Below are 288358 nucleotides of genomic sequence, written 5' to 3'. Positions count from 1 at the left end.
TTTCAACACTTCCAGTCCAACATTGCTGATAGTGTCAGATGCAGTTCAACTAAAAAAATGCTACACTCTGACAAATATATTTTTTTTAAACATTAGGCATAACGTAAGACCAAACTGCATAATTACTTTATTTTCTAAAATAAAAAGTAATGTAAATTTCCTACAATTTTCTTACAGTTTTTCCATCAGAGTTACAAACCATTTTTTCAACCTAAAGTATTAGTGAATAACTGACTTATGAATCTAATGTAAGATTTCGAACAACCCATCAAGGATCCGCGAAAATATATGTACATATGTTATATGTCTTGACACTATTATAGGTGTCTAAACACAATTAATAAACTATACGCAACTCGTTGTGGGGTTATTACAAGACAATAAATACAGTATTTATTAACATTCTATAAGTCTAACAATGCAGTGAACTTTACTTGCTTTTCCATTTATATTTGGCAGGCGCCAAAGTGACTTATAGAAGTGCTTTTGATATGTCTGTCACTGAAAATGTCAATACTGGTTCACTAGGTCATGGACTAAGAATACTATCAGTCTAATTCTCTGTTGGGAAGAAAATACAGCAATAAGAGCACACAGGCAATTTATTTTAACTTAAAAGTGAGTCAGAGTAAAAGTGTTTTATCATTTACTTTGTAAAACCAAGACACCAACAACAATAATAATTGTATTATTATTATTATTATTATTATTATTATTATTATTATTATTATTATTATTATTATTATTATTATATATAGAACACAAATTCATCACAGATTTTATAACCATTTTACTGTCATGCAGAAGAACCAGTCAGATTGAACCTGAGTTCCTTTATTATAGAATCCATTTAATCATGGCAACATCATACAGTAGTAATCAGGGTAGATGTTAACCTATCACACAGTAAGAACATGCAGAGCAAGCAAACTCAACCAGGAACAACAGATTAGTTGAAAAGAAAGATTTATTTTTACATAAAAATGCATCAAAAGCTTGCGATAGATGTGAAATGAACGGACTGGTTAAACACACAGGGGTAATGAGACAGAAGCAGGTAACGGTAACAGGTGCGATCAGTAATCAGGTGAACGTGAGCTGAATGGAGTCAGATGTGGCTTCTGGATCAGCAACAGATTTGCATGTGACAAAAAGAATAAGCATATAACATAAGCAAATGTGATAACTAGGAAATACGGTAAGAATGACAGAATTTTGTGTGAAAACAACAGGTTTTACAGCTTTTAGATGAGTTTTTATGACAGTGTTTTACCAATAAGTTCCAGTTCAGGAAACTCTGAGCTCACTTCCTTGAATACAAGTCTGACACCCTGAGTTACAAAGTCAACTGTCATGACACTCCAAAGTACAACAGCCTAGAAAGTGTCACAACACTTGTCTTACAGTACGTCACACATGACTCCTATACTATGTGAAACTGACGACAACCGAGATGAAAGCAGACTTGAAGTCAGCTGTTAGAGTAAGCCTTTGTAAATGTGTGTGTACTGTACTGTAGGTTTATGTCATTTCTAATAAAAGCTTAATTTAAGTGACACGTAACCCTATGAACACTACCCTTGAGTTAGAATAATTTATGCATGACCTTTAAGTAGTTGTTTAAAGAAAGTCGGATCTAATGGGAGGAGAATTATTTGAACAGGTTTGTTCGCAGTTATCATGCACTACAGCATGCACTGCCACTTGGCCCCTCAACTGTTTTACATGATAATGGAACATGCCAAGACAACAGTGAGCTGGAACCCAGAGGAGGGTAAAATCGTAATGACTTGAAGCTTTGCATTGTGCCAATGAGCATGAGCACAACAGCCGTCGGCATAATAGGATGTGACTGAGGATGATGGATAAGCTCTCGGCAAGTACATGACTCTTGCCGAGAGAGACTGTGGGATTTTAATGAGTGGTCAGCTAGAGTCCTTTGGCACCTGTAGGTAATCGGCGGTCTGTGCCTCTGATGGCATATGATTAGTGAGGTGGATTGTATTTTTAGAAGTCAGGGTATGGTGTGTCCTTATTTCTGGCAATTTGAAATCAGCTAATTTATTTAAGCAATGCAAAGATTCTCTGTAAGTTACTGCACCATAAATTTTAAAGTACTGCACTATGTTTTTACAGAGCTTTTTTTATTGCAATGAATTTCTTCATTTAGAAAGTCCACTTTAAGATCCTTTACAAGCAGTCAATGCAATTCATTTTTTTTTTATTTGGTATAGGGCTTTTAACAAGAGACACAATCACAAAGCAGCTTTCGGATGTGGATTTATATTTAGATCACTAATGAGCAAGCCAGAGGCAACAGTGAAAAAAGCAAAAGCTCTCTGCAACAACAGGTTGAAAGGAACCAGACTCAAAAGGGAACCCATGCTCTTCAGGGTGACACTAGATAGCGGGATCATAAATCACCACTCTATACTGCCATATAGAGAAATAAACAATATTAGTATGTGTTGAAGGGGTACAGTGTGATCATGTTATGTATAGGAATCTAGGGAATAGCATGGGATATAAAACTTTTTATGATCAGAGAAAGAAATCTTGTCTTGGAAGTGTAAATCTATGGTATCCAAACAATACCATCCTCTGCAGCATGAAATTGAGGCTTAGGAAGTTTCTGTTTCTGAGATGTTTATGGTTTATTTAGGTGAGTTTATCCATCTTTATTTCGAGGTTTGCTGTAAGACAGCATAGTAGAAGTAAAGCATCAGGATGAATTTGAAAAAACCCAGAGGTTGTCATTAACTAGTCTTTAAAGTGATTCTCCGCAACCTGTCACCAGATGTGTAGCTATCTTTCATCAACGTGACATACAGATGTTTGCATTCAGTCGTGATAAAACATAATAAAAAAAACATTGGGATTTAATTTATACCCAAAAGACATCACAGATGTTGCTTCATTATAACACATAATAAAAATGGCCAAACAATGTGATATGAAAGTCACAGTGGAGAAAAAACAAAACAAAACACTTATTAATTTAAAAGTTTGGATTGGCATTTATAAATGTGACAAATTTTCTCCAGTAATTTGGAGATCATTTCTCATGAAAAATGAATGAATGAATGAAAACAGAAACAAGGGTCTAACTTTTACACTAACCAAAACTTTTACAATTAAAATCTACTACAATCAATAATCCATTAAATGTGAAAGGTGACAAGATAACGAGACTTAATCTGCTAACCATCAACTGCCGTAAACAACGTGTGAACATGTGTCTGCTGATAGTACAGTAGTTTACATGTTCCACATTTCTCCAGACTGTCTAACAGGTGTTATCAAATTCTGCAATAAAACTTGCATCACTGGCATATTTTTTAAAACTATTGGGATTTCGTAACATCCCGTGTGAAACAAAGCAGAAAAAAAACTTATTTTGCTTTATTGAGGGACGGCATGTAGTTTCTCAAAGAAACTACATGCCAACACAACCATTTCACACACCACACAACACAACTTATCATCATCAAAATATGTTCTTCAGAAGCCCAGGCATACAGACACACATACACAAGGCGATTTATACAATACTTTCTGAGGTATATGTGATGCGGAATGTAAAAACCTGAGTAATTGTATTGAAATATGACGTACTGTAGCCTCTCCAGAAGAGATTTTTCTTTCACAGAAGAGTGAGTCTGTCGTAGTTCCCTGTGGTTAAAAATTAAGTCCTCAACAATTAGTTTCTGTAATGGAGTAGGACTGAACATGACAAAGATCAATGCCTGCACTTCTCATTCTTACAGCTCTATTAAGTTAGAAATATGGACAATGCTGTTAATATTGTGTCATTAAGAAAGAAAATTATACAATGAATATGACAACATAGTAGTGTTTACTTTAGCTCTATATATAATTGTCTGGATGTTTGTCAAAGAAACTATTGTCCTAGAACCTTTTTTATTTGATCTAAATCTTTCATTTATTTCTGATTAATTTGTGGTCCAAGCACTGAATTTCTAGATGCATGATACTTGATCAGTTCATAGACCTCCCTCCTTCTACCCTACCAAGAGATTTGACCCTGATCAAATTGTTGGTGGCACCATAGTGTAGTGTTTATCTTAAACTCTGCTCCATATCTAATAAATCATGTAAATTCAGGCAAACTTAAATTGCTAAATATATAAAACCTAATTCTGCATGGAAAGATTTTTAAATTGCACTATACAACCAACACAGTATGTTGACAACTGACCATAGCACCTACCTGTATTTGCTGGGCTTTCCCAATCTTCCCTAAAAGCTGGAAACACACATTTGTCTTGAATGGCTTTGTATGCTGTAGCATTAAGATTTCTTCTTATTGTAATTAAGAAGAAATTCTCAACCCTGTCCCAGCATGACAATGCCTCTGTGAACAAAGTGAGTACCATCAAGATATGTTTTAGGTGTGGAAGAAGCCTGACCTCTTCCTCATTAAACACTGTTAGGATGAATTAGAACACCAATAACCTGGCAAGTCTTCCAGGACACCAGTGACTAACATGTGCTGAATGGGCACAAATCCCCACAGCCATGGTCCAAAATCCAGAGAAAAACCTTCCTTGAAAAATAAAGGCTATTATATCGAGGAAAGAGGAAACAATTCATCATTAATGTACATGGGTAACACTTGTACTCTAGTGTATACAGTATACTCTAACAGCTGTAACACAATCATAAAAGGGATGTTCAGGACAAGATTCTAAAAGCAATTACAAAACCTGAGGTGTCATCTTTTATAGGGTGTAGAGAACTGTAAGTGAGATTAAAATGTTGAAATTTAGTATACTGCTCCTAATATGCAAGTGGACCTGATTGAGTAACAAATTAACGTTGCTATCATCAGAAAGTCATCTTTGAACAGGTATTGCACAGAAGTAAGGTTAAGCTACCATCACAAAACCTGAACTACATGTTATTCTGTGGTCTCATTATTGCTTTGACACTGAACACACCACTGGTGTGAATAATGCTTGATCCTGTGGTAGGGTTTTTCTTTCTCCTCAAGAGCTGCATATGCACATACAATACACATAAATTCTGCCTCTGTTTTCCTACAATGATGTAATACCATGTGATTAAATGCATTCTGAAATGACTCAGCTGTATATGGTTATAATATATAATAACTAATATATTACTCAATACATTTCCAAAAAATTTGAATCTGAAATGTCGAGTATACACAGTACCTGTAAACTGATATATAGCAGATTTTTTAGTTTTTGGATGTGATGTGTCACACATTGATCCCGGTATTCTATTATAACAAAATTTTAAATAGCTGTGCCAATAAAATTATTCTATAGAGGTATAGATAATGAAATCAGAGCAATTTCCTTAACTGGTCTTATAATTTCCCTAGAGCACAGATTCATTTAACCCTGCTGGACTCCAGCTGGCCTTATAGGAGTAGAGAACAGCTCTTCTGTTGTTATTTCATAAACTTTATGGCCAGAAAAAAAGAATTCTGTAAACATTCTTCTCTGGTTTGGCAGTGTGACGGTGGATCGTCGACAATTTACGCATCTGTGTCTGAATTTATGCTACATTAATTCGATTTATATCCATGTTCATGTAACACACAGTCAGTTAGAATAGTCTTTAGACTCCTTTCAAAACCTGATCTTTTCATGATAAGGCAAGATAAGAAATATGTTTGAAATAAAATAATAAAAATGTAATTTTATTTGCTTTAAGTAGAAAGTATATTAGTGGAAGAAAAAATAATAAAAAAAAAGGCTGCTTTTCAGAATTCTGTCTCACCGACATCAAACAAGTTTCCCCAGACCATCACAAATATTGAGTATATACTGAAAACCATGATAGTGGATTTAACAATTTCATGCAACATATGGTAAAACAGTATGTCTCAACTGTATTCCACAGTAATACATGATAGTAGTGCTAATATTTAAAAAAATAAGAATTTTACAAATATTTTTTAAATGTAACAAAATGAAGCCAAACTTGTCTAAAGCAAATTTGTCTGAATGACTTGAGATACCACTTCATTAAAAAAAAAGAAAAATTGAATCTAAGATTCTAACTTTCTTTTGATAACACAATAGCCAAGAACATTTTACCTATATCACAATTCTCAAATGACCTGAATCACAATGTGTGATTTGCCATTCACAATGCACGATTTACTTGTATCACAATACTCGATTTACTTCAAAATAAAATAACAAAACTAGGAGAAAAAAAGGTTATTCACAAAAATGCCCCACTAAACTTACCGTAAAGTGCTGCATTATTTATTTGTGCTTCATGAAATATTTATAATATTCTATTGCATCACTGATTTCATACACAGTTTGATATAGTATAAAATAATATGAGGAGTTGAAACATTTTAACTCATGTTCTCTTTTTTTTGCAAAGGATTGCAGTTTCTTAATTGAGAACCAATGGAGCACAACATCGTATAAATAGCTCCTGTCCCTTAGAGGATACACAATCCTACATAGGAGGTATAAAGCATATTTGCCTAGCTGAATTATTATAGAAGAAAAATACTATCAGCCCTGAGAATGTGTTTAAGAACAGCAAGCAACATAGTGAGTAAAGTGGATTGTCTTTGTTCAACAAGACACAAGCACAGTTTCATTCATTCGATAATTTTTATGTTTTATCCTGTAAAGAGTTGTGGTGGATACTGGAAGAGACATCAGCCAAGCTATGAGTGAAAAACATCCTCGATGTCAGGATGGGACTCTGTAGACACACATTTTCACACACTCATTCACAAATAGGGGTGTACCGGTGTAGTCAATACACTTAATGGCATGTTCTTTTGAGGTGGGAGTAAACTGATAAGCACCTGGTCAATACCAGATAAATAAAAACACAAATGAGCTAAAAAGTTAAAATTATAATGAATAAACAAAATACTAGGAATCAAAGGAACAGAGGAACTAGGAGCTAAAGAACACCAATATAAGGAATGATGGTAAAAAGAAACTAGAGCAGAAAAGGAGAAACCAGGCAACACATGGTTCAAAAAGTCAACTAGGAACAATAGACCACAAGGGATGGTGACAAACATAATGTTATAAATTTTGAAGCTGATGAGTGCTAACAAGACCGACAAATCAGACACAGGTGCAGACAGATTACAGGCCAGAGATCGTTTGCAGGAAGAAAATGAGGAAATGAGAGACATGAGAAAACAAGAGCTAAATAAGATAAAGCAAACAGGTGGCATCTATGACATGGATAAAGGTCCACTGTTGTTCTGCCAGTTCTTTATAAAATCTATATCAGATTCTATTACATTAAATATAAATATTAATTTGACATGATTTGTTGCCATAGCAACACTATTTTATACTACGATCTTAAACACCCAAGTTCAGAGGATGTAACACAGGACTTTGAAACTATAGCTAAATTAAATCTAATTAAAATTTCCACCCAAACATTTTGAATCTTCTCTGCATACATGCAGCACTTTCTGTATCCACCGCTCATGTGGACAGAAATTTTGCAAGACTAGAGACAATTAAGAACAAACTCCATTGCACCATGACAGAAATCCGACTTAATGGACTAACTTTTTTCTCTGAGCTCAGAGATAACAGCCAGTGAACTAATTTAGGTTTACTGCAGGAGAACAAAAAGAAAAATATATCTAGTTTTATTCACTAGACCTAATTGTACAGTAAAACTAGCATTTTAAAAAATATGTTTAGTATAATTGTCATAAAGATATTTTATTAGTTAATGGTGTTTTAAACAACTAAACGACTAAAGCTCAGCATTAAATCTATAAATTATGGGAAGAAGCTCAGTACAGTAAGATGCTCTGTACGGGAAGAAGCTCAGTACGGGAACATTTACTTTTCTGGCATTTAGCAGATCCAGAATTTTATTTCAATTTATATAACTGAGCAATTGAGGGTTAAGGGCCTTGCTCAGGGGCCCAGCAGTGGCATCCTGGTGGACCTGTGGTTCGAACTCATGACCTTCAGATCAGTAGTCCAACACCTTAACCACTCCTACCACATCCCTTAGAACTACCACATCCCTTAGAACTACCACATCCCAGTGAAGAAGCTCAGTACGAGAAGAAGCTCAGCTACAAGACTACAAAGATGATTTCCACCTTAACGAAACACAGTTCCAACACCAAGCAGCTAAATGAACAAACATAAATGCGTAAAAATTAAAACTGACGCAAGCAATCGGCCAATTGTTACAATCACAATCAGATTCTGCAGATTCCAACGGTATAAGAATTTTGGCTGTGTTCCATCATCTCTTTCTCTGACCTGGTCATATATATACAGTATACTTATTCTAAGTAATAGAATTATACCAATAAATAATGTGTCATGCACACGGGATAAAACGGACCCAGATGCAGGATAGACAAATAAACGGGGTTTAATAACAGAAGTACACAAAACATGACACGGACTAGAGACAGGACAAGACAACAGTAGATTCCGCGCTGCACAAGGCAACGTGGCACAGTTAAATACAAAAGACAATGAGACACGATTAGGAACAGGTATGGAGACAGGGAGGAGCAGACGAAGGCTGGGCAGACACGTGACGAGGAACGTAAACAAAGGCACATGGCCAAAAGTCCGGGCTGAGTCCTGACATAATGAGATATACTCATTTTTATTTGAGCATGTTGTTTTCAAGCAAGAGACCCAAAAATAGACCTAGAGTTGGACAAGATAAACTCATCTGCCTTTAAGAGTTTGTGTTTTAGAATTCTTCTAATTCAGAAGAAAAGTGCTTGTGTAGTAGATGTGTGTCCTCTTGTTTTGCTGTGCAAGAAAGTTTCTATTTTTCTCTTCTTTTATTTTATTATATTTGAACCACCCGGGAGTTATCGTGCACTGTAACCCTGACAACTTGATTCTGACATAATGAGTGAAATGGCATGCATCTCCAAACACTGTCCCTCTCATTACTGCCCTCATGTCAACTAATAGCCAGTGGTTACACTGCTGCTGGTGTTCCTGAAGTGGTGAATGTAACACCATCTTCTGTAGCATCTTCTGCTTGCTCTATTCTGATCCCGCAGTAGTGTGTGGAGACATTGCTGACCTGATCGAGGACACAACAGTATTCTGACGCTTTGTAAATCTAGACTTCTTTTGAAGGTTGGATCGTGATCACGTATGATCTGTCTGACATGATGTATGATGTGTGTGTCCAAAAGCTTGTGCCAAAATGAGACAGGCAGCTCTGACTGTGAAACACTAATGCAGGCTTGCCAGAGTGACTCACAGCATCTCAGGAACACCATGTTTTGAGTTTTTTTTCTCACCTCAGTTAATGATAAGGTTTTTCCCCCCATTTCTAACAAATAAACTTCATAAAATTTCATATGAAATTTTATAAGCTCAATCAGATCCAGTACATGTTTAAGTAATGTTCGTATTCCGATTTAATATTAACTGTAAGTGTTCATAAATTGGAGGCTCACCAAAAGCTTTTTGAGAAAAACTGAGTTAAAAATATGCCACTCAGAGCTTTTCAGAGCAGCTGAGCGCTCAGTAATCCACATCTGAATGCTGCAGCACAAACACACATGCACAGGTGAGTCAGTGAAACCAAATGCTGGCTGAATATAAATTGGCAGTGCACAATCTTCCTGCTTCCTGATTATGTATTCACAGTGGCTCTCAACTTAGCATAGTGCCTCTGGAGAAAAGGCTTCATGTTAATTACATGGCCTGGGCAAATAAAGTTGTGCTAATGGTGTACCATGAAACTGTGATGCAGAGAAAAAATGCAGGTATGGGAAAATTATTCAGATGTACTGATAATATTTTGCCGCAGGGGTTTAGGGTTCAGGATCACCTCAACAGCATCCTGTCAGGAAAAGAAAATGAGGTGTAGTGTGCAAAGGTCAGGCCCACCTGTGCTGTTCTATTGCCTTGTTCAAATGACAGAACATTATGTTAAATTAGAACAAATTACACTCACCAACCTTTTTATTAGGAAGAGCATACTAATACAGAGTCCCACTTTGCTCAAACAACTAAAGTTCATTATGTCACAGATTCCACAAGGTGTTGTAAATATTCCTTTTAAAGTCTAGGCAATGTTGATATGATTGAAGCACATAATTTCTGCCTTTTTCAGGGGCACTTTTGTGCTGCGAAACTTATTGCACCAGTTTGAGATGATATTTGTGGGTGACAAAGGGATTTATCATACAGGAAGTAGCCATTAGAAGACACTAAATTTTGTGATGCAGATGATCAGCAATGGTACTCGAAAAAGGTTGTGGCATACGAACAATAATCCATATAAAGTATAAATAATCCATATAACATTCCCTACACAATTACACCCTACCAACAGTGTGAACTGTTAATACAGAATGTGATTGATGCTATCAAGATAGCAGGAAAGAAATCATCAGATTCTTTTCATCAGACCATGGAATGATTTTCCAATCTTCACTTCTCCAGTTTTACTGAGACCCCAGTGAGAACTTCTGCGATTGTGACCCATCCACTTTAAGTTATATTCTCAGATGCTTTTCATATCACCACAGTTAAAAATAAAGGATGGTTATTTGAGTTTCCTGTGGTTTTTCCCCACTATTTTGAATGTTGTTATTGTGTGTATGGATGAAAATTTCCAACAAATAATGCCATGGTGAAAGGCACTGTCCCTATGTGAATCGTACACATCTACAGTATATACTGTACAACACTGAGAATTCTATATTCTAAAAATATTAAAGGAATATATTATATATAGTTCAGCTTAGATTAGATGGTCATTGGGATGGACATTGTATTATGTTTACTATTTCCTATACAGTAAAATTTGGATGAAATAAACATTTCAAGAGAAAGTTAAAAGTTTCAACGTTTTTTGTTTTTTGTGACTTGCTCAAGGACCATGTATAAAAAAAGGACATTAAAAAGTTGGTATCATCACATTTAGCTAAATGAATATTTTTTTCATTCATTTTGGTTCAGATTCAGGTTGAACCTTGACTACATTTAATTAAACTAAGTGAGGTTGGTTAATTAAAGAGGCTGTTTTCTCCCTTTCTCTGTGCATGCTCTGTAATCTTAAGTTTCTTTAGTCATCCTCGATGGTAAGGTAAGGAAACGAAACACAGACTAGCTGGAGATCAGTGCTACAGATAATGTTGTACTTGTTTGCTTTAGTTACACCTCATGCTACCTCTGGTTCACTTCTTCCTTCCTTTTGACCTCAGTCTATCTCTGGTTTGTCATTTGCAAGTTAAAGTGCATGCTCCTGTTTCAGGACAGAGCATTTTATTTTCGGGACATGTACCTAGATGGGAAATAAGAGTTTCTCATCCCATCCTGTTTGTAATGTATACCTTGTCAATTGCAGGAGTATATTAGAAGTTTCTCTTATCTATTTTGGACCACAAACATCACCAGATGTGTAGACTATTCGACTACATACATGAAGCCATGATGAACAACTTTCCATGTAAGACATTATCGTCTGTGACAGATGGTGATGTCACATATCTTCTCACGCAACAGTTTATCACCCAAAATTAAAATCTTGGTGCTTATGATAGGATTTTCACCTCTATGTCAAATAATTTTAGACATAACCTGTTTTTCAGTGCTGCTATCAGTCAAGATGATTAGTATCTGTTCTGATGTGCTTTCATTTATTACTTTGCACTTGAGTAAATGCAAATGAGTTTTTTATACAATAGTTTTGATCTTTTATCTCTATCTTTTATCTGGCTGTCTTGTGTCACCCAGTCGTGTGCATAGCAGAACTGATGATGTCTGGCATTTACACAAACCCTTATGTCTAATAACTCTTGTCAGATAAATAAATGTATACACTATGTATACACAAGAAACAAGTTTATTTATGAGTCTTTTTAAGCAAAGTACAAAGTGAAAGTCTAGATTTTTGCATGTCTTAGCAATAATAAGCAGAATATTTAACCTTGACTTATGATTATTTTCCAACGTGATATCCTAAAGAGTTTTGTCCTTCTCAAACCAAGATAAACCATTATTTATTTGTTAAGGGATGCTACATTGTACCCTTTGTCCAGTTGTAGTTACATTGAATGTTATTGAAATTCTGAAAAACCAGTTAACTCTTTTTACCGGAAGCCATTATTGTGTCCATGTTCAGCATTGTATTTCTTTGTCATGTTACTTTCCACAGTGTTGGTTAATGTTCATATTAAAGTAGAATTTGTAGGTTTTCATAAGAATGTCTGTTTTACCCTTGCTTACAATGGGCAGTATATTTATAAAAAGGTTTCCAAAAACAAATCCAAAATTTGAAGGTGTTCAATTCAACCACTAAAATTCTGTGTAAGATTATCCCACCAGAGGTAAAAACACCTCAATCTGAAAGCCAGAAGTGTCCTAAATAATAACAGAGGTGCAGTGATAAACTAATTAATTTCTTTATACTGATTGAAAATGTTTATTCTCACCTGCATCTCTTTTTTTATTTTATAGTAAATGTTGTCAAAGAATTGGGGTTCAAGCTACCAAGCTGCACTGTTTGGCCCTTAACTCTCTCTGCTCCAGGGAATTTGTATCATGGCTGACCCTGCGCTCTGACCCCAAGTTGGGATATGTGAAGAATGAATTTCATTGTGATGTATATGTGACAAAATAAAGGCGTCTATTCATTAAGACTGTAGTACAATATTAAAGATTATACTGTAATATTTGCTTTTTCTTTTGCCTGGGTTTTGTGGATCAGAAAAGAGGCAGGGATGGTAATACTACTACTACAGTACATGCGTTTAATAAAAAAAGCACTAAGTCTTAAGGAGCCGTCAAATGTCTTAATTAAACAAAGCAATCGCTTGGCCATGTGTTGGCATACCGCCAAGAGTGACATTATCTCACCCAGACCATCAGACACTCAGTGTCGTCATCTCCTGCCAATACAGTCTGAGCTTTCATTACCACTGATTAGCCTGTCTATTGACTACTGACAGAGTGAGAGTACAAAGAGGGAGAAAGAGAATGAAAAATATTTATTCTGTCCTAAATGTGTCAGGTTGAACATACACACATATGTACTGTATATACTACATGAGCGTATAATTCCACGACTCTGTTGTTGTTTTATTTTTTCCTTTTTTTAAACAATTTGTTGTATATTTTGTGGATATGTAGACAGTTCGATTAACCCTCTGTGATGATCCCGGTGCAGGGTCTGCTTACTGTATAGCTTTATTGATTTGTCTTTAATCATCGGCAGTGCTTCATTCTGATCTGAAGAAGCTTAAGCAACCATGTGTAGGATTTTTGAAGTAACATTTTTGAAGATTCTTTCTTTAAGAGGGCCTTCAAAAAGATTGTTGATTATTAGGGGCCATGCACTGAAGATGTGTTGGCTCTGTATCCTATATGTATGTATTCTTCTTCTTGTTCTTCTTGTTCTTGTTCTTCTTCTTCTTCTTCTTCTTCTTCTTCTTATTATTATTATTATTATTATTATTATTATTATTGTTGTTGTTGTTGTTGTTGTTGTTGTTATCTCAGACACCAACACAGTAATTTTGCTGCTCAAGCTCAACGGCATAGTTTGTATATATTACACAATGACTGTATAAATAACTCTGAGTTTTAGAAAAATATTATTCAACTTTCCTCAGTTTTTTTAGATAATAACAATTTAGACATTTCAGCAAATTATGTTAGATTTTTAGTCCAGTTCAGATGTTGAATTTTATCCAGTCATTTCAACCAACGCATAGTGAGTCATGAATCATGAAAGAATGAATGAATGAATGAATGAACCTTGTGCCTTTGCTTGTGTCTAAATTTACCAAAAAATAATCATGTTGAGTCAGAATTTATATGAACATATCTAAAGACATACAGTGACACATGGACCAATGGTCATATTCCCATGAGCTGGAACAGTGTTATGGTGTGAAATATTGGAGATGACAGACTCTTTATTATTCATGAAGGAGAAATCCCAGAACACTATGAGAGGCAGAGAAGGGGAAAGGGGAGGGACGGCCGATTATAAATTCATTAGCCTCAGTGTCCCCTTGCTTCTATTCATTACACACTCAACATGTGAATGTGACTGTGGTCATGAAAAGAGGAAATCAAAGAGCTATAGCACAATATGTGAAAACATACACTCATCGTCCAGTTTATTAGGAACACCAGTACAACCGTACATTAATGTAGTTATCTAATCTTGTAGCTGCATTGCAGTCATCCAGTCATGCTGCCATGTGATTGGCTGAGTAAAGAACTGTATGAAGGTGCAGTTGTGAAGGTGTTCCTAATAAAGTGTTGGGTGAACAGTTTACATATGATGTCAGTAGGGATTTCTTTTTTTCGGATTTACTGACTACATGCAATATATGTTTTTTTGACCATATAGTACAGTTATAGCAGGGAATCACACTATCCAGTGTCACCCAGACAAGGATTGGTTTGCTTTTGTGTCTGGTTATTCTCAAGGTTTCTTCCTCATTTCTTTGTGACCATCAGCTCTGGCATGCTCAAATTTATATTCTGAATTAATATATTTCTATTGTTAAAAAAAGAATTGAATTTAAACCCGAAGTGGGCATGGCATTTACTGCAAGGGGTGTTTTTAGGAGTTATTGAGTTGTAGAAATTTCAACATTGTCAACATCATCTGTGAAGTTCTTTAACCTCAGCTACTTCACTCAGATTCATAATTGATGTGTTCAGGACTGTAATCCAACATGTGCAGGTATTTTTTTTTGTAAGTGGCTGCAACATCATATAACAAATTTAGTTGGCTCAGTGGGGGGCACGGTGGCTTAGTGGTTAGCACGTTTGCCTCACACCTCCAGGGTTTGGGGTTCGATTCCCGCCTCAGCCTTGTGTGTGTGGAGTTTGCATGTTCTCTCCTGTGCCTCGGGGGTTTCCTCCGTGTACTCCGGTTTCCTCTCCCGGTCCAAAGACATGCATTGTATGTTGATTGGCACCTCTGAAAAAATTGTCCGTAGTGTGTGATTGCGTGTGTGAATGAGAGTGTGTGTGTGCCCTGCGATAGGTTGGCACTCCGTCCAGGGTGTATCCTGCCTTGATGCCTGATGACGCCTGAGATAGGCACAGGCTCCCCGTGACCCGAGGTAGTTCGGATAAGCGGTAGAAAATGAGTGAGAGAGTGAGAGTGAGTTGGCTCAGTTTTCCAAAATATACACAGTCTAGCAGTCTGTGACCACAATGACCTTGACCTGGAAGTTCCGAAAGATGAGTGAATGAAGACCGTAAATGTTTGTTAATGAATGTCATCTTTGTTTGTCCCCCCTCGTGTTCAATCCTGTGGTGTCCTCAGAAATCAGAGTGCCGATGTACAGTCTCAACCAGATGCCCTGTGAAACTTTCTGGAAACATGGTCCTCCTATTATACAGTTGTATGATTCTTTCTAGTGAATACAAAGTTGGAAATTAAGCTTTCACAGACTGCAAGAATGCAGCATGTTTATACTGAGAGCAGAGGTCTAAGTAAGTACCATATTTAAAGCAGGAAATCTAATTTTACAGCAGATCAGTACAATTTGAAACTGCTGAATGTACTGATTGCAATGAAAAGGTTGACATCACCATTCTATCTCTCTCTCTCGCTCTCTCTCGCTCTCTCTCTCTCGCTCTCTCGCACTGTCTCAGGCATTGATGTTATTTGGAATGGCAAGGGAACCCTGTTTGCAGAAACTAGGGCAATCGGAGAGAGACCCCTTGACATCAGGCGGAATAGCACAGATGAACACAAATCACATTGTTCACATAAGGAAAGAGAAAGAAAGACAGAGCAATACAGAAACAGAGAGGAGGAGCGACAGGTACGGAGCGAAACTCTCAGCAGGATAAAAATAGAATAGTGATAAGGCTATCAGAACCATGTTATGCCTCTGAATCTACAGTACAAAGTGCACAATCCAGCATTTTATACAAATGCCAAAGTGATATATCTCCATAACATCAGATGACCTTCACAACAATGCCTCTCTGTGGTTTTCTTCTGATGGATGATGAACAGAGGATATATATATATATATATATATATATATATATATATATATATATATATATATATATATATATATATATATATATATGCACTATTTATGTGACTCTAATTAAAAAAGCATGTGTCCTTATTTCATGGAATTTGACATTGCATGAGATTACATTTATAAGCCAGTTTGTTTTGTCCATTCAGTTCTTCGTCTTTAGTAACTGCTTACTTACTGAAGTAGGAATATATCTTGTATGGGATGCACATCCATTACAGGATACTCTCATTCAAAACTAGTGGCAATTTAGTGCAGCCTCGACACATACTTTAAGCATTTATGTTAATATTTATATTTTTCTGTGTTTTCCAGTGTTTCCAGGCACAGTGTTAGGGTTTGTAGGGTTAACTTTAAAAAAAAATTTGCAAAATGAGCCCATGCCCATTTCAGTCTTACATTCAGTTGCATTTTATTTGTATAGTGTGTTTAACATTGCTTTTATTATAAATAATATAAGCTTTGGACAGCTTTACAGAATTAGATGAATTCAGAAAATACATTTCAAAGTTGAATTTATACTTAATGAGCAAGGCAGAGCCAATGGTGGCAAAGAAAGGTCCCTATTTTCCAGATTTTCCAGACAAATACAGTATTTGGCAGACGCCCTTATCCAGAGCAAAAGTGCAAATTCAGGAGTCTTAAAAAATGTCTTACTAAATAAAATCCTGGACTTCTCATTGAGTATTAAAGTAAAGGACCTCATATAAATGCTGTTGTTGACACGCTACTAAAATATCTCGCTTTACCTACAGTATTTTGTTTCTGCCATGAAAATAGCCATCATTGCTTGATGACATATACAATAAGCAAACAAACAAATATCCAGAACGATTTACAGAAGTGATTTTCAAGGGTCTATCAATGATAACCCATATCGAGAATCAATATAAACCCATTCAGAATAAAAACATGCAAAACAGTCAGTAAACTGAGCTCATGATGAATCCAGCGACCCAGGAGTTGCAATAGATTCACTTACTGCTGTCTACTTATCACTCTTGACTCACCGAATTGTGTTCATGAGAGTGAAGAAAAACTTTTGTGTATGTGTAATGGTGCACCTTGTATGTGTCTAGTCCTTCTGTATTTACCCAGAGCTAGAAGCTTAAACAGGCTTTTACTTAGAGATGGAAGAGCACTCAGTGGCATTTCTAACAAAGCTACTGACCCGTGCATAAAATGCAGGAGCATATAATTGTAGCTTGATACACAGATGCTGTTTTAAAATGTCTTCAATCTGTTCAAGCATTTGTACTTTTAAAAGGTTTGTGTGTGTTTGTGTAAAGAAAAGAGACGCTAGTTCTAAAACACACATTAAGGAAGCCTGCTACTTCTCACACATAAATAGTGTGTGGGAGTGTGTGTTTTGGGTATTTGGAGACAAGCCATACTTAAATGAGGTAAGTTTATTCATTTTATATTTAATCCTTATTTAATTAATACGATTAGATTAGTGTCTAACAGACTACTAATACTGAATATAATATGTTGTGTTTTTTCCATTTTTAAACATCTTTGCTGAGCCAGCTCACATATTTAACCAATTAAAATGTGACCAGTGAGAATTTTTTTTGGATATATACAGTCAGGTCCAAAAATATTTAAATATTGTTCAAAAGTTCAAACTTGTTTGTTATTTGTTATATATGCTGTATACCACAGTATTGTACTGGAGTTGGAATTAAATCATAATAAAGAACTCAAATTGTAGACAACAGCTTTATCTTGGCACCACACTTCTCAACATTGAACATATACGGTATATTCAGAGGTGTCAAGTAACGAAGATATCAAGATAAATCGCGCCATCCGGATAGAGTGAATTTGATTGTGGTTGGATGAGAAGAATAAACATATAACATTCCAAGACCCTATTGGTTTGTACGCGACACTTCAGTTACCCAACGCTGGACATAGCAGACGGAGCCAAGTACGAAGATGTCCGTGGCAGAGGCTCAAAACTCAAACTCAATGTCTCAACAACCAGCACCAGCACCAGCGAGGAAGTTGGTAGCCAGGAAGACCAACCAACCCCAACCCTTATACATCCCTGACCGGACCTGGAAGAATTGTTTGAAATGGTTGGATGGAAAAATAAGTCATTGCACGTGCGCTGTAAGCTACGCGCACCCAAATACCACAAGTTAATGGCTTTCAAAAACTCACCGTCAAATTTAAAAAAGCATATTGAGGTAAGCTGAAATTTTGTTATCAGTCAATTATTAACAAATTCTACTTTAGCCAAACATTATCTGAGCTTAAATTATCGCTATATTTGTAAGTTAATTGTGCAAAGCTATAGTTTTTGTTATTATCAGTCGATTATTGACAATATTGTAGTGACTTAGTAACGTACTAATAATAATAAATTTGCAATGTTTTCTATGGCAAACTTGGGTACATGCCAATGGTTTGCTTGCTACCAGAAGGCTATGATGCAAACTAGTTTGGTGGCTCAGTGTGAGATTTGAAATTCAACTCTAACCAAATGTTACCTGAGCTTATATTGGTACTATATGCAATATTTGTAAGTTAATTGTGCAAAGCTATAATCTACAGCTGGTTGATAAGTTATGTACTAAAGATAGTCATGATCCTGTCTGTGTATAAGTGCACACGCCTGTATGGGGCCCTATGGGTCCTTGTAAAGAGGTAATAGGCCCAACTATTAGCCAAATGCTGTTTCAAATGATTTTACTGCTAATTTTCAGTCATGCCAGCAGCTGCTTGTGGTCCTAAAACAGCTTTAAAGGGATAGTTCAGCCAAAAAGAAAAATTCTGTCATCATTTTCTCATCCTCATGTTGTTTTAAATCTGTATGAATTTCATTATTCTAATGAACTTCTTTTCCTCCGTGAAGAAGACCATGCCTTTTGAAACAACCCAGCAGTTGGATGCGTACTTGGGGTGCCCAGGAGACACAGTAGAGGTACTGAAGTCCCAGCTGTGTGCCAGTGCCAGAGGGCATATACAGTATGCGGCTGAAACAGGTAGCCTAGTGCATCCCAAATTTTTCAACAATATCATATTAATATAACATTATAGTCATTATGACCTTTAGAAATATGTTTTTTAAGGAGGTTTGGTAGTGCACAATAGGCCCCTGTGGCACAGCCTATGTTTTTGTCCTTAATGGAATTATTTCCTTGCATTACTTTTACTTTTATACTTTTAAAGTAGTTTTGAAACCAGTACTTTTACACTATTTGAGTAAAAATCTTGAGTTGATACTTCAACTTCTACAGAAGTATTTTTAAACCCTAGTATCTATACTTCTACCTGAGTAATGAATGTGAATACTTTTGACACCACTGGGTATATTGCATCTCCTAAACCTAGAAAATATTCTTAAACCTCACTATGAAGCTGTCACTGCTACCATGAAACAAGCCATCATTAGGCTGAAAAATCAAAACTAACCCAGCAGAGAAATATTTTCGGTAACCAAATCAACTTCTTGGTTAATTCTGAATAAGAATGAATACCCTGTGAGATCAGGAACCCTAAAAGGCCTGGAAAACCACAGAACACTAGTGTAGTGGATGACAGAAGACATGTTTCCTTGGTGAAGAAAACCTATTTACGTTTATGTTCTAGTAGGTAGGTGTACAGTATCTGTTTATCATAGTCACCAATTAGGAGAAAACTTTGCCAGAGTAAATACAGAGGTTTTACTGCAGGATGGAAAACACTACACAGTAGTACATTACATATAGTTCTACTCTTAAGATCTGGTATAACATCATATAAACAGTTGAAAGGCCAACTTGTACTACAATGATGGGAAGAGCCGAGCATGGCGAAGGAAGAAACTGCTCATGATCTGAAGCATACCACCTCAACTTATGGTGTGGGTATTGGCTGCCTTTGAAGCTAGATCCCTTTGTATTTACTGATGATGTGACTGCTCAGGGTAAATTCTGTGTATAGGGTTCAATTCAAAACTTCAAAACTCATTGGATGGCGAGTCTCTGCAGATGGAAAATGACCCAAAATATACTTCAAAAGCAATAGCTGACATTCTTTTTTTTTTTTTTTTTTTTTTTTTACCTTTTTTCTTCCACAAATATGTCCAAGTCAGTCTGTAGACCTGAAACCATTTGTGCTGTATTTCACTTGCTAAAGGCAAAACCAATCTTTTGAATCTAATTGACTTTCTAGATGTGGGAAGGTATTTATGGAGGTGTTTTCACTTTATTATTATCTTTAAAAAAATTTACTTTGAAACCAGCATGTGGTTTTAACAAGCATAAGTAGAACATGCATACTTTTAATTTTTACTCTCTAAAATGTGATGCGGGAAAGCTTCAAATGTTTGGTTATTAAACTTGGCACCCTATTTATTAATAATGGTGGAATTCATTCCTCTTTGGCTTATGCATTTCTAAGAACAGGTGCAGTTAGAATGTAAAAGAGCCTACACAGAGTGTACCCTTTATGCAGAAAATAAAAGCCCCTTTTTAGTCAGCTGGGGAATTTTCACAGCATGCCATCATTAGAATTAAACTGTTAATGGTAGATAAATAAGATAATCTCATATTCTGTGGAAAAGCATAGAGGGAAAGGTCTGTTGTGGGTCATGTTTTGCCTCTTTCTTTGAAAGTAGGTGCTCAAGGTTTGACTCAAGGCTTGGCTTCTGAGACTAAATGCATGGTGTTAATATAAATTGCTATATGTAAAAAAAAAAGTACATCCAGTTTTGAGAGAAGGAAAAAAAATATATTATTCTTGTGGAAATATTTAGTTCTAATTGGATCACGATATTGAAAAACAGACATGAACATAAAGTGAGTGAGTGGATTACATAATGATTTAAACTGACAATTTCTACACAAAGAATCACAAGAGTGTGATTCAACCAATATGTGAAATAAGAGAAGATACAAGAAAATACTTTTACAAGTCAGTTTTATTGTTACAAATTACAAATGAGTAGAAGAACTTTATACCGGAAAATGGTTCATTCTTCAAAAATGAAAGAAATATGAAACAGAGAAAGACAGATGAGGAAGTTGAGATGAACAGTTAAAGAAGGAGTAATGTGTGGAAATTGAGTTTAATAAAGGTCAATTGATTATATTAGACTGATGCTAAAAGACTGTTGAGTGTCCCAGACAAAGGTATGTATAAGTATGTGTGCATTTCTTCTGTACTACTTCTATAAAATGGAGCTTAGTTTTTTGTCAGCTTTTTTGCAGTGTGTCAGGAAGCAACATATTGTCTGAACTTGAAGTGCCAAAGAGATGGATGGTCTTTGGTGTCACCTCGCATGTCAAGTTCCAGATCAGCACAAAACTTTATGATGACATTCAGCAGCTTTGTCTCCACATTCCAGCAATCGCAGCTCAAGTCCAAGCGTATTAATCTCCTGTGAAGCTAAAAAATGTGTATTTCTTGCCCCAGTGTCAATGATCTTGATGAGTTTATTCTTAATAAATGTTTTAATCACAAACATTTTGCTGATGGGCAGGAATGTTCAATACATGTGAGTCAAGCATTTTTAATGTGCAATCTCTAAAACAGATATATTTAAAATGTGTATTGCACCACAAAGAATCGCAGAAGGATGCAGGTGCGATGTATCAGATCTGCCAACCTACATTTTGTTCAGAAGCTTTGCATTCTAACATTGGAGAACATTGAAACATATTCCCAAATACACCATAAGAAGTGACTTTTTTTTTCCCTATAAATAAATGATTGATATTTATATAGGTGTTTTGTGCTCTCAGATATTATTTGACACTCACTATCATTCTGGCATTTCATACTGGATGCTTGCAGTGTTTGTAAGATGCACTGCTGCACAACTCTTGCTTTCTGACAAAGAAAATGGAGAACAAATTAAGTTCACTGATAAAAAGAAGGCATACAATGAATCATTAAATCTAACACTTTACAAATGATGTTAATAGCAGTGACAATAGGACAGTGTTCTCCTCTGGGCCTCGATAATTCTGAATATGTTTGTCATAGAAGATAAAATCGCAAACAAATACACCAATTCAAATCAAAACAGACGAGCTACTGAGTAGAGTCAAATAAAATACAAATGAGATCTAATATCTTATACAATGGATAACAGTCAGGGGTTCTAGGAAAATAGGAAACAGGAAGATGGGAAACTATGAGAATAAAATTTAAAGGCTGGACAAATTCTAAGCTTATTAATATTGCCTGAAAATTGACTCTTTAAAATTGGCAACAAAAATAATGTAATAAATCAAGACCAAATAGCCACCGAGTTAAGTGCCTTATTACTAAAAGTAAGAAAACAAAATGGAGTAAAGGAAACATATGATAATGTAATCATTTATACATTTTTTACTGTAGTACATTGACAAAATGTCATTGTACAAAAAGTCATTGACAAAAATGGTCTGTTTGGCATTTTTGCATTTAAAGAGAAATAATTCTTTTGAGTATGGATAACATCTTTATTTTCTTTTATTTGTTATAAATATGTTTCTTAACTACATGTTGTGTGCTGTTCTAGTAACAAGTTATATAAATTATATTATTTGTCATCTGTGAATGAATTAATCTTCCTCAGACGAAGTGTGTGTTCAGTATGTGGTTATATTCAGAAGCACTATAGATACATCATTGAGCTGTGTTGCACCACCATGAAGTACATTATGTATAAAAATACATAGCAAATGATGCAAAAAATCAATAGGAAGTAGTAATATTCTTTTTTGTTTTTGTATCCTACTCTGTAAAATAATAATAACAATAACAACAATACAAAGAAGAAGAAGAAGAAGAAGAAGAAGAAGAAGAAGAAGAAGAATAAGAATAAGAAAAAGATGATGAAGAAGAAGAAGAAGAAGAAGAAGAAGAAGAAGAAGAAGAAGAAGAAGAAACTGAATTCTGCTTGCTCCAGGCACCTGAGTTATATAATATTATATATTATGAGTTATATTATTATGAGTTATACATATATATATATATATATATATATATATATATATATATATATATATATATATATATATATATATATATATATATATATTATGAGTTATACTAATATTATATATATATAATATTAGTTATATGGACTATGGACTAATATTAGGACTATGATCCCAGTCTGTATATATATATATATATATATATATATATATATATATATATATATATATATATATATATATATATATATATATATATATACAGACTGGGATCATAGTAAGACATAGGTAAAATAAAGGTGACAGTAATGATCAGGGGACTGAAGAAAACAGAGCTGAATATGGAGATGAAGGAGCACATAGGAGGGCTCAGTGAAATAATCTCAATGATTTCCTAGACTCCTGTGATCCACTCGATAAAAAAACAAATTGACAGCCTACAATGTTCAACTATCCAGATGAAGCAATCTATTTCAGGATTTACATCAAGGTATCTGTTCAGTAAGACAGAATGCATCTCTTATATATACACACATTATCAATGTTTTTAAAGGAGCTACGTGTGTGTGTGTCTGTGTGTGTGTGCTTTTTAAGATAATTTATAAAGGGCTTCCAGAGCTCAAATTGATTGATTGGCATTATCTTCTTTATTGCCTCAAAGGCACAAAAGGACTATTCACATTTGCACCTCTACTTTAACTGTGTACTGAGAGGGGAGAGATCAGGCTTTACTTTTCTTCTTTATAGATTCATCTCTATTCCCTTTCCTTTGAGAAGCTTAGCTGCAGGTCTAAGCCCAAAGCTTCATTTTGCTCTCTCTTTTTTCATCTGTAACACTCCTGATCCCAAGGCCCTTAAATGTACCCTACTTTATGTCTTTAAGTGCAGCACTTTGGCTGCTAAGACTAACAGATACCGATAAGCTTCAGCTAATAATTTATCATTTTCTCCCATAGGCTGGGGCTGTTGTGTGCATTGTATCTGTAGATTGACTGAAAATAAAGACAGAATAAAGAAATGGTAAAGAATGCTGGCACTAACAAACTCTAACCCTAAAAACTGAACTCTGATGATGATACTTAATTTAAGCTGCTGCTCCTTCCAGAGAATGTTCCAGTTTCAATATATATTCTACCTTATACATCAGAGATCTCAGTCTGGGTAAAGTACCAGCAGAACCAACACAATCTTTTGAAAATAGATCTTCTTGTCATTCCTGCAAGCCCCACAATCCAACACATCATCGCATCACAGTTAAGCTGAGCTTTGCACTGCAAATACCATGAAGGTCCGGTAGAGATCTCTCGGTTGCAATTGATGTTCAGCTTGCTCTGAAGCATATTCTTGCAAGTTCCTGATCTTAAAGCTTTGCTTGGTATAATATCAAACTGTACGTCTTATCCAAGGACCCCCAATCATCATCACAAGGTTAAACTTCAAAATGTCAAGTTCAGGTTGCTTGCTGAGATCTTGGAGGAATAATCAGTTATCAGCTTAATCTGCAGCAATTCATGTCAAGTTCCTGAACTTAAGGTCTGCTGTAAGTCTTGTCCAAGGTTTTATCATTACCTCCTAGTTTAAAGTTAACCTGAAGCAGTTGATCCATGTTGAAATGAAATGCAGAACCTCTTTGCTCGGCCAGTTGCTTCACAACATTCAATTGCCTGAAGACACAGTTCTTTTGAAATGACCAGAATATTGATACAATAAATCTTTTCTATGGGACTTCCTTGTTACTGAAGTTAGTGGCTATTATTAGGCAGGATGATTGAATGATTGCTTTGGGATCAGTACTGTATGTGTAGCAATCTGTACTACTTATTCCAGCTACTGCGTTAATTATTACTTCCTCTGCTCGTCCTGCAGCTTACTTATACTGGTTCACTTGTATGTCATTTACGATAAAACCAAAAATAAATGTAAATTGCCTGACTAAAAGCTCCACTATGGATTGTTAGACTTATTATGTAAAAGACTGTACCACATACATTACATTGCTCAATGTAAGACTTCTACAGGCCTCTTCTCATTTCTGTAAAAAAAAAAAAAAAAAACACTCAAATCTGGATTTCTGTAGTCTGCATAATAGATAATAGATTTCATGAGGATGACTGGTGTGAACTCCTGACACGACTGGTGTCTAACAAATGTCTTCTGATATCATAACACGTGCAGTGTAGCATCATGAGATGACATGTAGCAGGGACGGCCTTGGATTTAAACAGTAAAGTCATGCGTGTTGAATGAACACTTTATTGCATCGTGTTTAATATCATAGCAAAGAGACATTTACGGTTTGTTAATGTCAACGTCAAAGCATTTTTTCCGTCATGATGACGAATAGATACAGGTAAATATAATTTTCAGTGTAGTTTCTTAGCACAGGTTTTGACAAATATCTGGAGATATATATATATATATATATATATATATATATATATACACATGTATATATATATATATATATATATATATATACATGTATATATATATATATATATATATATATATATATATATATATATATATATATATATATATATATATATATATATATATACACGTATATATATATATACATATATATATACGTGTATATATATATATATATATATATATATATATATATATATATATATATATATATATATATATATATACATATGTGTATATACATGACACCATGACGGAGAGATTACACTCTATCCAATAGGTCCACATGGCAAATTTAACCATCAACTGGACAAGACTCTAAGTGAATGTGTTACCTCTGTTCTAATAATAAACGTCTAGGTATTCATATTTTATGTATTTTATTCGATATTTCTCAAACCTGGTCCCGTGACTCATTAAAGCAATACATTATCATGTCACAATATACCTTTAGAAACCTAGTCCATTTCCTCTCAGAATTAAGCCTTATGAATTATTCAGCCCTGATACGAACATTATAATTCGCCTGAGATTAATTATTTAGCATTAGGAGAAAAAGTCAAAAACCTCGGAGAAATATTAGTCAAAGCATTTGTAGGGAAAGTAGGCATTTAGGAAAATCCATAGCGTATGACGCTAAAGAGAGAAATGAAGTGAAAGTGTACACAGCAGAGGGAGTGTGTGTAGCATAGCTTGACTTATAGCTAAGAAGAAAGATCAGAGTCCTCCCTCATTAAAAGACACATCAGGGTCAGCAGTTGCTGGCTGATATTTTTCTTGACAGATGAAAGCAATGCTTCTTACCCATGCCTAGCCACCCTTCTTAATCAGGGCTGCAACACATAATTGAGTGAATCATGTGCTTTTGAGCATGTGGCCCTTATGGGAACAGTAAAAATGTGCTATTAATTTTGCTACTACAGTTCATTTATATAGTACACACTCATTGACCATTTTAACGAGAACACTTATAATCCTGCTAAATCATGGAATTATCTGATCAGCCATTATTTTGGTTGAAGTGCAATGTATACAATCATAAAGATAGAGGTCAAGATAACGTCCACATCGAATTCTGTCATGGTATGTTGTTAGTGCCAGATGGGCTGAGTATTTCAGAAATTTCTGATCTCCACATTGCTGATCTGAGATTTTCACAGAATTACCTAAAACAAACAAACAAACAAAAAAAAGTAAGGCAAAAATGCTTGCTAATGTTATAGGAAAAGATAGCAGAAAAGAGGACAGGCTGGTTTAAGCTGATAGAAAAGCTATGGAAGAAGAAGCCTTTATTTGTCTCATATACATTACAGCACAGTGAAATTCTTTCTTCACATATCCCAATGTTGAAAGTTGGGGTCTGAGCAAAGGGTCAGCCATGATATAGCACCCATGCAGCAGTGATGGCTAAGGGCCTTGCTCAAGGGCCCAACAGTGGCAACTTAGCAGTAATGGGGCTTGAACCCCAATCCTCCAATCAACAACCCAGAACCTTAACTGCTTGAGCGACCACTTCCCCAAAACTCAAATAACCACTCATAGCCATGGGAGTAGAAAAGCATCTTAGAATGCACAATATGTCAAACCTTGAGGCAGATGAGTGACACAAAAGAAGAAAGTCAGGTTACAGTGCAAACAGACTCACTGAAAAGAAACAATTAAAAATTGGAAAAACTTTTTTTTAATCTTTAAATTCAATTTTAATTGCATCTCTTGATCAGTATCTGCATGATTTTATGCATTTTGCTGCTCACAACTGATTCACTGGTAATTGCATGAATGTGCAGGTGTATCAGTGTTTCTAATGAAGTGAATGGTGATGGTATATACATAGTGTAATATGAATAGATTTGTATAATACATATCTATACTGACTGAACTTTTTTTTTTTAAATTCTGTAGTAGTACTGTATATTATTTTGCCAAGAATGACAGACCAGGAATGGGAAGGGAAACTTGGAAACTTCTTGTTGTTCATTGTTTCGTGGATTATTCTAAACAGCTATTTGTAACGGGCCATGCTGGTTTTTTTCTTTTTCTTTTTTTTTTTTTTTTTTTTTTTTTTTACGAAATATAAACCACCTTCACATGGGTTCCAGACTGTTTACACCAAACTGGTGGAGCTGTCTGGGTTTGTGATCTAATGTAGACTAATGATCATATAACCTGTTTCAACTGCACCTCTACTGAAAATGTCATTTTTATAAATAGCCCTAGACAAAATGTGAACACTTAAAATAACCCAGTGACACTGTGATGCCTGTGCTCTAACACCATGAAGATCCCTTGAATGACAGCAAGGTAAAAGAAGATGTAATATTAATGAAGCCATTTGAAAATGGACATCAGTGAGTGCAAAAGATGAAAGGACATGACAGGGGTGGAGTACCAACATCTATGTTCTGTTATCTAATGTATTGCAGTGCAGTTCAGCTCATGAAAAGCTGTGGTTCAGAGGCCAGTTTCAGAAAAATGAAAATGTACAAGGACATTGTATGATAGATGCATGTAAACAACACTGTAAGAATACCTTAAAACAGGAGTTATAAACTGGTAGATGCGTTCCTGGTAAATCCTTGGTCTGTATGTGGATGCAGTGAACATGGTGGCATGGTGGCTTAGCGGTTAGCACATTTGCCTCACACCTCCAGGGTTGGGGGTTTGATTCCCGCCTCCGCCTAGTGTGTGTGTGGAGTTTGCATGTTCTCCCCGTGCCTCGGGGGTTTCCTCCGGGTACTCCGGTATCCTCCCCCGGTCCAAAGACATGCATGGTAGGTTGATTGGCATCTCTGGAAAATTGTCCGTAGTGTGTGATTGCGTTAGTGAATGAGAGTGTGTGTGTGCCCTGCGATGGGTTGGCACTCTGTCCAGGGTGTATCCTGCCTTGATGCCCGATGACGCCTGAGATCCCTGTGACCCGAGAAGTTCGGATAAGCAGTAGAAAGTGAATGAATGTTTTAATTAAGTAGCTTCAAAAAATATTTTAGCCATAGTTCAGCCTCCAGTTTTCTAAACTGTGGCAGATCCTGTGGCAGATATCAGCTTTTGTAATCACAAGTATTTATATTTATTTTCCATTTACACTTCCTGTTCTGATTACTGAAGTGACGATATGATACCCATCATATCCCTGTGTCTGAACTAAAAGAGGGCCCCATTTTGAATGTTTTACTGCATTGCTGGCTTTTGGATCTTACAAATCCCTTTAGTACATTCATTAATAAGCACAACCAAACTAGCAACTCACCAGCATTAACCAAGAAATTATATATCTGCTGTCACACATGTGCCCCTTGTGTGTTGTCCTCCATGGGTTTTGACTCACTATTTAATCCTCACCCTTAAAATAATCACTATTGATATTCATATCATGACCAAAGTTCATCAATCTCATAATTGCTATTTTGCTGTTTAATTCCAGTGACACAGACTCAAAGCAATTACACAAGTTATTTCTGAAAGCTCACATAGTATTGTATTGATATGTGTAACAGAGCGTAGGTGAGCTTGGCTGAGTGTTAGTGGATGGATAGGACTGTTATAAGCTACTGATTCCTTGTTATTGTCTCTCATGTGGAGGAAAAGATGTCTGCTGCTGCTATAGTCACCTGTGTAACAAGGGAGTAACTAAAGAGAAACTGCCTTTAGAAACAGACACCAGTTATGAATTAATTAATGATGTAATTATTTACCTAAATGGTGAGTTAAATCCTAACACCTTGGCAAAATTATGTCATTTGTGTGAGCTGAACTCCCTTAAAAATCAGTGGTATTAATTCAGCCTGTAAGTGTTGATTCAACATGAACAATTTCAATTGTGTTGAATGAGGGTAAATAATAATAACAATGACATGAACATCTTTTTAAAAATTATTTAGTTGAGCATTGTTTTCCTGTTTACATTCATGGTTGATCATTTACTACTGTTTATTGGTTATGAATATTGAAACTTTTATTTATACAGTTTTTGTTCATGTTGTTTTTTTTAATAGTCTACACTACGCATCCAAAAAAAATCAGATTATCTGGAAGCCATTTGTGACCCAAATTTGGTAGTCTTTGTTCAAGTAAAACTATTGCTTGCTCAGTTGCTAAAGCTAGAAAAGATCTCAAGAAGATCTTCTGAGAGTTTGTCACAGAACAAAAGGATTTCTTGAACCACAATTCCAGTCAGCTAAATCCAGATATCCTACAAAAAAAGAAACATTGAACAAGCATGGCATCAGACTGCCTAAAAAATATGACAGCTCCCTCGGTAAATGCAAAATATATAATATGAAATCATTTTTATTAAATAACAAAAAATAATCTGCTCTCTAAATCTGCTTATGCTGTCAGCATTTCACAGCACTGATGAGGAAGGAGTTCTTTCTCTTTTTTTCCTGAATAGACATGCACTCTTTGCCTAGCATTCTCAGCAGCCTTGAGCCAATCCTACTCACAATTCAAGCAGTGTTTCCTGAGGTATTTGATCAACTCTGCTTGAGGGAGAGATGAGGGGGAAGTCACTGATGTTAAAGCACAGAGAGAGCTTGGCTGCTCACTACACAGTAGCTTTCAGGCTCCAGGAAGTTTCAAAACAGTGTAAAGCAGGAATCTCAGTAAAATGCTGCAGTGTTATTCACATTCGAACTACTTCACGGTTCTTCTTTACAATTGTGTGTCAGGTCTCACCTCTCTAAAGTCAAAGGTTTGGGATCTTCTGCTTATGAAGGAGTTTTCTTCATTTTTTTAAAAAAAAATATTTTATATTATTTAAGATTAATAACAGAGAGATTATTATTAACAGTATTGGCAGAATTAAACTTCATTTCATTGCTGTGGTTAAAAAAAAGAAAGAAAATAGAATTGGTGCTTAGACTATCTGTACTATAGAGAACAGAGAGTTTATAATGAGTACTCACAGTTTGCAGCCAAGTATATATGTGATTTCTTTCTCATCACTGAACAAGCCAGGACTGCCCTACGGTAAGCTCATGGGGTGTGTTGTGATGCGTGGCGTTTTGGCTCTCCAGAGTTTAACGTCTCCAAAAAAACGTAATTTTATTAAGTGGATTATAAAGTAAATCTGGTCAGATCATTTCTTAATCTGTATATAAACAGTACTAGCAGTATCAAGATATAGTCTAAATATGGCATGTAAGTGAAGATGAAGAAATCCTTTGCTAAAGTTATGGTCAGCCATGAAACTTCATCCCTGGATCAGAGAGGTATAAGGGCCCAACTCGGGCAGATTGGTAATGCTGTCTTGGCTCAGGTTAGACTTCTGCCGTTTTCCCCTACCCTCGTTTCTTCTGCCTTTTCCCCACTTCCTCGTGTTTCCTGTGTTTTTCTTCTTTGCGTCATGTTCTGTGTGTGTGTCTCTGTTTGTTACTGGGAGTTGCACTGCTCTTCACATTCCTCCTCATTGCTTAAGCAAACACACCTACTTCTCATCATCTCATCAGTATCCAGGGTATTAAAGCCTCAGTTCTCTAGTCACTCATCGCCAGACCATTCTGCCTTCCAGTGCAGTAACATGACAGGCCTTCTTTATAGTTTTTGGCCTTTGTGGTTCTGTGTTGTCTGTTCATTTAATTTGTTGTTTTCCCCTGCTCCATGTCCACCATTCAACCAGACATTTAGCTTGCTTCCTGCTACACCCAGTCCTGCTTCGCTTCCCCCATGGCTTACAGACTGAACATTCATCTCTTTATCTCTCACACACTGACCTAAGTCTGAACCCCATCTTTACCTTCTACTTGTCCTGCTCACACTCTCACTGCCCATCTCCCAAAAAAAAACCCACAAAATGAGAGGTTATGAAAATGTACAATTAAAAGTTTTATTTAAAATGCAATGCTTGTGTTTTCACACACTCGTAATTCATGAAGCTGGAGTGTACCAAAAACAATGGCTACAAAAGAAGCAAATGCTAAAAATATATATATTTTTTTTCCAGAATCATGCGTTTCTGTTTTGATGAATGGGTGAGCATGTGGTCTGACAGAGTGATCATCATTATCAATACAGGTTTTCAAACATTAAACGTTTGGATTTGGATACCACTTTGGTTCATTTAGCCGGATGAATTTGATAAATGATACAGATGGGCTATTTGCTTTTTTTTGTGGTGTGTGCTAATGAGGCATACAATCATGTGCTTAATCACCTGCAATGAACTCACCTCTTTTCATAGATTTCAAAATCCATTTTTTTCTTTTTTCCCTTGTGTTATATCCTGGATAAATTGTCTGACTTCTTTATACTTGCACTTCAGTGCATCTGAATTTTCCAGGCTTGTGGTGTCTGATTCAGAGGCAAGCTGTGCATGCTAATTGCTGAAAAGGAGACGTAGCAACAGTTTGATTACAAAGACATACATAAAAACATCAATCATTAAGACACATACCTACCTCCTCTGGTGCAGTATGTTGTTTGGCAGGATTTTAATCAAGTAGCAACTTGATAATGTATGATGATTTGTGTTGTGTTTGTATGACAGAGAAGTCATAAAGGTAGCATTTATTTATGCAAGCTTCATTTCTACATAACATCCATCTGCATGCATGAACACAGAAATGTTCATATTGGCATTTTGAATAAAGTGGAGTGAACCTTAACTAAATTGCTCAGTGGGCTGGGAGCTCATGCCAGCTAGTCATCATTTAATGTTCAGTAATGTTAATGATGTACATTTGCACTCACCACACTTAATGGTTCACTCCACTGGCCTCAGCATCATCAGATCTCTAACTGTTCATCAAACTGGCCACGGACTATCAGAACTCAAACAGCCGGTATACATAAGTGTAGTTTTCTTCTTTATCCCATCTAAAAAATTTTGCAACATGGAACAGCAAATTTATCTACACAAAATGACAAAAATACATGGTCCAGACAATGAAAAATTTTGAATCATTCACTTTTGCCTGATGCACTTGAGTTGCACATAAAATACAAAAATATGGAAAGACTCACGCACCAAGACCTCCTTAGTTTTCTAGCTCAACATCTTCTTAACAATGCAGACTTTACCACAAGGATATCTTGTATCAGCAAAAATGATCTATATCACTAGCAAAGAATCATTTACTTCTTATAGAGTAGTAACATTTGCTTTGTTTGTACTCATACATGCTCTCTGTTTCACTATTCTGATTGGATGTGGCTCTTTCCAGTCATCGTGTAACTGGAGTTCTTTCACACCTAAAGTCTTTAACAAAACAGCAGCAGCACAGAGAACAGAATCATAAAGATTGAAAGCTGGTAATTAAAAAAACTTTACCTTTTTTCAATTGTCCAGTTTCATTCTGTGTAAGCTCTAAAGCCGTAAAAAAAGATTTACTGTTTTTGAAAAACTTAAACCAACCATCAGAATCACTTGTGGTCAAAAATGATGTTTTTTTTCTCCATTCTATTGACTGATGTGAATATCAACCGAAGCTCTTGACCTTTATGTGTAGGAGTTCGTGCATTACACTGCTGGCTGATTGGATGAATTATATTAGCAGGAGAACAGGTGTTCCTATTAAAGTGGCCTATGATTGTGTAGTCAGTCTAACTAATAGCTAGTTTAACTTAGCCTTTTAACACACAAAGTAAATTTAAAAAAAAGGCACATGGTCCTCTCTGTAGGCCAGCTGTTAGCAGCTGTTATTGTATCTTTTTATTTTTCAATAAGGCGGCCTCGCTTTTCCGCTGTCTTCATCCTCGTTGTCAATTGTTTTGAGTGCCGTTTTCATAATTGAGCATTTCTCTCCATCTCGCACTTGAGTTCCCTAGAATATTTGTTCTTGTCTCTTCTCATTTATCACAAACTAATGAAACTATCATCTTGTCTACGCTTTTATTTTTTCCCTTCATTCTTTTTCTTGTTTTTTTTTTCCTCAATAGATTATGAAAGTATCAAAGCAGCTTTGTGAATTACTCCATGAATTAGATTACTTTTACTGTGATATCATAATGTTTGAAAGACTGTCCGATATTTTGCTTGTGCTAAAGGGTTATATGTCTATTAAATAACACACACGCACACACACACACACACACACACACACACAAACACACACATTTTAGACATACACCAGCTGGCAAGTGGTCACTATTGTTTGTGTAGCTCCAGTGTTTGAGCAAAATTGAATCTGAGACTATATGAGAGAACAGGAGCCTGGCTGATCACTATTTTTGGCTTTGTCCCTTAGGTCATTAGAGAATCTCCTGAAATCAATATATACTATATAATATATAAAATATAATCTATTTTTAGTATTTTTATGTTATACTTATATATTTATTTGTGTTTTCATGTTAGCAATTCTTAATAATTAAAATAATATGAATTACTGTGCATTTGTTTGTTTGTTTGTTGTTTGTTTATACAAACTAAACCTTTTTACGTTATTCCCAAAAGATTTGGAGAACAAGGTGAAGGACAACCCTTTGCAGCACAGACTGTCACACACATCGGCCATTTAGAGATGTCAAACAGCCTACAATGTGTTTTGGACTGAGGAAAGAAACCCCCAGCTTACTAGTTTGTACTATCTCTATGTGATAAATTGTGTACATACATATAGAATTCATGAATATGAAATAAACTTGGGGTGTAACCTGTAGCAAGATGTAGTTTAGAAATAATCACTTTCTCCTTGAGTATGTCAGAAATGATATAATCATACACAAGAACATAGACAACTCAGCAAATAAGAAAAGTTTGTATACTTCATTCAAATACTTCATTTCCATCGTAGGGTGTACAAACTTTTGCACTGGTAGCTATGTGTTGACTCACTTAATATATGGCAGTTTATCTTGCTCTGTCTGTTGTGTTTGTGCTGTGTTTATTCAGCCATCCTATTTATTCCCATTTGTGTTCTTATCTAGGTGGAACCCCAAAGCCCTGTTGTCAGTCCGTTCAGGTCGACTCTAGCAAATGTTTGAATTCTCTATCTATGTAATAAACTAATGCACTTCCCACAGTCATTTTGTGAACTCCAAAAGGAAGTGCATGTGTACTAATAGTTTTCAAATGCACAGCTATTAAGCTAACTTAGATATGATACTAACATGACAGATGATGAGGAGGATGTTGATCTTACCAGTATTTCTTGTTCGTTTTGGCAACACAGTGAATTAAACAACTGGAAAATTTTCTCTTTGCCTTATGCTTCGGAGCTGAAAGAGATAAAGTCTGAGACAGTGCATGCAGTAAAGAGATAGGATTCAAACACCATTGGTGCTAATATGATTTGCAAAAGGAATCACTTTAACTCTTTCAGCACATCAACATCAGATGCTCTCATTGCTCTCATCCAAAAAGCCTTGTTTGCAATCTGTAATTAGAAATGAATCGTACAACAGCCTCTTTTACAAAGATAACAAATTATCTTATTATCAGTTCATGGTGGCTAATTCATCCTGATGAGGACTGCCTCTCTTTTTTAAATGCATATATATTCTATTGCTTTAATGGTAAAAAAAATAAAATAAAATGCATAAAGTATACATGCATGAATACATATAGCTACAGTATGGATAGGAAATGTTTGATAACTCAAAAATAATATCATTTTGTGCACTCATTATAAAGAAGAGCTCAGTGAGGTTACGGTAGTGTAATGCGGATATCAAAATTCTCATCACAACATACAGATCAGTGTTTCTGTAAATGATATGTTAAATGGTTAAAAGGCTTTTTACTTTACTTTTTTATTCAGAAAAACTCTTAACCTATTCAGCTTTGCAAAAAAATTAAATAAATATCGAAAAAGACTTCAACATAATAGAAAATTAAATAACAAAAAAACATAAAATCAATTAAATTCTAAAAATTATATTATGGATTATTTTATGGAAGGAATTACTAATAGAAAAAAATACACAAGTACATACAGTCTGCTTGTGAAAATGCTTCTATTTTCCATTCTTTTCCTATTTCGACCCAGTTTAAAGGAGAATATATATATATATATATATTTTATATTATTTTTTTTACAATGGGTTTCTTGGCATGGTGGCTTAGTGGTTAGCACATTTGCCTCACACCTCCAGGGTTGGGGGTTCGATTCCCGCCTCTGCCTTGTGTGTGTGGAGTTTGCATATTCTCCCCGTGCCTCGGGGGTTTCCTCCGGGTACTCTGGTTTCCTCCCCCGGTCCAAAGACATGCATGGTAGGTTGATTGGCATCTCTGGAAAATTGTCCGTAGTGTGTGATTGCGTGAGTGAATGAGAGTGTGTGTGTGTGTGTGCCCTACGATGGGTTGGCACTCCGTCCAGTGTGTATCCTGCCTTGATGCCCGATGACGCCTGAGATAGGCACAGGCTCCCCGTGACCTGAGATAGTTTGGATAAGCGGTAGAAATGAGAGAGAGGGTTTCTTAGTATTTGGTATATCTCATTTTTGCTTTAATAACTGTGTGTACTCAAGCAGGCATGAACTACAGTACACACAACACAAGTTTATGATCCATTTTCTATCTGAACACAAGCTTCAACAGGAGAGATTTTGCATGAGGAAAATATGACCTTTTGTACAATGCAGTTAACATGGTCAGTATTACTATTTTTGCTTCTATTTAAATAGATCTTCAAAATACTGAACAATGACTTTCTTTTTTTTAAACTTTCAAAATTCTAACACAATTAATGTGATCTCAGACTTTTGTACCCAACTGTATGTAACTGGAGTATTTGAAACTAGCACTCACTGTCATACAGCCATGAGCTTTAATAAAAAGAAACAGTGGCTGTTAACTGACATTCATAGAACATACAAAATTTGTTTTCACCTCATTGTACACTTATTTTATTTGGCAGATGAGTGTTAGTGGCCTTGCTCAGGGGCCCAGCAGTGGTGGACTTTAGAACTCACAACTTTCCAATTGGCAGTCCAACACCTTAACCAATAGGTTACTTCTTATTAGGATTCTTATCCTCATCCAGTATGAGAATATTTAGTGATTCTTATTCTTATCAGACAACAGTATAAGAATGGCGAGTGATTCTTATCCTCATCAAAGAACATTATAAGAATGTCGAGTGATTCTTATCCTCATCGGAGAACAGTATGAGAATGTTGAGTGATTCTTATCCTCATTAGAGAACAGTATGAGAATGTTGTATGATTCTAATCCTCATCACAGTACAGTATGAGCATGTCGAGTGATTCTTATCCTTATCAGTGAGCAGTATCAGAATGTTGTATGAATCTTATCCTCATCAGAGAACAGTATGGGAATGTTGAGTGATTCTTACCTTCCTCAGACAGCAGTAAGATAACATTGAGTGATTCTTATCATCATTAGGAACAGTATCAGAATGTTGTATGATTTTTATCCTCGCCAACAAACATTACGAGAATGTTGAGTGATTCTTATCCTCATTAGAGAACAGTATCAGAATGTTGTACGATTCTTATCCTCCTCAAAGTACAGTATGAGAATGTCAGATCACCAATGAGGATCAGAGTTCCCAATCTTCCCTGAAGGATCTTCAAAACCCCAAGCGTATATTTCAGTATTTAACTAAGAATAACATCATTCTTACAGTACGATAACATCATTCAACTTTTTATTTCCTTTCTGTCTGGCCCACTCTCTTTTTCATGTCTTACCTACAAACTCACTAAACATTTATGCTTCAACATCACACAATCTTACAGCAAAAGGAAGCATAGGATGAGCATGTGTTAATGAAAATCTTTTCAAAGTCTTTGTATAAATGCTGGCATCAGATTAATAATCACTTTCATTTTTTTCTAGATCCAACATGGGAAAAGCTCACTTATTATGTATATCAGCTGTCTCAGCTACCTTTCTACCATTTTTCACATTGTATAGTACAAACTATCATTTTGCATAGCGTCAGTTTATGAAAAGAGATAATTACTGTAGATCAAACTTCTTACAGTATAAACATTTTCTCTAGACAAATACAGACATTATGTTAATGTATGCATTTGACTGGTATGTCTGAATGTTTGTTGTTCAACTAAACTCATGAGAATGAGAGAAAAAACTCTGGAATATTACCAGACTAAGTATGGCCATTTACGCAGCTAGTGTAGGCCATGTTTGAAACTGCATTAAACTTACTTAGATAATAAAAAACCTCCAGTGAATTATTTTTATATCAATTCAGTATGTTGGAGCACAATCCATAAGATTTGGTATATGTATGTGGCATTATCAAGTCTAATATCTTTCCAAATGTATTATTTCATTAATATAGGTCTATACACAGCTTATATAGAGGAACGTACAGTACGTACAACGGTTTAGTTTTGCTTTCGTTCATAGAACGTTGTGCTGTGGTTGGAATGCAAGAAAGGAATTTTTTAATAAAGTTAAAGAAATAAAATCAATTTAGTCTTGTACTGGGGGCACGGTGGCTTAGTGGTTAGCAGGGTCGGGGTTCGATTCCTGCCTCCACCTTGTGTGTGTGGAGTTTGCATGTTCTCCCCGTGCCTCGGGGGTTTCCTCCGGGTACTCTGGTTTCCTCCCCGGTCCAAAGACATGCATGATAGGTTGATTGGCATCTCTGGAAAATTGTTCCTAGTGTGTGATTGCGTGAGTGAATGAGTGTGTGTGTGTGCCCTGCGATGGGTTGGCACTCCGTCCAGGGTGTATCCTGCCTTGATGCCCGATGACGCCTGAGATAGGCACAGGCTCCCTGTGACCCGAGGTAGTTCGGATAAGCGGTAGAAGATGAATGAATGAATGAATGAATGAATAGTCTTGTACTTTATTTCAAATGGCACATTTTGACCTAAAGAGAACATAAGGGTAATTACGCCTGACCTATGAGAGGATGTCATTGCGTTCTCGTTCCTGCCTCGGCTGAAGTCTGCCACACTGCAGGTTGAGCTGGATGTGATGCTGCACTGGATATGGGGAGGTACTGAGTTTTGACTGATTTGTTGCATTTACTGATATTCAGTCTCTGTCTATCTGGGCATCTCTATCTCTGCATGGATGACAACCTGGATAAAGAGACAGAGCCAGGCACTGGGGTGTGCCATGGTCACACATTCAATCTGCAGGGGATCGGAAATAACCAACAAGTCATCCAGGATATTGCAATTCAAAGCAGGGGAGTCGCATTACTGCCAGGGAGAATTACATTGAGAAAGAGAGAGAGAGAGACAGAGAGAGACAGAGAGAGCGAAATAGTGGTGGAGATGGTGGATGAATGGTAGCACATTCATCAGAGTTATCATTTATTCATCTGATCGTGTTTCATTAGAGCGATTTGAGATCAGAAATGCAGCAAAGATCAGCCAGGCCTGGAAATTTGAGAAACCATAGGAACAAAAATCACTGGCATCATATCGACAGCATTGACATTCATAAAGGCACTGAGGTTTAAGGAGGGAGGAAAACTTTTTTTTTTATTCTTTTAACTTATTTAACAATTAGAGAGGCTTTTAATTTGACAAACCTTTGACATGCTATTTATTCCCACAGCCATTCAATCAGGATTTAATTTCTATTAAACACTTTGGCTCCTAATCACATATAAACATATTACTTACATTCAAAAGATCATTATAAGCATGGAAATAATCAGCTATGATGACATTGACATCCAAACCTTTCCACACGTTTGAAAAGGTTTTTTTTTGTTTTTTTTTTGCATGTAGCTGCTTCACTCAATATGGAAAGAGTTCCTTCCTGATAGTGTGGTGGAAGAATACAAGCTACTATTTAGAAGAATGTGGACTTCATGAATACTAATCAACAGTGATGACTGGTTCTTAACTGACCCCAGAGTCACACTTTGTACATTTAATAGTCCATTAATTTTTGGAGGACAATCACAAAGGAAAATGAGGAAAAACGTTGTGGAAGAATGGTAGTATAATATAATAACACTGAAAAGACTGTCATATTATCAAAGTATAATAGCTTGAATATAGTAAAATTGATCTAATATTTTTATGGGAAAATTACAATGAACCAAATATTATTAAGTCTATTTCTAGGCTTTTATTTATTTATGTATTTATTTCTTTGTAGCCACTTAATCTGGATTTATTGCAATCATCCAATATAAAATAATTGATAAATGTGTCTATATTCAAGGTATTTTTACTTACACATTCAGCATTGTGATATGGAGTATTATGTATGATCTGGTCCTTGTAATAAAATAGTGAAACTTCAGCACAAAACACCTGTTGCTGAAAGCAGAAACTGACCTTCATTTCAAGGTGATGTTGCTTTTAAGCAGATATGTTATTTAAGTCATTTATACATTGTCAAATGTTCATGGTCCTTTTTTGTCCTTGAAGCTCTTTTCACAGAGTATAACTTTATGCACACTATCATCGTTGCCTTTCTATTTAATATTGATAAAATCATCCACTCACAGCAACCACCCACATCCATCCTAGCAAACAGCTTTCCTTTATAACCCAAGACACCATCAAGGACAAGAAGCTGAAATGCTGAGTCTGACATTCACTGATTGTTTTTCCATTCTGCAAACTTTTTCCAGACTTATATACGATGCAATGTACTGGTTTAGTCGGCAGACATCCAGTGTTCGGCTGCGAGGGAGAAATGTGCTGACATCAGTGAGCTTGAACCACACTTAGAAAGGAGTTCCAGTATTGCGACTCAGGTTTGAGATGCTAAAATTTCCATTAAACCTGTACTCGCTGTCATGCAAATGTCACAAAGCTGGTACTTTTACAAGACTGGGCGTTTCGATGAAGTTGAGTTGATCTGAATAATGGAGAGCAGAGACACTTTCTGAAACAGCAGACACATCTGCTACATGGAGCACCAGGGCTCGACCTTTAACAAGCAGTATTAGCATAAGTGCCTGTATGAGTTCAGCCTCTGATCTCGGATGTGTCACTGTGCTGCTCTGCTGCACTGGAGGTGGACTAGATTAACTAAGCACTCCCTGAGGTTGATTAGTGAATCAAACCTCAAAGCACGGGTACTTTTAAGGATATTACTTACTGTAAGTCTGGATTATAAGAACAGCAAATGATGCAGTATTACAAGGCTATTTATAAGTGGAATATTTGCTTAAATATTGATCCATGAACAAATGACTTTAATAACTAAATCTGACCAGCCTATTTATTGTTACAATAAGGCAGATTTATTACTGAAATGGAATACTTTATACATTTATTTATGCAGTTTTTTTTTTCCTCTTCTCCTCTCATCCAGCCAATGACTGTATGTTATACATTAACCAAATGAACTCAACAATCAGCATTAACCGTTTCACTTTATTACCCTAGCGTTTACTATTGTAGAAAAAATCATCGGTGGTGCCATTCTCATGCTTAACAGTGTAGTTAATGGATGGAGTTTTTAATGGAGTAAAATGATGGTTTAATGATAGTTTAATGATGGATTAAGCTAATAATCTTATAAAATTAGGCATCCTATTTGCCTACCTAGAAAGCATGAATTTGAAAAATCCTACAATTTTAAAGACTGATATTTACAAAATATTAGCTGTGCTGTTTTTTATTAAAGATTTGAAGTCTTAATGTAGTTTCCTGAAAAGTTTTTACACTTATGAAATGTTGGACAATACAAGGAAAATTAATAATCAACGTTAGTTAGGTGAAATAGCAATATAAAATATTTGTACACTAGTTAATTATACATAATATTAATAATTGTACAACATATTAACCAAGACAGTTGATTTAAATTCATAAGAAATAATGTATTATAACGATGAGAAACAATTTCGTACAACTTATTAAGAATTAGAGTGTTTTTTCAGAATTCTGTACTCCCTCACATGAGAAACACTCTAATTCTTAATAAGTTGTATGAAATTGTTTCTCATCATCAAGAGCCTGACCTTTTCCATAATTCCTCCTGGCACTCCATTTCATCTCCTTCTCTTTCCTGTCTATCTATCTATCTATCCGTCTGTATGTCTATCTATCTATTTCTCTCCCTCTCTCTCTCTCTGGCACATTTCAGGCAGCTGTCAGACTATAACGTTGACCTACTTCAGCTGAGTTGGAATCTGCATTGGACTCTAGTCCTCTTTTTAATGGTTGCTGTCATTATTGCACATATGCACCCACTGCCCCATGTTATTTCCACTACCTCATTAGCCTTCAGCATTTTACTCAGATTATCTCTTTCATAAACACCCCCCCCCCCCCCACACACACACACACAATCACACATACCAAATAAATCTGTCCCCAATAAAGCACATATCAAAGGAGGGCACAGGGCTGTGAGAGAGACTGAAATCTATTCTATTATTGGAATATTAAAAAGTGATAAAATATTTGTTTTGTTATAGGATAATAATCATTGACTGGTTGGTGTAATGTAAAATATATGTTTTGTTATAGGATAATAATCACTGACTGGTTGGTGTAAGATGCCTGAGATCCCCGTGACCCAAGGTAGTTCGGATAAGCGGTAGAAAATGAGTGAGTGAGTGAGTGAGTGAGTGAGTGAGTGAGTGGTTGGTGTGATGTGCTCTAACCCAAAGTATGTATTTATTTATTGATTTATTTATTTATATCGCTCTTAAACCACAGAAATTATTATTTAGTACATGTTTTTTTTTTATTATTATACTTTTTATAGTACATAATATAATTACAGTACGTTACGTCTGATAGACTAGTTACCTCTTGTCACCACTTATGTTAGAACACCTATAAACAGTTATTCTCTCACCAACCTCTCATGTCTTCTCACCATTGAAGTTAGTAAGACAAAATAAATGCAGTCCATCATGTTACTGGGAAACTGGAAAATGCAAAGTATTTATTTCCAGAGGCAGAAAACTATTGAACTGTTAACTATGACACAGTCTGTGAATGGCACATTCATTTCTGTCTTCATACAGAAAGCTTGCAGAGAAACTTTTTATATCGAAGTTTTACAAAGCATAATCCCATTTAGACCATCCATGCCTTCCAGTTGTTTGTAACATTTCCTCCCAGCAGCTAATTAAGGAATTAAACAAGTCAACCATTATTTTGGCCTCATGTACCAACATTTCCAGCAGACATTCAAGAATAAATTGATTCCAATGTTGACATTTAGACAAATTCTCTCTCTCTCTCTCTCTCTCTCTCTCTTTCTCTCTCTCTCTCTCTCTCTCTCTCTCTCTCTCTCTCTCTCTCTCTCTCTCGCTGTTTTAGTTGTTTTACAGAAAATATATAGGTATTTTAATATTAATAAATTATCACCAATTTTATTTGTAAGACTGCAGAAAATAAACAATACAACCAATAAAATATTAAAATTTCCTACTGTGACTTAGAGGTTTGTTTATCATTATGCAAACAGTCCCTTTAAATTTTTGATTCTAAACATTGGAGGAGCCAATGAAAGCCACATTCAGTCAATCGCTGTTTTGCACAACTCATTACAATACCTCATATAACTGCTATTAAATTGTTATAAAATTCTTAAAGTGGTAATTCCTATATTTTTGCACATGTACTGTAGAATATACAGTATGTACACTGGTCAACACTGCTTTTGTGTATTGTCTTGAAGTGGAAAGAGAGTTGGAGTAATGTTGCAGGAACCTTTTAAAGGCTGCCCATTTACGGTCATGGCCATGAAGTTCTGAGAGAAACAGAGAAATTAAAACCCATAAAACCAAACTGTTTCATGGTCTGTAGTTCAGGGAGGGCCATTACATTCATTTTATTTGAACATTTAAAAGTAATGAAATTACAAAATGTGGAATAGATTTTTGGCTCAAAGAAATAATTCAAATGAATTTTTCAAAATAAATCCACCAGCATCATCCACATAGGCGATTTGAATGCAGTAAAACTGGGAAAAAAGAACTGGATAAGAAATTTCAGTTTCAATCTGTATATGAAGACAAATTTTACAACGCTTTTCTGTTTGTTATTTCCCCCACTGATCATTGGACCAGATTTGGTGATCAATTAAATTGGTCAAAGTCAATTGAATAAGATCAGTCTCTGTCTTTGTGGAGTCATCATCAACCCCCAACTCACTGGCTCACAAATCTCACCCTGAGCCATAAGTGAGAGGAACCCTGATTATATGAAAGTGGGCACTAATGGGGCTAAATCACACTCTTAGGGAGTTTGGGGTCTCAGCAGTGCAGAGGGCTTTAGTAAAATGGATGCTGGGTGCAGAGATGTCACAAGAATGCTTTCATGGGAAATGCAATAAAGTGCTTTGATGGAGAGAGGAGAGGACACTGACGGGGCGTTGCGGTACTGTAAAGAGATTTCCCAGACGGATAAATTCATATTCTGCTGACACCGATTGCTTTCAGAGATGCATCTTTTCTAGTGAACAGTTTGGATTGGAGTCATTGTGGAATTAATAATAGTAATATACTGTACAGTCTTTGTCCTTTTCCTGAATAAAATAACATATCATTTCTGTTGTTCTGGCTTAATCCAGCTTAATAATGTATCCTCTTTTTTCACATCCTTTAAATTGTGCACATCTTTATCCAGTACATTTGGCTCATGATTTCTTTTCTATTAAGGTCAAATTGATTGATTGTTCAATAGATTGAATTTTCCGGTCCTCTGCATTCATTTCGTACCGCATGCAAATGTAATATCATATTCCTGAGAGCATACACCATGAAAGAACACTGAAACAGTATTCACTTTGTATGAGTGTTTCTTTACTGACCGTTGCTTCTGCAGTATTTGCACACAAAAAAAAGAAAAAGAAAAAAGCTCCCTCAGTAGAGCCACACTTTATCTGGGTGTCAGATCTGTATTTCTGTGTGAATTGAATACAGTGACATATACTGAGTGTGATATGAGCTGGTTACTGACATAGCCAGTCACAGTGATGTATCACTGTCTGATAGAGCTGTGTTTAGCTTTTCCTACTGCGTACATGGGCTCCTGCTGAGAGATAAGTTGAAGCCTTGTCCTCTCATCCCACCTACAGAGAGATTGAGAGAGAAACCTGCAATCAACATCCTCTTAGACCCCCAGCATTATGTACTCAACCAAAATTACATCCTCTACTCCATGTTCTGAGTGAAATGAGAGAGATGGGGGCATGGTAGAGGTGAATAAGCATGTAAAGCACTTACATTTTCATTTCTAAAAATGATAGATGACTTAGAGGGGGTTAATGTGTGTCCCAAGGCTGACACACTTCTAGGGTGTGTATGAGAGCAGGTACAGCAGAGAGACTGCAAATCTGTTTATGCATGAATTTTCCATTTTCCAGCTATTGAACCTTTAGGCACAGCAGGAAATAGACTGACTATTAAATGTACCTGAACTGAAGTTTGATGAAAATGTCATGTCTTGCAAAATGTCATGTAAATACTGATTTTAACATGCCCTCATTGGCATCCCTGCTCTACCTCAAAGTGTGTATCAGATAGCCAGTCAGAGTTAAGTGAGTGTGTAGCAGGGAGAGCATACAGTATTTCCATTAAAATTCAATTCCTTTTTCCCAACAATTTCAATGTAGTTGAAGGAAATTCTTAGACACATTGATCTTCTTATGTCTGGAAACTTAAGATTTGTATCATATTTCTAATTAACAGCCTAACTATCTGGTGTGCTAATTATCTACTTTGATATCCAGCTAACTAAATAAGGTTGGCTGTGATTAGCTACTCCAGTTACAAGCTGCCCCACTTACAAGTAACACTATAAAAAAATGCTTTGCCAATCTTTTACTTTTACAAGCAAGGTAACATTTATTCAGGCTGATTTTAATGTGGGGGTCTAAAGTCTAAAGAAAATATTTAGGCAACTCACATGCACCCAAGAATCCCTACATGACAGGAAATGACACATGACATGCTTTGGAAACAGAGCTCATATATTTGAAGTCTCTGCAGTTGTCGTGTTGTGAATGGAATGAGGTTAAGGCTGAAAATTAAGTTTCAGTCCAAAGCTGGCCTGTTTAGTACATCCTGGAGCCAAAACCACAGCTTCTGCAGAAGACAGATCACCGCCATTTGGATTAAAAAATCCATATGAAGTAATCCAGCATGAAGGAGCACAAAGCCAAGACAGTGTCACCTCAAATTAGAGGACCAGCATAATCCAAGCATAATGCCTTGCTGTGAAATAAAAACATTTATTCTGTCATTCAAAAAAAAAATACATAGATAGCTAAACACACAAAAATAAACATTAAATTTAACATATTAAATATGTTATAAAACAACTTAATTTAACATATTATTTCATTTATACTGTGAAATTCCAGAAACTGGAAAAGTCAACCAGGTTAATCTCTTCTTGCTGAGCTTTATCAATAAACCAGCCTAACCCAAACACTTAAAACAGCAAACAGGAAGGAGAAGAATAACAGAATAAATGTTTTGATAAAGTCAGAATTAATGAGCTCTAGGCCATTCATGGCTGTGACAGATTTCTTTTATGGATGGTTCGGTCTGGGATGTGTCTTGCATGAGCGAATCTGCAGCAGGCTGCGAACACAGTGCGAACAGAGAAAAGAGACAAAAATATCTCTTTAAAATACAGTACACATCATTACATTTTGAAGTAATTTTTATGTCTCGATAATGTTTCTTTATGAATCATTTTATATCTATATGTATGAAGTATAACTATTCTCCTATAAGATAGAATTGACAGGCAAAGTCCTCCAACTTTAAATCTGATTAAAGTCATATATCATACTGTCTTTATTCAACTTAATATTTTATGGGATATTTCTTCATAAGATGTTCATTGTTTATTAAATATGTGGTTGCTTATTCTGACATTTATATAAGCCCACCAGTGATATCTTCATCTGAGATTTCCCCTTAATCATTACTAGTCCTAAACTACTAAGTAAATAAATTGTGGTTAAACTGTGTGAATAAATTAAATAGTGGCATTGAAGAAGGAGGTATTTACTAATACCCCAAATTGAAAGCAAAAGATTTCAACAAATTTGTTGAAAAAATTCTGCTAGGAAAATTATATACCGTAGGTTGCATGCCTGGCAAAATTCTCTACCTAAAGTGTTATGATAAGTGAATCCTCCAAGGACTCTTCTAACTTTACCTCTCTAATAAAGTTTTGAAACAGCTCATAAAATAGTGTCTGTGATCCCTAACGAGAAACGACAGAGAAAACTCAACAAGGCCTTTTCAGAAATAGTCTATTGTAAAGGGACTGTGCATTTTATATCTATGTTATTTTAATACTATATTAATATCACATATAATTACGTTAATTATAACATAATGTGCATCCTGGTGCAGATTTTTTTTTTTGGTCGTGTTGGATCCTAGGAACACTGGGTTTGAGGCACAGACAGACCTCGAATGGGACACCGGATCATTTCAGGACATCATTTGCACACACACACACACACACACACACACACACACACACACACACACACACACACACATACAGTATTTACACTTTCCTACCTGTGGGGATTTCTGCACAGTCAATTATCTACTTGCATATTTTTGGCCAGTTGAGGGAACGTTAGAACCAGTAGGAATCCCACATGAACACAAAAAGAACACGCAAAAATTCACACTCCCATAAACTCAGGAGCTCAGGATCAGCCCAGGGACCCTGGAGACTGGAGATGGGAGGCAGCAACACTACTCATGGAAGCACTGCTGATCCCTTGGCTCATTCAGAATCAAGAAGACATCATTAAATTTAAGGAAGCAAGTTTAGAGGTATAAATTTATAAGTCTGTATTATTAGAATCTTATGATTCTGAAGTAAATATATAAATAATGCATCCTTGTACTTACAAGTTTCAAAATCCCAGCTTACCTGATTTAGCTAGAGGTAATTAAATGAATATCGGATGCACTGACAACTTCTCCCTCTTTGGCCTGTTGGAGATTTTAACAGCACACATAAGTATACAAACTTATTATGACTCCGTATTTTATTGCATATGTCAATCATAAAGATTTATGACCCCAGTAGCAATGATAGAAAGAAATGAGAGATTTTCTGTGTGAATTAAGCTCATAAATAAGAAAAACCTCACGTCAAATTACTACATGCAGTTTTTAGACATTTCATATCCTTTAAATTTAATTTCATGATAGATTTACACATGATTTATTCATTATGGCAATTTTTATGTGATTTTTCCCCCAGATTTAAAAAAATATATATATTTTCACATGATCGATATTGATTTGATTGATTTTGTACATGATACACATGTTTATAATTTGTTCATGTTTGTCCTTTTGTTTTTAAACACATGCATGATCAACTTTTTACACATACATCAAATGTTTTTCAAGGCCCCCAGGTGATCCAGCGGCAGGTTGCTGCGCTCTCATTGGCACGGCCAGGGTTCGAATCCCGGGCAGGACGCTAACTCAGCCAATGAAGATTTAACTCTCAGTGCTGGACCCAAGCATGGATAAAAATGGGAGGGTCGGATCAGTAAGGGCATCCGGCATAAAACGTGCCAGATCTTATATATGAACAATGAAATGCACCTTCGCATGTTTTTAAAATTTGATCGCATAATCAATATAATGACGTAAATAAGAATATAAAATCATAAGCATCTGTGACGTCTGTCTGATTTTTCGCTAAGACTCGCTTATAAGTTCATGGGTGTTTTACTCTGCATGAACCACTGCTTTGGGTGATTTTTTCTTTGTCATTCGGTAGAGCTGGGCTTTGTGTCTTTACAAGGACAAAGCAATATTAAAGCGTCTCCTCTGGGATAGAAAAAGAGAGACAGGAACAAGACTGCAGAGAGATAGTCTGTCTATTCAACTGATCAAAACAGGCACTTTCCCCAGACATGCACAATCTAAATGGTCTAAAGTCTGTTTGGAATTCTGTGGAGGTACTGTATATAAGATAAAACAGTTCAAAAATAAATATTTTGACCAGGGAATTTATGCTGCTTTTAACCCTAAGGTTATTCGAGATGTTTAAACTTTTCATATTTGTGCTGAATACTTCGAATTCTAATCTTTTTAAGAAATGGGATAAAGCAGAAAAATGTCCAATAGAATAGCACCATTTAACACTAACCAAAAAAAGAAATTATGCATGGAAACTAACTTTTTCTGTCATAGCAAAGAGGAAAGTCAAGCAAAAAAAAAAGAAAAAAGAAAGAAAAGAAAAGAAAAAAAAAATTATGCAGCATGCTACAAGTATAGTCATTGCCTTACAGGGACAGTTCTCTTTTATATTTCAGTTGCTATGCTGTATGAAGTCCAGGATGTGTGATGAAAAAGACTTCTTAACTTCAATGGTTGCAGCCTGCACTTTGTTGAGACGTACTGTTGAGCATTTCAGGAGGAATATACCATTTTAAGGAATTTTTTTTTATCCAAGATTCATCATTAATAAGCATCGCAATAAAACAGAAAATCATTGCTTGAGGTTCATGTATATAAAACTGAGATTTTCTAAAAAATAAAGAGGTTATTGTTATGGTGGGATGCTTGTAAATGATATAATTATAAATGATCATTATAAAGTGTTTAGTAGTGTAGCTCAACACTTTGCAAAAAATTCTCTTTATTGTATTGTTTTAAAGAAATGAATTCATTAAAAATCAGCTCAATAGTCTTGTAATTGTAATATAATAATCTAATCAACAGAATGATTAGATGTCCTCTATTCAAGATATCTTCACTTGTTAAGATCTGAGTGATTTCTTTTCAATTCCTAAAGGGTTTCTTTGGTTAATTAAAGGTTTTTGCTTCATGATTTCCATCTTGAAACCCTTGTCTGTTGAGAAACTCTCCTTTAAAGGCTCTTACAGAAGCCCTTAAGGAGTCTAAAGTGTATCATTTTTACAACAATACATTTTCTTATTTGATATTTAAATGGGCTGATATTTTTAACATGTTTAATGTATTGGATACTTAACTTTTTTCCCCTTTTGCCACAAACAAACAAGAGCTGTTCTGGGCCTGTCCATAGCTATCTGTCTCTGTGTAATTAAGTGTGAAATCTAATGGGAAATAAATTAGAAATGGATGTGCTTTAGGTGGGTAAATGAATGAGTGGATGAATTCAGTTGGTAAAGAATGAAGAAATCCTGTTAATTCTTCATAGCAGAACATACTGAAGCATTGTAATCCGGTTTGTTAGTTTAAGAGCTGGAGTGCTGGAGCACAATCCAGTTTACAGTGATGTCCTGGTCTAACATATCTGAATAAAGTGACTGATGTGAGAGATTGGTTGATAATTTGGTGTAGCAGTGTCTATAGACTACTTAACTTCTGCTGTACTCCAGAAAAAAAATTATCATAAGCACTGGAAAATAAAATGGAAAACTTCTCTCAGATCAGCTACGGTCAGTGCCTCCTATCATCTTCCTCACTTCAACATGAAAAATGTTCAGATCCTTTTTTTTCTTGGCCATCTGGGGAAATGAGTAGAGATGTGAGCATTTCTTGACAGGATAGAAATTATTGCTGAATCATGGCCAAAAAAGAGAAAAACAAGTATGTGTGTGTGTTACAGAAAGGTTTTTCTATACTCAATAAACACACCAGAGCACAATATTCTGTATTGTGCAGCAGTGGTCAGATTTTTAATTAAACTGCTTTGATTTTACTGCAGTCATCAGAGGCAAACAAGAATAAAAGCAAGGAAATAAAAATAGCAGATTAACAATCATCATTTCTTTCTCCAGTTTTACTTACTTTAGCACACTAACCAACATGACTTATTTATTCACGTTCCAGGAAAGGGTGGCAGGAGACAGCAGGGGCGAGACAGAGGAGACTAAAACCGAGACAGAAGAAAAAAGAGATAGAGCTATGTGTTCTTGTGCTTGGTGAGATCTTGGAGGCAAAGCAGTGCTTCCTCCAGGAGTGTGCTCTTTCTGCCTGTTGCATCATACAGACTGTCCCAGACATGTTAGTCGTATTTCAGCCCCCAGCCCAATGACAACATCTGTCACCTCTCTGGAGTGGAGAATCTTTGCTTTTCAGAAATATGTGACTTAATGTTATTTCATTCTATGCTGATGGCTGTCATTCTGGATGTATCCAGTGTATATATTTTGAGTCTCTTTTGTACACTTTTCTGGCCACAGGCATCAGGGTTCTACACTCTGAAGCAGAAGCTCTCTGCATGTTCCTTGCCAGTGTTTATCAGAAAAATAAAATGTCGGTGAGATGCCCTGTGAGATATCATCACTGAATTGGAAAAAATTCTAATTTGTAAAAGCTTTGTTTAAAGACGTTACATGAAATAGAAGAGGACTATGATTAGTCATCTGCAATATGAGTTAAGCAAGAGCTATTAGTCTATCATAGATACATGGCATTACATAACTCTTTACTCCAAATCATATATCAGTATGACTGAGAACCTTTTAAGACCCCATCTAGTCTAACAGAGTTTGTACAAGATGTTCAAAACCGATAGAAAGAAAAAACACCAACTTGAATTGCAGCAAATGGTGGCTCTACCAAGTACTAGTTTCTAGTTGTGCATTAGGACCTTTCACTCCTTTTGCTGTTCTAGTTAGAACCAGTTTGCACTGTTCTATGAAGGGAATAGTTTGCAGCATGGTAAGATACATTCTTAACATGAAAAGAAAGAAAGGATTTTCCTTCTGCCCTTTTTAAACCCACAACTCCTTATGCTCCAAATACTAAACTAACCTAAAGAAGGCCACTTTTATTGTTCCCTCGTTCAGTTCAACAGTTTTCAGCTGTATTATCACAATGCAAAGATGTTTTCTAATAATCAGTTAACCTTAGAAACTGATTAATGGGCCTCTGTGTGACAATGTAGAGCCTTCTTTAAAAGTCATCTGGTTAATTTTATCTTTTTGAAAGGGATAAAATTTAGTTTTTCTTTGAAAAAGAAAGAAATATCCAAGTGATCCCAAACTTTTGAACTGTAGTGTGTGCATGGGCATGACTTGTAATTAATATTTACTACAGTAATATAAGCCACACTTTTGTTGTCATAATTTGTTGATTTTTTTATTTTTTTTTTTTTTTTGCAAAAATGCTTCAAATGGAGGTACAGTAGTTTCTAATATAATCGCTGCAAGCTATTTTTCTGGCAATGAAGAGAGTAGTGTAATGAAAAGAACAGACAGAATCAGCATGAAAAAAGAGAGAGAGGATGAAGTTAGAAGACAGCATTTATCAAAAACTTTCCACACATGCTAACAGAAAGAGGTGAAAGAGAGGAGGAAGAGGCACAAGTAGGAGAGAGAAGGATAAGAGGGAATGTTATGTTATGTTATGTTATGGATCCCCTACGCACTTCAAGTGAAAGACAGGAACAGAAAGACAAGAATGTGTGTGGATGTAGGAAAGTAGGTTGAGCCATGTTAAGCGAGTGTGTAGGAGTATACTTTTCTCTAGCTTTCTCTCGCTTTATATTGTTGTTTTTTAACAGCTCAAAATGTCCATCTGCTCTTAGCTTTACAAGAACTGGAGTAAAAAAGAAAGAGAAAATAAACTCACTCATACATGTTAGTTCTAATCCAAATCATACACACTTGTGGTACCTGGAGGTACATGATACTGCCCACAGATTGGGAATGAAAAATATGCATATAAACAAATGGGCTGTGGGCTAGAGGAACAAGAATGTAGAAAGTTATATGTCATAAAAAAGAGCTGGGAAGGAAATAGTACCATTAGTGCCTCGAGCAAGTGTGCAGGACTATTACAGTAAGCTTGCTTTACTAATCTGATGAGTTGCTGGTCAGTCTACAATCACAGTAGCAACCGATACACTCTCTAATGTGAACAGGGGAAGGAATTATAGGGAAAAGCAAAGGAAAGGAAATTAAAGGAAAGGAAAGGAAAGGAAAGGAAAGCAGGGAAAATTAATGGTGTAATTTAATGCAACATAGTTAGTATTGTGGCTAAAATATATGTTGTCACCAGAAACAACAACAACAACAACAACAACAATAATAATAATAATAGTAATACCCTGAGAAGCAACAGTAGAGTGATATACTTCACCACATCATAAATGTACTTTATAATGCTGCACTCAGAGTTTCATAAGACTACATTCATATGAGTGTTAAGAGTGGTAATTGTTGCTGAGCAATTAAACTATGTAATAGTTTAATTTATGTATGTTAATTTATGTACTTGAATGTATGTTTTTAGACATTCTCAACACTCAATTCTGACTCAATCTTACTTTCAGTAACCACTTTATCCTGGGATCACTGACCATCAGATGGGTACACATCCTGAGTTCGGTGCCATGCAAATACACATATGCTAGACTCATTTTTAGAAATAACGACCCAACAGCAAGCCAAATCAAAGCTACTTTTCCATTGTGCTGAAACAAGCCTTCATCATATATGTTCAATTAGGCATTAAAATACACAGAAAGCATTGTCAGTGTTTTGGTGTGGCCTAACTGCATAAAAATAGGCAAATGCAAACATCCCAAATAGTACAAAATAAATACTTCTGTAACTCTATTTCTATGGGAATATATTCCAAAGTAATTAAGATATAACTCTTTTAGGATTAATATAATAAATTATATAGAAAAGCTGCTTAACTCTAAAATAGTTGTATGATACAGTACCACTGTTCATCAAGAAATTCTTTATTTAAATAAATTACACAGGAAATATCGTAGTTCTTTAGACAAAAATATGAATGCAAACATGCAGACAACATGATAACTCTATGCTCAGTTTCATTTTCTTGACTGAAATACATTGAAACAGGTTTGTTTCATTAATATGGTTAAAACTCTTGTTTTGGTATGCTCTTGCAGTCATCTGCTTCAAAGTTTAGCATGGGTTGTGTTTTGAGATGCTTTTCTACTCATCACAGTTGTAAAGCGTAGTTATTTAAGTTAAAACCGGTCAATCTACGATGCGAATGCAGGAGGCTTTATTACAAAAAGGTCACAAAAATTATTGTTCAAACATAACAGGATCAAAACAGGCTACAGACAAGATAAGAGTTTAGAGCAGAAAACATATAAAGTCCAATAACCAGGTTAACAAAAGTGAAAGACAAGCTAGGTTATGAACATATGAGAACTGAACTTATACTTGCAAAGTGTCAACTGAAGCAATCTCTAGAGACTCTTCAAAATAAAAATCCCTAAAGCAGTTTCATGCAGTTTATTCATGCAGTTATCCAATCCAGCAGCACAATATCCGCATGATATTATTGTTTCATTTAGAAATTCACATTGTCACAAGAACCCCAAACAACAAGTGTTTTACTTTTATCAGGCAAAATGTATCAATATTAAGGTTTTACAGTAAAAACGGCAAAATGGTCTGAGGCTATTGTCTTAACTGGTTGGTCTACTGGTCTTCCAGTAAGTCTTTGAGAGCAGACAAGCTGTCAGTTTGAACATAAGTGTGTGTTGTTGTTTTTTTCTGAGTGCATTTTATATTGTGCAGATAAAGTACTTTGAGCATAGGTTCTTGCTCGTGGGTCTCTGTGTGTCATAGAGCACTTGATAACAAGGCAAAAATCGACAGTGCAGCCGACTCCCACTATTCACCTGCTCAGCTGAGATCATCCTTTATTCATCAAAGAAATTTGGGAAGCGTGTTGAGGGGAAAAGGGGAAAAAAGGGAGAGGAGGTTGAAATGGGTTCGACTGCTTTTGGTCTGAAATTATATTCTCCTAACCAACCCTCTACACACCACATGGGCAACCAGGGGGCCAATAGTTCATTCAGACTAACCCTGCTAGGAGCCATGTTCTCATCTCTGATGTACTATTCATGACTCAAAGTATAGATAGCTTGCTCTTCTAGTGGAATCTTGTTTAGATGTTTACAGAATAATTGATCAGAATACAGAAGACATCTCTACTAAATAAACTTTAATCCTACAGTATGCAAATATGTAACATTTATTATTTTAAAGTAAAATGCATTGTGGGGGCACGGTGGCTTAGTGGTTAGCACGTTCGCCTCACACCTCCAGGTTTGGGGGTTCGATTCCCACCTCCGCCTTGTGTGTGGAGTTTGCATGTTCTCCCCGTGCCTCGGGGGTTTCCTCCGGGTACTCCGGTTTCCTCCCCCGGTCCAAAGACATGCATGGTAGGTTGATTGGCATCTCTGGAAAATTGTCCGTAGTGTGTGATTGTGTGAGTGAATGAGAGTGTGTGTGTGTGCGCTGCGATGGGTTGGCACTCCGTCCAGGGTGTATCCTGCCTTGTTGCCCGATGACACCTGAGATAGGCACAGGCTCCCCGTGACCCGAGGTAGTTCGGATAAGCGGTAGAAAATGAATGAATGAATGAATGAAAATGCATTGTAGGATTTCTGAAAGTTGGATTTCTTTGTTGAAATGTTCTACAGAATATGTCTTCAGGTAAAATTAACCTTTGGTTCAATTCACTTTGCAAGCATCTATTTTCTCATGTAATTCCACAGATTCCAGATGACCTTGATTATGTTTTCTCTGAGATACATTTGACCTTTTTAACACAGTAACATAATGAGAATTGAAATGTGTTTATTTTCTTAAACATAAGGTTACATTCTAGTGTTAAAAAAATTCTAGTTACTGGCAAAAATAATAAGAGGGAAAATCACAGAGATTTCATTTTTCATTCTACATGTATAACCTAATCTACTTCTGGAAAACTTTTTTTTTTACAATTTTTACAGAATTATTCATTTACACTGGGAACTTATAATCATAGACATCATACAGTAAATGCCATTCTGAACATATAAACGGGAGCCTCTTTATCATCCCTTTATGTCATTAAGCGTTCTCAATGTGAAAAAGAAAACTGCTGGTTTCTTCAGACAGTTCAGTTTTGTTGTTTTTTTTATTTTGCTATTAATGTTTTCATTAGGTCTTTTAAACATTTTAGGAGTATACAGAGTCTGTAAATTCTTGTAAAGCTTTCTTCTCGGTATAGATGATAAAGACGGACCATCATAAACTTTTTGAGATGATTAGGCTTATTTTCTTTTCACTATGGCACATACTGTAGCTATCAAAAAAGTTGAAGATATTGTGAGAAAAGCACACTTATCTAGCAAAGTTTTAGACAGTTAGAGACTATTTGCTGCTGTGTTTATTAAACTGTCTCCTTACACAATAACATCTTTGTATGCAGACAGCCAAGGCAAGGTTAAAACATAACCAGAATAAAAGTGTCAGGAATGGTGATGGGAGGCAGATGCAAGAGCAGCATTCCCCACAAAGCCAGAGGGGGGAGCAAAGTTTTCTGTAGGGTAAGAGTAGGGAAGCAACAATCTCCACAATCCAGGAGGGGATTGTGACGTACTGTACACATCAAAGAGTGATGTCCTCAGCAAAGCAAGTAGGAGAAGTGATGTCCTCAGTGGAAAAGGATGGCGAAGTTGATGAAGTGGAGTCGGGCAGCATGGTGACGTGCGAGCTGAAGCAGGGAGAGGGAGTGAGACCCCTGGCAAAGCTATGAGCTATAATGGCTTTGTCTGTGGGATAAGGTAGAGGTTGGTAGAGGGACGTCCTTAATGGAGCAGGGAGCTTGGGCAGTGTTTCTATCTAGGATGGGTTCTAGTTTAACAATATTCCCGAGGTCTTCACATGGCATTGAGCCAATCCAATGTGGTACTAATCCACTCTCCCTCAACCTGTTGCTCCCACATCAGATGGTCCTTCTCCAGGAGTTCTGCTTGGACATTAAAAATCCAAGGCATAATGAGACACAACTGAGAGTGCTTAGAAGACATCTGACATGCTCCACCTGATGAATAGTGTAGTTCTGCTCCCATTGGCACTACCATGATAAAAGGCTTTTCTACTTTTTTTTTCTCAAGTGATTATGTTAACGCATACTCTTGGAAAATTTATAGTCAGAACATGTTCCTTAGCCACATTAGGATACACTGTCTCTGGTAGTTGAGCATGGCCACGCAGGAGTACTTTGCTCATAACTGCCATGCTCTGTGGAACCATAACTGTCTCAGATGAAATGGGCCGTATTGTTCATCCTTGCTCTGTAGAATGTTTCATTCCACCCTATGCATTTTTAATAAGGCAATAATGAAGTTTATTTAAGCCTCAGTGTTCCTTGTTCATCTGTAAGCTTTTTCTAGCTAGTCTTTAACTGCATGGCTCTCTGAATTGTAACCACTACAATTAATTAGTGGGTGGAGAAGACAGTTTAACAGACAGTGTCCCTTTTCCAAGGCTAAAGCTTCAGCAGATCATAAGTTTCCTTCTAGAATTACCTCATTCCCTTCAAGTCTTCACCAATATAACTAATGCTTTTTTTATACACTTAGTCATTTTAACCATTGAGCTTGCACTATTTATTCTCTGTTGTGAAAAAATTGTCATTATGTTATTTCTGTTAGAAAGAATCTGTCCATGCGCTCTGAAACATTCACTGTTGGTTTTTGCAGGACTGGAGCTTATCTTGTAGAGGTTCTGTTATCTCTGCTGCCTTGATGTCTTCTCATTCTGTCTGTAGAGCAAAGCAAGCAGACTGTTTAGCATTCATTAGATGAGCAAATATGCTGCTCAATAATGCAAACATGAATATGGCCACTGGCTAATGAACAAGTGGCATATGTTAGTGCAGAGAATAAATTGTGCACTGCTTTCCAATGAATTATTTTTAAATCATTAACATGCAGGCTAATGTAATGAATTGTTAATTGATAGCATTATTAACAGCCACCTCTATGATGGATGCTCAATCAGTAGGGCTTTAAAACATATGATCAAATGAGCCTTAGCATACTAGCGCTAGAAATCATCTGCTCTCTCCATCTCCCTCAGTTCTCTATCATACAGTATAAATATATACAGCACCTCCAGTGTATTACAGGCACGCAACAGGTTTGTAACATGTTTAAATGGGTATCATGCCTTTTCAAAATGAAAGTCATTTCCAGAAGCCTCACGTGCCCCCTCTACAGTAAATCAATGCTTACTAACAAGGTTGCCTAGCAACAGTTGCTAAGTTACCCCTTCACCAACCCCCCGATGTTCCACTACAGGCAGCAATACTAATGTTATGTCAGTGTCTAAATATAGAAAGTGTTCTGATTTAGTCTGTCTCCTGAAGCGTCTGCATCTGCCAGGCCAGGAATAGAAGCATAATTTTTTATGCAAGGAACGACGTTCATGTTTGCATGTTGGCTATTTTCAGTTACAGGAAATTAGTAAAGGATATGTACACATGTGAAGTCTGTGATAACGGCAGGCTGCCGTTACTAAGGTGCACTGATGCTTTTTTGTTAACATTCAGAACAGAAACCTTTTTTCTGCCAGCACTTAAAGCATGCATTTCTAACTCTACATTCACATTAGAACATAATTTTTGCTTCCTCACATCACATATATAATAGAAGAATTTGCATCTGAAAACTGTGTGCAGAGCTTTTTTTTTAATGCGTCTAGTCTTAAAGGTACACATACTGTAACCTCTCTAGTCTTTCACAGCAAACGTCCAGAGCCTTTCAAGGCGGCAGACAGGATGAAAAAGCTGACACACAGAAGTTTAAAAAAAAAACAAACAAACAAAAAAAAATCAATACCTATTGTAATGACTTTACATACAGCTTGGAGTGCGTACGCTTCAGAAATGGCAGCAGATCTTAAACGAACAAGACAATCTGACACGTAAAAACAACCTAGGATTGGCATTCTGCCTTATCCTGGATTTGCTGCTGATCTCGTTCTCTCCTACTCTTCCTCCATCTCTCACGATTCCAGTCAATCTGCAGTAGCCACCTACGTGTCTCTGTGTGCAGCATCAACATGGAGACGGATTTAACTTCCCACCAACACTTCCCCCTCAACACAGCAGCTCATCCTGAAAGAAAACCTAAGTGTTAGAGTAGATAGATGAGTAAATATGAAGTGTTGGTGTATTTAGGCGTAAAGTAGATGCCGACAAATCATATATTCAATAGCTAGTACACCAGCCCAGTTACTGAACATATCCAATGTTACGTAATAACAGGGTTATTCAGTAGTTAGCTAACTAAGTGCATTAATGCATTGTGCTTGTGCTTTTGACAAAAGGTCCGCAAGCCGCTGGACAATTTATTGGCTATGAGATGCAGAGTTCTGTCCTCGCATAACATGAAAAAAAGATATTATAAAATCTGGCTAACGTCTTTAATCTCTTTTGATGTGTTTAGACATCAGGCTATTGCATGTCATGCTATCAGAAAAGTTATGCAACAGTTTTTGCTGCACTTCATGTAAACTTGCTTCAATATATTTTCCCTGTCAGGTCCTGATTCTGAAAACATTGTCTGCCATTCATTCACACAATTAAAGAGCCAAATTTTGCTTTGGCCAGTCGGGTGTCTAAATTTAAAGCATTCAGGTATATGACACACTGTGTAATGCATTAAGCTCAAACATATATATACCAACAATACATAGTAAATGAAAAGTTTTATTTTCATAAGTAGTAGTATTTGTATTTTGCATTGTGTTGAGCAACTGTTCAAATACAAACAACTGGCAAATACAAACAAAAACTAATAATCAGAATGTGAAATCTGCTTAAGCTAAGCAATAAGCATTGTTTCCATATAAAAAATACGTAAGCTCTAGTGTCGGCTGTTATTTCTCTGAGAAATACTAGTGACTGTTACACAAAACTTGCATGGATATTACCATCTTTAAAATATGTGATTGTGTGCTGACAAGTTGAAGGGAAATGAAAACCAGCACCAAGCTAATATCACAGACTTAATCACACACACACACTCATTTATCTGCTCCGTTTGTCCATATTAAAACACAGCGGCTCTGACATGTCCATTTAATTTAAATGAAAATCAGGAAACCATGCCAGTAACCACTGCTAGAACTTATGCTAATCAGATAGTAAACCCACACATGCATGCATGCAGACAAACACTTACACACACATTCAAAAACACATTGATTAATGTAAGCATTTCTAAGCTAGGATCATATTGATGCATCCATGCTGTACTATGCAGAATTTCTAGCACTTAATTTCTTTAATAGATTTTGCTCTACATGCCTATTACATGGCCCTGTGTACATACAAGGTGTGGCTCCATCTGACACCTAATGTTCCAGATACATCAGAACAATGACCACGATATAGCACTTTCTGAAGATGTATGAAAGAATATGTTGCAATAAGTGTCAGTTGAAAAGAAAAAAAAAAGAATAAATTATATAATTAAATAATGGCGCATACTACCAACAGAAAAAGAATTATGGGAACCAAGATTGGAACCAAAGTTGTCCAAGAGCTCTAGATGAGCTCTAGTTGCTGCTGTTTTTTATGCTCTTATTTTTTACCAAAATAATCCAATAACTGAACGATTAATTAGTCAGTAACTACACTTAAATGCCAGTTATGTACTGTATGTGACCACATTACCATTATTTAGACTCCATACTGTTGTTATACTAATCAACACTGCTGTAATACTATCAAATGTTCCTGGAACCAGTGCCTTATGCATGCTAGCTGTGCTAACCACAGGCCTCAATAGACAGTGGGGAATGTGGAAAATCACTAAGCCAACCAGTGTGGAGAACGAAGGCTGAAGCTAGGGAAACCGACTCAATTCAAGGAGTTGTTGTTGTTATGAAACAGCTAACATAGCGGGGGGATGTGGGATTGAGTCAAAGCACCTGGTGGAGATATGAGTCGAAATGGAGAGAAACACAAATTTAACCAGCGTATCTGTATTAGCAAGCTAAGTACAGAAGAGCTGTATTTCAAAGGAGTTCACTCAACCATGATAACAGCACATATTCACCCCTTGTAACTAGATGGAAAAACTCCAGTCCTCATGGGAGACCTCACCAAGGGATAGACTGTAATGCAAGCATTGTGTTAAGCAGCAAGAGAGACATTCAAATAGTTAATTTAAGTTGTTAACCAACGCTGCGTAATTATAGCATTTGTGCTGAGAGTAATTTAAATGGTTACCTCTAGTAACAAAGAATAGTGATGTAACAAAACACACAAATTGAGCATAAAGAAACGTCCACTGATTCATTTCATCGCAACAGATTAATCCTCCTGCTCGCTTTTTGCTTCTCTACAAACTTCCATGAGCTGTAACTGTGCTCAATGACAAGCTAAGTGCACATTCTATCAGATAATATATGACACATTGTAAGAAATTCTGCATGTTTAATATGGATGTGATACAGTGTCCACAGTTCAGTTTACTGTGTACATATTGTTTACAGTATCTCTGCATAATTTAGTGTGCATTGCAGGGTATGATAAACCAATTTCCACATACTTACCTTTATGAATGCTTATCTTTAACTAATTTTTCTTTATTTGTTTCAATTGTTTCTTATTTATCATTGAGAAACCAGCAACATAAATAAAATTCCTTGTGAATCCCTTGCAAATCCTTTTTTTCTTACTATCCTTATTTGTACCATTTCCTCATTCTTTGATTTTTTCTTTAATGCATTCCTGTCTGTTTCCTGTCTGCTTGTGAATGTCATGATCACCTTGTATCACTCAGGGGCATTAGTAATAATTGGAATTTAATTTTCTGTCAGCCCCTCTTCAAGGGTAGAGACCCCACTGTTTCTAATGTACAGCTTATAAAGCCATGCTGTATAGCACATGGCAAAATGCAATAGCTTTCTAAAATGAACACAACATTTTCAAATGGAAATATGTGAAATATAAGATAGACATAATTTAATGTATATCCTAATGATGAAATTGGCTGAAAATTGTTTCATCTCTTTCCTTGCTAATCCAAAGAAATTCTTATACATATTGTTCAATGGCCTTTTCTTGAGCTAATCTCACTGCATTACACATATAAAGCCTAGACAGTAGGTAGCTAGCTAAGAGATTGATTATGAATTAAGTGCATTTAGGTTAAATTAAAGATTCACAGCATCTGTAATCAGAGGCAAAAATACAGTGGAAATAAATGCCTGCAATTGGGTTTTGTTACATACAGTAAAGCCAGCAATATAAAGATTAAACCCGTCAGGTTTGGACTTGGTAGCCTAGTGGTTAAGGTATTGGACTACTACAGTAATTGGAAGATTGTGAGTTCTAATCTCAGGTCCACTGCTGGGCCCCTTAGCAAGGCCATTAACCCTTTTTATGCTCAGTTGTATAAAATAGGATTAAATGTAAGTCACCCTGGATAAGGGTGTCTGCCAAATGCTGTAAAAATGCAAAAGCTATATATACTGATAAAACATTTAATCATGCATGAGAATATTTCTGATGGTATGATGAAATAAAGATTGAAACTCCAGTGTAGCATGGTGATGGCAGCATCGAGCTTTGGAGCTGCTTCCCTTCAGCTACACTCGGGGCTTTATTCAAGATAAATATGATAACATTATAAAGACATGATAATGTCCAGTTACAATTAGGAATTTAGTGTGGCACAAAACCTACAGGCCAGTGTCAAAAATGTGACGATCGAGAGGAGTTTCACCTTCCAACATGATAACAACCCAAAGCACAAAGCAAATTCAACCAAGGAATGGATTCAGGAAAGGAGAATCAAAGTCTTGAAAAAGGTCCAGTGCGCAGGCACAAGGCTGAAAACAGCTTGAACATGTTTTGCAAGGAAGCATGAAAGTTCAGCTGTCCAGAGTAAAAAGAGAGAAAAAACTTCTTGCTATGATAAATGCAAAGGGTGATTAGACACAAAGAGTTATCAGAAAAGTATTGCATGCTTATGCAAGCAGGGTTTTATCTGTTTTTTTTTTTTTTTTGTTTTTTTTTAATCATTATTTGATAAAAAATAATTATCAATATAATTATTCCTAAATTATTATTTGTTTTTTCTCTTTCACTTTGCCTTTATTTGACATTATAGACAAAAAACTACATGACATGATTAGTTTTGCTAAATTTCTGGCCTTGCATCACTGAAACTGCAATTAAATAAATAGGTGTAGACATTTTTATCCAGTGAAGTCTCATCAAGGTTGAGGGACTGTTGACTGGCAGCCAAGTTTGGATGTATTCGTCACTGCCATTTCACAGTCGTATACGGGCCAGATGAAAGTGGTAAGTGAGTGCTATCATCAAGGCTTCACATATTTGCTATCTGGGTGGGAACGCAGTACATAAAGATAGCAACGACACCAATGTTAAAACACAGGAGCAGTTCATGATGAGAGTGTGATGCCAGGATGGTGCCTGAACAGGAAAGAAACAATGCTTCACAACAGTCGCTGGGACCCCCCCAAAATTACTGTTACACAATTTGTTACACACAAAACAACACAATCTGCACCTCCAAGCAGGTGCCTTATCTCACACTTCTTAGTCTTACACAAGACAGCATCCATTTTCAGTTCTTTGGATGTTGTCATCACTGTGTTTCGTGTCTCTCCAGGGAAGATGAGTAATTCTGTCAGTTGTAGTGTACTTAAATTGTGCATTTCAGGAGGACGGTGCTGCAGGAGGAGCAGACACTCACTATTATCATATTGATTTGTTCAGAAAACCCTGTGAACCAGGCCTATATCTCCGTGTGTAAAATATAATTCTTCATAAATGCTAGATATTTTCCTCTATATAATGCCTCAGTAACCATGGTTAGTGTTCTACAGTATATTATCCTAGTTTTGTCTTGGTTCATACAGAATAAAATCATCTATGCAGTAAAGCTGAGCTTTCACATTAACAAGCCAAATGATCTTTTCAACAACACTAATGCTAACACATGCAGTGCCGTACAATGATCAATCTTTGTCTGCAATAATTTATGACTGTTTCATTGCTGTTTTGTAATGGCTGTGATATAGCTAATGACAGTCAGTGAGCAGAAATGCCATGAGCTGAGCCATGTCGCAGGAATGAAAGGAAAAATGTGAAGTTAATTGATGCAGACACAACCTTCAAGATAACGAGAATTATATTGCCTTTCCAATCTGTGCCAAGCCACCAGAAACGACATAACTGCAATTAAGTGCCTTAATTGTGAATGTCAGCGATGTGTAGCTCTAAGAGGGTAACAAGTCTGAAGCCATCAAAGAGGTGACAGCTCAGCCAGTTGTTCCCTTTTTTTTGTCCAATTCAGAACGGTCCATAACACAGCAAAGGTTTTAGGAATTAAGTGAGACAAGTGAGAAAGGAAAAAAAACCTCCATAATCTCTTGCACAGAGTTGTAAAATGGGCTGTATTCAGATTTTCTGACTTAAGTCCAAAGGTTACATTAATGAGTTGACTGGTTTTGCACCTCCTTTCTTAATTTTTCAATTTATCTGTGTGTATTTGTCATGAATGTGAGGTTATGACTTTTTCATACAGATTTTTCTTGAGAAGAAGCATCAGAAAACAAGTAGAAAACCTTAAACCAGAAAATAAATTAGTAATAGAAATTAGCTTTCCATTAGCAAAAATCTCTCCACTGTGTAACTCATGCAACTTCTGTATAGCTGTTAAGTAAAGAGTTACGCCTGCGTTCTGAATACCGATGTGTGAAATTTCTGTATTAAATCCTCATTACATGCACTGCAGGCTCAACTCTGAATACAACACTAAATGAATCATTTTTCTCCATACAGCATACTACATATGCATATACTATTATGATACTTTCTATGATTAAAGGATTTATTCACTGTTGCGATAACAGAACATGCTTCTGAGAAAAAACATAATCCTTAATTATGAACTTCACAAACTAGCAGCTGTAGACATTCACTTTTCTTTGTGGCACTGAGGCAAGTAAAAGATGCTTTAAATGTCTGAAAGCAACAAAGAGAATAGGGTGTGTTGGAGAAGAATGAAAGAGAACGATAAAATAGGAAAGGCATAAAGTGTATACCAATGATATTAGCTTGTATTCTGGAGTCACTGCAGCAAATTCCAACAGTGATGTTGTGGCCAGCAGTGCTGTTCATACATAAATCAGAGAAATCTGAACCAGAGTGGAAAGGAAAACAGCAGTATTTACATCAATGTGCCTACACAGATGTAAGCCTGGGACACTATGTTCTGTAGCAGACAACCAAAAGTGAATTCCCAGCAGCAGAGTATAGAGATGGTGTATTGGAAGTTGTGTAATAATTACATATAAAATGCCTTTTATAAAATAAAATTCAGCTTTTATGCTACTGTTTATACAGTAAAGAAAGATGCTCTATAATGCTTACCATATACTGCACTATTCCATTAAAGGAAGGAATCAGCATGTTTCCAACCCAATCTATATCAGACACAATTGTCAAATATTGGCAATTAACAACAATAATAAACTAGTCAGATTTCGCTGTACTGAATAAAGCAAGATAAACACTGTTTCATCACTTAAAACTTTCATTTTCACTTTCATTGTGAAAACGATCATGAATTCTTTATTCAAAAGTGTAAATTAAGAGCTTTATACAATTAGTACAATAATTCTTGTAAGGGAAGAATCTGTGCGTATGCATCTCCCTTACACTCCTTAGGGTTAAGTTTTTGAGTCTAGCCTCTGCTCTGTGTGCATCTGAGTTTCCATTTTTTTAGGAGTCCATGCACTGCTTATTGTCTCTCTAAATTGTCTGTCATCTATGCAATTGTGCCATGCAATGGGTCAAGACATTGTCCTGGGTGTCTCCTGAGTCCCCTGTGATAGACTATGTGCTCCCTGTGACCCTGTGTATGATAAGCAGCAAAGAAAATGGATGGGGTCCAATAGTTGCGTAAAACCCTGTATTGTCATACGAAAAAAGCTTTCGTATGACATTTTCTCAATTTCTGTAGTTCCATAGTTAAACATATATTAAACATTATACCAAGTTTTGAGTAAATATGTTTTCTATTTTATTCTTCATACGTAGAAACACAATACATTTTAAGTATAAACATCCACCTGCTATAGATGTGGAGGACAGAGATAAGCTTTAAAATCCCCAGGGTTTTCTTTCAATCTGTGGCTCACCACAAAGCAGTGCACACACGTGAGCCAGGCATGATGGTGGAACAGTGCCACTGGCAGACTTCTACAACCCCGTCAGACGGGTCTATTCTTCTCAGCTGATGACAGCATGTGTCATTTTAATATTATATTAATATTTGCCTGCGGCAAATACCAGCTCTTGCAAAATATCTTTATAGCTTGTTTTAACATTGCTAGAACACAGGCTTTTAGAAGACATCTATTGTTTATAGTATTGAGAATTGTTCATTATTATATTAAGCGTTGTGATTCAATTATTCATTTTTTATTTGTATAGTGCTTTCACAATAGCAAAATCACTTAAATGAAGCTGCACATAAAGCCAAATGTATATTTACCTGCAGAATCCTGTTGGTTTTATTAATGTCTTAATATTACTTACATTATTTTAAAATTAAAGCACAATGACAGCTGTAGCTTCATGTTTTCCTTCTGATGCTCATGTTGGTTATGTTGAAAACCACAGCTTATGTCATCTGTCATGAGTGAACTTTCACATTCAGCTCTCCCACCCTTTACAAATAATCCCTTAAGTCAGACATAACACATGATCCTGGATGACGATGGTGTGTCGATGCTATATCTACAGACTTTCATGAGAAGTGCATATCCAAAATGGTCAGCTCTTTTCTTCCTCCTGCTTGTAATGCAAAATGCTCACCAGCAGCAGATGTTCATAGTAGATAGTACATTCCTGAAAGAGAAACAGTTCAAAGGTCCTCATAAGATAGCCCTTTTGTACTTACTGGCTGGCAGATAAGGTGATGCTAACCCTTTAAAGCCTGACACAAATAAAGCTTTGTAAAATCATAGTAATGGTGATAGTGAAGATTATAAAATTGTGCAGTCCATGTCACTCTACATCAGAATTAATGCAATGCTCTGTTTTGAGTCTTGCAGCGGTTTGTTATTTTCGCAATTTGAGAATGTCCACTGTTGTGGTTATTATTATTCCCTTGCAGCCAGCACCCAGCTGAGCCCACATGACCCACATGAAACCTGTCCTCAAGGGCATTCTTCTCACCACAGGCCTGCTCTCTCATCACTAATCTATAGTCGTAATAGAAGTGAGTGATCGTGCGTTGCAGGCAAATAACAATGCCTGTGTAAATTACCGGGTAATTGTCCGGACGAGACAAGGGGAACCACTCAGTGCTCAGAAGGCTAGAGGAGCCTGTTTGTTTGGTCATTATGATATAATGATGGTCGTTTGTCTCTGCCTCTCTTTCTGTCCTGCAGAGAAGATCCCAGCAGGATTTAACATTGCTGCTGCTTTATTTAATGTGCCAGGCATGCGTTGTAGAAGGACAGGTCCTTGACACCTGTGGTTACGCAGGTCTAGATAAAAACAGAAAGGAAGGGAGGGATGGAAAGAAAGAGCAGATTGAGCCCTGGTAAAGTAACTGGTAATTGACAAGGTTTGCTGGGGAATTAGTAAAGAGATTTAGATACTTTGGGATGTTAGTTTGTTTACAACAAACCTTTAGAGTCTGCTCACCAGCTAGCAAGTGAGCAGACTCTAAAGGTTAGTTTGTTTACAACAAAATTTAAGAGTATGCTCACCAGCTAGCAAGTGAGCAGAATTAAAAGCTGAGCTACAGTGCAGGAACATGTTTAGTTTGCTAGTATTTCATATATTTAGTATGCAGTGCTTATTATGCACCAGTTGCATACTGGTTTCTTTTAAATGACAAACAATGCTACAATCGTTTTATTTGGGCTTGACTTGCTCTGCAAATACTTTAGAAATTAATATTTAAAGAAACTATGTATGTAAATATTTGAATATGAACAGTACAGTGCCTTGCATAAGTATTTACTCCTCCTTGAACATTTCCACATTTGGTAGTGTTTCAACCTGTAACTGAAGCGGACGTAATTGAGATAAAATGTTACACAAAATAGACAAAAGTCATAAAATAGCAATAAAAATCAATTTCAATAAAAATAGCTAAAAAGTGAATGTAAGTACAGTAAGTGAAGTCACTGTATGTAAATCATGTAATAGCAAAATACACAAATGAAGTCAGTTTTGCATTATGAATGAAAAGTCAGATCTGTTTTTTAATTAAATGTTGTCTGTATATTTGATGTTCCGTTTTATTTAGTTGACCTGATTTGTTGGCTAAATATCTTAATAAAGCAACAGCTTTGCTGCAGATTATAATGTTTAGTAAGAGTGCTTTCATATAAATGATGTTCTCAAGTGCCCAGGACATCATGCTTTAAATCCTCATTCAATCCCATTGTTGACTGAGACGTGATTAGATGAATGATGAGCTGGTAAAACTGTAGCCTAAATGAGTGGCAGCCAATGAAAACCTTTTTTTATTATATTTTCTAATCTAGCAAATTCCGTATATAGTCTGAAAATTAATATTTGAATGTATGGGAGAAAATTATAGTTAAAGTTTCTTCAGCTATGGTGCAGGAGCATCAATGATATCAGCCTGTGTCTGATTACAAACTGAATTATTTATGCTACACAACAACTTGAACAAAGAGTAGCATTCTCTGTGTAAGGACAAGCACAATTAGCTAAAAGTGTTTTAGACATTGTTAGGCAGACTGACTGATTTATCACTTAGTTTGGTAAACACAGTATGAGCTTTGCAGGAACACTGACAAGCAAATAAATAAATGAAGGAAAATGAGTGACTTTTTTTTTTTTTTTTTTCTAAAATACAAGCATTTTATGATTTATTGTCATTTATATTGTGTTCTTAAAAATGATGCGTCAAAGTCTGCAATAGAAACAGAAAAAATAACTAATTTTGGCCAAAACCACATTTTTGTTATGTTTTGTGTTTTGGCTGTTTAGTTGAATTCAGCTTCTCCACCTATGTTAAAGGTAACAAAATGAGACACCGTTTTGTGGAAACTCAAAAAATAGTTTCTGAATTTTTTTTTTCTTGAATTTTTCCACACCAGGAATTTTCTCTGCCTACTGAAAGAACACATAAATCTACTTATATCTCCTCTTATTTCCTTAAAATATATCTCATGATGCATGAAAAGCTTTAAAAGCATGGTGGAGTCAATTTTGGTTGGGCAGAACACAAAGGTTGTCACTGCAGCTCATCTAGCAGTCAGCAAACCTCTCCTTTAAAAGAGCAGTAATGATAAAACACATCTCTTGTTCAAACATTCTGCAGTATGCCTCATTACTTTTGTATATTTTAGTACAGGGTAAAGTACTGATGTTAAAAGAATGCTGATTCATCCCCTGATCCAGATTCATTCTGCTAAATATAAAATAAATCCTCAGCTAAAAAGCAGATTATAAGTCATCCGATTTGTGCTTCCTCATGCCCTGTTCATTCTCTTGAACTGCCAACAAGCTGACATTATGGCAGTGTGTGAAATGAGCAGTTTTGCTTAAAACACTTGTCCATATTCATGGAAAAAACTGTGTGGGATTTTAGCATTACAGATATAGTATAGAGTTTATATACAATGCATATAGAATGTTGTTTTGATAACAGTGCACGCTCACACACACACCTGTACCTGTAAATGTATAGATGAATTCAGCTTTCACGTGTCAAAGTCTAACCTATTGTGACAGTTAGCAGCCCACACACTCATCTCCGCTTTCTTAAACACACTTCATACTTTTATTCCTTTTTCTCCCTTTTCTCCTTCCTCTCCATTTCCCCTTTGCCTCTCTCAGCACTATCACATCCCTTCATCGGTTTTAACCTTCATTTCCCCTCCAATCCATTTCAGTTCTCTTGTTATTTTTTCCATAATTACTTGTTTTATACATCTTCCTCAGATTACTTTTTTCTGATTGTTCTTTCTCCAGCTCAAACCTACTGTTGTCTTCTGTCTTGTTGTATAATATTTTTCATAGCCATATTTATCAAAGTATGCTCTGTGTTAATTTTCTAATGATAAAATACACTTCAGATCATTTCTGCATTTGTATTAGCGACAGTAAAAAAAACTATTTAGTATTGCATAGGACTCACATTAGTATTCAGTTTGCAGTAGTGCTGTCACATAAATTAGGTAATTGATTATAATTTCACCATAAATCGACAACAATTGAATGTTTTCTAAGGGTCTATTAGATTTAGGAAGTTGGAATATGGATCAGATTTGTCAGGGTTTCTCATTAAATTGAGGACATTTTAATATATATGGACTATAATTGTAGTTATGAGAATTTCGCGTAAGTTCTCTATTTACTGCATTTGGCAGACACCCTTATCCAACTTACATTTCATTTGATTTTATACAACTGAGCAACTGAGGAATAAGGGCCTTGCTCAGGGGCCCAGCAGTGGCAGCTTGAGGGACCTGGGATTCAAACACAACCTTTTAATTGGCAGTCTAACACCTTAAACACTAGGCTACCACATCCCCAATCCTGTGGGGTTTTGAGGGGAATTTTATGCAAATCTGACATATGCTTCCTGTCCATTTTAGTAGGAACCCATGTGCACCTGTATATTTATTCAGTCCTCCAATCAGCAAATCAGCAAATGTGGAAACAGCACAGTGCATAAAATCATGCAGATACAGATCTGAGGCTACCATGAGCATAAATTCACAGAAATTGGAGAGTTGATTAGAAAAATTCTGTTTCCATGATAGCCTCAGATTCATCTTCTTGACTGATCAGTGGAACCTGGTCTGTTCTTTTGCTGTTGTAGTTCATGCACCTCAATGCATGACGTTTTATGGGTTCTGAGATGCTTTTTTTCTCACCACAGCTGTAAAGAGTGCTTAACATTTACTATAGATTTCCTGTCCACGCTGACCAATCTTTTCTTTCTCCTCTGTTCACTCTCATAAACAAGGTGTTTGGCTTGCAGACCCTGCACTCACTGCATATTTCTTTGCACTATTCTGTTACCTCTAGAGAATGTTGTGTGTGAAAATCCCAAGAGATCAGCAGTTTCTGAAATGCTCAAACCAGCCCACCTGGCACCAAGCAACCATTTTCCCCAATCTGATGTTTGATGTAAATGTTAACTGAAGGTTTTGATGTACCGTACTGTATATCTACATAATTGGCTGATTAGATAGACTGCAAAAATAAGCTGTTGTACAGGTATTCCTATTAAACTGTACAGTGGTTGTATAACATTTCTTATGTAGTAAGTTAATTGGAAGCAATTTAAATTTATATGGGGTTCAATACTGTATGTATGCCTCATGGTTTCCACTGAATACACCACAGCATCTCATGGGAGGCCTATGGCTTTACATTGAGCTCCATTGGTGATTTATTACAGTCCAATTAACAACAAATGATAAACCAAGTTTCAATACTGGGATACACAGGGCTTAGTTTGCAAGCACCCTGAGCAGATATATTCAAAATAATTCCCATTTGCAAATATCATAGTCAAAACATTACTGATGTGAGACAAGGAAAACTAGAGGGGTTTCCAGACAGTGTCAGTTAATATTGGAGAGTTCAAAACACCTATGCAAATGTCGATTGGCTCATCTTATCCTTTTTTATTATTAGCAAAGATATTTCATTTGAGTACTGGTAGCGGAATATGAGGCATAGTCCAATATTAAAATGTAGGGCTCCTAGGCAAAATTCGTAAAGGTTATCAGATCTGATATTTATATTTTGGTATTTTCTATCTCCCCGTCTCCTGCACACCTCTGCAGTTCTTTCCCACCAAAGGTTTGAATACCTCTGACCTGAAGGATGAACTCTCTCAGATGGTCCTTCTCCTTTTCACAGTTCAGTGAGATCATGAGACCCAGAGATGGAGAATAACAAATCCTACAGATATCCAGGCATGAAGTATAGATTGTCTGTCCTGACCCTTACCTTAGCACTTTTGCAATCCAACGTGAGTAGACTTGAACAAATTCTTATTATTTTCTAAAGTACAAGAGGAACAGAAATAGAGGTAATTAACTGTTGCTATCTAAAGCGTTTATTGGATCCTTTGCTAAAATGATGACAAGAAGTTGTAGCTAACACGTAAGTGGAAGAAATTACAGGTCACAGAAAAAGGTTTCCTAGAGAAACCTTTAGCTTCTGGTCTGCTTTGACTTTCTGAGTTGTTTTTCACATAAATGGCTGTTAATATCTTGGCACTGATTTTTATAGCATGCCTTCTGGTCATTAGTTGCAGTAAATTGTTAATCAGTTTCATGAGTCAGAGCTGCTGTTGCTGTGAGGGCAGGGACATTAACATCCTTATAAATGAGCATCGGTCTTTGATCTCTTGATTGGCACAGTATATAAATTAGTGCGTTCATTTCTTATTGCAGGGCTATAGCCAGAGGATCTGAAGCCAGAATCAGTAACTGAGAAAATATCTTCAGTAATGCTATAGCAATTAATAGTGCTAGAAGAGTCAACTATCAACAACAGCTGAAAGAAAGTTGGGAGGGGGTGAATGATGCAAGCTGGAGCTATGATATGAAACGTGAGCTGTTGCATCTAGCGAAAAAGAGACAATATACCCAGTTAGGCTTAAACAGCCAAACAGACTCAATTAATGAAAAAAAAAAAAACAAAGCAATTAACTTGAAAGCATAAATTAAAAAATTCTGGAATCTTCATTTTGAGAATGATTGCTTAGCTTTCTACAGTAACATGGTATCTTTATATTTAAGTAGGATTAATATATTTCAGTGTATTGTTGCTTGAGAAAAAATTTAATTAGCTTGTCTCTTTTTCCTCCACTGTTATTTTCTACTTTATGTTTTGAACAGAATTGCTATTAAGGTCCCCACTGTGTTTAACCACAGTGCAATCACTGATCATTTTATATTGGCTTTACGTGCAATAGCTTCCAGAAATAGTTCAGAAAGATGATTTCACTGGTACACAGTACAAGTATAGTCTCTTTGAAATAACTACAATTTAAGTGTGCAATGCCTATTCCTTCCTGGTGTATATTCTTAGAGAGAGAATGTGAGAGAGAGAGAGAGAGAGAGAGAGAGAGAGAGAGAGAGAGATTATTCTGAGATGCTTTTCTGTTCTGTCTTTACAACCGTTTGTGAGCAGAACTTTCTGGCTATTCTTCTATCACCTTCTATCATCAAGGCTTCCTACAGTACTATCACTCGTTCTTTTTCCTATTTGCATAAACTCTTTATAAACTTTATAAACTCTAGAGGCTGGCAGTTTCTGAAAAATTCAAATCATCTGGCACCAACAACTATGCGACAGTCAACACCACTAACATCACAGGCATACTCCTCTACTTGTCTTTCATATTCTTTTATTGTAATAATGGCTCTGTGACCTTTCGTCTATTATATGGAATTGTTTGGTATTGACTTCTGCATTTTTTGGCCCGTATGACGTTTGATGCACAAACCATGTCTGAACATCTGCTAATCCCTGCCATGAACTCTGACCTTAACTTTTGCAGAACAAAAAGGTCTGGAGTAAAAAAGAATATTTTACCAGCATATGCTGCAGGTGTGCTTGTGCAATATCCAACCATTTTATTGGTAATAAAAAATGTTTATATAACTAGCTTGTACAACACACGTGTTTTCTTATGAGCTTTTTTGGTGTTTATTTGTTGTGGTTAAGTTTGAGCCTCAGAAAACTAGCCTTTTGTATAGTATTTAAATTTAAGTATCCCACCACGTTCCATCTGTTTAATCAGTTGTCTTGGCTTTCAATAGTCTCAGCTGGCTTATTCTTGGTTGGAATAAAAACCTGCACCCACACCGACCCTTTCTTGATAAAATTGTACACTCCTGTTCTAAACATTCTACTTCTTCTATATTTTTTATACGATGTATTAGTTACCAGACATAAGAGCTGTACTGAATGGTTAACATTCAGTAGCCTAAATTAAATTTTTCCTTTTTTTTACTTGTTTGGATAAACTAATTTAGTTGGTTTAGTAGATTAGCATAAATTTAATTACAAACCATTGTTGGAGTTAACATTGTGATATAACCTTTTGTAGTAAGAAAAGTTCTCGGCAGGCGGTAATCTAATCACATTTCTGGATCAAAGTGGATTTGAAAATGACAATGGCAAAGATTTTCAGTCATTTTTCCCTGTTGTACCACTGTAAAATAACCTATTATTTTCTGGCCAATAGTGATTAAGCACAAATGGAATTAATGGCAATATCCCCAATTAAATTAGTATATGTTTTAGTACAAGAGTGATTTATTTCCATCTGCTTCTTTATCCTTTATAATATTTACCATAGATTGTTAGTTCCTCTGAGACCATGCAGTATTTCAAAATGGAAAAGAACTCTGAATACAAATCAAGGCCCATATTAAACCTATTTGCTTCTACATTAATCGGATAAAAGTACCAATTGCTGCTGGGTGTGTGAATGCATGTGCCAGTCCATTATCCTAAAGTAATAAATCAGCAGTAGCAATCAGAAAAATTAGTAGATTCTCTGTAGATTCTAACTCAGCATCGTTGCATCCCAACTCAAAACTAAAGGGACTTAGGGATTGTAGACGGTACATAAAGCATGCTATCTCTCATCATAATATTGCAACTGTAATGAGTCTGTCTGTGTTTCTGTCCTGTTTCTGTCTGCTGTCTTTCCCTGTGGCTAATTGTTTGCTCCGCCCACTCTTTGGTTTCCATGGACATTAATTGTACTCCTTCTCTCCTTCAGGTGTGTTGTCTTTGTCTCTAATTAGTTCTGCTCTGTGATTGGTTCTTGTCTGTTATTTATACCCTGTTTGTTCACTTCCCTTTTGTTGGTCGTTATAGCATTGTGCTTGTATGTATGTTGTGGATGTTCCGGTCTCCTTTCTGCTCTGGTTTGTCTGCCCTGTATTCTGCTCTGGTTTGTCTGCTTGTTTGTATTGCCTGTTTCTTGTTTTGGTTCAGTAAAGTCTAAAAATTGCATTTGGATCCTCACTCGCCTTTGTCCAACATCGTGACAGCAACTGTTCAGTGTGCGCAGCGATACCTAACTCCCTATTCTGATTCCAGTGCTCACTATTACTTTTCCTTTAATATCAGTCAAGATCAGACAAGCCCCTGCAGAAATCCTGTTTTTATCAGTCACACTGATTGTCAGTTGGCTGTAAGTAATTGGGGTTGTTCCAGTTTGAGCCTAAATGAGCCGCAACGTTGGATGAAAATGGAGAGAAGCGTTAACAGTAGAACAATAGATGTTGAAAAACTCACATTCTAGAGCAGACTATTTTCTTGGAAGTTCTTAAAGCCTTGTAGATCTTCTGGTAAATTCAAACACAGAAAACTTTATTTCTTAACTGGTTTATTCACAGCAGCAGATTGCAAATCTTTTAACAATGACTTCAAAGGCAAATTATTTTCATTTTGTTATGCAGAGCTTTCAAACTAATCAAGAAATGTGAAAATGTAGTTACCTATCTCGCAACTTTCAAGCATTCTAATAAATAAATAAATAAAAAATAGAAAGAATAGTGCACCTCTTATTATCTGTCTGTTATTATCAGAATAGTGCACATTATCTATCTATTCAAAATGATTTGTATTCAGCTACTGTACATCCCTATTTTAATGACATAGTAATTTAGTTTGGTCCAATAAAACATTTTAAATTGCTGATTCTTTTAATTAAAAAATAATTACTGTATAGCATGCAGTATAAAATTGGGATAAAGTGAATATTTGCAATTTACAATCACAGATAAAAGAACATTTACATGTATCATAAAAATGTCTCACTTTTATTCATTTAATGTTTTTTCAAAATTTCTGTAATTATAAATGTTTGCAAATTTTACGTATTTGTGTGCTTTTATCAATAAAAAAATTATCCATATTTTTCCCTTTTAAATGACTGAAAAAGATGATGCACAATTAATGTTTGGATTATTCATTTGCTGATAAAAGCATAAATGTTTCTGTAAAGCTGCTTTGTGAAAATAAAAAAAATATCTGTTTCATTGAGAATATTTTTTTAATAATGTACATGATAAATACATATGTAAACATACAGAATGGCACACAGACTAATATGTGTGTATTATTTATATATACCGTGACAGGTACACAAAGACCCAGGATGTGATGTGAGTTAAGAGATGAACATCTCGGATGCAAGGTATAAATTAGTGTATGAACATGTGTTTAAAGCCATAATCAGGCAGAAATCCTGTTCATGTGCACTTAACTGAAGTCACATTTGTTGACAGTAAAGTCAACCTCCTATATTTTATATTTTAAAGTTTTTACATGTAAATAATTGGATAAATGATTATTATTATAACTTGCTGTTCTTTATCTATTGCTATTCTGATATTTCTAATTGGTATTATCATATGTGTTTGTTGAACATTCCAGGCCCCCTTTGCTGTTATAATCACCCAAACTCTTCTGGAAAAGATGTTCACTATGAAATTGTATTTTAGAAAAGCATAGTTAGGTGTTGACAAACCTTTGGCTATATAGTGAATACATGTACGCTCATTGTATGTTCAGATTTTTCCATATGCAGCTTTCATGATTAAGGGTCATAGTGTGCAACTTGTATCTTTTATAGCATATTAAACACCCTTCAAATTAGGGAAGTGACATTCTTCCTTGTCTTCTGATTTATCTCAGTTAAATTTAATTCAGCACAATCTAAATGATAAAATGGGTACCATGTTAGACATTAAGGTCTAATAGATCTGTGTAAAAACAAGTAAGTTTGTACTAAAGCCTTACAGTATACCAGCAGCATATAGTCCATATTAGCGATCTGTTCAGGAAATCTAGATTCCAGACTTGTGGTTTTATTTAGGAGGAAAAATAAGAAAAGAAATGTTTCAACAGGTTACATATCAAGTTAGAGAACGATAGCCTGGAGTAACGTTGAATAATTTTCCATACTATATACTGCGCTGTGCTTTTGATGCATTAGTAGAGTGCTACAGTAAAAGACATCAAAGTCTGCAGAACTGGCCAACAGAGGTTGTGTAGTATTAGCTGTGTCTACTGAGGCTCATAGCTGTGTAATAGAATGAGTCAGTATGTGTGGCTAACTATGATTGAAAGGACATTTACTGGCCTTTTGGTACATACCCACAGCATAACTCTTTTTACACTCCATTATCAACAAAATAAATCAAAATGTAATGTGTGCTGTGTTTTACAATCTTGCCTGTTGGTATTGGCAGCTCAGTGGTATGAACAGATGTATGAGTCTGTGTGATGTGTGTATGTGTGTGCACTTAAGAGCTCTTAATCTTGACATGCTTCAATATTAATGAATGATTACAACATCAATTTTATTCCCAGGCTCTACTATTCTCTTCGCCATATTGAACAAGGCACCCTGAGGCATTGAGTGGGCGTGGCTAAAAGGTCAGATGACAATATTAATATTGCTATCCATGTGAGGATATAATTGACATAATTACTAATGCAGTTAATAAATGCTGTGTCTAAACATAACCCTAAGCTTAACCTTTTAGGTATTATAAACACTGCAGGGTTTTTTGTGTTAAAAAAAGCAAAACAAAAAAAAAAATAGATTTTTGTGGATTTTTTTTTTGTGGACTATTTTTGTGGATACACACACACACACGAGTGCACACTTAGGAAGCATAACTGCTAATCCATGGTTTTATTTTTTTTAAACTCATGTTTTATTAAAGTGGATAGCAAGTTGAAGGAACATCAAGATATCGGATCCTCACTGAAATGTTTTCAGCATGGGGTCTTGAATTTAGAAAAAATGCTGTGAAATAGTTTGGCACTCAATTCGCAGTCAATTTAAAGTCATCTCAAGTGTACAGAAAGAGTTGCAGGCTTATTTTCCTTCATCTTTGCCCAGCAGAATGAAAAAGCACACAGCAGAAGTTGTAGTCTTCTGTGGAGTGCCTGACTTCATATGGAGAGTGAGGCGGCATTCCAGTAATGTTCTTAACACACCCTTATGCACTTCCCTTCGCCACTTAGCCCTGAGGGAAACCCTTTCAACATCTTAAGGGCTGTTTCAGCTCAAGTGAAGTTTCTTAGGTCACCTTTTGGCCGCAGGAGGCCTCAGGGACTCTGAGTAAACTGACTGCAAATTTTTGGAAACAAGTTTTTTTTGGGAAACCAAAAATGATTGTGAGCTGATGCACTTTACTTTTAAGACTAGTACAAATTTAAGATCAAATTTAAAACATCTGACTTATTATGTGCATATTATGTAGACAGCTATACAATTTCTACACAGTAGCCAAAAGAATTCCTTTAGATTTTTCTGTTAGCAAGCCAGCCTGTACAGTAGGTTGGTATATATTCTTTATATGCTAGAACAACAGGTTACCATTCATTGACATGCCATTTGCATTAAGTTTCTCTCAACAGTATGCCATATGACTTGTACAAATGATTCCCCTGACCAATCCAAATCCAAGGCAAATTTGTTCTGATCTTTTTTTTGTTCTGATCTACTTTAATTCCCTTACTTTCTTAGCTTTACTTAATACTTCTTGCATTTTTTTCCATTTATACATGATCATCATTAATTATGTATAGAGTCATTAATAAGAAACTAATGCTCAGAAGAAAGTAGCAGAGATTGATTATAGCTCTGATATGTCTACATAACTAATACAGTTATTTTCTTTGCTAATCTGAAGATATTTTTTAAATCAGTGTGTGTAAATCTCTACATTTTCTGATCAGAACTACACACCCACAAAATATAGACAATAACCAGAACTAATGACTTATAGAGCTAATAGAGGTCACTAGTGTAAACATAATTAACAAAGAAGCTAGTTGCTACACTAGCAAGGAATTACACAGATATTCATCTTTATCAGAAAGGAAATCAATTCATCAACACTTGCTGCATTGTGGTTTAAATCTCTTTTCCCTGATATATATTTTTGTAACCAATTGCGCAACAGATTTTGTTTACACCTCCGGATTGTAACCTGATCAAATTTACGCCTGGAGTCTAATGTCTCTCCAGGTTGCCAGATCAGAATCTGTGATGTCTAATCTTCAAATTTGTTGATAGCATCTATGCACCGACAGCCTGTGTTGTTACTAAATTTAAATAATTTTGTGCTGCAAAAAAAAAAAAAAACTGTAGTTAATCAAAAGTTGTTGCACCAAATAAATGTTGCATGGCATTTTTGAATCTGTTTAAATGAATCAACTTGATCAGGTCTATGTGTCTTTTTTCTGAGTTGGACATGTTTTGGTTGTCTAATGGTGCTTTGAGCGATGAGTGCATTTACACTCATGGCTAAAATGCTCTTCAGACCTGAGGAATTGCCTTAAGTCATTTCATATAAATCTGTTTTAAATGCATATTATAAACATTTGCTTGTGACATTAACTCTTTCATTTTCATATTGATGATACCTAAGATATTTTAATAATACCAGATGAGTGCTACATAATTTAAATGATCAAGCATTAACAGATTCCCTACCAACAAGTTTTGTTTTAGAAGAGTTTGCTTTTTCTTTACATTACACTTATATCTGAGGAAATAGCTTGTAAATATGCATAACAACACTCTCACTTGTCACCCAAATAACCTGGTACTCTGTATCTATTGTCATTGTGACATAAATTGCAGAAATTCCTGTATATCTGAATATCAGGCATGTTTGGAAAAGACAGATGTTGATATATAAAAATGATAAGTTCCATTTCACATTCTGCTTTTCTATATCTGTGATATATTTTATTTTTAATGTTAGCATATGACTAGTAAGCTAGTTAAATATAGTTAAATTAGCTTGCATTCTTCACTTTTTCACTAACATTAGCAATGTTAACTTGTAGGTAAGTAGGTAAGATTATGACATGGTGTTATGTTAATGTCTAATATCTAGCACATTAACCATAATAAGGTCAAAATGTAGACCCAGAATTATAATATCACGCTCCTTGAAAATAGCAGAATACCAAAAACCCAACTAATTCTGTACATAAGAAATAGTATATCACTGTATTAAGCATAATATAACACTGTATACTGTAAACTGTTTATACAGTCATATTAACAAAATAACTATGTTTGGGATATGTTAGACTATGTTGTTTGAACTTGCATATTCAGTTTTTGTATATTTGTATATTTGTGTGTTTTTTTTTTTTTTTTTTTTATTTGTATTTGTTCTATTTCATGCAGCAAGGAGCATTGCCACCTTATTGCCAGCTTCAGGGTCCTTGTGTCATGCCGGAAACATTGGTTTCCTCCAGGTTGTCCAGTTTCCTCCCACCTCCCAAATATATTCCAGTAGGTGGACTGGATAAACTGAATTGCCCCTAGGTATGAATGAGTATGTGACTGGGTGTGATTAATGGACTGCTGTCCCAGACTAGTCATGACTTGCATTCAGATTCATTGAGGCCCTGACTAGAATTAAGTCAAGATGAATGGGTTAATTAATGTAGAACAATTATTTACTATTTTATACCTAACTGCTGATTGCATAATGAAGATACACATAGACTAAGCATTATACTGTAGGCTGGCCTCTCAGTTTTTCATACTGAGAATTACGTAAATATGTTTGCCTAAATGCTTACTCTTTTCAGCTAGATTGTGCCATAATGGTGAGTGTGAACCCCTAGCCTGTTAGTGCCCTAATCTAATCAGAGAGCAGGACCGTCCTACTCACTGTGTTCTTTCCTAATCAGCCATTCCCCTCTATTTTCCCCTCTTTTCCCATTGCTCGTTAACTTAATGGGCTTTTTGCAGAGAAAAAAATCGTCGTAATGATTTTCTCAAAGTCAGGGCAAAGATCACACGCTGTTCTTGGAGCTGTCCTGATAACTTTGAGGCTGGGTTTCAAGTTCACAAGTGTGTCATTGCTCATTATAAATGTGCATTTGTGTTTTTTTTGTTGTGTTGTTCATTTTTTTTGTTTCTTATTGTTATGTTTTGTTTTTTGTTTTTTTTTGTTGTGGGTGTTAAATAGAAGAAAAAATAGACAAGTGTATAATGTATAATCTCTTACCTATTATAACCTATTGTGTATATTGTCGTGATTTACGGGCCAAGCCCCTGCATAAAAATGCCATTAAGTTTCTTTTGACTGAAACAAATTTATGAAGGTACAAGGTTACTATTTCCATTAGGATTTCACACAACTAATTTCTGCAGAGGTAACTCTCTCTCTCTCTCTCTCTCTCTCTCTCTCTCTCTCTCATTCTTTCTGTAAATGATTGTGTTTTGGCATTTGCCATACTCTGTCCTGAGGTCACGGTAATTCTTTAGTCTCACAAGACACTGCCCAAAATAAAATGGGTGTTAGGCGCCAGTGTGGATGCGGATAGGGGCATATCTCTGCTGCACTAACTCATTCAGCTCTCCATACATCTCAATGAGACTGTGCAATCCAGACATCTATTTCATTTTGTCTACACTGTGTAGAAGAGAAGCTCATTTAAGACAGGGCGACATTAAGGACAGGTATACAGAAATAGAGAGAAAGAGGAAGTAAAAGGTAAAACAAAAAGGGAAAAAGAAATGAAAAACCTTGGTGGTATTACTATCGTTACATATATGATGCAATGAGAAAGGAGAAAAAATAAGGTAGATAGATAGATAGATAGATAGATAGATACCTTTCTCAGCTGATTGATGTCCTTCATATTTACTCAGTCATTTCTCAGTTTGTATAAGTAAATGCCAGCATCTGCCCAGAGCTGTAAACGCCATACTCACAGTAGCCTGCAGCCTTAATAAGCCTTCTGCCACTCATCCTTTCATATGTCCATCCAAATTCATCCTTTACTGAGAGACAGGACAAACTACTTTCACAATTATTTATCACTCATAGAACCCATTTCCCTGTTTGTGAAATTTGAATGAATACATCATATGGTATATGACTTCTGGCAGTAATAATAAGTACTGTAAAGAGATGATTGGCAGGAGCTGCAGCCAGTCACCAGAGAAAGAAGAAAAAAGAAATAGGACTCAGGACTGATGAAGTGGAAAACATATGCTGAAAATGAATGGAATGCATTTATTTGCTCTCTGTTTTGTTTGGAAACAATGAAATGAATGAAATGATTGTTGTATAATTATTTGTATGTATGTATGTATGTATGTATGTATGTATGTATGTATGTATGTATGTATGTATGAATAAATGTATTGTTGTTTGTATAACTGCTTTTTTATTGTTCAACCTAGGTTAAATCAGGTGACAAGGCAATTCAAGCCCCATGTTTGCCTGATTTGTGTCTTGTAATCTTCTGATAAGGATTTTACAGCTGTATGGCTGTAATACAAGTATAGATTATTATTGTGGTAGTAGAATTGATTATTCTTATTATTATTCTTATTATTAATATTTCTTTCCTTTACTGACAGCTATATTCAAATGATAGTTCCTTACTATATTTTTGCATTTTATGCAGACAGCCACACTAAGGCATTTTCTTTATTAAACATAATTGGACACAAATATCTCAACCTCTTATTATCAGCAGATAAGGATGACCTTATCTAGTAAATACCACATATTGGATGTTTGAATGTGTCCTTTCATGTGGGTGACACACGCAGTGCCTTATCACTACACTGTGCACTTCTTTATGCAAAAAGGATCTAGAATACTAAAAGCCAAAGAAAAGCACAAAAGGCCTGAGGGTGAGACAGACAGAGCCATTTGCTAAAAGGTCTACAAATTTCTAATGTTTGAATGTGTTATAAGTAAGAGAAAGGCATAGAAGTTTGCCAAGGTCATATATGAATGACTGAACTGTAAAACTCCTCAGTCTGCCATTTCTTTCTAATGAGAATCCAGAAGCACAGCAGAGCCAAAGTACGAAATGAAGCATGTCGTTGAACTAGAGATTCTAATTTACCTTCCCTGTTGTTGCTATTGCGGGATTTATTAAACAGAAGTACAGAAATAGCAATGGAAAGTAACTACAGTAAGAGGGAACAAGAACAAGAAAGAGCTATCAAATTTGAAGCTACATGAATTAATAGATATGCAAAGGGTGTTACATAAGCTCTGCTTTCAAAAGACTCTAACAATAACAGCAGCCGCTCTCAAAGTGACACTCATTGACTACACAGTTACTAATTTACCTCCAGCATGTGTCGCTTCTGTACAGACTCTCAGTTCTCGTTTGCAACTTATTTCCTCAGTGCCTAAGCAAAATCCATGCTTCAGTTAGTGCAGTTTGCATAGGACATGCAGTATTTAAGCAGCATGATAACACAATCAGTGACAATGCAGGCATGTACATCTGCAGTGAATGTGTGTGTATGCGTGTGTGTGTGCGTGTGTGTGTGTGTGTGTGTGTGTGTGTGAGAGAGAGAGAGAGAGAGAGTCTGTGTGGCCCACAGGCATAACTCTGCAGTAGGACTGTTGTAAAGGTCAAAACATTGGGTTGTGCCAGGACAATAATAATTACTAAACTCTTCCAAACACACACAAACACTGATACATGAGCATTTATCTGGTTAAAGGAGAAACTAAAAGTGCAATAAAAATCTTCCTAGCTTTGTACCAGACATGTTTTATTCCCAAAAATATTCTGTTGTTTTAAAATGACACAAATACATTTCCAGTACCAAAAAATTAAGAGAAAATCAACCTAGTGAAAAACATTAAGTATGCCAGGTATTTGTCCAAATAAATATTTCCAAATCACACACAGTGCTCCTGGATGTTACTGAAGATGAGGAATGAATGACTTTCAGATACAGTACATAAAGACTCAGAACAAAGAGCATAAAAAGCAGAACAACAGCTTGTCATTTCAAATCAACATATTTTTAAAGGAGGTTTTTAAACATGTTATTTATTTATTTATTTGTTTATTTGTTTATTTATTTATTTATTTATAGTTAATCTATGAAAATTTGTTGTGCAACAGTTGTGTTAATATTCATTTTGATGTCCAAACTGTTCTGTCTCAGTATTATGAATATGAATGATGGTCGAGTTTAAACTTATTCATACACAAACACAAACACAAGTTTAGGCTGTTAAGTGCAGAGGAATGCATATTCAACCTTATTAACACACTGTGGAGAAGGTGAAGCCTAAATGGGTTTAATTAATGTCTCTTGATTCTATGGTTATGCCTGTGAACACTCATATCTTATTTGCTGTATCTAATATAAACTCGCATATAACCTACATTTATATTAGGTGTATAAAGATGATAGAGACAAAAGTACTAAGTAGTAGTAGGTTTTACAGCATGATTAATAATCAGTGTCAGTATTTACAGTGGGGGGGCACGGTGGCTTAGTGGTTAGCACGTTTGCCTCACACCTCCAGGGTTGGGGGTTCGATTCCCGTCTCCGCCTTGTGTGTGTGGCGTTTGCATGTTCTCCCCGTGCCTCGGGGGTTTCCTCCGGGTACTCCGGTTTCCTCCCCGGTCCAAAGACATGCATGGTAGGTTGATTGGCATCTCTGGAAAATTGTCCGTAGTGTGTGCGTGTGTGAGTGAATGACAGTGTGTGCGTGTGTGTGTGCCTTGCGATGGGTTGGCACTCCATCCAGGGTGTATCCTGCCTTGATGCCCGATGACGCCTGAGATAGGCACAGGCTCCCTGTGACCCGAGATAGTTCGGATAAGCGGTAGAAAATGAGTGAGTGAGAGAGAGAGAGAGAGAGAGAGAGAGAGAGTATTTACAGTCTTGTACCTTTTTTACTGTTGAAAGGTTTTTCCCAGTATCAAGTCAATTGAGTTTTACTGTCATACCTAAATATAGCTGGTATACACTGAAAACAACTGCAATTTCCTTAGAGCAAAACATAAGCATACACAAAACTGCAAGCAGTGCAAATACACAGCAGTGTGAGATGAATTTAAAACAATAAATACAGAGAGCAAGACAATAACTTACAACGTGAGTGAGCTATGTAATAAAAATGACCAAAAACACAAGTAAAAATATATTGCTTCAGAATTATGTTTGGGTAGGTTTCATAGGTTTGTGTATGATCATTTTTGATTGACTCAGAATGGAAAACTCATAAATTTATTAAATAGGAACCCAGGCAAGTAAAAATGTGCTGCTAGGTCTGTTGTTTTGGTTGGCTAGGAAGAATAATGACTAATTTAATGTAATAATGTACAATAAATTACCTAGTTAAGGGTTAATATAGACTAAAGAGAAACAAATGAGTACATTGAATACACAATGAAAACAAATGATCGTTATCCTCTTCCAACAAGTTTCTAAAGTCTCAGACTTCTTTGCAGCCTCACATAACTGCAAGTTTGCAAACTTTTCAGCAACAGTATGACTTTAAAAGTCATTCTGGCTCTGTGAGGTCAAAGAGGTGCGTAGTAAGCAGGAGAAATGCAAATACAGCTTTTGTTATTGTGTTTGGTCAGTGTTTCCACATGATGCTCATCAATCTGAAAAATTCTTCTGTCATCCATGCACACTAATTAAACCACATACTAAAAATCATTCCACCAAAAGCCACATCACGTTGATGTAAGCAGTGCAGCAGGAGTATCTTGTGTTGTACAAGCCATGCATCCAACCATTAAACATACATTATATATACAAGTTTAAACTTTCATATCAAATGATAACTATTACTAGTAACTAATAGTAAAAATCAGAAGAGAAGGGCTTTTTTCAGGGTGTTACATAAAATGCTTTTTCAATTGGCATCTATGAATAATTTTCATTCATTCATTCATTCATTCATCTTCTACCGCTTATCCGAACTACCTCGGGTCACGGGGAGCCTGTGCCTATCTCAGGCGTCATCGGGCATCAAGGCAGGATACACCCTGGACGGAGTGCCAACCCATCGCAGGGCACACACACACACTATGAATAATTTTAATAAATAAAATAAAAAAAACCCTGGATACAAAATCTGCTTCTTCAGAGCCCAAGTTAATGATTTGTCCACCTCTGTTAAATAAATACATTTAATGAATAGCTTTAACAAATGCTGTGTTCCTTGTACAGTTTTTAATGATTATGTAAGTATCAAGAAAGCATCACAACACTGACTGCAAAAAAGTCATGGCGAACATGATACATGATCTAATGGAGTCCATGATGTTGCTCAGATGATTCTAAGTAGTTTTCATTTTGTTCTTCTAATAGTCTTATGCCTTTGATCACATTATTTCCACGGGAGCTGGATCACATTGCTTCATTAATTATTGATGGATTAGCAGTAATATAAATTCTGTAATATAATCATACATTATGCCATATTTACCATTCACATACTGCTCTTGTTGTACTAGTCAGTGTTAGTAGATTTATGACTGCCATCTATTTCTCTAATGAAAACAGCCACAGGATACTGAAGGCCTGCATTGCATCTTATTGTTGCCCATTACTACAGAGCAGCATCTACATGGAGAAGAATTGTAATGAAGTAAACAACCTCCACTCACCAAATTCAACTTTATCCGAGTGATAACTGAAAAAAAACTCAAACTGCTGCCCACTAAGCATATACTGCAGAATGATTTCTGCTGCTAGAGGAGACAACATTAGCTCTGCAGAGCCTGTACTGACTGAACTCTTGGCTTTTAGTTTTGAGAAGAAGACACAGATGCAGAGTTTTTTGGAGTTGGAGCTCACCAGGTACTCAGAGCAGCAGTCAGGGTTAAACATCTCCTCTGAGACACTTTGTTCTAAAGCAATCTCTTCAGGGAGAAATGTGAGACTGTTTTATACAGGAAAAGACCATCAGCACAAAGTGGAAGGGAGGGAAAAAAATGATAAAACTAACAAAACTAACGACTAACTATAAAAACACTGGAGGTGGTGGATCATTAAGACAGGAGTAATCTTAATGATTCTTTTACAGGAAGAGCCATATATACCTTTGTGTTCTTGTCATTATAGAGGGAAGAGTCATTACAAATCATACAAAGTAACTGTGTGTAGTGGGAGATTTAGGAGTGATGTGTTAGAAAGTGCTCTCAAACATCATCATAAAAACACCAGTGATTATCTGGCTGAATGAATATCTTTTATATGAATGGTGTTTATCTCTCATGTACGCTTCCAGAGACTTATAGACACCATGGCAAGGAACTTTGTTGTTCTTGTAGCTTGTAGTGATGCTACACCTTACCAAGACATTTTATGTTGGTTGTATGATTGATTGATTGATTGATTGATTGATTTTTAAGAACTTGATAACACTTTTCTATATATAGCATATACATTGACAGTCAACTGACTTCTTTGTGAATAACCATTAATAATGTTACTATCTCAGAATTAACTTAATGTGTTGTTAACTCCTTAACTGTTTCTAATTATAATTAATATCATATCATTTATATTGTTTTTATGGACATCATGTAGGTTAAAATTTCAGATTGTTTACGTAACTTGGAACAATTTGTAGTTCCCACTGTGGCACCAACACTAATAGCATGTTGTCTGAGATCACATGATCCAAATCAAATCATTTTATTTGCATGATGTTAGAAAATGGAGATGATGATATTGTAGGTTGATCTGTTCGATCACACAGTGTGGTTTATGGTGTATATATTAGATACAGTATTTTAAGTTGTGTCCAACTGTCTGGGACCACCAGTGAAACTAGTGTACCTTCTTTTTTAATTGAATACTTGTTTTTTATTACAAATTATGTAATGAACTCTATTTAATAGGCACTGGCATGGACTCCAACCTCAAAATAGGAACCAAGAAATAATGTAGAATAATAAATATCCAAGATAATGAACACTTGCTGTATTTATTTTAAACATATCAAAAAACCTTCTGCTTATTTCCAATTTTCTATATGTTTTCAAACTTGAGAGAGAGAGAGAGAGAGAGAGAGAGAGAGAGAGAGAGAGAGAGTGAGTGAGTTCTGGAAAACAAATATTCAAATAGGTCTCAAACGTACATTTTAGTCTCGAAGGGTTAGCCTTTTAAGAACACCTGCACACCTACACATACATGCATTTATTCAAATTAGTAGCAGCACAATGCATAAATTCATGCAGATTTAGGTCAAGAGCTTCAGCTAATGTTCTCATCAAACATTGGAAAGGGGGATAAAAAGTGATCTCAATGTCTTTGAAAGTAGCATGCATGGTTGTTGGTGCCAGATGGTGAGTTTTTAGTATTTACAAACTGATGATCCTCTGGGACTTAGTTTACCCAGAAGATTGCAAAAAAAAATCAAATCCAGTGAGCAGCAGTTGTGCAGGTGTAAACACCTTGTTAATGAGAATAAATGCCAGAAAAGAAACCCCAGGCAATGATTTTCCAGTCTTTAACTGTCCAGATTCTTGTTCTTGACTGACTGGAATGAAGCATATTGTGTTGTTTTTCTGCTGTTGTAGCCCATCCATCTAATGGTTCGGTGTGTTGTGTGTTCTGAAATGTGTTTCTGCTTACCTCTGTTAAAAGTGGTAATGTAAGTTATCATAGTCTACCTGTCAGATTGAAACAGTCTGGACAGTCACCTTTCTCAACAACAGCAGGCATTCTGGGTAAAATCCTACAGCCGTTGTGAGTGAAAAGCAGAAGATATTCAGTTTATGAACATCTCAAACCAGTCTGCCTGCCTCCAACAAAAATATCAAAGTCACTGAGATCACATTTTCCTCCAGTCTGAAGTTTGATGGGATTATAAACTGAAGCCCTTGACCTGTATGTGCATGAGCATGTATACAGATGTTCTTAATAAAGTAGCTGCTTAGTCTATTTCAGTCATATCTTAATTTGCATTTCCATTATGGATAAAAAATATTTTCTTCAGGGTTTTATTAGTCATTTATGTTGGATTATCGTTTAGCATTTGAATCTAATTGCAAAATGCAAACAAAAACTCCCTTGAGAAATTTACCAAATTGTCAACAGTGACAAACAATGAGGCGGCTCTGAACTTGAACAACATTGAAAATGAAGCCTATTTTATTAGCAACGTGATGAAATAATTGAAAAGATGCCCTTAAAGCAAAACAATTACACTTTCATTACATGTACGCTCTGATGGATTTCTGTATCTCAATCCATCACCATAGCAACTTTAAACATGTAGCCAAATGACCATTCATAGCCTCAGTATGAATTTTGTTTACTGAGAAAGAACTGCACAAAGAAAACACCTTAAGATATATTTTGGATCAATAGTTGGTCTAATCATGATGGCTAGGTTTTCTCTAATCTCCTCAGAATTTTGTATTATGAAATAAATCTGTATTATTGAATCAGATCCCCAATGAGTCTCAGTCTGTTCAGAGTGAAACATCGGCAAAAAGGACTAAATTAATGATCGGTTTCTCCCAAGGGTTTTTTTTTTTTTTTGAGTGCAGCAGCATGTGAAGGGCCTGAAGTGTCAAAAAAAAAAAAAAGCAAAGAAATGAACCCTAGCCTGTTAGGGTCTGACATTCTAAAAGCAGCACAGCGTTACAATCATCTTAACAAGCAGACAAAGTGTTCAAAGAGGTGCACGCACTTATGATGAAAGAATCTTACTCTCAGAACTTTTGGTAAACAGACAAAACGAAGCCAAATCAAATACCTTCTTGTTAGTGAGCCGGTGTGTGTGTGTGTGTGTGTGTGTGTGTGTGTGTGTGTGTGTGTGTGTGTGTGTGTGTGTGTGTGTGTGTGTGTGTGTGTGTGTGTGTTTGTGTGTGTGTTTGTGTGTGTGTGTGTGTGTGTGTGTGTGTGTGTGTGTGTGTGTGTGTGTTTATAGGTTGATAGGGTGTATAACGCAGTGCTAATGAGTCTATGTAAGCTGGGTTGCTGAATCTACTGCAGAATGGAGCTCTTTGGGGGCTGATGAGCGTTCCTGAAAATGTCGCTTTCATTTTATTTATTTTAACACCAGCAGAGCAGAATAATAACAAAACCCCTGCTGTTATTACACCATTCTCTGTTCATCTATTTTATTATTTGTTTATCTTTAAAGGTAAAACCGAGCCATGCTGTTCCTGGGGTTCATTTGCTGTTCAAGAAGTCATTCATTCCAGTTAACCATCAAAACTTCAAGGTGTGACTTCTTTTTAGCACTAATAGTCTTTCTGCCCCTTTAATTAAAATGCAATCGTCTTATCGTTGCCAGTAAGAGGGTGCTTTAGCTTTTTTTTTTTGCAGGACGCAGTGATACCATCAGACTTTTGTGGAGTACTGCAATCGGATTTGAACTTTCAACCTCATGGCTACAGCTTTAAAACAGTCTTCAATTGTGTTTTGCAGCACATTTTATGTCTTTGATTAGCTTTATTCAGCATAATATTTGGTTGAAGAACTGTTTCTATGATACAAATGTGTTCACTTGACCTTCAGAGATTGGAGCACATTTTATGATTGTTGTTTTAGCTACTATTACTGTGTGAAATGTTGTATTAATTATTATTATTATTATTATTATTATTATTATTATTATTATTATTATTATTATTGCTGCTGACATGCTGTTGGCAATCCCATCTGTTTAAATAAAAATGTTCCTGTATGTCCAACTCAATCTAACAATTTTAGGAATTACATTTTTTTTCCATTTAAACTTTTTCATATTAGTTGTCTTATAAGTTCTTATAAATGTGTGATCGTTGTCATTACATTGGTATTTCTGTATACCTGAGTAGCCTGAGGTTTGTTTCATTTCAAACAGAGCATATGAAAACATATTCTCTCACTTTCTTCCCTTTTCCAATTGCGATAACAAACCGAGGCTGGAGGTATGAGGTATGTGTTCATGAAGATGATTAAAACTGATATTTAGGAAGATGATAAAGACTGTTCCAAGACATGTTGAAGCTGTGATTCTGTTGTCTTTCTATCTTCCATACAGATGTATGGTCAGACAATTGTTCTTTCATTCACCCTTACCTGTGTCCCTGTGCCCATATTTTCTAATTCTTAGGTTTGGTTGCTATGCCAAGTGACAACAAACTGTCTAGTGCAACAAACAGCCATCACATCTTTCAGCTGTCTTATGTAACACTGGAAGATGATGTATACTGTATAAGGTATACTGTATGCTAAATATATTGTTTAATGAATAGCTACATTCATTAGAAATAAAAACAGAACTCCTCACAGCTACTAATATAATAAATATTGGCTTAGTATGTCCTTTAAACTGTAAACAAATGATGCAGCTTGAGGCAACACCCCATTTACTCATACCTAACTGACTTTCAGTGTCGCAAACAAGAGAAACAATGCTATGTTTAACTGTCTCTAGTTGATGACCGCTTTAACAGATTTTTAACTTCTGGTTTTAATGGCTGGTGTGGGAGCATGTTTTGGGTAATTACTGCCTCTCAGGCATGCTGTGATCGCATCTTTTGACTGGAAAGAAAAGACCCACTGCACAGGCATCGGAGTGGTAATGAAAGGTTGCTTGGTTACAAGCGAGTGCTGGGACTGGGCTGGATGTAAGGGATTGTGTAGGGGACATGGGTGTGCTGTGATGATGGTTAACCTGATCTTTACATCCAGGCCACAAAAGATAAGGAAAAAAAACAGAGAAAGTGTGAGCTAAGGGTGAAAGAAAGCTATAGTCAGTGTTTGTGTGTGTATCTGCACATACCAGAGGTTATTAACCTGCTAAATCTCATTACACTAAAGTAGATCTAATTCTGGCTTGGATTTTTCTGACTCACTGTAAATAATAACGATCATAAATGAATGATCATTTAATCTTCTGATTAATTTTTGCACTCTGACTCTTTAGATTTTGAAGGCGTTTAATTCTTAAAGATGGCACTCAGTATTCAAGTAATAATAATAATAAAAAAAAGGATTGTTTGTTCTACATGTACGTATAAACGCTAGCACATAGTAACTAGAAAAATGAACCGTGGGCCCAAGCATTAATGCACACTAATGTGTAGAAATCAATCCCAGAGCTTGCAGGACTGATTATTAGTCTACAAGTCTTCTATTGATCTTCAGAGTAGAGAAAATTGGGTAGAATAAGGAAACTTAATTAATTCCTTCTCGCGAATTCCTTGGCCGTCCCTTGGGTGGCAGGGGGTTGCACTCCACGTTCAGACACTGACAGACTTATTCATCACCTCTTACTAATGACACAAAAGTAACCTTTCTATTTTTAGTTGGATTTTACTTTGGATTTTTTACTTCAACAAGTTAACTGGTAGGGTTAAGATTTTTTTACTTTTTCAGACCTTATTCCTTTATCGAAGAAAATTAGAATCTAACAATATCAACATAATACTATTTAAGAAAAGAATTCCTGGTTAAGATTTCGAGGCTAATTCTTGCTGTAGCACTCGGTTACTCTTTTTAAATTTTGGTCATTACGGTGCTGTGGCTTCATGTGGGAATGTCATTAACTTTACAGCTAATAAACCTCTAGCTGTAAGTCCAAGTCACATAATTGAGTCACATAAATATTTAAGCAGGTTTATTTGGTTTTTGAATCTCAAACAACCCTATAAACACTGCCTCTAAGTAAGTGGAACCATTTTTCTGCTTGTTAGGATTTGTACATGAAATCGGAAATGAAGTTTCCCTGACAAAGTGTGATTATGGTGTGTGACTTATCTACATCTGCAGGATGTATCACTTCAGAAGGACCAGATGCCATACATCAATAACTCCAAAATCAATAAGCTCTTATCATATAGTCCATCTGACTTGAGGGGCCCCGTGGGACCTTGAATGTCAATCCTTCATTTGGGCATTTAGAGCTGAATATTACACCAGTCGAAATGTTTATCTAGATAAAAGGAGATATTATTTTCTAGTAAAAACACCGTCAAGTGACAGCTCTGACCTTAGGCAGTGCAGAGCGGCAACAAGGACATTTTCTTGAACAAACATAATCGATGATTGACCCCGACTCTAGTATTCGCTTCTAAAATGATGGCAGCAAAATGATTTATGACTCACTATTGATTTTATCCACTGATTGCTCTGCCAAGCTCTAGCATATGCGATAAAAATGAGAGAGAGGGCGACATCTCAATTTCAATAGTTTTTCAAATGTTTATTTCTTGTCATATAATAGTAATGATCTCTGTTATTGCACTTCTATACAATCCCTGACCTTGCTTCACTCACCTCTTTTATGTAATTTTGTCTTTGAAAAAAATGATAACTCTCTTTACAGATTCACATATTCATTTTGCATTTAGCCTATTTAGAGCCCTGTTTCAACATTCATTTTGATTTACAGCCCTGAAGAAGCTCTGATTAGGATGTGTATGTGAACGTGTATCTCTCTTTAGCTGGTTAGCTCCAGGGTTGGTGCACTGTGTTCAGATAATTAGCTTTACTAAATTCTACACTTGGCTGCCTGTGACCAGTCAGGACTGAGTTAATTGCTAGCTATTTAACCGGAGGAACATTAAATACAGGAGCCAGCCAAGAATGAAGAGGAGAGTGTGGCTCTTTTTTTTATTATAAAGGCTTTTATATCAAGCGTTGCTATGAAGAAAATGTGCAATGTGGAATGGGTAGCATTGCTACATTCTATCTCCAGGATCCCTGGTTTGATCCTGAGCTGTGTATGTGTGTTTGTGCGTGTGTGCGTGTGCGTGTGCGTGTGTGTTTGTGTTTGTGCTTTGCATATTCTCTACATGTCTACATACTGTTGGTTTCCATTGGTTCTCTGGTTTACTCCCACCTCCCCAAGACCTATATGTGGAGGAGTTGTGTATTCACATGATGACCTGTGATGCCCCATGTATGAATGAATGAATGAATGAATGAATGAATAGCAAATTTCCTTAAACAAGATCCATAATTCCATAAAAATTAATTTCATTCATGTACATTTATGACCTTGTGTCTGTCTCATTATACTGGTGTACTCTCTCTCTCTCTCTCTCTCTCTCTCTCTCTCTCTCTCTCTCTCGCTGTGACATTCTGACATTCTGTATATGTGTCACTGCCACCCACAGGACTTGTGGCCAGGTTGTGCTCTTTCTCTCAGGTAGGGACACAATGTCAAAGCTGAAACACTGAAATACAAAACATTCCCAGTGGTGCACTTTTCTGCAAGATCACAGGATTTGCTTTACACAGAACATGTCACAGCTTTCTGCGTTATCATTAATAATACTTGGTGTGTTCTTCAAAATCATCATTGAAATACAGATAAACAGATGAATCATTGTTTTCACAATCCATCATTAGCATTTACTGCTCATGTTCCACAAAATGTATGCTCCTGCTGTTTGATTCTAATAAAGAGTCCTTGGGGACATGAATAAATTGTATTCTAATGATCAGTGACCGAAGTGTACATGAACGTCATTTGAATATTTCACATTCAGCTCACTGTGAATAACTGAGGCTATGTCGTAATTAGGCAGTCGTCCCACTTTGCTCACTAGGGAATAATGCATGTCACTCAGTTCAGTGTAACTTATTAACAAGCCAGTGGAGGAGTAATGGAGGGAACATGGCTGTGATGTGAAAAAATAAAAATAATCATAATTAAAAAAAATAAAAATAAATTGCTGAGCAGATACAAATACAGGAGCTTCTCTAAAGACTTGCACGAAAACAGGAAATGAGGAAAAATGGTTTTGTGCACTGCAAATACGCTTCTACAACATCAGCCCCTTTGAAAGTCAGTGTGTGTTTTAGACAGGTTGCCATGGCTACTGCATGGGCATGCGTCTTTGTCTCTTTAGCTGAGATCATCTCCTCTTCAGCTCCAAAAGGGGTAAATATGCACTCTGTCATGACATTTGTATAATCTTTGCCACAAATAAGTGATGTTCTTGTAAAATGGCAGTCAGTCAAGTAAGGAATTATTCTCTAAATTGGATTTAAATCTTAGCACACATCATGGTCCTTTAATTATATGCAGTCAGCCCTCGGGTCATATTGAGGTTATGTGGGCTATTAATGTATGACTTGTGTATCAGTGTATTAAGGGGGTAACACAGTTATTAATTTCAGTATCTGTATATGTATTTAGTGGTTGAGGCTTAAACTGTGAGGGGGGGGTTATTTATTTATTTATTTATTTATTGTAAAAATGGACCATAACACTATGCCTCTAGAAATACTGGAACGCATACCGTCAGTTCCCCTTACATCTACATCACCTAAGTTAATAAATGATCTGTCATGTCATGGTGGCCATGTTTGTAGGCTGTGGACTGTGTTTTGGGAAGTTCAAAGACAGAGTTGATCACAACAGGAGAGACCTGTATAGGACTATTATTTAATCCTTTTGTGCCAGGTTGTATTTCCAAAAAAAAAAAAAAAAAAAGGAAAAATCTAGTGATTGTGTAAACAAATATATATATGGGTCCCAGTCCTGATGCATACCTTAGGTCTCAACAAGAAGATGCCCTGTGAATTATTCTGGTAAACTATTTTTAACTAAATATTAATAATAAAAAAGTGGACCTTATATTTGTGTTTGAATCAGTGTATTATGCATTTTGTTTCATTTCTACAGTGTGTCACATCCCAAAATCAACAAACTCCTACAAATGGCCCACATTCATGTTCACACCAAACTCCATTCCTCATAACACTCATGCTACAGTTTCAAATGGCTCTCAGTCTCTCTGTTCATTGCAAGGTATATGCTCTGTGTTATACACCAGTCGATACCAAGCCTTGTTACCGTGTTTGATTGACTGTTGTGGCCTTGCTTTTGTTTTTCTATATTTCTGCACTTTTCCTAAAACTCATATTGCTGTTTCCTGATGTGTGCCTGTCTTTGACCTTAATTTTGCCTGACGTTTTGGATCTGTCTGTCTTTATTTAAACTGCTTTATCTGCAATTGCATCCTCTAGACCTTTTCTTACCTGACACAGAGTATGTTTTCAGTGTATGTGTGCGGCATTACATGTCATGTATTTGCATTTCTTTGCCATCTTCAAATTTTGACAGACACATTGCTGCATGCTTTTTTCTGCTCTGTTACACTCTCCATTCCCATTTGTTCCACTCTCGCATGCTCAATTTGTCTCCTTGATTAAGTTTTTTTTTCTTACTGGCAAGCTTAATCAAGATTCTGACACCTCTTCATGCTTCTAACTGTTTGTCATTCATACTTTAAATTCCACAGAAAATAACCTCTCATTAGCAAATATAACATCCATACTTTCCTATGTACATAACCTATAAACTGTCATAATTGAGGATGTAATTGAAATGTGTCTTATTTTGGAATTATGTAAACAGTCTTTTAAGACAGAAATAGTGAACAGTCTTTGAAGCCCAGTCAGTGAGATACGAATAAGGAATACTGGGAATAAACATGGACGGTTCAGAATTAATATTGGCACCAAAAATGCAATTACACCGAAACAGACAGAGTGTTCCGGTTTATTTATAGGATGTGGTGTTTGGTGTGAAAAGATGATGAACAGGTGATCAGAATTCTGGAGAGACGAAGTGGAACCGTGCAGTCACAAATGCAGCAACCAGGGGGTGTAACAAAATAAATGGTTCAAATGGGAGAGGTGCATAGAAAAAGCCACCAGAATATAATGATTATTTAACCTGAAGAATACAGGCGAAACGATATAGTGAATAGTTTGGGTTTTTTTTAATTTTATAAAGTCTATCAAGGGACCTTCAGAGAAGCAGACAGCATAATACAACACCCACACCTCATAGTCTGAGTTTTCAAATTGTTTCTGTGTGTCCTTACAGAGGATTTTAGCATTTTTACATTTTAGAATAATATTTTTGAATACTAAAGTTCTAGACGTGTGCCTGGCTGTAAAAGTGTGTGTCTGTGTGTTTGAGTATTGGAGCGTGAGTCAGGCAGTCAGGAGATAGTTTCTTAGCATCTTACATTGACTCTAATTAGAATTTCTCTTCATTAGTGTCTGAAATGGAGTTCTAAGTGCATAGGCAACTTCAGCAATCCTCCATGAGCAGCCCCCCTGTACTGATTAGTAAAAAGCAGTTGGAAGAAAGTGACTCATTTTCCAGAAGGTTTTGTTTAATTAGGCAGACGCATGGCCAGGGCACTCTGTCATGCATTTCTATGTGTTTGTCTCCAGCCTTGCAGAGTGAAGGACAAAAAAAGACTGCATTATGACACTGAGAGACTGAACAGCCTTCAGGCCAAGGATGATAGGCTTGCAAGACTATATTATACAGCTCTTTTTTGCATGACAGGAATCCAAAACTCAGGGATGTGGTTTGGTGAATTTATTGCTGTTGGGCAACTAATAAAGCCAGTAATTGGGGAGATGACACGGTTGTATTTGAGCAATCACCAAACTATACTAGGTGGAGTTGTGTAGCCTTGGATAAAATAATAGCTAAATTTAGGTTCTAAATTTTTCTGAGCATTATGCTTCCAGGAAGTTTTTGGCCAGCTTTCAGTATTTGTTGCTATATCAACCTTGTCCTCATTCCTTCTTTCTTCTTCTTATTGAGGATTTGAGGAAGTAGATTCAAGTAGTTCAGAATATGTATTTTTGATATGGGTTTATAGGTGATGGTAATTCTAACATTTTAAATGTGTACCAAAATTGATAACCAAAAAGCAACAACCTTTGGTGTCTTTTGTGAATAGTTAACACAACAACTAGATTATAATGGATTATTTGATTTACAGTATTTAAAAATTTCCAAGTCTGACTGGCTCGTTGATGTGTGTCAAAGTGTGGAAAGAAAGTGATAAATATATTATTAGTTACTAAAGGCCTAGAGTCTGGCTGTGTTCCATAAAAGTTGATGAGAACAGTTCCCTGTGGAATAAATGCAGTAACATAATAGTTATGAAGTCAGGTAATACGTCAAACCTGATGAGACATGCCAAGCATGGGCTTAATCTCTGTCAAGAGAACTGCAGTGTTTTTGACTGCATGAAGGACAACACTGCGGATATTAGAGAGCCTGGGCTAAGCACAACACAGCCAAACACTGAAGCATTACACTTACAGTTACATTATAGTACCATTCTAAAACCAAACTTTTAAATTTCCCCTGATTATTTCATCCAGTACCTTTTAACCACAAAATTCTAGAACTATACTGGAAGGCCCATGGATGATTTAACAGTATAGTCAAATACGTTTTAACAATAACATTCTAACTGAATAACATCATACCGGATGTTCCACTAATGATTTAATAGGCATCAGATACCTTTTAACAATAAGATCCTAAAAACACACTGAAAGCTCCTTTGGTGATTTAACAATGGCATCCAATGGCGAACATTAGGCTGCTGTCAGCCATCATTATCAAAGCATAGGCACAGGTTTTAATATATTCTCCATGTTTCTTAAGTGAATTCATGTTTTAGGCTGCAGCTCTGAAATTGCTAAGACTAGTACCTTTTAAATAAATGCAGTCCTCCATCTTGGAAATGAAAATTTGTATTTTTAGTAGATAAGTCAAAGATGTCAGCTGACAGGTGGGAGGAATCTTACTTTGCAGTAACCGAATTAATGTGTAAAGCATTACAACACTTCTCAACCACCGAAGCGCCCTGGTTTAGGCAAGCTACGTAGCTTAATACAAAGTATATTTGAACAGTTGGCACCTTCATCTATTTAATCAATCAGCCAGACATGTTCGAGCAGCACACATACGATCATGCCGACACTGGCAAAGATATTGAGTTAATTTTCACATCAAGCATCAAAATAGGGAACACTGTGATCTCAGTCACTTGTTCTCAGATAGCATGGGTTGAGTAGTTCAGAAACTTCTGATCTTCTCGAAAACCAAATATCTAGTGATGGCACAAAATTGATATAAAAACAACATCCAAATAAAAGGCCATTAAGTGAGTGGGTGAGTGGAAGGTAGAACCATCTTGTTGATGGGAAAGGAAAGGCAAGGCTTCTTGGAGTTGACAGAAAGGATGCATAGGTTACAATGATGTATAATGCTTTCCGATAAAATGCCATGTCATAAATATTCATAGAGATGACAAAAGTAGGAAATATCTGCCCCCATCCTGAGATGTTCTGCCTGCAAATACATACAGTGATACCTGTTTATCATGCAGTAGAAAGAGAAAATCTTACAGTACTTGAAAGTTTTAAAAATGCAACACTCATCTTTGATGGGTGGACAAGTGTATCTCAATATCACTATCTTTCAGTGACAGCAAACTGCATTGAAAAAGATGATGAAGGACAAGGTTCTACAAACCAAAGAACCATACAAAGCTCAAACATGATCCTAGATAGCAGAAGACATAGATGATGTACTTTAAGTTGCCATTTAATAGAAAATACTTGGCAATATCTGTCAACAATGCAGCAAATACAGACGTAGCAGTTAGAAGGAAGAATTTCATTGTGATGAGAACTAACACATCAAACCTGGTCTGCAAGAGTCACAGAGCTTCTCAGTAAGTAGGCCTAGTTTCTTGTTTTCCTTTGATGATACTTTTTGAAAGTAGCTGTAAAATATATGTCTACCTGATTACGCAGGCATTCATGCTGTAAATACAGTAGAGCACATCCCATAGTATTGAGTTGTATCTTACAACCCAGACTGACTCCTTGTGGAATGTAGAAAGTAGAGGAATGGAATAAAGAAAATACTGTTGTAAATATTCTTTCTTTTTATCCTCTGTTATATTTAATCTAAGTCTATCCATATATTGATTCCTGTGAAGCACTGTTATGCTGTACTCTTTTAATATCATTTTTCCAGGTGTTTGCTGACCCAAAGAGACCCAAGTGTTCTGCTTTAAATAAGCTGTTTGAAGAAAATGACAGTGCCCTTGCAAACCAAATCAATGAAATCCTGTCCCCAAGAGAGTGGCAAGAAAGGAGGTGCTGATCTACAGAGACATGCCAGTACTAGACTCCCTTTGCTTGGTTTGGGGGAAATAAGGATTTGTTGCTGATGTTTTTCACACTAGCTGATAGAATCAATCAGGAAAGAGCTTGCATTTTACAAGATAGAGTGAATATACTTGTATTTCTTACTAAACTGGAAAAGACAAAATAAATGTGAGAAATTGTAATCAAAAATATTGCTAATTAATAATATCCATAATTAACCTGAGCTTTGTGTGTAACAGTGCAGGTTGGTGAATTGTTGTTTTTTTTTTTTTTTTGCAAAGTCTCAGTTGCATGAGTGATATGAAGGTTAGCGCCTTCGCTGCAGCAACAGAAATGGATAGATGACCTATGGAAAAGAAGGAGCGACTGCTTTTACAACAGTGTAACACAAATTAGAGAAGCAGGATAACCTGCTAGCAGGAATGCAACATCAAAATGACTTACACACAGAGAAAAATTAGTGGCTGTGTTTAATTCTATGACCGTGAACTGACTCCTACTTTGAACCTGGCCACATTGGCAGGGAGAACAATCAGAGTATTATTCAGGAGCCCTGCAAAACAACAGCACTGAATTCAACACAAACTGGAGTTAAAGCTACCTTTGTAAAAACTGGTTAGCCCATTGGATAAATTAAATAACTGTGCAAACATACTGTACTTGAATGTAGGTCAAGAAGAGAAAAAAAAAGAGGTCAGGTTGTCAAATAACTTGGTGATATAACTATATGGACCAGTACACTTGCAAAAGTAAATACAAAATGTCTAAAATCCCGTTGAATGCTTTTTGATTGCTCTGTTCGATTATCTGAAAAAACGTTTATACTTTTTGCTTTTTGTCTCAAAAGTTTATACTTTTTGCTTCAATAAGGATACATAACTCTATTTGTTGTTGTTTAAACACCATAATTAAACAAAACAAGTTAATTCCACCTCCTTTCATTTCCATTTAATAAATGGATTAAACACGCTCCTGTCTTGGTGTGTAATGTTGCCTCCAATAGAGCCCTTGTTTGTGCAATAAGCCCTTTCTAAACAATTACTTTCTATACATATCTAATTCAATACACAGATTCATTAATATAGAAGCAGCAATTCATTAATCTTAAATAGAATGATCTCCTGAGCTGAGTCCAAGGGTTTGGGTTCTACAGCCATGCAAATCCATAATGATTTATTCTGTATATGTGCTTTTAAAAGGCTCTTTTCGTATTGCATGTGAATTTGTGAAATGGAGATTATCGCCATATAAAATATTTAATTTAAGAAAATCCTGTTCAGAAAGTGTTCACAATCTCATTGAACTCTAAGTGTTTGGTTTAATTGCAGTCTTGGTAGACTGTATTTATTTTATGTGCCATCAGCAACATGCTCTGATGTTGCTCTTAACATAACCTTTCTTTTTGTTTGTCTACACAAAACCTTTTATAATTAAATAATACCATTTAATGACTGTATGACTCAAGTGGTTCACTTCCAGGCATATCTTTAATTAATACAATATTTTGACTTGTTTTTTTAAAGTCTGGAAGTGAGCCAGGGAAGTGTCTACTACATGTTTATCCAGACAGCATCTGAGCTTTAGAGCTGTTAGTTTGTGATGTTGTTAACCTCATATGGCAGTTGCATTTCATATCAGACGCTTACTGATCTGTTGGGGCAGAATTTTCCATTCCTTAGCACAGGAGCACTGGTCTAGAGAGAGCTGTTTACAGACAACTCATATGACAGTAGCACTGGTGACTGTGTTGCCTTATAGAGTAAGATATGCACCTGTGTGTCTAAAAGTGCACTATAGCTGAAGAGGTTTACTCTATGTGACTGAGTATGAGAATGTGTGTGGTTTGCACCTGGGTGTCCTAAGTGTGTTGCCACTAGATTAAACACAACGGTCTTGAGAATAGAGAAGTGCATTATCTGCCTGAGAAAAAGCCTTGTGAAATGACCTTTTTTTCATCAGCTTTAATGCTAATTATGTACTTATTGGGTTTATCACTGTTTGGTAGGACAACACATCACCACACGCAGTGCTGACAAGGCTATTTGGGCTATTCTTTCAAACAGGCCCATAAAATCAGTGGAATACACCAGACATCTTCTCAGTGCATTTCCAAATTGTGATATCAGTGTAATAAAAATGAAAAAAGAGAACACAAGCCATCCTCCATTAACAAGCCTTCAGTATGATTGAATCATAGCAGTAAACAAGCCACCTGGTTGGGACAGCTGGTTTTCAGCCCTCCATATGAATGCTACACTCTATGTAAGTAAACAATTGTACATAATTGCCTTCACATTGTTATTATGACGTATTACTCAATCACACCCCATTAGTGGATTGAATGGTTTTGTTTTGATTCTGTTGTTTTTGTGGCTTATGGCAATGCCTCAGATTCAAATAATGGTCATTGCCTATACTGCCAAAAGTTTGTGGACACCTGATCATGGCACACAAAACTGGAATTAAACAAGTGACCCGGATGAGTTTGTATGCTGTAGCAGTATAAATTTCCTTTACTGAAACTAAAGGGTCCAAACATATTTCAGCATGATAATGTCTCTGTGCACAAAGCAAGGCCCATGAAGACATGGTATGACAGGGCTGGAATGGAAGAACTCGAGTAATCCCCAATGAACACTTTTGTAATATACTAGAACATCAGCTGCACTTCTGGCCTTCTTACCCAACATCGCCGTATGACCTCACTCATGCTTGGAACAGCCATGTTCCAAAATTTTGTGGAGTACTTTTATGGAGTAATGTTGGGGTACTAAATCTGGAAAAAGATGGTCAATAAAACACATATAAGCTCAGTGGGAGACATTGGGCTACTGCCCACCACAGTTCACCCCAAATCCCAATCTATTGTCAAAGTTGCCTATAGAAAGGCCCTGTTAAAGGCACTTAACCTGCAACTGCTCAATTGTATAAATTAGATAAGTGGAAGTCGCACTGGATAAGGGCATCGGGCAATTGACATAAATGTGTATGGTCAGATGTGTACATACTTTGGCTATGTAGCTTAGTTCTATCATTTTTTTATTACAAACAAAATACAGGGAGAATGCGCCAAAATGAGTAGGATAAAACACTGTTTTTTTTAAAACAAGTGTTGTCTGAATATAAAGCCATTTTGGATGACAAGGGTAGTTGATGATAGTTGATGTAGGTAGTTAATGGGGGTTTCAAATCTCATTTTGAACCTAGTTTGAGGAAAGCTGAATCTTCATCTTTGTGAAACTGGTATAAAACTGGACCCTCTCAGATCATAATGGGATGCTAAATGAGTTCTTTTTTAAAGGCAGAAACACTTGGAGCATGAATTTGTTAAGCCTGCAGATGAAAAACACATGAACAGTGTCAGTATTAACTGTAAAACATAAATATGTGGTATGCCAAAAGTTTCTAATTAGAGTGATTTAAAAAATTGACCTTTTCTGGTTAGATTAGATGTAGAATGTTCAAGTAAAATATTCTGGTTAATTTACAAATACTCCTTGGTTGCATAATGGGTATTTAAAAATTGGGTCATTTTCAAAAAAAAAAGGGATGCTCAAAATTGCATTACTGGCTACATACCCTCTATTACTGATTTCTGAACACTATTCAGTATTTCATGTAAATAGCATAAGCACTTCATTATTTCTAAGAAATATGTTAAAAAACACTTAATGCAGGACTATTAAAGAAAATTATTACTGAAAATAACAGACTAAGACTTTGCCTACATTTGCAATTTTGTAATGACCAATAGGCGTAATTGCACATTAACCCTGAGTCAGGGATTTGTAGTAAACATTCACCTTGCTAGTGACAGTAGAAAAGCCCGATTATTTAATAAAGCAGTTAAAATTGAATGTATCAGATTCAAGATTTGAATGGGTTGCAGTAAGAGCCTGCTAACAGAAATAAACAGCATCATAAATACATGTCTGTAATTTATTTTTTTCTATTTATTTTATAGTGTGCTGAGTATCTAGTAATTAATAAAGAATGTGGTCCTGTAGATTGCAGCATATACCAAAATAGCACTTAATTGGATATTAGTCATTTCTATCTTTCTATATTCTTGGTATATATACTAGTATCTCTGCTGTAATAATGTGGAACTTACACAAGGTCTTTTGTTTTGAAATATAGGGTTATAAAATAGTCAAATATGTTGCACATGGTAATTAAAACCTTAAAAAGGTTGCTTATATTTATCATCAAAAGAACATTTGCTAATACAGTAAGCCCCTAAGGAATAATATAAGATATTAAGAAATTAAAACAAATTTGTAAATGCATAAATGAAATGGGAAATAAATTGTATTGTTATGTGCATTGTAATTTTGACTATTATTATTAGTATAATAAAATAATATAAGTCAATATAATCATTTTACTACTTCTACTATGAATAAATTCATTAATTAATATCTTACACTACAGACAGGATATTTATTTATTTATTTATTTATTTATTTATTTATTTATTTATTTAAAATCCCATTATAAAATCGTGTGCATTAACATGGACTTCATGACCTCTTTACTGCTATAACACCCTCCACTCTTCAGGAAAGATTTTCCACTTGAGTATGGCCATGGGGATTTGTGCTCATTCAGTTTCTAGTGCCCAAGAGGTTAAGCAGTGATGTTGCGTGAGGAGGCCTGGTGTAAAGTTGCTGTTCCAATGCATCCCAATGGTGCTCAGTAAGGTTAAGGTCAGGGTTCTGTGAAGGCCACACAAGCTCTTCCATACCAACCATGGCAACCCAGGTCCTTTGTGCGCTGGGGCGTTTCATGTTGGAAAGTTTTGGGCCAATTAATTCCAGTTATGGGAAATCTTAAGGCTGCAGCATTGTGTAGTCATATTTTCAGCTGCATGTGCCTGCACACACACACACACACACACACACACACACACTAAAGGCACTGAATACAGTAACCTTTGAGACTCACATCACAGCTGTGTCATTCAGCCTCATTTATTCATACTGTGTAGGGAGGGGTGTATTTTATACACACACACACATTCCTCTGAGATGCATTACGCACACAACTCATGCGTCAATCAACCATATGCCATCTCAGAGGATATTGCCACGACCGAAAGTGATCAAAGATTTAAAGAGCTGCATATAATCATCTACCTAAAGGTTATTCAAAGGACATTGGAAATGTTTTAACAAATGTTTGGTTCATTTTGCAGTTTACTTTTTGAAAGTGTGTGGTTATATAAAACACACATATATAACTGAAACAAATTGGGCCCCAAAGATCAGGTTATTTATTACATTGTGTTAAGCTGTACCTGAGAATCTCATGAGTCATCCACAGAGTTGAACAGAGATGGAAGGGAAAATGCTTATATGTGTGAAATACAGAGAATTTCTTAATACAAGCCAAAACAGTTTCATTCCATTTCCATTTCTAAGCTCATGTAACAAAGACAGTTGTCTTAATGACTCAAATAACTGTTCCATTTTAAAATTGTAAATCACACATGCTAAGACTCTCTGGACCTTGTTAAATACTTTAAAAAAAAGTGTCCTTATTAGAATGTAATTTATTTGAAGTTCAGAGGCTAAAATTCAAATTGGAATATTTCATTCTATTCATGGGGCTTGAATGGTTGAGAACTTTTTCTGGGTATTGAAGCACACACAGATGCACAAACACACACCTGAGTATAAATCGATTCTCTTAGATAGTCTCTACGCACTCCATGACGTGAGCAAGTACCAGTGGAACATTTGGAACTGTTCTAAATGCACAGGACAAATTTTCAATCGTGATGGATATCAGCTGCAGTGTCTCAGACACACACACACACACTAGCGGTTTATAAGAGGCCAGAGAAGACACATAATGTGTCTGTCTATGGTCTTGGAAGCTTTTCTGGATGGAGCAGAAGATTGGTTTAAAAAATGTAGAGCAGCTACAGTGTATTCAGCTCCCTAGGGAAAATTCATCAGCCACTAGAGGAAGAGGAAAGGCTAAAAGTTCATTGAGCTCATTTAGTCCATTTTGTTCAAATGAGAATTGCAGTTTCATTTTCACTATAATACTGTATATTGTGTGTCTATGTAAAAATTGACAGAATTGCATGGAATATTATAGCATGCTTATACCACTTAAACAGTATATATGTGCTGGATGTCTGTAAGTAATTATGGTTTTCTGGGTTTAAAAACAAGTGCAATAATCTTATAACTCATGTTTCTACTGCTAATAGCATGAATACTACTATTTATGTGAGACTTAAGATTCTACCTAGATACCTAGATATGGGGCATCAAAGCTGATATTCCATCTAGCTAATCAAGGTCTATGGTTTAGGACCCTGAGTGGAGCAACAATTTACCCTCTTAGTGTGAGATTATCGTTTGAATTTCCAAATCCCAACAATGCCACAACCATTTTTGACCAGGAGCCAACTGAGCAAAATTGACTCTCAGTAGGCGTACTCTCTCCCCTGTCAATCACAGCGACACTGTTGGCCAATCGTGGCATCTGTGAGCTTACATATAGTACTGTATGAGGAAGATGGCAGATGTTCACATATTGCCCTGTGGTGCAGCATGAGTAGAAAATTGGAATGGCTTGACTTGGAGGAAGCACATGCAATTCTTCCATTCTTACTGGCAAGTAGTTGTTGCATAATAAAGAAGAGCTGGCAGAAGGGTGAGAACTGGTAGGTGACTTGGGGGAGGAAAAATACAAGGTCTAGAGATTATGTTTACTTCATACTTGCATCAGATTCAAAATGATAAAAAGACAATTATAGAGTTATCCAGAAAGAACCGTATTATTCTGTCAACTTAATTGCTGTTTGAATTAATTAAGGTTCTATCTTGCTGTTTCTCATTAACACATTCCTTAATCTCAGTAAATAAACAGTTAATTGTATAGCTCAGCAGAGACAGACATTAGAAGCTCATTAAAGCCACATCACAATCATATGCATTTCAACAATCATCTTTTTCTTAATGTACTGAGATACAAGTTTCAGGTTTATTACAACATACTGATACAAACAAGCTCAGAGGATTGGGCAACAAGCAGAATGTTTAAGCAGGCAAATGTCAAAACAAAGCAAAGTTCAAACCAGAGAATTAAACAGGCAAATATAACAGCTCATAGACTAGCGCAATACTGGGTAATGCTTGACTGAGAGTCGGTATGCTTATTAGGAAATGGTTTGTATAATGTTTTTCCTTCCTGGTTGCATGTTAGTGTTGTAAATAAGTGTGGATATCATCAGTTGACACGGAGGCTGACTGGGAATCATGGGTAGTATAATGTACTTTACATGACAATACATGCAAACTGCTCCACTATATAATGGGCCAGAATGTTTACACAACATAAAAGTACAAATATTGTTGACCACAACCATTTTGAGCATAAATAAGTCATCTATGGCTGAAAGTGTTGAAATCAATTGGCTTATAGCTTCGTTATGCATTCATCCTAGATGATGATTAGCTAACTCACAAAACCTTATAATCCCAAGTTGTTTAGTTAGTTTGGAGAAACTGAACCCCCTTAGTAATGAGGTTTATGTGGTTAACTCATTTTTAACCAATATGCAAGATATTACTCTTTAACACTGAGGTCAAAATCTGTAGTGATGAGAAGGTTCATATTGTTTTGCTAATCAAGTCTTTAACTTTGGAACATTTCAAGGTGGCAGTGATGTCAATGATTAATAATCCCCTACATTATCCCCTACCACTATTTTGCTGCCAGTCCACACATTAATTCACTAAAAAGAGTATGCTCTGGTTTTCTATGGATGTTGATGATCTTTACAACAGTGTTTTGGGGAATAAATGTCTTTATCACAAATCATAGAGCAAGTGTCACCTCAATCTCAATGCCACAGTGTCATGTAAATTTACCATTTGCCTCAGTCTGGCTTTGCCTTTTTACTCTTATAGCCTTGTAATTTTCTTGTGTTTGTGACTGTCTCGAATTGCGGACATGTGTACTACTCTAGACCGTTTTTGAGTGTGAATAGTGTGTTCATGCTGAGAAATATGAACAAAACCAATAAGGATGGTGGGACTGAGTTCAGCTGTGGTGCTGCTTCTCTCTCTGTCTCTATGCAGTTATTGATACTGATCAATAAATAATGCATGAAAAACCATAGGTAACTTAGCTTACAAAAGGGAATGTAGTCTGTCACAATAAATTGAATAAAGCTCTTATTCACAAATAAACCCTTTAGATAATATATACATTTAGCCATAATCTCATACTACACCATTGGACACAGTTTGTGTTTTTAAGATCCTTGTTTTTCATTTTGTTTTACATTCTGTAGTTTGGGCTTGTCCTCTGCTTGTTTGCGCTTTGATCCTGGATCTGGATCTGCCTGTGTTAACAATGTCTGCCTGTATTCTGACCCCTGCAAAGCACTATGATCATGGCACTTGAAATAATAAAACCATTTACAGCCACTTGCCTCTAGCTTTCCTTTGATATGCACAGCTTATTAGTAGGTTCTGGTCATTATGTGTTCTTCAGTAGAATCCAAAATAGTGAAATATAATGGATTAGAGCAAGGACTATTTCCCAACTGCAAAATAAGTGACACTCAGTGGTCCGGCTTCTGCTCCAGTGTCTTAAGGTTCAACATCCAATCGGACCATTTTTTAATTAGAATAAAATATGCCACTTTAGAGTTGTATATCTAGACAAATGTCAGGGCTAGGGGGAAAAAGTTAGAGAAGGTTCAGGATCTTCAATGTGCATGCTGTGACAACTTGCCTGGGGTCATTAGTATTCCTCAGGACCATCAGCAACAGGATGAGCACATGCAGTCCCCACTGAATTAATTAAAGTTTGCATTGCTTGGTGTAGCAGTGAATATGTCGGCACTGTTCACAGTATGAAACAAAAGTCTGCTCATAACGTTTGAATAGTTTGAAAAGAGAATTATAATTTGTATAGAGTAGACTTGTATGCATCTGAGATCTCATAATTCTCATCATTTACCAGATAATTTACCTCACTGAATGTCCATAGCTAGGAGCCTCAATATTGTAATTGCACACAAGCTGGAGAGAAAAAATATTTCAGGTTTTTTTGGTGGTTTATTTTTTCTTCTGCAGTTTTCAGACTTTGATTCATTTAAGGAGCATGATGACACTGATTTATTGCTCCAGACATCCTATAGTGCTTTGCTTCTTAAAGTGGGCTCTAGAAATCCCCAGGGGTCCATGGTGTATAACCAAATAAGAATCGGTCGATTTAAAATTGTGCATGTATGTGGGTGTGTATATGCATTAAATATTGATGATTGCACATATTTCATCTTATGTGCTGAATAGTTGAATAACTATATTAAATATTTCTAAAGTTATGAGGATTTATTTATTCTAGCTTCTAATACATTTTCCCTGGGATAACACACATATTATTATTATTATTATTATTATTATTATTATTATCTAGCAGAACAATCACATACATTTCACATATTTTCCATATGTGATTATGTAACAAATATGCAATTTCAGCTTGTCATGTCAAAAATGAATGAACTTATTGACTTATCTTCAGTGTCCACTTTACCTTGGACAGGGTTACAGTGGATCTGAAGCCTATACTATAAAATAAAGGAACACACCCAGGATGTGAAGGTGATCCATCAGAGGGCACCGTGGACACATTCAAGTCCACCTACTGCCATGTTTGTAGAAAATGAGAGGAAACAAGCACAAGAGGAATAAGTGCGAAACTCCACAAGGAATTTAACCTGATCTCAAATGTTAAGTCAGAAGGAAGACTAAAAAAAAGTTAGAGAGGAAGGATATAGTCTTGTAATGCAGCATCAGCATTAGACAAAGCAAGATCTCTCAGTTTCAGCCCATTCATGACAAGTGCTTTTTTTTTTAACCTTCATACTTTCGGATGATTTTATTTACAGTTGCGTTTTAAATATGGAGTGCGATTTTTTTTAATGTCGTTAATTATTCTATTATTTTCTAGAAGCCCGATGAAGTGAAATGATGCGCGGAGAGAAAGAAAGTAAGCAGCTGCTGCCACGGAGCGTCTCGCGCTTTTCCAGCATCGCGTCGAGATCGAGATCGAGAGAGAGAGAGAGAGAGAGAGAGAGAGAGAGAGAGAGAGAGAGAGAGTGTGTGTGTGTACCACCTCTGTCTATCTGAGCATCCTGCGGAAATCGCGGAAAGAGCTCGTGCGCCGCGCTGCTTCTCTCCGCGAAGCAAATGCACGCGCTCGGATACTCGGGTTTTTAAACGCGCGGAATGTCAACAAAGACGCGGCGGATGCAGGAGTGAAGCTTTCACTTGTCTAAACCTTGATATCGCGAGTATATTCTTTTATCCTAAGCGAAACCTGGACACTATTTCATTTCACCATTAAGGCTCTTTCTTTCTGATGATTTTTATTTACTTTACTAAAGGTGAAACGACCACTTTAACCAAGTGTTCAGGGTGCGGAGATGCTTGAGTAGAAAGTTTATTTATTTTCGCTGGTAAGTAAAAAATATATACTGTATTTAATTCTCCACCGTTAAAGCAGAAACTATTGTATGTTATTTTATTATGCTAATCTGGAATAAATAGCCTGTATTGACCCGAGGACAGTGTTTTTCTCCGTATTCGCTATATAGTTTCAAAAATATTTAAGTCTTCTTGTTGCTCTATTTATTTGAACACATTTATCTTTCATATTGGAAAAGTTTGACAGACATAAATGTGAATCCAAACCTAACATCATTGTGTTGTTTGCTTTATTATGACATGTATTTGTTTCAGTAGTGGAAATCAACAGGTCTGAGACTAGACTGCCTAGACTTTAGCAGCTCTGCTCCTTATGGCACTGAACAATGGCTTAGTGAGCAAATGAGAGCAAAATGTTACTCTCGTGATTCATTTTAAGTGTAACACACTCACATTTAATCCCATTTTAATCAGCAGTAAAACGCCCATCAGCGCCTGAAACCCTTGACATTTTATTTTCTATGTCTGTATTGAAGAAATCAGGGAGCTGTAGCCTTCTAGGTTACTCAGAGCAGTAGGTTAGCTTCTGTGCTAATTGACCTCATCCTACCTAGTTTGGTCTATTTCTCTTTAAGTAGATTATGCAAATTGTTTAGTACGTTAAATGGTTTAATACCTTAAAGATATTATCGAAGTGTATCTAATAGATGTTAGGAAAGTTTCATCCTGATTAGACATTTACATTTGGGCAGAAACTGTAAGAATATCACGTTTATCCTGTTTTGATCCTCTAACAACCTCTGTTTCTTTTCCATGTGTTCCATTCCATCCCTTATTCCATTGAATTTCCTCTTCTCTGATTTCTTCTGCCAATTTCTTCTTTTTTCCTCTGTCTTTATTCTGGCGCTCTCTCTCTCTCTCTCTCTCTCTCTCTCTCTCTCTCTCTCTCTCTCTCTCTCACACACACACACACACACACACACACACACACACACACACACACACATTTATTGTCTGCTCTGCTCTGCCTTTCCATTCTGCTTTTTGCCCTCTTTCACTCTCTTCAACTTCTTTTCGATCCCTCACTCCTGTCTTATGTTTTCTGTTTCCGTTTCTTGCCCTGCCTCCTCCCATTCTACTCCCACCTCTGTGCATTCTCCCCCTAGTTCTGTGCTGTATTTTTCAGTGCTTAATCCATATCTTTTCAAATTCACTTCCTCACTCTGGCACTTTCTGCTTTCACTGTGTCTGTAGATGGTGTCTGATCTGAAGTCAAGCTGGTTGTGAAGGTGCTTGACCTATTCCCCTCACCCCCAGACGGAGTAACCATGGCTGCAGGCGTAGCGGCCTGGCTCCCCTTTGCCCGGGCAGCGGCCATTGGCTGGATGCCCGTGGCCAACTTGCCCATGCCGGTGGCTCCACCTGACATGAACAAACGGCAGGACGAGCTCATTATCCTAAACGTCAGTGGCCGTCGTTTCCAAACGTGGCGCAACACCCTGGACCGTTATCCTGATACCCTGCTTGGCAGCTCTGAGAAAGAGTTCTTTTTCAATGAAGAGACTCGTGAATACTTCTTTGATCGTGACCCTGACGTGTTCCGCAGCATCCTGAGCTTTTATCGTACTGGCAAGTTGCATTATCCACGCTATGAGTGCATATCAGCTTACGATGAAGAGCTAGCCTTCTTTGGGATCATCCCTGAGATCATCAGCGACTGCTGTTACGAAGAATACAAGGACCGCAAACGTGAGAACGCTGAGCGCCTAATGGATGACCTTGAGGACAGCAAGGACAGCAAATTGCCAAACATGACTTTCCGTGAGACCATGTGGCGTGCCTTTGAGAACCCGCATACCAGCACCATGGCCCTCGTTTTCTACTATGTCACTGGCTTTTTTATCGCCGTGTCTGTCATTACCAATGTGGTGGAGACTGTACCGTGTGGCTCTACACCCAACCAGCGGGACATACCTTGCGGAGAACGCTACACGGTAGCCTTTTTCTGCATGGACACAGCATGTGTCATGATCTTCACCGTGGAATATTTGATGCGGTTATTTGCTGCGCCAAGTCGCTACAGATTCATGCGCTCTGTAATGAGCATCATAGATGTTGTGGCTATCCTACCCTACTACATTGGCCTGGTTATGACCAACAATGAGGATGTGAGTGGTGCCTTTGTCACACTGCGAGTCTTCCGCGTCTTCCGCATCTTCAAGTTCTCACGCCACTCCCAGGGTCTGCGCATCCTGGGCTACACGCTGAAGAGTTGCGCCTCTGAGCTTGGCTTCCTGCTCTTCTCCCTCACCATGGCAATCATCATCTTCGCCACTGTCATGTTCTATGCTGAGAAAGGCTCCGCCTCTAGCAAGTTCACTAGCATACCGGCCTCCTTCTGGTACACGATCGTCACCATGACCACTCTGGGGTAAGTTGTGCTTGTTTTAATAGTTGGTGTTTGGGTTCTGACCGTTTGAAAAAGTTTTGTTGCCAAAAGCCTTGTTCCTCTAGACCACAGGAACCAAAAACTGAACATTTAACATTGCACTGGCCCTGGATGTATTGTTTGTAAACGGATGATCACGGAATGGGTCTGTATGAGGGATGGGTATTTAAGAATCTGTTTTACCAGTCAGTCTTATATATAATCTTTTCAATCCATAACCTTCTGATTCAGCTACCCTTCAGGCTGTTGATGTCATTGGTTCTCTTATATAAACATGATTTAAACTCTCCTTATATAAACATTGAATTCTGTCTTCACTAAGCAGCACCTGTATCCGACTGTATCTGAGTTATGTTCTTATATAACTCTGAAATGTAGCAGTGGTGCACAGATGTGAGCTTGTAGTTAACTTGTTGCCTTTGGGCTGACTTTATTTATTGTCATTCATCTTCCAATTAATATTATAAGTGGAGTGAAACAAGCTGAATGCCATGCTTAAGCATCTCCTACATTAAAACAAGCAGTAGGCAGAACTCAATAATTTCTTTATGTCATGGTATGTTCTGCTTTATGGCCTGTGACTCTTAAGTGGCTCAACACAGAAAGGGAGAGAGAGAGAGAGAGAGAGAGAGAGAGAGAGAGAGAGAGACCCAGAGAGTCCCAGGTACACTCAGTAGGATGATAGGTTTTATGAGAGTGCTGGATTAATTAAGATTATTGGTTTATGAGTGAATAATTGAGGTGTTAGGTTTTATGAGTGAGGATATGAGTCATGACAGATTATTGCTGCCTCTGAAATGTTGAAGCAGTAAAAGACGTAACTGGGTCATCAGCTGTGTGTACACGAGTTTGTGTGTGTGGGTGTGTGTTTGTGGGTGGTATAAATGCAAAGGTGCAGTTTTCAATGTCACAATCAAATGTGCTTAAAGGAAAGGTCCACTCAGACACGCAAAAAAATTTTAGCTAGGAATTCTTGGGACAGAATTGCGTAAAGATTTTGGTTGGTTGGTGCTGTATTCTCGTAGCAAGTTGGCAGTTGCGTGCCTCGCTGATGGGGCCATTACTAGTTACAATTGTGCTTAGTAGGGAAAAAAAATAAATAAAAGATCTCTTAAAAACAAAAGAACAAGAGCTTTGTTTCTCATTATCCATTTTTCAGCGATGCTCAATGTCCTGTTAATGAGGAATCTAATAGAGTCAAAACACTGGACTCAAATTGTAGATGCATTGCAGCATTACAGTGAGGTACAGAACTATGGGCTAATTTTAGGGATTTTACAAATAGTTTTGAAATAGTTCTCTGGTTTGGTTCTCGCATCTACAGGAGCATTGTTTATATTTAGCTGTTCGGTGAGACAGCAACATGACCTTCGTTAGCAACAACACAATCTTATTTGCTATAAACTCTCTGGCTAAGGTTAGCCTTTGTGTTTGTTACTGTTGGTATATTATATCGGGATATTCTATCCCGAGAATTTCTAGCTAAACTCGAGTGGTTTAGGAGTGTTTGACCAAGTAGTCCATTAGCATGAAAGTTGAAGCTTTTATAACGCAATCTGTTTGAGCAAAGTGTACACACGTGGAGGTGAGAGAAAACCAGGATAGACTAAAGGACTAAAACACTACTGCATTGGTCTGTATAGATGGAGCTGAAGCAAGAGCTAAATCCCTCAGGCGCTGCTATGAGCAGGCATTGTGGGTAATGCAGGAATATAAGTCAACAGAATTCATTACACAGTAAATATTGGATGCCTCTGAAAATCACACGTTAATCATGAAGATAAAAATGCAGGTCCTTTAGGGGGAATTTAATGGTGGATTACTTTAATAGTGTGATTGTTCATTTTTAATACAAAAACATTATAACTTGCATATGAACTATTAGTGTGTGTGTGTGTGTGTGTGTGTGTGTGTGTGCTGCAGAAGACTGTGCACTCCTCATCAATAAAGCATACTTTAGGGCTGTGTTGTTGTGACTAACAACATGCTCCACAGCGTCTGCTGACAAATGGAAACCACTAGGATATTTCCAAGCTGTTTGAGAGTCTATAATAGAGGAGGGAGAGACATCTGAAAATGTCTGTTCAGACAAAAACAGATTGTATTCACTGATTTAGAAGGTCACACATTGCCAAATGCTGAAAGACTAGATCAAAGCTGCTTAGGAATTCCTGAATCTCTGCAGGTCATAAAGTCAGCCGTTAAGGCAAACAGGAAGACGCACTTAAAATAAATCTTACTGCGACTTATCTGTGTATCTGCAGCTCTTGCTCATCATTGGTGTCCTCTCTCAAAAAGGTTTAAAGAGCAGAAATCATGGCCAAGTAATAAAACAGACCCACAGATCTGCCTACACCGGACTGATTCTTGATATCAGCTACCTGGATGATGCCTATGACCTTATTTTTTAAGGCGTATGTGCATTATAGTGAATAAACAACATAACAGGCTGCTTTACAACATAGCCATGATGCCTGGGATTTCCTTGTAACTGAAACCAGTTTCTTCCATTTTCTTTACAACTAATTTATATTCAGAGCACACACTGCATTTTTCACTGTTGATCAATGCTCATCAAGTACAAGTAGTTAATGAATGTCAAGTGAATGAGATCCCCGATTTATTTATTGTAAATGCACCGCTAAGCTCATTTGTGTAGTAGCAGAAGTTTGCTTTACACAGTTCACAGATGCTGCTTTGAAACGTAAACCAAGAAGCATATTCACTGGTACCGATATTGCACGTCTGTAGTTTGTTACAGACGTGAAGCTGACTCATTGATCAGAGTCTCAATTTAACAGATTAGTTTTTAGTGTCTCTTAAGATCACAGCAGTTGTGCTTGCATGGAAGATTTTTTTTGTCGTTCAGAATTAACTATTTATATTTACTCTAAATTCAGTGAAGTGACTCAAAGTTCTCATGCATGTTGCATGTAATCTGAACGGAATGCATGCATTTTTTATGATCAGAGTTACCATATCAACGGGGGCAGACAATTCAGTAGCCAGGGCGCTAGTGACAGGCAGAGTAATTTAGATTTTTTAATTATTTTTTGCTTAAAACCAGTAAAAATAATAAATAAATTTAAAAAAAAAGATACCTTTCAGATATTTGACCTTGCAGTGACCTTGACACTTTCTGTATTAATTTAAAAATCTAATCATTTTAACTGTTGTTATTAATGATAATTCTATGTAAAATTCTACAAACCTTCAACCACACATTCTTTAGAATCTGTGCTAAAGAGATCTCAGATGGATGGATGGACAGATGGATGGACAGATGGATGGACAGACAGTCTGAGATCATGTAAGGTCTCTGTGATCTGAGACATAACCATCCTACACCTTATACACTATAAGGTGTATAAATGAAAAAATCCATTTCATACAATCCCATGTTTAAACATATACACATTAAACTCATTGCGTGGTGATGTGACTCACCTTGTTGCTGTAACTATTGCGTGACTCGTTCTGATTCCAACTCGTTCCACGCTACACACTGAGCCACCGTCTGTGTATCTGTAGAACGATCCTTTTTAGGTATTTAGTGTGTATATGAATGACACACAGTCTTTTCAGCGTAAAGAACACACAGTATGTGGTAACAGCGGAAAAACGAAACAAAATACAGCGCAACAAAATGAAGATGCTGTGATCAAGAACAAAACATTCACTAATGACTTGCATTAAAAACTTTAAAAGAGTATGATAATCATATCCATACACACACTACCCATTAGGAACATCTGACCGCCTGTACGTTCATGCAGTTATCTAATTAGCCAACCATGTTGCAGCAGTACAATGCATATAATCATGGGTCAGGAATTTGATGATCACATCAAACATCAGAATGGGTAACTTTTGATCTCTTGGGATTTTCACACAACAGTCTGGAGAGTTTATATAGAATGGTGTGGATAACAAAAAACTTGAGTGAGAGACAGTTCTAACAGAAAAGTGAGAGACAGTTCTGTCTGATCGGTTCAAGCTGCCAGGAACAATTCAGCCATTCAAATAATCACTCTTTACAATTGCGCTAAGAAAAGAAAAGCATCTCATCAAGCACAAAACATTGAACTATGAGGTAGATGGGCTACAACAGCAGAAGACCACATTGATTTCCACTCATGCCAACTACAAGCAGGAATCTGAGGACATTATGGGCACAGACTCAATAATACCTGCATTTGGTTCAACTGTCCAGCCTGGGTGAGCCTGTACCTCTGATACCACTAAAGATTTATTTTTCCTGCCATGTTGCCCAAATATGTTAAGCATATTGTACACATCTACATCTGTGTGTGTTGTCATTCTTTTCTCTTTTTTGTAAATATCGATATCCTCTTCTTAGTATTCAGTGCTTTCTCTCTGCTTCATTCTTTGTTTTGAATACAGAGCGAGCCCTCATGTCAAGACAAAACACAGAGGCATGACTTCCAACAAGCGAGCAGTAAATTAAACATGTGCTGGCGTAAACGATACAAAAGAGAGAGAAACAGAGGAATGGATGAAGCAGGAGAGTGGAACTGATATACCTAATATAGCAGTTAGATTGTACATGTCACACAGCATACAGAGTCATTGAGATATCCTTGTTTGCTCTGTTGTATTTCAGTTAATTATTCATTGTAAAATAATCCATACAGACAGCTGGAGGAAGAGTGAGAGATTACTCCTTAAATCAAGGTCCCTTATACCTGTAAGCATGTAGATGTAAGACCTGTGATTTCTACAGGAGATAACAGGTTATTACAATAGGAAAAGTACAAAACATGACAGGGCATGCTGTTGTGTGAATATTATCCACACAAGGATGGTGTGAAATGGCTTGATAGGAAACGGCATGTTTTATTCCTCTTATACTACAATCTGCCAACTATTACAAAAAATTTAATTAATTAAATTCTGAACAACACATCCTGCTTTTTACCATTTATAGTTATATGTAATATTATGATTCATCTGTAAAACATTATAGCTCCTGTTAGCAGTATGTTATAGCAGCTCTGTCATGCAAACTCCTCTGTCCTGATAACAAAGCACTGACACCGGAGACTCCTTCCATAATTGATAAATAAATGTCTCCTTAACAGAACAATATAATATGAATAATTATTCACAAGTTTATACACCTTTTTTACACTTCTTCATCATCATCATCATCATCATCATCATCATCTTCCTCTTCTTCTTCTTCTTCTTCTTATTAATAATAATAATAATAATAATAATAATAATAATAATTGCCCATTTGTAATTCAGCTTAGTCACTGCTGCATGTCCACCATTCCACATGAATGAGCTGTTACTAAAATACTATTAATGTGAGCCGCATTTATGTTACAGACAGAACTGCTGCCAGAGCCGTGCTGGCATAGAAAATAATTCAACACCTTCTCATTCCAGAATTCAGTGCTGTGATCGAGTTGCTATAAAACAACCAAATAATAATCTCTTGAGTTTGTATGCTTTACCTGATAATCTATTGTTACATACTGTACAGTTTAACAACATGATAAGAATATGACCGAGATATCAGTTCGAATAAAAAAAAAAAAAAAATCAGGGAAGCAAAGTAAGTGAGGAATTTACTAAGAATGTGTTCTTGCAGATACAAAACAAGTCTGTTTAGGTTTAGTCATAGTACTGTATGTACATATGTATAGAGATTTTACACAGCAAGTCCCCAGTCGCTGTATTATGAAGTCATCTGTAGGCGTTCCTTGTTCTGGTTGCCATAGCAGTGCCAACAAGCATTCCAGCTGACAGCAATGAAACCTTCTGGAGGGATAAAATCACCAGTTTATATATGCACCATATTATACAAGGTGACGGAGAAGAGTGTGCTCTTTAACACGGATTAAGTACACGCTACTATCTTCACTCTTATTGGTAGTCACCACACCAAGTCGCTCCATATTGACATAAAGATATATTTTCCTCAACTTCGTAACCGGACACACCCACATACTGTAGTCACCAAATGTTTGCCAGAAGCCACCAGCTCTCACTGAAAATGAGTCACCATTCGCTTTGTTGCTGCGAGTCACTGTATGTGTGAATGTAGCATTAGACTTAATATTTGGATGATTTGCATTTTGTACACCAAGCCTTTAGGCTTCATATCTTCATCCCTTTTCCAGGTCACTCTGCTCTAATAGGATGTACACAGATCCAGTTTTGATTTTTACGCAGCTTTAAACTGTACAGCTTTTACCCGGGTTTTGCTGTCACAGACAAAAATCAGACATTAACAAGGAATTCAGTGATGTGCTCACTGGTGGCTGATTTCATGCCATCATGAACAAAGACAACCTTTTAGAAAGTGCAGGCAGTATAAGAAATTGTTTTGGACCACTGCTGCAATTCGCGCTTAAAAGCCAACAAGAGGACATAAAAGGAATTAAACGGTTATTTATATAGTTGCATTTATGAAACTTAAACAAAATATGTTAATGGGCAGAAAAATGATCCTTATTACCCAAATTTACATTTAAGAATGCCTCAGTTTAGGTGACCTCATTTTCTGCACTGGCATAGATCATGGTGTCTGATAACAAAGCATAGGTTTTATGTTTTTTTTGTGTCTATCATTATTCATTCTTATTGTATAGTCTGACATGGAGAATTTTATCTTATAAGCATATTATTGTTATCATCTCATAGAGTGTGAAAAGTAACACTGTAATCACACTGACATTTTTGTACATATTTGTTTTTGTTATACTGTATGAGGTTAACTACTAATATTACAGGATGAACACACCTCTGTCAGTGCTGATCCTAAATCCTACTCACAAGCGCATTACATCTGATGTCGGATTACATGTGACATGCATGTAAATGGAGATTACGTGTGGAATCCAGTTTATTCCTAGAGTAAAATCCAGGGAATCCCCAGTGGTTTGTGAAGGATAGTCAGGGAGACTACAAGCTTTTGTAATAAATAAATAAAAACTGTAATACAGTGTGGTGGTACATCTAAGTGTTATCAATCTATTAGTCTTATAGATTGATAAGAATGCATCATTTAGCCAGATAGAGAGAGAGAGAGAGAGAGGCAGGCAGGCAGGCAGGCAGAAGGAGAGAGAGAGTGAGAGGGAGAGACAGACTGAGAGCGAGAGAGACAGACAGACAGACAGACTGAGAGAGAGAGACAGACAGACTGAGAGAGACAGATAGACAAACAGAATGAAAGAGAATGAGAGAGAGACAGACAGACAGAAAGAGAGAGACAGACAGCGATTCAGACAGAAAGACAGAGAGAGAGAGAGAGAGAGGGAGAGAGAGAGGATCGTGTTTTGTTCTGTTGGTATGAGATGGGGCTGGTAATGAGATGGGGATGACCTTTAGGCAGAGCTGCACATCCCATCTGACCTTTAAGAAAAACAGAGATCTCTCCTTTGAGCTTCAGCAATCCTACAAATACTAGAGAGAAGCAGATATAATATCCTTTTATCCTCCTCTCTCTTTCATTTGATGGCATAGAGCACTTTGCTGCTTTTTATTAATTTATTTCTTTTCCTCAGAAACAGACTGATGGATTATGGTTTTGTGTGCGGCACGATTTCATGTGTAAACGCCGCTCTGTTACTGACCATAAGGACCGCCAAGGAGCATGAAAAGCAGGAATATAGGAGGAGGGATAGCACAGGGAAGTAAAGGAATAAAGGGTAAGAAATAAAAGTGAGAGACAGAGATGAGGGTGAAAAACTCTAGAAATGTGTTCAACCGGAATAATGCAGTCTGTAAAAACAGTGTGTGTTTGTGTGTGTGTGTGTGTTTTTTCTTAGTGAGGACGAAATGCTCATACAAATTTATGTATATCTGATGGTTATTATTTAGTGGCTCATGCCAAGTTTTTTGGTATAGTTGTTGGTTTTGTGTGTTTGTTTACTTCTTTCTTTGTTTCTTTGTTGTATGTTTATTTGTTTGTTTGTTTCTTTATTTATTTCTTTAAAAACTCTCATTTTTGCTGTCAACAAAAGAGATTACTGAGGTTAAGGTCAGTGTTAGATTGAATTTTTGTCACAGCCCCATTAATTACTAATTATTTTATGAGACGTTCCTCACAAAAGTAATAAAACAATTAACTGTAGGGGGTGGGGTGGGGGTGGGGGTTTGTTGTCGATTGAATCATTCTTAGATGTTGAGTTAAAGGTTCAGTAGCGATTTGACCTCTGACATATGAGATAAGGACACACAAGTGTCCTTTTGACAAGAGAGCTAAGTTTGACAAGAAAGCTACGAATTCACGAAGCTATTCACGGTTATCTGCTGCTGGAGGATCAGTCTCCTGCCAATACTAATCCAATTGTCTAGAAGAAGCACCGTAAATGCAGTATTATTGCTGTCACTGATGTTAGGTGGGTCAGCTTTGAATGATAAGGATGTGGAGGGTGTCACATATTTGGAATCAGCACCATTGAAAATATGTGCTATCACATGGAGAGCTCATCATTAATACAAAATGGAAAAGTGCTTCAAACAAGTTTTCACTATATCTGTTTCTGACTCATTGACAAGTGTTATGTTTATATGTTTACATGTAATGTGCCTGCTGTCCAAAGCACAGGTTTAGTGGTGTAGTAGTTAATCTACCCAGTCTAGCTAGCTAGTTAAATAACAGAATGTTTTGGAATTATATTGGATGCTTTTAGCATAGTTGACTAAATATTAGCTAAAATGCTGTGATACAGCAGGAATGTGCATGGTAACAGACATTCGAGCTGTAAAACTGAATTAGCCAGAGGCATAGATAGAAGAAAGAGGAACTCCTTTTAGACTCCAACCAAGCTGCACCCCACCCCTCTATCATCACCAGTCTGGATTATTGTTTTTGTTTGTTTGAATTTTTAATCACAGTTAAATAGTTACTGTGGGTTCAGCATAGCACATATACAGCATAGCTGATGTTATATGTGTCAAAAGATAATTTTGTGCAGTATTCATACTCATACGTGTTCACTGAATCTGGTTCCTCTCAAGGTTTCTTCCTCTTCTATCTAAGGGAGTTTTTCCTTGCCACAGTCACCTCAGTCACCTCAGGCTTGTTCATTGGGTATAAATCTAATATTAATCTTTAACTTTTCTATTAAATTATATTAATCTTTGTATAATATTAAACCTTTTGTGTTATGTTTGTTATGTTCTGTAAAGCTGCTTTGAGACATTGTCCATTGTTTAAATTTCTATACAAATAAATTTGTGTAGAATCATTACCTGCCCTAGAGGTCAGGATTAACCAGTCAGATTGGAAAGAACAGAACATAATCCTTTATTTTTTCACATATATATTAAAGCACAGTGAAATTCTTTCTTTGCATATCAAACTTTGGAGGCTGGGGTCAGACATAATACAGCACCATTGGAGCAGTAAGGGTTAAGGGCCTTGCGCAAGGGCCCAAGAGTGGCAGCGCTGGGGCTTGAACTCAGACTTTCCAATCAACAACCCAGAGCCTTAACCACTTGAGTCAACACTATCCACTTATACTAGATTTTAGCCAGTGAGCTAGTATAAACTTAGGGGTATCAAGGAGATGGCTAATGAAGTACTGGAGCTTTACTGCAGGAGGAGGAGGACACAAATGGTAGATCTAATTTTGTAAGATAAGTCCATGTCCCTTTCCTTTTCCGAATAGTATGTTTTTAATCATACAATCGAATAATTTGCTGGACATCTGACAAAGTTATTTATTTCCTATTAACATTACTAATATGGCAATCCTACTTGAGTGTAGATCATGGCTTACAATAAAATGACACTACCACTATTTCTTGTACTACTACTGTCGGACTCCCACTAAAATGCATGTACATCACATCAGTTTAATTGTAAATTCATGCAGCAATAGTATTTAGCATTTATTTACTCATCCCTTGTAGCTTCTAAACAGTCGATAAACCAATTAATTTGGCGTTGTTATCTGTGCATAGAGTTAGATCTGTGCATTGGCGAAGTCTCAAAGAAAGCACTTCTGAAAGCAGAGAAATTTTTAAAGAAAAAAACACAAAATGGTAGATCTTAAGGCATTTCATATTCTGAGCCCCAGCTTTGTGTGCTTTTGGAAAGTCTCTCAATACTTTACCTGACTGAAAATGGAATTTATCGTAATCCTCAACCAATCAAACATTTTGTGTATCTCTGATGTCCCAGCTGAAAGCTCCAGCATGGTCAGACCAACTACCAGCTGCTAAAACACAGGCCAAGCTACACATACTTTGTCTTCATTATTTGCCTTAGTTATTTTCTTATCACTTTACAAAACAGATTAATAAAACTATAGAGATTTTCTGTCGTTGTGTTATTTTCTTAAAAGCACTTTGTGTTTGATGGAGTGTTACACTCTGCAATTAAGAATCTGTTTCCATCTCCTGGCACTTACCAGCTGGACAAGGTGGTCTAGCAGCTTGAACTGTGTTTTGACAGCTGGTAGCTGGTCAGACTAAGCAGGATTTTCAGCAGGGGTGAGTCTTGCTCCTCATTAGTTACACAATTACACAGTTTACACAAAGTCATTTGATGTGTCTGTTTTGAGGGGGGTGAATGAACTTAGCATATGTCCATTTAAAAGAATCTAAACTGTAATAGTGGTGCACTTGCAGATAGAGGGCAAATATATTTGCTGATAATTTTGATATATAAATTTAAGATATTTAGGAATAGCTACACCATTATTATAGGCCCGGTTAGTGTGTGTGTGCTGTTTTATGCTATTTTGCTATATAGTTTTAGCAGGGTTAGAGTTTAATCATTTACTGCAGGCTTTACCTAATCTAATCTAACAGTTCAAACTGACCATCTGGCTCACTGTATGATGTTTTTGGTCTACTGGTTGATTGGGATTTCATAACATTAATGCTGGATTTTTTCATTAATGTCACCATGAACTATTTAAATCAAAACTGGATTATTAGCGGCATATAACCCACTGAATGCCTAGACACAAAAAGCAGGGCCTGCTGCTAGAGTCTAGTGTGTGTGGGTGGACTGTGTTAAATAATGTAGGAATTGTACACTAGGAAATTTGTACATTAAACATAAGTGTGGAACTGAAATGCCATATGTGTGTATGTTTGCATGTGGGAAAGCATATTAAGCTCTTCAGATTTGCTTATCGTTCTTCCTCAGGACGCATTTGCTGTCTCTCTCTGTGGCTTATCAAATTGCCTGTCTGTTAGTGAGCATGTGATTTTTGTACTTTTGACATTCGTGATAATTTACCTTCCCCCCACACTGCTTCCATATATGTGCCTGTATTCGGGCGCAATCCTGAACACAATCCCTCTGTTTTTCACACTCCTTTCATCTGTCTTGTCATGACATGTAGCGCTTCTTTTTCTCTAATCCCTATCAACACACACATGCACACTCACATTCACATGTACGCAAGCATGCACAAGTACACTCACAAATACAGAGAATGGTATAATATGAATGGACATTTAAAGGACATCGTTTTGACTTGAACCCTTGATTAAAAGCTCTGTCATAATGTAAACAGAAAGCATTTACCCAGATGTAACACAACACAACAAAATACTCATGCTTAAAAAATGGAGAAATGTCAATGCACTTCTTATATCAAAATATCCATGCACTTATATATACCATGACCTTGATATGGGACAATGAGAGTGAAAGAGGGAAGTGGGAACATGGGTAGGCGTGGATGGCAAGTTATGGGGCATGACCGGGAGGATGTGAAGTAGTGGTATATGGAGAGCATGGAATGGCATGGAACTGGGCAGGATGTGGAATAGTAGGATGTGGAGGGAGGGAGGTGTGGGGTATGAAGGGCAGGGTATGGAATGAACGTTGTGAAGCAGAGTGGTGGAGTATGGAGTACAAGTATAGATTGAGACTGGAGTGATACTGAAGTGTTACGTGTTACAAATGGCAGGGTGTGGGATGGGGCTGCTAGGCTATGCAAATTGTGGGGTTTGGAGGGTAGGGTAAGGGATGGTAGAATGTGAAGTTGTGGAGTATGGAAGACAGGGTTTAGGATGGGACAGGTACTATTTGAAGATTATTGTATGGAAAGCTGTTTAGGGCAGTTTGTTAGATAAGGAATGTCTAGGAATTGTGTGCAAGACTATGGACAGAAGTATCCAGAATAAGGATGGAGGACAAGAATGTGTAGAGATGACATGAGATGAAGCTGATGCAGAGGTGTCATGTGGTTATTTCTGAAAGGCAGGATATGGCATGTGATTGGGAGGACATAGAGCTGTTAGGTACAGAGGGCGGGGTGTTGGTTAGGGCTGGGAGGATGTGGAAGAGATGTGTGGTGGAGTATGGCAGGAGGTGTGTGGAATAAGAATATGCAGCAGAGTGGGGTGGAAGGCAGAGTGTAGAATGTGAGGAAAATCCAGAGGTGTCAGGTATTAGGGTTTGAAAGGCAGGGTGGGCGTATGATTGAAAAACCTTGTGAGGTATTGAAGTCAGAGTGTGTGATGGAACTTTGGGGGCATGGACTGGTGGAGGATAAAAGGAGGTGTGCAGAATCGGAGAATGTGGTGGAATAAAGTGGTAGAGAATGGAGGACAGGGTGTTGAACGAGGCTAGAAGGATACTGAGGTATCAGGTGGTGAGCTATGAAGGGCAGGGAGTGTTGTGGTCTTAGGAAGAGATGGAGTTGTGAGATACAGTATAGAGGGCAGGCTGTGTGGCAGGTTTGGGAGGATGAAGGTGTCAGGTATGAATTAAAGCATGAGGGATGCGATTAGGTTAATGTGGAGTTGTAAAAAATGTAGGGCTTAGTGAGGGATGGGATTGGGTTTATGTACAGAATGAGAATGGATCGGGATGATGTAGAGTTGTGTTTTATAGATGGCAGGGTGTAGGATGGGATTTGGGAGGACGTGGAGTTGTGTGTTATAGATGGCAGGGTGTAGGATGGGATTGGGAGGACGTAGAGTTGTGTGTTATAGATGGCAGGGTGTAGGATGGGATTGGGAGGATGTAGAGTTGTGTGTTATAGATGGCAGGGTGTAGGATGGGATTGGGAGGATGTAGAGTTGTGTGTTATAGATGGCAGGGTGTAGGATGGGATTGGGAGGATGTAGAGTTGTGTGTTATAGATGGCAGGGTGTAGGATGGGATTGGGAGGATGTGGAGTTGTGTGTTATAGATGGCAGGGTGTAGGATGGGAGTGTTATAGATGGCAGGGTGTAGGATGGGATTGGGAGGACGTGGAGTTGTGTGTTATAGATGGCAGGGTGTAGGATGGGATTGGGAGGATGTGGAGTTGTGTGTTATAGATGGCAGGGTGTAGGATGGGATTGGGAGGATGTGGAGTTGTGTGTTATAGATGGCAGGGTGTAGGATGGGATTGGGAGGATGTGGAGTTGTGTGTTATAGATGGCAGAGTGTAGGATGGGATTGGGAGGATGAGGAGTTGTGTGTTATAGATGGCAGAGTGTAGGATGGGATTGGGAGGATGAGGAGTTGTGAGTATGCAGTGCTTGGTGAGGGACGGGATTGGGTGGATGTAAAGAATGAGATAGGATTGGGAGGATGTGCAGTTGTGTGTTATTGAGGGCAGGGTGTAGTATGGTATTGGGAGGATTGGGTGCAGTTGTTGGGTAGGGCTTACAAATAGATGGATGGAACTAGGATGATGACAGAGGGCATAGTATATAAAATGAGTGGATGTGGTGAAGTAGAGTGTTTTATGAAGGAATGTATATTAGCATAGTCATAAATTTGTCTTTTTTTTCTCTTTATCTCTGCATGCCTCTCTAACTCTGTCTGCATCATAAAGACAAAGCACCAAAACTTTCTCATTCTTAATGCTGCCTACCATAAAGGCTTTTCATTTATATCCTGACGTTCTCCACAAGTCTTTGTTCTCTTTCCTCCTCCTATAGCTGATCCTGGATCCTTTCATGTTTCCTTTTATTTATTTAAATTGTTTTGTTCTATGTCAGTGTTTTATGTAGGCCATGCTCGAATAGCTTTAAAGCACTGTATTTTGGCAGTTTGATCAGAGTACCTGTTCCCTTCAGGCTGTTACTTCTACAAGAGAATCAGAGGGGACACACACATACATAAAAACACACAGAGACACACACACTCAGAGAGAGTCAGTCACATGCACAGTCACCACATCGTCATACTTGCATAATTACATCAAGGTTATTTCACAGAACATTAGTAATATAGTCAAATTGATAGTATGGTAAAGATTATTAAAATTCCATTATACCGTATGTCAGCCATGAAAGCATAATTATATGTTGATTGGAAATTAAAATTTAAGCTTTTTCTTTCTTTTAAATGGCTTGAAACTGGTCTCAATATAGAAGGATCTATATGAATAATCTACGTACATCACTGACACTTCCTTCAAAATTAAAAACATCTTTTAAACTTTTTAACCTCCTCTGAATAAATTAGATGTGGTGACTAATTGTATAAAAGATCAGAGAATGACACATTCATACGTACTATACATATTTTATACATATTTTATATACCAAATTAATCATTATGCATATTTTATGCCCTAAAGTACTACATATTTTATACATTTTTTGGAAAGAAATGGGAGCGAATGAGAAAATGTCGAATTGTTTTAATGATAAGGTCACGGAAAGGTCACAGAAGCTGATTTGTATTAGATAATAGTTTATCTTTAACTTATTCACTGCTTTATTTCAGAGCTAATGATGATGGCTGGATGGTGTTGTGATTTGTTTATACACAATGCTCATGGTTTGTGCAGATGGTAATGGAATTGATTTATTTCACTCATCTAGTGTCTTATCACTGAGTTACAGCAGAGCTCTTCTATCTGGGGGATGTCATTGAATCTACTTTCTTTCCGTATCTATTGCCTCCACTTTTTCTCTTGTATCGCAGACTCATCCTTCATGCACACTTTCAGCTCCTTTCCATTGTGGGCAATATGTACATCCAGGAGGAGGCGCATCGCCAAACTCAATGTTATTCCACCCAAATATGTGTGAGGGTGTAACTGTGAGATTAACACTGAATTATGGCTATAGCTTTTACACAAAATGTACCTTACTTACTCTGTATCCTGTATGAGGCACCAAATGGCAACCAAAGAATTGTCCAAAAGCTCAGTGAATTGAAAATGCTAAAGAAAAAAATACAAGCTCAGATTACATTCCCATTTGGTTTTACACTAATGTTTTGTTTCTCTTATGGACTGCAGTGCCTGTAAAGTCTCATGATTGTGTTCAGTAATTACATAGGAGACAGCTGATATACAGTATGTTGTATGTGATTAATGTGCCATGAATACGCCTTGACGTAAAGGTATATTGTAACGTATTATATGCCTGTATTATATTTTATTAGTCCTTCATTCAGTCAGTCATTGATACAAATTCATAAACTAATAAGCAGAATTCATGTTGAGAGTCGAATTAAGAAGAACAAGAGAGTAAACCACCTTGGACATTTCTTTGTGCATAAATAGAATTTCCCACACTACAAATCAAGCAGAATGTTCAATTCATTATGCACACCAGACTTTATACAATGCATTTAAATGATATTTGAACTTTTCAGGTTTTTAGCTTTAAAACGTTAAACATTACAAAGTGTATTCATATTTCAACCTTGCTTTTTTTATTACACATTCATTTGGGGGCTAAAATAAATCAGCAAACTCGAATGATCTGAATGTGTATCAGCAATTACCAGATAGCTAGTCGCAAGAAAGGAAGATTATAGCTTGCTCTTAGCGCCTGATGTACTGATAATATGGATCACTATGTGCTTCTTAAAAATAGCAAGAGGTGTGGCAGCTGAAAGAAATCTGCAGGATCTGGCTGCAAATTAAATCTATTTGAATTTTTCTTGATGATTTCTGGATTTATGTGGTGAAACAATTTAAACTTGAGTCGATGTTTTTATGTTTTTGTTTTTATTTAATAATGTTTCTTAATTCATTTTTTATTTACTGTGTGCCTTGAAGAACAAAAATAAAAGGAAAAAGTTTTTTCCCGCATTGGCAAATGACTTCACAACGTACATGGAACCTTAAAAGATTTTTATCATTTTGCAGCTCCTAAGAAAGAGAAACACTTCTTGTTTACATTTTTGCCAGTTTCATTCATCATTTCCAAAATACATAACATTCAATAGTGCATAAATGTGTGAATATGCTTTGTGTGTGTGTGTGTGTATGTTTGTCGAGGTTGAAGCTCAGAACATAAATGTCAACTTGTTGATGGACTAAAGTGGCTCATCGACGCTCCCTAGCTTCTTGACAAGAATCTTATAAGTGACCTTTCACCATACAGAAATGCATCTCATCACAGGAAACTGTGCTTTATAGTTTTGTTTTTTTTTAATCAGGCTAAGTACTACAGCCTGTATTCAATCCTCTAACCCACTCGATTAGACTGGGCCGTAGCTTATGAGCATCACAACCTAGGAGCAGCACATTTATTATTTCCCCAGTTTGTCACAGCAGATTTTATCTTGGTGTTCTTTTTTTTTTTTTTTTTTATCAAAGTGAAAAGATCTGGATCTTTTTCAAGCATTAGCTGATGGTCGTGTTGTTATGAGAGAAATCCTTCTTACAAATCATGCATAATTAATCATCAATCCACTTCAATCAAGCTTCAATCTACTTTTATTTACAACCATTTTGTGCCAAGCTTTAAATGACCATAAAAATAAGTAGTATAACAAATAATAAACTTAAATTTAAAAATAATCCCAAAATATAATAAACTGATCATTTATTTCTCAAAATAGTTTGGCGGCAATACAAACTGACACTCATCCAAAACAGATCTTGCAACAAGTCACTCTGTACACATTTTATCTACTATAAAGTAATATCCAGTATACCATCATGAATATATAGTGTGTTATGTTCAGCTGCTATCCTGGCCTCATGCCACCCAGTATTTGTTTCCTGTCCAATTATCTCCATCTGACACTTTTTGAGTGGCAATTGCACTAAAAAAATCAGGCCATTTCTCGGTTTTGACGGAAAAGGGACCAGTCTGATGTAATCATATGAAATTCATAATGGGCATAAAGTACACAAAGTTTTAGGTCTGATTTATGGATTCCTTATGAAATCAGGATTCTGACTCTCTTCTTCTGTGTGGGTGTGTGTGTGTGTGAGTGTTGGTCCAGATTTCATATACTTTTCCAATATTTGGAGATTTTGCTCTGACCAATTTTGAAAAGAAGGTGCTCTGGAATTCTTCACATGACAAATTTAAAAAATAGAGAAAGGAAAAAAGCTAAACAGAACAAACAAACAAAAAACATAGACGTATTCATATTATCAGTCATTGTATTTTATTCATATGCCTACGTATTTATTTGTTCTCTGTTCTGTATAGCTTCATTATTTTTTATCTTATTTTACTTATTGTTTAGTCTGTTTTTTACTATTGCATTCCTATTCCAATTGTTTTCCATTTAACCCTATTTTCAGAACACAGACAGTCATAAAAAAAGCATTTCACCGAACGTCATACTGGTGTATGCGACTACAAACAGTTTAATTTGAATTTGCGTCATTCATTATCAAGGTACAATAGCGACTGATCATCATGAACAACATTCTGGGAAAAACCTGTATTATTTTTTCATTCATTTTAGCAATATCTGTTCATTTATTTTTTATCATTAGATGTTTTTATCAAGTGATTACTTTGTAGGAAGATTGTCCTCCTCCTGCTGTAGTTCCATGTCAGCATCTACTAGCATGGTCAGCATCTACTAGACCTACAGTACGTCACATAGCATTATTTGATACAGTATCTAAGCACTGGTGTCCAGTCTAATCCAGAAAGGGCCCGTGTGGGTGCAGGTTCTCATTCCAGCCAAGGAGAAGCCACACCTGAATCTATTAAAGTACCCACACCAGGCCTCCGAGGGAAAGACTGGACCCTGCTTGAGTCTGAACATTTTTACAAGTGTGAGTAAATGATTGATATCAGACTGATACTGACACCAGCATCACTAGCCATGCATCCCTCTGATCAACAACCCACTATACAAAAAGATATGAGCCAGAGAATCAATGTAATACAGTTGCACATACAAAATGATTTATTGTACAAATAGTTTCATTGTAATTGAAGAAAGCGTTCACTCTGAGGAGTGAAACTGACAGGCACAGAGAGAGGAGAGCGAGAGAACAAGAGACGTACACAGTGCAAAAAAGGAAATGCCTTAAATCACATTTCTAATTAATAGTAGCCTATAATAGAAGTCATAGTTGCCTCCCAATTTTTCAGATTACACATGATTTTTTTTTTTTTTTTACACATAAAATTGTAATAAACCTTACATTACGAATAAGGTGACCTTGCTCTTTTATTGTATAGTTTAATTATAAAAAACCTGGCAGTAGAATGATTAATCAAGAATTTGTATTCAAATGTTATTTAAGATTTATCAACAGATTGAACATTTGTCTTAGAGTGACAATATTAATATCACATCATAAAGCTGACACAAAGGATTTGTTCAGAAGATTTTTTGTTTTTTATGAACCAAATTGGTTGACTTCACTTCAAACTGATGAACCAGGAACAGAAAAAAGGTCCACAGTGATGTAACGGGCAAAGACGAGGTGGGATTTTTTTACTTGAACAAATGTAGGAAATGAAATACATTTTCAGCAAACACTAAACCATTTAACGAAGTGCATTGATATTTAATCGTATGTGAAGACACAGAATCACAAAGTCTCTTTACATGTCATGAGTTGGATATGAAGCAGTAACAATAATGTTACAAGGATAATTTAGATGTGGGACGAATGCATTATTGGCACCCAAAAATACTTAGCATTTTATTAATATTGTAAAGTAACCATACCTTCAAAACTCAGTATCAGAACTCATAAAATATCAGCTGCAGCTCTGCTTTTAACACAGTGCTTTAGCAATTATTGATGAAGCTGTATTGTATACAGACCAGTATCTGCCCACAATTCCATAACAATGTCTCAGCTGAATTCTTTTGGCACTACAACATGGAATCTGTAAAAACTAGTTTACAGAGTTTGCCGGTAAATAGGTCACTTGGTAATACTGCTATTCACAGGTACAGTATACTAAAATGTGCAGTTTAAATGTACTATAGCACTTCCATACTTCTAAATTTTATATTTTTTAATCTGTGGAAAGGTTTTGTAAATTGAGTTCTAAGCAGTGCACAAATGTCTTCTTCCTGGACCACAGCACAACATTTAACAGGCTATTGAATATTGACTATTGAATATAAGCCTCACCCACTGAATTTTAAAAAAAATATTATTTTGAACATAAATAAGTCGCACATGCCTATAAGCCGCAGGTGCCTACAGGTACATTGAAACAAATTACAGGTAGGTTCTCCGATTTTTGAGATATGCTTCAGAAAACTGAACGACAAACTAAAAATTAAAACAAACGTGTAGCCAATGAGCAGAAAGGGGCGGGTCTTTGTCAATATGCAGCGGAGAGAGTGTTCAGTGCGCATATCTCTGCCGCATATTGACAAGACCCGCCCCTTTCTGCTCATTGGCCTACCTTTAACTTTACACAGGCTTTAAATAAACACGGCTTGTCACAAAAATAAATAGGCTTTAACGAAACACAGCTTGTAACAAAAAATAAAAAATTAGCAGTAAACAGTAGCCTACCAAGAAAGTCACTGGTCACTATCTAACCTCCTGTGCACTGAAACCACTGAAGTCATCTCCTTCGGTGTGATAACCGAAATTAACCCGTTCGGCAATTTCACTGGTCTAATGAAAGTTTCATGCCACCAAAAAACTGAGCACGTCACAGAATTTGTTTTTTTTTTTTTGAAGAAAAATTTTTTTTAAAAATTGGGAAAAAATCCATATATTAGCCGCGTCATTGTTTAAGCCGCAAGGTTCAAAGCGTGGGAACAAAGTTGCGGCATATAGTCCGGAAAATACGGTACACAGTTTATCAGTTTAAACAATTGTTACATTCATACAAACAATTATTTGCTAAAGCATTTGCCCTGGATTCAATTTCAAGTTTTGATTGAATTTGCTCTCAAAATCTGGAATCTTACATCTTTAAGATCAAAACAAATATGGATTTAGCTATCTTTAGCTAAAATTTGGATTAGTTGAGTATACTAAATGGTTATCCTGTTGTAATAATCTATAATGGCTAGTCAGCTCAGTAGAAAGTAAAAGAAATTAACGAGTAGCCCGTGCTTATGCCCTCAACAAGAAGTCAGAAAGTCCATAACTAATGTTTGTTCTATGACATGCAGTGTTCTGGCCTTGCTTTGCATCAGACAAGCATCTTTATTTTCCTTCTTTTTGTCTATAAAGTTATGAGATGACTGCATAACTTGGACTAAATGACAAAAAGATCATCTGTCATCAAGGTACATTGATGAATTAATTAATTACCAGCAGCCAGCTTGGTCCTGGTGATGGTGTATGTAGTGCAGCAGCTGCTGGATTCAGAATGTGTAGCTGTTCTATAATTACAGCATTGAGGCAATGCATCCAGCCATCTTCCATCTATGCATTTTCTCTAATACTTATCCTACACAATGCAGGGACACCCAGGATAGGGTGCCAATCCATCAGAGATTGCATACCCATTCACACACTAAGGACAATTTAAAGATGCTAATTCAAAGACAACACGACTTGTAACTGGGAAGCTTGCAACACGCAAGTCTTGCAACATGCAAGTACAAAAAAATCTATAGATTTAAAACCCTGATATCATACCCATGCTGTCTCAGGTCCCGCATTCAATATCAGCTGCTTTTCATTACTCTCAAGACCTGGTCTTGCTCTGGCCTTTCTGAGCTTACTGTGCTCCATCCTTACATCCTATCTCATACCCTGAGGTACTCTGGCAGCAGTGTGCTTACAAAAACCTACAGCAGGCTTGCATGCTGTGCTTAGATAAAGGCCTTTAGTGCCATTACCCCTGAACTATAAAAACTACCCCAGACTGTATGTGACTGGACGTCTATTGCTTCTTTCAAATCTCTTCACATGATAGGATTATTCTTTTTGGCTGACCAGTAAGAACACCGTGTAACATTAACTGCCTAATCAGGAAAAGAGTTGAAGTACCCAGTGATGTACGTTGCTGTCTGTAAAGAAAAGCCGGCTGCAAAAGCCTATTTTTTTCTACACGAGTCCCCTGGTGAGTCTCTAATTTTAACTTATAACTTACACAGCATTTATTGTGTTTACTTGCTTCCTAAGTGTTTACATTAGAGGTATTAGTTGCTCGTAGCAACAAATCAATTCATTAATCAGGGTTGAGTGTCCATGCTATTCTGAGTCAGGTTGGTTTATTAAAATAATTTGCTTTAATTGTGGCTGAAAGGAGTGAAATCCTGCTGTGTTAGGTGTGTTGTTTAATGTCCGTTTTTTTTTTTAGCAGATATCCGAAGGCACATCCAGAATTGCATATTTATGTAGTATTCTGTCATTTTGTAATCTAAATAGTTTGAGTAGTGTGTTTAGACTGAAAGCTCAACGAGAAGAAACACACTTGAAGTAACCTAGATCAATTAATGTATTCTGTTAAAGCTAGCTGCGTCTCAGTAGGTGCGTTTGATGTCGTTTTCCACTGAGTGGAAGAAGGATTACAATTCTGGTTAGTAAAAGAATAAATAAATAAATAAATAAACTTTAGTGTTATATTTGAAACTATACAACCCTTTTACAATATGTGTACAGTAGGATTTCTTTGCAATTATCATTGTAACTAGAAAACAGAAGATTATCTGCTTGGATTTTAGAATAAATCCTAACTGGCTCAAGGTTACAGCAAGGTTAATTGTCTAAAAAAACATTATCTTCCATAGTTTCTTGTTTGTCAGACATGTTACTTACTCATTCATGTTTGGCAAATAAGGAATACGTTCTTACAACTTTTGCTAGCAATCCATCCATCCGAGACTCTTGTTAGCTCAGTAGAGTCGTTGAATGTCTCTGGATTCAGGATGTCTCTGGATTTGTCATTAAAACCAGCCAATTAAATGATTACATTTTGAAATGATCCTTATAGGTCAAGGTCAAAAAAAGGTCACAGCATGGTTCAGCGTCTGAACATAGTTTTTCTTCAATAGCTTCATTTCTGTTTGAAGAATTTGTCAAGGATATCAAAGGCATACAAATTCATAACTAGAAGGTCTAGGCTTTGTAGGCAGTAGGGCACCGTTAATGGCCTTATCAGCAGGTTCTACTTGTCCTGAGATACTAGTTATTCCCCCTTCTGATCTCCTGACCTGCCTGATAAATCTTGATGTCATACTCCTGGATGGATTTCTCATCATTTGGAAGCCGCTTGCTGCTCCTGAGGGTGACCCCACATGGACAGAGGCATGAGATGTTAATGGTATCATTTACAAACCATGCAGCCACCTGATTGCTTTGGACTGCAATTTCCATGAACAGTTTTCCACTCAAGTCTCCATCAGTGAACAGTTAATAACTTCAACAATCTAGACTTTGTGTTATGACTCAAATGAAGCTCCTGATAACACACTTTTTGTCCATATAGTACACAGTTATAAAAAGAAAATGATTACACTGTTTTGTGTCTCCCAGATGATCCCGTTTGAGTCTGGTTCATCTCAGTTACTTCCTCATATCATATCTTGCTTATTAGAAGAGAAATATTTTATTATTCTGAAAAGCTGCTTTGTAACAATGTCCACTGATAAAAGCGCTGGGCCACTGAAATGATCCTAAGGTTTGAATAAAGTAAAGTCAGAACATCACCTTTTCCAGTGTAGTGTGAAGGATGTAAAGGTTATCAGGTTATCCCCTGCAGGGCCAAGACTCCCCCTGTCTCACCTTGATGTTTCTCTGATGACCCTCATTACACCTACTGCTGGTTTTATCACCTCCCAGTCTGCTACGAGGTTACTGAAGTGGGTGTGCTGAGGCGCACCGAAATTGATGATAAAGGATAAGAAGCTCAAAGTGTGCACTCTGGGCAGTCTGCTTTATTAGATGAAAAGAGTGGGAATCTGATTATGTTTAGAAATTCTGATGTCAGTTTTTTATCTCGACACTGTTCTTTTCCACCTACTTTTCCCTCCAGCTTTTAAAGTAAAAAGTGCTTCTGCTTTGCTCTTATTTTTACTGTTAATTTTCTTTTCTCTCTCCATGCTATAGGGATTTGTGTGATCTGTTTGTATGGTTATACTCTGACTCTCCTTCTCTGTTTCATCTGATTGTCGCTGAGTTGACCATTTTAGGGAAAGGAGCACTGTGTTCTCTCTGTTTGCTTGTGATAAAGCATGTCAGATTCCATCCCTGCTCCTGCTGTCTACATCACTAGATCCACTGCAGTGCAAACTGAGACTTTAACCTCACCTGCTTTAGGACATGCAGATACACTGCCAAAGCTGTTAATGCCCTCGCACACTATATTTTATATGTAGATGCGCTCACGCTTGGTCTGAATTTTCATGTTGTTTTCCACGTCAAACGCACAAAAAATACTTTCAAGAGTAGGTCACATTTAAATCCATAGTAAAGTTATAAACAATTCAACAGCACAAACACACACACACACACACACACAAACACACACACAAAAACACCTTTGATGGAAATATATGAAAGTGGAGGAGGAAGCATAAAAAGCAGAGCAAGCCATACACCAGGATTCTCAAAACAGTAAGCTGCTTTCTGTATAAAACTTTTTTTTTAATGTGTTTGATGTCATTGGATTTAAGCAAGTAGAGCAATAAAATATTCTTTTTTCGGAAAACAAAAATGCACACGGTGTTCATGTCTCATTAGAACATCAATTATTCTAAGCTATTATCATGTCGCTTTAGTTAGGGCTGTAAAGTGAATTATATTTTTTTGTGTTCGATTTTTTTGCTTTTTCAATTACTTAAACATAATTAAATGCAATAATGGTGACATTAGCTAAAGATAATAATGCTGACAAAGATTACAATTTGCGTTTGTTTTCAATGCATTATATTGAGTGGGATTTTTTTAATTCCATTGTTAATGTTACCTCAAATCTGATTGGTCAGAAAATGTTGATTCAGTTGCTATTGCAGTAGCATTACAGAAAGTAGTGACAGTTTATGTGTGCTTGTTTTAATATATATTTTAAAATGTAAATGTTCTAGTATAGAGAGTTTATGTTTATATAAATTACAAGCCATGTAGTAAAGTTACATACAAATATTCTGTATAATGGATAAAAACCATGATGTGTTTTTCATTAATAAAATTAATTAGGGGTTTGAATCCCACCTATATCTTGTTCCTACAGAGTTCCAATGTTATTCCTGTGCTGTGGAGGTTTCCTCCCCTTGTCCAAAGACATGCATTGTAGGCTGATTGACATCTCAAATTGTCTATAGTGTGTGAATTTGTGTGAGTGTCTGTGCAATTATGACCTGATGTGGGTTAGCACCTCATCCACTGTCCACTAGCTTGCACCCCAAATACTCTGGGAAAGACCCCTGGCTCCCAATGACAATGATGGATGGATGGTGTTTGTTTGGTCTGGATAAAATTATATTAAATATATATATATAACCCCTAACCCTAACCTTAAACCTAACCCTACTGTATATAAAGAGAATATCATTCAAACATTGTACTAGAGCTTCCCAGCAGTTCTCTGATCAGTGTTACTGGTCATTTGGGTTATTAATGAAGACCGATGTAGTGTAACTCTGTTGTGTATTATGAGCTGATGAATTCTGTAGTTTGAACACTTTAACTCTGTGTGACTGTAGTTTAGTTTGAATGCAGTACACACATCAGGGATCGAGGTGTGGCTCCAGTAGGTCCAGTATTTCAGTGGCGTGAACCATGTACTTGGAAAAATACAGTAGCAGAGTTGCTATGTGTACAGAAATGGCTATAGTTCAGTAACTTTAGACTGTAGCAGATTCTCTGTTGCAGCTTATTCAATCACATGTATTTATGCAAATGATTTATCTCCTGGCAGTTCATTGGACGGGAGATTAGCTGTAGGGCTAGAAAAATGGGAGAGCTTTTACATTTTCATTTTATTTACACAACTAATATAATAGTATGCATTAACTGAATGTTTAAAGAAGAACAAACATTTTTCTCTCCACATTAAGTACGATGGATGTTTCTCTTCTATTCAGAGCCTATGATAATAATCCAGAATAATAACGTGAGGCTCCACTACAGACTAATCAGTAATGGTTCAGCATTAAAACAGCAGCTCTTGTCACCTTTCTGTCATGTTCGTGACTTAGCCAGAGTTTTGTAAGCAAGGACATTTATGTAATCAGACCTTTACAATTGTTTTCTGAATATCATACAGACCGTGTTGGTGTTCTGTGTGATCACAGCATACAAAAAGATTCTGCGTGAGACTGTGGGTTTTGGCAGTTTCTGACTCTGCACTGCAGTAAGTGAAGTGACGTGAGGCAGTAAAAAGATCAAATGATGCCAGCTATAACTGCAAAATTTTCTCTACAGCAAAAGCAATCGTTAGCATGACTTAATAAGGCCCCTGTGTGAATATCTGTGTTCTGGGCCAAAGAGTACACATCAACATATAGGTTTTTATTTTGGGGAGTAAGATGAGTAAATTTGTACAAATTATTTGTGAATATTAATCCATTTATTTATCATAATTCATGATATCATTCTGTCAGACGTCTACAATTTTAAAAAATTGCTATATTTTTATATTTGACTGGTCAATCGCAGAGATTTGGGAATATTACTGTGTGCATGTGTGCCTCGAATTTATTATATACTTTATTTTAAATTTTATTTTATGTAAAATAGATGAATACAATTCCCAATACACATATAATACAATATAGCATGAATGAAGCCTACACTTTCCTTTTCTTTCTGTTGCTGAATCTCAGTGGAATTCTATTAAACATTATGGAATTCTATTCTACTGTACAAACGCATGCATAAGTATTTACCCCCTTCAACCTTTTCCATGCTGTATTGTTAGAAGCTGAACTTGAAATGGACTTGGAAGTTTGAAAAATATAAAAGTATTCGACCCCAGAGCTACTTAGTAGAACCATCTTTGCCTGAAGTTCCAGCAGCAGGTTCCAGGATATATCTTTTTACATTTCATGCATCTGAATTCTTATATTTTTCCTATTATATTTTCTTGGCAAAGTTGCTCAGTCTCTGTCAGATTGGATAGAGACTACTGATATAGATCAATTTTCAGGTCTAGTCACAGATTCTCACTCTGGGTTTTGACTGCACCATTCCAATACACTCTGGTTCTTGGTTTTGAACCACTCCAAGTGTTCAGGACTCTAGGGATGTAATTATTGGCTGCTGTCAACTAGGTTTTACAGAAGTGATGAAAATAAAAACATCAACATGACTGTCATAGTTACCCAGTACTAGGTGAAAGAGCAGAATCTGGTACTTCCAATATAAGCTTTTATTATAGGTAGGAAATAAATATGACATTGGAGAAAAAAGTGCCTATTTAAGCTGTTAAGAAAGTAACACTTGAATTTTCTGTGGTTTATGAAATACAAATCCACAGTGCAGCACGACTGCTGTTTATTCTGTCTGTGACAGCAAAGATAAACAATATTCAGATTATTTAAACAGACTTTGTATTGACTGTATACTTAACGTAAATACCTAATGAAAATCTAATTACAGCCTTTGACAGCCTTAATAGTCCCATAAACTAAGGCACAAATACACTCACATACCCTAAAATGGGAAATATCACTTTTGATTACTGATTATTGATCAAACCTCTTATGCCATGCATGAGCCGAACGTCTGATGAAATCATGATCTCACAACAACTGTTTCACTGCCATTCTGACTCTCAAGAGTACAGTGCATGCAAAAAGCCTGCACTCAGATCAGAGAATAAAGCCTCCTCCGATCTGGCTTCTGAAGCCTTCCAAGCATCAGAAAAACACTTCATAGCTTCTGCCTGCCCACTTTCTCTGTGACTCGCCAGTTATGACGTGTGAATAAATAGCTGGCTGGAACAGGCGGGAGCTCTGACAGCATGTCTCTCCTCCTCACACATGTGTAGCGTGTATCTTTGTAACTTTTTTAAGTTAGAAAATATACATAATGCAAAGATATATATAATTCAATAATTCATGTAACTTTTTGCAAATTACATTTATTACAAGTGTATTAATTATATGCTCAGTCTAGGACAAGTGTATCTTCAAAAACCTGAATACACATGGAGTATTTTATAAAAACCTGAATAAAATCTAAATCTGAGCTGAATCTTTCACCTGAACTGAAAATCAAACATCAGCCACTTTATCACTGCACTATTCACTACAACTATTCATCTTTTTATCATGTTCATCTATATTTTTAGTTTCCATCACTGCCCTAACTTGCATTCCAGTGAGATTTCTTAATGGAATCAGTCTAGTGATGACATTGCTTAAATTACACCTTAGATAAGCAATAAAATCAGGGTTTGATGATACCTTTTATTTTTACATAGCGTTTTTCTTAAATCTCTCCCACCACCTAATCTATTTTTTTTTCAGCGTAGCTTGCAATCTGAAGTATCTTTTTGTAATATATTATAGAACCTGTTTGGAAATAAGAACATCTGTATAAATGTAAAAGCTGGTGGTCATGTAGAATCCTACCCTTTATGTTAAACGTTAATATATTTAACACTTTATTTAGAATAAAATAAACTTTTAAGTAAATCCATCTCATTAGAGCAGGGATTACAAGAGCTTCAAGGGCAAGAATTTAATCTTGGTTGCATACGTATTCAACCCGGAGCCATACTTGGTAGAAGCACTTTTGCTTGCTATTCCAACAGCAGATCTTCCAAGATATATCTCTTTCAGCTTTGCACATCTGAATCCATATATATATATATTTTCTTTCTAGGGTCAAAATCTATAGGCATTCAATTATTTACATGTCATTGATACTATTTGTTAACACCAATAATCTAGGCTCTGAAAGTTGTATAGTATGTTTCAGAGTGGGTTTTCTCTGCTAAGAACTTATCCGTCCTTAATTTCTCATTTCTGTTGTTTTTGCCCTTCGTCTTTTCGTCTAGATACTTTTCAGGATTTGGAGTCAATCACTGAATCACACAAGTTAGACACGCAGTGTGTTTTTCATTCATTTCAGAAAGATAAGCGTTGATTCAATGCAGCAGAGAGGTGTCCATGTTAGCTCTGTGAGTTTCAGCTCTGTGAGGTTCGAGCTTATGCTTGCTGTACAGAGACGTTTGTAGAATGCAGGATTTTCCTTCTCATCTCAGTCAAAGTGTTGTCATTTTAATTGAAATTGTCTGTGATTTGATGGACAGTTAAAGACCCTGCTACTGCTTTGAAGCATCAGGGGCGCTCAAATCAAGGCTTTGATGTAGTTTGTATTTGGCAGATCTCAGAAGCACTACAGAGGAAGCATTAAGCAGACATAAGGACACTAGGTCTTTAACCCCCAATGTGTTAATGAAATGAAAGCTCTATGACTGAGGCCAGACTCTGAGATACACACCCATACACACTGTGACACACTTCTGACTTTTACTGCCTAATCAGCTGTGGGAATGATCAGATAAAGGTGGACGTGAAGCCGACAAGCTTGACCCTCTTTACACATGCATTATTCACATACAGTGCACTGGAACAGCACAAGACAGCGGCAAGCATGCAGAACAGGGAACGACAGAGAGAGGGAGGGAGAGAGAGAGAGGGAGAGAGAAAGAGCGGGAGGGAGTGGGAGAGAGAGAGAGAGAGAGAGAGACAGAGAGAGAGAGAGAGAGTGACAGAAAGAGACAGAGATAGACAGGAAGAGAGACAGGCATACAGACAGAGAGAGAGAGAGAGAGAGAGAGAGAGAGAGAGAGAGAGAGAGAGACAGACAGACAGACAGAGAGAGAGACAGACAGGAAAACAGACAGAGAGACAGACAGAAAGAGACAGAGCGAGAGAGATAGAGAGAGAGAGTGGGAGAGAGAAAGAGAGAAAGGGAGTGGGAGAGAGAGAGAAAGAGACAGAGAGAGACAGGAAGAGAGGCAGACAGACAGAGAGAGAGACAGTCAGACAGGCAAACAGACAGACAGAAAGAGACAGAGAGGGAGAGAGATAAAAAAGGACAGAGTCCATACTCTTGTCTTAATTTCTAATTATCCAGTTCTTTTCATCACTCTGCAGGGTGGTGCTGATTTCACTGCAGGCTTTCAAATGAAAATGCAAATTGTTGAGGGTAAAACATTTAAAGACATTTTGTTTCCATGGTTTACTGCTGTATTCATTCATCCACTGGGTAACGCTTTACTACAGCGCGGATCTGAAAGTTACTGCACACCCCAGTGCTGCGTTATTTGATCATCTATCAAAAACACTCTTTTCTCCCTTTTCCACATAGTGCTGAAGAATATGGTACATAAAAAATAAGACAAATACAATTTTGAGCTGCCTGGAAAATTTTTTATATGAAATTGAAAGAGAGTTTGCCCCCAAATAGCTTATTCACATAACATTTGAAGTTGTTGTGATGCCACGTATAGTGTAACGTCCTATAGGGCACAAGAGGAGCAAGGGAGGAGAAATCTCTCTCAGGGAAGTATATAGCTTGGAATAACAGTGGCACCACCTAGAAGGACGACAAGGTCAATATGAACCATACATAAATAAACAAATGCAGTTGTGTTCAAAGGTTTGGGCATCCTCAACCACAATCACACTGTTTAAAAAAATAACTATCATAGAATCCGGTGCGGGCATGGTGGCTTAGTGGTTAGCACGTTTGCCTCACACCTCCAGGGTTGGGGGTTCGATTCCCGCCTCCACCTTGTGTGTGTGGAGTTTGCATGTTCTCCCCGTGCCTCGGGGGTTTCCTCCGTGTACTCCGGTTTCCTCCCCCGGTCCAAAGACATGCATGTTAGGTTGATTGGCATCTCTGGAAAATTGTCCGTAGTGTGTGATTGCGTGAGTGAATGAGAGTGTGTATGTGTGCCCTGTGATGGGTTGGCACTCCGTCCAGGGTGTATCCTGCCTTGATGCCCGATGACGCCTGAGATAGGCACAGGCTCCCCGTGACCCGAGGTAGTTCGGATAAGCGGTAGAAAATGAGTGAGTGAGAGTGAGAGAATCCGGTGCTTGAAATTTTGCTAATTCCAGTGTCTGTCTGGATAAACAAAGCACAAATGTCTCCTCAATCACAAAATAATAAATAAATAAATAAATAAATAAATAAATAAATAAATAGAAAATAAAAAAGTAATAATAATAATAATTATTATTATTATTATTGTTATTGTTGTTATTATTATTATTATTATTATTATTATTATTATTATTATTATTAACAATAAGAACAAAACCAAGCATTTTTGGCCACAACGATCACAAAAAATAAAATCCATAAAATCCAATAATTGACTCTTTGATATTGAAATGCATTCAAGTAACACTGTTACTGCAAATACTATCCCTGACAAAAGGGTATTTGAATTATAAGGAAGACAGGAAGTCAATAAACAGCCGGTATGACAAGGTGTTAGGAGGCTATTCACTGACAAAGTAAAGAAATGTGTTAATTGAACACTTAGAGAATTGAAACTGTGCTAAATGATGATTCAAGAGTTCTGACTGTACTGAGAAGTTTATGTGTCACGCTTAGTCTAATACAGAGTTACTACAGATATACAGCTGATATCACTGCAACTCAAACTTACAATTACACCCACAATTACACATACATTCACAGCTGATCTAAAAATAGGCTGGACTCACACTCCTCCCACTCCCATCTCCTCTACAAACACTCAAACTCACACTTGCATAATCACACTCTCTCTTAAGAGTACACTTCTCTCCTTACAGTTATCACCTGCTTTTACGTGTGTGTGAGCGTGTGTGTGTGTGTTTGTGTGTGAGCGTGTGTCTGTGTGTGTGTGCATGTGTGTGTGAGTTGAATACTGATGCTGATGAGCTTTACCAGGTTAAGTGTGTTAAGAGTGAAAGAAGCTCAAAGTTCTGAGAGTCTCTTATCCAACACCCATTACTTCTTAGTTCTACTCATTCTCAATTACTAAACAGCACTAAACTCTCACTCCTTGTGTGTGTGTGTGTGTGTGTGTGTGTGTGTGTGTGTGTGTGTGTGTGTGTGTGTGTGTGTGTGTGTGTGAACATATTTGTAAGTGGTTGAGTGTGCATGTTTGCACATATTTGATTGTGGTTGTGTGTGTGTGTGTTTGTGTTTGTGTGTGAGAGATCCAAATGTCAGGGCCAAGTCAAACGAGGCATATTTAGCATATATAAGTACCTTGACAGGCTTCAGGTGAGGCTCAGGTAAATTGCTCATATTTAACTGTGACACACACACGGAAACACACAGACACACTGTGTGTGTCACAGTTAAATATGAGTAATTTGTGTGACCTGTGACCTGTCTGTTTCTCTCTCAGTGTGTGTGTGTGTGTGTGTGTGTGTGTGTGTGTGAGAGAGAGATCTAAGCTGTTATTGTCAAGTCAAGCAACACTTATTGACTGTTTGCACAATATCTAAGAGCCTTAGGTAAATTACTAATTTATAACAAAATACAGAAAAACACTGAAACACACACACACACAAACACACACAAACACACACACACAACAAATGATCAAAATAGTATAAAAGTTAAAAGTGCAATAAAGAGTGACCAGGTTTAGGGAAATTCATCTAGTGAATCAGCAGTGAGATTAGGGCCAAGAGGTACAGCGTTTGTGTGTGTGTGTTTGTGTGTGTGTGTGCATGTGTGTGTGTGTGTGTGTGTGTGTGTGCGCGCATGCGCGCGTGTGTGTGTGTGCTTGTATGTGTGTTGTGTGAAAGAGAGAAAGCACTTTACAGACACCCTGGCTAAAGGGACAGCTACTTAACACAAGGATCTCGCCTGCCTCCATTAGAGAAACACATAAATGAGAGCTGAGAGCCAGAACCAATCCCAGCTCTCTCTCTCTCTCTCTCTCTCTCTCTCTCTCTCTCTCTCTCTCTCTAAGTCTGCAAATGTAAGCAACACATGCTACTTCTCTATAGACCAAGAACTAGTATGAAGTTCAACACAAGCTTCAAAGATCGACTAAACTCTCAGACTCACCATTTTAAGAAGTCAAGCTAAGCGCAATGTTTCTCCAATGCTCTCGTTTTCATGCATGCATGCACACATCACATCATTTTTTTTTCTTGTTTGCTTCCAAGTGCATTCAGCTGCAATGTGATGATGAATAAGTGACAGTTAAAAAAGAAATGTGTCAAAGAGAAAGCAAGTGTTAACTCTGTCCCTCCCCTCTCCTGCTTAACAGAGGACAGTTTGCTTGTGAGAGATTTGGTTTTGACAAAATTCTAAGAAAATAAGGTATAAATAATCCATTAGTACCAGGAGTGGAAAGAAGATCAGACAATAACGGTAACTGTATAAACAGTTTAAATGAGGTGATTGAGACAACACAAGGAGAAAGCTCTCTTGTCCTCGTTCAGTGGGCGGAGTGACACAACAGGCATGAACTCAGAGGTGTGGATTCATTATGGACAAGTGGATGATTAAAATACCACAGAGCCCCCGCTGGAGGTATGCCTTCCTTAATAGAACTAATGTATTGCCACAGTTTATCACGTGGGAGCAGGATTCTAATAACCACGACTTAGCAAGGGAACAAGATCAATAAGTCAAAGGAATGAGATAATAAGTGATGGCCACAATTTAAAGAGGCGTAAGGATGTGATAATTAAGTCATGGCCATAGCATAGTAGGGTGAGGAAATGAGTGGCCATGTATGTACTGTATAATAGGTGATTTTTGGATTGTGCCCATAAACTGGAGTGTATGTTTATACAGCATTTTATGGAAATCACCAGGTTCCTCTGTTTCAAATGCAGACACAGTACAAATGCCTCCATGAAATGCTTTTCATTAAAAGTCTACTGAAAGTGAGGCAAGACTAGCGTTCCCTTTTCTTTCATTCTTACTTCTATTCATGCAGGTTTCCTGAAACAGAGCAGTGTGTACAGCTTGTTAGACTAATAAAATAGTAATAATGCTAGAAATAACTTAATACTCGAAATCTAATTTGCTTGGGAGTTGTTACAGTAAGTAGGCCAAAATTTTCTCTCCATGTCCAAGTGAGTTTCCTATGTGTTCCCGTGGTTTCTTTCCACTGTCCAAAAATATGACAGCAGGTTAAGTGCCAATTATACTTCAGAGAAAGTGACTGAACAAATGATCGGTTAGTTTTTGATAACTATATTAAAGATCAGGAAACTGTATGATTGTGTCTGTATGTGTGTGTCTGTGTGTGTTATATTGAAACTATTTTGAACTCACATGGAGCAACACAACTAATAAACAATGAATAATAAAGAATCTCCCTGTTTCCTTCTTTCACAAATAACCAATCCAATTTACACTCATTTGATCATCTACGCAGGTCATGTTTCTGCCTGCCCATAACAATATCACTTTCACACAAACACACACACACACACACACACACACACACACACACACACACACACACGTCATCTCTTCAAACACAAGCACACGCACCATTGCTTCCATCAGGCACACTGAACAGAACAAAGCAGAGCCTGCACAATTTTTCTGTCCAATTCTCTCGGCCAATTAGTTTTGATTTATGCACACACTGTAATTGATTAAGCTTTCTACCAAATAACTTTTGAAAGTGGGCAGAATATATACATGCCCCAGCTCACAGTTATTATAACCGTTCTTTACATTCTCAGAAAACATAGTTATAGCTCTCTGTTTCTGAGTATCTTGTATTATTCAGACATTTATGCAGAATCATTTGTATCATTTAGATATTCAGACAAATTTGGTATTCTTTTAGATATTATTCAGACAGTATGTTTTGTTTAGAGTTTTTTATTCTCTTAACTTTCCGTTTCTTGGTTGTTTATTGATAAATTCACTTAAGATTTTTTCTATTTTTCATGAAAAACTGTTTAATTCAGAATTTTCAACTTTCTGTGAAGGCTTCATATGCAAGAATCATATTTATACCATTGCCCCAGCCCTGTTCCCAAATAAAGACATTCTCCTTGTATCATTTCTGGATTGAACCACCAAGAATTAACCCATTTTGTGCCAGAGCAACTTTGAAAAACTGACCCAAATGTGCAGTATTATCTCTGTGCATTTAACTAACTTGAATTAAATTTATAAATGATCTTGCCCATAGTCACATCTTGCCCATAGTTTTAAGTAGTGATCATTCTCACGTAGTGTACTATTCATTATAATATTATGAGGAACATTATGTAAATACAAGGGCTGTCAAATTTTTCACAGCCTATGTGCATGAGCCCATGTGCACTGTACAGTGGTGCATGAAAATCACGGCAGGTCCCCACACTACAGGTCTGGTCTGAATTCAAGATAGTGTGAAAATGTGCACGATGGGTCATTATTTTTTGCAAATTTGTGCAGGCTTAATGAAATGAAACCCACAAGCTTTCAGTTTGACACCTGAGTAGTATTGAGTATGCAAGACATCTAAGAAAGGAATCACATGATGTTAGGTTAGCATGTCAATCCCATGACACTCTAAATCTATATGTAATGAAGCCGGCAGAGGAAAGAATGCTTTAAAGACATCTGTATACTTAGAAATAACGCACCATAAGGAATCCACGAACAGTAGCTATCAAAAACAACATGTAATGAAATAATGTTATCATTCATATTTATTTCAGCATAGGTACGGTGGCTTATTTCCTAGCAAGTTTGCCTCTGGGGTTTAGGGTTTGATTCCCGGCCCTACTCTGCTATGTGTATGGAGGTAGCATGTTCTCCACCTGCTTTGGGTGTTTCCTTACTCCCCAATTTCAAAGACATGGACATCTGATTGGAATCTCTAAATGTATGTAGTATGTGTGAGTGATTGTGCCCTGTAATGGGTTGGAACCTTGTCCAGGGTGTCCTGAAACCCCAAGACCATGTGTAAGATAGGCAGTACAGAAAATCAATGGATGAATAGGTAAATGGATAGATCGATGGATGAAGGATTGGATGAATAGATGGATGGATGGATGGATGGATGGATAAATGGATGGTTGGATGGACGGTTGGAGGGATGGATGGATGGATGGCTGGATAGAGGGATGGATGAATGAATGGATGAATGAATGGATGGAATGAGGGTTGAATGGATGGATGGATAGACGGTTGGATGGATGGATGGATGGATGGATGGTTCGAGGGTTGGATGGATGGATGGATGGATGGATAGGTGGGTGGATGGATAGATGGATGGATAGAGGGTTGGATGGATGGATGAATGGATGAATGAATGGATGGATTGTGGGTTGAATGGATGGATGGCTGGAAGGATGGATGGATGGTTGGAGGGATGGATGGATGGATGGATGGATGGATTTTTGGAGGGTTGAATGGATGGATGGATGGATGGATGGATGGATGCAGGGGTGGATGGATGGTTGGATGTTCATGTCAAAGCAAAGCAATAAAAATATTTACTTCCAAGATGTAAATTTACTTTGGATGGATGGATGGATGGATGGATGGATGGATAGAGGGGTGGATGGATGAATGGATGAATGAATGGATGGAATGAGGGTTGAATGTATGGATGGATAGACGGTTGGATGGATGGATGGATGGATGGATGGTTCGAGGGTTGGATGGATGGATGGGTGGTGGATGGATAGATGGATGGATAGAGGATTGGATGGATGGATGAATGGATGAATGAATGGATGGATAGAGGATTGGATGGATGGATGAATGGATGAATGAATGGATGGATTGTGGGTTGAATGGATGGATCGAAGGATGGATGGATGGTTGGAGGGATGGATGGATGGATGGATGGATGGATAGATGGATTTTTGGAGGGTTGGATGGATGGATGGATGGATGGATGGATAGATGGATGGATGGATGGATGGATGGATGCAGGGGTGGATGGATGGTTGGATGTTCATGTCAAAGCAAAGCAATAAAAATATTTACTAACAAGATGCAATGTAAAATTGCTTAATGTGTGAAAATAATGTGTGAAAATTTATGACAACAACAGAACATCAGCTTCAACAAAAAAACAGCATTTAGTGGGGAATCTTTGTCACTGGTGTAGAATTTAGAGGGACTGCCATAAATATAGTCATGATAACTACACTACGAATGATTGTAGTTACTATTTGAGTTTGTTGTTTAAAACATGAAAACACTTGAGGTGCCGTTTCTGATCTTATTTTCCACGAACCGTGTGTGGCTGTGATCTTTCCCACGGCAGAGTCAGTGATCGTCCTGTGCATATTTGATCTGACAGAAGAAACATCTTCCTATTCCTGCTTTGGTCATCCTGCCACCAGCACAATAATGTTGATGGATTGTACAGACGTTTGCACTCGTTTATCTTTCTTGCCCTCTCTCATTCATGGAAAGTGCGCAGGCCGCCAATGCATTATTCAGCACCTCGACATTCCCACTATACATCTCATTCCGATGATGTAACACACAGACTGAGCTACGCTTGCGCTGATTGGCTCAGTGCCCTCTGGCTCATGTTTTGATTCACTGCTAACTGAACTGGATGATATCTTATTTAGAACCTAAAGCAAAATAACAATAAGAGAACCCACAGCGCCTGTGCAATCACACAAAGTGTTTACGGGATCTTTGTCAGGAGTATGTCAGCTCTTATTCATCAGTGTTGTCTATTGTCAAATCTTATCCTGACTCCAACAGATACAAATTTTATCAACAGTTTCATTTATCTCTGTGTGATGAAAGTTATATCCGGTCAAATTGTGCAACATTTATGAAGATTTGCAGTTTTGCAGTTAAATAATCAATTATTGATTATTAATATTATAAATAAGTAAAGCATGTCGGTAAAGTGGAGTGGTATAAACAATGGCAATAGAAATAACAATTTCCTTTACATGTGTAACCTCAAGGTTGCATCTTCTATGCCTTTACCTGGAAAAGCAACACTAACCAATCACTTGTGTCTGTATGTGTAAAATGGTAGATAGCAAGTGTGTTCAACTGCTCTGTGAGACAGGAGCTGGAAGATGGGTGGGAATTGCCAAGAAAATAGGGGAGGAAAAGTCTAATTAAAGGCATAACAGTGGTCCTTTGGGTCCTTTTATGTAAATTAAAGCATTTTTAAAGGGATTTTTAACATTTTTCAAAGGCACATTACCCTGTCTTAGATGTACACTTACATACTAAAATATATGTCACATGTACACTTACATACTAAAATATAGGTAATTGGGCATAGTATCAAACTGTAATTTGTAAATGTGAATCAGAATGCATAGACGTGATTCTTCAGCTCATTAGTCCTTTACTTGACTTATAGACGCATCTGTGGACAAGAGAATGCAGGAGTTTGGGCAAGTGAGCTAATCAAATCTGACCCATCTGAGCTAGCTATAAATATTCATTGGCCGATTTTCAGTCTTTTTTCTTCTGGTCAGGTTAGCGGTAATAATTCCTCCTGAACAGGACACTAGTCCACACACATTCACACCTAGGGCAAATTTAGTGTAGCCAGTCTGCTGGGAGCAAGTTACAAACCTCCATAGACAGAAAACCACAACTCAGAATTGAACCAGGGACCCTGGAGCAGTACTCAGCTCTGCCTCACTGTGCCACTCTAGCTATAAATAAAGTTCACTTAACTACAGGTGAGTTTATGAAATGGTTACATTTTCTACCCTATTATGACATTAAATGGCTTTATAATTGTCCATAATTGTCTTTTTATTTGCAGCACCCTTAGTAAATAATACTTCTAAATTTATATTTTCTCACTCAGTATGCTTTTCTTTCTCTCCTCTGTCAGTGTGAATGGTAAATTAGAGCATGTTTCTTTTAAAATGAGATGTATATGCAAGTAAATTGAGGCGTTCGGTATGCACATGACATGTAAATAAAGGACTAGTGGGAGGGAGCTTGTGTCTACACAGCTAAAGCTGATACAGAAACTACAATCACTGCTTGTTTTGATATTGTTTCATGTGTGAGATACTGTTTTGCTTACAGGTCACGGCGTGTGCTCAAATCTGCACTCATTTAAATGGAATTGTGATGTATAAGGACCAGTGTTCATTGTTTGTACATAATTCACAAGCTAGGATTACACATAGACACAGACACACTAACTGATACTGCAGACAGCAGTGATTTGATGATGGATACCTGAGTATCGGCTTTAAAGTGTTTGTCTGCTCTGCTGTTAGACGCCTTATTTTAAGCTCAGATAAAAACAGAGACAAATGTTATAACTCAATGCGGCAAATGCCACACAGTCCTTGAGCAAAGTCAACCTGTTCATTTTGGTCTGTTTCATCTCCCAGTACTTTTTAGACAAGAGTTGTTCTAGTGCTTAATGAGTTCAGTTTACCACCGCTACATATTCTGTAGGAGAGGTGTCTCTGACTAATTGTGGAAGCTCTATTTTAAGCTTTCATAATGATAAACCTGTGATTTCACTTTGTCTTAGGTGGCATCTGTGGGTGAGTGAATCTTAATTCTGAGTCTTTTATGGAACATTCTTGAATAAATCTTGCCAAAACATGCATTTATCTATAGACTGTAGTGATAGATCTATATCACTCATTTCCTCAGTGTTCTTACATTTCAGAGGGTTTAAAGCTTGTTTTCTGTTAGCGAACTACATCTGATATCATTACATAAAAATTATTTTATAAACTTTATCCCAATTTTTAATTTGGCAAATTAAGATAAATTAAGGTACTTTATTGTCATTGTATACAGTACAATGAAATTTAGTTGGCAAATCTGACAGCAACAAGAGCATCTAAGTGTAAACCTAGAAAGGAGTTTAATTAAGTTAAGAACAGAGAATAGAGTACACTGTAAAAAAATTGTATCTTTTTTTATCTATATATTTTTCTATCTATCTATCTATCTATCTATCTATCTATCTATCTATCTATCTATCTATCTATCTATCTATCTATCTTGATTGCACATAAGTGTAATGCCTTGGTTATTTGAATTCATTACTGAGATGTATATATTGCACATATATAAAATGGCAAGGTGCACTTTAGTGCATGTCACAGAAAAAGTCAGGATTTATATAAATTCTGCAGGAAGCTATGTATTATTATTGGAGAACATTGTTTAGCTAATTAAACATATTCACTCATTATTTTTATTAAAAATATGTTTAACTGTTAACCCATTCGATCCAGTTACTGATTAGGTAGTAATTATGTTAACTATAGTAACTTGTTGATAATTATGTTCAGCTTCAGGGTCCCGTGTTCGATCCTGACCTTGGGTTACTGTCTGCAGGGAGATTCTGCACCTGTTCTTCTTCTATCTGTATGTGAGTTTCTGAAGAACAAGCTAAGAAAAATTGTCTGTAGGTGTGAATGTGTATGTTCATTGTGCCCTGATGGACTATCATCTCATCCATTACGTCTTCCCGCCTCCCACCCATTGTTCCTAGGTTCAACTGTAGTCAAGATCAGGATAAAGAGGTTACTGAAAGTGAGAGAGCTGAAAGAGAGAACTATAAGAGAACAAGCAAGAGTGCTTTAAGAAGTGCTTTTATATAGTAGTTCATAGTGATCATCATTAAAATATAATAATGGTGCCCTGGCTATATACTAACTGTCTACCAAGTGTTCACCAAAAGACTACATAAATATTCCAGGAGGACAGTGTTTCCATTCGCAGGTTACTGAGTGCATTAGGTGAGTATAAGAATTATGTCTCCTCAACTAAAATAAACCTGTTAGATGTCTCTCTTCAACATCATCATCAAAATAGCAATTAAAAATGGCGTTCATCCATTTTCTTCAGTACAGTCCAGAGACTTCTAGAATGTGTGACCAAGAGTACAGATTTTCTTGTGGCTCCTGGAGTCTCAAAACCTTAATGTTCTTTCACTTTCTGTCATTTATATACATATATGGGATAACATAAGGGACTTTCTAGACTTAATCAACATGAAAGTGCAATATGTTTGCAGCTGACTACATGCACATGTCTAAAGACAAATAGGGCATAATTATACTTGTAAAAATATTATTAAAAATGTACAAAAATGAAGGGTCACACTTACTGTACAACAGTTCTGCTGTTTTGTTAGTCTCACAAGTCACTTAATTATGAACACCATACATACTCGCTTTCCTCTCAGAACAACCTCAGTTTTTCAAGGTATGGATTCAACACAGTGTTGGAAATATTCCTTTGAGATTCTGGTCCATGTTGGCATTACATTTTTTCTACAGACTTGTCAGCTGCACATTCATTCTGCAAATCTTCCACGTTCCCAAAGGTGCTGGTTACTGGGCAGGTCACTGAAATACACTGAACTGGTTGTCATGGTCATCTAAATAGTTTGAGACAACTTGTGTGACATCAATCATGCTGGAAGTAGACATTATATGATGGGTAACTTGTGGCCATAGGGGACTACACGTCAATAACAACAATAACAGATACGTTGTGGTATTTAAACAAATTCCTATTTGGTTTTTAGGCACCCAGTGTGTGCCAGGAAAACTCCCCACACCATTGCACCAACAGAAGACTGAACTGTTGAGACAAGGCAGCTGGTTCCAAAGATTCATTTATGCCAGGTTAAGACCCTACCATCTGCATGTTATAGCAAAAATCTCGGTTCATCAGTCCAGAGGATATTTTTACAGTTTTCCCCTGTCCGGTTTCATTAAGCCTGTGTAGCTTCAGATTCCTGTTCTTTGCTGACAGGAATGGCACCTGATGTGATCTTCTCCTCTTGTAGTCCATCCACATCAAGGTTGTCAATGGCTGTGTCTGAGATGCTTTTCTGCTCATCCCAGTTGCCATGAGTGGTTACTTGAGTGAACTCAAACCACTCTGGCCATTCTCCTCTGACTTCTCTCATCCTCAAGGCATTTTCTCTCACTAAAACTGCTGCTCAATCGATGTTTTTGCTTTTTTTTTACACCATTTTAGTTGAGAATATTGTGTGTGAAAAGCCTAGGAGAAACACTCTCTGAAATACTCAAACCCGGCCATCTGATACCAATAACCATTCTGAAGTCACTGAGATTGCATATTTCCCTATTCTGATGTTTGATGTTAATTATAACTGAAGCTCTTGACCTGTGTCTGTATAAGATAATGCCTTGCATTGTTCCTACCTGATTGACTGAGCAGGTACAGATGTTCCTAATTAAGTGGCTGTGAGTATATCTGAGATATGCATATCTCTATCCATTGATGGTGTAAAACTGTGAAAATTGTGATCCAACACAGATCAGTGAAGTTGGATATGATAGTTCTATCTTCCTGTTGTTCACTCAATTCATTCTTAATAATTTTATCCATCTGTGTCGGTCTCCAAGTGTCATATCCCTTATTCTTTCGGCAGCAAATGCCAGTGGGGTTAATTACATGATGTGACCACTGATCCTGTCAGCTCATGGGAACTGACAGCAATCTGTCAGTGCCAAAGCGTGACATAGAGAAAGAGGTGCAGTTAGAGGTAGAGATGAGCTAATCCCTAGATAAAAGTCAAGATTGTGTGGTGACCCTTTAAATAAATTCTTCCCAGACTTTATGCATGTCTGCTTGTGTCTTGATGTGTGCTTACTGATGGAATTACCCATAAGTGATGTTGGGTGCTCTATTCTTCAGTCGTGCCTAGTTACATAGTTACACAGATCCTCTGCAAATGTCTCCAGGAGGTAATTAGCTGGAATCATTGAATGATTCCTTCATTCACAGATTTGATTTAGTGACTTCTGCTGACAGCACTACAGTACGTAATGCTGCATTTGTCCTCTTTTCTCGCTGCTATCTTTTGTGTTCTTCCATAGCCAAATAAAAGGACTTCATTTGTATGCACCAAAGTGGGATTTTTCAATTTCCTTTGCATGCAACTTTAATGTGCTCTCGTCTACAGCACAGAGAGACACACACAGAGAGAGAATGGAGAAACGAGAGAAACTGTGTAGCATAATGTGTACTGTTCCTTTCAACCTTTCATCCATTTTTGTAAATATTAAGAGAATGATGTTGAGAAGAGAAGAGAAGAGAAGAGAAGAGAAGAGAAGAGAAGAGAAGAGAAGAGAAGAGTGTGTTTACAGTCCTACAGCACTGTTCATGTCTATGCATATGGATGTCTTTTGAAGGTTAGAATAGATTGACCGTGATGTCCAACTGAGCATGCAGAAACACCACCACATGAACATACAAACTTAATTATATCACTGATACGGAATCCGCTCCTTTGAGCATAAAAATTGAAGATTCAGTTCAATACATTAGGCTCCTGAGAAGAGAAATGGATGGGAATTAGCCTTGAACTGGGCCTTCTCTGAGATAAGCTCTCAAGGTTAACGCTCAGTTTGTGCAGAAGGATATGGATGTGGCTGGTAGAATTCAACAGATTTCCACTAGACCTAAAAACAAACCAAAGATATAAAGGAAGAAAGAGGGATAGAGAGAAAGAGGGGAAAAGACATTGCTCGGTGCACAGGTCTGGCTCACAGTCTCATAATGTGTAACAAGCACAAACTTAAGCCGGCTTTACACTTTATATTCTTCAGCCCTTTTGCTGCCATGGAAAAAATCTCACATCATAAGAGAATTCTGTGTTAATGTGTCGGGATCTGCAGAATCTGCAGCATTGTGGTGACTTTATCAGAATACAGTTGAATTCATTAATCTGATTGGTCAGGTGTGAATTAATTTTATATTACAGCTCGGCTCAGACAGGTATTCCCGTTGTTACATGAACAATGGGTTCTAAAATTGGGTGTAATATAAACTTGATGGAAGTGTTTAAATTTATGAAAGGAATCTCGCTTCTACCTTATCTCAAGCTCACATTGAAAACCACTTCTGTTTATGCTGCCCCATTTTCTGCATGTTAATTGATGATGTTTATTTAATGGCAGGTCTACAGCTAGAGAATGTTCACCATAACATCTGAAATTCAGAAGAGATTGCGCAGTCTGCTGTAGAATTCAGCCAAAATATTCTTGGGATCAAAGCCAATTTTAGACATACTACACAAAGAGAAGTGTGCAGGGGTCATGCATGTGCAGATGAAAAAAAGGAGCAAAGAGGAGAGTGCAGCAAGATGGAGTGAGGAGAGGAAGTGGGGGGTTGATTAGTTTCCCGTAGCCTGGGTTTTGGTCTGATTGACGTCAGCAGTCTAATTGTGGGATCAGTGAGCTCACAGGGGCTTGGGAGCCGATCAGCTTGTTGCTCAGAATAAGAAGGACATCTGTTGCATAGATACAAAATAGCATGAATCACTGCTGATAGTTTGGAGCAAGCATGTGAGACTCATTATATGATTTTGAGTTGCACTGCACCTTTGTGCACAAACCAGGTTTTAGCTCTTGATCCAGGGCTGGAAAGACATAGATGTAGGATTTTTTGAGGGACACGTCCATGCTACCTGAGTTGGGTGACACATAGAACATTCTGGCAAATTTAATACTAACTATTCATGATATTTGATAATAGTTATAGTTAACCTGTTAACATGTAAAGAGGTTTGTTGATAGCAGGCATTAAAATCTTCTAGGTAGCTAGCGAGGGATAAATCTGCCTTCACATGCTGTTGGAATTTTGGTCAATATGAGTTTCCCAATAGGAAGTTGCACAGAAATGAGTGCTCAAGTCATACTTACAATTGGTATCATTTTCCAAGATGGGAAGAGTCTTAAACCTTCAAGATGGTAGAGGAGAATACAGTTTCCGTACTGAATGGCAGAATTGTTAGTTCTTGCAGTTTTGCTCATATTCAGTAAACATTCATTTGCTATGCATTTTGCAAATTTTTACACTATGAAAATAGCTTGTATTTGACCAAAATTCCATTATTGTATATCAGCAAGCTAGCTAACAGTGTGTTATGGTGTTAAAATAAATGTAAAAGAAACAAGAAAGAAAGAAATATGCGTGACTGAACCTGATGTTGCTCGTGGTTTATGTTTGTGAGAAAGAATGTGAACACAAAATACTCATAATTACCATTTTAGAAGTGGGAAGTTGAATAATTCTGAAAGAACATAAGGTCAGCATAAATCCCACAAATCACATAAAACGGTATTGTGGGCAAGGTAGGCAACAATTAGCAGTAACGCTAGAACAAGTTGAAACAAGACGACTCCATTACATGAAATCCTTGACACCATTAAAGATCAGATGTTGACTGATTAATATGCAAGCCAAGTTCTGTCCCAGATTTTCTTTCATTTTTTTGTCATTAAGTGATTTGAATTGCTGGATGTTCTCAGCTTTGTGTCTTTGTATCTAATGATCCAGTGATACAGGTAAGACTTGTATCAGGTAGGATGACTTGTACAAGGTAGGATGCATTGGACAAATATGATTAATGCGAAAGGAACGATATCTATGCATAATAATGCCAGATGAAATTACAATGTCAGCGCACCTTATGGATATGGAATTTTCAATTTAATGCTGGAGAGATGAATGATCACCAGGCTTGCAGGGGTCTGAGGCACTTCTCTCAGTCTTATTGCTAATGATTGCAGGATGTCTAGACAAGGTCTAACCCTGTCCTGTAGCATTACAGACCCTTTCTTTTAGAAAATGAGGAAGAATACTCTGTGAATGAACAATTCTGATTGGTCCGAAGGGTCAGTAACAGCAACTCACGCTGTCTACATTAATGGATTCATTTTATAACATAATGATTTCTATATTAACTAAAAGACTTGTATGGTTGATGGCCCGCATGTAATATTTGATGTCATGAAGCTGCATTTGTTCAATTAACTCATAATAATTTTTTATTAAGTGTATAAATAAAAAATATGCATTGTGGGCATACTAACACAATAACCATACATATAAAGGGAAAATAAACATAACAGATTATTCGTTAACATTTACAAATTGTAATTGTTGGTAGATGACTGTGGTATAAGAGAAATAAATCAACTTTGCGGTGATATGATTCGAGGCTACATCCCACAAGCCCAACGATTATTTTCCTACAACAGCACCCCTCATTTTATTCTTTATCTCATTTATATCAAGTTAAACCATATATTTACATATGCCATGCTTTGTGTATGCATGTGTTTTTTCTTTAGCAGCTCACTCTGAGCTCATGACAGTGCTTCAGGTGCTCAATGCTGTCATTTAGACATGAGTGTGCTGAGCATCTCTGCTCAAACTATGCTCTTCAGTCAAAGCTGAAACTTTTCACAGGTCAGTCGCTAGAGGTGTGAGCAGGAAACAGCCTGCCCTTGTTGGCCTTCCTGGGTTTAATAGTCTGCAGTAAAAGGTTGTGATGGGGTGTGTATGCCTCGATGACATTATTATAGAAAAATGTGTTTATTTACAACCTAGAAACCACCGCTAGGAGAGATAGCCATAACTCTCAGCCATCTCTCTCTCTCTCTCTCTCTCTCTCTTGCTCTCGTTCTCTCTCTCTCTATGCCCTGAAAGCTATTTATGTTGTGTCAGGCATGGTATAAAAACTTCCTTTTTTCCATGATGAAAATATGTGCGATACTTCCTCTGGGTCATGCACATAATACATTATAAATGTGTTTATAAAGCAGGACTATAAGACATAAAAATGTTGTAATATATCAGAACAGAGCTCATGTCCTTGCAAAAGGTGCATTAAAAAGCATTTTTTTTTAACATTTTTGAACATTGCACTTCTTTTGGACATTGGGATGAAACTGAAGGACACGGAGAACGAACCCAGGTAGAACATTCATGGAAGATAATCAGTTATTATACACATTTTAGCAGTACATACAGTTTCTACACATTATAATTATGCTCATTATTATATACATGTTTAATTTGTATTAATCTTTGTCACCCAGTATCATAGAGATCAACCAGACCACTGTGCTGTTTACTGTATGACAAACTCAGAAAGTAAGAGTACTTATCATATCTTCTGTATTCATGGCATACAACACATTATGAATGCATTTGGAATGTATTATGTGCCTGAGATTTATAGCAAATGTTACAAAAATATGATTCCGTTTTGACTTCTGGCTAGGAGCATGAGAGAGAGAGCGAGAGAGAGAGAGAGATGCTCTCTCTGCTCTCTCTGACATATTGATGCTCACTTTAGTGATCTTAAGCCATCTGTCAGGCAGTGCAGATTTTATGATTTGATTAGAAGAACACTCAGTAAATAACTGTCATTATGCAACCACGCAGCAGCTCAGGTCCCTCCGGCTGCTTTATTTTTGTGCTATATATAATAATGAATATGACTGATCACTAGGCCTTTGGCTGTGTGTGTGTGTGTGTGTGTGTGTGTGTGTGTGTGTTAATACCACAGTGTGGATCGAGTACTGTGTGTTTGTTTGATCCAAAAAAGGTCCAGCTTTGAATATTGGCCTCGCCGTTCACCATGACATGCTTTTTAAGTCACTCTAAGAAACAATGAAACCTGTAATCTCTTTGTTCCATCCGGACTCATGCACTGTCATTCAAAATACCATCCACATCAAACACTGATGTGATTTCAGCTCCCGAGTGGGCTCTATACAACAGATGGACAGTATGGTGAGAGTTGCTGAAGTGCTGTGCTTCAGTAATTATCAACTTTTTCAGCTTTTTTTCAACACCGCTGGAGAAAATGTACAGTTTTGGACAGCAATCCCAAGATAAAGGACACAACTGAGTTTGCAGTGTGCAATGCTGATACTGATTCCTTTTCATGTCATTTGTACATATACAGTAAGGTTTCTGAGTTCTGTTCATGTGCTATATAGTTATCAAGTAAAATCACATGGGTTTTGAAAGTCATTCCACTAAATAGTTAATATATAGCTATATACAGCTAACACTGGACCGAAATATTGTTTCTCCAAGAACACAGAGACAATGGTGCACATAGTAGAAGTTTAACACAACCAGTAATCTCTGTCTGCATCACTATCTGGTTAGTGTTTATTATAAGTATGTTTGTAAAGAAATATGATTGAAATATGGTTTATTTTGGAGCTTATTAAATTAGTATTGACACCGAGAATTGAAATCAAACCATTAGAGGTCCGTTAATTCATATCTTGTATTTTTTTCTTGTATCTGTTCATCTGTTAGCTAATAATTCATCTTTAAATATCAACTGAGTTTATGGCACATTTAATAATTTATTCTTGAAATATTAAATGTGTTTATTTTTTGGATAAATTATGAAATAAAACAGCTCTTGGCTGTGAGCTTAGTCGTTTAGTCCCTGCTGTAAGATCACAAATCAAACAAAGACACATAATCTTGTTTCGGGTTGCTGGGAAATGTTTACTGGGATGTTTCTTGTCATTACTCAGAAGCCATATACAGTGCATATATATATATATATATATATATATATATATATATATATATATATATATATATATATATATATATATGAATTTTGCTCTGTGCAGCTTATGAAGCATGAGTAGCACAGTGAATCATGTAACATAAAGTCTTCTTGATTCCATTGAGGTGAATTGTCTTCACTGTCCCTGACGGAATGATGTGCAGAGGTATACATGCTGTGTTTCACATTACACATGCTGACTGCAAAGAAACCCTCAAAGGACGCAGAGGTTTGGTATTTCTTTGACTGGTGCGGCAGAGTGAAATGATCAGGATTTAATAGAAACACAAAGGATATATGAAATCACTTTCAAAGCTGTCATATTTGTCAGTGTGATGTGGGAAATAACTAGTAAAATGTCCAGGAAGGTGCGATAACACTCAATTTATTATTACTTTTTTTTGTCCTCATCGTTAAGTTTGAAAGTTGACTTTTACAGTATGTGGTGTATCTTAAGTTTTGAGTTCAACTGAATACCACAGCATACACTGCCAAAATCTTTTTCACAGTTCAGACTTGTTTATCTGAGACATAACAATGTTACTGTTTGAAAAACATGTCTGAATAATTTTGTTTATTTTGTCCTACTTGCAAATTGCTGTGACTCCCAATAGATGTGACTAAAAGCAGCGTTTTGAGCAAAAGAAAATTTCTTTCTGGTTGTGACACACTTTAATATCCTTTATAACAGGTGTATAACATTTCAGACATCATGTATATGTAGTAAAAACGGTTTGTATGCTCTTCTATCACACAGAAGATCATGCTTTGATCAGATTGTAAATAGTTTAAATATGCACACATACTGTCAGTGAGGCGAGAGCAATGAGACTCATGTTTGTCAAATGCCACGACTGATATTTACCTCAGGAGAAGGGAGAGAGTCGGATGATGCCTGTGATCAGTGTTGTCTGTCAGTGGAGTTGAAATAACAACTTTAAATTCTGTTTTGTGGGAAAGCAGAATTAACCTGTGGGTTGAGATACATGCAAAAATAAGACTTGTAGTTTTCATAATCAAACTATATACCAATGCCAAAAAGACCGTATAAAAGTTTTCCCTTTAACCTGATCTCACACCTGACTAAACTAAATTTTTTGGAAATGTTAAAGTGGCATTCTGACAATTTCTTATTTTGTAAAAATTAAACAACTGAGTGAAGGAGTTTAACTTAAACACATTTGCCTTTTCTTGTTCAAACTCATTCTTTGCCAATGTGTCATGTGTCTCTGCTTTCAACATAAGAACATTGTCTTATGTCTTGTTACACTTTTTTTTTACTGTAAAATGTGACATGGTCAAAAACTGCAAAATAATTAGGTTTGACTGCTGATTAAAAAAACATGCTTCATAATGGCTGAGAGCATGTGCTTGAACTGCGTAAAATTTGGTTACTTCAAAAAGTAAGACGAAAATGAAAGAAAACACAGGTCCGTTGTACAATGTAGCATTTGAGAGCAAAGTGAGGCTGTGTAAGTCTTAATTAAGTCTTGCAGCCCTTTGTAAAGAAAACCAGGGCATCTTTTCTCCAACTTGGTCTGTTTGCAAGTATGATCATTATGCAGAAGAGGATAATGAGAGAGAAGAAGGAGAAAGAGGAATGAGTGTTAGTATGTTAGACAGAGAGAGAGAGAGAGAGAGAGAGAGAGAGAGAGAGAGTGACATATGCACACACACACACACACACACAGAGCTTGCTGAGTTTCTTAGGATTGGAGTAGCTTGGGGTGCTGTATGATTAAGGCTGAAATAATAAACAATTATTTTTAGATTTTTCTTGCTCGTTCTTTGAATAAACTTTAGTAGTCTTAAGTAATCCTGATCAGGTTGCCTAGACCAGAATCCTGAGGTGGTGCATCCAAAGCCTGTCCCAGGAACATTGGGTAAGTGGTGAGAATGTTGTCCAATAATGACGTATTGGATGCTTATTGCTTCGTTCCTCCATTCTCTGGTCCCTGGTCACTTGAACATGATTAGTTAAAATGACCAGTTCCTTGTAATTAAGAAAAATGCAACAGATTTTATAGCTAAATTTAATTTCATACTGTAAAGTAGATAATATCCGTCAGGAGTCGCGTTGCATCAAAAGCAATAATTTACTTCATCGCATTCATTGCTTTCATCATAATAATGTAGCAAGATCACTCCTGGACTTTTTACAGCTGCTGCATCAAGGACTGTAAATGGAGCCATAAGCATGCTTTATATTGGAGATGGATTGTTGCCCCATCCATCCATTCCCAGTCTTTGGCCGTCTGAGTTCAGGTTCTCCTCACTGCAGTACCAAAAGTACAGGCAGTGGAGTCAGACCTCATCCAGCTGCTTCTACCTTGGTCTAGTTGAGCCAAAGTTGCAGGCTGGATAAGTGTGGTCCTTAAGTGGATATGTGTCCTTAATATGCACACATATTCACACATTCAATCACAACTAGGGGCAATTTAAAGCAGCCCCGTCTATCTACTGCCATGTTTAAATTTAAATTGCTTCAAGTATCAACGTTATATTATCAAATGTACTGTCCAAATAGGGTCTAGAGTCAGGGTTGGTCGCTGTAGCTTTCTGATGGCTTGTCCCGTATAAAATCTAATTAAATCTCTGTTATGTTAGACCTCTTATGAATTCTTTATGAGATTGGGTTGAGGTGAGAATGTCAGTGCATCTCAATGTAAAAGTTCACTCTGCATGTATTATTCAGGCATCAGGCCATTCTCAAGCTACATAAATGTTTGACCATTGGCTTTTTTTATTCCTTACAACATGCTGTCATTTTTTTTTATTCAGCAAGATTTCACTGAACATCAGGTACAGAATTTGTGTATTATTAAAAAAAAGCAAGATTTTGAATAGTATGGAGCAGTATCACAGATCCTTCACTTACATGCACATGAAGTGACACTTCAATTACTTTGTGCTGGATCACACACGCTTTTTAATCTATACTCCTCTTCAGATTTTATGCTTTTTTGCAAAGACACAGCTTACAATTGTATATTTGTTAGACCTAACATAAAATATTACAATGGTATGTTTTACATTCTTCTGTTCAAAACTGCCAAATCTATATTAGTAATGTGAATTTGACCCTTTTTTTTAATCAGAGAGACAGATCATGGTAGGCTCATCTATAAGAGTTGGCTCTTTTATTTCTAATTATTGATTTATTTCCAATATGTTGAACAATTATTGTTCACATGAGCCTATACATCTCTTAAATTTTCAAGTTAAAATCAAACCATATTCTTCCTTTAATTACTCAGAAACAGTGGTTTGAGTTGTTTTTTAATCTGTTTCATTTCTTCAGCACAGAGTTACATATGTGGATTTACAAATATAGGAAAAACTCGTTAACATTAACGTGTCTGCTGTTTGTGCGTTCTGAATACAAGCATCTTTAAAAACGATCTTAGAATAAAGATAACCTGGTCTTTTTCCTCTTTTTAACCCGAAATCAAAATCAAATACATGCATCTTTGTTCACACTAACAAAAGTCAGCCTACAGCACAGAACAGCTCAGATGTTACAGTAACATTTCCCTGAGTGCATTTTGCACAGGTAATAGCATTAGGCCTGTAGAATACAAATTAATTTACAGTGAGCGCAATAATATCTAACAACCTGTCTTCCTGCTGTACAACATAAAACAGCCTGTAAGTTTTTTAACTTAAAAGGTCTACTCGGGTGTCCAGTCTGGTTTTCTGATTGGGTCCTTATGTATGAAGCACTTGACTGGTTTAAATAATCACCATCATAACAAACTGTTTACATGCTGTTTTTGCACACTGTTTTTGCTCTTTGCACATATATTGTCTCATATTTCAGTCAATTCTGTTTTGCACAATACTTTGCAATATCTCATGTAACTGCTGCTATAATACTAATGTGTTCATTCCAGTATTTCCGAACACGTAATATTGATTGAACATACAGTATCTACACTGGTCTGTGCTATTTCTGTGTATTGTTTTTTGTCCTGCACTGTCTTTTTTGTCTTTTGTCCTGCACTGTTTGTACCAGGTTGCACAGATGCACTTTATGTATTTAGGACTAACTTACTTAAGTCCTTAGCTCTGTCTTTGCTCTATGTAGCACCATGATCTTGGAGAAACGTCTCATTTCACTATGTACTGCAACAGCTATATATGGTTGAAATGACAATAAAAGCTTATTGACTTGACTTGAGAAATGGCCATATGTTGTATATATGATGACATGTATATGATAACTGTAAATTTCATTTCATACTGTAAAGCAGATATTAACTGGCAGGAGTCATGTTGCCTTAAAAGCAGAACTTTTTCTGCAGCCGTATCATCAACAAAAAAGATTTATTTAAATTATCTTGTAAATGGTGCAGTAATAATGATTTATGCTGGTGATGTATTTGACACTTGTTGCCCTGTCTATCCATTCTCCATCGCTGGCCTGACTGACTTGAGGTATTTCTTGCTGCAGTACCAACAATCCAGTGGATGGAGTCAGACCAGAGTCAGAGTTTAACCATTGTTGCAGGCTAGATAAGTGTGCTTCTTCTTCCATGTTGTATTGTGTCTCATGGTTAAGGGTTATGATAAGGGGTTTTGTCTTATAGAAGTTATTGGATTGGGTCGAGCTCCACCCCCTGTACTTAAACCCCCCTAAACAACTACTGTTGTTTCTGCAGCAAGGACTAATTTTCCATTTTTATCATGGCTGAAAAATGTCAGGCTTTGCTTAGTAGTTTGCTTTGCATTATGGAAGTGACACTTGATATCAGTCTAGCAATTTACCCAAGATCAAGAACACACGCTTTACATCATAATCTAAGAATTGAGTGCATGTAGTCATTAAAAAAACGTTAATTATTCATACCTTGTGCTGTGTACTGTGTGCCCACAACGCCAACATTAACCCGATTAGAACACAATTATGTATTTAGGTTTCCTGGGAGTTTCTAATGAAACATGCCCCATACTTTTTTAAGCTTTTGATCATCAGTTTAATTTACAAAAAAAAGTTTTGATTAATTACCAAACAATGCAGGTAATTATGCTTCATTCCAGACTGGACAGGGCTAGAACACTGAAGAATGACAAACAGAAATGAGCTCAGTTTCGGAGTTCAGCGTGCAGCATAGGAGCCATCCAGCTGATTTAAATAACACAAAAGCCAACATGGAGAGCCCAAAGTCATTCATCAAGCAAGGCTTTATTGATTACACCACAAAAATGGAAGGTGCATCCAAACACGCACATGCATACACCCCAGTCAGTTATAAGGATATCCCACTAAGCCATAAAACAGATAGATGGTGACAGTGCAATCATGTACACTGATTTACGCTTTAACAACTTTCTGCGCTGACTGTCAACTTCCTGACAAACGTTTTTCCCCTACACATACACCAAGCAGTGTCCAGGGTAATTGTGTATAGGTGTTCGGGCTTTAGTGGTAAATGGAATTTCACATAAGGGTTTATAATGAATCATCTGATTTAAAACCTGATGCAAAAATGATGAGATTGTTTATCAAGACAGGGTGAAAAAGAAGAACCTTCTCATTTGTCACAGTTTTCTGTGGCCTGGAGCCACCAGATGTTCGAGTCTGACCCTTTAATCCTGATAATGAAAGTGCATACAACTGCAACACATACATGCACTCCTGCAAAAGAAACTAAACATATTTATTTACCATATGCCTCACTTTTCCTTACACTAATGTTTAAGAGCAATCTGGATTGTGACCAAAGGATAAGATTAAACAGTGGACTGAATGTGCATGGGTTGTGCTGATGCAGCATTTCTATAGCATTTTAGTGTGTAAGATGTGTATATTATACCAGAGTGCACTTGTTAAATTATACTTGTTAACTTCTTAACAAGTTTCTACTAGTTACTAGATTCTGTCATGAACTCAGATGCTTTGAGTTGCAAAAGGATGCTTTACTAAGTTAAAAGTTTACTAAGCCAAGCACAGCAAATGATCCAGCAGAGGTTAGGACAAACAAATGACTAACTGGTTCGAATTAAAAATCAGGAAAACAAAAGCATAATGGCAGACTGTCAGCGCGGACTTTTGGACACGTGCTATTGTTTGTTTGTTTTTGTCACATGTCTGCCCCGCCTTCGTCTGCTCCTCCCTGTCTCCACACCTGGTCCCCATTGTGTGATTGACTCGTCTGTGTATATATGTGAGCCGTGTTGCCGATGGCAGCGCGGATTCATTAGTTACGCTAGTTCCCCGTGTCGTGTGGATATGTTTGTTTGTCTTCCTTATGTATTAAACCCCTTTCATTTGAAGCTATCCTGCGTACGGGTCTGTCTCCTTCCTTCCGTATCCGGGGGCATGACACAGACATCACAGACATGAAGGAACTCAAAGCATACCTACAAAATAGTTAATAAGATGAAACTAAAATGTTTTTAGCAGTGCTACCAGAACATTCTAATTAAACACAAATGAACATAATCAGAGTGTGGTGATAATCAGAAGGGAGTGTAGGTGGTTGCTGGGACTGTGAGTCCATGTTTGTAGGCCACGTTAAAATAGTCCCTGACATGCGAGTATGTGATAGATTCCACTATGTAAAGCGATTGTGATCAGTTCACCTAGTGTTGATGTACAGTAAAGCAAGTACACTGAGAAATCACGAGGATGTTGGCACTGATTGGAACCGCTGTATAACCACAGTATTGAATTTAGGCACTTAAAGACTGGGTGTTGAAATAACGCACTGGTCATGTGTCTGTTGCAAAACACTGGCGATGTTGGTACAATTCTCAGCTCAAAGGTGTGTTCAGTGTTCGATTTCATTATTTGAAAATATTTGCTCAAATCATGTTGGTTGTACAGAAATGAATTATGTTCATGTTTGTGTTTAATCGTTTGTATCCAATGTGTTCAGGCATTAGAATTAAATAAATTCAACAAGCTGTTTGTTCATCGTATTGTGTAAATTCTGACTGTAGTTTTCTTGTGTGTGTGTGTGTTTGTGTGTAGGCAGAGTTGATGTAGGTGGTTTTGCCTGGTTTTGTCTATGATGTTCGTACAAGAGCAGGTACATAAAACGTTCGTAAGAACACAGATCTGTGGATTCTCCGAGAGGAAAGAGTGACTCTGTTCATAGTGGGTAGAGGAGATTTAGTCAAGCAGCTTTGCAGCACCACAAGATTCTCACTGACTGTGAAGAACAGAGTCCAACTCTGTGCTTCTGTACGAGGAGAGAATCTCATTCCCCTTATATAATAATGTCCCTTACTGAGCTAGCAGAAGGGACGCGTATGGCTCTCCCCAGTGTCTCGCTACAAAATGCAGTATGTATTCAGACTGACACAATGTATATATGAATGGCGTGGTTTAATTTAGCTTATGCGCCTGCTGAGTGAGCCTTAAGTATCTGAGGTAAACTACACAAGTCTGCCTTTGTAGTGCAATAAATTTACGAGACAGATTCCGTTTTTTTTTTATCATGTTATTCAATCACATGCTCTCCCATAGTCAGTAATGAAAAATGAACTCTCTCTACATGGATATCCATCAATGCAAGACAATGCAGGCTGAATGATGGCAGACATCCAATGTGTATGTGATGTGAAGCGATATAGGCTGCTTGCTCGATCTGTAGCAGCGTATAATAGTATAGCTTTGGGGCCTGTTCTTTTTCATCTTCTTATCAGCCATGGCTGTCCTTCTGCCTGCTGTTGCTGGTGACGGGAGTAAACGTTTCTCTTTTCAGGCTTCTTAAGGTCTCTTCTTTGCTTACTAAGAGCTCTTTGTGTCAATGGAACTCTTTGTGTCAATATCTGTCGGAGGCTGCACAAATAAAACAGAATTGACTTTAATTCTGAATAAATAAGTATGAACGGTCTAGAATTGAAGGTCAGGCTTTATGAATAGTCCTGTGCTTGCTGCAGATTTGGCTTTTCTCGTTTTACAAAAGAGCGATTCATGTTCAAGACTTATGTAAAAGCGACACTATCAAAAGTTTGTCAGTCTGAGTCATCGGTTGGTGTGCTGTAAAGAAACACCCACACATCCACACAGATATCTCTTATCTCTGTGGAAGTTAACATGGAGGAGATACAGTTCCAGGCATCTGTGCTTACCTACTGCAGCCCACTACCTGCTGCACAAATTCTGAGCACATGCCATGTCCTTTTCAAGTCAAGTCAAGAAGCTTTTATTGTCATTTCAACCATATATAGCTGTTCCAGTTCACAGTGAAATGAGACAACGTTTCTCCAGGATCATGGTGCTACATAAAACAAAGACAGAGCTAAGAACTTAAGTAAGTTAGTCCTAGCCACATAAAGTGCATCTGTGCAACCTGGTGCAAACAGTGCAGGACAAAAGACAATACACAAAATCAGCACTGACTAGTGTAAATACTGTACAGTATATTCTACAGTACATGCAGAAATACTGGAATGAACGCTAAATATAATAGCAGCAGTTATATGAGGTATTGTAATAAATTAAAGAGCAAAAACAGTGTGCAAAAACAGCATTTAAACAGTTTGATATGGGTGGTGCTGTGTACATGGATGTATATTGGAAGAGTGTGTATTTAGTTTCGGTCAATGCAGTCCATGCAGTTGATTGTGTGTGTGTTTTTATTGTGTTCGGTACAGTTCAGTTTAGTTATTGAGGAGTCTGATGGCTTGTGGAAAGAAACTGTTACACAGTCCGGTCGTGAGGGTCCGAAATGCTTCGGTACCTTTTTCCACACAGCATGGGGGATGAAGAGTATGTGTGAAGGGTGTGTGGTGTCATCCACAATGCTGTTGGCTTTGCGAATGCAGCGTGTGGTGTAAATGTCCATGATAGAGAAAAGAGAGACTCCAATGATCTTCTCAGCTGTCCTCACTATCTACTGCAGAGTCTTGTGTTCAGAGATGGTGCAGCTCCAAAACCAGACAGTTATGCAGCTGCTCAGAATGCTCTCAATTGTCCCATTTTCTAATTTACGATTTCTGGTTTTCTGCTTGTCTTGTGTGGTTGTTCAGTCTCAAACCTGCAGTATTACAAGTAATTGCTAATTATTCATCTCTATAAATAATAATTTGGTCTGGAATTTTAAGTGAGATTTTATATTAATATTGTAAATGACATGGCGTGTCCAGCGTAACGATTGGCCCCAGCAGGATACTCCAGCACAAAAGAAGGATGCGACTACACTACTTCAATTACCATACCCCCTGTTGATGCACTTCACCAAGGTCAGCGTACTTGTGTCCACTGCTATTATGGAAATATTGTAGCTTCTGTACATAAAGAGCTGAAGAAACTGGATGACAACCAAACAGATTTGCAATATAACGTTAATGATTGATCACACCTATTACAGAGAGATTAGAGCAATATTTCTTTATTTAAGTTTAGCCTTACATCATGTGACACGTGAAAGTTCTTCTGAATGAGTTGTTACTATAGAAATCAGAATGTATTAGATTGAGAGTATTAATATACGACCATGATTTCAATTACACCTGTGACAAATGCCAGACCTGCTGTTATAGAAAATTACCCCTTTCTGAACCATTCATAGTTGAGAATGCACCTACTTCACTCTCTCTCTCTCTCTCTCTCTCTCTCTCTCTCTCTCTCTCTCTGTTTATAAAATTCATTTCATTCAGCTGCAAAGTATTTGCTCAGTACACCACATTGTCTAGCATTACCAAACCTTCTGATCATTGTGTTGACTTTGGGTTTTGACCCTGACTGTGTTTTTGGATTACCTGTGTTTTGTCTCTGCCTCTGTTTCTCCATTTGTATGTTACTCAACCACTTCCAGTTTTTTATCTTGATTCTGACTCACTATTGGACGTTCATGCAGTTTTTAAGTGAAGGTAAGTGGTTAAGGTGTCGGACACTTGATGGGATGGTTGTGGGTTAGAATCCCAAGACAATGCTGCCACTGCTGGGCCCTGAAGTAAGGCCAATTGCTCAATTGTATGAGCTAAATTTAAGTCACTTTGGATAAGGGCATCTTCGAAATGCTATAAACATTCATATCAGTGAATGATTCATGACAGCATTGAATGTTTTATCTACATAGAGCAATAGATGACCACCATTGTGCATGTGTAGTGTACTGGAATGAATTTTCACCAAACCAGTTGAAGAAAAAAGAACCAAATTTTTTAATTCATAGAAATTGTTCCCAAATTCCTTACAACATGAAACCATATGCATTTTGTTTAAATTTTGAGTTCAATCTTTATGATAAAAGAACTGTTCTGTGAGCTCCAGCAGTCTCCACAGTACACAGAGGGATTAAAGCAGGAATCCAGATTTTGTGGTTTGACAAAAAGGCCACTACAGTATTACTGTAACAGTCTCTTCTCTCCCAGGGGGACACCTAGGACTTCACACACACGAGCCTCCATGGGAAAAATGAGCAGGTGTGCTGGTGGTGTTTACTTTGCTGTAATTAGTTATCAGCTCACACACACATACATGTGAATTTGCAACCATTTTCTATATAACCAGCGTCAGTCAGTCGCAGCACTGTAAAGACGGGGTCCAATGCACGTCCTATAAAGAATGCTTTCAGCTTATTTCTGCTGCTACAAACTTAAGCTTATCTGTTTACAAAAAGGAAATTGACCAAATGTAGACAGCAGTTTTCTTTGCGATTGTGAGTCCTATTTTCTTTTCTTTTTTTTCACACAAACTTAAATCAGGAATCAGGAATAATGCAATATGTTTTTTTTTTTGTTGAAAGACTTAGTGAAAAAGGGAATATTTGAAAAGAACCACAAGACTCATTTTCTTTACTTTATCTCTCTCTCTCTCTCTCTCTCTCTCTCTCTCTCTCTCTCTCTCTCTCTCTCTTGCTTTCTTTTGTTTTTCTAAGTTCTTATTTTAAAAAAATGTAGATAAACTGGACCTAACACAAACATTCATTTTAAAGACACAGTATATGAAGTTGTTTACGTTTATGAGTAATTCTGGACACAACCCATCTCATGAGAAGCTGCAGAATTTATGCAATCCTGTTTGTTCTTAACCCAAACCATAAACTTTCCTTTTTTTATGTTTAAATTTTTTATATGTTGCACATTGTTGTATATGCCGTGTTGTCCTGTCATTATATCAAGCATGTTTGGTGCAAAAAAAAAGAGAAAAGATGAATGTTATCGTTCGAATGTGGTCCAGTTTCCAATATCAAGAGATATTTAACAAAGTTATATTCAGCTCAGTCTATAAGTAGATCATTGCAACGATGCCTCATATAGAAAATATGAATGCGTGACTGCTCCAGCTGGCACTACAGCCGCGTCTGCACAGTGATGTGAAGCTGTAAAGGATCAGAAAACCCTCCAGCGATTTCAGGCTCCTGATTCCGTAAAGCTTGTATGAGCTCTTCTCTCTCTGGCTTTAGTTGCCAAGCAACACAAGTACACAACTCTGTACAAAGTAAGTCAGGGTTTGATTGAAATGTGTGTGAGAACGACAAGGTGAATGTGTGACCATTCATAACATTGTGTGTGTGTGTGTGTGTGTGTGTGTGTGTGTGTGTTCCACTGAACTTCACTGACTTTAATCGCAAAGAGACTGGAGGAACCCAAAATAGCAGCTCACATTTGGGGATTTAGTCCTTGCCTATCTATGCACACTCCCCTGACTGGCTTCTGAAAGCTCACACACTCCTCCACCAACTGCTCTTTCCATTCCTCAAAAAAGTGCAGTGACACATCTTATCTCTCTGTCACTCATTCACATCCACACACTGTAAACATGTCTTTGTAATAATATTGTAATAACGTAATAATATTTCGTTCACAGTCGTAGGAATGTGGTGTATACAAAGATTTTATTAGACACATCACTGTGTTGTCTTTTCATTTAAAACCAGTTGGTTTAAAAAAAAAAAAAAAACACCAATGAGTATGTGTGAGGCATACAGAGATAAAACCAAATGAGACCCAGAGTGTAATCCATTCATTCATTCATTTTCTACCGCGTATCCAAACTACCTCGGGTCACGGAGAGCCTGTGCCTATCTCAGGTGTCATCGGGCATCAAGGTAGGATACACCCTGGACGGAGTGCCAACCCATCGAAGGGGAACACACACACTCTCATTCACTCACGCAATCACACACTACGGACAATTTTCCAGAGATGCCAATCAACCTACCACGCATGTCTTTGGACCGGGGGAGGAAACTGGAGTACCCGGAGGAAACCACCGAGGCAGAACATGCAAACTCCACACACACAAGGCGGAGGCGGGAATCGAACCCCCAACCCTGGAGGTGTGAGTCGAACGTGCTAACCACTAAGCCACCGTGCCCCCCCAGAGTGTAATAATAATAATAATAATAATAATAATAACGATAACAATAATAATAATAATTATTGTTATCGTTATTATTATTATTATTATTATGATTATTATTATTATTATTATTATTATAAAGCTGTAAAAAGTTTTTTTTAAACTATGCAGCTATGTACCTGAGAGAACTGGTGGTGTTTTAAAGGCAAAAGTTTGTGACAATAGTAACTGCTTTTTATCCAGTTGAACTTTTCGGTTTTTTTTTTTGGTTTTTTTTTATATATATTTTTGGAAATGTTTCATTTCCTTATTTGTCAAAGCATTTTTTGTGTTAGCTTAGTGGTTAAGGTGCTGGACTATTGACTGGAAGTTCCCACATCCCTCATGATACCACTTCTGGGCCTCTGAGCAAGACATTTAACCCTCAATTGCTTAGCTCAGTTGCTCTGAATAAGCGAGTCTGTCATATGGTGTAAATGTAAATGTAAATTGTAAACTGAGATCAGCTTCTTGGAACACATAATAAGTTCTTGTGATTAAAATCATGAGATGGTTGTAAATGTACTAGCTACAATTGTGAATATGTAAACAAAATAAAATTCCTTATTACTTCAACCTCATGTCAAGGAATGTTTCTTTATTAATATTTTTTTAATGTTCATGTTTCATGCTGCACAAGTCCAGATCTTACTGACTGGTAATATAAGCAGAATCGTTCTTTAATCACAGGTCCATAATGTATGACCTGACATGGAGATCACATGGTATTGCACAGTCATTATTCATGTTATTGAATTTGCTTAAGATTTTATTTGCCTTGCACAATGGGTTTACAATCAATAATCTGAAAAGAGCATTGTAATCAAAATATATAGCCAGGAAACACTTAAACATGCACTGCACTGTAAACCATGAGACCACCATTATATGAACCTGTTTTATTTTTGTCATGAATCAACAAATGCTATTCATCCATCTATCTATCCATCCATCTATTCCATTTTCTATACCACTTTTCCTACACATGGTCATGGGGAACCTGAAGCCTAACCCCAGGTTTTAGGGTACAAAGTGGGAGACATCGTGGACAGTCCAAGTGCTATCCATTGCACAAAGAATTTTGTTCTTACCATAAATTCAGCAAAGCACTTTATTTCTAAATTTTCACATTTCTCCTTTTCTGCTGTTTTCCAGAAAGTTATCAGATACACATAGCACATTAAATATTAAGGGCCAGGGGAAATCTGTTGAGTCAAACTTGAGTCTGGAGCTCCACCAAAACCAGCAACCAGAAGACAAATTTGACAAATAACCCAAAATATGAAAAGCATAAAAACAAAAGTCAGACCCAAAAACATCAAACATTTAAAAGGAAGAAACACAAGAAAGAAGAAGCTTTGGTATGAAGTGTAGCAACTGTAGCAGTGTGTCAAAGAATGCTTGCATCATAGAATAAATATTAATTACAATATCTTTTTCTGGTAGTATATTTATTTCTGTTCACATACAGCTTGAGCCGGCCTGAACATTTCCTGGGAATTGAACTAACAGGATTTTAACTCTGCCTTGCTCTTGCTTTATCCCTCTCCTAATTAATCACAGTTAAATCCTGTATACAAATAAATGTCTGTATGATAAAATAAAGGGAAGGCAGGCATAGGTGTTTTTGCAGTTTTGTGTGCAAGAATCAATAAAGAAACCAGAAGAGTCTAACAGCTAAGATGGTGTTTTTTTTTTCCTCTCTGTGACTAGATGCATTGTATAGCTGTAATGCAATGTAGTGTTGTGTAGTGTAATGTAGTGTTAGTGTAGTGTAGTGTAATGTAATGTAGTGTAGTGTAGTGTCATGTAATGTAGTGTAGTGTAGTGTCATGTAATGTAGTGTAGTGTAATGTAATGTAGTGTAGTGTAGTGTAGTGTATTGTGATGTACTGTAGTGTAGTGTAATGTAGTGTAGTGTAATGTAGGGTAGTGTACTGTAATGTAATGTAGTGTAGTGTAGTGTAGTGTAGTGTAGTGTAGTGTAGTGTAGTGTCATGTAATGTAGTGTAGTGTAATGTAATGTAGTGTAGTGTAATGTAGTGTTGTGTAGTGTAATGTAGTGTAGTGTAATGTAATGTAATGTAGTGTAGTGTATTGTGATGTACTGTAGTGTAGTGTAATGTAGTGTAGTGTACTGTAATGTAATGTAGTGTAGTGTAGTGTAATGTAGTGTAGTGTAATGTAATGTAATGTAGTGTAGTGTAGTGTAATGTAACATAGTGTAGTGTAATATAGTGTTGTGTAGTGTAATGTAGTGTAGTGTAATGTAATGTAGTATAGTGTAGTGTAGTGTATTGTAATGTACTGTAGTGTAGTGTAATGTAGTGTAGTGTAATATAGTGTAGTGTACTGTAATGTAATGTAGTGTAGTGCAGTGTAATGTAATGTGTAGTGTAGTGTAATGTAGTATAGTGTAATGTAGTGTAGTGTAATGTAGTATAGTGTAATGTAGTGTAGTGTAGTGTAATTTAGTGTAGCGTAGTGTAGTGTAGCGTAGTGTAGTGTAGTTTAATGTAGTGTAATGTAATGTAATGTAGTGTAGTGTAGTGTCATGTAATGTAGTGTAGTGTAGTGTCATGTAATGTAGTGTAATGTAACATAGTGTAGTGTAATGTAGTGTTGTGTAGTGTAGTGTAATGTAACATAGTGTAGTGTAATGTAATGTAGTGTAGTGTAATGTAATGTAGTGTAATGTAGTGTAGTGTAGTGTAATTTAGTGTAGTGTAGCGTAGTGTAGTGTAATGTAATGTAGTGTAGTGTAGTGTAATGTAACATAGTGTAGTGTAATGTAATGTAATGTAGTGTAGTATAATGTAATGTAGTGTAGTGTATTGTAATGTAGTGTAGTGTAATGTAGTGTAGTGTAGCGTAGTGTAGTGTAGCGTAGTGTAATGTAGTGTACTGTAATGTAATGTAGTGTAGTGTAGTGTCATGTAATGTAGTGTAATGTAATGTAATGTAATGTAGTGTAGTGTAGTGTAATGTAACATAGTGTAGTGTAATGTAGTGTTGTGTAGTGTAATGTAGTGTAGTGTAATGTAGTGTAGTGTAGTGTAATGTAATGTAGTGTAGTTTAGTGTAGTGTATTGTAATGTACTGTAGTGTAGTGTAATGTAGTGTAGTGTACTGTAATGTAATGTAGTGTAGTGCAGTGCAGTGTAATGTAATGTTGTGTAGTGTAGTGTAGTGTAATGTAGTGTAGTGTAATGTAGTGTAGTGTAGTGTAGCGTAGTGTAGTGTAGTTTAATGTAGTGTAATGTAGTGTAGTGTAGTGTCATGTAATGTAGTGTAGTGTAATGTAATGTAGTGTAGTGTAATGTAACATAGTGTAGTGTAATGTAATGTAGTGTAGTGTAGTGTATTGTAATGTACTGTAGTGTAGTGTAATGTAGTGTAGTGTACTGTAATGTAATGTAGTGTAGTGCAGTGTAATGTAATGTTGTGTAGTGTAGTGTAATGTAGTGTAGTGTAGTGTAGTGTAATGTAATGTAGTGTAGTGTAGCGTAGTGTAGTGTAGTGTAGTTTAATGTAGTGTAGTGTAATGTAGTGTAGTGTAATGTAGTGTAGTGTAGCGTAGTGTAGTGTAGCGTAGTGTAGTGTAGTTTAATGTAGTGTAATGTAATGTAGTGTAATGTAGTGTACTGTAGCGTAATGTAGTGTAATATAGTGTAGTGTAGTGTAATGCAGTGTAGTGTAGTGTAGTGTAGTGTAGTGTAGTGTAGTTTAATGTAGTTTAATGTAGTGTAGTGTAGTGTAATGTAGTGTAGTGTAGTGTAATGTAGTGTAGTGTAGCGTAGTGTAGTGTAGCGTAGTGTAGTGTAGTTTAATGTAGTGTAATGTAATGTAGTGTAATATAGTGTACTGTAGCGTAATGTAGTGTAATGTAGTGTAGTGTAGTGTAATGCAGTGTAGTGTAGTGTAGTGTAGTGTAGTGTAGTGTAGCGTAGTGTAATGTAGTGTAGTGTAGTGTAATGCAGTGTAATGTAGTGTAGTGTAGTGCAATGTATTGTTGTGTAGTGTAATGTAGGTTAGTGTAGTGTATTGTAGTGTAGTGTACTGTAATGTAGTGTATTTTTGTGTAGTGTAATGTGATGTAGTGTAGTGTAATGTAGTGTAGTGTAATGTCGTGTAATGTAGTGTAGTGTACTGTAGTGTAGTGTTGTGTAGTGTAATGTAGTGTTGTGTACTGTAATGTAGTGTAGTGTAATGTAGTGTTGTGTAGTGTATTTTTGTGTAGTGTAATGTAGGTTAGTGTAGTGTGTTGTAGTGTAGTGTACTGTAATGTAGTATATTTTTGTGTAGTGAAGTGTAATGTAATGTAATGTAATGTAATGTAGCGTAGTGTAATGTAGTGTAGTGTAATGTTGTGTAATGTAGTGTAGTTTAGTGTAATGTAATGTAGTGTAATGTAGTGTAATGTAGTGTTGTGTAGTGTAATGTAGTGTACTGTAGTGTAATGTAGTGTAATGTAATGTAGTGTAATGTAGTGTAGTGTAATGTAATGTAATGTAATGTAGTGTAGTTTAGAGTAATGTAATGTGTAGTGTAATGTAGTGTTGTGTAGTGTAATGTAGTGTAGTGTAGTGTTGTGTAGTGTAGTGTAATGTAACATAGTGTAGTGTAATGTAGTGTAGTGTAGTGTAATGTAACGTAGTGTAGTGTAATGTAGTGTAGTGTAATGTAGTGTAATGTAATGTAGTGTAGTGTAATGTAGTGTAATGTAGTGTTGTGTAGTGTAATGTAGTGTAGTGTAGTGTAATGTAATGTAGTGTAGTGTAATGTAGTGTTGAGTAGTGTAATGTAGTGTAGTGTAATGTAGTCTTGTGTGTTGTGGTGTAGTGTAGTGCAGTGTTGTGTAGTGTTGTGTGGAAATTGAATCACCACAGAGACATTTTAATCTCCCACTGACAGTAATATTTAGAAGTAAATAACCTTAACCTTAACCTTCTACACAACTATTATCTTCTAGGAAGTTTGTATTCTGAGAAATCAGTAAAATGTGATCCTTTGCTCACCTGGTTGCTTCTTGCTTTTTTGGCTGGTTAGCGATCCTAACAATGTGTGAGTGATGAGTAAATGTTTTAGCTGTGGTGTGAGATGTTCCAGGAGATTATTCTCAGCAGGACAAGTTTGTGTTTGTTTCCAAAATTTTTATTAATTTTTTTTTTCATGATTAATATGCTCATGTAGCTTTCTAAGTGCTGCTGTAGAGCCAGGGATTAGTTATGTGCTTACTATTCGGAGCGCAGCCGTAAAAGAGTAATATGTGCTCTCAGTTTTGGTCAATCTGTTCCTCAACAGGGTGGAAAGACAGCCCAGATTTCACACAGACTCTCTCGCTTTCTGTGGCTCACTCTCTCTCTCCCACACACTGCAGGACGTTCTGTCACGACCTGTGGGATATTAAAGGCATTTCTTTACAAATCCATTTTACCATTTTGAAATAGATGCATTTCTCATTCTCTCTCTCTCTCTCTCTCTCTCTCTCTCTCTCTCTCTCTCTCTCTCTCTCTCTGTCTCTATCTCTCTCTCGCTTGTTCTCTCTCTGTGTCTCAGTTCTTTCAAACCCCTCTTCCTTTCTTTCGGTTCTTTTTTAAACAGGGGATTAGTTGCATGCCTACTCCATACTTTCAACTCTGCCTCTCTCACACAGTGTGTATTCTGACCAAGACATTCCCTGATCGACGTCGCTGCTGTTACAGTAGTCTTTTCCTTTCGGCTTTGTGCGTTAAGTATTTCAATTACACAGAGGCTCGTTGGTTATGAATGCAGGGTTCGTTCAAATTAGGATTAACGCCTGGCTGTAATCCACTCAAACGATGCCACAGATTTTTTTAGTAACTACAAACCCTTTGTAAGACAGAAAGTCAGAAATATGACCTGTTTGTAAAGGAATGAAACTCTAGTGGCTAGCTTGATATGCAAATGTGAATACTCACCTCATGTGCCTGAATTTGAATTGTAAATCCCAGACCCTCTCTAGAAGATTGAAATGCCTGTCATAATTAGCTGAGTCTTCTTCTCGAGCTTTATTTTATTGACACTTCACAGGCCTGTCATAACAGATGATAAACTTTCATTTCAAGAGGATAATTTGGGAAATGTGTGAAAGGTGCTAAATCATGTCACATTTCCACTTCTTATTTTCAGCGCTGTGAATGCAAAGCCAGGCTGAATATTTCAAGGACTTAATGTTTTCAAAAGGTACTGTTCACCTGGCATGGGTATGAGTTGATTGGTGCAGTGGGCACAGTGACAAAAAAGAATATGATTTCATCAGCTTTAAAAGAACATGTTACCTAAAATATAATATTTTGTTTTCCATCTTTAATTTGTTTTTCTTGTCCAATCATGGCCAATTCCGATCATCCATTCCGTTTCTGTATATGCATATGTTATATTATGTCATATATGACAGCTAGCAATCAGGGAACTTGAAGGCTATCATGTGCATCCTCTGTGGCACGTAAAGCCATCCAGCTGCATGATTTCAAAATGCTGCTTAAGTTGGAGGGAGCCGCAACAATCGCTCACTTCTACAAGCATGAAGCCTACGATTGGCTAGTTTTGCTGTGATAAAGGACTGATAATGGCACACCTCCCTTTCTGAATGATCAGACAGTTTTGCTGTTTTGGACTCATGACCACAGAACTCACAATTACGAACGATAAGGTGAAATGTGATCAATCCACATTTTATTGTTATACAGTAGTTGTTGCGGACAACGCACCACACGCACCTGAACGTCAACGTAGAGAGGCATGACCGGAGTTTTAGTCACTTCCGGACTACAGTTCCAGACCGACGCACCAGGATTAATTACACCGCCAGCTGCTGTCAGTTTCCCACGCTATAAGAGACGACGTGAACTTGACCTCATTGCGAAGTCTCGACTTGTTCCTACAGTCATTCTGAGCATTCCGTATTTCCGATTGTCTGATTCCGTTTCTGTTTATTGACCTGTCTGATTGCTTGCTGCCTGCCCCGAACTTCTGCCTGTTTACCGTTGCCGATTATTGTCTGCCCTCTGATTTCCGAGTTTGCCGATTTCGACCCTGCCTGTTTGACTTTGCGTTTGTTATTAAAGTACGCTGCCAATGGATCCCCAGTCTTACGATGCCTCATTATAATAGTACACTATTAACCTTATCTGATTATGCTATGAATCCAGTGAGGATGTTGGCACAGAGGGAATTGTAGTATTAAATTAAATTGATTAAATCATGTGTGATAGAATAGTACATTGGGTAATGTTGCTGCTTCAAAACACAAGCATTGTGCATTCAGACAGCTCAGGTAAGAGCACAAGGTTTGATATTATTCGTAATCCAGAATCGATTCATGCTGGACGTACGAAAACATTCTGCTAATGTAACTCTATTTTTATAGTAAAGTTTTATTTTCATCATCACCTTGAGTTACAAACATGCAAACATGCTCCACATGTCTGTATGGGTTTCCTCTGGATTCTCCAGTTTTCTTCCACCTCCTTAAAACTTCCCAAGATGTGGACTGGCTACACTACAACACCACTATGCAGTATATGAATGAGGGTTTGAATGTGTGTCTGAATGTATGATGCCCTAAGATGGACTGGCAGCCCATCCAGAGCGTATTCCAACATCACACTTTTCCAGAATAGGCTCCAGATCGAATATCAAACTCAATTGATGTCAAGCTCATTATAAATGAAGAGACTTTTTAATCTATTACTTTGACCATCTAGTTGTAAGAAGGCAAGGTTTTTCATGCCATCGTAAAAAGGCTTATAATGTATCCTCAAAGGTGTAGGATGAACTTTAAGGAAAAAATATTGTTATCCTAAAAATATTCAAAGAACCACCAAGACAACATCTGTTTGTCTTCAGTCAGAAAAAAATGTGTAATCTATAAACCTTCAGAAATTTCCTGATAGGTAAACATTAAAGGTTCTATGGTAAAGCCTTCAACATAGCAAAATACTTTTCCTTTCAGAGACAATCCAATGTAGAACCCATTTAGGAAGCTAGGGTCTCATTCTGGCACTTTTATTTGTGAAAATTCTGCACGTGTCTTTCTAATTATTGGTTTTGTGTACATGAAATGCAGCTAGTAGAAACCCTATGGGAAGAGAAGAACTCTTAGCTAAGGTAAATGCCCCAATTTTTTATGAAAAAAGTAAACAAAAAAACAGTCCACCATTGTGGGAATCGTTAACGTCAGGTAGAAACAGTAGACGCTCTCAAAGACATTTCCAAACTATCTCTGATAAAGCCGTATTTTTTCAGTTTTTCAAAAAATAAATGAATAAAAAGAGGTTAACTTCTAAATCTTAAGAAAAGCATTATTCAAGCATCCCCAGGTGAGAAACAAAAACTCTCCCATACAGAAATCCTACAACAGTGTTTTCCTCTCAGAGCCCCTGAGAACGGCTTTTTTTTCTCGGAGTGCACGGAAGGTGTAGTGGCTCAGTAACAGAAAGATTGATGATTGTTCATTTTAAAGCCATGTTATTTTGTACACTTGGCTAGACCATCCTGCTCTGTACTCACCTTTAAATCGCCCGGTTTCACCTGCAACTAATCTCTTTTCCTTTCTTTAGTTTTCGTGATTGGAGTAAGTGGGTTTGTAATACCTGTTTATTTATAGGTTTATTTAGCAGTTGCACAGGTCTGGTCCCTAAACACTTTATTCTGTGTCACTCCACTGACTTCCTCCTTTCACTCGGAGTAGAACACTGTATTATTTTGAAAAGGATTATCTGTGACACGAGCAAGCTTCTTTATTAAAATTTTAAAATTTTAAATAAAAAAGATGTCAATAAAGCTTATATTAAATTAAAGATGTAACTGAATACAAAAATATTAGAATATATAGGAAGAGGAGTTCACATTAACACCCGTCTGGTTAGGCCACGCCTACTTCAGGGTTAAAATCCGAATGCATGCACAGATATTTGAAGCACTAAACAGATATAGATGCAGATAAAGAGGCACTGCATTTTACCCCTAGCATATATTCATAAACTAAACAGATGAAGAAACACAAAAGTTTGTTCTTTCATTGTTTCTCACACACACATATACACATTCATATGGATGATTGAGTGAACACTGTTTTTTTACTGAGAAAGTATTGGGAGAACAGCTTTTATATTTGAATTTGCAGTTATTGTGTGTGTGTGTGTGTGTGTGTGTGTGTGTGCGTGTGTGTGTGCGTGCGTGTGTGCGATGGAGAGACAGAGAGAGAGAGAAAGACAAAGAGAGAGAGTCAGTGACAGACAGAGAGAGAGAGAGAGAGAGAGAAAGAAAGACATACAGTGCATTAGAAGACTGATACGCGATTTTAGATTTGGTAAATCTGTCCTTAACAGGGCAGAAAGACAGATGGACAGACCTAATTTCACAGTGCTGTCTCTCTTTTGCTCTCTCGCTCTCCCACCAGCAAGACATTCTGTCACGACCTGTGGGATATTAAAGACATTTCATTCCAAATCTATTTTCCCATTCTGGATAGCAGCATTTCTCTTCTCTACCACTTCTCCTATCTTTCTTCCCTATCCTTGATGGATGAGGGTAAGAGGTTAATAACCCAAAACTAAAATAATATTTTTAGGAGCCCTGAATGTTTTTTTTTTATAATGGATTTTTTCTTTTCAATATAGCTACTTCAATACGACTCTGAGGAAAAGTCCAGAGACCAGAGACCAGACAACACTTATCGAAGGGTTGAAGGGAGAGTTCATTTTTAGACAAAGGCCCTGGGTGTTTTTTTTGTTTTTTAATAAATATTACATCCACATGTACATAAGTTTTTGGAAAGCGCTCACACATTCAATCCAACCTAGTGATAGTGGACACTAAGAGTTTGTGTATTCAGCAGTGATGAAGCAGAATTGCAGAAAAACACAGAACATAGATACAAAAATAAACACAAGACTAATATGTTTATGGACTGACAGCCAGATAAAATACTCTTTAATATTACATTTGGAAACAACATGTTGAAGGCAGTGCACGGTGGCTTGGTGATTAGCACAGTTGCTTTAGTGTGTGTATGTGCCTTTTGCAGTGGGCTGATTCCATACAGTGTGTCCAGTGCCTTGTACCTCCAAGTTACCCTTAACCCATAAGCCTGCAGGATAAGTGATACAGAAAATGAATGGATGGATGGATGGATGCACAACATGTTTCTTATTCACAATCAGTCTTATCTACAGTACCACTGGTGTAGATGATTCAGGACTATTACTGCTCTTATCATATTCTGCTGCCTCCACATGAGGGTGTGATAATAAAACAAAACAATATTCAATTGCAAACACATTATTAAATAGGAAATTACAGAGCACAACCTAGCAACTCGTTCAGCAATGTCCTGGCACATCGATAACACACACAAACGTGTTGATGCTGTGAAGTCCATGTTTTCAAAAGCACATGTTTTTCCCACCCATGTAAACCCAGTGAACAGTGTGTATTAAAATTTCTCCACCTTGAAAGACTCCTTCAAAAAGCTTCATTTTCAACTGCTGTGTTCATTCATAATGAGCATGCCAAAAGTTGATTCTCATTATGAATCAAATCTTTTTATATGGATATTTTTTTATCATTGGTGGAGAGGATGTGGTACAGGTCCTGTCATACTGTATATTTATGGTACATTTAAAAAGCTATATTCACACAAACACTATAGAGCCACACAGAAACACACACAGACACACACACAGGTGTCCTCAAGGACAAGATTGGCAGACGGACGTCTTGAAATGGTGGTTATGACGAGAACAGAAGCATCAAGAGATCTTTCATGTCCAATATTCCTTATTTTACCTGATCTGCCTGTCTCATTCTCTGTCTCTCTCTTTAAACTACCCCCACTCCTGTCTCTCTTCTTTCTCTGTCTGTTCATTTTGCTGTCGCTCATTCGATCGTCATGAATACATTTTTATCCTCACTGTTATATTTGAATCTCGCTTTATTTAGACTGCATTCATTCCAGCCTTGTGCTTGACGCAGAAGGGATCTGTTTCCATTATGGAAAAGAGGTCATTAGAGACGGTGGGCTGTACAGAGGCAGCACTGCGGTAGGATTCTCCCTCTCCAAAGCAGCGCTTTAGACCGGCCCTTTTAAATGTCGCCCTCGTGACATTTGCACAAGTCCATGTGACCTGCCTTGAGAAGAGACAAAGCCTTCACTGAGTATAGTGCACCTCGTCCGCCTCGCGTTGGATTTGTGAAACAGCCATCTGATCTGTTTCTAATTGTTTTCACAGCCCCTTTAAAGCATAAGATCAATTACTAAGGATCAATAGGATTTAAGACCCTCTAATAAAAACTTGTAGAGAATTTAAAAAATAAAAGTTGGCCTTGAAGCAGTTTGCTACTCTGCATCGTAAACATGTTTTAACTGATTCAACAGTCGTTTGCTCTTTTAATTAGCTGCTTTGTCTAACATGGAATACTGTATTTATACCTGTTGAATGTTTATACCTGCTGATCACCTGCTGAAGCACTGAATGTGCTTGTTTATGACAAAGATTTTGCTTTATGTTTTGGATTTGCCTGCCTGCCTTTTAAACCGAACATTCACCTGCAGCTGCGAAAGTTTGTACATGCAAGGTGTGATTGAACTCGGGTGCAGGATCAGTAATCGAATGACTATAACAAAGTGTGCATCTCAATCAGCCCCCTAGTTCAGTAGGGCACTGATCAGGGTTTCAGCCATTTTAAGGTCTCTCTCTCTCTCTCTCTCTCTCTCTCTCTCTCTCTCTCTCTCTCTCTCTATCACAAAATCCCTCCAGCACACTGGAAATTTGCTCCCTAAAAAATGAACATTTGCTCCCACAATGCACCAGAAAAATCCAGGGAGCATCGATGCACACTACAGTATGTTCCTTCACTGCAAATTACATCACACTTTCTGAAGTCTCTTAGCTTGAAAAAACTCTCAGGCAACTTTGTCTCCAGCTGTAAGTAGCGTGTTATCATTGTTGTAGCTCACAAATGATTACTAACGTTAGCAATTAAGTGTTACTATATGTTCATATACATGTATAATACTGTATATAACAATCTGTGTATGTAGTCATCATTGTCTTCAATGAGTAGTAAGCCAGGGTCATCTCCGGTATTCTGATTAACAACCTAGTGAGCTACAGGGCTGACTGAGACAAAGCCGATGAGTGTGAGTGACAAGAGTACAAACATATGATGTTCTCTGGGAAATTTAATCTGATGTTTACATGACAATCTCTGCTTTCCAAATTGTATACATGTTATTGAATATGTGTTTAATCACAATCATTTTTAAGCTGTATATAATTCACATACAATATTTGGTACATAGTTTTAAAATAGTTTCTTGAATAAAAAAAAAAAAAAAACCTGTTACAAAATGTCTGCATCACTGTGTCAAATTACCAATAAAATGTGTACCCCATCTGATCTCTGCCAGGAAAACCAGAGTCATTCAGCACCGAAATGAGTCTCAACTCCCAGCTCTAAATGTGTGTCAGTTTTCATCTATCTTTGTTTTATAACAAAACTCATTCATGAATTTCCATTTCAGCTATAATGTTCCCAGCGAGATTATCCTGATTTTCTCTCTCTCTCTCTCTCTCTCTCTCTCTCTCTCTCTCTCTCTCTCTCTCTCTCTCTCTTTCTCTCTCTCTCATTGTCTCCTCTTTCTCTCTCATCATCTCCTCTCTCTCATTCCTGTAAAAGAGGGCTAAAATGAGCGCAGAGTGCACATTTGCAGTTCACTCATCATAGACAATTACTCTGCTTATGCTCCTGCCTGTGTAAGTTCAGGATGTTGCCTCTAAAAGTGATTCATGCCGCTGGAGGATGCAATATCTCCTCAAGTAGATTAGATTAGAAACATTGTGTACTGAAGCTCTCTGCCAGTCCATGTCCATTCACCAGAATCACATACAGCCACAAAAATCCACACAAGCGCTTGTGAGCACTGCTTGTTAGGTGTTAGGTTTTATATACACACATCATTTGGGTTTTAATCAACTATAAAGCCATGTCTAATAGTTATATTCTAGCTGTTATATTCTAGCTGAATGAGCCTCAGGCTCCATAACGATGCAAAAGAAAAACGTTTCTAAAATCAACAGTTTGAATCCAGACTATGCAGTCTCATAAGACAGGAAGTTTCCAACGTCCAGGGGCTTGTAAAGCCAGTGGGCTACCAAGGGCATAGTCCAGAGCTAGATCCATAGATTGTTTTAAAATAATACAAATCTTTTATATAGAATTAATGCTGTAAACATAAGAGATATTATAAAAACAGTATAATTTACATTTCTGTATAAATCAGCATTAATTTGTAACATGCATACAATAACTTTGGGTTAGTTATGTTTGCCGTTTTGATGTGTTATAGATACTTAGACAAAAGAGAATGGGGCAAAAGGGAGAAAACATTCTGCCTGAGCCATTTAACTTTACTGTGACTGGAATATGATATAATAAGAAGTATTGACTTCTGAAGTTAAACCTACTTTCTACTTTTATAAGTCACACTGGACTGAAATCCACACCGTAGCATGTCTGTTTTCTTAAGGTAAAAAAACTTACACCTCAGTGTACAAAGAAACACAGCGGACAGGGACAACACAGCCCAATAAAACCTAGCACATGTAGAATCACACTGAGCAAACACTATGCATGTTTCTTCTTACTCAACATGACTATCTCTACTACCATATAAACACTTTGCACTGCAACTACAAGCTGCACATTCAGGCCATTGTTGTTGGTTTATGGTTTTGAATAAAGATCACAGCATGCAGAAATTTGACTACATCTCTGGAGCTTATGCTTCAACTAGGTTCGCAAGTGAGAAATACAGAGGCATGAAATAAGCTCAGCAGGGCATGAGGCTTTTAGAGCGAGTGTGGAAATGCATCCAGTTTGGATTGGCCAAACCTTTCTCTTTCTTTTTAAATGACAGGCTTGCTGTTTGATGCTAAAATAATTTACCTGGCTTTGTACATGCCCACAATTCTCTACCTCTTCAGGTTCTTTCTGCAGTCCAGTTCCCATTCAATATCCTATAAAAAACAGTGGAAATATTTCTAACCCTGTTGGTTTCTTTTCCTTTAAGGGTTTAAAAAAAGAAGCTTATAAAATAAGCTTATAGCTTATAAAAAGAAGTAACATGGTCAGTAATAGGTAAAGCCGGACAAGGCCTGCACACACCCAAAAATAACTAAATTAAAGCAATATCCTTGATATGACCTTTGCTAGTGTAAACACCAGACAAGTAACTTCACATTTTGATGGAATGTACCGTGACACATAACTGCGATCAGCACTTCCTACAGTCGGAGTGATCTAACAAGCTAGGCATCAGTGGAATAAAGTGGAACAGTTCCAGCAGGACTGTTATGTAGTTGTGAAATAATCATGTTTATTTTGTTGTTGTCCTTTTTCCCTTTGTCTGATTCCCAGTGGATGCCCTGGCTTATTTATATAGCTGCAGTTTCATGCTTCTTCTTTCTGTCTACTCTTCCAAGAGTAAAGAGCATGGTAATGAAGGAGAGTGGGCTAAAAATAGCACTCTGTCATGGTCCTACCCCCCTCCTCTTCTTCTCTGTCACTCTGCCCCTCTATATCTTTCCCCCACTGTGATCTAGTGATGAAAGAGAGGTCCCCTACCTGCCTGCACCTTTCCCCCGATTCACTCCCATTAGTGCATCTATACAGGGAAGCCTTCCGTGCACAGCGGTGGCCTTGCTCGCGCCTGTGGAATATACAGCAGGGGACGATCTCCCTGTACAAACGAGAGCTCTCAGGATGTGGCTGTGAATTTGCAACACAATAACAGCGCGGCAAATGAAACGTGCCCTGATGGAGCGAATGACAAATATCACAATTAGTGTAGCCCGAGGGAGGCCGGCGCAGCGCGGGTTTGCATCCCTCATGTGCGCTCAGAGGGGCAGGTGATTTGGAGAGAGCGGGAAAGGGAAATAGCAAGGGCTGAAATTCTATTATCAGTGTCTTTTGTGTAAAAGATGACATCAAGCTTATTCTTCCTCCCCTGCAGATTCACTTCCCTTGGAGTCTTTAGCATAGCGTGGATGAGAAACATTCAGTCAGCCACTGGAGCTCCAGAGCATTAGCACACCGGCTTTTCATTCCTCATTGATTTTAACAATGAAGGAAGATTTATTTTTGAATGTAATTGATTATTGTAAGAGATATTAGCTGGATAGAGCGAGCACTGCCATTTTCCTTTTCTTTTAGATATTTTGGTAGGCAGCCAGCTCTGGCCTGATCACCAGTCAGCTCTCAGACATCATCACACACTGCAGTAAGCTTCATCTAAGAAGGGCTTAAATACTTTATTAATGTAATGGGCAGCTTATGCTTTTGCTAATCTACTGGCTAGCATCCAAGACTGGCTGTGATGTGAATGTAATAGTGTATTTGAGTGCGGTGAGAGGTCATGTCCTTATGGGAGCTTAGAACGGTTTTCTGCATGAAGCTTTCACTAAACATGCTTCATTCATCTTTATTGACTGCTTTATCCTGGTCAGAGCTGCAGTGCATCCAAAGCCTATCTTGGGAACCATGCACACAGATCCATAAGTTTATGCTCTTATTTTAGACAAACCTGTTCACCTGCATGTTTTTGACATACCAAATTCCTCACAGACAATCGTGCTTAGCAACACTACCCACGATGCCACCATGCTTCCATTACTACAGTTTCAATGTCAAACTAAATGTTCTAGAGAGCTAAATGTTGATCTTTAGATCACATTTTGTCTTTTATTATAACTAGACAGATCAGAGATCAGTCATATCTCTGAGAGGTTTGTTGAAAGCTGGCTACTCAGTATGCTATTATAAGCTTTTTTTATCAGAGAATTTTAGGGACACTTTGTGTTTAACCTTGAACAGGAGCTACACCACAATTTCCTGCTGAAATAACCTCTACTTAATGCAATTATCCTGTCCTCGAGTGAGTCTGATCACATTCACTTGCCATTTCTATCTGCTGTTACACACATCTGTATTCCGTGAGAGTTTAATCCCTCATAATCGGCTCAAGTGGACGGACATGTCCTTCACACAAGCAGACCTGTATTTCAGCACAGGTTGGAGCTCTCTGCTCTAAAACACCTCATTCCACTCAGGATGGTTAATGATGAAGGCCAGTTAAGAGCAAATGTGGTATGTGTTTGGGCCCTCTGCATTACATAATAGCCTCCAGCTAGAGATCAGGTGCTGTGTCACACAAGTTGGATTCTCAACACCAGTGTTTTTTACCGTATACTCTGCGATCACAGCCCATTGTACTTATAGGTCATTTTTCTGGCAAATTTTCCACTTTTTTTTAGAAATGGTAAATTTTCTGTAACACCAATTTTGTTAAGTGCTTATTCACTTTCAGATCCATTACCAGATACAGTATGTTCAGGTCAATAACCATCTGTTTCAATTTTAAAGCTCCTTTTTTTTACCCATAATAGATGACAGGTGTTTTGCATGCATGCAGTATCATATTAAGTCCCCCAGGGAAACAGTTTAAAGGCAACAACAGAGATTCTCAGACAGGGAGAAAATACATTTTCCAACAATGAAAATTGGAATTTATCTACAATATTCTCTGGAGGTGTCAATCATTCTGGCACATACATTTCTGAGGATAAACACGGTGTTAGATAACAATAGATGTTAGAACAAATGCGCAGTTTCTTCTACTGTTTCAGTGAAAATTTTGAATTCTGTTCATATTTATGAAGGGTGGCAATCTTTTTTGCACTGCACTATGTATAATGTTGCCCGTGTTGCCTGTGTCTGTGATGTGATACATTAAATGTCACCCCTTCTAACCTTGCTATCTTCAACATCACAATTTGAGCTTATTTAGTCTTCTTAATAACCTTTATTTGATCGGATGCAGTGGAAATGCAACGTTAAGTGGACTATTTCTGGATAGTCTTCATATGTTTATTTTTGGTGAACCTGTAAACCCTGGAACCTGATGTGGTCATGTGCTCTTGTAGCTCATTCACCTCTGCGTTTGCTCTGTGGTACATTCAGAGATGCTTTTCTGCTCACCAAGGTTGGAAACTATAGTTATAATTCTAAGTTTCCTGTCAGTTTGAACCAGTCTGTCATCCTCACTGTTTTCTATTATCAGCAAGGAATTTTCACCTGCAAAACAAACATCACTAGAGATTGTTGTGTGTGAAATTCCTAAGATTTCAGCGGTTTCTGAAATACTCACAAAAGCCCATCTGGTACTAACAACTATGTCCCAGTCAGCATTAACAGAAGCTCTTGACCTGTATCTGCACGATGTATTGTGCTTATTTGCTTTATATTCAGCATATGAAGATAAATAACAATTTCTTATTCACTGTCCAGAGTGAACAGTTCTCAAGAAGTCAGGTCAAGAAGCTTTTATCGTCATTTCAACCATATGTAGCTGACACAGTACACAGTGAAATGAAGTAATGTTTCTCCAGGCCCACGGCGCTACAAAAAAATTACATGAAGCTATATAAAACAACACAGAACTAAGGACTTAAGTCCATGTCCAAGTGCAACGTCTGCAACCTAGGGCAACAGTGCGAGACAAAGACAAAAGACAGTGTAAACAAACAATACAAAAAACTACAAGACCAATACACAAAATAACAGTAACCAGTGTGTATTCTGTGCATTCTATAAAGTACATTGAGCAAAATTGTTAGTTTGATGAGATATTGAAAGTCAGAACTGAATGTTCAAATGCAATTCTTTATGTAAAATGATAAGTGCTGTATGATGAAATCTGACAGAATTTATACTGGCTGTGAGGATACAATGCAGTATTTCAGCTAAGAGTTGGTCAGTTCTTGAGCTGGAAAAATCTGTACACAGTTACAGATGTGAACAGAATAAAAAAGAGGGAGGCATTGGGGTTTCTAATTGCAGAAGGATATAAAATGACAAACAGCTCCTTTAACACAAGCGTTGCTCAATGCTGATGATGCAGAGTCCATGTCCGAACAGTTTACATTAAGCAGAGGGATCTGGATTCTGTTTTTAGCCTCCTGGCACTAATAATAAAGCCGACAAACAGATAACCTTTAGTCATGTTTAATCCTAAACATTTGCTTTATCCTAATTGAATCTGTGTTTTTCTCTCTCTTTTTTTCTCCTCATGTCTGATGATCTGTGGCCTGTGCTCGTGTATTCTGTAGGTAAGTCCTAGTTTTCAGACATCATATTTTTAATGTGTGAAAGCAACCGTAAGTATATTCATAATTTAAATGATTAAATGGCTAAGAATTACGTTTGAAAATGTAATAATCCTGGGCTGTAGAGTACATTGCTGTGGAGACGTATTTGGCTGAGAATATTGTGCTATTGTTTCGTTGTGTTTGTGTATTCTACTCTGACACTCTGTTAACCTTATTAACATAAATGTTAATACTGTTTAGCCTCCTCAGCATAGAAGTGTGTGTGTGTATGTGTGTGTGTGTGTGTGTGTGTGATGGGGGTCTTGTGAGTTTTGAGAGGTGGAAGGTGTGAAACTGATGCTTAGTTTAAATATGATCTACTGTTCTTATGTAACTGTCATACATGTGTGTGTATGTGTGTGTGTGCACACGTGTGTGTGTGTGTGTGTGTGTGTGTGCACGTGAGTGTGTTTTTATGTGTGTGTGTGCACGCGTGTGTATATGTGTGTGTGTGCGTGCTAGGTTCTGAGGGGTGCTTGGCCCAGCAACTAATGTTTAGTTTAAGGATTGCATACTGTTATTATTTAACCATCATATGTGTGTGTGTGTGTGTGTGTGTGTGTGTGTGTGTGTGTGTGTGTGTGTGTGTGTGTGTGTATGTGTTCTAGGTTGTGAGGGGTGCTCGGCCCAGCAACTAGTGTTTAGTTTAAGGATTGCATACTGTTATTATTTAACTGTCATACGCGTATATCTGTGTGTGTGTGTGTGTGTGTGTGTGTATGTGTTCTAGGTTGTGAGGGGTGCTCGGCCCAGCAACTAGTGTTTAGTTTAAGGATTGCATACTGTTATTATTTAACTGTCATACGCGTATATCTGTGTGTGTGTGTGTGTGTGTGTGTTCTAGGTTGTGAGGGGTGCTTGGCCCAGCAACTAGTGTTTAGTTTAAGGATTGCATACTGTTATTATGTAACCGTCATACGTGTATATATGTGTGTGTGTGTATTTGTGTGTGTGTGTGTGTGTGTGTGTGTGTGTGTGTGTGTGTGTGTGTGGAGCAACAGAAGAGTAGTTCCGCTGACAGACAGGGTCAGAATGTTATGTAAACTATGTGAGTATGCAATTTTGTACTCCGCCACACTTGTTTCTCTCCCAGCACTTTTGTATTGTTCTTCTATTCTCTTCAGTATACTTTTCTCCACCACCGCTGTGTGTTTTTGTGTGTGTGTATGTGTGTTTGTTTGCGTGCTTGTGTATGTGTGAACGTGTCTGTGATGTGTGTATGTGTGTGTTTTCCACATTACACCAGATCACACCAGTTCTCCACAATCTACCAAGGTGAGAGTGTAAGGAAATGAATCAGTACCTTCACCTCCAATACACTCTCTCACTTGTTTGGAGGAGTGGGAAAAGCTTCTCACATAATCCACTGTTACATAATGTATGAGTGGCAGTTTGTTTAGTTTCATTGCTTTTGTTGAAATGTGGCACTGGGCATCCTGAAGACACACCACTGAATGATTGGGTTCAGAGTGAAGCCACAACAAATAAAACCACTCCAGTGCTCCATGTAAACACACACCCAACACACATTGTATTTCTTTTTCTCTATCCTTCTCCCTGAACAATTCTAATGAACTTTAGTCTTTGTGTTCATTTCATTATGATTCCATTTGTATTCATCACATGCCCCTGGCTTTACAGAAGTAATATTTTTAAATACTTTTTCAAAGTATTTGCAGTACAATGGTGCTGATAAATAAATAAATAAATAAATAAATAAATAAATAAATAAATAAATTTCCTGAATCCATTAAGAATTTGTTTAAAAATGGAAAAAGATGCAAATATAACAAAAGCGAAATGCTTTGGGGTCATTCAGTTTTTTATCTACTCTAGGTGGAATGAGGATTATAGTGAAAAAAAACAATGAAAGAATATAAAAATGCTTTCAGCTGTTCATGTCCTTTTGAATTATTTTGTGTTAATAGATGAGCTGTAGGCTGACTGCATGAGGCTTGTGCCCACAGTAAATTAGGTGCTCATACATATTCCATAGTGCACATAGGAAAGGTGTGGAATAATAGTGCTGTATGTCCACGAGTTCGGACTTGTAATCTATGCAGCATGAATAATGCATGGGTTATGAGCACGAATGAAAGGGTTTGGATCGAAGTGTTTGTCTGTCCATGTACATGCTTTAGATCCATTCAAACAGTGAAATACGTAGAAATAATTAGAACGATTTTTGACATACAGCTGTTGCTGAACTGACTGGGGAAGATTTAAAGCAGAGGTTTAAGGACTCCCAAGTAGTGTATCTGAAAAGTGTTTGTCATATAGTCTACGGTTTGGAAGTTTGAATCACATTGATGCTTTCAGAGCAGGGTGGCATACTCTCTCTGTCACACAGCACTAGCACAAGAATGTAAAAGGAGGCAGACAGCGCTTTCCTCTGAGGAGCAGCAGATTGAAAACATGCAGTGGATGAGATTATGAGGCTCAGATGATGTATAGGATTAGCCGGTTGGTAGCTGCTATATGATATTGGAAACCTATATGGTGGTTGGGAAAAGGCCTTAAGAATTTTTTGGGATAATAGTTTGTAATATTTAGAGCCCTTTGCTGCCTAGAGGTGGAGTTGAAATTTCAATGTCAGTGTCTAGAGAAAAGTCTTCTGTCACGAACATTTAGCTGCGGTAGAAAACATGTCCCTGACACTGGAAACTCATTCCAATAAAAGTTTAATAAACACCTCTAAATAGAAAGCTTTACTATACCATTCATTCATTCATTCATTCATTTTCTACCGCTTATCCGAACTACCTCGGGTCACGGGGAGCCTGTGCCTATCTCAGGCGTCATCGGGCATCAAGGCAGGATACACCCTGGACGAAGTGCCAACCCATCGCAGGGCACACACACACTCTTATTCACTCACACACTCACACATTCACACACTCACACACTACAGATAATTTTCCAGAGATGCCAATCAACCTACCATGCATGTCTTTGGACCGGGGGAGGAAACCGGAGTACCCGGAGGAAACCCCCGAGGCACGGGGAGAACATGCAAACTCCACACACACACAAGGCGGAGACGGGAATCGAACCCCGACCCTGGAGGTGTGAGGCGAACGTGCTAACCACTAAGCCACCGTGCGTTTCACCCATAAACATCACTATGATTGGGTTGTTACCATAGAAATGACAAACATTAGAACAAGAGATAAAATCTAATAAAGATATAAATTAATACCTTACTGTATTAGTCAGCTTTACTGAATTGCTTTTATAGAAAATTAAGCAATTTCTCCTGACCAATCATATTTGATGTTATATTATTTGCTAGATTAGACAACAGTTCCAGTTCCAGTGCACAAATATGATTGGACAAGCAGTGTTTCAATAGTGCTGATATTTAGCATAATAATAATGTGACAAGTCAAGGCTTGTATTACTCCATTTGTCTGAGTGTTGCCTGGCAACACACACCACTCTATCCAGCTGTGGATCCTTTATAAACTATTTTTGTTTATCCCGATTGTGTCTGAAAAGTCAGTTACTCAGGCAGTAATTTCTTGTTTACTGATCCGTTGTATAAAAGCACATCACGCTCACATGCTGTGATTACCTGCAGCCTCGTACCTACGGCTGAATTACAGCCATGCTGATATTCAGTACAACAGCATTCTGACTTGTGTGATATTGCTTAATTAATGGTTAAATCGTTTCATTTCAAAATACCACTCAGTGTTTTTGACTGATTGGGGTACAGTGATGTTCATATTACCTGTGAAACCTCAGTATGTGTTGTATTTTAAGCCACCGGCCTATATGGCATCATGGAGGGTCACACACATTCTCTGTCCTCTAGAAGAGGTCCGTATGCATTTCTCTATTGTCATATGAAAGCCTACTGTCGGCTACAGTTCTGTGATTGACACATCCTTTGTTCTAAAATTGATTGCAGACCGAAAATTCGACTTGCAGGCATAAATCACTCTGACACTTTAAAATGTGCAGTCTGAACTCTGCAGCCTGTGTCAAGGAAATCATAAAGCAGCAGGTTCGCTCCTGGCTGATTCACCGTTATTCTAGTGAGCGAGTCAACAGCCAGCTCGTAACAAAGCATTCACGAAACAGCACATTAGACATGCTTTTGCCGTTTATTCATCTGTTGTGGTATATTATCTTAGGTGAATTTAAGCCTCCAGGCCACAAAGCTTTCATTTGACCTATCAGTGCCAGATGATATCTATTTTAACACAATGTTTTGTAGCCAATACTGTTGCAGACAAGATGGATTTTCCTGGTATTTAGTGGCCCCTGGCTGACCATTCATATTCCATTTTGTCTGCCATCGATTTCCACACTGACTCAACAACACCCTAGACACAGTCTTTCCCTTTAAAGGAACAGAGGCAACAAATGAAATACAACCTTATTTCCATCTAACTAATCATATAACATGCCAAACACAAGGCTGTGCTACAGTATTTTCACCATCCCTTATCTATATTCACTCATGATTGTGGAAAAAATGTTTAAAATCTAAAAATTCCATTTTTGCGGTGCAATTTTAATTCTGCACTGTGTGAGAGTGAAAGAGAGAGATTAAAGAAGCTATACGGAGTGACTACGCACTCATTATGCAAAATGGTTTCTACAAAACAGCATGATGAAACTTAAACATTGGACTATTCACTTATTAGATGAATACTGAGTCAGACTTAAAAGTCAGATGAATCAGAATGATAAAAAGAATTCAGAAAGAAAAGGAAAGGATTAAAAAGATGAACGGAAGTGACAGTGCGTTTTAATAATAACTAGTGAAGAAGCTGTAAGCAGTAAGAAATCGATTTGTTTCTAATGTTTACACTGATTGGCACACAGAATCTACTGGATTTCTGAGTTCTGTTAACATCAGGGCAAATATTTGGGGTTTCCTACTTTTTTAATCAGCTTTAGATATATTTCTTGGGTTTGTGTACCATCAGGGGCTGTGACAGCCTGAGGGGAAAAAAGCCCTGAATCAAATGCTTCATTCAAGAAACCTTCTCATTAATTTAATATTCTGAGACTAAGATTTAAATTACTAAAGCAAAGGAAAAAAAGTGCTCTTACTCTGACTTCCACAAATATAATACCTGCCATTTGTTTATGTTTATTTATGTGCATAATTTGCCTCTTTTAGCAAGCTGTAAATGAGCATCCTACACATGCTCCTGAGTTTCTGTGTATTTATGCATGAGGAGAATCACTCATGTGAACTGAGCTTGATAGGATTTAAATAATATAATTAGCATAAGTTAGCCATTTTAGATGGTTTACACTTCACACTGTTAGGTTTAAGTCACATATTTATTGATTTGAAAATATTCTCATGAAAGTGACGACATTTTTTGTGAAAATCAGACATTTTATACTAATAGCAACCTAAAGCAATTCAAAACATATTTATAAATGAACACAAATAAGACTAGCCATTTATTTAGGACAAAAGAGGAGGAGTTGTATCTGTATCAGAGATGATGCTCTGAGCTACATTATTATCAGCTGCTCTTGCACTGTTTAACACCATTTTCTGCAGTTTTGTGGCTTTCATGAAATGAAAATTTGCTGTGCCATGAGTACGTTTTACAATTGACTGGGTATTATTGGGCACATAGATACAGTAGTACAATGTTCAGAAACACTTGTAAAACTGGCGGTTTGGTTTGCGATTGCCAGTTAAGTCATTTATACACGACTTTACTACGAGACTGATAAACGAGTCATATTATAAATGATGTTCTGTGATTATGATTAAAATCCCAAGCTAAAGAACATTCTGCTTTTCTGATTAATTGTTATTCTTTGTTCTACTTTCCTCCTGACATTGTCTTATGCTAGCATGGACACTGTATCTTTACCCACCAATCACCTCATTCTCTATTATATTTCTTCTATGTACATTGTATCTTGATCTTTTTTGTACATGTACAGACTCTATAGCTGGACTGCAAACCTGTCTTTATCCTTGAATACTTTTTTTGCGTAAATTCAATCTCACTATGCCAGAATCTAGACAATTACATGAAGATAGTATCTGAGGAAGGAAGGTGATAGACTGCTTTAAAAGCAACCAGAAATTTCAGTGTTGTCAGTAAATTGGCTCTGGATATTTTTAAACCATTGTGTTGATTGGAACCAATCAAGCATGCTTTATTCAGCCCCACTGTGAAATTACAATCCAAAAGTCTTTGTGGAACCTGGAATAAATACAGTTACAACTGTGAGAATAGGAAACCTGGGGCTTTTCATCATTGGGTAGAACATCCATATTAGTTTTTCTCTCTTCACTCGTTTTAGAATGAGCTGCATGCTTTGTGCCCTGTTACGGTCATTTTGTGTCTGAAATGTTTGTCCGCTTGCACATGAGGGACTGAATTTGAATCTGCTTACCCTGTCTGATGTCTGTCTGTCTGTCTGTCTGTCATTCTGTCTGTGTCTCTGTCTGCCAGTGGAGGCAGTATGATGCTGTGAGCAATATTCTGCCGTTGTGAAATCTGTTCCTTTGATGGGTCAGAGCTGTTTTGGGACCTACACAATAGTAGGCATGTGGTTTTAATGATATTGGTGTATGTCTCTCACGTTCTCTCATTTAAATTTCCCTAATGTTGTTCTCTGAGCTAGACTTTGCTTTTGTTCCACCACTTCCTCCACCCGCACTATACTGGTGCAGTCTGTCCCAAATGTCTGCTGTTTTTTTTTGTTGCACTGATCCAGTATGAGAGCTTTGCTTTCTCTCCACACCTTCATCACTGAGCAGGGGATAAGAAAACTGCTCAGTAATGAACAAGCTCTCTCTGAGCTTCTGTAAAAATGCAGACCCCAGAGGTTGCTGGCAGCGAGCGCACGTTCTGTAAGGGCTTTAAATCTCATAAAGTAGCTTGACGTTCCTGGGGGAAGGCATACAGGCCTCTCCAGATACGACAGGCTTCCCACTGTACATGAGCATGATCCTGGCAGATCTGCACTCATTGGCAACTTACACACTTAACCAACTGTCAGATCAGGGAGTCCCATGTATTCGCAATGACTCTCTGCCTCACTGTTCTTTTCATCACACTTTGGGGTGTCTGTGGAGTTTTCCCTCAGAGATGAGCCTGATTGTCCTTTGTTCAGTCTATGAGGTTGTAGCGATTACTAATGCAAAAAATATAATAATCATCATCCCTCAGGTGATAAAACAATTCATTATTAGAAACCTCCAGTCATGATAACACAATTCCAAAGACAGAATATTGTCAGTTATTCGCTTTGCTGCCTCACAGCAACTCTCCCCAGTTTTTTTTTGGGGGGGGGATTACTATCTTACTTTCATAACTGATATTATTCAAGCATGGTTTCCATCCATGCTGTGACTATTGAACTATTGATTTGATTTCCTTGTACAATTATCCAGTACGAGGAAATAAATAAGGAAATCACATGTGTGTGGAGTTTATTATTGCTTAAGGAAATCAAATGTGTGGAGAAATCAAATGTGTGGAGATCTGATTATCCGTGCAAGGAAATCAAATCTACAAGGATGCACTGTTCCGTGACAGAATAGAGGAACTGTTGACACCAGTTTATAGGGTTATTTCTTTTAAAAAATAAAGACTAAGACCCTTTAGGCAACATGGTGGTGCAGCAGGTAGGGTTGGTGTTTCAGAGCTCCAGGATCTGACGTTCAATCCTGAGCTCTGGTTGCTGTGTGTGTGGAGTTTTGCCTGTTGTTTTAGCATTTGTATGGATTTTTGTCGACTTCCTAACAGCATTGCAGGTCTAGATTTTCCTCTATATGTGAAAGCAGTTACATTACTGCCAAAACTTTTTCTGTAACTCAGTTTCACAAAGTGAATCTCAGCAACCAGGAGAAGGCGACTTAAATTAAATTGTCCAATAAAGACCTAAGAACTGACACTGCACATAGAATTATGTCAGATGTTCTTGAGTCAATAAAAAAAACTACAGAAATTATTGAAATTTTTTGTCAATATATGAAATCATAGCAGTCAATTCTAGCATCTATAATAAAATGTCCTGTCCAAATAAAATGTACTCTACAGATACAGTCTGTCCCAAATGTCTTTCATTCCATTTCTAAAAAAATCCTTCTATTGCGTATTATTCCATTTTTCTTGCCGGGCAATTGAGATTATGTCCTTCATAGAGTCTTTTCCTTATCTATCATTCTCATTGGTTTCTCATGTGGTGAAGTTTATTGAAAGCGTCATTCATACTGAAAAAAATAATTCTAGTGCCAGGTTCATCAGTAAAGTTTTGTTAAGTTTTTCCTTTGTTTTGTTGTGTTTTGTTTTTTGAAAATGCAACTTATTTATTTATTTATTTATTTAAGTCTTAATGTTTTTTTAAGTAACAATTTTTTTACTTCTCTTTATATCTGCAAATGTTCTGGCAGGCTGTTTGTGGCAAGGTCATTTGAAGCTCTTCAGAAAATCACGCACTTCAACACTGCAGTTTAGATTTTTCTATGCTCTTTTTGGCATCTGTGTGTGTGTGTGTGTGTGTGTGTGTGTGTGTGTGTGTGTGTGTGTGTGTGTGTGTGTGTGTGTGTGTGTGTGTGCACACGTGTATATGTGTGTGTGTGCGTGCTAGGTTCTGAGGGGTGCTTGGCCCAGCAACTAGTGTTTAGTTTAAGGATTGCATACTGTTATTATTTAACCATCATACATGTATGTGTGTGTGTGTATGTGTTCTAGGTTGTGAGGGGTGCTTGGCCCAGCAACTAGTGTTTAGTTTAAGGATTGCATACTGTTATTATGTAACCGTCATATGCGTATTACATAATCGTGTGTGTACATGTGTGTGTGTGTGTGTGTGTGTGTGTGTGTGTGTGTTCTGTAAAGTTATTACAGTGTTACAGTTTCACAGATGTGAGCTGCACAGTGGGGAACTTTTTTTCTTAACAAAATGGTAATTAAAGTACATTAACGCCTATAAACGTCAACATGTTCATCAGCCTAATCATCTTCCTTAATCCAGTACAGCTATCATTTTTTCACCACAAATTTCTCAAATCCTCAAATCCTTTTCCTCCCTTTCAGCGCCTTTATCATACACAGCAGCATCACACGCACAGAAGAACAAGGCAATGTTAACCAAAAATCTCTAATTTTCTCAGTGTGCCATCGTTTCACTGTCTCTCTCTGGATAAATTTTGATTTGAACACTCAGAGGATGAAATGCAAATAGAAATGCTTCCTGATTTCTTTAATAATTTTTTATTAAGCAAATAAACTGGAAACAATGAAGCTTTAATCTATCCGCACTCTATGTGTCGCACTCAATCTCCCCATTACCCCATCCGTCTATCTGTCTAATCTACCTATTTATCATCCAAAAGCATTTATTATCAGATGATTTTGGTTTTATTAAAAGAAATTACACAGAATAATAATAGCCGAAATAATTGCACACTGTTAAACTAATTAAAACTTATACAGATCGTTCACTGTGAGATTTTAATTTGCCACTGTAGTGCAGGCAAGAAACTGTCTGAAAACTTTTTTTTACTTTTTTATTTTTGCAAGTGAAACATATAGTCAGTTCTCCTCAGCACAGCTGTAACTTGGGATCAGATCCATCACTTATTGATAGGCACAGATCAAATGTTCCTACTCTCTCCATCTTCAGACTGCTCAACCCTGCTGCTACATTCACCTTGAGTCTGATATAAGGACCACATGTCCAAAGCATATCTATTATAGATGTTCACTTATGACAGAACATGTGGGAAAAAGGTGGAAAAAACAGAAATGTAGAGGGGCGAACCACCTGGCATCGATTCGGAGTTGTCAATTCCATCAATAGTTCATGTCGCCTGAGAACTTTCAGATACCTGAAACATAGAGTCATTTCAAATAAATCTGGGCTATCTGTCTACAGAAGATGGCACAACACAACTTCCAGTGTGAACAACCTTGCTGTTATTGTTAATAATAGGGGGACTATTAATGTATAACCTAGCTAACATAACAAGGCTGGTTTTCGCAAAATTATTTTAATTGTTAAATTGGCGAAGAATTAGCTAGCTAACTACAATATATGTGGAGTGTCGTTAGCTAGATTACTCCATATTATACTCACTCTGCAGAGTCGCGCTTCTCTTCATCTTTAAAGCTAACTGCTCTCTGGCCAAGTGGCAGTAATCAAGTCATCTTTGTTGTAAAGGCAATAGTTGGGCAATACCAACTCGTACAACCGAGGGGAGCTTTTAGTATTTTTCTTTGATTTATTATGACAAACTAACAACTGATTGAGAACACCAGTATTGTTAAAAAATAAATGAATATATTTCAGTTGATCATGGTATAAATATTGGGGGCTTGTAATTGCTAGTGCTGATTGTTGGAGATTTTACTCCCACCCACAATTCCCTCTTAAGGAATCTACAACTCTGCTCTTTCAACTTAGAATGGCATGATAAATACTGACAATTTAGTGTAAGGAATTGCAGAGAAAATGTATATTTCAAGGAAATAATTACAATTAGGGGATTCAATCTCTTTGTTTTTTGTCAAATAAAGTATACAAGATTCACCAGCTTTAATTGTAATACCATGAAACAGTAATATTCTTTACAATAGGTTATCATAGTGTGAATTACCTCAGCACCCCTAGTGTTCAGAGGGTTTCCACACACTGCTTTGCGGTAGTGACTAACTGTGTACTGATTCCTAGAGACAGTGTGTCGCTCTTTATGGAGCTCCACTTGGGCCTTTGAGCTGGATGCAGCATACGCCCTCAGGGCACAGGCAGTGCTTTGATGCACTTTATTTCTGTTTCCCTGCACTATCTTTATAAGCATCTACTTCAACTCCTTGCACAGATGGACAGAAATCCTCTGGCTTTCTCATTCCAGGATAAAGGAAGCACTGCTTGTCTGAATCCACCTGTCTGAATACACAGAGGACTGAAACCAACAGATAGAAGACTTCATGAATTGGATGGCAGTACATGAGGGGTTTGCTGTTTTAAGCCACACACACACGCACACACACCCACACACACACACGCCCTGGCTGAAGCTCCTGGTAATTAAGGTGTCGGTCTTCTGGCATTTCTTCCACTGTGTATGCTCATCTTCAGTGGCCTGTCAAAACATTTCACCATCACAGAGGGGTGTGTGTGTGCTCTAACAAATGACAATAAAAGCAACACAAAGACTAAGACCCTGACGCATCAACTCAACTGTCAGCTTCTGTCTGTAGTTACAGCAGTGAAGGAAAACTACAGAATAGTATTTAACCAGTCAAAAGCTTGGGCAAAATAGACTTTTTTTTTTCATCGTTTTTAGACATTCTAAGAAAGTCTTACAGTTGAAATTTGTTTCTGAGAGAAATGTAAATAGCAAAGATAATGCCCAGGTACATTGTGGTGAAAGAAATATGAATTAAAAATATTTTGTTAATCATTTTCAATTTTTAAGAAGATCATCTTGAATCAGAGGACTCCAAAAGTAAAAGCTTTGTCAGGAAACGCTGGAGTCATTTGATCACTTCATAAAACTGGTGTGAACGTGTTTGACTGGTATATCATATATCAGTGGGAAAACCTTGGTATGGTACAGTTTCTGCAATATACATCTAGAGGTTTTTTTAGAACTAGGTTTCTCTTATGCAGTCCACAAATAAAGTTTGCTAAAGTTTTTTTTTCTGCTTAAACCAAAAAGACACTTTTATTTAACGCTTCCACTGAAAGCCAGTAAACCTTGTGTGTTTTTTAATAAATAACATATACAACTGATAAATATGACCAACAATCTTCTATTTTCATACCAGCCATTATACATATCTTACAGACGTACAGGTTGTTCCAGTGCTTTACTTTATACTTTATATAGGAACAGACTGTTTAAATCTCTTGTTCTAATTTCATTAATGTTAATGAAACTATCCAACAACTTAAGGCATACAGAGCTTATTTAGTTAGAATGCTGTGTTCATTAAACTAGCTTTTGTTTATATTGATTTGATCAATTCAAGATTGGCACTGCGTTTTGGCAGAATATATTTAATGTTGATTAAATTTGACTTTGTAAAACGTTTACAAAAGTGAAACGTTTTTGGTCAAAAACACATTATTCCCTAATATTTTGTTGCTTGTTTGTTAGCAACAGCAGCATCCAGCAGCATACACATACACATACACATACATACACATACACATATACACACACACACACACACACACACACACACACACACACACACACACACACACACACACATACATTCTGCTAATGGAATCTGAAATGTCAGTCACCTGTTCCAGGCTGTGTATCCCAGGGGGCATTTCACCATGATGCTCAGAGACACACATATCTGCAGGAATCAGCTTTGAATAGCTGCTGTATAAGGACCCTGACACACAAAGCTGACTGCCATCTATTGCACGCTGTCAGGCACCATTGTTCTTCGTTTTTGCAGTGTGTCCTGCACTATTTTTCTAGTCAGGTGATGTCGCTTCCGTCAATTCCAATTGAACTTGCATCAGAAGCCAACACTTCTCTGATTGGATGTCCATCCTAGTTAACCAGAGTTGGAGAAGAAAACCAGAAGAGAGCAAAGCGAGCAAATAACACTGCCAGAAGTACCTGTGGCTCATTTTTTTGTCCATTTTTGATCATATGTTGTAGCTAAATTTATGTTTGCAACAAGATGTCCTAGCAGAGTGTTCACATTACAAGGTAAAGTGGCATGACAGTGCAGACTAGAGGGAGGACTGTACTATTATTACAGTACATACTGTAAAATTGTACAGTAGTATAAAATTTAAAACACAAATACAGACTACTGCCACCACCTGGTGAGATCTTTCCTTTCACACTATCACTGATCTTATGTGTGTTATAGCTTTCATCAATACAGTGTGTTCGAGTGCAGCTTTTCATAGGAGATGTGAGGCAATGTAATCAGCCATGCTGTGTTACAGCCTTAACATGCTGAGGAGCTGAGAAAGCTATACGGAAGAGCCGGTCCTGTGAAATGCAGCACACCGGAGTCACATAATCAAGAGCCATAATGGATTTATTCCCTGATTTATTGAAGTGGGAGAGGAACCAAGTTTGGGACAGTAATACATAATTCTAATATCTGAGTCACAGAAGTGACTATAAGACAAAGGTAAAATGTAATCTGGCAATTCTCTAGGCTTTACCTTGATCATTAAGAGAGAGTGGGATAAACTGGTGCATGCATACAGCATGGGGCAATACATGTATAGTATATAAAATATTTCAGAAAATACCAAAGAGATTCTATTTGCTTGAAAATGGTTTCCATTACATAATGATGACATTCAAAGATACTAACATACAGTAGCTGTTTTTTATATGTGACATTTTGTGTCATGCAGTGCAACAATTTTGTATCCACTTAAGAATAGGATTTAGCAGAGAAAATTCTTCATCTGGTGTAAACATTCAACAATTACATTTCACATACACTTCTCACAGACATATTATAGAAAATGATATCGCGTACCTGTCGCATCCAGGGCCGCAGCTAGGGATCCAGACCCAGATCCAGCCCAAAGGTTGCAACACTCACACTCACCTGACTTGTAGCACACCTGTTTCCTGTTTTCTCCCAATCCCGCTGGTTATTTAAACTGCTCACACAGCTAGGCAAGGGTTTACCATCTGTTTCCCAGGTTGACCTTTTCGCTTTTCTATGTTTTTGATGCCTTTTTTTTTTTGCTCTGCTCAGCTAGGCTTGTTTTTGTTTATAATTTTGTATGTCTACATGGTTTTTTAAAGTTTAGGGTTACATCCATCTGCCTACAATTTTTAACACCATCACTGGAATAATTTATGTCCTCAGATATTAATATGAAAATGACAGTAGTTTATTATGAAGAGTTAACAGACAAAAAGGTTTTAATGTTTTACTTATAAAAAAGAAGAAGAAGAAGAAAAATGACAAATGTTACGACTGACCCCGCTCTCCCCTACTAAAGCTGCAATTATACCAACTGCTAACGACATTTCCCATCTGATAGCTGAATGGCATCAGTGGAAAGATGCCTTTAGCTTATTACTAAATCTAAATTTTATTTATTTATTTATTTATTTATTTATTGCCTCTGCATTCATCCAGAAATCATTCATCCTTTTGTTCATGGTAAAAACAATGAAAGGGAGGGAGAGAACAGAGGAAATTGGACTACACAGAGGACTAAAAGACTGAAGCCTATGGGAGAATTATGAAGAAAGAAAGAAAAAAGAAGAAATTGACATGAGCCACAGAAATAAGACAGCAGAAGGAGGAAAAGCGAGCGAGGGGCATTCTTGGTTTGCAGAGTGCGCTGGGATTAGAGTACGGAGGTCTGGGCTTGATGAAGCTTTCCAACATGAAACTATTAATGTCCATCTGTGAGATCTACAGGCCCTGGGCAAAGGAGGCTTGGAGCCAGAAACAGAGGCCCACACACACACACACACACACACACAGGCTTTTGATTTACTCTATTTTATCCTCTTGCACTCTGCCAAAGAGCTTGTTATGAGCCTGGTGTTGGCCTGAAGCTTCTCTTTTGTGGCTTTTTAAATAGCCTATCAAAAAGAACTTGACAGAATGCACTCATTTTATATGTGATATGTGGCACAATTCTCATGCTTGGAGCAGTGAGTGATTTCGACATTATTATTATCATGTCACATGTGTGGCAAAGAAAGGGAGACTTCACTAAAAGTGTGTATATGGGCCTTGGTCTTTTTTTGTATTCTCTCACTCTTGTGTACAATAATCTTCTCATGTTAAATCAAAAGGCCCGGTTTATCTTTCACTTGATTCATTTATCACCTGTGTGTAGGCTTACTCAGCGCTGTTCCTGAACATTTGGAGATCCTAAATGATTGCAACTTGACATGACCAACCTCTTGTTCTTACAGGGCCCTCTGGTGGCTTGGGGGATCTGTTTATACCCCTGTACTTATCCTATAGCCCTGAAGATTTATTTGGATTCTGTTGCAGGAGATTAACACTAGAATTACTGTTTATGCTGGTCTAGGTTGCATTAGTATATGACTATATGATAGCTTAGGGCTAATGGCAGGTATACATCTCATCTGGAAACAGAATAATGCTCATTACACCATTTTTATTTTCTGTTGAATCAGATGGGTCAAAGCTGTTCACTGAATGTATTCTTTATTTATTAATTTTTTTGCAACATAAGGTGTTTAAAAATAGCATCATTTTAACAGCCCCCTACTATGAGGAAATTTGATTTGCTTGGCCAGTGATACATGTGGCAGCTGTTTGTCATCCCCATATGCTCAAAAGTTAAGATGAATAAAAAGCACAAAGGGAAAGATGTGGGCCACTGAGTTTCACTTCCAGTTCTGCTAAATGCAAATAAGACTTTTTTGTGTATCTGTAACAGAGTTGATCAGTGTCAATGACCATTAAAAGCCAATTAGGAAACTGAAACTCTAGTTTGATTGGTCAAACTGTTCTGTCCCTAATTAGGTTAAAACTTACCACTCAGTTGATTTCAGCATTAACCCACATCTCCATTCAGATTAGACTGGAGATCCCAGAGATTTGAGGGTATTACCTTACTATTAGCCAGACAGACATCAGAGACGAAACCGATCTCACTCTTAAAGCGGAACAATGGGAGTTCTAAACACAAGAGATAGGAATCTTATGAATTAGTTATGAATTGGTCTGAATTAGGTTTTGGACTGGAGTACAAGTATATCAATCAGCAGCATATGACCAAAATAGGAGGTTAAAAAATCTAGGTGTAATTTACTGTACATTTATAATATATATACACACAATGCATTAGACAGTTCTTACTTTATAGATTTTAAGAAGGTTAGTGGAATGCCACAATTATTAGTACTCACTTGCTATCCCATGCTTCTGATCATTTTTCATACTCTAATCATCAGCTATGCATGTAACCAAATAGAAATATGGAATCTAAGGCACAATTTAAAGTTTTGTTTGTTTGTTTGCTTGCTTGTTTTTTAGAAAACTTGCCAGAACAGTTCATGGGGTAACTGGTTGAGAGTAGAGGTAAGCATTCAATAGGTCTGAGAAAAGGGTATTACTTTCGCAAGGACATGTTTAAGCAGTAAGATTTAAAACTCACAGAACAAAGAGCACTTTTTTATTTACATTTCTTCATTCATTCTTAGTAAATTATGCTAGTAATTCATAAGAAAATATCACACACAGGCACAACCAAAAATAATAACTGTATGAGGGATGTAGCTGAGAGCAAAGCACACTGAGAGTGCTGGCATTTCTACCTCTGGGATTTTCCCCCAGTGATTTGCAGTGTATATACTGTAGGAGCACAATGGTCAGCTTTATATTTTATTTAAAAACTCTTCTAGTTCAAGCTATCAAATACATACATATATGGATATTTACATATCTTTTTTATATTACTATATCTTTGAAGAGCTATAGTGTCATTTCATTATGCCCTTATAACCCGTTAAAGGTGGGGTCTGTCATTTTTAATTAAGTATTATTTGGTAACGTTTTCTCATTCTAGCAGTTGGTAATAAAACAACATCCATCTAATCTGTACAGTTCAAAAAGCTCTGCCTCTTGCACCCCTCAGACATTCTTGTCTAGACACATGTTTCAGAAGGTTTAGAGGGAACACTGCAGAAACAGGATATGTTAATTAGAATTGGAAAGTTAAAAAAAAAAACAGCATCAGCTAACTTTCATGAAAATTGCTGATTTAGTTTTAAGATCGTTCACATCCTAACAGCTGTATGTTGTCACTGTGCCATTATATTCTGTCCCATGTGCGACTAACCACTTGCCTCAAAATGCTTTGTCACCTGCTTTATAGTGTGTTTGTGTGTGTGTGTGTGTCTGTGTGTGTGTCTGTGTGTGTGTGTGTGTGTGTGTGTGTGTGTGTGTGTGTGTGTGTGTGTGTGTATGTATGTGTGTGTTTGTGGAGCCACATGAGTGTGCTGGAGAAGTAGGACAGTCGCCTACTGAAGGAAGAGACAGAAAAACATCTCCAGAGTGGTGGTGTACCAGTGGCCTAGTTTCCCATGCAACCTACTTACAAACTTCAAAACAGAACCAGGCAGCTGAATTCAGATGAGCTTCCAAATCCACAAGGGGCATTTGGGGCTGAGTCCATGCCGAATGTGTTTTATGCAAAACCATGCCAAATGTCCCGTAAATGGACAAATACAAAATCCTTGTGAACATCCACTGCTCTAAGTAAATCCCTACAGGTCCTTTAGTGTCTTGGTAAGTTTTTATCTTTCAGCATTTGAGTGTTTGGTGCCAGAGAGCTGTGCACCTGTGGGGCTGCATTCCCTTATTTAAATCCCTTGGGTTATTCAGCCTAGATTGAGCTTATATGTTTTTGTCACATTAAGCTTCGGAATACTGAGACGTCGCACCTTTAAACATGCCAATAGTCAAAGAAATACACTGTAGCCTTTGTCTGGCTTCCAGCAGCAAAGATATAAACCTGCTTCTGGAAGAGGCAGAAGCTCTAATGTAATAACATTAAAACATAATCTTTGGCTTTCATAGCCAACTTCTTTCTCCTGAGGGTGGCCATTTATTGAACAGTAGTGCTTTGCTATTGTTCTGCATCAACTGCAATGGATAGTATAAGTGATTCCACGATTGTGTGAAAGCAAGTGTTTTATACATCTGTTACTCCAGTATGGCACACTAACACACTGCAAGAGGTGGAAGAAGAATTGAAGAAGAGAAGGAGAGATTGGAGAACGTTAGGCAGAATGAGCAAGCACGAAAGGGGGCTGAAAGTTTCCACTGTAATAGTTGTGTTGTGTAACAGCATGAACGAGAGAACCATAATGTGTAAGGGTGATGATAATGCTAAAGTGTTAAACAATAGATTTTCCCTCTAAGAACTGGAGGCATTAGTTTAGCTCTGCTCATTAACAGAAAGCACACGAGGAGGAGAAACATAACACACAGAAAGATGACACACATAATGTGTAACATATAGTTTACATCTCTACAACATCAGAAGGAGCATTTAGGTCATGGGCATGACAAGCTGCAAATACGAAATAAAGCAACACACAAGATACAGTGTATTTTCACAAAGTTAGCTAGCTAGCTGATATGAGCTAACCTGACAGGAATACTGAGGAGATTTTCAAGTCATATTAAGGAATATTTCTAATCTTCACTGTTGTTGCTATCTTTGAGGCTAAAGTGAGCAAACCTTACAGGATTTCCCGTCAGAATTTTAAGTTATAGATTTTGAAAAATTAAAACCATTACTTAAAATGCTAGCTAACATGAGCTAAATTGATTTTTCTGAGAATAATTTTAAGTCATATTTATAATTGTTTATAAGCATTACAGCTTTGGCTAAGTGTTTTTCTATCATATACGTCCTTAACAGGGTTTGTGAGAAGAATTTTAGATTGTTCTCACAGATGTTAATGTTAACTAACATAAGTTAACCTGTAGATCTATGAGAAGATTTGTAGATATCTAAAGAAAATGAGATATTTTAGATCATATAAAAATATATATTAATAATTTTCAACTAGCATGAGTTAATCTGACAGTGTGTTGGAGATTAGATACATATGATTTAGAGTTTAGGATGGTTAGCATAAGATAATTTCTGATAATATTTTAGAATATTTTCAATTTTGAATCAACGCTTAGACAGAAAATACTCGTGTGTATTTGAGTGAACGTATCATAGCACTACAGTCACATCAAGAAACATGCACAAACCCTCTCACTATACTGGAAAGTGTATCAAAGCTCATAAAAGCACAAAAGCCTACCATATATTCACATATAGGTGAGTAAAGGTGATTTATCTTTGTCATTATAGTGAAAGTAATTAATTAATATGTTTGCTAACAATACTTGCTGCTGGGATTAAATATTAAAGTTGTACAATTACATATCTAGCTGCTGCATTGCTACATTTTGAAGGTGTACTGGATGTAGTGAAATAATCAGTGAGAAGGAGTTGATTATCAAATATAATTTCAAATGAATCTTTGTAATGAAGCATGCTCTGAAAATATAAGGATATGAGCTCAAAGATATGCCAAAAGCCCATTCACTCTTTTCCTGTTTTTGCTCACCAGAACACTTTCTTCTACAGCTGATAAGTAAATTGCAATCTTTGGAAGACAAATGTTCTTTGTTTAGAGGTTTTCAGCCTGTTTTGTTACATGACACCAATACACAATCAGATAGAAGCATGTTTGGGTGCAGAAAAAAGAAAAGAAGAATGAAAAGGGGGGATTGAAGTCTATCAGGAATCTCCATCTGTCAGCTAAGCACTCGGTTCTCCTTTAGGCTGTCAGAGTCCTGTAAGACCAGACCTCTCTCACCTGACAGCGTAGTGGACAGGTCAGAGATAACCCACATGCTGGCACAGACACACTTGAGACACATACACTTTTTTTGTAGACAAAGGAATGTGGACTAAGGAAAACTTTAGTAGCAGGTTGGCAGTCGCAGTAGTTCTTGCTCAATGGTTATGGCTTGTGATTTAATTTGTAAAGCATTAGACATGCAGTGAGACCATACCAGGTTAGTGTGTGGTTTAGTTTGCACTAATTACCACTTCTTTGCTTGGCCATGTAAATGTTAGCATTGGTCCTGCTTTTTTTGTATGGTTCCTCATGCAAATACCTCTTACTCTATAGCTCTTGTCTGTGTGAACCATATGGTTTAACATAAATTAGTTATTACCAAAAAAAGCTATCACCTATCAGTGCTCGACTCTCAGAACCTTCCCTAGATATCCAAACAACTGGCCATCTTTAAATGACGTCCGAAGACCTACCTCTTATTAAAACACGTAAACTAGTACTTATTTTTCCTGTTTGTTGAACAGAGTTTTAGGTTGATGGTATCCTAAGTCTGTAACCTAGAGAACCAGTGTTAATGTATTCATTTGAGACTTCAAAAAGGACAATTGTGGCGCTCTGGATAAGGGCGTCTGCCAAATGAGATAAATATAAATGTAAATTAGCGTAGTGTGTAGTGAGGTTTTTTGTTTTGTTTTTTAAATCTCACTTTGACTCTAAAGCTCCTTGCTGATTTAAGACGATGGCTTCTCTTTGTTGCTTTTTCTGTTGTCAAAAAGAAGGATCAAAAGGTTTCTCTCAGTATAGACATCATGCAGATCTCAACCTTTCTATGTGCTACACCTGGGAAATGGCCTGATTAACACTGAACCTCTCAGACACTGAACTCATGTTTACAATTAAACTGTGCTATGTGAATTCGTGACCTGAAACTCTAGAGACTGCACTTGTCAATATACTGTACATACAAGTAACAGGCTTGTTAGAGAATAGTTGTGACTACATTGGAAAAAACATAACCTAATGGCTCAGATATTTTTTAACATTGTAAATAAATTGACTGAATTCATAGATAAACACTAACATCAATGCTAACATCAATGTCAATATATTATGTAAATATATCTATTCATAATTTATTTTATATTGAATTCCTGCTTCACGCCCAGTGCTCCCAGGATAGGTTCTGGATCCATCATGATCTGCTACAGTGTTACTTAATATATATCAATAAAAGAATAAGAACTTTGTGGGAAAATTCTCATCAGATCAGTGCAGTTTTTAACCTTGCACTCCTATGTGTTACTATCTTTAGCTGTATAAAGATTTGCATCCAAACAGACTAGTCTAGCTACCACTGCAAATTTGCCCTTTGCTTCAAGTTTAAATGCTATGTTGTATTGTTTCATGTATTCTATCTTAAGAGTGTAGTTTGAGTTTAAGACGTACGGCAGTTTCAAAAGGGAAAAATTGTCTGGACTAATTTGGACAAAAATGTACCACCTAACAAAATCAGGTTCTGTTTTTTAACTGAATACTGGATTTCCATATGGTGATGCCTGGTGGTGGCAACATCATGCTATGAGAGTCAAGTGGCAAGGATGGTCAGAATTAAAGCAAGGACACTTTGAGCCAAATACACTGAGGTCCTGAGTGCACACAACATCAGACTGGGGTAAAGTTTTACATTTCTGTATGACCGAGACGAGTCTCTGTCTGTCTTTGAGTGGTCCAGCCAAAAATTAAGGCTTGAACCACACAAAACATTTGTTGAGAGACCTGGAAATGGCGGTCTGCAGACACTCCATATTCAGTTTGAGCTTTAGAGGATCTGCCAGGAAAAATTGTTGAAGTTACACTTGCTGCCAAAAGTGTTTCTACAAGTACTGAATTATGGGTCTAAATACTTATCTAAATGAGAGATTTCAGTTCTTGATTTGAATACATTTGCAATCATTTCTAAAAAAAAAAAAATAATAATAATAATAATAATAATAATAATAATAATAATAATAATCTGCTTTTGCTTTAGGATTATGGATTGTTGTGTGTAGATTAATTGCACAAAAAAGTGCAATTAATCTATAACAAAATAAAGTATAAAAAAGTGAAGGGGACTGAAAACTTTCCGAACATGCTATATATTGTATACAAAAATCTTTTTTTGGCAGGGTGGATTTTATTTCCTTATTTTATTTCACTCGAAATACAAGAAATGTCTGTCCACCTTTGTGCCTGAGTGTTTAGTAACCGTCTGTATAAACACACAGAATCTACCCTCTCAGTAAACAGTGTTTTATCTCAATGTGGAACATAGAGATGTTCTTTACTGTGTCAGCCATAAATGATCCTATACAGAAATAAACAAACACACAAATAATAATTCCTGTTTCTGATGCTGCTTATCATAAGGTTTATTTTGGTAGCCACTCACCTCATGTTGCACTTTTCCTCGCTCTCATTTCCTTTTTTTCTGTCTCTCTTTCTAATGTAATGGTGATGAGAGACTTAATGTAATAATACACTCAATAAATATAATAATAATTGAGTGAGTGGTAGGAAATGGGCTTCCCTGATCGCTGCCTCTCCTTTCCGTCCATGAATAACAGACCACACTTACATAAATATACCCGTTCTATCTAGTTTTTAGTATTGAAATTGAGTTAAAGAAAATGATTTTAAAATGTGGCAACATTTATAAAGAAAAATGAAAAAAGTAGGACAGTTGTTTCCTAATATTTCCTACAAATTATTTTGAAAACATTTTAGGAAAAGAGTTTATATGTCCCTGGTGGTCCAGTGGCTCAATCCAGCCCTGTCTCTGAGGGGTTAACTCTCAGTACTGGCCTCAATTCCAAATAAATTGGGAGTGTTGTGTTGGGAAGGGCATCCGGTGTCAATCCAATGCCAAAATGAAATATGGCAATGGGATGATCTGCTGTGGCGACCCTGAACAGGAAGCAGCCAACACTCAACACATAAAGATTTATGTCAATAATATTATTCAATTCAATTCAACTCAAATTTATTTGTACAGTAATTTTAACAATTGACATTGCCTCAAAGCAGCTTTACAGAACATAAGAAACATAATACAAAGGTTTACTATTATACAAAGATTAATATAATACAAAAGTTCAAGATTAATATTAGACTTATATTTATCAGTTGTATAAAATAAGATAAAATGAGATGAAATAAGGGATCTGGATGAGGGTGTCTGCCAAATGTCATAAATATAAAAACAAGTTAAAGCAGCATGATTGTAACATTGCATAAGTAAATTGTAACACCGTTCAGAAAACACTGTACAGGGAAAATGTAATAAAACTGTCAAACATTTCTTTCTTTCTGAGAGTAGCTTGGACAATGTTCATTTTGTTCAATTTTTTTCACATTTCATTTTTTATATAATACTATAGTACATTGTTAGTATGTTTTCAGTCTAATTCTGATTTTAAAAAAAATACCTTGTAAATTGTTTGAGGATGAACAATCCTGTTTTCTCTCACGATGCTGCCAGCTTTTCACTGCTCTTAACAGTCTGTGGCCCCATGAAGCAAGATACTGTACACCTCTAACAGGTGTTGCAATTGTACTGCAGGTTGCACCCATGTTTCACGTCTTCATGTAAACAGAAGCAGCAAAGTCTGAGAGAGAGAGAGAGAGAGAGAGAGAGAGAGAGAGAGAGAGAGAGAGAGAGTTAGTTGAGAGATAAGTTTACACAACAGCACACATTTCACCAACAAGGAAATAATATAAGAAAAAATACCTTTACATTTGAGGTACAATTGTGTTGGTGGTGGAGAGAGAGAGAGAGAGAGAGAGAGAGAGAGAGAAATTATGTTGAAGAGACAATACTTTATCTTATAATCCAGTTTAAATCAGGCAGCAGTTCATGTCTAGGATTAAGGTGCTTTGTTAATTACGGTGTTTATTAATTCTCACATTTCTAAACTTGAATCTAAGAGTATTTTCAAGAGCAATGTAATGACAATGTACCATCTCTATATACACAGGAAGAATGTCAAACCTTAACAGTAAACACTATGGAGCAGGGAAGCTGACAACAGTATTTGAATATGAATATTTCATATATTTGAGTTATCGTCATGTCATATTACATTTTCAGTGGTTAACTTAATATGCGTACATTTTTTTGCTATTTGCTTTGTCTTACTTGGAAACTTGGAATCGGGGATTCTCAGGGAAAGGTCGGTCAGAGTGAATAAATTCAACATTTAGACAATGCTCAAGTCCATGAAGAGACTTAGAGAAGTGGTACTTTAAGTGGTTGTAAAGTTTAGGCTCTACTGAAATAGCTGCATTCCTGTTAAGCAGCTAAATTTAACTGTTAATATTAATAATCACTGGCAAGCTGCCTTTAGTGTACTCATTAAAATGATATATACAGTACTGAGCATGAAGTGTTTAACATCAAAGTTTAAGAAGAACTTTTTTTTCTTTGCATCCACTGGCTAATTAAGCCTTTGGCCTAATTTACATAAAATATGTATTTTTTTAGTACCAAATTGTTGATTTTATTTTTTAGCCAGTAGTTTTTAAAAATGTAAAAACAATTTAAATATAAATTACACAGCAATTTGGGGATTGTATTTTCTGTAATGTATATATATTTTTAATATATATACCTAATATTCAGAAACATTTTTGCAGCTCCAAAGCTCTATGAAAAACCTGTATCCACAAACCCACTAGAGACCTCTGTATGTATCTCTACCCCTTATATGTATTTCTTCTCAGATAGGTGTGGTTTTATTGATTTGTGTGAAAGTTTCATCAGATGAAAATATACTGCTGTTATGAAAAATGCACAACAAACTACGCTTGGGGGGTCATGCCTTATTACACCATAGACTAGAAATGAATTTGACACATAGCATATTGAGTGCTAGAAACCACAATTATCTACCTTCAGTCCAGTTCACTTAATCAATTGACATCTGGCCATGAGGTCCCTCTGGTCTTGAGCCTTTCTCCCAATTAATTTTAAGCAGATAGAAAAAAAACTGCAGAGTTGATATAGGACTGAGAATCTTTGTCAACTCTAATATAAGACACAGTCGAGAAGTCAACTCCGCCCTTATTATGGATGAACAAGTGGTTTTATGAAATGTAAATCGTGGCAAAACAGACGTTCAGTTTCAGTAGGCATGGGTGGACATTTGTAGCACCAACACCAATTTCTATCCAGCCTGGGTTGATTTATTCTGCACTGGTCAGTTGAACCTATCCCATTCCCTTTATCTTTATCTCTTTACAGTTCTAAAACACTATAGAAATACTTGGCCTCCTTAACATTGTCAGACTGTGCCCTTAAAACCATTTTGTTTTCAACATTTTCAGCACTTGAATTATCCAAAGCCTTCATTAAACATGTTAAACGCTACTAAAATCTGTGAGGTTTTAAAAAACAAAAAACAAGCACAACCTATGATTACGTGCTAAATTCTGAAATGACTAATTATATGCTGTTGTGTTGTTGCTGTCAAGTTAAAAATAACCTCAGTTCTGTCCCATTGGTTATTTTGCTAACTAAATTAAACTTTGCAATTTGTTCAGGGCCAGTGGTTCTGCTGGTTTAACATCCATACGTGAAAATTTCTGGTTTCAACTGTTTCTTGGTGTGAGTTTGTTTTCGCAGTAACGCATACCCACACACCTCTGTTACTAAAATGTGCTGGAACTCCATGAGATTTAGTTCAGCAAAGCATTCTTGGCAGATCAGGTCCATTAACATTCATTACCTCTCAGGAGAGAGGGAGAGAGAGAGAGAGAAAACAGGGGCTACTTGAGCTGATGATAATAAAGCAGGTCTGTGTATCTGAAAAGCATAATAGCACAAAGATCATCATTATTTTGCAGGTGCAGTGATAATCATTATCATGTAGAGATTTGGGGAAATGAGCCAGGGAAGAAGCTGAACATGATGATAGTGTATCTTGTTTTCTGTCTAACACCCCACCCCTCACCACACCCACATGCATATTATATGCAGCACCTTCAAAAAGGTGTATTTGAAATGTTCTGTACGAGATGTTCTGTCACACTCAACTCTATATTAACTAACCTCTACCTCGGTGCTAAGACTGATATGTAATAAGCTTAGGTTTATAGTTCTATAGAGTATTGCCTACGTCATTTTTTGCTTGCAAGTAATGGTAATGTGGAAAGCCTAAAGAATTTACTACTTAACAAACATTGTATTTTGAAACAAGAGGAGAAGTTTCATAAACCAGGTAAGTGCTCAACAGAAATTGAAGTAGTGTAGTGGTAGTTAGCTTGGTTAAAATATGTCTGTTCAGAACGCTTTATACACAGCTTATTTACAGCTTATGTACACGGCCTTATTTACTGTCAGACATTCAGATGAGCGGGCAGAGCTGACCGTGGTGCTGAACTCTTCTTCAGCCTCCTTTTTCTCTTCTCTATTCTCATCCACTAAACATCATCTGCCCACCTACTGATTCATTCACATTAACACTGGTGAAACATCAGCAAATTCCATTTCTCCTCTTCTACTTACGCTGCAGATTCATTCAGTTCATGTCCAACAGTTCTCAGTAGTGCTCTCTGTCTTTCACACAATCACTCATCCTCTCACTACTTTGGTGGTAAATGTAACTCAGTGAAGTCCCCCGAGTGAAAACTCACAGTGAAAACAGCAGCTTTTAGTGAACTAGTCAAGAAAATGAAATGTTCATTTTCCCTTCAGTCTGACTTTCTCCAATCTCTAACCCTGTTTGTAATGAATTAAATTTATATAAATTTTTATTACTTAAACCAAGTCTGTGATTTTTTTTTTTTTTTTTTGGACACATTTTTCTCTTAAAGATAAAAATCCAAAATTGTAAAAAAAAAAAAAAAAAAAAAAAGAAAAGAAAAGAAAGAAAGAATGAAAGAAAAAAAAGGAAACTTTAATTATACAGATGAGATTGGTGGCCTCAGAACACATCAACATAATGTGACATTGACCAGCGGTCAATTTAGTACCACTGCGCTGAAGACACTGCTGATGACAAAATTATGGCTGTCATTTAATTATTATTCACATTTCAGCACAAGGGCTTCTACGACAATTCGAAAAGCCACCAATATGACAGTATACTTTGGCTGTGGCCAATATTTCCATGTTTGAGACCCTGTGTTTTATGCACAAAATTTGGAGGTGCTGATTGATCCCATGATCAGAATTGAATCATGGAGCTTTATCATATTCAGAGACAGTTATCTGGCTGCTATAGAATATGAGCAAGATCACATTTTATCATCTCATACATTGTGATAGATACCCTAGATCATCAGTTCTTTATGAAACTTTTAAAGATTTATAGAGATTTATATTTTAAGATTTTAAACATATAAAAAGTTAAGAGTTGAAGGTGAAGGTTTCCTTACCAAGCTATTTTGAGAACTTTCTTTCTTTTTTATTTATTTATTTGATTTTTAACCCGTGTGTGTGTGTGTGTGTGTGTGTGTGTGTGTGTGATGTAAAGTGACTGAGTCAGTTTATTGTGGGTTTGTATTCAGACATGAATCACGCATCCCTTTGTTTGGCTGGTCTGAGAGACACTACAGGAACAACAGCATCTCCCACAAAGAGCTACACAAGTGGAGCAAGGACACAGAATGAATAGAATGTGTGCGAGTCATACACACACCAACAATGACCTCTTCCCGGCACTCAACCCCTCGCTGTACTGAGGGGGAGAGAATTGCCCTGTCTATAATCATTGGCTCTGAGCTATAGTTCACTGACACACACATACTGTATGTCTATAGTTGAGGGAAAGCTGTTCACTATAATGCTCTTTCCTCTAGACCAAACAGACTCTTGTTTCTTGCTATTCCACATGTGAGGAAGTGTTCTATTTTAAATAACAAATTATACTGTATGTCAGGAAATCTTACACAAAAAGGACAGAAATTATAGTTTAATGATTGATGTCCAAATGACAAAAATTGTTATTAAAGTAGTGCCTTTTTTAAAGTCCATTCATTTTTAAAGGTGCATCTCCCAAAAAAATTCAAAAGATGCTTTGGTCCAGAGAATAGATGAGTTTTGTGTGAAGTTGCAAGACGTCGATTGTAAATAGAACTCATTCTTTGGTCAAGCTAGCTTTGTGAAAAGAAACCACTTAGTGGAGAAGTGATGAGCTCGCTCTTTTTTCTCTTCCTCACTGTGTATGTCTTTCTTTCTCTCACCACTGCTCTCATTTTTTCTTTTTTTTTCTCTTGGTCTTGCTGTGTGTCACAGCAAAGGTTAATCATAATGCCTGTGGAGAAAGTATGAAAGAAAAATAAAAGGAGCGAGGTGGGGTGTAAAGATTGCGAGTGACAGAAGGACACAAAGTGTCTGACATAGTTTTGTGTGTGACAAAGCTCATTTTGTATGTGATCTCAATTCCAGGAACTTAAAGAAAACAGTTCAAATGTGCACTTCTGCTTTTAATGCTGGTGCATCTTTAAGACTCTAAGGCCATCAGAGAATAAACATAACTTCTTCATTGCTCATAAATAAAACTGTATCTCCCTCATTAGAATTGTTGTTAGTTTGGGTTCCATACACCGTGACTTCTCAGCAAATCTCTATTTCTTAAATGTGTCTGAAGTGATTCATATGCTTTAATCTTCATGAGGAAATGAGTCACGTCTGTTCATGTTTGTGTATGTCTGATTTTTAGTGTGATGCTGATGAATAAGCTTGCATTTTTGTTACGTCATAAGGATCTGGCAGGGTAGATAAAGATGATATTTCTTTCTGTGTCTTTCTCCCAAACAAATCATTCAGACCATAAGTCTCTGCTCTGATCTCTCACCAGCACTGATATTCTGTATGCATGTGCATTTCGCTCATTTATTTCATTAGTTTTCTACTTCTTTTATTTCATTTTTTTTGTTATGCATTTTCTCTACTAAATGGATATAATGATGAGCAGGAACAGGGTATGTTTTTGTTAAGAAAGCCACTCATCCAGTCATTGAATAGATCCCTAATATGTATAAAAGGAAAATGAATTGTATTATTCATTAAAGTTAAAAAATACATGTAAGAGATAATACACCTTTAAGGAAATGATTTCTATTATAAAAGAGAGAAACACCTGTGCGTCTTTCTCTTTTGTTTCTGCTGCTTTGTTGTGTTTCAGTGTTTGAAATCATATTATGTCCAAGGTTTCTCAGAGACAGGACAAACAAAAGCACAGTTAACCGTCTTAAATAAACATACTTTCATTATTTTTCAGTTCTCAAGATGATTTCAAACAATGCATATTAATGTGTTTCTGTAATTCAAGTCTCATAACCACACACATCATTCTGCCACTTTATTAGTGTACACTTCATTTATACAATTATCCAATCAACTACATGGCAGCTTCACAGTTCTTAAACTCATGCAGGTAGAGGTTAAGTGCTTCAGGTAATGTCCGCATCAATCATCTGAATGGGAAAAAATGTCATTTAACTGTAGCATGTTTGTTGCCATGATGCCAGATGGGCTGGATTGAGTGTTTCAGAACCAGCTGATCTCCTCAGATGTTCATCGCTAGCGTTAAAATAGAAATAACAGGTTTAAGGGCCTTGCACAGGGGCCCAGCTGTGGTAGCTTGATAGACCTTGGATTTGATCTCATATCCTTTATCCAGTGGTCAAACACAAGGCAATGTTCGACTCTCCATGTTTTTGCCTCCTAATGATAGTTCCTTATCCAGATTCATGACTTTATACATTGCCCTGCTTCGACATGATTGACTCATTGGATAATTGCATTAATGAGTCAAGGTTTTATAATAAATAACCAAATAATAAATGGTATTTAAAAAACAAAAACATTCAAAAACCTGACTTGCCATTAAACATGTGACAAGATTTTGTGACACACTACATAAAATTGCAAACACTGGTTGGCTAGTCATCCGAAATCAAAAAATTCCACATGAATAAACTACTGTAGGTGTAGTGTGTGGATTTTTTTTTTTTAGGCATTCTGTCTCTTTGAGGATGTGTGTGTATGTGTGGTGTGTGTTGAGGGTGGGGTGATGTATGTTTGTGTGTCTATATGTGCATGCATCTGTTTAACTGTGTGAGTTAGGGCACTGATCCCCAGGGAGACAATCTGTAGAAACAAGCTGCACATGTATTAATGCCAGAAATCTCTCTCTCTCTCTCTCTCTCTCTCTCTCTCTCTCTCCCTTCAGGTATGGTGATATGGTTCCCAAGACAATTGCAGGAAAGATATTTGGCTCGATCTGCTCTCTCAGTGGTGTGCTGGTGATCGCGCTGCCTGTCCCTGTTATTGTCTCTAACTTCAGTCGAATTTACCACCAGAACCAAAGAGCAGACAAGCGACGGGCACAGAAGATGCAGGTCAGTGTTGCACTCCCTCTCCTCTGGCTAGCGTCCAGATGCTACCAGGCTTCCTGGCACCCAGACAGCCACGGCAACTCTATAATGCGCTTCTTGTGATTGGGCAGCAGGTGTGAGAGAGCTGGCCTTGGTTGGGCCAGAGCCAGGTGTAGCTAAAAGCTTTACGCCATGAATAACTATAAAAAAAATCGATTTCAAATATTTATATAGGAATATTAATAAATGTGTTTTACCAAATATAAAGTGAATGTTTTCATTTCATTTGAGAACAATAGATCTCTTCTTTAACACTTAATATGATGGTCAGCTCGATGTAACAAGCTAGAACGTTCAGTCAGTGAGAATAAACCACACCTAAAAACATTTACACAATAAACCTTTATGTTAAATGTTATATATTTACCAGATCTTTACTTGTTTGGCATTAAACCCCCTTTAATACACAAATGAAGAGATTATTAAGAAATTAGTAGAAACCAAAAATGAGTGTCTGGCTAAGCTGTATAGCACAATATCAGGACTATATCACCTGGTCATTTTAAGCCAGACATAACCTTTTGGTTCAGACAGAAAGAACATTTCATTAATTTCTAAAGAATACAGTAGGCGGTGGAGACGGTGATAGAGTCATGAATTTGAGGTTAGTTTGCAGTAGATGAGGCAATTATGCATAAGAAAGTTCCTGGTAAGTTGAAACTTTTCACACAACTGTGTGTCATTTACAACACAAATTAAATGTTCACAATGTGAGGAAATTTGTTTTCAAGTATAATATTAATGCCATATAAGAGTATGTTTATATGTAAGTGTTCACAAGGTAAATGTAAAATATATATATTTATAAAATTGTCTGAATATTAAAATATATGATGGAATTTGAAAATGTTCTGTGAATATTTAATATTGAAGCAGTTGTCATAAATCTTAGAAAGTTTCACATTCTTTTGAGATACGACCTGAGATGTGCTCTGAGTTTCAGAAACGATAGTATTAGTTTGTCTTTAAATGATAGAAACAGGTCATATTCATTTGTTAACACCACAACATGAGTGGCTTATTAAAGATAGATAGATAATTAATTGACACACTTTTACATATTTAAAGGTCATTACTATTTTGTCATTAAACCATCTTGAAAAACAGTAGAAAAACAGTTCAATATCTTGACATGACAGAATTGTCGAATAATTCTGATATCTCAACGGGTCAGTTTAACTCGAAACCGTTTGAATACAATTTGGTTCAAGCAGTAGTAAAACCTCTGTTATTTGATCTGAGAGCTTCCTCTCCACCTTATTTCAGTTTTTTAAGATCTCATTAGATAGTGTAGATGTGACAGAGTTGGGGTCATTATATTAACAGTGACAGAGACTTTTTAGTAGCCATTAGGCAACAGGCGGTCACTCAAGCATTCGTTAATGAGGTTAAGAACGGATATTTGATTAGTAACGCCCATCATCCCCAAACACACTGGTCAATCAGCACTGTCCTGCACAATGAGGACCTTTTAACTAGCTAATCAGTATCTGTCTCTGTGTTCTGCATCTCTGGCTCTCATGAGTCAGGAACCCTGATACACCAAGGCCAAAGGTTACTGTGAATCTCACATTGTCATGTTGAGTGAAACCTCCATTGTGGTTGCTATGGAGACTGTAACTGGGGTTAATACCAATTACAACAAGTCTGCACTAAACACTAGAGGATCACTTTTATTCAGTAAAAGCCTCCTGATGTTTGAAATGGTCTATCCATCATGAACAGGCTGTTGTGTTTAAATCACATTTGTTAGTTTTTGTCAGATATGGGTTCATAATTATCATTCATGTACACAATTCTTTTCCAAAACATACAATGTGGTTCAAACGACTTTTTGTGGTTAAGAGGGAATGATCTTATATCTTACATCTGAAGAACCTTATCTTTCATAGAAAACATGGCAGAGAACATCTTTATGTGTGTGTGTTGTCTTATGTGTGTAGGCATGTGTGGGTTTGTGTATGCTGTGCTGAGCCTCGGTTGTTGGTGTGACAGATGTTTGGCTTTATCCAGATGAAGATGGCTAATAACACAGTGTGTTCCCTTGTCTCTGGAGTGTGATGAATAAGAGTATTAGCTCTGTCATTGCCTTGCGAGTCTCTCCACATGCTGCTCCGCAATGACACACACCAGACCACCAGCCGTCATGTTAAGCAAACACTCCGTGGGGGAACTCGTTCAGTGACAGTGAGGAGGCCCACAGCAAAATCCATCCTTCCATCCAACCATCCTTCTCTCCCTCTATTCTCCTCTCTCAAGTGTTTATTATTGCTTAATTAAGTGTGATCTAATTGCCTGTAAAATCACCACGGGCCTGTCTCCCTCATTTCCCATTCTCACGTGCAGTCTAATGATTGAGTCAGTTTTACTGTAGATTAGTTTGATGATAGACAGCACAGCGTGACAAATGAAGAAAGCGCTGAAAGGTTGAGCAGAACACAGGATGAAGAGTTGCAAACATAACCTCAAAAGACACAACAGTAGATAATGGATACTGTAGTATAATGAGTCTGATTGAGAATGTATTAAGAATTGAAAATGTGTTAAGAATTTATTAAGGCTGAGTGTGTTAATAAGTGTTCTTCATAGAGCTAAAAAAAAGGTATTGTTTCATTTTGTTGTTGTTTTTGTTAGTGTAGTGTGAGTTTTTGTGATTAACACATCATGGAGGGCTGCAATAAAATGATCGGCTTAAAAGTCCCCAAGAGAAAATTTCCTTTTTTACTTGCACGAGCAAAGACTGAAGTTTATGCAAGTGTATTTACATAAGATGTACAGCTGTAATCCATCTGTAACAGTGCATAAATCCTCACTAGTTATGCAGTCACATGTTTAGTTCCACAGGCATTAGAAACACTTAACATTAAAGTGGGTATAACAATGGTGCAAGTGGCACCTCTGTCAAATATTACGCATATTAGACATTAATAATGAGTCAGATCACTTTCAAAATGTTATAGGAACCACAAATAAGTGTAGACATGTTCATAAAAAAAACTTTTGTCTTCACTGGCTGCTGTTACAGAAGGTGCAAAACTTCATTTTATAAATTTGACAATGTTTTGCAATCTCTTTAGAAACTGAGACCTATTTTTTAAAAACGTTGATAAAACAATGCCATTGCTGTGTTTTGCTTTTTAATGGTATAAACACAAACCAACAAATATAATACCTTCCATTTAGTCATATTCATTTCCATGCATTAGCACTGTTCCCACAGTGATAAAATAATCTATTAGTATAGACATTGCCCAGTAATTATTTTCTATTACTCTGTCTGTCTTGTACAGCATTGATGCATGCAAACATTCTAGATGTTCCTCACAATGTTTTAACACTGTCACTAAAATCACAAGCCCTAAAGGATCCGTTTTTATCCATCCCTCATAATGCATCACTGCAGGAGTTGTTTATTGTCATCCCTGCATGACATGTAATCAGCTGTACATCAGAGATACTAAGAGAAGACTGGCTGATCTTTTTTTACAAAATGCCTTCGTACCATTAAAATGAAGGATTTCTCCTTTCCAGTGGCAGAGGCACTTCAGCAGTGATGTATATGACAGTAATGACATCTCTGTTTGCCTTGCTAGTTGTTGTTATGAGAGCAATGAAGTGGGGGAAAATAGCTCATTTTCACTCCTGGAACATTTGATCCCTAAGAAATGAAGGTCATGTTTTGTCTGGGAAATGAAGGTCATTGTCTACGACAACAGCAACAACAACCATTTTGAATATCATTGGTCTTTTTTTCAAAATATCAATGCTTTCACTTCCTATAGCATCAGAGGCTCTGTGTGATTGTTGTTGTTGTTGTTGTTGTTGTTTTTTTTAAACCTGATGCGAATATTCTAGCTTCTCATCCCCAGCTCTCTTTATAGCTACATGATGCCTCCCACAGGCTATTGTTATAAAAACCCCATAACTGCACTAGGCTATTCCTCTAACAGGAGTGTGAATGTTTGCTTTGCTGTTGACTACAGTACCACAGTGCACAGAGGGCTAAAGTAAACTTCTTGCTCTGTGTCATGCATGCTAATGAGGCTGCTCTAAGGCTCTATTACTCTATATTAGTATGCGTCTCTGCATTGCGCATTGCTTATTTGTTATGCTATATTAACCAATGACGGATGCTGCATTAGTGCTTAACGATGTGTTAATGTTCCCACTGCAGCACAGATGCTTCATTAGCTGACCTGAGATCAGTTTGTAATGTGCATCAGGAGATCCTGCAGACAAAAAGTTTTGAACAGTGTTTTGAAATATCTTATGAGGTGTCTTTGTTTGTATACACTGCAATCTTAGGAAAAAGATACCTTCAAGCGTTCTTGGAGAGTTTCCAGAAAGCTTCCAAAAAGGGTTCTAACGAATGTTTTCTGATAGGTAGACTTTATTTAGATGGAAAGCTGAAGAACCCTTCTAGCGTTTTTTCTAATAAAGTGGAAATAGAATTGGGATTCATTATTATTTTAGTGTAGTATATATTTTGTGTTTTACAACCACATGTGACTGTAAATTCCCTAATCAGTTCAGCCTTAACTAATAACAGTGAAAGCCTTTTTCCCAGCCCTCTGAGTTAACCTTCAGTCCAGGAACATCTGTGCTTACTGTTGATGAGGGAAATGGGAGGGCGGAATGAGCCGGAGAGGCACAGCGCACAATTTCTACAAATAGCTTTCCCAGATGTAGCTGACTGGCTGGGCACTGATGTGCTGCCTTGTTTGTTCCTGCTGTCACTTTCAGCAGACGACCTTGTATCATCTCACATGCCTGTTCAACCATACTGCAGAATACACTGCAACGAATACTGTACATTGTAGTGCTCCATATGACCACTATGACAAAAAAACTTTTTTTGTTATGACCCCAAGGTAATAACATAAAATATCATTTAAATTACGACACAGATGTGGGTATAGGGCCGATTCAGGGTCAGAATTGAGACCAGCTAGTTGTACAACACCAGCCACAAACAAAACAACAATAAAAAAATTACCGATTTTATGGACTTTGACAAACGTGAGGTTTAGAAAACAGCAGTGCTAAAGAGTAGAATCATAAACTAAAGTACAGGGAATGGCACCCAGCCCTTACCTAAGCCCTTCCTGTCTAGCCTGGTAGATGTCTTTCTATGTGTCGTCAAATGTAAGAGCATGCTTTTGCTTACCTACCCAAGCCCCTTCAACAGCACAAGACAGCACACACAGTTGTGGTGGAACTCTCGCAGTAAACACACTCTTAAAATACAGATCTTCTTCCGGACACTCTTCCAGAGCAGGGTTCCTTCGAGGTGGCTCCTCCGCTTAGCGGCCTGGACTGGGCAAATGGCAGACTATGTCACACTCCCCCAACCAAGCTGTAGTAACAGGGTCATGGCACCAGTAACAATACAATACGTGCCGTGACACATAACATTGTGATTCTCTCAGAAACACAGTGATATGCTCCAGTAGTCCAATATGTTCCAACCTGTTACTCGTTTTTGTAACTGCACTAAAATGTGCTTATTTGAGAATTGACACTGTTTGGTTTTTTTAAGTAAGGGAAGAGAAGGTGGACCAGATTGTCAGTCTTAAATGTATAATTTACCAAGCAAAAATGTAGAAATTCAGAGAGGAGCAGGATATTTCTTTCTCTGTCTATGTCTCTCTAAATGACAGAGATGGGGGCAGGTTTTTACATATCTGTGGGGTAAAAGGCTTCACAAAGATAAGAATATCTAACAGTTTTTACCTCGTTAAGATATTTGGATGGTCCCCATGATGCAAACTGCAGCTGTACAAAATAAGGTTAGGGTAGGATTTAGGTGTAGGCATAGTCTTAATTAACTGCATTAATAATTGTCAGTGGAAGGTCCTCACAATGATAGCAGTATATGTGTGTGTGTGTGTGTGTGTGTGTGATGTTGACATAATGTACGTGGGTGTTTTGGCTCTTCCATTAGTTGGTCTTGCACCCAATTTGAAATACATGTGACATTAGAATATTACTTACTTATATGTTCTACTTCAGCCTTATGTTAATTACTATAGTTACTGTACAGAGGTGTGCTTCCCAAAAACAGCAAACAAAAACAACAAAATGATTAAACTGCACTGCACTGTGAATATTGCCTCCAGTCTCAAAGGAAAAATGGTGCGATTGGGTTGTTATAATCTCACCTGAATACTGTAGCTCTGCACAAAATAACTGCTGCTGTGATCAAAAAATTCTGCCCTGTACTCATCCCAAGACTCTGCTCACAACTTACAAACTCTGTATCCTTCATAACATATAACTCATTGCAGTCCCTCCAGAATTTCATGATTTTGCGATCATATAAATTCACAAAATCTAGCAGTTTTCTAAAGAACTGCTGAATCAGGCCAAGACGTATCAATGTCATTATAGTGTACTAAGTTGTCTTTGATTTACATGCGTCAGACATGAGTACAGCTGTCGTAAGTAACTAGGGGTTTTAAAGAAACTCTTATGCTTTCAATTTTCAAGTTTCATGACAGATTTTGAAAAAAAAAATCTGTTGCAAAATCAAGCAAGTTTGGCTGCATAATCACAGAAAAACTCCCTAAAATCCTTAAAAGACTGTCCTTTCTCTCTCTCTCTCTCTCTCTCTCTCTCTCTCTCTCTCTCTCTCTCTCTCTCTCTCTCTCTCTTTCTCTCTCTCTCACTCTCACTCTCTCTCTCCATACCATTAATGTGTGGATCTAGGGGGCTGTTTCATTGGAGAGCACAGCGACAGAATTTACATCACAGTTATGTCAAAAAAAAAGCATTCTTATGTAAATACTTGGCATTGACTGTCATGGAATAAAAAGAAATCATCTATAAATCTTAAAATACTGTACCAATCTCACCTCACACACCATCTCCACACTGGCTCAAAGAGGCAAAAAAAACAAGGTTTTGTTATGGTTTTGATTTTGAGCCAATATGCATTTCCTAATGCACACATAAAAAAACATATTGTACATTAGCCAATTCACTCTGATCCTGATCAGGATAAAGCACTTACTGAAGTTGAGTAAATGAATAAACCTGATATATGGACTGTGGTTTGGAGGCTGCAGTAGAAATATATACCAGTATGCCTACTCTACAGTAGTAAACATTGATGACATTTGTCATCAGTGTCATCAGACAATTTCCCAGCAGTTTTGGCATTTCCATTCAGTCTCAGTATTGAGGAAGGATTCTTTCATATTGAGAAATAGAAATACCATGGTATTATTCACCATACTAATTTAACAAAAAAGCATCACTGCTAAGTGTTTTGACTACATACTGAACGTTAAATAGTATGGCTCTGTAAAGAATTAGCATTAGTCTACTAAACCTGGAATTGAGAAAAGTCTAGATTGTGATTTGAAGATATAGAAAGAGGTTTTGTCTTTTTTTGTAAATAACAAAGTAGCTCTAGCACTCACTGATGTAGTTTGGGAGGACCTATGATGCTGTGTATATCTCGCTGTCTAATTCTCTGTATTTCATCTTAAATCTGAAGTGACATAGAGCACTAAAGAGAATTGACAGCTGGTTGATAAGCAAAATCTATGAAGTGGTCTTCACTCTAATGAAGCATACATCAAAGGGGAGAGAGGCCACTTTAAATTCCACCCACTAGTTCGAGCTCTGAGTAGCACATGTAGATAATAAGCACAGCTTCTCCAGTGCTGTTGTGTAACTGCTGTACATCTCTGCTGCACAGGAAACAGTTCAGGGTTCCAGGAAGAGTTTTAGCCAGCCTACTGACAGTACTTTGATGACACTTCAGTTCCTGTTTGCTTGCAGACAGCCCTACCATTATAGTATTCCTATCTAACCTCAAATTTTAACGATCTTGCAGCTCCCCCCTCTATAAAGTAGCTCAAACTAGATGACTTAGTGGGAAAGACAGAAAAAGAAGATCCAGAAAAAATACACTGAAAGCCTGAGAGAGTTCTTCACTCCTCTAAACTATTCCATCCTTATGTGAAAGTGAGTGAAAGAAAAAGTCGGAGATGGAGCTGATCTGGAGAACGGCTCCTGTCAAATCATCTCCCCAGTGTTGTGTATCACTGATGAGATTGAAAGACAGGTCCATGCCATAGATTAGCCCCTCATTGCCCCTCTTTCCTACTCATCCATCTTTGTCCAACACTAACACAGAGCAGTTCACACCTTCCATAACAATTCAGCTGCCATCTGGGGTTTGTGCATCCACACAACATTCACTGAAATAGCAAGAAAATAAGAGAGGAGGAAACCGGCACACTCACAATATTGACTGGAAGGACAAAAACTAGTCTTGTATTTTATATAGCTCTTTTTGCTCACAGGGGACAGTGTATGCACTTAGGCTTTCAATACAAATTTAACAAACACAAAATAAATCTAAAAAGAGTCATACGTTTATTTGTCTTACAGTGCTAAATCACTCGCAGAAATGTAAAAATTGTCATTAAGAGTTCACAAAGGGAAATTTATGGAGTGCAAGAACAATCTTTACCTAGTGATTCCTGTGTAAAAGACTGCAGTTTAAAAAAAATGCAAAAATGTTTTGAATCTTTACTTCATTAATATGTAAAACCTCATTTAAAGGTAATCTCCTAATCTACTGGAAATTCCAAATTCAAACATCTTAATGAGATTTTTTTAATGTTTCACTAAACCACAGAGTGTGAAAACTAATATTTTTAAATAAATAAGTACTTAATATGGCTTCCTTATTGTTACGTGTTCTTGACTAATTTAGTTCAAATAATGATATTAATGCAGTAAATTCACAATTTATTATTATTAATTATAGAAGAAGAAATGCAAAAGTCTTTACACTGTTACTGGACCTAGACTTTCAGAAGGCCAACATGGCCGACAGCGGATAACACTCACAAGTGATTTTTTATTACCTTATTTGGCAAACTGTTAAACACAAACGTAGATTTAACTAGAGTACAGTTTGACTTTTTTTTAATGCAGTCCTGTTCTTGGTTAATGGTTATCATGTGGTGTTATGGTTCAGAGGAGCTGTGCTGATGATTTGCAATACCCTCATCGGCACTGTAACCTCACTCCTGTCTCCTCAACTGCTGGGAAATGGGAGTTCACATTATAAAATAAACATTTGCTTCCAGTTCTATATTCCTTCCATCCTTCAGTGTCAGTTTTGATACTATTTTTTGATTCACTGCCTTCATAAAAATCAAAACCAGTGCTAGACTGAATTAAATTTTTTGTTCTACACAGCTTCAAATATTTTTTCTTTGTATTTTACGTTTTTCCATTAAGCTGCTGCTAGGTTCAAAGTTCCCACTGCTGTGTAATGTACCATAGAAAAGCTTGTATAAGCATATCTGAATGAAACCCGCTGTGAAAATGAGCTTGTACGGTTGTTCCTCATGTCCAACGTAACACATCCGATCACCGAGCACGCAGAAGCAATATGACTCTGGTCTGCTGCTGAACGACTTCACGCTGGCTCGTGATGGTCTCCGGATTACTTTGATCAATCGCTACATCGCTGCAATTTCTCTCCTTTTCATTTCCTTTTCTTTTTTCTTTTCTTTTTAGTATGAAGGGTTTTTTTTTTGTTATTAGAAACACAAACAGGCTATGAAGAATTAAATCGGTCTGGGTGTATGAGAAAACTCCCACAAGTGTGTGTGTGTATGTGTGCGTGTGTTTGTGTATGTGTGTGTGTGTGTGTGTGTGTGTGTGTGTGTGTGTGTCTCAGTGAGAACCTTCACACTTTGCACACTCTGCAGTGGACTCACCTGACCCCTGACAGAGAATCGTTTCTCACCTCTAGAGATGGAGGTAATGTGTGGAGATGGGGAAACCTCACACTGTGACACCTTCATCTAATCAAGGCAGAAGAAAAGACAGGCTAAGCTGCTTCTGTCGTTGGGTTCTGACACAAGGATGGTGTTTAACTATCAGTGTAATGAATGTCAGATATGATATTCTAACTTCATTAGATATGTTTTATTCTACTTCTATGCATAAGTCAATCTGATTTAATTATATACTGAAGGATGGTAAGGAAATATAGATGAATACTTGAGGTGTTAAGGGATTTGTAAAGTTTTAAGGCAAATAAACTTTGGGCCTTTGCGGATTATCCTGCATCCAGTGGGAGTATTGCTGGTTTTATTCTTGATCTAATGCATGCGAGTGAGTAGCGTGATCAGGGTGGATTAGTGCTAAAATAATAGTTTCCATTCTGGTAGCTAAGGACTTGTTTTTGATTTGTGTTGTAATTTTAAATAAATGCAGTGGATTATTTGTATTTGTATACTTTCAGTGCTCTAAAGCTTTTTGTGTATGTGTATGTGGGCATGACCTGAAACGGAATGTTTTTATCTTTTATAGAGATAGGGACTACAATTTAATCCGGTCTGTATAGTTTTTATTTCTGCTTGTACTTTTGTGCTTGTACTAATCACTCGCTTCTAAAGAGATTAATTGGTTCTATTTGCCAATATTTAAGCACAACCAATAAACCAGTAACCTATTTTATATCACTGCAACTCTGACCAGGCAATTACTAAGGATGAGTGAATGAAAGCTGTAAACCTTTGTCTTTATATCTGAGAATTCACCCAAATTATAATGAAGCCGTACAAACCGCCAGCTGTCATGTGAAAAATAAAGTGGACCTGCATCTGTATTTCTAGCTCTTTAAAACTCCATCTGTCTATTTGTTTATAAATAAATTCTATATGTAAAATTTTATATCCATTCATTCATCTTCTACCACTTATCTGAACTACCTCGGGTCACGGGGAGCCTGTGCCTATCTCAGGCGTCATTGGGCATCAAGGCAGGATACACCCTGGACGGAGTGCCAACCCATCGCAGGGCACACACACACACTCTCATTCACTCACACACTCACACACTACGGACAATTTTCCAGAGATGCCAATCAACCTACCATGCATGTCTTTGGACCAGGGGAGGAAACCAGAGTACCCGGAGGAAACCCCCGAGGTACGGGGAGAACATGCAAACTCCACACACACAAGGCGGAGGCGGGAATCGAACCCCCAACCCTGGAGGTGTGAGGCAAACGTGCTAACCACTAAGCCACCATGCCTAAAATTTTAGATTGTTTTTTTTAATTATTGTACACATAATTGAAATAAAATGACATGTTTACATTCGTCGTAATAGAGTATCAGTCTTTGAAGGAATAGGAGGTAGCACTACTGAATCTTTATGATCGATTCGTGATACCTTGTTTCATTGTGTCCTGGCAATTAAAAGGTCTCTTCCATTTGTTTGGATCCGAAAAGAGGACCCAGTAATAATGTAAAAAAAAATAAAAAATTAAAAATAATAAAAATCACTGAACATTTTACTGTCTAATTCTGACATTAACTGAAAAACTATTTAAAAAAAAATTAAATCCTGGATGTCACACTTGAAGTGCCACTTTATGGCCAGAATTTCTTGATCATTGTCTTCAGAAGGTATACCCAGTGTTAATGCTAAACTTACTAATTTAAAAAACACATGAGGGAACTAGAAAAAAATATAAGTGAGATAATAACATCTGAGGTGTCCTGATATCAGAAACAGAACAGACTTGGCTCCACATTGTCATGTTCTTTGACTCACCTCCACTTTTCTGATACCGGGACACCTATTGGGTGTTATTGAATTCATACTGTATGTGTGTAATCTTACATATTCATATTAGACTAGTGTGTGTGTGTATGTGTCTGTGTGTGTGTATGTGTGTGTGTGTCTGTGTGTGTATGTGTGTATGTGTGTGTGTGTGTGTGTGTGTGTGTGTGGTTGGGTGTGAATGTCATACTACATGGCACTAGATTAAGCTTTGAAGATTTACTACCTGTGCATTCTGCTGATAAGCTGTCTGAACAAGTAACACACTCATGCTTTCTAAAAGGACCTATGTTGCAGGTTTGACAGGAACACAAATCAGAGGTGGTTTGATTTACAATTCTATTAAGGCTTTCAATATTGAGATAAAGATTATGTGCGTATAAACAGTCCCGGAGAGCAGGCTGTTTATACCCTCTCGTATCTACTTGTTCACTTCATTCATTTCAGTCACTAAGGAATAGTGTTTGCATACTGTAATATACAATAATTTATCATATGTTTAATGAGTTTTGCAAAACTTAAAAAGAAACTTTCGTTGGCTAACTTTTATGCTTACCAAGACATTATCTCATCTTTTCACACTCTCTCACCAATTCTGGATATCAGAAACACTGTGAAAGTTCCAAGGCTATCATATGATGGAGAGATCATATACTTAATCCAGATTTTAGCAGTTGTCTCCCAAAAAGTGTCTCCCAGGAACCACTATAAGTGCAGAGTCCTAATGCCTGACTTCTTGTCTTTCTACAGAAAGCGCGATTGGCCAGAATGCGAATCTCAAAGGCGGAAAGCTCGAACGCCTTCCTGCACAGCAAACGCAATGGCATGCTCAACCAAGCCCTGGAGCTAACAGTAAGAAACATACACGTACACTCAACATCATTCTGTGATCCTATCTATGAAATACTTCCTGACCCAACACAGCTAGACAAAATTTGATTGGATGGACAGATAGATACATGAATGCATAAATATCTCTTAAACGTAAAAGGTCATGTTTGTGTGTGTGTGTGTGTGTGTGTGTGTGTGTGTGTGTGTGTGTGTGTGTGTGTGTGATTGTAAACCTGTCAGCATGTAAAACATGAAAAGAACAGAAAGAACTATACACACAGCATAGAAATGGACATCATACGTATTGTATACACAGCTTTCAGCATGTTCTCAGAAATGAACACACAGACAGAGAGAGAGAGAGAGAGAGAGAGAGAGAGAGAGAGAGAGGACAGTAAAGCTTGTGCTGGACACCTTATTAAAAGTGAAGGCTTTCTCCTTGCTTCTGATTCTGAAAACAAGGTGCCCCAGGCAATATTCCTTATTTCCTTTACATGAGATGTGCATGTGGAGCTAGGGAGCAGTGCCATTAAAACACTGTTTTTATTTTTAAGCTTTCTCTCTCTCTCTCTCTCTCTCTCTCTCTCTCTCTCCCCCTCTCTCTCCCTCTCTCTCTGTTCACTGCATTAGTCTTTTCTGTGCTGTTGTAATCAAAGGCTAATGAATTCAGTCCCACAATCAGACACAAACGGAGGCAGAAATATTGAAGGTCCTCTGTTTCTTCTATCAAACATCCTTCAGTATTGCTGTTCTGTTGCTATTTTCTGCCTCACTCACTCTGATTTTGCTCAACAGAATAATAGGTATTTCAGGATATTGGGTAGAAGTCAGTGGCATCTCCTACAACACAATACTGCCCAGCAGAATAATAAGGATTTCAGGGTATTGAGTAGAAGTCGGTGGCATCTCCTACAACACAATGTGTGTGATTATTCCTGCTGTTCTTGACACTGGTAGAGCTGAGCTGCCTCAGGGCACTGTGCCCACACAGACCTGTGGGTGGCACTGCCACTGCACTCAGATCAGCCTGTCCTGCCTGAAGCATTATAACGGCTGATTTATACTTCTGTAAAGACACACGTCAATGTATTTGTGTCAAAATGCAGAGGATGTGTGCAGCTCACAGTGGCTCACAGATTTTGCATTTCCTAATGTTCAGTCATACAATATGTGTTATCTGCAGTGCTGTGTTTCAAGCAAATGCTGAGTGATTAAGCAGGGGAGAAAACGAAAACAATGGCAAAACAAAACAAAAACCAAATACAGCACACAAAAAATGGAAGCAATTGATGGGAGGAAGTAAATGTGTGTAGTTATGTCTTTTAATGTCATGCCCACCCTATTCCTATATAAAGTCTGACCTTACCCACCCACAAACACAACCGCTCTGTCAACTCCTACAATCCCTGCAGATACTCTAACCACTCCTACTCATTCATGCAGATACTCTAGCCACTTAGACCCAATCCTTTAGAAATCCTGCTCTGCCTATTCCCATTTGATTCTGTAAATACTCTCACTACTCTTACATATACTCTAAACACTCTCACCCACTCCTACAAACTGCTTCCACCTGTTCATGCAAGTACTTTGACCACTCTTCTCCACTCCTGCAAATACTCTAACCACTCTCTCTCAATCATGCAAATACTCTGACACTCTAACCACTCCCAACATGACCACAGAAACAACATGACGGCTCTAGCAAAAACTTGATGATTCCCACTCACTCCCACAGATTCCATGATCAATACCACACACATCTGCAAATATTCTGACAACTCCAACCTACTCCTGATATAATCTAACCCCTTCCACAGGTAACCTGACCACTCCCACCTAATCCTTCAAGAGCTTTAACCGTTCCCACCTATAATATTACAAATAATGATTACCACCCTAGGCACTCCTCTCTACAGCTCCTACAGATACCATGACCAAACCTACACCCTCTTCCATTCTCACCCACTCCTGCAAATGCTCTGAACACACTTATCCACTCTTGCAAATACTCCTAGCACTCCCACCCAGTCCTGAAAATATTCCCGTTTACACCCACTCCTGCCAACTTACACAGATACTCTTTAGTGGAAACTAAGACTTTTGGTGATATTTTACTGAGCATTATTGGAAACATGTTCTCTCCTTTTGTGCTACAAACTTTATTTCTGAACAACAGCTTTCCCACCCACATGACAGTAAAAACATCCTGCACCTGCAACTTTTTTGTTGTGTCCCATGGGATGCAAGACCTGATCTGCTATAACTGGTATAAGATCATTCTCTGTAGCTCTGTCTATTTCTCTCTCTCTCACTTCCTATACCTACTCATCGCTCACTGACTCACCACTATTATTTTTGTTCTCTCTTCAAGCCAAGGCGACATAGTACTGAAGAGAAAGCATTGGGCTGTGTGTGTGTGTGTGTGTGTGTGTCTGTGTGTGTGTGTGTGTGGAGAGAGAGAGAGTTTACATGGGTTGAGCTCACACCATATAGGTCTATATGTTTGATCCGGTATTAGAGAAAGCTGTGGTGTTCTTGCATAGCCTAATGAAGTGCACTGGCTCAGCAGAGCGTTAATGTCAAACAGTAGTTTAATTTTAGCCGTGCTTGCCAAAGGCTGTGTGTGTTGAAATTAGCGCGATGTTCCATGACCTGTTTGCTTTGAACTGTGTCACTTATGTCATAACCTCTGTGTTGCATAACACTGTTCCTGGAAGGAGATTTTCCAGTAGCAGTAAACCTTTCTTCCCATGTTTTTATCTCCCTCTGTCACCTCTGAACTACAGCATCTACCTTACAAGATGAAACTGTCACATGAGGTACTGCGACACACACATTCTATCTTTTGACTCTTTCTGTCTAACAAGTGAAACGAGTTTAAAATTGAACTCTGTATGTACAGTATATGTATGTTTAAAGGTATTTATGTGTATATACTCAATATATGTGATGGCCAGGTGTAAGTATTTCAGTTTTCCTGAAATATGTTTGTCTTTTATAATTGCAAATTATATGTAACTGTCTGTCTTTATAGCAGCCTTTATTCATAGCTGACAGATCCTGAGATAACAGGTTATTGCACAAAAATTCCTAACAACGTTTACATTTGCAACCTAATCTATTTATGGAAAATCAAAATGACTTGCTCTCTATTAAAGATTATATGTTTTCAATGGAAAGCTATTATATCACAAATAGGAGCATTATTGTTACTTGTCACTTTTGCCTCAGTCAGATCACTATCTGCTTTTACATCAGCTCTGAAGGAATTGAGAATTAATTTCTTTAGTCTTGATCTGTTGGCTAAGTTTTCCCATTTATGATTAGCATTCAGACTGTATAACTTATCTACTAACATCTCACCAGTATCAGTAATGGCACACATGCTTCACTGATAATGTGACATCTGGTTTGTAAAAATTTTACAAATCAAATATACTAGTCTAATAAGCATTATGCAAAGACACATAACTCAAAATCGTTCTAATCATGTGTGTTAGGAAAGTACCTTTAAAACACCTTTAATCAGACAGCTGTGTTTGTTAAACTAGCTACATATGTACTAAATGTGGGTTGTTTTTTTTTTAAAGAATGTGTTAGAGGCAAGTATGATCCTGGCAGAAAACCCTGATTTTCATCAAATCTCAACTTTTTGGCTGTTTGGCAGAAATCAGCAGTGAAGGCTGACATATATGAGAATTCTTTGTCTATAAAGGGCATCTCATATGTGTATATCTGTGTGTTTTCACTACAGCAGAGCTCCACAGGTGAAGGGCAACATCTGAATAAGACGGCATCACTAATAGAGAGCCAACACCACCACCTGCTGCACTGCCTGGAGAAAACCACGGTCAGACATACCACACATACATAACCCCAACCACCCCTACCCCCACCCCCACCCCCCCCCACCCCCACACACAAACACACACACACACACACTTTCTCTCACACACAAACCCCACCATTTAACAATTTATCTTGCATGGATAGAGACATTTATTTCTTCATCCAAAGGAGGTGAAATAAAAGGCATTGCATTGAACTGTTAAAGGCTGTCAGGACAACAACTGACAAGCTTAAGCTGGTGCTAATGCTCAGAAGGAGTTTGTGAAGGAATATGCACAGTGAATGAATCTAAGCTGTTTGTTCCATCATAACAGATTAACACAAGATTTGTCACATGCTATTCACTCACAGATATAGAGAGTTCTATAGAGATTTTTTGATAAAGACAGCTCCATGAAGCCAGGGATGTGACAGGAATCCTGGGCTGTACAGTACATGGACATTTTGTTTGTTATCAGGCAGGCTGCCTCATTTTAGATCAGCTGTAGTAGTTTAATTTATTTATGGGACACAGTATTGCTCATTTGGGAGTGGCTTTGTAGAAGTCGAACCACCCCTGAATCACTAATCAAGTTGAATCACTGCTCAGATATAATAGCTCTTACCCAGGGGATGCAATGTTTTCCCTACCACACATGCACCAACATAGTGACCAGCTAATTACTTAGTCCTTAACGAATTTAGCCAGTTGTGTCAAGGGTAGTTGGACCATGGCTCGAAGTAACATCTTCTGCTCTATGCTAAAATGAGGCCTAGTTAAAGGAACAATTTGTAATTTTTGAGATCTCTGCTACCTGTAAGCTAAATTATATTTTCAATGAAAATATCAATCAACCCTAAGCCTTCTATGTCTGATGAGATGCCTTTTAGAAAGAAAATGTAATAAAAAATAAAATAAACGGTGATTCCGAGCAGCTCTTTGGGCTATTTTTGGGCCAAAACAATACCAACAGATGCCTGAAACAACAAAATTTGCCATTGTGTAGAAAAATGGTAGCAGTTTTTCCAAGGTATCTTTAAAACTAGGTGAATATTTTAGGTCAAGAGACACCTCTTCTCTGATCCACCACCATGTCGCTCTGTTTGTAGAACCATGAGTTCGTGGATGAGCAGCTGTTTGAGCAGAATTATGTGGAAAGCGGCCTGCAGCGTTTTCCATCACAGAGCTCTTCCCTTGCCAGCCAGGAGGGTATCATAGGGTCCTGCTGTTCCCGACGAGCCAAGAAAAGCACTCAGTCTGCTAATGCAGCACACTCACACCCTCACACACACACACATTTACATCCACATGCTCACAACCTGCAGGAGCTCAGCACCATACACATCCAGTGTGGACAACAGAATTCTCTCACCACTAGGTAACACAGACACATACATTCATTATTTTAAATGCTTATCATATTCTATATCATTGTTACTGGCTTGTTTTATTACTTTACATAGTAAATAATGTAAGTTTAATGAGCCTTAATGTAAGGCGGTAAACATTACATAAAACACTGTGTCAGTAATATACAGTATATTTAAGATAATTTGTTATGTATCATGTTTTTACTAGAAAAAATATTTTGTGATTATGCCAAGACTGTGTATTGATTTGTATGAATAGAATCTTGCAATGATGCATGTCTCTATTGCAAGTAAAGATACTTAGAAGAATAAATTATGCTCTCTCTCTCGCTCTCGCTCTCACTCACTCTCTCTCTCTCCCAATCACACCCTACAGCCGTTCCAGTCTCAACATGATGCCAGATGAATCAGGAGGTCTGAACTGTAAGAGCAGCAGTCAGGTTACCACAGCAATCATCAGCATCCCAAGCCCTCCCACCAACACCTCCCCCAGCAACCAAGAGGTTCCACCCAACCCTACCACCAACTCCATCACCGGTGTGGTGAAGGTCTCCGCGCTGTGACGGACTTGTGCCAGAATCAAGCGAACGTCAGAACAGGGAGAGGGGAGGAGCACTCAGGATGTGAAAACTGTAGAGTAGCCTGCCCCCTTGTGGGAGAAGGACAGCACTGACTCAGATTCCTGAACAACAAAAACCAAGGGAGTGATTAAAACAAGTGTGCGAGTGCGTGTGCATGTGTGTGTGAAGGAGAGAAAGATTTACACAGAGAGAGAGATAACAATAGCAGAAGAGCCATAACAACTTGATCAATCCATCACAAGATTGATTAGATGAGGATGTCAAGAGTAACTCCGCATCAAGCACTTTTTCTTTCTTTTTTGTCCTGATTGTCTTGTATTGTGTCTTAGGGAAGTGATGTTTTGTCAGTTTTACAGGCAACAATCTCAGCAACTGCTTAAAAGCAACTAAAAAGCAACAGCTATCAACCATTAACCAGCTATCAACCATTAAGAATATGTAAAGCATAGTTAGTTTTCACCATTTTAAAAGGCTGAATATGATGACAAAGATTAATCACCAAATGGAATTTTATTTTAGCTGATCGGTGGATTTGATGTAGTTAACTTTGCTAATGACATACTTGAGAGTTTTTAATAGGGGTGGACAAATCAAATTCATAGCTACACTGTACTTACCAAGATATCCAAGAAACTAGTCTAAAAATTGTCAACTAATGCAATATAATTCAAAAGTAAAATAGGCAAGTATTTCAGTCCCTCCGAGGGGAGGCTTTGTGGATAACGTTTCACTGCATTGTGTTTGTGCCCATAACAAAAAGGCATAAAATTTCATCAGACACAGTTTTTGAGACTGGCTACCATCTTCACTTTCAGCAGGAATATAATTTTCAACAGGATCAACTTCAGTCCAACGTGGCTAGTGCACAGGATTCAGAACAGATTAATGCAGCCCACAGCACTGCAGATGTATGATAACACCATATTGAGTGTGTTACGTTATCTGCTGCATTAAAGTTACCCCCTCTGAGGAAAGCACTCTGCTCTCTTCCACATGCACACTTAAGAGCTCAGAGACGCCTTTGATTGGCTAGTGTGAATGTGGCACTGGAGAGTGAATACATGTATCAAATGACGTTTTCTTTTGCAAATGTCAACAGAAAGGTTTTTAATTATTTTTGAGAGGAGAAAAAAACACTTGCTGAACATGTGTGTCCACACAATAGAAAATATGACAAATGTGTGATTTGTCCACTCCTGTCGTTAAATTTTATTACATTTTTTCTCAGATTCTACATGTTACTAAAGAAAGGATGTATGTTTTTCTTTTGGATTGGTCACCATCTATCTTTTTAATGGCTCTGTGATTATTTCATACAGAATGCTGTATTTGAGAAGGAAAAACAGTCACATGATGATATTTGGGTCTAATAAAAATTAGATAAAGAAGCTTCCTATTAGACAGTAAATGGCAAGTTAAAATTAAGAAATTAATATTTCCCATTATTCGCTGGCTTTGTTGCCTTAAAAAATGCTTAACTGAATGCTGAACATTTAGTTACTAGACCACCTTATAGTAGATTATCATTTATAAAGAAAGATTCAAGACAGAAGAAAGAACGAAACATTTAAATATAAGCATAATGTAATATTTCAAGTCTTTTTCATTTGTGTTGTTGTTGTTGCTATTATCTATATATTAATCTATAATTACAAGAATATCATGCAGTCTTTGAGAAAAATAACTGTTCCATAACTGAACTCTGAAAAGACAGAAAAAAATACTGTAGGCTTAGTTTGACAAAGAACATGGGGAGACTTTTACATGTTTGTGTGAGTGAGAGAGTGTATTCACTCCTGTAAGGTTACGAGAATTAGAGTGTATTTGATATGTTAGGATCTTTCCATAAGTGTGTGTGCGTGTTCGTAAGCTCTCAGCGTGCCTGGAGCCTTTCACACAGTATGTGCCTCTCTTGGGGGAAGGATTTTTTTTCCTCTTCTAATCCACTTGCCCTCTATCCTTCTTTGGGTCCAAGATGTTGAGTGGACAAACAGTGTCAATCTCCAACTCGTCAGTAATAACCTTGTAAAGCGGAACCAAAAAAAATATCTCTATATATGAAATAGGTATTCAAAATATCTGTGATTATAAGCACAAGGCATTTGGTGAGAATTTGTGAGTAGGATATGTACTAAGCCTTGGTTCATTTGTGAATATTGTTAATAGGATATTTTGTAATATTTGGCCATTGTTTGGCAAACCGAGTGCAGCTGCCACCCTTTTCCTCTTTCACTGTGGTCCAGTGCTGCCCTGTCTGCTTGTGTCTCTGAAAAAAAACCATGCTTTCGATAGTTGGTTTGGTCCTAAGTGTTGTTTTCTTTCTTGCTCAGTGGGCATTTTATTGAAAAAAGTAAACCTTGCTGTGTGTATGTGTGTATTCTACCTGCATAGAAACCTTTGGTGTTGGCCACTTTTCTGTGTTGCTTTATTTTGTCTTTTTCTTCTCTGAAAAACAATGAACTCAGCAGTCGAATGTTACCATGGTGTCAGAGAAGCCACAAAGCGTTTTGAATGACATTTCTATGGACCAATCAGACGTCTTCTCCATTACTTACTCTCTGTTTCATCATGATGGCCATTTGTAGCGAGAATGGCTTTGCCAGTAATATTGTAGATATGTGTGTTTGTGCTTTAGGACAGAAATAACTAACTTGTTTCATATTTTATGTTTTGTACTCCTGAATTCAAAATTGCATTTAAAGAATTTAAAGGCTATGAGGTTTTTTTTTTTTTTTTTTGCCCTGGATCTATTTTTCCACTTTGAATCTGTTTAGTTATCTGATGTGTATATGAGGTTTTAGCCTTCATTACTCTAGGAAAACCTCATTACTCTAGTTTAAATCCTATTTCTTAGGCTGCATTTACATTGTGGGCCTTAAGGCACTATTTTGATATTTTCACACAGATTTTTATCCTGTAAGAAATCACCCTTCTCTGGTTCCCATCATTATGTTTGCATAATTCCCACACCAAAATGAGCTAGGCAGAAAAGCAGCAACCTTTTACCAGTAGCATCACTGTTGTTGTAGAAAGACAATGATTCTGTTTCCACCATGACTGCGTTCTTTAGTCTGTAATTAATGTCTTCTTTTGGCTTTAATTAGGATCCAAGCACCATATGTGTGTTTCTATTGTTTTTTTTCCCCCTAAAATGAGTTATGCAGACCAATCTGTAAGTCACAGAAACATAACATTTGGTGAATGGTTATTACTCCATTCCACTACTCAGGCAAGAGGTGGGCCCAACTGTCCTAAAGATGGTGCTATAGGGCAACATTGAACATTTACAGACATTTAAATCTCAAGAACCCTGAAAACTGGAGATGACCTTTTTTATGTCCCATTTTGTAGCTAAGCTATTCATTCCCAACCACTTACAATTTAACATATGATGCTAAACCTAATCCAAGAGTTTTGGGCATATCTCCAGAAAACTGGTGACAAAAGGAGTGTAATTATAAAAAACATGTTGTGGTTCGTCAACAGCAATTCTATCCAGTATTCTACAGAGCCTAATTTGCTCAAACAACTGTAAGTACAAGGCATGTTTATACGGTTCTGTGGAGGTCTGCAAAATCTGGGATGGTGTCATCATTCAGGGATGGAGTTCTGTTTAACTAACTGTTTCCCAAACAATTAAAAAAAGTAAAGCCTAATATAACTGAGATTTGGCGTACTGCATCATTATGATAATCCATAAGTGTATTATTTGAAAAACATGGCCACTGTCAGCCAGTCAGCTTTCAACAGGTATTTCACATAACCATTGAGTTAAAACTTGATAAGGATGTTAAGCTATGGTCTCTTTATAGTGCAATGTACCTATGGAACTGGCCACTGGAGGTGGGATTTGCGTCCGGCTATAGTTTTACATTGTCATTGGATCCATAAATGACTGTAGAAAATGTATATTCTTGGACTCCACTGACAACCATAAATAATTTACTTGTATTGTTTTAAAAGCTGCATGATGAATTTTAGCCTAGACTATCATCTCATAAAAAATTACAATAACTTAAAAAGTTAGCAGGGAAAAGATGTGAGTCAAATGACCAAAAAACAAATATGATTCAGAATTAAAATCTTACTGCAACAATATTTAATATGTGCCAGAGGAAAAAGATGATGAATCTGATCTGCCAATGTAAATGCAGCCCTACTGATGGTTTCTTTTTTGTTTTTATTTTGTTTTTGGGGGGGATTCTTTTTTTATCACAATTTGATCTTACTAACACTATTAATGCCCCTGAGCTTTGTCAAATGATAACTTCTTGTATAACGTACAGTAAACTGTGTAAAAGACATTGTTGGTTTGAAAGGAAATATATTAGAGATAAAATATTTTCTCATAGTAATGATAATATAGTAGAAACACCAGCATATAGTGTAAATGTTTTTACTTCAGGAAATTAGGAATATTATAATTATTGATCAAGACCATCGGTTCCCTGTGTCTGAATATTGAGACTTACACTGCCATGTTTTGCCACATTGCACCAATGTGGCTTTTTCTTTAACACTCTTTTAGATATTTAATAGACACAGAATGAAAGCTCTTAACTGAGCAAGAGCATCAAGATCAAAATACAAGATTTTTTCCCTGATGTTCTACCTACATTTTAAGCCATGGTATCTGAGATAGCCATATACAGAGAGAGGAATTTATTTTATTCCATTCTGTCATTAATCATTACATGCATTGATCATGTTGTTTACTACAAATACGCATAGAAATTCATTTCAATAGCAAAGTAAGTGTGCAATCATTCATATACTTACATGTCACATTTATTCAATTATACAGAAAATATATTACATAAATTAGAAAATTAAATTCAATAAATAAATCAACCCTTTATCTCATGTTAGGAATTGTGGTACATTGTATGAGACACAGTCATTATTATTACTAAAAGAGAAAAGCACATTAATATTTCTTTATTTAGAGACAATGTTTAATTTGTCTGTAATCTGTTATTACCAAATACATTATTTTAAAGTCTTTAATAATGGAATTTACACTGAGACAAAATGTTTGTCCCAAAAAAAGCTAGTGTACAAAATAAAGACAGTTTTTCAGAAGATATTTGGAGGCAGCTACTTAATATGCCCAATATATTGAAGCGCTAATTCACCATCTTATATTTTGAGGTAGGGAACAAGACCTAGAGCTAAAAAAAATAAAAAAGGTTTATAAACTAAATCATTGTCTGTCTAAGACATGGTGAAAGTAACAAAAGGTTCAAGTTCTGTCCTGTCATAGTCTTAATTAAAGAACTGTACTCATATGTCTGCCTTGCAGTTAATAGTTTTCCTAGTCAATGTGTCAGCCTTTATTTTGCTGTTCTTTTTTTCTTTTGTGCTTTGAATTAGTTTGTATGGAATTTTCACCTTGTTCTATTGGCCTTCTCTGTCAGATGCTGAATATAATTTATGATCTTGTCTTGTCACTACTGTGAAACGCCTGATAAAAGATCTATATATGTCACTAACCCATTTGCTGTGTGTGCAATTTTTCACTCTCACTCACTCATCTTCTACCGCTTATCCGAACTACCACGGGTCATGGGGAGCCTGTGCCTATCTCAGGCGTCATCGGGCATCAAGGCAGGATTTTCCAGATATGCCAATCAACCTACCATGCATGTCTTTGGACCGGGGGAGGAAACCGGAGTACCCGGAGGAAACCCCCGAGGCACGGGGAGAACATGCAAACTCCACACACACAAGGTGGAGGCGGGAATCGAACCCCCAACCCTGGAGGTGTGAGGCGAACGTGCTGACCACTAAGCCACTGTGCCCCTTGCAATTTTTCATTCAGATATAATTTTAATATCAACCATAATAAAACAATCAAGAAGGAATTCATCAAAATTAAGCTCCTTATGTTAAGAACTTAATTGTATATGCTAAAATAAGCTAATATTATGATACAATAAGTTAGTCTTATATGATTTGTTGGTACTGTAGATCAGAGACCACACATTTACAAATGTCAAATCAGCTAATAATTATTGGACGTCAGGGGAAAATAAGGGGAAATTGTACAGTACATTTAATCCATTTTCATCCAAACAATACAGTACTATTTATGCAAGCTGGTATTAATATCAACCTATACAACCTATTACAAATAAATATTTACAGATTTCATACTGTTTTACTGTTTTTCATACTGTTTTAATTACTAAGAAACTATTATTTATTTAGATTACTTGCATTTCTTTTAAGTCCACTGTTCATTATTGTTATTTCTCATTAAAAGGTGAAGTGAAAAATTTGTAATAAATATGTATTTATTATTTGTAATATTGCACTTCCATAATGACCCAAAACAACAATGTACTGTACATTTTCAGATCATTATTGTTTGGCATTATAAATCAAACAATAAATACTAGATGGCCATTTGACTGAAAATAAAAGATCACTAACTTTAGCACAGTTCTGGTTTGTAGGGATTTTTTTTTTGTTTTTTGTGCGATTGTGGTCTCCCATGGTGCATAAGAACAGAGTATACTTTGCATTTTAAAACCTCTAGCCCAAAAAATCCCTGTTAAGAAACACAGTTGTTCATTTAGAAAAAATGCTTGAAATATCAAATTATATTCAACATGGATTTTAAACCTAATAAAAACCAAATAGTATTTAGTGCTGTTTGTACATTTATAATCATATTCAATATTATATAATATAATATTATTTATATTAATTCATCAGTTATGTTCATCCAACAAGATTTACAAGCAAAACATAATCCAAGGGCTCAGCAGTGACCCAACCAGCAGGTGTGGGATTTGACCTCATAGCCTTCTGGTCACAAATAAAGTTTTAAGACTTGTCTTACCAGAAGCTCAGATTTAAATAATCTAATGATTCTGTACATTTCTAAACAGGATTTCTAAATTAAACAGTTGCCACCAAGCATCCAGTAAATGTCATTTGTTTCTTAACAAGCACAATTTCAGAGAAGCACCTGTAAGATGAGCTGGTAAGATTTCTGTAATACAGAGACATTATCAATGACATTGATTAAACAATGGTTTTAATGACATGATCTTGAGCACATACCTGGATGCTCTTTTAGAGAGAAACTATCATCTCTGATTTTTTTGTTTGCATCTGCCATTAATTAAAACATTAAAATTATAATTAAAAAATATTTTTTTAGTCTGCTCGATTTATTTAAAAAAAAAGCCTAACCATACATTTCTATTTGAAGACCAGACAGTTAAAACTCTCTTAGATGATATTAGATGCAGATCAAACAGGGAGCTATCTTCATCACAGAGCTGGCTCCTGATTGGTTAGTCAGCTATCAGCACCTCAGAATGGAGCAGAAGAGTCTGCGGAACTCTGTGTAGAAGTGGCGATGGAGCAACGTGTATATGAGCGGGTCTACAGCAGCAGGTACACACGTCAACACCGTCGCCGACGTCTCCAGCTCCCACATTAACCAGCTCTACAGAAACACATAATAAAACTTTTTAAATATTTGAAATTTATCAATGGTGTGTCTCATTTAATATATTTTTTTTTAATTCATTACATTCATTCAACAATCAGTTAAGTTTATACAGAATAAATAAATCTGTATAAAATTCTCATGATAGATAGACTGACCAAAATCTTTCATTTGTTTCATATTTCAAAACGTTTCATTTTTACACACCTTAATTACCAAGATATTATATGACTGCGTTTTACATGATATGTATGAATTACATTAATTCTGCTTTAGTGGTGGGGTTTTATTTTTTAACTGTTTACTTGTTTGAGGTTATGATTTTCTGTGTGAAAGGACCAAACCAATCTTCTGCCAGATTGCATGATAACATTAAAATCATTCTTGCTTTACGATGTTCTGTGCACAGTTGGTATTTACACTGAAGTAAATTTCAAAAATTAAATCTTGATGAGGTTGTCAAATACAGTAATGTGCAGCTGTGGCCTTTAATGAGTCGAGAGGTCCTGTGTAGCATATAAAATACGTTTTTATTCCATTGGGAAAGGGTAACATCACATTTGCAAGCAAGAGCAAACAAATATTTTTTGTTTCAAAATGATGCAAATTATTTCTCTATAGATGTAAATGACTTTCACTCACTCTCACTTACTCACTCATTTTCTACCGCTTATCCGAACTACCTCGGGTCAGCCTATGCGGGTCAGCCTGTACGGGAGCCTGTGCCTATCTCAGGCGTCATCGGGCATCAAGGCAGGATACATCCTGGACGGAGTGCCAACCCAGGGCACACACACACTCATTCACTCACGCAATCACACACTACGGACAATTTTCCAGAGATGCCAATCAACCTACCATGCATGTCTTTGGACCGGGGAGGAAACCGGAGTACCCGGAGGAAACCCCTGAGGCACGGGGAGAACATGCAAACTCCACACACACAAGGCGGAGGCGGGAATCGAACCCCCAACCCCAATGTGTGAGGCGAACGTGCTAACCACTAAGCCACCGTGCCCCCCCGTAAATGACTTTCAATTGACAATTTTTAAAATTATTATAATTATTATTATTATTGAGTTTTAACCAAAGGTCAAACTTTTTTTTTCATGTAAATAAATTATTTTTAGCTGAACAATTTACAGAAACTTTAGATGACACTGTTTAGTCCCTTTAAATTTTTGTCATTATTTTGTCATTTTTGTAACTAAATACATGAAAATTACAGTGCACACAATGCAGAATTTTTTTCACGTTTGTTTCACCTGAATCGCTTGACTGAAGTGGCCTATCAGAGCCAAACACATGTTTAATATTAATATGTTTAATAAAGGTTTCTTTTTAAACAGTATGGTGTCGTATCAGTGGTTATACAGCTGTGATTGTCTGCAGCACGAGATGCAAAGCAACACTGTGTTTATACAACATTTCTATACACAAGTATCGAAAATCGAATAAGAGACAATTCTATAATAATATTGCTGTATCGTTTGCCATGTCCGTGGTTATGTCGCTGTTTATACTGAAGTCACAGTTTCGAACATGGAAGGAAGATTTACCACTAAGACAGTTGCATGTATAATGCTTCACTAACACAGTTGCATGTATAATGCTTCACTAACACAGTTGCATGTATAATGCTTCACTAACACAGTTGCATGTATAATGCTTCCCTAAGACAGTTGCATGTTAATGCTATAATGATTTGGCTGTAGGTTCTGTTCATGGCTGTACTTAACAGTTTGCATTGCAGTTTTTTTTCATCAGAATGTATTTGAGTATTGAGTTTACTCACACAGCATTCGCTGCAATTCACCAGCAGTCTGAGTGCCAGCAGGAGAAGCAGCGGCATCCAGAACAGGACCACATTTGCGATGATGTAGCCGAGCCTCTTGGCCAACTTCCCCTCTACTCTGGCCTTGCCCAGCGCTTTGGCTTTAGGTGTGAGAACACAAACAGCGCCCACGATCTCAGAGGCCGGGCACGGATAAGTCCCATCAACTCTGACCGGCTCTAGTGCACTTGACTGGGGCAGCCGGCGGCTTGAGACCACACACAGACTTGGATGAACTCCCGAGTCAAAGATCTTATTAGAATGTTGTTTCACAACGATGAAAATGCGCAAGTAGTTAACGGCTATCAAAATGACACTTAAGGTCCAGATGGGAATCAAAACATAGGCGTCAAAAGAAGGCGCATGCAAAGGGCGCAATTTTGGTGAGTTTAATTGGCGGCATGATGGGAAGGACAAAAGCAGAGATGATACAGCGATTGTAACTGCAAAGATCCAAATAATCAGGATCCAGATCCGAATCCGTCCTTTCCTTTTCTCTGTGCTAAACGGAAAGGCTATGGTCTGGAATCTCTCCACGCTGATAGCTGCCAGAGTGAGTAACTGAGCGCAGCTGCACAGTAAATATGTGAGCTGCTGAACGCGGCACAGCACCGCGCCGCTCTGCACGCGCCTCTCTCTCAAAACTAATACGGTCAAAAACACCGGAGAGTCCACAAAACTTCTTATCAAGTCTCCAGCGGCCAGGTTCACTAGCAGCGCGTTACTGCCAGTGCGCAGACTTTTAGCTCGGAAAGCGACCCAACACACAAGCAGATTAGCAGAAGTCCCAATAATAAATGTAAAACAGAGAAGAAAGTAATTAAAAATCACAAATCGTGCACTAGACTGCTCAAGTCTACACGGAGAAGTTGTATTCAATGTCCACGGATCTCCCATTGCACAGTTATGTGACTGCTTTACAGCACATAATTCATCAGGAGACAGCTGTCTAATTGAACACAACTGAGTACTTCTCCAGAATTTACTCCATTAGCTAATTTGCTTGAGGAAAGACCAACCCACAGCCACCATCAGTGAGGTCAGATCAGTGTGGTCATCTCTGTTTAAACACAGGATTCTGAATTCAATATTTTATCTTTAGTAATCGCTGTATCCTGGTCAGGGACATGATGGATCCAGACCTTCAAGACAGGAATACACCTGGGGAAAGGGACACTAGTGGATCACACCAAGGTGCAATTCATCATACCAGACATGTTTTTGGGAGATTGTAGGAAAACCAGAGGAAATCAACTTGGTAATGCAATGTGCTTGTTAAAATGATAGACTTAATGATTGTAATTTAAAGTCAGTAATGGAAAAGATTCCAGAATATATACTTTTGTCTAGTGTATTGGGTAAATCTAAAATATGAAGAAAGTGAGGCACTGTAGAAGTTAATAACTATCTATCTATCCATCTATCTATCTATTTATCCATCTACAAGCAAACTGAATGAAAACGGCAGTTGTCAAATACGTAGATATCCGTCCTGGTGTTACACAGAAAGGTCAACATGGTCAGTATGTGGAGGTCTTGTGATTTGGAGTGTGTACTCTGAGTACAGGTCATCAACACAAGACCACTTCATCACTGATGCCGAAGGAAATCTGATTGCCATCTAGGACTTTTTCAGAGAATAATGAGAAATAAAAGAAATATCTATTAATATCTATAAAGGCATATTAATCTCTGTGGACAAAATGACTGTTTTGTATAGCCGATAAAGAACCGTGAATGATTATCAGTTGTCAAGATTGCCAGCTTGCTCATGAGAGTGAACTGCTGCCCATGCACACTCTTGCTTTGTGCCAATTTTATTTTTAGTCTAATAGGTTCCAGAGCCATGCAGAGACCCTTAGAATGTTAAGCGCTCAACATTAATAAATGCAAATCATATTTAACATCACTCTTCATCAGGTGGACAAGTATGTACTTGGAAAGTTTTCTGTTAAAAAAAAGCAATACTAAACTAAAAAGCTAATAATGTACAGTGCTATTCAGGTCCTGTACTTACAACAGACTTGAATATAGTTAATGTTAATGCAACTATTATTAACCATTTCTGTTATTTCATTTAGGAGACATTTAACAGCCATTGCAATAAATACAATGTAAATAGATCTGTCATTTTATTGACACTATTACATCACCTCAGAATCAAAACTAATGCAGGTGCTATACATCTGACAACAGGATTCTTGCATCTCTGTCAAAGCAAGACATCTACTGTTCTTAGATCAGTGTTTCATCATTTCCATCATGTATACAGCATTCATGCGATACGCTGCCAGCCAGTTATAATGCGCTTGGTAGAAATTGGCAGAACGCAAAGAGCTGTAATATTCCTCCCAGGCTTGGTGACATGCTCTCCAATAGTCATGTTCATGTCCATTCCCTTCTTCCTGAGAGGATTCATTGTCCTCTTCCTCTTCATACGCAGACCTTCTTGGTGTCCTCCAGCTCCCTTCTTTTACCTTGGCAGTCTTCCCAGACCTCTTTTCCTCAGACACTGCCCTTGACTTACAGGGCTGATGAGCCAGGGTGTGATTATTAGGATGAGGAGGCTTGATTTGAGATTTGGAAGGACTCTGTTTGAGCTTGATGGGCTGCTTTGCCTTACTGGCCGTGTGTGTTGATTTTGCAATGTGTTGCTGTGCAGAGTTCAGGTGTGTGGTACTGGACACAGAGCTGGATGCTGATGCATCTGTTTTTTGTTCTGTCTCCATCTCAGACTCACTGTCTAAAGAAGAAGAGCAGCTGCCAGACATGCTCCTAGAGGTCACTGGATAAGAGACTGGCCTCAATGGCTGCTGAGATTGAGCAATTCCACCCATTAAGACTTGCTCTTTACCTTTACTATAAGATTTATTAAAAGCATCATCTGTCCCAGCACTACTGTCAGCAGTGATTTTATGCTGCTCATCATCCAAAATGTCCATTTCATCATGTGTTCCATACTGTCTTATGATCTCGACTGATCGTCCCAGGCCAGCGGTCATAAAGTTCTCAAAGTCAGCCATGGCATCAGTGAAGGACACGGGCCTCACTGCTTTGGGTTTAAAAGAGGGCAAGGGAGGGATTTTGGGAAGGGCCTCCTGCATTTCCTTCCTTGTAAGAGTTGGACGAGGCTCTAAAGTTTCAGCACTGGGTAAATGGTCAGGGGCAGTAACGGGATTTTTACCCTTGTTCCTTTCACTACTCGATTTTTGTAATCTAGCTGGACTGCGACATTCAGGCTGCTGTTTAGTGAGAGGTGTGTGCAGAGGCTCTTTGGGGGATTTGGGAACTCTATGCTCCGATTTGGGCTGCTTCTTTTCTACACTGGATCCAAGGGAAAGGGCAAGGTCATTTTTTGAAGGAGGCTGAACAATCACATTCCAATCACAGGGCTCTTCCATGAGCCCGGCTGGGATGGGATCTGAGGAACACCACAAAAAACACATTGAGCAGAGACAACTCTGAAACAGACTCAAATAAAATACATTCAAAACAATAAAAGGCGCATTAGACAGAAGTTTGTATGCGATTTAAAACATACTTAAAACAACTTTCCTCGGAATCGGGAATTCAAACTACTGAATCATGCTAACAACAGCAAAAAGTAGCTGTTATACTGGATCAGAAACAGAAATACCTGAAATTATCTCCTAAAAGAAAAAAATCCTGCATCTGAAATCCATTTAGTAGTGAAAGTGTCTCTAAAAAGGGTTAAAGCAATTGTGTAACGTGACAGCAAAGGCTAACATCTGAGCACCTTTTCTGCATTTACCTGGTAATGGGCTAAGAACCAGACTGCACTTCTGAGCAATGGCCATCATTTTGTTCTCTTCTTCTCCATGACAACAGTATGTAACTGCGATCCCAAGAGTTCCTGAGACAAGAATCAAATAATGTTGTAGTTGTGCTTTAAATTAAACAGAGAACTTTGGGCAGTAAACCCTGTAGAAAAAAAAAGTCCTAGAAACTTGATTTACCCTTCAATCTTTGTAAATTCACACAAATCTTTACCAGACATGATGCTGAGTGTTATATATTATTTACATTATGTATGTGAAAAGGCTTTACAGCAGATTATTTCAATACATGACAAAAGAATTTACACAAAGTTATGCATTATAGTACAGGTGACTTCAGTCCAAAACACCCTGTTTCTCTAGAACATTTGTGTAGTTCACATAAGCTATTACAGTTTTACTAGTTATTACTATTTTTACATCTCCAGTAAGTGCAGTGCAGTTTCACCTTTAATGCGCCTTCAAATATAAACGTTATATGTACTATTTCTTTAAAAAGAACCGTCAGATCTTTATTCTTATAACTCCAAGAAAGCTCATTAATGCAAATTTACTACAGTGTACCTGTGATGCATTTGAGTGAAAGATTAAGGAAGCAGTCTAACGTCTAACACTAAAATAGATGTAAATTGCATAAACAGAGCACAGTTCAGCAGCAGAAACTAACCAAATCGTCCAGCACGACCAATCCTGTGCATGTACGTCTCCCAGTCCTGAGGCACATCCAGATTAATCACCAAATTCACTTTTTCTGCATCTATACCACGTGAAGTCTACAAAAGAAAGAAAGAGGTTCACTTGGTGGCAGACTTACAGGTATGTTTGTATGCACACAGTGATCTGATCTTACCAAATCGGTGGAGATAAGAACTCGACATTGGTACTGTTTAAGCTTAGACATTGCCTCCAGCCTCTGTTCCTGAGTCAAACTGCCTGCGCACACACAAACACACATACATTTAAATCTGCTATTTGCATATAAACAAAATGTTTGAGAACAAACTGAAGTAAACAGTTGAGTGCTGTTTAATTGAAAGCCTCACCTGAGATGCAGACTGCAGGCAGGCCTTTAGAGGACAGCACATCAGCCAAGTGTTGCGCCCTACAGAACAGAGCCACCTCAAATCAGTAGAGTTTAAACACTATTACTGTCCAATTTATTTATATAATCTCAACATTGTTAGATCTTTTTATTGTTAGATGCACATTAATGAATATTTGCATTAAATGAAGCATTAATAAATATTTTTCCCCTCAAAGTTTCACATAAGACCTTCACTAAGGTCCAGTTGCAGAAGGACAAATCTAAAAATGACAAGCGATAACTGTTTTCAGCGTGTACCTCAGCTGGTCACTAGGCTGCTACAGTGCTCAGCATAAATAAGTACACCCTGACGGATTTCTCAGTAAAATCGCCATCTAGCTTTCAAATTAATACAATAGTGCTATGGGACTCAATACAATAACATATTTGTGCAAATCTGGTTCATTTGTTTTAAATTAGATTAGTCAGAACCAAAAGCAATATTGGAGCTGTTCTAACAAAATAAAATAAGATCACTATGAAAAAATGAGTACACCCCAAAGAATGCGCTAGGAGAAAGTTTAAAATACATTTATAATTAACAGGAAATCACCAGAAGATGAGTAATCCATCAACACACAGGCGGCCACAGAATAATTGACAATTAAAAGTTGTATTAAAGAGAGTAAATCCACTCCCATATTGGCAGCACATGAAAATGTCACAACACCTGAGAAAAAAAATTGTCTTTGCACAAAAACGGTCAAGATTATAAGAAAATTAGTAAAGTATTACTAAAAAGCTTGAATAGTGACATGAAACTAATCCAAACATTTAAAAGGAATGGACTTCTGGGAAGCTCCCTGAGACGTCCAGGCCGTCCCTGCAAGTTAACGACTCATCAAGAGTGTTTCGTGATGAGAAAAGCTGAAGAAAATCGGTGTTCAGGTTCTGCACAGGTGTCTAAATCATTAGAAAGTCAAACTGGAGTGAGTGTTTCCCGTGATACCATACGACGTACGCTGGAGAGGAGTGGCATGCATGGCTGCCGTTCATGAAGGAAACCACTGCTGAAGCCCATGCACAAAAAAGGCCGTCTAGAATTTGCCAGATCTCATGTGGACAAAGGCGAAGACTATTGAGACTCTTTACTTTGGAGTGATGAGAAAGATTAATGTTTTTGGCTCTGATGGGCCCCAAACTGTTTAGTGTCGCAAGGATAAGAAGCACAATGAAAATTGCTTGGTATTAAACAGTGAAGCATGAGGTTGGCAGTGTTCTTGTGTGGGGTTGCATAAGTGCTGCAGGTGGCGGGGCATTGCATTTCATAGATGGCATCATGAATTCACAGACATACTGCGAAATACTGCAAGAGAAGATGCTCACATCACTCCATGCTCTTGGTCAGTGTGCACTTTCAACATGATAATGACCCAAAGCATGCATCTAAGATCACTGGTTTATTTCTGAGGAGGAAGAGGGTAAAAGTGATTCAGTGGACAAGCATGTCACCACACCTCAACACAGTAGAACATTTGTGGGGCATTCTGACACGTTGAACGCAATTCTCCATCCAGCATCCAGGATCTGAAAGAGTCCATACTTCAAGAATGGAAAAGGTAGATGTAGCTGTATATCGTCAAATTGTTCATTCAATGTCTAGAAGAATTGGTGCTGTTCTTAAAAATCAAGGAGCCCATACAAAATATTAGATTTAGTTAAATTTGTGGTAGCGTGTAATCATTTTTGCAACAATTCATTTAAATTAAATGTATTATTTTTCTTATTATTCTAAAGATGTTGAATAAGAAGGTGACCACACATGTTAATATTAATATTTTTAAAATATTAAAAAGATTTAATAAAACAGTTTTTGTAAAAATGCAGAAAATTGCTGAGACTTTTTTATAAAAATCTTACTTATCTAAGGGGGTATACATATTTATGCTGAGCACTGTATGTCAATCTCACTAGCAAGTTGCATACACAGCATATACCAGTACACACAATTCAGCTCATCTTGGTTAATCAGGGAAATACAACCAGGCTTTAAAAATCAGACTTATCTTCAGGATCAGCAGGCATGTTATTTTCATATGAAACATTTAAAAACTGTGGCATATTATTATTAACAACAACATTATAATAATAAAGTTATCCCTTATTATAATACCTGAGTTAATTTATTTAATCTGCTAAAGACCATCTTGTGACATGAATAAAACAAACAGCACAAACCTTGTATGCAGATTGGAGAAGACCAGAGCCTGATTAAAGGGAACTTTACTGAACAGCTCTAGCAGATTCTGCACTTTTTCCTCAAAAATCTTATGAGGAAGGGCATGAGAGTGCACCAGCTTATAGAACTGCTTCAGACCTGCATGAGAAGGGATGAGTGAGAAACACACCCAAGAGTTTGCTTGAAGTCATTAAAAAAAACAAACAAAAAAGAAAGGAATGGAGTTACAGCCTCACCCAGGAGTCCAGGATCAGTGGCGTTCAGTCGCACAAATGTCGGCTCTCTCATGTACCTGCACAGATGCTGCGCTAAGGATTCTGGGTAAGTTGCTGAGAGTGCCAGCATCTGCTTATTCGCCGGCAGAGAGGAGAAGATCCAGCTGAAACAGTGAGGTATTGATATTGAGCTGAAAACTCATCTAATTTGCCCAGTTCTCAGTTTGATGTAAAAACAACATTAAACAAGACAAACACACAAAGTAAATGCAGCAGAAATAAGTTGGGATGAGTCTTTTTTCTCTCACTTGATCTGTTCCTGGAAGCTGCCCTCCTCCAGCAGTTTATCCGCTTCATCCAGAACAAACAGACGGATACTCGCAGTCATCAGAGCTCCTAGCTCAATCAGCTGCTTTATACGACCTGAAAAGTACATCAGCTCCAGACTCAAACACCACTCTACACACACACACAAATCTACAGTGCAGACTACAGCCCCCAGTAATGTAAATTACTACAAGGTCTATACAGTTCTATGTTCACAGTCATCATTTAATAAACTTCAACGCTCGAGGCTCATGTTCTGCAAACGTTTCAAGAAGGTTCCCATTTCATATCTAAAGATTTAGATATGATTGACAGTGAGGACAGAACTCTCATTGACAGTTTTTAGCAACTTTATCCACACACACACAAACCTGGTGATCCAATAGCAATATGACATTTCTTTAGATGGAGTTTGTCCTGACTCACTGGTCGTCCACCAATAAACACGTGGCACTCCAGCCTCTCCATGGCACTGCCTATGGCCATCACCACTGAGTGAATCTGCACAGCAATCTCTCTGGTTGGAGCCAAAACAAGAACCTGGGGGTGTTTTAAAAATAAATAAATAAATAAATAAATAATTTATAAATAGGGTAAATTCACCTCAAATCCCCAAATAAAAAAAGAAATCCTGTCTGACCATACCAGATTAATATAAAAATATACTTATATTCTTTATAACATCTAGGTATATGTCGCAAAGTTCTGACTTATGAGGCTTTGAACAGAATTTGTGGCTAAATTTCAAATGCATTTTGCTCAAATGTGACATGATCGACCATAACAGGAACTGTGCCACTTGAAAGAGAACATTCAATTGGCATATATACACAAATTACAAAGTATTTAGAATGAATGCTTAAATTAGATCAATAATTGGAAAAACAAAATTATAATTACATCACCTGAGTGGCAGCATTTTCTAGTACCAGGGAGTCCAGGGCAATGGTGGAAAAAACACAGGTCTTTCCTGTGCCAGATTTAGCCTGAATTATAAGATCTAGAAAGAAAGAAAGAAAGAAAGAAAGAAAGAAGATGGGTTAAAGATTATGTAATAATGCTGAATTATGTACAATTATGTGGAAAACAAGTAGGAGTCAGAAAAAAAGACTATTGTAAATAACCTATAAAAATATAGATGTTCATCATTATTTAAATGTGGTTATTCACCTAAGAAGCCAGTAGCTGAAAACTAAAACCACTAGTCAAACATTACACATTATATCAAGTTTTTTGTGGAGGCCGTTTGTTTTAATCAAGGAAATTGTATTTAATGGTTTTTACAGTTCACATCCTACTTGTGATTAAACTTAATTTAAATCTATTCAAAACAGGTAGGTGTTTAAATAGTGCGTAGTTAAATAAAACAATTCTATAACAAAAAGGCTACCTATAAGGCGGTAATAAATAAACAGTAATTATATTTATCATGCACATTTGAATATTACATGTTATTTTAACAGTTCACAAAAGAAATAAATCTGAGGCTGAATGTCTATTTATTTAGAAAAGTTATAGATGTGTTTGTATTTGTAGAGTAACTGATGCTGATAGTTCCCCACAAACCCAGTCCACAGCGCCCCAGTGGAATCGCCTTCAGCTGGATTGGGGAAGGTCTCTGAAAGCCGGAGGCTGCTAAACCCTCCAGAACCGCTTTAGAAAGCAGTAAGGAGCTGAACTCCACTCCACCGGACGAAAGGACATCATCTGTTCTTGTTCTGACATCAATCTCATGAGCAGATTTCCTCACACACACCGCCATACTTCACACTGCCTGGGCCTTGCAGTGCGCCTTATTCGTGGGTGAATATATTGTTACTATTACAAATCATAGTGCCGTCTAGTGGACAAAATAGGAAGCTCACCTGCAATATATATTTATGTCCAGAAGATGGAGCCAAACTCAAGCATTTCTTATGCAGGTGTATGTAGTGAAAGGCTTTGTATTGGTCCAGGAGACATGGTATCAGCTATGACAGGTTGTGTTGCCTTTAATGTTTTTGACAATATGAGCAGATTCCCAATTAACAATATTCAGTTCCCAGAAAGGCTTTGAAATGTTTGTATTTTATTCCTGAAATTGTTTTTTCTTTCTTGTCTGCTTTACTAGGACATATTTCTTTGAGCCCTACATATTCATACTTACTTTACTGACACAACAATGGTTGGTTTTGCTTGTGGAAAAAATGTTTGTGTCTAATAAACAAGACAGTTTCTAAAACTTCCCAAAATAAAAAACTAGTTCTAAAAACATTTTTTTCGACACATGATACCTATTTGGTTATAATGTACCTGCTATAAAATCATAAAAGATCAGTAAGAAATTCTGAACACCAGAATGTTATGTTTAAAAATCAGTTTAAAAATCAAATGCTTTCTTTAGGGGAAAATTCTATACGTTGGCGAAAATGATTTATGAAAATAAATCAATAAAAAATAAAGTATAATGTCTGACTCCACTCAGGAGCCAAATCATCACAAGCAATGATTAAAATAAGAAACTGAAGTTGTCCAAATAAAACTAAGTAAGATATTTTGGAGGATAAGGGGACTCTGTTTATCACTTGTTTTGGGAGTTTTATGTGTCGTAATTAAGATTTTATATTTTAAAGCAAAAAAAATAAAGAAAAAGAAAAACATAAACATGAGGCAAACATCAGTAGAGAACATTTTCTCAGATTCGTGATCCAATCAGAGCTGGATCTCAAAGGTGCATTCACTGTCTGTGCGTAAAGAAACAACGGAGACAATCCCATTCTTATGTATGAGCCCCTGCTGAAGAGTCCATTGATCAGCTATTGAACAGATTACTGGCCGTAAAGATCGTTTTATTCTGTACTCGGAGAACCGTTAGTTAAACCCCCCCTTTCTTGTTAGTTAGGTGTGTCCTGGAGACATGTGGAGACCAATCACACTTACTGCACTTTCTCACAGGCGCGCAATGAGTCGCAATGAGCGGAGTCTCTATGAGCGCCGCAGAGCTTTCACACTTTAATTCATCACAGGATTGAGTTAGAGAGGATTGCTGGGTTAGAGAAATGGCAGTTGATTTAGCACGCGGTGATGTTAGAGATCTGGAGAATTAAAGCGCAGTTTTGTGTGTTTTATGTGTTGAAGTTGGTGCGTTTGGAGTAAAACACCTGAGCCACAGCAGAAGGCGCACATATCGACAGAGAGGCTTTTATTGCTAGGTAGATGACTTCAACTGGAATTTTCTAATTTTGCAATCTATATAGGAGTGTGTGTGTGTGTGTGTGTGTGTGTGTGTGTGTGTGTGTGTGTGTGTGTGTGTGTGTGTTTAATAAACACCTTGATATATAATAAATAGCTCGTTTGCATGATGGCCCTTGTACTAGAGGGCAAAGATATGGACAAGTGCCTGAAACGTTTCAAGCAGGAAATGGTAAGTATTGAGTTTTATTATTATTATTATTATTATTATTATTATTATTATTATTATTATTACTAGTTTACGGGACCACCTTTTATAGACTATTGATTATATCAATTTAGTTCTATACACTGAAAAGTATCTACAGCTATCCTACTCCATGCATTGCCTAGATCTTGTGTCCTAGACATTTGTTTTTAATAATGGCATATACGTGCTTTGTTAGTGACTGTGTGTCAGAGCCAGTGTAAGTCTGTCGCGTGACAGGCGTGTGGGCTGGAAGCGTTGATTTGAAATAAGCGAAGCTGATTGGCTTATTGTTTATACCATCCTTCTGCTGATTGGCCCAGATCGGTTTACGAGTTACACAGTTTTGTACAACTGTTCCCAGTGTGCATTATTTCTGTTCTAGGTCATAATATATAATTAAATAATTAAATTCAATAATTAAATACCCCTAAAAGCCACATAATATAGACAATAAAGTATTTAATAATTCTGCTAAATCAATCTGGTGAAGTCATGTAGACTTGTGCAGTCTGAGTTGTGTGAACATTTGATTGTGGGGGAGCAGTGGTTCATCATGCAGGCCTTGAGAATGGAGTGAAACAAAGGCTGGCTTTGTGGCACAGAGCTTCCCTAAACAAGAGTTAGTCTTAAAGCCCTGATATGGCTCCTCTTCCAGGAGCCAGGGTTTAAAAAGGCTCAAGAACATCATCAATGTGTGGATGCAGTGCTGAACAGTGTACAAACAAAGAAATGACATAATATTAGAGTTTAGCTGTTTGGGAGCTTTATTTATTTATTCTATGTTCTAAGTCAGCTATCCAATTTCACTGTCAGATCCTTTTACAAATATAATGTGATAAAAGAAAATTCAGCTCAGCTGAGCTTGGGTTACTAAAACCCTGTGTACACTTGGGCTTCATCCACATTTCCTCCCACCTCCTGGTAGGTGGATTAGCTTCACTAAATTGCTCCTAGTTGTGTGTGGTGTGTGTGCACAGTTCTTGCAGACTGCCATCCCATTTAGTGTGTTCTCAGGGTATACTATGGATCCATTACAAAGATGAATAAATTAATTATGTTCAATATGTTATGATATTTACCAAAATGCCTAAGTTTAGTACATTTGGAGATTAATCTATATAGTTAAGTAAGATCTGGAATTCACCAGTATCTCTATATACAGTGTGTATTGGAACTTTCCAGGACTTCTATACCCAGTAGGCCCATGTACTGGAAATTGCAAAGACAGCAATGTAGAGTATGTACACTAGTTTACCAGTAAGGTTATTTTCAGCATGAATTGTCATTTACAGATTAAAAATTCCCTGTTGTTTTGCTTTCTTCAAAGGATCTTAACTGCAAATGTCAGCTCTAACACAACAGACTAAGCCACTGAGTTATGCCCGGAACTTTGCATTGTAGAAATCATATATTGGTGTATAATGACAACTAAAACTAATGCTATAGACGACAGAATAGGTAGTATATTAGTGAAAAGCAATTTTTTGTAATTTACTAATGATTGAGCCATGTCAGATCATTCAGAACGTTTTTCTATACAGGCATTCATTAGCAAGGTTTTGTATCAGTACTCTATTTTAACTATAGGGCTGATTAATGTGTTTCAGCACATTCTGTGACCTCTAAAGAGCTCCAAGTATGGAGCCAAGTAGAAGAATAAGCTCTCAGTCTCATGAGTAGACATTTCAACAAAATTAAAACAGCGTTTATATGTTCACACAATTTCCAGTTACACAATTTAATCATATAAAGTTGCAGTAAATTTTGTGTACATACACACATTTTTAGAACTCATGACACTTGACATGCAGAAACTGAGTGTGCTTGTTTGCTAAAATTTCATCTCCCTTGTTCCCATGTAAAGGAAAAAAACTCAAACTTTAGCTTAAAAACCTGCTGATTGCAAATATAACATGGCATTCACAGTTAAACAGTCAGGGTATTGAGTGTACTACCATCCACTTTTTTATTACTGCTTTTATTCAGTATTCTTTACCTTGTGAATGAATACCTCCTTTTCATTCATTCCTCTGTTTATAAGTGGGGTAATTGCACTTATCCTTCCCAGAGGTATAATAAAGATCATTAACAAGCGATCAATATGTTTGCTGATTTATCGACTTCCTGAGGGGGGTTTGTGATGATAAACATGCTGTGTTGATGATCTATACATTCAATGTACATGTCACATATAGCTGTTGACAAATGAATTGGACAATTGAAAAGGAGACATGCTCCCACAGTGTGTTCATGTGTGTGCGTGCATGGTGCTGACTAGCAGATCTGAGATTGCCTTAGGGATGTTACTCACAGCCACATCCGTCATGAGTGAGTTGTTACGGTGACGTAAGTCAGATTCTCCAATGTGTCTGGGCTCATCCTGAAGCAGAGCACAGGAGGCCAGGGTGATGAGATTGCAGCAGTCTCAGGAAACCAAGACAGATATCAAACTGACAGCTGATTTGTTCTTTTACAAAATTCATACTGTTCCTTATTAAAGAATTTTTTTACACAACAGCAGTATGAATATTGTACTGGCCCTGCAAAGATTTTTTCATTCACTCTGAATGAAGTCTTTTTGCACTTTTGACATTTCCACACAAAGAATTCTTTCTCCACATCACTTGTGTCACAGACATTATTGATGTCTAAATGATTATGAGGTCATAGTGTTAGTCAACACTGACAACAGACCCTCTTCTTGTATGACTTCAGAGTCAGTTTCCCCACATGACCTCTAAAAGCACTTTATAATATGCCCCCATTTATATTTAATGAGCTTCTCAAAATAAAACATGGCTTTGTACAGTCTATAAGAAATGCACATGAAAGCTAGATACTGCAAATGAGCACATCTCAGATCTATCATTTACACCTATCAGTAACTTTTTTTCAACTGTAGACATTTTCTCTAACTATACAAAAAATGAAAAATTGATTTAATAAGAAGCTTATTCTCTACTACCTGATTACTGTGGGGGAAAGTATCTAACCTTCAAATAGCTAAGTACAGCCTCTATTAGCTTAATCTGGTTAATATTATATTGTGCACACAGAAGTATATACACTACTGAAGGTAAACCTGATATTATTGTGGTGTGTTATGTGTGTGGCATGTTTAAACTGGTCGAAGGAATCTGATCTTCATAAATCCCCAGTCAAATTAATGTGATCATAATCCCCAGCTCTGACAAGTATGATGCATAGATATGATGAGCAGTTCTCTATTTCACAGACATATTCGTCTACTGTTAATTCTATTACAATCACTTAAATGCTTTTAAGACATATATACGTAATTAAAGACCTGTGAGCAAGTTCTCCATGGATACACACACAAACAATGTGGCAAATGCACTTCCTATTACACAAGTCCAGTGATCATGTCTCAGCTATAAGAGTAGTCAGGATTGATTCATAAAGCAATTTCTACTTTAAAACTACAGCCCCCACTGTGCCCTCTCGTTTATGCCTGGGAAAAAAAATCAATGTGACGCATGAATTGGACAGTCCCCTGATTGGCTAACAGACAGATACACACTAGAAAGAAAGAGAAGGAGAGAAGGAGAGAAAGGGAGATGAGATAGGCATAAAGGAGAGAGAGCATCCTGGAGTATGGTAAGGTGATAGTGCTTATTTTTGAACTAGTGGGTTACATAACTATAACAAAGCACTGCAGGAAAGCAGATTTATTGTTGAAATCAAATTTATAGATTAGGGTAACTTAATTTTAATGGTTCATATAAGCACTTTGATGTAATTGTTTTGTTGTTGCATCTTACAATCTTGAGTAGCTTTCTGTGCTAACTGATAACTAATAGAAAAGCATATTGGTTTTATTTTTGTAATAAGTACTTTGCAATGTTTAACTTTGTAAGCCTTTAAGTAGGTGTGTGTTCATTCAGATGACAATACTAAAATAATCTCTCAAAAGAATTACACATTTTTTGCCCTCTAACTGAGGTTATTCTATCAGGAGTGCCTTCCTTTCCAGAAGCTGATAACAGCTATTGATCTGTAATCCAAGAGATGCAGAGACCTTTTACAGGCAGCACTGTTATATGTATATAAATATATACATACATACATATATTCAGCTTATTGAATCTGATGAATATGAAGGTTTTGCATTAAATCCATTTCATTGTTGTTACTAGCTTAAGATTTTGAATGGGTGTGTGTTTGTGTGTGCCATGATTAAACACACAAAATTTGATACTATTATGGTGAAGGGCCTTTGAGTCTCAGCTTGATTGCTAGCAGGTTTTGAGGTGTGAAAAATAGCTTTCCTAATTTTTTCCCCAGGTGTTATTTTCCCCAGGTGTTATTTTCCCCTTATTCTTGGCATGACATTACACGTACAGTAAATAAGAATATTGCCAGTTCAAACCAAAAGTCGGGACTCAGCTCTTTTGTTCTCCTCCTAAATCAGATCCCTGAGGGGGAAACATGAGACTCTGGAATGGTAGATCTCCACCAACCACAGAATTCTGCTCATATATGAGACATATTAGATTGTACATTTTATGTCTGAGGATGCCAAATGATGTCATGTTTGTCTTTAATGACACAAACTTAGATGTTGGTTCCCCTTTGAACATGATCTCTGATAAAAACCTCATGGGCACTGTAAATTAAAGTATCTTTCTCTTTCAGATCTACATCCGGGAGACAGGCGATGGACTCCAGACTCAGATGAACTCTATGATGGGAGCTTTGCAGGAGCTGAAACTTTTAAAGGTGCAGACTGCTCTGGAACAACTTCAGATTTCCTGCAAGACCAGTCAGCTTTATCGACACTCTCCTCACAGACCCACAACCTCAGATACTGCAGTCAAACATCGTCTGGATCATATTTCAGAACAGCCAAAAAAACATTTCTTTGCAAGAGAATCAAGTCTGCCTGACCTAGAAATGGAATGCTCTACATTCCTCACCAGCACACCATTTGAGAAACATAGTCTGGTTCCACACCATGTACCTAGAAGGCAGGAACCTAGAGGAACCCAAAATAGAGGAAGTCTGTGCAACTCTGCTTCTATCACCAGCTCTGAGGATGACAGTTTCTCCTCCTGTGATTCTCGAGACAGTGTCCCTTCAAGCAACACTGCAAGCCATTCAACCTCAAGATCCCCTTCTGTGGCACATCAACCTTCATTCCATTCAGCCACAATAGCTGAGCTCCAAGGATTAATGAACACACTTTCACGGGAAGGGCCCTCTATTGACAGTGATTTTTCTCAATTCGACACAGAAGACTCCAGTGACTGGACGTCCTCTCTGATGAGTCAAACCCGAAACAGGCAGCCACTAGTGCTAGGAGACAATGTCTTTGCTGATTTAGTGGGTAACTGGCTGGACCTGCCTGAACTGGAGAGCCATATATCTGGTGAGGCAGACAGTACAGGAAGGATTGCTGAAGCATCTCAGCATCCACTACGACTCAGCTGCTCTCAGGAATTTTGTAGACGGCTCTCTCTAACCACCAGCATTTTCAAAAAGGTCTTGCGCAGCATTCGGCCTGACCGGGAGAAACGTCTTAAAGAAAGACCAGGATGGTTACAGCTAGAGGATGAGGAGGAAAGCCTCTATAAAAGAGCCAAGAAGAAGAATAAAGGGTCCAAACCTAAAGATAGTGTCTACAGACCCTTCTGGACTAGAGCTGGTGGTTCAAGAGGAAAAAGCAAACCAAAACAAGACAATACGGAGATCAAAAGTTCAAAAGGGCCAGGATTTGATTACAGCTCTGCAGTCTGGGTTTAAGCTATTCATATAAGCACTGATAATCAGGTGTAAAAATAGGGGGCTTATTTAACATATAAGTGTGGAATTACAGCAAGTAATAAGAAAAAAATTAAGACAATACTCAGGACTTTGACATTTAGTATCCAATCATGAACACATCCCCAGTGTGTAACAGAGTGGGGGTTTGTTTAACTCTCTCTTTCCTGTCATCAACATTGTTGTTCTGAAGGCAAAGGTACTCATTTTTTTTTTTAGAAAACGACAGGTTCCCAAGGCCCAAGCATGTAATTACCATTATTATACATTCCTTTAACATAGAATCATTCATATACACCACATATTGTGCTTTCAAGTAAGAATGTAGTGCTCTCAAATTATCTAGTTTATAATTCCAAAAAAAATTGAGCATATCAAGACATTTTTGTTAAGGTCATGTTGGAGAAAAACAAGCTGTCTATTCCAGATGAGTCGAATTAACTAATGTCAATCTGCTCATTGATTGTCTGCCTGTTTAGACAACCTTTAAGGTAGGAGTGTCCAGCTGTCAGTCACAATCAAGTGCTGAATACCAAGCAAAATAAGTATCTAAAAAATCCTTATAGAAGAAACCAAAAATGTTACACAATAAAAAACTACACAATAAAGCTTAAAATGTTTGTATCATATAAACATGTTTATGTTCTGCAAATGCACTTCCATTGACAATGTTCCATATTCTGTATGTTCTTGTTTTCTTAGAAACTCATGTATGGCAAACATAATTTCTATATGAGCACAGTGACCCAGTTAACATGCACAATTATTGCACACAGTAATGTTATGATTAACTGATCAACTGAAATTATGTTATATATCCGGTCAAATATTCACTCAGAATGAACTAATGTTTATACTGAACATGTCTGAAATCTGTGTACTTTTTGTGAATGTCCAAGCTTTAATATGTACATGAAAGACCTTAGCATGAAACTTTTTTTTTTGCTCTAATTATTTTCTATAACGGCCAAAGACCTTCTTTGTGACAAATCAATTTATGTCAATATTGAGAATCTAATCATTCTTCATTAAAGTGTTCTATGCAAATGTATGAAATGATTTTTGAATACAAAATGTTGCCTGATTTATACTAGTGGTACCGACAAATAAATTAGGTGAATATTTAACTAGAAATAGAGTTTCCTTGACTGAATTGGGGATGAACAAATGTTTAATTACATAAAACATTTACTATATTGAGAGGCATGGTGGGCCTAAGCTAGCCAGACAGACTTTATTTATGCCATGAGGGAAATTGTTGTTTTACAGCAGCATGGTTAGTAACAAGACAGATGCACACACACAAAAAAAATAAACAAAAATATTACTAAGAAAAACCTTAAAAAATTTTCACACACGCAAGCTGGAATTAGATAATGAATATGAGAATCTAAAATATAAGTAGTAGTGATATAAGTATATAGTAGTGCAAACTAAATGTGTCCAACACAGCTGAGCTGTTGTACAGTTATTTCGAATGGTAAGAATGACCTCCTTTAACGTTCTGAGACAAGGAATGAGAAAGAGCCTCAATTACTTTATAGAGTGTCGTAGATTGGGTGAGAAGGATTGTACCTGAAGGAGAGCAGTTTTTCTCACTGACTCAAAAGTAGTATACAGTACTAAATCTGTGACCATAATATCTATGTCCTGCATCCCCATTTACAAATACAGTAGGAACATAAGCTTACCTAATATACCTATAATCTCCATGGAAATGACGTTTTTGTACATAAATACTTCAACAATATTATCATATTCCACTGACCTCAATCTGTGATTATACAGTATGTTGCAGTGTGTTTTCAAACTGCAGCACTCTAATGCCATGAATCTGATCATACAGAAAGAACTGTACTCCTGAAACGTTCCTCTTTCCTTTTTCCTCTTTTATGCTTTTTTCCCCATCTGTCCAAGTATCCTGTGTAGTAAATCTTAATTCATAGAAGACTATGAATTTCCCTCCTTCCAGGATGGCTGTGAGAGCGAGCCTGGAGGCAATTGGGTTAAAACTGACAGGTCAGTCCAAAAGCCATGTCATCACGTGTGTTCACATTTCCTAGATGAGGACCAAGAGACCAATCAAACATTACTATAACACAGTTCCATTAACTAAATGCATATGCAGAGCTATTTCACCTATAAATCAGGGAACAACAGATACTAAAATGGAGTCTTGACAAAAGCCTTGTCAAAGGCTGGCTTCATCTTATAAAGATGTGCCAAAAATGACATAAAGCAATCTCCACATATAACATGGGATGACTAATCTGACCAAAACCTATGGTCATTTATCAAGAAATAAGAAAAAACATACAAAATCTAATAGTCAGCCCTCCGGGCAAGAAAAATACAGTGTGCTGGCCAATGTTCTATTTGCAAAGAAAAGTGAGTTATCAAATACTTTTGGTGGTTATGTAATAACACACATAATAGCACATTAATGTAGCACACAATGTTTTTATACGGTTAAGAGATTTGGTGTTGTGTTAGAAAGTTAGTTAGTTATACATCTTTAATATTGACTATATGTTGCTCAGTTTCATGAGTATTTTCCAGATGCTGCCTGTCCCTTGTTCTGAAAAGATTATCCCCATCCATACATGCAAATTAATCTGTCTAGTAAAAACTGCTCTAAGCGTAATACAGCGAGCAGTGAAAGTCAGAAAAACGAGTATAAGCCAGAGTTACAGTAAGTGCATCAAACTTGTGCAAAGCTCAAAGTTTAACCATAGCCTACATATCAGATGATATTTCAGCATAAATAGCATTTAAATCTACTTGCCTGCTGGGTATCTACGGCATCTTATTTCACATAACACATCTACTGTAAGTTTTGAACTCAAGCAGTAAAACCTATTAAAAAATAGCTTTAAAACTATGAATCATATATGGTGTGAAAAGTACAGATGTGGATTCCGGCTCCAGATGCAGTCACACAGCAGTATAAGTCATACATGATGATCAATGCAGTGACTATTAATGTAGCCTTTAATAACAGGGTGCAAACTCACGCACACTTGCATGAACACACACCTCAAAAGCAAACCCAGCCTGCAGGGTAAACAGGTGTGGGTGCAGGAGAGGTCATATAGAATTCAGTTACTGTACCTTTGGGCAGAAATCTATCCTGATTGTATTCTTCCAGTGTTGGAACACATTAGAGGTCATACTTTATACCTTTACAGCTGTTCATCAAACCATTTACACATTTCCCAGTTGCTAGAACATCATATTGTTACGACCTTTTTTTGTGCACCTACTCAATCTCCATAGCTGTTGGCATGTCATTCTCACGCAAGCTTGTGAAAACATACACTTACATGATGTATGACAAGGCTAACCTTGTCGAAACATTGCTAAAATATATATAATCAGTTTAATGTATTTGATTTACATGGTTATAGTAAGTGCCTTTTAAAAATGCTAATTCCTTATAAATCCCTAGACACACCAACATGCATCATGCATTGAGATCCTGCCTTAAATGAGGCTATTGTGACTATTTAAAAAGGACATATTGTGTGTGTGCAATATGTTAATGAGCGGCTACAATGTAAACTCTGTAGTCAGAAGTTTATGTTGTGTTCTGGGTGTGGGGTGTAGAGGTATAAACACATCTACCATTTATGCTTTTCACATAATTACTAAACTCCTTTCCACACACCACACTTTAGTTACAGACTTTAAATTGCTGTGATTGAACACTGGCTAGGGATTCTACAACTTCAAGCTCACTAGAACTTGCTCAAGCTCACAAATGTTCACTTTAACAGTTAGTAACACTGTTTGGCTGAATGATGCTACTTTCTCCAGGTCAGTCTCTCAAGATGCTGTGGAGGACAGTGAATCTCATAGGTTTTGCTCACTGGGCTATGTAGTCTCTGACAGCTCAGTGAAGTACAGATCTGTGATCAAAAGAGACTACACACCCTAGTAAAAATATATAGATATAACATTAATAAAACAATTGGGTAAGGAGGTGTAATTATTGCTCATTTCCAACAGCACATTCCAAAGGATTTTAGTTAAACAAGAGGGCTGTTATTACAGAAACAATAACAGTACAATGAGCACAATAAAATCAGTGTACTATGATAGTGATGTTATACTGGTGGCATAATGTTTAGAAATCAGACAAAGCACGTGAATAACGTCAACCTGCTCCACTTACCTGCCTTTAAAAATAAATAAGTTAAATTAAATTACTTTTAAAATTAAAACAAATGTAGAATAGTCTTGATTAAAAGTTAATTTCCAGTTCTTGTTCAGGAGCTTTCTGTGGGTTTAACATGCTAGTCACACAATTCATTGTCCAGTTCACAGAAACAGTCAACAAGAAGACGAAGAAGAAGAAATAATTGAAGAAAGCACTGCAGTGAGAGTATTGGTGGTGAAACACAAAACTCAGTGCGAGTGATGTGATTCAGTCCAAAACTGAATTTTCAGAGAGCCACTTTTTGATTTCATCCCTTTGCTTAAATGTGCTTGAAAGTGCTCTCAATAACCAATGCACATGAGATGCACATGGACATGTTGACTAATAAAACAGTGAATGAACCTCAAAAGGTCAATAAAATACTTGGAATTGAGAAATTAATAACCAGGAATCAGTAATGTAATCAAGACTCAAAATGCTGACAGAAGGGCTATTCATTAAAAGAGTGCTCTTTGGACATTACAACCTTTAAAGCAAATGACTAGAAACTAGTATTTAGCGTCCGGATGAACAAAGCCAGTGATTTGCTACCCTCTAGTGGGCAAAATATGGTGACAAACAACCCACACCTCGTCTGTTCCTAACCAAAATTTAAGCACTGCTGAGAAATGTTGATGAAAAATAAAGCTAAGACAAGGAACCTACTAAATTTGTTTTACGTTCTTGCGATTTTTTTAATTGTACTTCATGGAATAACAGAACATTTTATTGTGGGGTCTACAAACCTAAAAATGTATACACACTCAATATGAAATAAATGTAATTATATTAATATAAAAGTGTAAATAATTAGTAAAGCAAAAATAAAAGCAAAAATAGCTGGTATCACCATGACAATATGGAGAAAATCATCAAGAAGGAAACTATCAAATCAAATGTATGAAAATATTCTCTTTCTTCTGTATGGTTTATGGTTATTGACAATGCAGAACTATTTACTGATAATTGGTTATGGATGGAGAAGTCAATATTATTATAGGCCCATTTTCATTCTTCTCCATATACAGGCACAGAACAGATCCTTGAGATCCAAGTGTGGAAAAAAAAAGATGAAACAAAATACAAAAAGACCAAAAACTTAATGAAAATGTACTAAAATTTAATCGTTCATAAAAGCTGAAAAATTACCACTTTCAGTATGACAAGACAACACAAGGAGAAATTAGAGTTGATTTTAGTACAATATATTTTTCAGCGTGACACAAAGATACCCATGTGTTATTTCTGCCCATCTCTTAATAAAAGAACCATTTTCCAAAACCTCTCTATGCAGAAAATGGAATTTATCATAAATTATGGGAAATATGAAAAATCGTTGAGAATTCAACTAAAAAACAAAGTAATTCAGGCAAAAGCATGTTATTTGATAATGAGCTGGTCCAGTTGGGAGAAGCGTGTATAGCCCCAGATGCACTTCTGGAACAATTAATAGCAAGATGAAAAGGGCTTGGTCATGAAGATGAGAATAAAACACCAAAAAAAAAAAAAAAAAAAGGCTAGCATATGATCATGAATTAACTTTTGCAAACATTACTATGATTATTTTTAAACATGGTCATGCTTCTGAAAGGTATTAATGAACAGGATGTTACCCACTATCCCAGAATAAAGCCACAAGAGTCCGGTTCCTATAGTCCTTCTTTAAAAATGGCAATTGCAAAAAATTGTAAGAGCTCTAGAAGGACCACTCACTTCTGTTTTATCATGTATCATGTCTGGAGCATGGGGGTTGGGGTTGGGGTAAAGGGGAAAAAGTTATTTTGAGAAGGGAAAGCAGAAATGTTGAACATGTGAGAAGTTAATCTTCTCTTCACTCCTTTCTGTAAGCCGAGGAGTGTCTTAATCAGGTTCTGCCTTTGCCAACGTTGTTTCCAATAACTACTGAAAGGGGCTGGAATGCCGGCCAGTAGGGCAACAGGTCTTCATCTTAGCATTCTGGGAAAACAAATAGAAAACCAGCATGGGTGTCAATTTTCTTTTATTTAAATAATTCAAATTTTCTAAATATATTAGGCCATGCAAATGTTAATTTTTTCGATAATAGCATCCAATGGGATATTCATTTATTTCTGATCATCAGTGCCTAAAGAACATTGAAAATGCAGATAAGCTGTTGCACTAGTTACCACCAGCAGGAGGTGATGTAGCTGTGCATCTATATGTTCATGTATCTTTCTGTATTAAAGCCTTATTCTCGTTTTATAAAGTTTATCAATTCAGCCACTGAAAATGCTGGAATATTATACAGAACCTGCTGTTTTCTTTAAAAGCACACATTACTTTTTTACTATTCCTACAGAAACCACCAAAACCTGATCAAACCCCATGACAATTTATTTTAAATTGTTATGATAGTGGCTGACTAGAACCTATACCCATCAATATTAAAATCACATCATTACCACCAGTGACAGTATACAAAGGGAAAACAATATTGTCAATTATCTTACTTTGAATTTTTTTTTTTAATATAATAAAGGCAAAATTCTACGAAAGGTAGTGGTAATATTAACCAAGAGCTGTATTAACCACCACAGAAATAAAATACCAGAGATAAACCATAGTTCTGGTTACCTGGCTCAGAACTGCTGCTAGGGAGGATGTTTATGTGCATTTTAAAGCAGTGTACAATTAGACTTCTTTTTGGCTTTCTTCTTTTCCACCGGCGTTTTCCTATTAATCTGTCTGACCAGGTCGTAGAAGATCTGATACAAACAAAGAAGCAATTAATTACTAGGAGTTGTAAATGGTAGTGTGTCCAAAGCAGCAGAATAAACCTAATCTTAGACAACTGTAGCTTCTCACTAGGAATTCTTTTATCACAAGGCCCATAATGATTTTGGGCATTAAATATCAAATTTAAATTTACAAAGCAGCAGACATTTTTGACAAGTGCACACAGGCATGAAACATGAATCTCTTTAATCAAAAGTAAAAAGTGTAGTGAACCTCACCTCATTAACATTGATCTTTGATTTGGCGGAGGATTCTAGAAAGGCACAGTTATTCCACTGCCGAGCAAGGTTCTGGCCTTGCTCCTTCCCTACAACTCTCTCATCCTCCAGATCACATTTATTCCCCACCAGAATCATTGGCACCTTAGTCAGAGAGACGGGGAGAAAGGGATTAGATCAAGGGACACATTTATGAAATGTTCATACTTTACATTTTGATCTTAAATTCTGTACAATTTATCTTCAAAAAGTATTGTTATGCAGTTCAGAATTCATGAAAATCGAAACTAACGAACAAATTGTTCTAAATCACTCAACTAGTGCACATTCATTGAATGAATGATTAATGGATGAATTTTTCAATTTATTTTTATTATAAAGCTGTTAAAGAAAACTGACAAATCTAAATACACAATGGACATGCTGAGGTGTAATTAAAGGTTATTTGAGAATAAGAAACAAATGTTTGTACTGACTGAATTCAAACAAGGGGCAAACAAGCAGTAATTCTGATTTTTCACAAAAATACGTAATCAAGATGATTGCATCTTTCACTTCAGTGGTCTAAAATCCAGAAAAAAGGTAAACTGAAATTGGTGTTTGGTGTAAATTGTTAAAATTGGCATGACAAATTTCTTAACAAGCTGGTGATATTGCTTTGTGTCCCACATACATGAACATTTAACAGTATTGTCTGTGTGATATAGATTTGTAAATGACACCTCTGGTTTCTCAGGACTAACATTAGGCTTAGGTTCAGGTTTGGATATGGTAAAAAAAAAAAATAATATTGCCACAGTAGTGCTCACATCCTCTGTGTCTTTGACTCTTAAGATCTGTTCTCTCAGGTCCTGAAGGTCATTAAAGGTGGACTGTGCAGTGATAGAGTAAACCAGAGCAAAGCCCTGTCCGTTCTTCATATACAGATCCCTCATGGCTGTAAACTGCTCCTATAACACATACAAATGCAACAGTGTTTATAAAGCATCAATCACAGCAGTGAAAAAAATAAGCAGTAAATTTTACAGGCTCATTAGAAATGAATTATTTGATAAAGGAACTAGGAGTCCCAAAATTCTTAAGTGAGTATTCTTAACCTAGCATGTAATATGTTTTAATCTGGGTGATTACACTGGGTTTAAATTTTACTGTGTTGTAATAAGTAAAAGTCAATAGTGTACTTACTGTGCCTGCTGTGTCAAGGATTTCTAGCATGCATTGCTGTCCATCCACTTCTACTTGCTAGAATGAGAATCAGAATATTTAAGAATGCACCAAAAAGGATAAGGCAAATGTAAGCAAACACAAAGGCAAAGAGATTAGTCACAGGTAAATGATATAAGATTACTCAGATACAAGTGCTGTGTTGTTAGGAAGATGACCTGGAGAAGAATGAATAAATAAATAAGTAAAGTCTTTGTCTCAAGCTTCATATCTGACACTCCCCATCCCACCTGCAGGAGTATAACCACACATTCTCATGGCTTTTTCTGTGGTTCTTGTGGGGTCCCAGTACATCCCCTACATCTATGTCGGACAGAAGTTTCAGATCTCTAAAACAGAGAGGTTTCTTCATGCATGAATCATGATTCTTCCAAATGGACTTTTGAGCCAATTCAGTTATAAATGCTATGCCTTTTATTATATCCTTGCAAAGCCTGCAATGAAATCTCTTTCCTAGTATTTTCACATATTGATTCAACAAAAGTGGTGATTGAGGAAAACATATTTTCAACATGAAATAAGATTGTTGCAGTCTTAGAGATAGAAAGGGGTATTATTCAGTGTTGTCTTAAACACTAATTTTGCGCTTTTGATAAACCGGATACAAAAACATATACACATATACATATGAAATGTACACATTTTCAAAACCTTGTCTTACCTTCCTATAGGAGTCTTCTATTGTCGGATCATATTTTTCCACAAATATACCCTGAACAAACTGCACTGTCTGTGAAGAAAAAGAAAAGCAGAAATAACCACCATTAGGCCAATCCATAGCATGGCTGCAGTTGTACACTTCAAAAAGAGTGAAATCTTATTTTACACACCAATGAACAGTGAGCTAATCTAATAACAGTGGACATTTGTACAAGTCTTCAAAGATTCAAAGAAGATAATCATCATATGCTATAGATTAGTATGTGCATTTTCTCTTACAAGCGCAGATTTCCCCACACCTCCTGAGCCCAAGACCACAAGCTTATATTCACGCATGCTGGGGTCTCTCGGCACACACCTCTACAGCCTACAAAGAGAGAGAACAAACACATCAGCAAGAACACCATTTGAGCTGTTTGCAAATTTGTTGTATGTGCAGTATACTACTATACAAATTGAGAATTTTGTTTACTTTCTCCATGATGGATATCAATCATATTAGCAATAATATTATTTTTAGTCTTAGAAAGTACCAAAAACTGAAATGTAGATTTGGTTAAAAAAAAGTGGTCATACATGTTAGGAAGAGGTCATAAAAAGGAACATATATTAGTTTCAATCCTGGTTGCCGCTGACACACTGAATCAGCAAGTTTTGGCCTTTTTTTTTTCAGTTCCTGTCTTCTTGTCCTCTCTCAATTACATTTCCACCAAGTGGTCAAAACAAGCCTCTAGCTTAGACAGGACAGGATGCTCATTCTTTTACTTGAATGACCAAAAAATGTGACCTTTTCCCTCATTAGTCTCCTTTGGTTACATTAGCCCATAGAATAAATTGAATATATTTCCATCTTATGCATGCACCTTTGAGTCAATATGTTGCACTAGTTCTGTGCCTTATTTTGTGTTTTCCTGACAGTTCCCTAGCAATAACTGGAATGAATCAATGACAGATTTATAACCACTCACTTACTCTCTACTGCTTACTCTCCCAGCCTGGGTCTTTCCCTGCTCCATTTCATGCTAAACAAGCCATATAAGGACAGCAAACCTACACTCTCATTCTTGCTCAAAATCATTTGACACTACTCACATTAACTATGCCCCACTACACCCTAAGTCTCACACACAAGTTTTTTATTTATTTAAAAAAAAGACGTCATTCAAGACAGAGATGCATCATCATAACCCTTTTATTTAAGGCATCCAGAATATATTAATATGTCCTCGGGAACTGCAGTTCAGCTGACCGCAAGACCCTTCAGCGGATAGTGAATACAGCCTGCAAAGATCATCGGCGCCCCTCTCCCCTTGATCGAGGATATCTTCAAGAAGCGATGCCTCAGCAGGGCCAACAGCATGGTGGGGGACCCCACCCATCCCTCCAACATCTTTCAGCTCCTACCATCAGGAAGAAGGTACAGGAGCATCAGAGCCCGCTCTGCTAGACTGCGGAAGTTTCTTCCCCCAAGCTGAGAGAGCCCTGAACTCAAACCTCCACTGCCACCACTGAAAATATACAGGCCTCCTGTGACTTAACCCACCTGACCGCCAGCTGCCGCACTCACCTCAGCATTAGCACACTGGCACATCAAAAACTAAAACGGTGTTCTAAGCCCACGAATATTACACGTTTACATGCTTGTGTTGCAGATTGCATCTTGCACTAGTCCGCTACAAGCTGCTTGACTTTGAATGCCTCCTGTTGCAAGTGTACAATATTAAGGGTAGCATTGTATAGTCTACATATTTATATTTATTTCTTGAGTGTATTTTTGTACTGATGGCATAGTCTGTCCTCTGTCTTCGTTGTTGTTTTATGTCTGTATGGATGTTGCACCGTTTGACCTGTGAGACACGACATCTCGTTCCACTGCATGCCCTAAATGTAGCAGAATGACAATAAAGAAACTTGAACTTGAATAAAAATGCACACAGAACTGATACCAAGGGCTCCTTATACCCCTTTAACAGAAGTTAGTGGTTATTGAAAGCAGTGATTATGTGCCGTGAAAAAGGAACTGCGTTACTAAATTCACTTGTAACTACTGAAACATATGCAGCAGTGCTTTTGTATGCTTGTTTGAATTATTTCTAATTAAGTGCCTTACTTATACTCAACTTATAAGATGTTAATTGTAACACTCAACGTCAACTTTTTTCCCCCCAATGGCATGCTATAGGATAGCAGTTAATGCAACTATAGCCTCCTGATAAGACAGCTAAGTAAATAAATAAATGAGAAATAAGCCTTTGGTGAGGTTTTTCACTTAGTGACAGAGAAGGACTGTTACACAAGTTACATGCACGTGTGCACACCCAAAACTAGCAAAATGTTCAGTCAGGGACTAAAATAATGCAGTAGATGGAGAACGAGCTAAAGACAAATTAAAATAAATGATGTGCTAAATAGGGCTGTAAGACCAAACTCAACATCAAATGCATTTCAGCAAATCTAACTTAATAAAGGTGGTATAGGAATACTGCTCATTATATACAGTCTAGAAGTGCCAACCACACACAGTTCATTAGCATTGCTAATGCACGCCCCTGCATGGGAGCGAGATGGCAGAGTGGCACGAAGCAAGCATTGTCCTCTTTCACCAGGAAACAAATAAGCACTTGTATTAGTGTGAATGTGTACTGAACTAAAAGTCTCAAATTACACATCTACATAAGATACAGAAACTGAAATGATTATATGAGTATAGTGACAGCTATAGTGCCACTGCAAAATTAGCTATAATATATACATATACATAGTAATATATACATATATACACACACACACACACACACACACACACACACTTTATTAATGCAATGATCATCTTACAAGAGAATGGATATTGAAGTGTATAGTAAATGTAGAGGCGTGAACATACCCTAACATGCTACTATAACTGCTAAATACTATTACAGCTCTAACCCTCCTGGTGCTGTGGATTAGGTAAGAACATAGGAGTTATGGTAAATGTGAAACAGTCAGCAGTCTTGTACAATCATGCGTGTTAGTTGCAGCTCGGTGTCAAAGGCAGCCATGTAGATAAGCTGGCTGTTTGATAACTGGCAGCAACATAGTAAAGCTGTAAACTGGAGACTAACAACTCTTTTGCCCTACTGATAAAAGCTTAAAGTGGTTGCAAATAGTGCTTATTATGCTGCTTTATCTCTCACACACAAAACAACCATCTTAAACTGGCTAGGGTGTGAGAAATCAGAAACCCTTTTGGCTTCAAAGACAAAAGAAAAATGCATGTTCATATTTTAAACTTTCACTTCTTTTCAGGTTAGGGTTGCTTACATTGCTTCTCTATTCTTTCACACCATATTATGTATAAAGTAGACTTTAAATAAAACTACATTAACATTTTGTGCACTCTAGCTACAAAAAAAGAATACTGTGCAGTGATGCATAACCAAGAAAGCTTTCTATTAAATATTTTGTAAGCTCTGTAACCGAGTTCATAATGTTGAACACAATTGTAATCTTCAACTGCTCAAGTTGAACTTTGTGGTTTTCCTGAGTGGGAGGACTGGCCACACCCTATACAGCATCCTGGGGAGTGTGCAAAAAAACTCAAATGTCCTGCCTAAACACACAGACACACACAAAGGATGTATGCATGATACCTCAACTAAAACAGGTAACAGGAAAAGAAACTCAACAGCAAGTGACTGTACATGTTTTCAATTACTGATTCACGGTCACATTTTCACTAGTAAAATAAGCCAAGTTCTTTTATTATTTGTAGTATTTGCAGATTGATTTGAACAGATATCTATAAGCCCACAGAAAATAGCTCACCACCTACAGAAACATTCCCATATGGACTAAAAGGACCAGAACAAGAGATTATTGTTTCACACCTGCATTCACTCAATAGTCCATAAAATCCAGAATCAGCCTTTATTCTCGGTCACCCTTAGTAAAAGGGAAGGCTAGTATAATAAAGTATAGTTTATTGTACCAATTTGTCTGTAACTAATAAATTGTTTGGCCATCAGTTGGCTAGCTATATATCTTTTTTTTAATATACAGGTTATAGTTTTAGTGTTGAAATACAGTACTATGCCTGAAAACTAAAACTCAAAGTCAACAATTCCAACTTTAGTCAGTGCAAACCTGACCACATTATAATTTCACATATTCAAAGATCACCTTTGACTGCACAATGCGGTTATGAAATTTATTGATAACAAAAATGCTTTTAAATCAATGTACTGGCATTATTCTGGAACAGACCCTAAATATACTAATATAATATTCTAATTGTTAACTAATGGGTAAATTGAAAGATCTGTTTTCAGATGAGGCATGTGCAGAAATGTAAATCACACAATCCTGTTCTTGTCAATACTTTGCAACATGGCAAAAGAGAGACAAATCCTACATGCCTTCTGTAATCAGTTCTAAAACTGCAAGTGGTAATCTCTACACTCTAACCTATACAAAGCCACATATTTCTATGTCTATGTATATGTATGTATGTATATTTCCTATGACCAAGCTTCTATTAAAAGAAAAAGTCACCGCCTGTTAACGATTAACAATTCTTCATGAAATATGGATCATGACTTGATGGCTTAGAATTGTGTAGATACTGTTCTTGAATTAATCTGTGTTCAAAATTTAATTAAAATCATGTTTTTATTACATTGCTACACAGATGTTATTTTCTTATATGTCTTTACATAAAAAAACCCCAAAAATGTCAACTTGTCTACCTAAAGGATAAAAATAAATAAATGAAATACTAGCTAAACTCTAATCAGTTTCCAATGCATCAAACATACAGCCTGGCATTCAATTCAACACACAATAAAAAACATTATTTACGTTTATCACACCCAAAAATACTAAATTAATCACAGATGAACTATGATTTCAAAACAACATGTCGACAAAAACACGGCTTAAAATAAGCACATTTTATGAACAAATGTTTTGTTAAAAATAATTATTCTTAACCGTAGTACTTTTATTTCCACTTTTAATTTCTGGTAAGAATATGGATTCAGGCATTTGTGCACCACAAGCTAGTTAAAAAGGTCAAATTAAGAGGTCAAACAATCAAAAGTGATTGTGGAAAAAAAAAAAAATAGATACTTAAAACACGGATGACTCCTCAGTAAAACTGAAGTAATAAATTGAAATATACCGAGTGATACTCTATATAACTGCTCATATTTTGTTTTGATAAAAAAAATCCTTTCAAGTGATGAATACATGTTGAGCTCTCTCCTTTTAAAATATAAAAATACTCATCAGAAATATCAAAGATAGACAAAAAGAACATGAATCTAAAATGTGAACAACACATACACACACCTTCAAGTTTCTGGAAATTTCAATAAAGGCTGAAGAAAACTCCTTCCATCCTTTTTTTTTTTTTTAAAAAATACAGCACATGCTGTAGCACAAGAATGTTGTACTGCTCTACTCAAAGTAATAATGAGCAAGGCCTATATTAAAACAGATTACATCATGTTACAAACCTGTAATGAACAGTTGAAGGGGTGTTAGTGAATCACAGAAGCCACTGTCAGGATCATCTGTTCAGCTGCCTGTGTAACCAGTAAACATTATGAAATGCCACTGTGAGAGGTTGCTAAGAGCTTAAGAGGCTTCCTGCTATTTAAACACTAGTAAGCAGATATGGTCCAACAAATACACTAGCAGTATTAGACATATTTGACCATACAGCATGCAGAACACAGAAGGACGCACCTGGATTAAACCAAAATAAATAACAATAGGTTTGTCTGGTGAATTTTCAGTATAACTTGGCAATGTATCTTCAGTTAATGTTTGTTAGGCAACCCAGCAATAATTAGCACTGTGACAGTCATCACCCATGACTAGCCTTGCATACATGACTAGAATTTGTGTACAACACAAATAGAGACCTGAAAACTTTTAGTTGTCTGTTCAACCAAACTGTATAAAAGTAACATCCTCCAAAAAAACAGGTATTATTAAACTTGTTGAGGGGTTTCATTTATGACTATCACTGAAAACATTTTTTTTTTTAAAACCAGACAGTTTTACTTCTGCAAATTCTGTAAGCATTCATAGAGCTACACAATAGGACACACATTAAAGGCCTACAAAATACTGGTTTTACTTTGTGACTTCTCCAACTTCCCATTACAAAAAAGAATGTTCATATTTGCACAGTGTGGAAGAGATAGTTAAAATAACATAATACATAAGTTAAGAGAGTGTACATTCTACATTGTTAAATGTTTACACTGTTTGAACCATCATTAATATCAAAATCAATAATAAAAATGAGGTCTAAGCCAGTCCAAAGAAACACCGTAACATAATATTAATAATCATCATAATCATCATCATCATCATCATCATCATCATCATCATACTAATAACAATAATAAGACGTCACTGCTAAGATTAGTATAATTCATTACAAAACTCCAAAAGCATTTACACCAGAGTTGTGCGTTTGTGTGTCTCACACCCATTACAATAAGTTAACATGAAACATATATGTAAATAACTAGCATATGAATAACTGACTGTTGTAACTGTAACGGGGCTAAACCATGGCATGTTTCGTCCATTTAAAAACGATATAAACGTGGTAACAAGACTCTTGAAAAGTGATAGAAGCTCTTATTAGTCAGTCTTTCTAAACATGATAAGCTCATTGGCTATAGACAAAAATGCTTTTAAGAAGTTTTTGCTAGGTTAGCTTCCTGGCTAAAGCCAAACTCAAAGTGGACAGCTATCTGACGAGTAGCTAGCTCATTAAGTTAGCTAGATAACACAAACCTAGTTCGCTGGCAGCTACGCGAGTTTTATTTCCCTTCGGCTGTCAATCCTCGTTAACCAATTAGACCACAATACACAGGATACGTGTCTGAAGACCGCACAGAAAGTTGTCGCTAAATGTGTAGCGGTATCTCATCTTCGCCGCCATATTTGAGCGAGCGCCACTCTTTTAGCTTTAGCTTGCTAACCCCGACCAGTGTTAGCTAGCTAACCAAACACTGTGGTATGTTTACACGGGACTAGCGACGCCTGCTAGCTACTATAGCTCACTAGCTTTGCGCCGGCTGTGCGCCTCAGTAACACCGCATTCTCCTGTTTTTGTTTTTTATTTTGAAGCTATTCAGATTCACTAGAAATCCCATTACTGTGACGGTTATTCGTTGTTATAGCGCTGTCTCGGGACAGACTCGTACACACGACTAAGTTTGATAAGAGATAAAGTTAGCAGTGGAACTCACCGTGCGTTGTTTCTCGCCACTCCGCCTGGCGCTGAGAGCAGCGACTCCGAGCTCGCGCCTGTAAACGTCATTCTCCTGCTTCCCACAGCGTCCTTAAAAGGGCAACGTCGGAGCCTCTCTGACCCGAGCAGCGCACACGGCACTGCTCACGTAATAAAACAACAGTGTGAAGGCATTTATGTACTTAGTAAAACTTAACAGATTACACACCAACATGTACCAACCTTTGCTGGTTATTTTACACATATTTATTTTATATATACTGCTATAGACTGGTACAATCTGCTGATGTACATTTGGTATAAAAAAAGAAAACACCCTAAAACACGTGAAATATGTTTATTTATGAAATATTTGCGCAGGGTGTAGACAGACGTTATACAAAGTGGTGGCCAGGTTAGATACGATTACTTTATTGTACATTATTGGGGTGGCAAATACTTTATTATATGGGGTAAAATACTAATGTGCACCCAAAATGGCATAAGTATTGTCAAGAAGGTTTAAGCTTTGGAGTCTTATCTGTTTTCCTGATTATGTATGACAGTCCTTGAGCTCAAGTCGCACAGTTTGTGACTAGGTTTGAGGCCTGTAAATATTAATTCATGGACGTGATATATTTAATTTGTTGCCAAACCATCTAAAAATTTCACCCCAGAAGCTTAGTAACTTCTAAAGCTCACTGATTCATCCACAGTTTGCCAGCTCCTGATGTGGTATGCAAGGAAAACTCCATCCTTACACATATTTCTATATGCTTACATTGAAATATTTGTGCAGGGTGTAGTCAGACATTTTACCAAGGGCTAGCCAGGTTTGATCTGATGATAATCTGATGACAACAGGCGCATACCGATGCAAAATTAGTTTGTTGTCCATCAAGTTACAAAAGTCATAGTATATGAAGTGCTCTCGCCTTACATATTCAATACCATTAGCCAATAATAGCTTACAACAATTTGCTTCTGTGTTAGCTAGAAAAACTTGCTTTGCTCTCATGAGACAAAGAAATGATCTTCTATTTGTATATATGATTATAAAATATTATAATATTGTTTCTTTTATTATAATTTTTTTTTAAATCTATCAGTGAAATCGACCTTAATGTGTCAAGAAAGATAAAAATGGCACCCAAAGCACAAATTCAAGGCAATAAAAGAAATAGAAGATCCGTGTTTTGCAATAGCCAGGATAGAGCCCAGATGTGGAACCTGCAAAGCTGTATAACGATTTAGAATAGGACATAGTTTTATACCTATACAAGCCCCTTCCCATTTCCCAAAAAATGCATACTATTTCAGGGCCTCTTATTCCACCCATGAGCCTTAGGTATTGAGTTACATTGTTCCACCTCTAAAACCCCTAAACACACTGTCATAAATTGTGTATTACAAATTCAGGTTTCCCTGTAGAAGGCACAGTGCTACAGTTTGACCCAAACCAGACCTCAGGAATTTCCAGAAACAGTTCCTGACTACTCTTTGTTTAAATATAGCTGAGGAAACAGGTGTAGTGCAGAAGAAGGAGAGATCAGGACCCCTCATCTCTCATCATAAATCCTCTCTCTCTCTCTCTCTCTCTCTCTCTCTCTCTCTCTCTCTCTCTCTCTCTCTCTCTCTCTCTGTCTCTCTCTCTCTCTCTCTCTTTCTCTCTCTCTCTCTCTCTCTCTCTCTCCTCTCTCTCTCTCTCTCTCTCTCTCTCTCTCTCTCTCTCTCTCTCTCTCTCTCTCTCTCTCTCTCTCTCTCTCTCTCTCTCTCTCTCTCTCTCTCTCTCTCTCTCTCTCTCTCTCTCTCTCTCTCTCTCTCTGTCTCTCTCTCCCTCTCTCTCTCTGTCTCGCTCTCTGTTTCTTCCTCTCTCTCTCTCTGCGTGTGTATGTGTGTATAGATTCTAACTTCACTGTACTCCAGCCAATGTAGTCCTATTATATGCATGAAATATACTGTATTTTAAATATGAGCGTGAAATTTACTTTGTGGATCATATCTGCCAATTAAAGGTAAGAAAGACCTGTTTAACTATTTCTAGACACCCAGTTACTATGTCTGGGTGAATCAATGACCATAGGAGCACAGAACAAATCCCATTTTAAAACTTTATTTTAAACAAGACAAAAATGTATATAATCAACTGTCTTAAACCATTTGGTAGATAACAATATGTTACATATAACTCATATATACTAAACACTAATATATATTTATGTATCTATTAAACTATCTATCTAGCTTTGTGTTAAACCCACACCAGACAAAGTAACATACTGAGATTTGTTATATCCTTTTGATATTAGACACCTACGTAGTGTCAAAGTGTAAAAAGTGTAACCCAGAGTGAAGCCATTTTTAAAACAGTAAATTTACCATTTCACATTGGAGCATTTCACAGTTCAGCCTCTTTCTCTAGGTGCAATCATAGAACATTTACTTAGACATTAGTAAACAAGACTTGTGGGTTGTCACTGAATGCAGCAAGCAATAGATGCAATAGGTGCATGCAGAATAAAATCTATTCCATGCATCACACAGGAAGCATCACAGGATGTTTAAGAAAGTTCAGCCTTACCTAAATGTGCATATAACAAATTCTAAATCGAATCTTGTTAGTTATTTAAATATATGATGGATATATGAGTGTAAAAAAAACAGTAATAAAAAAAGCAGAAAGAAAGAAAACTTGAGTTTGTTTTCATGAAATGCGTATTACGGTATTCCTTTGTATATTATGCACCACATAAATATAATATGCTGTAACTGTTTTCAGTGAGGAGCTACAAAAGAGTATGGATTGAAATCATTATCTGCTGGAGCAGGGAGCTGAATGGTGCTGTAGGTGGCTGAAGATTCAGCTCCTCTAGCTGGACCAGCTAAACTATACACAGCCAACATCTCATCATACACATGGAAAATGTCCTCCTTGGTAGAAAGAGGTTGAGAGAAATGTCAGTTAGTTTCAGTATAGACAAGATTTAAAAGATGGTATTAGTGCTGAGATCACACATCATTTCAATACATGTGCAAATATGAACAGAGGTAAAGAAAAAAAGTGTAGAAATGGAAACACAAATGGACACTGGGAGAACATGCAAAAATGCACCCAGATAATAGCCCAAGCTTAGGATTCAAAATATAGTATATTTTAACTTCCTTATACCTTTTTACCAGTGTCCAAAGAAAGGACTTCATTTAGTGAAAACAGTTATGTGTGACTAATTTGATTTATTATTAGGATAGCAGTAGTTCTGGTTCAGTACTAGGTATACCTGATCAGGTGGTGGATGTGAAATTTGGATTTCAGAAGCAGGCGGTTTCAAGGCTAAATAACAAAAAGAGCAGTTTTGAGATTGCTGTATATGGCACCATTAAAAACATTTATTCAAGTACTTTTCTATTATTATACACTGGCTATGTACTTCTAATCATTCTCTTCTCACTTACATGTGACACTTGTGGGTGCTTTCCTGTAGAGAATCAGAAAAGTTACAAGAACACAGCATAGTATTAGGCCCAGCACTCCTCCACAAACAGCAAGCAGCGGTCCTGTTATAAATAAGATAATTGAAAGTGGAAAAAATAGTCATTTTGGATGACAATAAGCTGTGAACAACATCAAGGAACCCAGATTGAACTCTAAGCAGACAATTACTATTGAACACTGCAGAACAGAATTATAAAAATGAACTATTTACCATGTGAGCTTACAGAAGGTTCAAATTGAGTTGTGGATGAAGTTTGTTCATATAAAGTTGAACAAGCTGAAAAGACATAAATATCTACATTGCACAAAACCTTCAAAAGAATCATGCATATTTACTCTTTTTTTTAATAAAAGGAACTAATCAAATATGTACAAAACCTAGCAAGAAGTCTAACTGGAGCATACTGGATATGTGTTTATCTTCCCCACCTGCACTAGCTGTTGTGATTGTGGTGGCACATGGAAACTCTGTAACTTCAGACCTTTGATTCTGCGTGGACACTGGAGCATGTGTAGACACAGGAACTGTTACATGTAAGAATCAACATTAATCTTAAACATATTAAGCTGCAGTTCAGATCAAGCCAGGAATTCACCTGCACATAATTTTAGCAAATATTCATAATACATTGACAGAAAAAAACTATTGCTAGATAAAATATACATTTATAGTGCTTGAATTTTTAAAGTATAGGTAATAAAGCATTTGTGAGTAGGATCTACAATACAATCATAGATATTGTAGTTCAGATATTAAAAAGTAGGAAATTACAGTCTTGTATACCTTTACTGACAGTAATCTTTACTTTACTCAATTTGTCATATCCCCATCTATTCACTCCACAGTAATAAACTCCAGAGTCCTTTAATCTGAGGTGACTGATGGTGACAGAGAAACTCTGTACAGACACAATGTTTATTGCAGTGTATCTTCCCTTAGAGAAGACCTTATCAGCCTTCTCAGTTTTAATTAAGACATCAGAATAAGTGCATGGATCACGACAGAAGTACAAGGGAGTATATTGATATCCATCTTCATATTTACAGGAGATCTCCACACTGCCTCCCTCTGTTCCAGTAAAAACACTTTCAGCCTTGCTCTTCATTGTCACACATATCAAAACTGGAAGAAAAAAACGTTTGCTCAGTGTAACTGTTAAACAACAAAAAAAAATGTTGCTATATGAAATACATTGAAAGATTGTCATTTAATATCTAGCAAGTTACAAAACTGTTTTATATTGTTAATAGTAAGTGTCATTAATACTGTCTCTTGAGAACTCAATGTATGTAACATACTAATACATATTACAATACATATAACTAATACATACATATTAATGAAAATCTGCCTTTATCCATGACAGAGTGATGTTCCTAAACAAATTTGATTAATAAATGTAATTCATTTACCTTGAAAAAAGGACAGAGTCCTCAGATATGTCTGCATTGGTTTCTTCACATCACCAGAATTCTTTCTAACCTTACCACTGTGTTCTATGTATCTATACATTTTTGGTCTTGTCTAAATTGTTGTCTTGTCTTTGAGGTGTAGTGCATGTTGTAGGAGTCAGTAGAGGAGGTCTGAGAGGGCACTTCTGATTCTTCGTAATAAGCAAGAGGAAAAAGTAGTGCTGTAACCACTACAGGAACCAAAGACAGGAAACGTCGATACATCAGAGCTCTGATTAAACGCATTCTTTTTTGTTGTTTGAACTTGTTTTTGGAGTTGTGTATGAAAATTATGAATATGTTGATTCATTTTGGTCCTGATGTACACATTAAACATAATGATTCAAACAGTATTTGGAAATGAAATGATAAAAAGTCAGCGCTTGGAAAAAAAAAATCCTTATTAGCTTGATTTTGAAAAGTAATAGGCTCTATCTTTGAAAGTAATATACTGACATCTCTCTTTAAAACTTAGTTATTACATTCCTGAAACTGACATGAGCTTGAGTTATAAAATTTAAGCACAGCGACCATCTTACAGACACTGTTTGGACAATCTCATTGTTTTCTGTTTAGACATAGGACTTAAGAGGAACCCAAACAGAATGAATCAAGACAGAGAAAAGATTGGTGTTTGTTGTTTGAGCAATTTTTTTAAATGACATTTAAAATTTATATCTTGTGTAGTGGATAATTAGTTTTGGAATTTTGTGGAATTTTGTGTATAGAGTGTTGATGACCCTTGACAGTGTAAATGCAGCCTACACATTTACCTAAAAAGGCAAAAGGCAGGCACCAAATATTTTTTTTTAAATAATAATTTAAAGAGAATTAAAATTTATGAAGCCTTGTGCATTGAATAGTATTACCACTTACATATACAACAGAACTACATCTTTAAGATGAAATAAAATGTTGAATTTCATTGCATTGCCTTTTATTTTATCCTTTTTTAAAAAAAAAAAAAAACAGGAAGTAATTCATCAGCTGTTTACAGCGTTCTGTGTAACAATACATCGTGAAATGATGACTATTTGTTTTTGTTATTTCATTTGAAACATTTTGGAGATATCATATTTAAGGTGGAAAATATAATAATAATAATAATAATAATCATCATCATCATCATCATTATTATCTGAACTGATTTTTCTGTTTCATTTTTTTATATCACAAATACCTGCAGTTTTACTGTAACTGGTGTGTGTAGACTTTTTATATGCACTGCATATTGCCTGTTTTGTCTCTCAAATGTGAAGAACTGAGATAAATATACAGTGATTAAACATTTCTTTTGGGTTAGGGTTAGGATGAATGCTCCATTTCACCTTGGTATATGAAGATACTTCAGTCACTTTCTGCAGGTGCTGTCATGGAATATGTTTTCAGAAGTTATGAGACTATAATATCGGTTTGTAATCAGTGATGTTGGGGTCTGGGTTAAGCTCCTGTGCATTCGATTTACATTTGCATCATATGTCTCTGCAAAAAAGGTGTAAGTTACCAGGATAAAATTAGCCTGAAAGTAACATCGAAAGTACTGGGTAGAAACACAGGATGTTTTACAAGCCTCAGGCCTCTGAAAATGTGCCCACAATGCCCTAAATGTCAAGTCTGGCCTTTGCTATATTTATAAAGGTCTAGACATTGTATAATGTTGTGAACGTAATGAATTTAAATGTGAGAAGAACAGAATAAGCGATCACAGGCATCTGTCAAGTAAGAGTGTGTGTGTGTGTGCGTGTGTGTGTGTGCGTGTGTTTGTGTGTGTGTGTAGAGAAGCATCTCATCCAGGCCTTGACCCAGGATTTCGCTTTGCCATGTTTCTAAACAGAATAAACTGATTAATGAAGTTGATGATGAGAAAGATAGAAATAAATGAAACAGCAATCATAGATCTTTCATAAATGCTATATGCTTTAATGTTTCAGACACCATCATAATGATTAGCTCATAGATAACACCACCTCTGGTCTTTTGCTATAGCTTGATGCATCACCATGGAGCTTCTCAGAGTTTAGTCACTGTCTGTAGATTCAATTCTGGAACATCAAGATTCAAGATATTTATTTGTCATGTACACTTTACTCACAATTCAGAAAACATTAGAAGCAGCAGGCAGGTTTTATGTTAACTATTTAATTGTTAATGTTTGATTAATTCAAGTACACATTTTGTTCATTAAGCAGTCAATTAAGTTTATCATTATCATACAAGTGATTAGACAATACTGGAAAACAAGAAACAGAACACAGCTATCATTAAAAAAAGGCATGTGTCACTTAGGAATGCTTAGTTTGAGTTGAGGATGACTTTTTATAAAGTAGTGTTAAATATATCTAAAAAATATCTACATTTCACAAGTTTTCTTAGAAATAAGATCTACATGTCTAATGTCTAAGATCTAATTTTTAATCCAACAATTAAAGGTAGGGTCTCCGATGATTGAGAAATGCTTCATAAAACTGAGTCGGACCGACAAACTAAAAGAAAATCAAAACAAACGTGTAGCCAATGAGCAGAAAGGGGCGTGTCTTGTCAATATGAGTGGAGAGAGTGTTCAGTGCGCAAGTGTGACATTAGCAGAAAGCGATTTTAACATTGACATGGAGGATAAAAACAAAGGAAGAAAGGCTTACGATAAGGCAAGAAGTAGGACCCGTGTTAATATAGATCAGCTTTCCAGCGCTGGAGAGAACTGAAGGAGCAAGAAGTTGGCCACATATTCACAGATTGGAGTTTCCCGAGTCAATAACTCCTGAGCTAAACACTGTTACTACACAAATAACACCTCTTTTCTATCATAGTAATGTAGAGAGACAGCTAAACCGTGTTTTGCTAGTAACAGCATTTAGCTCAGGAATTATTGACTCGGGTAACTCGAATCTGTAAATAAAAGGCCAACTTTACTTAAGACGCCGAGGCCGCTTTTTTCCTTCTCGATAGGTGAGTAACACTGGTTTTGCTTTGTTTCACAGAACTAATATATGCCATCCTTTGCATGATTATGCTTGTGTGTCATTTTTGCTTGTTTGTTTATCTGCAATCGTATTGTTCTTCCCTTCAGCTACTGTATGATAAAGACACATTTCTTTCCATTAGTTGTCTGGGTTGCGTATGTATGTATGTGTGGGCGGAGCTATCAATACAGGGGTGGGACCCATTTGGGTTCGGGGCGTGTTTGTTTTGGTGATTTTATATGTCAACATTGGCTTTCAAACATTGGAGACCCTACCTTTAATTTGCTGATTTTGTTAATTGGTTAACAGAAACATAATGTAGAGTCTACAAGTTGGAGTGCACCAAATAAGCATTTAATTCTTACATGCAGTATTTGATATTGCTGTGAGGGCTTTGATCCTGCATCAACACTGGATCACATTTAGACTCAGTAGGAACTGCAAAGAATAGGAATGAACCATAAAGTCTTCTGAAGCTGCAAAATAGCTCAGACCAATAAGGATATAAGCCAAGCAGACAAACATTTTATTATTTATAGATATAAAGCATAAAGT

The 288358-nt window shown here is 37.0% G+C and overlaps 6 protein-coding genes and 1 long non-coding RNA gene across 11 annotated transcripts; 2 read left to right on the top strand and 5 right to left on the bottom strand.

Moving 5' to 3' along the window:
• Positions 1 to 56688: 56688 nt before the first annotated feature.
• LOC132853984 (uncharacterized) lies at positions 56689 to 80745 on the bottom strand. The gene is made up of 3 exons (XR_009649214.1): positions 80670 to 80745; positions 57910 to 58091; positions 56689 to 56735 (listed from the first exon to the last, which is right to left on the bottom strand). It is a non-coding gene; the product is annotated as an uncharacterized LOC132853984 (long non-coding RNA).
• Positions 80746 to 108898: 28153 nt separating this feature from the next.
• Positions 108899 to 242987, top strand: kcnd3 (potassium voltage-gated channel, Shal-related subfamily, member 3). 3 transcript variants are annotated; one of them, XM_060881931.1, is made up of 8 exons: positions 108899 to 109249; positions 110472 to 111648; positions 219076 to 219244; positions 231638 to 231739; positions 234508 to 234540; positions 235479 to 235571; positions 236660 to 236928; positions 237297 to 242987. In XM_060881931.1, the coding sequence occupies exons 2-8, from the start codon at positions 110546 to 110548 to the stop codon at positions 237481 to 237483; spliced, it is 1956 nt and encodes a 651-aa protein (XP_060737914.1). In that variant the 5' UTR covers positions 108899 to 109249; positions 110472 to 110545; the 3' UTR covers positions 237484 to 242987. The 3 variants fall into 3 exon arrangements, with proteins under 3 accessions (XP_060737914.1, XP_060737913.1, XP_060737912.1); XM_060881930.1 differs by having other exon boundaries at positions 110384 to 111648; positions 235476 to 235571; XM_060881929.1 differs by having other exon boundaries at positions 108900 to 109249; positions 235476 to 235571.
• A 1832-nt stretch (positions 242988 to 244819) lies between these two features.
• Positions 244820 to 247772, bottom strand: LOC132854169 (G-protein coupled receptor 26-like). Its single transcript, XM_060882404.1, has 2 exons — positions 246762 to 247772; positions 244820 to 244963 (listed from the first exon to the last, which is right to left on the bottom strand). The coding sequence occupies exons 1-2, from the start codon at positions 247695 to 247697 to the stop codon at positions 244820 to 244822; spliced, it is 1080 nt and encodes a 359-aa protein (XP_060738387.1). The 5' UTR covers positions 247698 to 247772.
• A 1147-nt stretch (positions 247773 to 248919) lies between these two features.
• On the bottom strand, positions 248920 to 256209 carry ddx20 (DEAD (Asp-Glu-Ala-Asp) box polypeptide 20). The gene is made up of 11 exons (XM_060881837.1): positions 255969 to 256209; positions 255308 to 255402; positions 254774 to 254942; positions 254384 to 254498; positions 254097 to 254239; positions 253860 to 253998; positions 251641 to 251699; positions 251448 to 251530; positions 251265 to 251370; positions 250573 to 250674; positions 248920 to 250221 (listed from the first exon to the last, which is right to left on the bottom strand). The coding sequence occupies exons 1-11, from the start codon at positions 256162 to 256164 to the stop codon at positions 249041 to 249043; spliced, it is 2388 nt and encodes a 795-aa protein (XP_060737820.1). The 5' UTR covers positions 256165 to 256209; the 3' UTR covers positions 248920 to 249040.
• Positions 256210 to 257349: 1140 nt separating this feature from the next.
• Positions 257350 to 264663, top strand: inka2 (inka box actin regulator 2). Its single transcript, XM_060881404.1, has 2 exons — positions 257350 to 257805; positions 262480 to 264663. Exons 1-2 carry the CDS (start codon positions 257740 to 257742, stop codon positions 263584 to 263586), a joined length of 1173 nt encoding a protein of 390 aa, XP_060737387.1. The 5' UTR covers positions 257350 to 257739; the 3' UTR covers positions 263587 to 264663.
• A 4238-nt stretch (positions 264664 to 268901) lies between these two features.
• Positions 268902 to 280065, bottom strand: rap1aa (RAP1A, member of RAS oncogene family a). Of its 2 annotated transcripts, XM_060880854.1 has the most exons (9): positions 279918 to 279999; positions 278160 to 278228; positions 272941 to 273028; positions 272663 to 272731; positions 271963 to 272019; positions 271587 to 271727; positions 270778 to 270921; positions 270398 to 270528; positions 268902 to 269758 (listed from the first exon to the last, which is right to left on the bottom strand). In XM_060880854.1, the coding sequence occupies exons 3-8, from the start codon at positions 272995 to 272997 to the stop codon at positions 270439 to 270441; spliced, it is 558 nt and encodes a 185-aa protein (XP_060736837.1). In that variant the 5' UTR covers positions 272998 to 273028; positions 278160 to 278228; positions 279918 to 279999; the 3' UTR covers positions 268902 to 269758; positions 270398 to 270438. The 2 variants fall into 2 exon arrangements, with proteins under 2 accessions (XP_060736837.1, XP_060736836.1); XM_060880853.1 differs by lacking the exon at positions 278160 to 278228 and having other exon boundaries at positions 279918 to 280065.
• Positions 280066 to 282172: 2107 nt separating this feature from the next.
• Positions 282173 to 284972, bottom strand: LOC132853718 (CMRF35-like molecule 1). 2 transcript variants are annotated; one of them, XM_060881654.1, is made up of 7 exons: positions 284805 to 284972; positions 284176 to 284514; positions 283821 to 283916; positions 283603 to 283668; positions 283352 to 283453; positions 283177 to 283229; positions 282173 to 282829 (listed from the first exon to the last, which is right to left on the bottom strand). In XM_060881654.1, the coding sequence occupies exons 1-7, from the start codon at positions 284902 to 284904 to the stop codon at positions 282674 to 282676; spliced, it is 912 nt and encodes a 303-aa protein (XP_060737637.1). In that variant the 5' UTR covers positions 284905 to 284972; the 3' UTR covers positions 282173 to 282673. The 2 variants fall into 2 exon arrangements, with proteins under 2 accessions (XP_060737637.1, XP_060737638.1); XM_060881655.1 differs by having other exon boundaries at positions 283821 to 283892.
• Positions 284973 to 288358: the final 3386 nt, after the last annotated feature.

Source organism: Tachysurus vachellii, chromosome 11 (genome assembly GCF_030014155.1).
Source record: "Tachysurus vachellii isolate PV-2020 chromosome 11, HZAU_Pvac_v1, whole genome shotgun sequence".
Taxonomy (NCBI): Eukaryota; Metazoa; Chordata; class Actinopteri; order Siluriformes; family Bagridae; genus Tachysurus; species Tachysurus vachellii.
The sequence above is the reverse complement of the archived record's forward strand: the minus strand, read 5'-3'. Positions and strand labels throughout refer to the sequence as shown.

Excerpts from the sequence above, each read along its gene's own strand:
- inka2 (XM_060881404.1), top strand. The coding sequence starts at position 257,740 with ATGATGGCCCTTGTACTAGAGGGCAAAGATATGGACAAGTGCCTGAAA. Across the intron at positions 257,806-262,479 it reads AACGTTTCAAGCAGGAAATG|ATCTACATCCGGGAGACAGG; the intron begins GTAAGTATTGAG and ends TTTCTCTTTCAG.
- rap1aa (XM_060880853.1), bottom strand. The coding sequence starts at position 272,997 with ATGCGTGAATATAAGCTTGTGGTCTTGGGCTCAGGAGGTGTGGGGAAA. Across the intron at positions 272,732-272,940 it reads GTGTGGGGAAATCTGCGCTT|ACAGTGCAGTTTGTTCAGGG; the intron begins GTAAGAGAAAAT and ends TTTTCTTCACAG. Across the intron at positions 271,728-271,962 it reads TCCTTGACACAGCAGGCACA|GAGCAGTTTACAGCCATGAG; the intron begins GTAAGTACACTA and ends TATGTGTTATAG.
- LOC132853718 (XM_060881654.1), bottom strand. The coding sequence starts at position 284,904 with ATGTATAGATACATAGAACACAGTGGTAAGGTTAGAAAGAATTCTGGT. Across the intron at positions 283,917-284,175 it reads AAAGATTACTGTCAGTAAAG|TTCCTGTGTCTACACATGCT; the intron begins GTATACAAGACT and ends TACATGTAACAG. Across the intron at positions 282,830-283,176 it reads CACATCCACCACCTGATCAG|GAGGACATTTTCCATGTGTA; the intron begins GTATACCTAGTA and ends CTTTCTACCAAG.
- ddx20 (XM_060881837.1), bottom strand. The coding sequence starts at position 256,164 with ATGGCGGTGTGTGTGAGGAAATCTGCTCATGAGATTGATGTCAGAACA. Across the intron at positions 254,240-254,383 it reads AGCTTCCAGGAACAGATCAA|CTGGATCTTCTCCTCTCTGC; the intron begins GTGAGAGAAAAA and ends TCACTGTTTCAG. Across the intron at positions 251,531-251,640 it reads GCCTGCAGTCTGCATCTCAG|GCAGTTTGACTCAGGAACAG; the intron begins GTGAGGCTTTCA and ends GTGTGTGCGCAG.
- LOC132854169 (XM_060882404.1), bottom strand. The coding sequence starts at position 247,697 with ATGGGAGATCCGTGGACATTGAATACAACTTCTCCGTGTAGACTTGAG. Across the intron at positions 244,964-246,761 it reads TGAATTGCAGCGAATGCTGT|AGCTGGTTAATGTGGGAGCT; the intron begins GTGAGTAAACTC and ends GTGTTTCTGTAG.
- kcnd3 (XM_060881930.1), top strand. The coding sequence starts at position 110,546 with ATGGCTGCAGGCGTAGCGGCCTGGCTCCCCTTTGCCCGGGCAGCGGCC. Across the intron at positions 219,245-231,637 it reads GACGGGCACAGAAGATGCAG|AAAGCGCGATTGGCCAGAAT; the intron begins GTCAGTGTTGCA and ends GTCTTTCTACAG. Across the intron at positions 235,572-236,659 it reads ACTGCCTGGAGAAAACCACG|AACCATGAGTTCGTGGATGA; the intron begins GTCAGACATACC and ends CTCTGTTTGTAG.